Source organism: Clarias gariepinus, chromosome 8 (genome assembly GCF_024256425.1).
Source record: "Clarias gariepinus isolate MV-2021 ecotype Netherlands chromosome 8, CGAR_prim_01v2, whole genome shotgun sequence".
In the NCBI taxonomy this organism is placed as follows: Eukaryota; Metazoa; Chordata; class Actinopteri; order Siluriformes; family Clariidae; genus Clarias; species Clarias gariepinus.
In genome coordinates, this window is record NC_071107.1 from 28,674,446 (window position 1) to 28,918,238 (window position 243,793).

At 38.3% G+C, this 243,793-nt stretch overlaps 2 protein-coding genes across 8 annotated transcripts; one reads left to right on the forward strand and one right to left on the reverse strand.

Annotated features, from left to right (window-relative positions):
* The first annotated feature begins 5,837 nt into the window (after positions 1–5,837).
* Positions 5,838–41,821, forward strand: fgfr2 (fibroblast growth factor receptor 2). Of its 6 annotated transcripts, none has more exons than XM_053501408.1 (18): positions 5,838–6,492; positions 8,674–8,928; positions 15,901–16,167; positions 16,732–16,806; positions 20,958–21,127; positions 22,470–22,593; positions 26,553–26,743; positions 27,165–27,303; positions 28,753–28,955; positions 29,657–29,796; positions 31,418–31,539; positions 32,898–33,008; positions 33,095–33,285; positions 33,608–33,730; positions 34,920–34,990; positions 37,542–37,679; positions 38,764–38,869; positions 39,987–41,821. In XM_053501408.1, the coding sequence occupies exons 2-18, from the start codon at positions 8,748–8,750 to the stop codon at positions 40,149–40,151; spliced, it is 2,517 nt and encodes an 838-aa protein (XP_053357383.1). In that variant the 5' UTR covers positions 5,838–6,492; positions 8,674–8,747; the 3' UTR covers positions 40,152–41,821. The 6 variants fall into 6 exon arrangements, with proteins under 6 accessions (XP_053357383.1, XP_053357384.1, XP_053357381.1 ...); XM_053501409.1 differs by having other exon boundaries at positions 28,753–28,949; XM_053501406.1 differs by lacking the exon at positions 27,165–27,303 and adding an exon at positions 28,010–28,154.
* A 74,265-nt stretch (positions 41,822–116,086) lies between these two features.
* On the reverse strand, positions 116,087–243,060 carry wdr11 (WD repeat domain 11). 2 transcript variants are annotated; one of them, XM_053502088.1, is made up of 29 exons: positions 242,867–243,060; positions 232,777–232,888; positions 229,991–230,144; positions 229,298–229,471; positions 228,717–228,909; positions 221,519–221,684; positions 216,811–216,913; positions 215,190–215,400; positions 213,688–213,788; positions 199,314–199,493; positions 182,983–183,067; positions 164,766–164,872; positions 158,367–158,442; positions 156,169–156,277; positions 152,950–153,074; positions 151,715–151,862; positions 145,848–145,954; positions 145,097–145,211; positions 141,025–141,196; positions 139,840–139,948; positions 139,253–139,315; positions 138,878–138,943; positions 133,846–134,035; positions 128,766–128,861; positions 127,717–127,882; positions 125,068–125,165; positions 120,808–120,953; positions 118,338–118,420; positions 116,087–117,641 (listed from the first exon to the last, which is right to left on the reverse strand). In XM_053502088.1, exons 1-29 carry the CDS (start codon positions 242,950–242,952, stop codon positions 117,430–117,432), a joined length of 3,753 nt encoding a protein of 1,250 aa, XP_053358063.1. In that variant the 5' UTR covers positions 242,953–243,060; the 3' UTR covers positions 116,087–117,429. The 2 variants fall into 2 exon arrangements, with proteins under 2 accessions (XP_053358063.1, XP_053358062.1); XM_053502087.1 differs by having other exon boundaries at positions 215,190–215,403.
* Positions 243,061–243,793: the final 733 nt, after the last annotated feature.

Sequence of the window (243,793 nt, forward strand, 5' to 3'; positions counted from 1 at the left end):
CTTAACAAATGGCACCAATAAATCAAACTTCCTGTCAGCAGACAAGGAGAAGACAAATGGTGTTTTGATCTTTAGTGTCCCTGTCCCAGGCCAGTGGAAATGACACAACACATTGCCAGTGAATTAGTTCTTGCACAAAACTAACGACAACCAACAATTAGCCTAATAGCAGAATAGTCTTACAGTTTATTTTTGGAGGGGAGGTGTTAATTGAAAAAATGAAGAAACTTGGGGAAGTTTAGTTAATTGGGGAACTTAGGGAAGGAATAGCTGGGTAATTTAACACGGTACATGATAGAGATCCTGAGCCATATGATAAACTAAACTGTAAATATTTATGTTGTAACTTTACGGTGATTTACTATCATTAGAGTTGCCAGGTAGTTACTAAATTTAATTTTTTTACTGATATTTGTTGTCATCAATGCCACATTGTCCTGTGTAGTTTAAAATCTAAAACATTTTTTGTTTCCTGGATTACATATGGGAAAACAGGATAGTACATAAAAGTACAGTCACAAATGTAACCAGATTTTTTTTAAAATAACATATAACTATACTCATTTCATTTAGTTCATAGAAACATATGTTAAAATGTTGTTAAAATGAACAAAGTTAGAAATTGCCACAATCAAAAATAAGAAATAGGGAAGAATAATTAACAATAACAATTCAAGCAAATAGTGACATTTATTATATCGTCTTTTAGTTTATATATATCCTTTATTTATTTATTTATTCCTGTTAAACAGCTTATTCCCCTGTGTTTTAGATTTGCTTCACTGTTTTAAAAAAATGTAACATTTTACAGTAATTTACTGGCTGCAGGATATTGTTTTCTCCATTTAATAATAAAAAAAAAAAAACCTTCAAGTTATTTCATTTATTTTAAGTTAAATTTAGGTCATTTGTATTTTACATCAAGTGTAGTTTAATGAAAAAAAAAAAAAACACCAGTGGAATGATAAAGTTATCTGGCTTATGTGTCATTTTGTACTAGGTATATTATTAAATATTACAGTATTGTAAATAATTTTCTGTTGTTTACTATAAATTCTAGTGTATTTTTAAGTTTCACAGTAAAGTAAATGTACTGTATATACCTACTGTGTTGTTACAACATAATCATGACACAAAATTGAATATATATAATCGTATACAAAAATCTATAAAAAATTTTACTAAATAATAACATACTAAGTGAGCTACAGTATTGACTTGTGGACATCATTTAACGTATACCACTGTTATATTATAGTAGAAATCACAGAAATCCTTTACAGTGTGCAACAGACACTTGAGGACAATTCAACAGTCCTGATTAAATTCAACATCTTATGAGGTCTACTTCCGTTTTGCTTGGCTATTTTTCTAAGACGCAAGAGCTTTGCTTCATAAATCAGGTTAAACGTAAACATTGCAAAGAAGTTTGGTGATTTGTAGGAAATCTGTTAGGAAGCCGAGTTAAATCATATCACTTCAATGTCCTCCCATCCATGTGTGTATATATACAGTGGAAATCTTGAGCTTTACAATGACCATTTACAGATGAATATTTAAACTGTTAATAGTGCAACAAGTAATATTAAGGTATGTTTCTGTAGGTGTGGGTGGATGATGTGGAATCAATACAGTTTGCATAGCTGCTAAATTGGAAAATCTCAATGTGGGCAAATACTTATGCGAGACCTATAACAGTATGTCTTAATTGTAATAATAATCTAAATACAGTTGTATCTTGTTCAATTTTAATTAGGATGATAGAGCTAGTAAGTTATAGCTGTAAATAGACAGAAATGGAAAGAATCAAACAACTTTATAGTTAGGATTGTTCATGAAAATTAACCAATTCCAGAGACTAAAAATGATGCTGTGCTAGTGGTCTAAAACCTGGATTTAATTACATGAATGACAGCTGCAGATCTGAGCACTCTGTCCCTGCTTGTCTAGAGGAGCTGATATGCTTATGTCTGAGATGTTATGTTTTATGTTCTTCACTGTTTCAGTGATTGGCAGTTGGTCATGAGGTTTAGCCCCTTAGAGAGAGTAATGCTGCGCTTCAAGGATTTTGTAAGGGGTTGTGTTGGAGGCTTCAGGAGAGATTTCATGCAGGCTGTAAAAAGCACCAAAAGCAATGTGTTATATAAATAAATAAACACTGCAACAAGATATTTGACAATTTGATTTGCTATAATATTCAATTTTAACAAAACTGACTAACAATATGGAATCATTTTTATTTGTAATAAAGAATAATTGTGTTCATGCCTTTTAATGATATTTTAGATGAGATTAGATTCTTTTCAACCCTGGTAACCACAAACTACAAGCAGAAAGTACACAAAAACTTCACAGAATTACAATTATATACAGTATATATCACTCTAATCGAACACCTAAATAATATAATAAAAAACCCTGCTGTTGTGTAGAATAAAACTCACACTTAACTGAAATATAGATATAACTCATAAAAATATTTTACATGTTTCTCATGCTTGATACTTAGAAAGAAACACAGGCTTCTTAAGCCTTAAAAAAAGGAGAAAGAATGAGCAAGAACAACAATTGTTCTTTGACAGAGATGTGACCTGTCTCTTTTCTCTTTTCTGCATGTCTTTGTGGCCCCCCTACAGAGCTTTCGTCATGTCCAAGCCTGAGAAGACAAGCATGAGAGCAGCGTAAATCAGGTTTGGACAGGCGATGTGGACAATCCGAAAAACAAAACTAAAAAAAAAAAAAAACTCATCTATTTCTTATTGCAGTCCCCACGAACCTGTAGCTCCCCTCTATTCAATCCCCCTGTTCTCCAATTCCAACCCAAGCTGTCACCTTGTCTAGGAGCCTCAGATGGCCTTACTGAGCACGTAGGGGTGAGAAAATAGAGGGAAAAAGGAAAAAAATGGGGGAAAGCGGGTGAGAAAGAAAGACAGAGAAAACACAGATAGACAGCTCCATTGACACAGCACTCTTGCATTTTCTTAAACAGCCTTATTAGCTGGCCTGTTCGCAGTGAAAAAGGACGTTTCTTTTCTTAGAGGAAAAGAGGCGAGCAGCCAGTGTTTCTTAGAGGGGGAGAATTGGAGAAAAAGCAGAGGTGAAAGCATATTAGCTGGCACTCCCTCTCCTTTCGAACCCACATGCCTGGGTTGCATGGGGGGAGGGAAGACAGGGTCAGCAAGAAAAGGGTCCTTGAAAAAGCTTTAACCAATGGAAGAGACAGCATGAAGAAGGAAAATATAAGGGTGAAAGCAGAGCCTGCTTGGAGGCCTCTCTGTCTCTCTGATGTTTAGGGCTTAATGATAAAGGTGCCTAGTTTTTCTAAAGTGTAAGTACTCCAAAAGTAATTTATCATAAAACCTGAACTGTGCAATATGTACACTCTATTGCAATCATGCTGCTCCATAGTGTGACTTTTTCAATTTTATTTAAAAAAATTGTAAAAGCTTCTTGGATTATTTGGGTACCAAACTTACACTCATTTAACTTTTCATTCCAGGGGATTGAACATTAGGACGGTTCATCGTGAACCTCTGTATATAATCGCCAGTGCTATGCAGTGTAACCCTGCAAGTTCTTAATAAACTGCAAACCACTGGCTCCTTCTTTTTTTGATGGAAACGATCATGGCTGCACACAAATTAATATGTAGCCACGCTCATCATAGCTTTTTTGATCGCATCTAGCTACACTTTATAACTGTGTTAGACATTAGGAATATTGAACTTCGACTAGCTGATTTCCTTTAATAGATGCAACCATTTATAGCACGTCACTCTATTGTTTTGCTTGAAACATGTCTCAAAGCCACACCTTTTTTTTTACAAGCTCATAATATGTGCCTGACAATTTTTGATTGACAGTTGCCATGAACAGGGAACAGTGAATAAGCCACAAATAATACAAGTGAATAAGCCGCAAACCTTAATCTTTTTATTTACTGATTGATTTTAACATTTTTTTAATGAGTAGGAAAAGTTGCTTCCCTATTCGGCATGTACCCTTCCTGAGACACATTAAGCCAACCTTTACATCTTTTTTTGTACTGTGGATCATAAAGCTCAGAGCAGAATAAGACACTTGGAGGAAAGTGCTATCAGCTCTCTTCTCTCATTCATATGTAATAAGAAATCACATAATGTTGCGAATGCCACTACTTTCAGTCTGAGAGCACAGCCAATCTTGCGATCAGGTTTCTTATAACAAGAGCACACATTTTCCTTCAAAGTCTATTTCTTGTGCCTGTTTTTTACATTTTCAGTGCTGTTCCATCATTTTCTGATTGACATCTGACATTAAGAGCTGGGAGTCAAATGGCACAGAAGGTAACAAAGAATCATTAAGTAAAATAAAACCCAATGAATAAATGTATCAGGCCTTGCCAAACATGGGCAAACATTAATGGACATTAGTAATGTTCTGCCACCCAAAGCTTTGGAATTTTGGTTTCAATTTTAGAATTTAATATTAAGCTTGTAAATCTTTATTTGTAATGCAATATATTTTTTGCATTGTTTTTTTTTCTTGCTTAACATTTGTCTCACTGACTCAGAGTCACCTAGTGTTGCCTAAAGAAATAGTAGACCTAGATGGATAGACAATAGCAAAAAACACCAAAAAGTAGTAGACCATTTTTTATTTAAAAAATTGCCTTGTTTCAATGAGAATCCAGATCTTTTTTTGTAGTAAGAGTTGTTGTTGGTCTTTCGGCTGCTCCCATCAAGGTTTTACAACAACAGACCATTTAATTTGCTCAACAACTTTTAAGCCGGATGCCCCTCCTGACTTGGCAGTGTGGCTGGAGTTTGGACATTGGATGCCAGGTGCATGGCGAGAAACCTACCACTGAGCCACCAGGTAAAAAGAGTAACACTGTAAAATTACTTTGCAAAATAAATTAATAAGACACAAAAGGAGATTATGAGTTCCTCTTATGATGTAATTTGTGAAGTAAACAAATCTACCAGCACAGGTGGGGGAAACCCTGGTGTTCTATAAAAAATCAAAAAACAAAATCAATCAATTTCACATAGGAATGATGTATGTGTGTATGTATGTCCACCTGGCACATCAGGCGACAGATATGTATCGGTCATTTCAGTGGGAGATGTTTACAGGGTCGGGTTGCCAGCTTGACACAGTAGTACAGTGGCAACCCAGCTGCATCAGGGTTTAAACCGAGGACCTCCTGGTCAGCACCTTAACCACTGAGCTACCCCTGCCCCCATAGGAATGATAAATACGCTAAGTATTCATGCAGCGACATACTTTTAGTAATCAACTAAATAAAAAAAATTAAAAGTTTCTTTAGGGGATAAAGTTGTTTTTTGTGGATTTTTAAAAATAATTTCCAGAAGCAAGAGAAACAGTTCCCAAATAGAACCTTTCAGGAAGTTTAAAATCCAGAAATATTTAATAAACACAAAACAAAACATAAACCTTCAACAACAACTTGAGCACTTTTTGTTTTAAGATTCTAGCTGTGCTTGTGGGAAACTCAAACCCCCTATGCAAATAAGCAGGAGGCAGAGTTACTCATTTGACGCGTCATATATGTCGCCACTAGGCGGCGGAATTCCTGAGCGAATTAATCTCAGGCTGTAGGACGATTAGGGAAGGAAGGAGGAGGTCGGGCAGAGTTTGCAGTCTGGCCTCTGCTCCACTCACTCGGCCGAACTGCACTCGGGCAGCGCTACATCACTGCTGCACTACTGAGGGGTGCTGGACTTTCTGAGGTTTCTCATTGGAGGACGGAGTCCAAAAGCTCCAGTCAGGAAACGTGTCAGGTTTCAGGGAGCGGGTGGGGGAGTGACATTTCTTCAGGGGGAGAGAGAGAGAGAAAGAGAGAGAGGGAGAGAGAGAAGGAGGAAAAAAAGCACTACGCCGGACAAAAGCGTATGAGAAGACGACCAAGGTCCTCGGAGACTGAGAAGAGCTTTGGCGTCCAGTGACTAGCCTGAGCTCTGTGTGTGTGTGTGTGTGTGTGTGTGCGTGTAGAATGCGTGTTTACTGCGCGCGTGTTTGTAGGAGGACGTCGGGACAGACGCTTTTCACACGTTTTTACAGTGTCGGATTTAGAGGAGCGCAGATTTCATCCAGGAGGATCTGAGTTTGTGCAGTGACCTGAAGGAGGGGAAAAAACACATCGTTCTGTTTTTCTGTCTTTGCAGTTTGTTCTCCAAGAACAGTTTGGACGGATCAATAACAATAAATAACAGCAACAACAACAATAAAAAAGAAAGAAAACTTCTGCGGATTTTTTTGCGACGCTCCCATTTGGCAATGCTGTTCTCTATAAAGGATCAGTAACTTTTTCCCTGTTTTTTTTTTTTGTACATCTGCTTATTTATTTTTGCTCCTTTTTGCCCACTTCTGGAATTTGGAATAGTGAACTTTTAAGGGGAAAAGTCTGGAAAGAAGAAAAGGAAGAAGAATTCGCTGGTTTTCACTCGTTCATGCGGATTAAGAAGCTCAGCGCTCAGGGCCGCAGGAGTAAGTCTCTGGTTTGGGTGATGTGTTCAACTAAAATAATAATAATGATGATGATGATAATAACAACAATATAGACAATAAATTAATCCCAACCATGCACAAAACTGATTGCACGAGAAGTGCTGAAGACAATTGACTGAAAAAGCTTTGCAACTGTTGACACTGTGTGTGTGTGTGTGTGCGTGTGGAGACGAGGGCCGATCTGGTGCTAGTTTAGTTGAGTTTTAGTGAGAGTTCAGCGTGGAAATGAACACAAATGACTTTTATTTTCCTGTTGGAGAAAAGTCTAATTGTGCATTTCGATTTAATTATACGAGTGTTTGAGCGTCTGTTGGGGAAAAACCCGACATCTGGATTGAGATAAAAGTGTAACAGTATGTAATAACAGTATGCTTACAAAAACAGTGATAATAATACAAAAGCAAAGCAGACTCATTACATTTAGTTGCAGAACCTTTTTTTTTTTTTTAGTAAGAAGCGATTTCTGAGAAGTGTTTGCTTTTTTGCCCTTTAACCGAGACGTGTGTAATCAATAGTAAATAAACTGTTGACCGGTAAATGTCGCTTGAGATGAGAAATGCTTGTACTGAATGCATGCATGGCATTGTGTAGACAGAAACAGAGTCGTAAATCTCTGCGCGCATTCAGGGAGTTTTTATTGAGAAAATGCAAAGTGATTAGAATGTGAAAGGCGCGCTGATGATGAGCCATTAGATTGGTGCCTTAATTGTATGCAAAAGAAAAACCTAGAGGTTGCTGTTAACACGCTGGTGATAATTGCGTTAAGGAGAGAGGTATTTTTTTCCTTAAGAAAACAAAACAGCACTCTGATGTAGGTAAGCATTTGAGAAGTGTGTGTGTGAGAGAGAATTGCAATGCAAATTCCCCTTCCCCAAAAAGTACATATTCGCTTTGATTTAGTTTAATCAGTTTAACTTGTACCAGTTGCGGTAAAGCTCTGTTAACTAAACTCTGAGAAGATGTTGTTGTAACCACAGTATCAGTGTTCTGGACACTTTTGCTCTGTGCATTTAGCAGCGTGAGAGTAAACAGCTAATCAATGGCGCGCAGCTGGACTCGTGCACGCGCTTGGGAACCGCAGCTGTATACGTTCTCCAGAGTGCCGCGCGCGCCCCCGCGAATCTCGCTTTAAACCCCCTTACAGCCTGTGTCTGGAGATACCGAGCAACTAGTGGGCAGAAAAATATTGATATCTTCTTCTGGTTTATATGATATCTTTTCTATTTGAAATACGAAAGAAGAAACAGTGTCGGACAGATAACCGTCACTTTAGAGCGGCTACGTCACCGAAACCACGACGCTCGCGCAGCGCGTGTCACACCATACGCACGAGCTCGACTCAGAACTCTGCATTAATATATTAGATCATTCCGACTGATACTAACGTGCACTGATAATGTCATTATTGTGGAAGTGTGATGCTCAAAAAAAGATTTACAAGTCGAGTTTTTTTTTTTTTTTTTACTTCCAAAAGTCTTTAAATCATGTTGTGAACATTTTCCTCCTAAAAGTCGTGGAAATGTTGTACTATTTTTCAGGATTTCAGATTGTACTACTTCTACTATATGCAAGTTCTCTGTTCAGTCGAATAAAATCGAATCTAAAAAAGGATTTGGTTTACATTAAGCACAAATACTAGTTTATGTGATAGATCTACTAGATAATAAAATACTAGCTATGAGAGATGTGTTATTAATTCAGCTGCAGGTTATATCAATTCCTATAAGAAACTCTTAAACTTAGTCAGAAAAGTCAGAAAAACTAGTGTCCATTCAAATAATAATAATAAAAAAAACGAAAAAGAAAACCGTATTTTACCCGTCTATTTAAGGTGTGTGGCTGTAAAACAGTAGGGAGATTAGTGCCCTATAGTGTCAGTACTTTGGTATGTGTGTGTGGTACAGCTTGTTCGACAGCATTTAGCTACATGGGACGCACACACACACACACCTCCGGTTGTTGTTGACATGCTTTCCGTGATAAACTTGAAAAGTGTAAATGAATTGTAAATGTTCTACACCCCTGTAACAAAAAGGCATAGACTGAGATAAAATGTCAAGGCTTCAGGATCATAGTTCCCCAAAAGGGTTTCTGTATATTTATAATAATAATTAAAAAAAAACACTTCTCTGACTCTGTCTCTGTTTTGCTTTGCTGCAGGTTACTGGATCCTTCCAGCGAGTTTCAGTTCATGAGCTGCCGTCTGCAGTTCATGGTCGGGTGGAGGCCCTCAGATGGGATCAGTGTCCAGGGGGAGGTGGAGGAAAGGGGGATGGGGAGGTGTGTCCGTCACTGACGCCATGTCCACCTGGCCATGGCTTACGGTTGTGCTTCTGCTGGTGAGCCTGGCAGCGAGTGTCCGAGCACGGCCGCCCATCGTGCCCAGCGAAGAGGAGGAGGCTGCTGTTGCTGATGGTGAGTAGCACGGGACGTCTGAACGGTTGACTTGAAAAGTTTCAGTAATGGTTCTTGTGGGATTGTGATATGACCATGCAGAGAAATAAACACTGGTTTTGTACCATCTTTTTTCTCACATGAAGCTAGTTGAATTTTATGGGAGGAAGTGTTAGGAAAGAAAAGAATGAGCTGGAGGGAAACACCACTTGTGAGAACGGCTCATATGCGTCTGATTTTTTACTCGCAGTGTGTTTCTTGTTTTGTTGGAAAATACGGCGACACTTTTAGGTCTTGCGTGAAGAAGATAAAAAGTTATAGTTTGAGTTTTAAGAGTGCTTATGCTTTTGTTGCGTGTGTTCGAGGGAACAATTCCTGATGTGCAGTTAAAGAGAGCAGTGTGACTTTTGTTTTGTAGCCATTCCTTTTATTAGATTTGACTTGACTGGCTTTTCGATTAGACAAATATCTCTGAGTTGTTTTCAGAACAATTTTGTGTTTTTTTTTTCTTTAAGGCTTCGCTTGTGATGTGTTTGTCTTTTCTTCTCTTATTTTTTTCCCCACCGTCGGTCTAAATTTAATGACGTTCTGTGCTGTAGACCACACACATACCTTCTTGCTGGCATTCTAGCAGCTCATAGTTTGTTTGGGAGAAAAATAAACCGTGCTTGCTCTCAGAAGGGAGTGACATTGAAACAAGAAAACATTTTTCTTTCAGTCTTCCTTGATACAGGATGCCGTTTGTATGGGAAGTGTAAAGACTGCTCTACCGATAGCTTTTAACGTGCAAAAAATGAAAAAAAATCATTCTTAAGATGTGTATTTGACAGGCTATGTCTGCACTGCGTGTGTAGAATTGGTCTTACCCCCCAAGGGTTTGTAGGTGTGATTAGAGATGGTTTGCATAAGATGGTTATGTCAGTTCCTGGAGCTTTAATCATAATTTTAATTATAAAGAGGTCTGACAAAGCCATTATAAGAAGACTCCCCTGCACTTAAGCTGGTTTAAATGTTCTTTGCCTTTATAGCAGTCAGTCGTCTTAAGCAAATGGTCTGCTTGATGATCTGTACATATGAATGGCTTAACTTAACTTTGAGTAAATTCTGCTCCCCCAGTTGAAGCCTTGTGATAGCCGAGGCAGTAATTCAGTTACTGAACGTACTAAGCAGATTTGCGCTTATTTCCCCTCTCATATGGTGGGAGAGTGTGCTCGGTCATATGATGGAAGATTAAGTGTCATGTGCTGGGGAGTTTTTACCTGATTGAGGTTGAACATACAGCTCTCCTTCAACACACTTATCTTCGATTAGTTCATATAACTACTTTGGCATCTAATTTAAAAGCTAAAAGAATAAAAAAAAAGAAAAGTTTACAGTGTCGTTCTGATTGGATGAAAACGGGAAAAAAATAGTTCGTGTGGCGGCTGTGAGTCTCTTGTGAGTAGTTAAGTATCGTGTTTGCAAACCACAGCCAAGTCACCTGCACGACACACACACACACAAAACATGGTAAGGCAAACTTCTAGACTAGTAATAGGTCTCCGGAGGTCACTGTGCTCACTCATTACCTCTTGAAGATAATGTATTGGCACTGCTTTCTTCAGGTATTCAGCTCTTCTTCTACTTTGCATCTTACGTTGAGGGTGTAACAGTAGAGACTCGTCTGAGTGCGCCGTAAGCACACTTAGGTTATGTGTCAGATCGCCTGCTGCACGAGAGCGGTTCTACCACTTATTTTACAAATATTTTTTTCTTACTATAATTTTCCTATCCTTTTTTTCTGTATAATCACGTGTTATAGATTTATGATGAATAGTCATTGAATAGCTAAGATCCACACTTCTAACAAGGTCTGGAGTGTATCAGATCCAAAGTTCTTCTTTCTCCTGCTTGGTGTTCTGGTTCTTCTGAGTGTCTCAGATACAACAAGACAAAAGTCAGCCATGCTTTCATTTGATTTAATCCATTTTAGGGTTTGAAATCGTACCTACTTCCGCTCTTCTTCCATCCATCTTTCCCCTCCCTCCTTAATTTTACCCCTCAGGTTTATCCTTGACTCCTCCTCTGCCTCCGTGGAACTTGAGCGTTCCCGCTTAAATCTGGAAAGCTCAAAACCTGTAACACCAGTATACACAGTGAGGGAGTGCACGAAGATGATACACACACAGTAATGAGATACACTGATTACTCTGATTACTGCTCCAGGATTAAGAGAAGAATTTTAAGATAATTATACGTCTTTTTAATTATAAAATTGAAGATAATTTAAATTCTTCTTAAAATGTCAACACAAATTGTGTTCTTTATATTTTAATACCAGTCTATACATATTTGACATAACCAAAGGATGGTTTGTGGGAAAGACCATCTTAGCTTTTTAAAAAAAAATATATATATTTGCTTCTTTCTTTTGCCAGCGTTAGACAAAATCTAAACTTTGTACAGTGTTGTATGAGTTTAAGTTTATGGTCTGAAGGGAAGAAGAATTCAGAAACCACGAGGATCACACAAAAGGGATTAGCGTTGGAAATTCTGTTGCTGGAACTGGCACTGTGTTAATCCCAAACACCACTGATTACAACTAGACTGCTGCTAACAAAGACTACTTTCACATTAACAACCTGAAGTGACTCAATTCAGATTTTTTCTTTTTTACTCTAATGAGATTTTTTTAATGGCTGCCTGAATGTACACATCAGATCTTTTTCAAATCTGACCTCATTTCTCTTTTATATGTCACCTTTCATATGTGGCCTTAGATCAGATTTATATTCTATAGCCATGGTTCCAGTATGAGAACCGGCAGATCGGAGTTCATGTGACTTTTTGCAGTTGTGCATATGTGGGGTTCTCACTAATGTTGGTCAGCACTTATGTTGTGGGGATTTCATAGGAGTGCTAGTAATAGCTGTTTAAACAGCTAAAGCAAGCCGTCCTTTTTCTTATTCTAGACGACAACAAACACGGCAGACTAACTGATCGCCCTCCTGTAGATCGAAAACCCCAAGCATATTTTTGCTAAAAAGAAACGAGTGGCGAGACGTAAACTCATGATGTATTTTAACCCAGACGGCATGAGCAAAGACGTCCCGATGTGAGCATGCATGCTGTTTCAGAGGACAAAAGCAACCACATTAGAGTCAGATAAAAGTCACATGTAATTATGAAAGTGAACGGTCAGGACATGCAAATCCAGTCTAACAAAATGTTAAAAATCGCACAATGTTGCTTGTAACTTAAAGTGTCTGCTCACATCTGTTTTTTGTGTAATGTGAATGTGATGATACACTGTCCTACTAAACGAATGCTGGGCAGCTGCAGCTGAAGTGCTCTTTAGTAGCTGTGGATGAGAAGGTTAATTGCCAGTGTTATTTTATGGTATTGTCTGATGGTGTGTCGATCCTCAAGTTAAAAGTGCAATTAGCCAGGTTACTTATGCTGCGTGCCTCTATGTGACACCTGGCACCAATAAAAATGTGTTTGCTGGGCACAACTGGCAGATGTTGGCCAGGCTGTGACCAGAAGTTATTGGAGTTTTTAGAAATGTATAAAAGACTAAATAAAAACCACAGCAATTTGAATTCTCTAACACATAATGTGATTATATAATCGCCAACTAAAATTTATGCACAATGTTTGCCCGGTTATATTTAGTTGGAAACCTGGCCCATGAAAGGGCTCAGAGGAGGCCTCAGATTATCGTCTGGAAGACGGTTGCCGTGGACGCCCCGAAAGATTTGTGGCCTTTGGCTGTGCACGCATTGTCATGACGATAAAGCCGACAAAAAAAAAAATTAGAATTTGAAAAGGCGTCGGAGATTAGAGAATAGAGAAGTTTTGGGGGGAGAAAAGGTAGAGGCTTACAAAGAAAGGGTGAGAAAATGAGGAAGGAGGAGATGGAAAACAGGAACTGAAGGTTAGGTCTGTGTGTGTATGTGTGGTGGCTTGGGTAACCATACTCATAGATCGAAGGTTTACAAATTTGCAATCAGTGATGTGGAAATGAGCCTCAGAAACACCATATGAGGTGTTATCTGAAGTCGATTTTATCACGGGTCGGTCGTATCCGTTCAGTTCTCAATCATCAAGCATCCTAGCGGAGAAGGGCGTTGTTGTGAGAAACGGATGACATATTCTGTGATGGTTTGGAGAAAGCTTAAATGATGGGCTGCTACTGAGGGGCAAATCAGAAAACAATTGGGAATGAAAGAAGCAAGCGGTTGTTACACCTGTTGGACGGATCTGTAGTGACTGGTGATACGTTTTCTCTGCTGTTGCTTTCCTACAGGCCGTGGGAGTTTGGCATCAACTAGCGTCTGTTTAAAGTTATTGGCATTTTCTTGTGTTTTCCCATGAAGAACCAGATAATCAGAGGATTGCAGGGGGTCCAGGCTGGGTGCGGGTCAGAGTCATGGGGTCACGAGGGCAGGGGTGAGAGGTGAGGGAAGAAAAAGAGGAGGTGTTGATGGCATAAAACAGATGCAGTGGTTTGAAGTCAGGAAACAGAAAAAAAAAGAGAGAGAGGAAAAAAAAAGGTTTGGGGTTGGTCTCTTAGCAGTAGTGAACCCAATAAATAAGGAGTATTTTGACCATGTTGGAGAGCTCTTCTAATCTGTATTCCTCTTCTGACTGTTTTCTGCCTTCCCTTTTAAGTTGCATGTGACTTGTAATCGCTCAGGCACCGCTCTCGCCCACTGCTACTTTCCTCTCTTTTACCTGCTAGACAGTCAGGGGCATTCAACTGACATCTTACTATATTTCAACCTTGCAGTAAGATGCACATCTGCGTGTTTTCTTTTTTCCCCAGCATTCAGGTATTCGAATGGTCTTGTAGTAAGTCGACGTGACAGGACTTGCGAAAGAAGCTTCATCTCTCACCTGAGAGACTTTGTGGCGAAATGTCTTCAGGATTATGCCACAAAGTGTGGCTCACAACTACTAGACTATTGTATGCCAGGATAATGAGTCTCAGGTTGAAACAGACGACGTGTACGTGCACCGTGCTCTTTTTTTAGATTATCCTTTGATCGCACAATGGAAGGAAGCACACGGCAAATAACAGTTAACCAAGCACTCGCCAAACACAGGCCTCCGGAAACATAAGGCGGTGAATACAGTTCCCATCAATCAACTGCCACATGACCGTGCACCTTAAACAGCAAGTCAAAAAAGGACTTAATTATTTCCGGAATGAAGGAAAGCAAGGGAAAGGTGGAGGGCGGGGCGAAAAAAGAAAGAAAAAAAAAGTAACAATAAAGCAACTGTACCTGTGTGGGGCAGTATGCCTGGAAGGTTCAGATCGTCACGCACACTCCCGGGCCCCCTTAAGTCCTGTGTGTGAAGTGATCTGGCTTTCCCCTTTCTGAGAAGGCGGTTATGGCTCACATAATAGCGCAGGAATGTGCTGCAAGAGCGGTGCGCAGGAAAGCCTGGGAGTGCCACTGCACCTTTAATTATTGCCTCCTCTCACCCACCTATAAACTATCTAGCATGTTCCACCACGATTATTTTCCCAGGACTGCCGTTTTAACTTCGCTGAAGGTTTAACAACTGTCAGAGAAATAGTATCTCAATAGTTCAATAGTTTTTGCACCCATCCTCATGCATTTTAGCATCTCCCTGTGTTTAAGTTTGATTGCAGAGCGTGGATCTTTGTGTGTGTCTTCTTATATCCTTCAAACCAAAAAAAGATCCAAACCATCCCAAACCAAATCTTTATCCAAACCATACTTGTAATTGTTAAACACTTGGAAGAAGAGCACAGTACTGAAGTTTTGCACACCATTCAGACTCGAGCTTTTCACCTAGATAGATTTGCGTCCCTGAAAGAGAATAATACAGATCGCCGCCGTGATACTAACATATGAGCACGTTTTTTGTCTTTCCGGCAGTTATCAAGTGTCTCCCTTTTTTATTCTGCTAATAATGTGTTTGCTTTCATATTGGCTTTGCTCGCATCTATTAATAGGAAAAATAGCAACTCTGCGTTGCTTAAATACTGCATTGTCAAATTCTTCTTTAACTACCGTGATGGATAGCAGACCCGCTATAAGCCGTTATTACGTTTTATTACATTTGTCTTATGCAGCCCTGAAATTAATAGCAGATGCTGGAGAATCTGATTTCCTGTAGTTTTTCAGATAGACTCCACAAGCATAAATTGCACATAATTGGTCAAATGAATAAGCAGTATTGTGGACCTAATTAGGGGCCCAAGTGGAATCGACAGGAAAGAAATAAAGAAAACCAAGAACATTTGTAACTGTAGTGGGAGAAATATGGAACCGTTCTCTGTGCGCAAATTGCTCATGCATATGTACTGCTTATCTTCCTACAGTATGTGTGTGAGACTGCATGCCTTAAATCTCCTCTGCTGATACAATTAAATACAAGTGAATTAAGATTTTGATTTACTTAGGAAAGGGCTGTTTTCGGGATATATATATATATATATTTTATTTATTTATTTTTTTTTCATGTCTTCAAGTAAAGGAAAACGTTTATGAAGATAGGTCATGCTGCACACGTTAAGTCTTATTAATTGTTAAATCTAATGTATATGTACACACAGCACAGTCTAGAAAGTGTATGTAGAGAGCTCAGATACTCTATTTAGGAGCTTTACATTGTAATGCCAAGATTGTTACTTTTTATCCTGTTGGACGTAAAAAATTCTTTCGCTCCTGTAATCAAAGCAGTATTTGGCTAATTGATTATGAAAAAAAAATTGTCAGTTGCAGCCTCAGTCCTGTACTTGGGTAATACAGTACACACCATTTAATGGTGTCTTTAGGGTTTTTGCTTTTTGGCTTCTGTCTTTCACAAAGTCGTTCTAGAGCTTTTGGCGGATCATTATGGTGTGCTCTTTTTTCTCCAACTTATGCTTTCACTTGTTTTCTCTCTTCTCCCACCCGGATTTCTCCTTTTTCCTGTGCACTCTGTCTCACCGCTTTCTTTTCTCTCGCTCGTCCCTTCCCTACCCTTGCTCTGCAGAGCCTTCCATCAATTCCAAGAGCTCAAAGGCCACCGTGTGCTCGGTGCACCCAGGAGACATTGTGAAGCTGAACTGCCCGCTGCCCGAGGCAGCTGCCATCGTGTGGACCAAAGACGGCACCTCGCTTATTCCGGACAACCGTACGCTCATTGAACGCGAGCAGCTGCACATCCGCCATGCTGCACCGACCGACTCGGGCCTGTACGCATGCCAGGCTACTGGCGCTAAGGCCACTGATGCGGTTTGCTTCATTGTTAATGTCACAGGTGAGACCGCACGTCCGAAAGAGAAATCTGACCTCCTCCCACCTCCCAGTCTAATGGGGAAATATTATTTAAAAATGGCGCCATGTTTATTCGGGTGTGTTTACCTTTTGGCGGGTCCAAGCCTCCATTTAGCGTGACCTCAAAAAGTTTAAACCTGCACAAAAGGGTTTTTTTTTTTAAGGCTGGCTGTAGTCACGTTGTCGTTTTCAGGGTTTGACATCGTTGTATTGGATGTTGCTGGATGTGAGCAAAAGGGTGGAGTGGTTGGTTTAAAATGGGAAATGCCAGCATCAGTGCCTGTTGTCTTAAGCTATGCTGTTGAAACAATTTCTCGGCTCTTCTCCGTAGACTAAACATGAACACTGTAATGTAAACAGCATTTAAACACTTTTTTGAAATTCACGTACTTTTTGCAATAGGTGTTTAGTCGTAACGATCATCTAATGCTTGCATTCCCAGTTTGTTCCTTGATTTGTTAAGTAGCTGTAGTAGTATTGCATGAATCTAGAGCTATGAAGACCGAGTAAAAGCAGGACGGTTACAGTTTTGCCGGTGCTCTTGCAGATACCATCTCATCCGGTGACGATCAGGACGACGCTGAGCGATCGGATGATGTCGGGGCAGACACCGAACAGATGCGTGAGTATCTGAAAAATCCGCGCGGACCATTCACTTAGCACTGGTGTTTAGAGTAGCATTTGAAAAGGTGTAAGTGTTGGGGCAGGGGGATCTTAGTGGTTACTTGCGACTGAAAGGTTGCGATGAAGGTTTTAAATCGCTGCTCCAGGACTGCTGCACAGTGTCTTATCTAAACATCATTTCACCCTGTTGAGATATTAGAGGATAACTGTTACAATCCTGTGGATGAACAACATGAGCAATACCTCTGTTCAGAATAGACATTATTATTAAGATGTTGAAGAGTATACTGTCCATTTTTCTTTTCTTCTCAGGCCTTTTCTCTACTGAATTAGGTTCAGTCGGAGCCGAACAGCTCTCTGCTTATTTTCAGTGAGGAATTTAGTGTTGTCTTTGTCACGAATTCATCCTCACAGCCTGGTGGGTCTGTTGATACTTGGGGTTGCCTGTCAAGCAATTGTCACCAAGCTTTTTAGACTTGTAGTAGAGCTCTGTGCAATGTCAGCACAGACGCATTCCAGGCATTACTCTGTCGTTTTTGTCTTCTTTCTCTTACCCCCCCTTTTTTTTCTCTGTCAGGTAGCTTGAGAGGCGCCCGTCACCCAGACATGTCCATTATGGAAACCACCCGTCTGGTCTGTGCTATTTACCTGAAGACAGACGTGCTTTGAATCAGGCTCATATAGAAAGCAGTGTGGTCTGCTTTGACGTATATCGTATAGAGAACACAAAGCAGGAGAAGTCATGAAAAAGATTTTGTGGTTGAAATGCTTGAGTGATTGCTGAGCAAATTTTGTTCTTGCTAAAAAAAACAAAACAAAAAAAAAAACCAGAAGCACAGAATATTGATTGAGCCTGGAACAGGAAGTAACATTTTATTTAGATCGCTCTAATTTTAAAATGAATCAGAATCTGCTCTGGCACTTCATGTAGTTTTTGGTGTCTTTGACCAATTTAAGATTGTTTGTTAAAAAGGGGGATGGAGTAGAAAGCAAGGCGGAATGAAGCAATAAGCTTTTTAACTAGCAAGCTCTGGTTTGGATCAGGACCAGTACTTGACTGTGCACACTGTGGTGTTCTGGCCTTTAGCAGAGGATGGAGGTGGCAGTGTGTGTGTGTGTGTGTGTGTGTGTGTTAGGGGGGTGGGGGGGGGGGGGGGATTGGAGATTGCATGAGGATCAGGGGAAGTTTGGCAGTGTTTAAACAGTGTGCTTGAGGCAGTTTTGGGCTCAATGGTTTGGAACCGTGCCTAGCCGAACCACTAAGAACTCTTTCTTTGCAGAGAGGGCCTCAGCAGCACCGCACTAGCATATCTTCTTCCTCTTTCAACAGCATGCTTCGTTTTGTGTTTGGCCACTTTGGACATATTGGAGTAGACAACCCTGGGCACAAACCTTTTTGCAGACTTTTCCGGTTTCTCTTTTTATTAAGAAGGAGGAGTGCTGCTGAGGTCTGTGAGGTCTCCTGGACGTCTTTAAGACTTGTCTTTTTAAATCTGTTGGCCTGGGAGGTTGGTAATCGTCCCATTGTTTGCTTAATCTTACAATAACATATAATAGCAAATAATAATTTTGATAATAGTGATAAAATAGTGCAGTCTGAAACTGCACTATTAAGGCTTAAGTCTGAAACAAGCATCAACACAATATTGGTAACTTTTATTGCTAGAAACGTCCTCTGGAGGTTGGGAGGGCAGCTACTTTAAAATGTGGCATGTCCGGGCAAGGGCCATGGGAACACTGCCCTGCCACCATTTTCGCCCAAGGGTCATCCTGTTCAACCTGTTCATCTTTGTCCATGGAGCAATAAGAGCCAAACCATTACAATGTCTCAAGGAACATGCTGACAGGACAAGAGACCAGGTGTCCTGTTGGTCCAGCAGGTCGTGGAGGTCAAAGGGTTAAAGCGAAAAAAGAAAGTAAGGGAGAATTTTGTAGTGTAAGACCCAGAGGAAGGAAGTAAAAATGTGATTGCATGTGGAGAGAGAGGGAAGATCATCAGCTTTATCATCAGAGAGAGTGAGAGTGAAGGGAAACCAATTGGCATGCCTTCACGCTGTAAGGAAGCCCTCTGTTTACATGTTTGGTATCAAGTTATGCTAAAACTTTCCGGTTCACACACACCAGAAATCTACTCAAGATCATCCATATATGGAGAAATAGAGTAATTAGGACCGTTCCAGATCAGGCAAGATTGCTGCGGTGTAATTATTCCTGTTTTAAGCCTAATTGTTTGAGAAACATCTCACTGGTCTGAATTTCACTCACTCACTCAGCTTCTATACCGCTTTATCCCGTATTCAGGGTCGTGGGGATCTGGAGCCTATCCCAGGAGGATTAGGGCACGAGGCAGGGTACAACCTGGACAGGGTGCCAATCTATCGCAGGGCAAACACACTCACACACTCAATCACACACTACGGGCAATTAGCCTAACCTGCATGCCTTGCACTGTGGGAGGAAACCGGAGTACCCGGAGGAAACCCACCACCACGGGGGAGAACGTGCAAACTCCATGCGCACAGAGAGGGGAATCGAGCCTGGCCGGGAATCGAACCCAGACCCTGAAGGTGCAAGGCGACAGTGCTAACCACTACACCGGTCTGAATTTCCTTACTGCGTTTTAGGTTATTTTGAGAGAAAAGTGATTCTCATGTTCTTGAGAGAATATGAGACCAAAGGAAAGAGGAAAAAAAGGTGACTAAAGTGAATGCAGAATTTTAAAGTAGAAGCGAAGAATATGTGGAGTTTGTTCCAGTGTTTGGTTTCAACTGCTCAAGGGGTCCCTGAAAGGAATTTGGACACTGAATTTCATCAAAACCACATGTCAGTTCTAAAATGTTCCCTGTTAGTCCCAACTAACCACCTCATGATCTGCCACCCTTTTATTATTATTCTTTTTTTATTTGCCATGCACAGAACAGGAGCTACATTAAAAAAAGTAAATGTTTAGCAAAGGAAATCAACCTGGACAGTCCCATTCTTCTTGGCAAACCTCCCTTTCGTAAACCGTTCGTCTCCTCTGGGGTTTTTTCCCTCTTCTTTCTCTAAATATCATGTTCTAGTGGGAAAGAAAATATGGTTTTATTTAAGTCATTTGGAGTGAATTGATATGCTGACGCTCGCTACAATAGACCTTGTTGTTAAGCTGATACGGGAGTGTGAATAACAGTTTGGAGTTGGCTTCTTCTTCCTCTCAGCTCTGGCCTTTGCTTTCCGGGGCTTCCGCCAAGCTTGTAGAAATGAACAAAATGAAGTTCCACATATGAGGTTTCTGTGTCTTTTATCAGTGATTTAGTATAGTGTCTTGCTTAGGGAACATTTGCAAAAGTTTTATTTTTCTTGGGCTTCGTCCCTTTTATCCTAGAGGTTGCCACATCGAATCGTTTGATCTGGTTTTGTGCCGGATGCCCTTCCTGTTGCAACCCTCCCATTTAGTAACCGGGCTTGGGACAGGTACCCTATGCAGTGACTGTGTTTCATTGGTTTTAGCGTCTCGTGGCAACAGGTGGTGACACGGTTTGTGGTGGGAGTCAAACCCCTGAGCATTCGATCAGCAGCTCAGAACCTCTACTGCCTGGGCCACCACTGTCCCATAGGGTTACAGTAAATTATACTGAAATATTCACAATAAGCTACTTATATGATGCTGAAATACTGTCTTTTTAAATTGGTAAATTATACCAGTGGTGGCACGATGGGTTTGGAGGATTGGATACTCAAAACCCAGTCTCTGGTCATTCTGGCATTCCCAAATTGCCCATAATATATGTTTGGGTGTGTGAGTGTGTGGGTTGGCGCCCCACCCAGGGTGTACCCTGTCTTGTGCTATAAGCCCCCCACTAGTCCTACATAGGAAAAAACATATAGACCATGGATGGATTATATTAGCATGTTGTGTAATGTAATATAGTCGTAGTATTTTTTAAATATAGATAGTTGTTGTAGATTCTCAGTTTAATATCATGTATAGAATGCATATAATTTGTTGAATGTACTAGAAGGATATGCTTGGATATCTGGAAGACCTGAAAACCAAAAAGACATTTTGGGTTACAGTGGATATCTACATGAATGCAACATGTTCCTAATGTTTATTTAATGAGCAGTGCTAGCAAGTGATTGTAACAGCTCCTTCTGTGTTGCTTTTAGGGCCTCCACACTGGACGTCACCAGAAAAAATGGAGAAAAAGCTCCATGCAGTACCAGCAGCCAACACGGTGAAGTTCCGATGTGCAGCGGGGGGAAATCCAATGCCGATGCTACACTGGCTGAAAAATGGCAGACCGTTCCGGCCAGAGGACCGCATGGGTGGCTATAGGGTAATACTTTTACATACAGTATAGACAAACAACAAAACTGATTTATAATGCTATTCATTTCAGTTCTTTCACTCTTCCAAAGCACAGGTATGCTTCACTTCACAAACATAATTAAACCGTTTCAGAAAGTGAGCCCGGGAAAATCTTTGTTGATAAGAAACTAGTGTTGAAATGCTAGTAAGGCGGTTTGTTACTAAACTAAACATTGCTCTGAGTGTACCCAAGGTGAGGTCACTGGTGTTAACAAACAGTCAAATGCACTGTTCTGGTATCTGTCCCCGACTCGACCCTTGGGTTAATGTTTAATAGATTTAACTGGAACTTCTCGTGGGCCAGTGTACCTCAACCAGTGATCATTTGTGCTTGCTGGGCGAAGATGCATAGATTTCGCATCGAATTCGGCATATCTGTACATGCATTTATTATGACTTGAGTTAAATTGGAAATACAAACTCGCTTAACGTTAGTGCACCACACTAAAACTTCTCAGCAGTGTGCAGTCGAAGAAATATGCCTCAGACTTTCCTCATTTGCCTGCTGGTTATAGTCATGGAAAAACCAAATAGCACGAGATGATCTTATTCCTTTTTAAGACTTTTCAAGACTTTGATGTTCCTTTAGCTTAACCGCACAAACACTTCCTGCATCACAAGCACTGTTTTTGATTGGGCGATGAGCAAAGAGTGGGATTTTATCTGTTTTTATTTCTTTTATAACAGATAAATGTTTCAGAAAAGAAATCCTATATTGAATGCACAGAGATTTTTTTTTTAATATCAAGAATATTCATTTAATCAATACTTCATTTTTTCTAAGAAGAGGACAAAGTTTAGCAAAGATTCTGGTCCTAAAAGCGAGCGCAAGAAAAGAACGAACGGGATGCAGGTTGGATTTAGAGCGTGGTTTGCAGTCACGAGAGTCACATTCCTAGGGTGGGGGTTCACGCTCTGAGCTGTCTGTCAGCGTGCCGCTATTGCTTTTCCCATGATGCTCTTGGCTGGAAAGCTCACCTCACTTGCAGGCTTGGAGAGAAGTCCTGTCCATCCCCCCAACACTCCTTAATTTGCCTCCTACTGAAGTTTCATTAATTTTGTTAGGAATGTTTATTTTATTTATGCAATACTTGTTAAAATATGGTGTAGTTTAAGTCTATAAAACAAAATACTGATGTGAAGATTCCATACTGGGTGAATGGGATTAGCTCTGAATAAACACTGAGGGCATACCGCCCATTAGGTGTGAATAAAACCAATACCAATTTAGAATCAAGTGTGCAACTAGTATAACAAGAATACTTAGATATTAGTAGGTAATGAGTAGTGATTTTTGTTTTCTTGTGCAGGTCCGACACCAGCACTGGACTTTGATCATGGAGAGTGTGGTTCCTTCTGACAAAGGCAACTACACCTGTGTTGTGGAGAACAAATATGGCTCGATAAACCACACCTACACCCTAGACGTAGTTGGTAAGTACGTGTGTGAGACTGTGTGTTCCTCTTTCTGAAGATTATTATACAGGTGCGCACGGCTTCAGTGTGGGTCAGGCAGGTGCAGGTGGACTGCGTCTCAGAGAAGGGAATGTTGCTGCACTCATGCCAACTGCCAAATAAGGAAATTGAGAAATGGTGATTCAGTCACGGGCAGGTGTAGCGCTGAACGTGTGTGTGAGTGGATGTGTCAGCGAGTCTGTGGGCACATTGTTGGCTTTAAAATAAAGCAATCCATGAACTACCTGAAAGATGTATATTGAATTATTCGTGATTTTTTTTTTATTGCTCTGATAAGTCAGTGGCTGGCTCTCAGTGATGCTGGCTCTCAGTGATGTGCTCATACTTGGCATTAACATGCGTCGTGAGTGATCGGATCACATGTGGATCACATGTTAGCCGCTCACACCTGGAATTAAAATATGTCTCCCGTGAACAGCTGCGCTAAGATGTTATCCACCTGGAGCAAAGGCGACGCATGAAACTGTTAACCAACATGAAAATAATAAAAGAGGTTTAAACTAAAACAATTCAGTTCAGAGTTTTATAGCAGAATAGAACACAATTGGTTTTAGATCACATCTCCATAGAAAAGGTGCAAGAAGATCACTCTGGGTTTATCCTTTAATAATATACACTGGATAATTGGACAGGGACTGAAATCTGCTTTATATTTACAACCACATCATTTACATCATATTCACAACATTTGCATTACACATGTGCATGCCTCGATTTAAACAATTTGTTTAAAATCTTTGTAAAAAGTTTTCAGTGGATCATTTTGACCCAGACGAAAGGGCTAAACAAGCTCACTGAAGAATTTCAAGTATGTTTGAGGTCTAGCCTGTAGACCTCCGGAGTGTTTTTATAGAGCAGTATCTATACCAGTACCATACATTGGCAGTCTAAAGCTGAGACAAAGAAACCGTCCCTATTCAGAGCCCTGCACTTGGAGACATTAAAAGCAGGCTTTCAAATTGAATTACTGTTGTTTTACTGGCTGTCTGTAAAGTTGTGTGTTTTTTTTTTTAACCATGCTCCAGCTTGTCCCCTTAACGTATAGAGAGAAAGTACACACAGTACAGTAAAAGAGTACACACTTTATTCTGTGAACAGGGGACCCTGTGGAGGAGACAGAATGGATAAGAGGTCAGAAGACAGGCCACTGTTGATTCCCCAGGGTTCACTTAAATTTAAAGGGCTGGTTTGAATAGAAATCCATTTATAACATTACAGTAGGAGTTGGGCAGACCCTGACAAAGTTGACCTCCCTGGCGAATTTTCTGTGCCTCAATAATAAAAGACGAAAGACAGAAAGGAGAAGCAGAGACAGAGAGAGTGTCTTCGGTGGAATTTGAGTCTGAGCTAGTGATGTAAGAGCTTGAACTGGCTCAAACATCAAAGCCAGACTGAGTCCAAAGTACTGGAGCCTCTCGAATTTAACCAAAGCAGCCTAATTATATCTGTTTATAGTGGCCTTCTGCCAGAGCACAAGCTCAGTGCATCGGACCCTATAAGCAAACCCCCTACTGTACGTATACTCCCATTCTATACATAAGGTTCTAACAGCTCTGACTTCACTAGTGCTAACTGTTTTCATAGAATCAGTTCGAAGGGAAGTATGCCATTATTTATTCTGGCAAAAATTGGTTGATAAATATATATAATCATTTAACACAATTAACATTGGTTTAATCTTAAACATCGTTTAAAGCACTTCAATGACCACTATGCAAGTTTATTGCTCTAGTTGTGATAAAAAGCCATGCATATTCTTCACTATAAACTGTTTTTAAAAATGTCTTTTTCTGAGGTCCTCGCAAAAAAACTCACACCGGCTATATCTCAGGAACAAGACATGATGCAGTAATAAACTTGGTATCAATGGAGATTATTAAACCACTCACTCACTCACTCACTCACTCACTCACTCACTCACTCACTCCTCGTCCTATAACGCTTTATCCTGTATTCAGGGTCACAGGGAGCCTGGAACCTATTCCAGGAGATTTAGGGCACAAGGCGGGCTACACCCTGAACAGGCTGCTAATTCATCACTGGCTTATTGAACCAGGAGCAAATAGGGAGCAAGCCCAACCAATCACGGGTATTTGTTAGCTCGGATATGTAGAAGAGTGTGGATAGCACTTTCTTCAAAGCAGCTGGTTTTCTAATGAACGATTATTTTGCTGGTAGATGGGATGTGGCAAAATTCAAAAAGGGTCAAAATGTGGTGAAGAAGAAGCATTTAAAAATCTCCAAGTTTTTTTTTTCTTTTTGTACTTAAAATTTTATAGCTTCTTCATAATTTATAGACCAGTGCAGAACAAAGTGAGTAAGACTTATGCTTTATGTGACATTCACTTTATCTGCCCCGTCCCTTACAATCTCTGGTCCAATTATGCTGACCGCTTTCCAACCCTGCCCAGGAACTCCGGGCCAACTTAGTGGGTTAAGCAGAGTTCAGTGGTCTCGCTTGGACACACTGGGCCGTCCTGTGCATGCATGAATGATGACATAATTAATAGATGGTGTTCTGTGGGTGAGTGGGTAAAAATGACTTAGTGGTTTTAGAGCAGGTGTTTAGATGAACAGTGTGGTATGGATTTTTAGGGAAGCAGCATTTACTATTGTGAAATTGCGGTTATGGCGTGGGTTCTAGAGAAAATGGTTCTGTTTCAAGATTTCTCTGCTGCAGACAAACACACACACACACCAGCTAACGCATGCTCACCATTTCCATTTTCAGTGCCTAGGGTGGAGCATCAAATTCCACTGTGCACTGGCACAACCTAAAGGCTTTCTCTACTTATTTACAGTCAAAGATGTAATTAGAGTGTGAGCGCGACTGTGAGAGAGAAGGATTTGTGTGAACGATGGCATTTCTTTCAAGTCTACCAGTGACTATAAAAATAACCAGTATAAAAATGTGTGTTGGTTGAGTTCCAGCCGGTTGTGCAGGTCCGATTCACTTCTTGTCAAATGAAAAAGGGCAGACAGAGTCTGAAACACCAACAGATGAGTGATAAAGTGTGCTGGGCCCCCCACAAATTTTCTCCCCCTCATTCTCTGTTTAACCTCATCTTTCTATTCACTCCCCATCTGCTGAGAGCCCTTTAGCCTTTTCCTTTTCTGACCCCATCCCCCTCTTTTTTTCTCATTCTTTCCCTCTCTTTTTACACTCTTTTGTTGGCTTTTCTTCTGTCTCCACTGCTCCATCCTCTATCCCATTATCATCCCCCAAACACATCCGCCATCAGTAACCCTTCACCAACACCACAGCGACATATTAACGCTTTCTGTCTCTGAGCTTTTACCCTGTTCAGGAAGATGGGTGGAAGTCGGGAAAAGAAGCTCCATAGAAGCTGTCCAAAGCCTGCTAAAGACTGGAGATGTTATTCAAACCAGTCAGGTTAAAAAAACGCACTCAATTACAGACTGCAAAAAAAGTCTTAAGTGCTTTGTGAGCAGTGTGGCGAAGAGGGTTGATTGAGAGTGAACGCAATAGAGCTCCACCTTAGAGATTTTCTCCGACTGCCATGTGGATGCCACATGACAAGACAGTCCTACACACACGCACATACTCACACACAACGCTGCTTCAAAGCTCCTACGTTCTTTTACTCTCTGGGTGCTGGTTTTTGTTTTGCCCTTATCGCCAGAGATAAAGTCCTGGCTTTTTCGTTTTGTGCGAAGGAATCTTAACAGCATGCTGATAGCGGAGCAGGACCGGTGCCAGGAACTGCTCTGAGCCACGGGACATTTATTCACACCTTCTTGTAATGGGAATGTTACGCAACTGCAGTCTCTAAAAGGCTGCTGCATTATTAAGAATTATTGAAGTGGCTAATGTTATGTGTTGTTAAAAATGAAAGAAAAATGAATGGAAGAAATGAACATCATCACTAATCCTACCATTTCCTCGTTTCTGTCAGAACGTTCTCCACACCGGCCCATTCTCCAGGCAGGTCTGCCAGCCAACGTCACGGTGCATGTGGGAGAGGATGCTCGCTTTGTGTGTAAGGTGTACAGCGATGCCCAGCCTCACATCCAGTGGCTACATCACATCACGAAGAACGGCAGTCGCTACGCTCCCAATGGAGACCCTTATGTCCGTGTCCTCAAGGTACGTCCTGTTAGCATGGATTTGGTGCAGGGTGCAAAGCAGCGGATGCCTGGCGGCTGATCGAATTTTACTGAATTCTTTGTTTTTTATCGTCCCTGGTTATTTTACAAAAACCTTAATTTTTCGACTTTTAATGGAACTGTTTGCTAAAGGTATGGCCATGATGGTGCCACATATTTTCAGTGTATTTTTTTAGACGTAAAAGTATTTGTGATGCCAACAAGGACTTGGTATGTTCATTACATTACTGTTATGTATACAGGGAGCTACAGAAGCATTTTTGTTTTGGTGGTGGGAACCTCCGCTTTCTTTCCCCATATCAACACACCTTATTTAACCAAGAAGATCTAGAGGTTTTAACAGGCTGCTCTATGTGTGTTTTTTGCCCCTGTGCTACTACCACTTTGGCTACACCCAATAGAGCTCAGGCATAAACAGCACGGACGTGGAAGTGCTCACCCTCCACAACGTAACGGAGGAAAATGCGGGTCAATACACGTGCCATGTCTCCAATTACATTGGGCGAGTCAACCAGTCAGGTTGGCTCACTGTGCTACCAGGTAAAAAGTCCAGCCATGGCGAATTTTACCCTCCTTGTCGACCTCCCCTTTTGGTGTTTTGGGTTTTTTTGTTTTTTGTCTCCTCATGGTGCGTGGTGATCCTGGGACCTTTCCTGGAGCATTTTAGTGTTATTTTTGGGCAAGGTGACGCTAACTGTCCTACAAGAGGCCATGGAAACAAGATTTTCCTTATCTTACTTCTTAAATTTTAACTGTTTATTGCTATTTTCATTTCCTCTTTTCTTACCTTCGCTACAGTACGTTTCATATCATTTGTTTTTCTCCTGTTCCTTTTTCTCCTGCCCTTTTTCTGAGCTTGTTCTCCATGGTTCTCCTTGTTGGCTGCATGTTTTCTAAAGGACTTGTGAGCCAATTGTTTATTGTTGGACCATCTTCTTCCACCCCCAGCCCTTCTTTGTCCTCTTTCTGGACAAAAAAGGTTACCTTTTTCTGGTGCATCTTTTGAGTATGTCCTTCCCCCTAACTCAGGGTTCATCTACGACAAAGATCATGAGTAGATGATTTTTTTTTAAAACAAGAACATTCTTGTTCTACTCCTCTCTTGGTATTTTGGGTCTGATTTGTTTCATTCCTTCTCTCCTTTCTTCCCCACTCTCTCCACTCTTCATTACACCCCTCCCTCCCCATTGTCTCTTTGGCTTCCTCTTGGTTCCTCTCTCCTGCCTCCTTCTTTTCCCTCTCTCAGACGGCAGGTGTAAACACCACGGATAAAGAAATTGAGGTCCTCTTCCTGCCCAACGTTACTTTCAAGGAAGCTGGTGAATATACGTGTTTGGCGGGTAACTCTATTGGGATCTCCTATCACTCTGCTTGGTTGACGGTTCTTCCAGGTATACACTTCTCTACAACAGCTTCTCTGTTTGTCCCTCCTCACATTGTTGGATTGTTTTTGAAATAAGTGGTCGGAGAAGAGTGGGAGACACTCGGCACCTTAGGATCTTAATACTACTATAGAAAAATGATTACTTGATGATTATTGTCCAGCCAGAGTGACTCCTACTCTCTCCGTTCTACTTTCTTCATTTCTTACTTTCTTCCTGGTTGCATGCTTTAGCAGTGTGTATGGACTTGCATGTGTGTCACACTCCAATGATGTTTTCCTCAGGCTCTGATAATTGCTGTTTAATTCAGAAAATCTAATATCTTAATCTGAAAACACTAATATCTTTCTCAGAAACTTATTTCTGAGAAAGTTAATTATTAGAGCCAGTTCATCATCTTAAGTGTATATTATGTCTTGAATGTGCTCGTTATGTTTTACATGATGTAGGCCTTGACAGTGTGTCTAGCGCTTGATCAAAGACATCCTGGCCAAAACCAGCCGCGCTGTAGAAAGCAGAAACGCTTTACACAGTGGGGATGGTTCGACTCCCTGGTTCTTGATCGGATTGTATTGTAACTGTCTCTTCTTGGTTGACACTGCTTCAGCTGAGACAGACATCTCAGAGCCTGATTATCCTCCGGACTACGTAGAGATCGCCATCTACTGCATCGGAGTGTTCCTCATCGCCTGCATGGTGGTCATCGTAGTCGTCTGCAGAATGCGGACGTCAATCAAGAAGCCTGATTTCGGAGGCCAACCCGCCGTCCACAAGCTGACCAAACAGATCCCACTGCGCCGCCAGGTAACAGAAAGTAGATAAAGAGTTCCAGAACCCCTAATACACAACACACATACACTTTAACATGAAGTAGAGATTCTAGCTTTAGAATTATTCGATTTGGAGTATATGAGTGTTAGATGTTGCATACTGTATACTATACATCATTATTGTTGTTTGTCCATAGGTGTAATTTAAAGGTAAAGGTTTTAATTGGGATTGGGATTGGTGTAGCAGTAAATGTACTTTAAGGGGAACAAATTAGTTTAAGAAAAGGCATGAATATGTGCGTTTTTATCATTTGTTAATAAGTTAATAAAGTTTCATTTGACCTGGACAAATGAAACAACAACAGCTTTTCTTGCTGAGGACTTCCAGCCTAGATGGTGAGTAAAGGTAAGCTATTTCCCTGAAGTCGACCTTAGAACAGTGCTGCATGTAATTGATAATTATGAGAGTTAAACAACAACTTTTGAGATGTACACTTTGACATTTAGACATCTGTTTTAAACAGATCTTCTGTTACTGCTAAATAATAATTAGATCATCTAGTGTATTCGATCATGCATCGTCCGCAACGACATAAGATCCAACAGCACAAAAAAACAACAACAATTAAACTGCAATGCTAAATCACCTAAACGCACACACACCAATATTAGATGGGGTTTCTGCTTGTTTACTTGGTGCTCAAAGCTCAGGTGATCAGCCATTTCCTTTTCTCCGTGCAGGTTTCAGCCGACTCGAGCTCTTCCATGAGCTCCAGTACGCCGCTGGTCAGGATCACGACGCGCAGAAGCTCTGAGCACGAGCACATGATCCCTGAGTATGAGCTTCCCGAAGATCCTCGCTGGGAATTCTCCAGAGACAAGTGAGCACTCTCTGTCTGAGTATTAGTATACAAGCGTGAGCTCGTATAATTTGTAACAAAATATTACGTCATATGTATATACCCATTTACATCGGTTACAGTGCTTAAAAAACATTAAGCAGGTTGCTAGGCGAAATAACATGGTTATTTATGGGAGTTTATACACCATTATCGGACTACCTCATTACAATGTCTAGTTCTCATTATGGCTAATGATTTAAGTTGCTGAAACAAACAATTTTTCATTCAGCCTACTATTGGTCTATTATTCTCTGACTGACCTGCTCTTAGTATTTTATTTAATTTATTTTTAATTTTTCGCTCGGATTATAGATATCGAGGTCTGCTTTGTCTCTCCTGTTGATTAGCTTTGATTAGCCATAAAGAAATGTGTAGCTCATGCCAGACTCAGCTATTAGATTAGTAGCTGTATGGAAAAGCAGCTGGAAGCTCGATTGTCAGCGAACGGAGAGGAAAGCAAGAGCATAATGTTTTTTTTTTGTTTTGTTTTTTAACTCAGCCAGGTCTTTATTTAGCAAGGTGATAGGAGGGAAAACAAGCGAGTAAAAAGTGGTTTGTCACTACACATTGTGATTAATAAGCTGTTTAGCTCTCAGTGGACAGCAAGCATGCACTATGACTGCGTAGAGCTATGAGGAACACTTTCTTTCCTTCGTGCTTTCCAAGTCAAGGGGAAACCCCTTTATGTAAGTATGAGCACTAGTCCTGCCCACTAGTTTTCCCAAAGAATTTTAATGAAACTTTTCGAATAGAAGTTTTTTTCTTTATATTTATTTTTTCGCTTAGTTATCAACGCACTCCACATAAATTACATTATATAAAGTCTCTATAAAGTGGTCCGCTCTGTCTCGTCGTCCCAGTGTGGAATGTTAACATTTAGCATGGCGGGAAAAAAAAAACCTACCATCGATTATCTGGAAAACATAACATTGATTATCTGCGGCAGACTCAGGCCAGACACAGGCGGCCTTTGAGAGGCACAGAAGGGCGATTGTGTTACGCTGTGTTTACACAGGGAGGCGGAGGCGGAGCATGCACCTGTCAATCAAAACTCAACCCAAAGCGCTCAGGGCTGTGGGTGTTGGGGGTGGAGCAGTGTGAGGTCGTAAAGTCACGGTGACGGCAGTGAGAATGATATAAAGTGGACTTTTTAGACAGTCCAAGAGCTGTGGGTGTCGGGGGTCATTTTTTAAACAGATCTCCACTCATCCTTTTGCTTATCATATAATTGATAAGAGGATAAGTTATAAAATTAAATATAACATTGGGATTTGAGCTCGCTCGCTCTCTGCTTTGCCACCGATGACAAAAGGCACCCACTTAACATCTCTGAATTGGGTGAGCACTACTACAGGGCGATAGTACTGTGTAAACACTAACTGGTATCTTGCTGTCGTTGCTGTTACTCTTGGTTCTATTTTAGTAAGCCAAGATGGAAGAACAAGTGTCCTTTGGATTGACTCATCTCTCTTTTATTGTGTTGGAATAGAGCTGTATGGTTTAAATACATGTATTTTGCTAAAACTATGTCAATCTTGCGGTTCAAAATTTTCTCAACCAAATCATCATACGTAACCTTTTCTACTGCGCTTTCCTGTAGGCTGACGCTGGGTAAGCCACTAGGCGAAGGCTGTTTCGGCCAGGTGGTGATGGCCGAAGCGCTGGGCATCGATAAGGACAAACCTAAAGAAGCCGTTACCGTAGCAGTCAAGATGTTGAAAGGTAAGTGTATGCTTGGATCATGATGTAATACCATATGAGAACATTATCTGTTGTAGTGACTGGGGCTGTACTAGTTTGCTAGTTTATTGGTTCTTCGAATTCGGCCCTCATCATCGGGAAATTGCGAATGTGGATCCTGATGTTGCCACTGGGAGCTATATTGGGTGGGAGGGATGGTGTTATTGTCTCCCCTGTCAATCACAGAAACACTGGCCAATTGTGGTCTTGAGAGCTCATAAATGTGAAAGCGGGCAGATAGCGATTTCCAAAAGTATTCAGCTTACGTGTCTTGGCGGACACACGTGCTCCACGGCTTGTGGGTGGGGCTCTGCAAATGGTGGAAAATATGTAGAAAACGGTCTTCAGTTTCACAACCTGAGTCCTTGACTTACCTTGACTTGGTGCTCTAACTGTACTTTACAGTCTCTTATTTCTGATATTGGTTAGAGAAGTACGTCTGGTAAAAATTTAAAAGCATGTATGATTAAAAGAAAAGGTAATATGTGATTTAAATTACTAAAGATCTGATTTCCTGGAAAAGAGTGTATAGGCAGATAGGAGGGGGGAAAAAGAGTGAGAGTAAGGGAGGAGGAGGAGGAGGAGGAGGTAGGGTAGCTGGTATGGGGCTGAGAGGAGAAAGAGGCCGCTTAAAGGTTATTTGCTGGTGCTGAATGATTCTCAGGTCAGCAGGCCGCATAGCTGCTTCACTCTCAGCCAGCTGTAGCAGCTTGTCTCTTCACCTGCACTCTCACAGACACACACACACTCAGGGAGAGAGAGAGAAGTCGGGAAGGGGCTATGGGTTTAAAAAGACATCTTAAACCTAATGGGGGAGGGGGTTGGGGGTGACCCTATGACCTTTAGAAAAAAATGGCTACAAAGAGGGACTCTTAAACCAGCAGACTTATGATAAGAATCTCTTATGACAAATCCATTCTGTAAAGCCTGTGGTCCTGATTCAAGAAATAAACATAAGTTTAAAAAAAACAAGCAGTGAGAGAGAAACAAATGAGCGAGCAATGCCTGCCGCGTATGTGTGTCTGGGGTGCACCGCCGATCAGAGGCGTGATAATGAAAAGGCGGCTGTCCTAAATGTAATTACTCTAAATCGAATGAAGCCGTTTTAATTCGGAGGTAGTGAAAGGATAGCCGCGTAGCACGTCACACGGTGTAATCCTATAGTGCTGTAGTGAATAGTCATGCAGTCCTGAATTGGTTCCTAAATTGTGCCCAAAATTCTCAAAACACAAAGGTGTACATGTACATTCCTGTACATTCCCACTTCTCGTACTTCTACATTATTATCACTTGCTGTTTCAGCTCTTTACTTTTAATTTGTACGTCCGTGTCTTTTCCAGACGACGCGACGGAAAAGGACCTCTCGGACCTGGTGTCAGAGATGGAGATGATGAAGATGATTGGCCGGCACAAAAACATCATCAACTTGCTGGGAGCGTGCACACAGGACGGTGAGCGGCTCATAACGGCTTTCACCCACACTCCGGTTTCGACACTGAACGTGACTTTAATCCTCACCCTCTTTAATGTCCCTTAGGTCCACTTTATGTGATAGTGGAGTACGCATCCAAAGGGAACCTGAGGGAGTACCTGAGGGCCAGGCGACCACCAGGGATGGAGTACTCGTACGACATCGCGCGCGTTTCTGAAGAGCCCCTCACCTTTAAAGATCTGGTTTCGTGCACTTATCAAGTGGCCCGCGGCATGGAGTATTTAGCCTCTCAGAAGGTAGATGGATGCACACGCACACATATACACACTTAGATAAGGTGCTTAATCAGGTCAAACCCCTGATTTCAGTTATTTGCTTTAAAATTGGACAGTACAGGAATATTTCTCATCCTTTGCTTAAAACGTCATCACGGCTCCACCTGTAAGTCCCATATATGCATATGTCACACACACCTCTAAAAGAAGACTCGCATTCACATACATTCACAGAGCCAGGTTTGTCCGAAATTCTGTAGTTTGAATGTTTTTGTAGTTCCAAATAAATTTCTTCATGGTCGGGTTTTTGTTTTCTTCCTCTTCCTCTTCCTCTCCACGTCAGTGTATACACAGAGACCTCGCTGCCAGAAACGTGTTGGTCACAGAGAGCAACGTGATGAAGATCGCAGACTTCGGCTTGGCCAGGGACGTCCACAACATCGATTACTATAAAAAGACCACCAACGTAAGTTTTTACACTTTGTGTTTTTGAACTACTTTCTGAACTTTTTTTTTTTTTTTTTTTTTATCTAACCCAAATACATCCTTTAGCAGCAGCATGCAAATTTATCCTCACATCCTTCCTTTGTAGCGCTCCCCTCTTTCTCCTACTTTTCCATCTATTTTGTGTTCTTTTTTCCCCTCCTTGCTTTTTCTCTTCTTCTGACTTGGCAGGATTTGCAGATTCCCAGGAAGCGAGCACGTGAAGTGACTATAGTGTTCTTTACTCATTCGAGCTCCGTTCACTTTGGCTCTCCCTCTCTTTTTCCCGAAGCGCTGTTGTCTAAACAGGCTATGAGAAAGCAAAGGGGAGGGGATTTGTGCATTAGCCATAAACCTAAACACATTAGTCCAGCTTTCCTGCCGTTTCCCACCATTATACTAATCTCTCTCTTGCAGTGCTATTCACGCGTGTTTAGCCTGGCTTACACCTTTCCTAAACTGCCTTATTTGACTTAAACGTTTGAATACTTTCTAACGCGATTACAAGTTAACGAGTCAGGAACAAGAAAGTCACACTTTAGTTTTTCCGTAAGATTTAAGATTTCTAAAATTGCCCCTGATGGACTCGTAGCACGACACCTCACAAGATCTAATCTTCAAGCATCTGTTAATCGTTCGAATCAGTAGAAGGATTTACTGATAACCAGCCATCTTAGACCTCCATAAACAAACCACTTCCTAGAGGTTCTGATTCTAAAACCAACGCTACTGTGAGTTCAGACTGATCTATTATCACAAGCCTGATAGATGCATCTCGTATTAGTCTGGTTCCACACTGTCTAGCTGGCCGACACCCAGCAAAATTAAAAACAACCCTTTGGCAAGACTATCTAAGTGTGAGCGTGCACTTAAAATTAGCCAGACGGTCCAGTCTCCGCTACTCCACACAGCTACTGTATCAACATTTGGACCAAATATGTGAATCTGTGAATCCCTTTACGATATGAATGCATGTTACTAATCTTAGGAAGCCATTAAGACATTCTTGCTTGGGCTGTAATAAAACTCCTGCTTAACGAGAGCACTGGAGCGGGACGATCTCGATTTGTGTAAAAAAAAAAAAATCCCTGGGGACCTTTTAGATGCGAATGCTTCGTGTCACTTATTTTGACCTCTTGACCATAAAGCTTTGTCTCTGGGTGTGTTCACAGGGTCGCTTGCCGGTGAAGTGGATGGCTCCCGAGGCGCTTTTCGACCGCGTATACACACACCAGAGCGACGTGTAAGTAGATGGTTTAATAAGATGAATACTATTTAATGCTCTAAGAGACACAAGTTTTCACAAGTCACACGACACGGGGAACTACAACACAATAGAAGAGCGTAAGACAATGCTCCACGTCAGCATTGTGGAAAGATCGAGAAAGTTCAGACTGCAGGAGGGAATCCGCTTCAGGCTACAAGGCGTGTTAACTCGGTGTAAGCGAAATAAGAATTTTCGCTTTGCATTTTGGAAGTGTTTTTTTTTTTTTTTCAAAAGGAGAAAGAAGCGGAGCCGGTGCTGTGGCAAAAAAAAAAAAAAAAAGATTTTACGCTCGACTTGAGGCCAATGCTGTGTTACTAATCTGGCCGGCTTCAAAGCTCCTCAGACAGGCTGAGCTCTCACCTCACCGAAGCCCTCACGGAAGTAACCCCCACCTCCCTCCTCTCCCTCTTTGGAAAAAGAAAAAAAAAAAAACTTTTTTCTTGTTGTTCAAGGGATGATATAATTCTGCTGATTGAACACTTTCTTTTTCTCTCAGACTGAGACAGGTGATTGAAGAGATTTGGATCGCAGGCACAGATAGCATATGGCCATTAAAAGAGCATGACGTGTTTGAGGAAAAAAAGTTCACTTCTGTGTGTTAGTGTGATGTGTGAAGTGTGTGGGCTGGTGTTTGGAGTTTGTTCTTACATTCATGTTCACTGGACCGTGAGTTTGCGTTTAATGGATTATTATGTGCAGCAGAGAAAGCTGTGTGTGTGTGTGTGTGTGTCGGCCAATCAAGCCAGATTTGAGAGGAATGTCGTCCTTGTTATCAGCTTTTATGTTGCTTCCATTACTAATTACGCATCATCATTCTCTGCTATAATTGGCTGCCTTATTAGCCTGTGAAGCATGCAGCCAGGGCCATGACATCAGATTACATTAATGCATAAATACAAAAAAAAAAACAAAAAAACTGGTGGATTTGTTGAGTAGCCATATCTCCCGGCAGTTAGCAAACCTGCTGAGGTTGCCGGAACTGATTATGTGTGATAGTATGTGAAACACAAACTTTAATGATTTTCCAGAAAGGACGCCTGTTTATTTCCGTAAAAGACAAAAAAACCATCCCTTTTTACCACTATAATTAAGAACGCATAAACATGCATGTACATTCACTCTGGAATGATTGCGTAATAGTTACAAATGATCTCGTTTAGTATTTAAACACATGAAGCTTCAAAAGGCTTTTCTGACCTTTTGGAACGGGTTCCCCTCCGACGAGTTCATCTGATTGATCACACAGAGGTTAGCTCTTGCTTACAAAGTGATGCTGATGGATAGCCACATGTGTGAAAAGATACACCATTTGATAAAAGAGAAGACAAACAAAGTGGATAGGCATGTAAACAAAAGGCCGGTCGCGGGAGTCAAGGAAATCAGAGAGCTTCTTTGTGTTGCGGGTCACCTGTACTGTTCTCGTATCCATGTTAGCTGTGTGTTCAGTACACTTGGAGATGTTGTGAGATGTTTATTAAGCGTGCTATTCTTAAACCTGGGAGCTCGATAAGCCTTGCGAATTAGCAGTGGATATTTTGTTGGTATGTTGATAAGTTGGAACAACATTTCCTCATCGTGACATTATCTAGATTTCATTATTGCTATTTATATCCCGAGATGATGTAACGCAAAGAAAAGAATGCCTTCCGTGCTCTTCCTGCCTTACAGAGGTTTGTTTCCTGTGGGTCTAAACTGTTGTTTGTTTTGGCTCAAACAGTGTGTGTCATTGTGGCCGATCAACAAGGACAAAGGCCATCTTTTAGTCCCCTTGAGGCCGGTGTCCACTTGCTGCGGGCATGGTCTCATGGGTTGGAACTCCCAGGAGAAAGACTGCATTTAGTCTCCTACAGTCTTTGCTTTGTTAATGCTGCCTAATGTTCGTAAAATTCGCAGTTCCTCAATGACATGAATGGATCAGTATTTGTCAGTGACGCAGGGAGTGAAGTGTGTTGCATGTTTAGGTTCATGCAGCTGAAAGCTGTAACTGATGTCTATAATATGTAATGCATCTTAACCGTCTTTGTTCATTCTTCAACACAATCTAAATGTAGATCTGCTTGATTAAATAATAAGACTTTATGATGGTCATGGAATATATGTGACCTGTCACATCAAATCAGGTATTGAGTTGCATTTTTTGTGATTTGAATTATGCATATTTACAGATTCCCGGTTCAATAAGCTCAGTTTTGCTGTCAGGTTTATTACTATATCATGTCCGGTTGCTGAGATATGGCCAGTATGAGTTGGTTTAAGAGGAAGGCCTCTTTTTCAGTCACAACTCAAGTAACCAGCTTGCATAGTGTTTAAGTGCTTTAAAACAATGTTTAGGGTTAAATCTTTCTCAGTTCTGTTAAAGGGTGAAGAAGAAAAGGTATTTATTAACCAATTTTGCAGAAATTGAAAGTTCGCTACATTTCACACTAATGGACGGAGCGTAACCTTTGTGACTTAATTACCTGACTTGATAAGAAATTGCATAAATAAGTTCATGTTAATAATTCTGTCGACGTGGTTTGTTTGTCAGATGGTCGTTCGGCGTGCTCATGTGGGAGATCTTCACATTGGGGGGCTCACCGTACCCCGGAATTCCTGTGGAAGAGCTCTTCAAACTCCTAAAGGAGGGACACCGTATGGACAAACCAGCCAACTGCACCAACGACCTGTAAGTCATGTCCATGTCCTACATGACAGTTTATATTTGATGATAGTATACCGATAGCAATGATTATAGAAATGATTATTATTAGCACTCATGTTATTTAAGCTTATTCTCAACCAGTAAATCTTTGTATTACCCCCAACATGCAACACATTCTTTAAATGTGAACATAGTCCATTCACTAGTCCAGGAGCGCTATGTGTATGCAAGCTTCGAAACATCTTTCAGAACTAAAATTCACAGACCATGCCGACCCTGCTTGCATTTCCACCTCTGGGTTTAATTCGATAGTTTCCCAGTGTTCCCCGGGACAGAGTTGTAGGGTTCATTAACAGAAAAAAATCTTTAATGTTTAGACCATGCCCACTTTGGGTTTAAATCCGAATATAGATACAGAAATGGATGTCTAGAGCACTCACCGATACAGTGTGTACAGACATCATGTCATTGTGTTGCGTTGATTCCAAGGGACATAGTTTAATTATTTATCTAATAAAAAATATCTCAAAGTCAAGCCAGGCTACCTTAACCTCTGGTCCTCATATTGCCATTGGCTGCTCTTTGCTTGTTTGTGCTCTGTTTGATGTCCCCTTTTATTCCGCTTCTTATCCCGCACTACATTATATAAAACCGATTTCTCAGGCAGATCGAGTTTCTTTTTCCGTCTTAGATTTAATTTCTGTCTTTCAATTGTCAACTCATATAGACTGACACACGATAGCGATGCAGTTTGGTTCTCAATGCACTTTGAAAAATAATCTTAAAGAAATTTACTTTCCATGTGTCATAACTGTAACTGTAAGAAGTGTTTTATTACCAGAAAAGATAATTTAAGAAATAAAAAAATTCTTGGCAGTTATAAGACATGTGACATTACTTCACTCGAAATTGTTTTGTAAGTCACTAGTTACGTGTTCCACCCTGTAATGTAGTATTGTAGTGTAGTTTCTATTAGATTGTATTACTCGTCATGGTTTTGGGTCTAGCTGTTGTGTGATGGTGCATGATGTCATCTGTTAACATTCATTTGTCTCTCTCTCTCTCTCTCTCTCTCTCTCTCTCTCTCTTTCTTTTTATCGATTCCCAGGTATATGATGATGAAAGACTGTTGGCACGCAATCTCTTCACAGAGGCCTACATTCAAGCAGCTGGTGGAGGATTTGGACCGTATTCTCACGCTGGCAAGCCAAGAGGTGAGGCGGACAGACATGTGCATGCATGCACACACAAACACACACATATATACAATGCATATTTCATGCATGTCCACCAGCGCTGCTCACACATCTTCCTGTAGTCCTGGAATTTATCAGTTTCTGGCTTCAGCCTCCAACATTGAGCAAGAATCAAGAGAGAAAGGGGAAGAAATCATACCATGGGTTTTACAGCAGCGCTCAGGGTCAAGAGTTACACGAGCCCTGATTTGCTCCAGGCCTCAACCCCTGGGCTGACATCGCTTAATTTCTGGCCACATCTCCCCAAACCGAGCGCCAGCCCCAATTCTTTCCATCCCGAGCTGTCATCCGACATATCCGCATGACAGAGTGCGGCATGGCACAGGATGGAAATCTGTCAGGGCTTGTAGGTTTAGTTTGGAGCTGGAAAGTGTGCCAAGAACCCCAGTCTTTCCCCCTCTTTTGAACTTTTGAAATGCAATAAGTGGCTTTTGCATGCCCCCCCCCTCTCTCACCACCAACCCCAAAACTCTCAAACTGCTCACAGATGTGAAGGTCTTTAGTAATGTGAGCCGCCTTGTGTTGAAGCAGGGGAGTCCAAACCAAACGCTAGCCTTCAGATACCAAAACCTCTTCCTTTGCTTTAAAAGTCTCTGTTGAAGCCACAAAAAGGGGGGAAATGGATCGAGTTAACTACAGAAAAAAAGCCAAATAAAAAAAAAGTTATTATATACGAAAGATTTTTCGGTGTGTAGTGTTCGAATTCATTGCATGCTGTAGTTGTAAACACATGTTTGCAGCCTACTCGACACAAACTGTTATTTTTATTTCCTATCAGTCTGAATTGAAGCAAAATTCTGTTCTTTTCTCATTCGGCACGGTTATTTTATCCTGTAAACCTCCAAGCACTTTATGGTTTGGTTTTCCTGTTATTCAGAAGTCTTCGCCTTGTTGGAAATATTTAGATTGGACCCATAGGTTGTGAAAGAAGGATTTTGCTTTCATAGCTGACATCTTGAAAAAATCTTTGGAAGGAAACTTCTTCAGTTCATAATAAAATAAGGATGTGTATGGGGATGTGGTGTCCTCTTCCTTTCTGAGTCTTTAATACTGCGTCTTCTCTCCGGTTCTGTAGGAATACATTGACCTGTGCGCTCCGACTGAGCAGTACTCGCCGTGTTTCCCGGACACTCGCAGCTCCTGCTCGTCTGGAGACGACTCGGTGTTCTCTCACGAGCCCTTACCGGACGAGCCGTGCCTTCCCAAATACCAGCACATCAACGGTGGCATAAAAACATGAGGCTCCTCGAAGCACATGCTAATAGCAGTGGAAGATGTGTGACTCCTCAAACTTGTCTTCCTCTAGGGTTTTTTTTTGGCCTCGTTTCCCTCCCTCACTGCTCCTGCTGGACTTACGGAGCATGGGATGGGATGCAGGGATTCCCGGCAATGCTGCTGTCATTTAAGATGAACTAGTACGAGTGTGATGGTACACAAAATGTACACACACACACACACACACACACACACACACACACACACACAAACACACAAACGTTACCAAGCTCTTAAATAGGGATTGTGGACCCAATATATATATTTTTTTTATTTGACTGAAAGACTGAAAGGTTATTTCCAAGGGTCCTCTCTCTCTCTCTCTCTCTCTCTCTCTCTCTCTCTCTCTGTCTCTCTCTCTCTCTCTCAGTTCCTTTTGTTTGGTTTTTACTTTTATTTTGCTTTGTGTTCTCGACGTTCTTCAGCGTTCTGGCCAGTGATTCCACGGTGCAGCTTTGCATTCCAAGGACTCTTCATTACTGAGAAAAGGACCACACAAAATAATAACGAGCAAGAGGCTAAAAGGGAGAAAAACAGGAAACTTGTTAAAAAGGAAATCTCCAGCTAGCACATAAAAGGACATCAAATCAGCTACACTGCTTTTTACTATTTTTAAAAGAATTTTTTTTGTTCACATTCCGTTTTTTATATTGATAACACAGTTATCAAATGAAAGCCCATGCAGTTATTCTTAAAGGATAAAAAAATACATGGTATATAGTTTTGGGTATATTTTGTAAATATATTAAAATATGTAAGATATATAAATTTATATATAAATATTATATTTACAATGAATTATTTTTTGTATGGACTCCTAAATAATTTCTTTTTGTTGTTTACTTTCTTCGAGTGAACAAATGTCCTGGCAATGATTTTTTTTTTTTTTGAACATTGTATTTTTGTTTTTTTATTCTACAACATTCCCAGAAATATGTTCACTCACACACAAACACACACAAAACCTACAAAGAAACCTGTCTTAACTTCACTTGCTGACAAAGCATTGGCTTTCAGGGAAAGACTTAAAGAGCACGTTAATTTATTGACTAATTGTTTAAAAAATAAAAAATAAATAAATCAGTACAATAATGAAAAGATGAATTAAGTACATTAGTAAAAATTATACATAATGAATTTTGTTTAACTTAAAAGAGATGTTTCGTTGACGTGATGGTACAAAGAATATTTTTTGTAGTGGGTACTCAGCACATTCATGCTTCCAATGTTTTTATATACACAAATGTGAATATTAAGTTAAATATAAAATAACGTACATTTTTATAGCCAGCTAATCCCTTGTTTTTGTAGAGGATCTTGTTTTAACCAGCTAATTTTACTCCATGCCAACGTTTTGCATTTGAATGTTTCAGTATAAATTCAGATTTTATTATTTTTTTTTAAATGGGATCAAGAATTATTTTTGCAGAAACACCCGTTAGCCTTATGTTCATTGATTAGAGGTACAAGATAGTTTCCAGAATCCTTCACCCACGCATACACAAATATCCACAGGCAAAAGTATTACAATTTGTGCAAGTGTTCATTTTCATTATCTACCTGACAGATGAGATGATATTGTTCTCAACAAGTGTTCCTGATAGATTTGCAAAATTAAAGATGAAAAAATGAAAATTGTCACTTCTTTTCTTTTACTGTCTTCAATAATCGATGCATATTTATTCACGAGTTCATGTATTCACGTTTGCAGGATTTTGGATGTACTAACACAACATCCAGCAGCTTTTTGAACTTTAGCTTCTTTCCGAAGTGGCAGTTTCTCATTACTGTTATGTGTTTCTGTACCGTATAAGGGTTACGTATAAATATAGAAACTTTAAATGACTTTCCCTCCAGAAGTTCTGTATAGTTCTGTATGACAAGTTAAGGGGAGCCATAGATTTAAAAATTACCATTTACAAAATGACTTTAATAGTTAAAGTCACCATTTAGAATATTACTTGAGTATAAGTCTTAAAGTATCTTAGGTTTTTTGTACTTAAGCATCAAAACTCATTTTCTGATATTAAATTTACTATACAGTACAGTATATGTTTAAACTTTTTTTTTTTTTTTAATGAACTGTGTTTTTTGGTAGCAGCTACTAAAGTGTCCACTAACCACCTCCCTTTGTCTCCCCTCTCGTACCTCTGAGTGGGAGACCTCCCAGTCCGTACCCTGCCTCACTCACAAACTAGAACCACAGCGGCAACAAGATTCATTTACCCAAACCGATCTTGCGAATGTGATCACTGAGAATTTTTTCATTTTTTTGTGTGTGCTCTGTGCTGCACCAGGTCACCCAACTGATTATATCACCATGATGCTTAGAGGAAATGTATTAAAGTAAAAGTACATGAATTATTAAGAAGATGTAGAGAAGTAAAGGTGATTGAAATGGTAAAAGTCATCAGGAATATAAATACTAATGTAAAGTACACATACACGAACAGTCTGCTCAGGTAAGATATCAAAGTATTTGTACTTCATTACATTACAACACTGGCTATAGTTGTAGTAATAGTTGTTGTATTAGACGTAGGAGTAGTGGTTGTGTTAGGATTATTAGTAATAATAAAAATATTATCACATATTCCTTAAGGAGTTGCATGTGAGGATGCATCTCGAGTCTCTCGTGGTTGCATATCCACCTCACTGTTTTGAATTCAGCTAACAATTTGGAGCTTAATCTCAGAAAAAGCCCCTCTGTCTCATCCCACCTTTTAGACATGTCTCCTCACGTCCTTATGGAGAACCTAACAATGTCGCTCTCTTTGCCTTCTCCTGGGAAGAAGAATGAACAGAAGCACAAACCTACTATTACAAAAATAAGCCTTCATGAGCCGTCAGACACTGATACTAGCATTAAGCTTTTCTGCACACAACTCATGAATGAGATTAGAGCATTTTCTCTGCCAGTAGTCGAGGAAGATAATTTTATAAACTGATTAAAAGCAGTAATGCTGCAGCTGCATGATTGGATGTGACAGTACTTAACATCTGTGCATGATATTGTCATTGGACACCAAAACTGGAGGTGATGTCCGGGTTCAGTCCTGTTTGTTGTTGTTCTGTTGCTGTAGTATATCCAGCTCAAGGTCTTTCCATGGTCGAGCCTTTTAAAATGTTTTTCTGCTCACCATGGTTGTTTATCAATAAGGTGTTCTTGCACTGTTTTTATGTTTTCTAAAATATTCAATCCGTGTGCATGCAGATCAATATCCGTGTATGCATTCACGCATTCAAAGAATCATGTAAAAAATATATGTTTACTTTTTTCTGCCGTTTTTTGGGTCTGTTTTTATGAAGGCCGCCTTAACACCTTTTCATCCAACATTCCATAAAATAATTGAAACTTTACTGTGGTCCCAGCCATCATCTGCTAGGGAGGGATGAAGTGTTTGCACAGCACGTTTTTTCTTTTTTCTCATGCGTGTCAACAGCAGTCGGACCTCGCTGGGATCAGGATCTGAGATAAGGGCCTGCGGATGGTGTTGTGCATTTAAAGTTAATAGTTAATCATTGATATGGGCCAATATAATCAACCCAACCGCATACACCACATTGTGGAGCTCTTCCACTCAATTCAAAGCCGCTCATCCAGAGCGATATAACGTGCAGAAGTGTGTGTACACTGAATATTAGGATTTACCATCTTACCAGCACTAAATCAAATATTTTAAAGCGTAAAACATATGAGGGGACGGATCTAATGTGAAAATAAGACTCGCAGTTACTGTCATGACATCCCCTGCCAATAAAGTAGTAGTAAAGACATCCTGGGTTTTAAGTGATTTCTAATTGAAATTGTATAGAAGAGCTGCTCTGTAGGGACAGAGCTCGCTTGGCTGAGTTTTTCCCCATAACTCAGAATGGAATGCGGTATTTTCAGAGTCAATAAAGGTTCAAGGTGCATTTCACATTAACCTTCAGGGGATCTTAAGCCATTATTATTTGCTAAGCATAATTTTTAACCAGAGTTCTATAATATTCAAACAGGGAAATTTTTGACTTTTACTTTTATTTATAAAGGTGCTTTATAGGCTTAAGTTAAAATATTGGTTTAAGTATTGAATATGTTATCTTTTGCTAAGCATAATCTTTAACCAGAGTCTTATATAATATTCAAACAAGGACATTTTAGACATTTATTTTTATTTATTAAGGTGCTTTGTAAGGTGAACTTAAAATATTGGTCATCTGATTATATTGTCAAGATTGAACCTTAATGCTTTGTTGTCAGGACAATATGATTATGTCACACGCTAAGCTAGCTCGACATATATTATAACTATGGAAAGTGCTGATAATTGCACTATTAACCTTAAAATATTAAGTCACACACTAAACCCGTTTACTCTTGTGTTCCTTTCAGGTGCCAGAGTTACTTAGTGTCTTAGTGTCTGTTGTGTAAGTATTTATTGTGTCAGTAATTAGCTTGCAGCCTGCAGTTAAAAGAAAATTGCTCTCTGGAGAGTTTAAGGATGTCTGTGCATGTTTTAAGGTTGCAATAGAATTAAAATGAAAGATTCCCCTAAAACATTACACCTCTCTACATGTGACAACAAGAAGCTGGTGCTCGGACAAGACAGTCTAATTATATTTGTTTCAGTATTAAGTGTTCAATCCCAATCTTTTATTTTCCATTAAAATCGAAGCAAAATAGATTAAAATAATAGTCGAGACAGCAAACATACATAACATTTGGGTTTAGACGTTTAATGAAAAATGTCCTTGAGTTTTTGAGTGTCCTGAGATAGTCTCCTCCGCGACTCTGTATACAGGATAAAGTGGTTTGGAAGATGAATAAGTAAATGCATGAATTAACCTGAGCTGTTCTATCATAAAAACAACAGTATTTTTAAAACAGGGCAACAGTGAAATTGTAAAATTTTAAGGATGTAAAACAAAATTGTAAAAATGTAAAATTTTAAGAATGTTCTGTATACAATCATATTTTTCATATTTCATATGCTCATAATATTTTCTACTGACCTCTTTAAAAACACAGTACAGTTTCATTTCTGCCTTAGTGCTTACTTCAATAGTTTTACAAAACACTAGTTTCTAAATGTCCAAATAGTCCATGTTTGTTTCCTCTGTGGAGAATAATAGCACGGAGGGATCTTGGGTGCTCCTCTTTGCAAAACATTTCAATCATTTTAATGTTTCTTTCATGCATATTGACTTCTTTCTTCAATTTAAAATGAATCTGTCATGGATCACAAAATACTGTGCTTGTGTCCAAGTAAACAGTTTTGTCTTGTTTTGGGTGAATATTTGGAGTGCTTATCTTATTTAAGGGAAATTCTCCCTGGCTGCAAAACATCTCAGAATCATTGATGATCCACCAGCAAACTTGCAAGATGGTGTGCACAGACAGTGTGTGAGTCCAGTTGCCAGTTCAGGGATGTTTGGCCTTTTGTGTGGCTCATCCAAACAGCTTGCGTTCATCTGTTTATCATCTAAACCATGCAAACTGTGATGTTTGGGTTTTTCTTTGTTTGCCCCATTAATATAGTAATGATGTTGTTCATACTTAATGTCTGACTTCTGGCTTTGATTATATAAATATATAAATTTCGGTCATGCTGATGGACGAGAAAAACATCATATTATATTAATAACCCAATGAATGATCTATGCATCCATTATCTACAACATTTGATAAGGGAGCCTCAAGCCTAGCCCAAGGAACTTAGTGCACAAGGTGGCGCACACTCTGGATGGGGTCCCAGACCATCTCAGGACACCAGCACACACACTCAAATACCTAAGAAAATGGGAACACCCAGAAGAAACCAACCAAGAATGTTAAGAACATGTTAAGCACCCCCCCCAAAAAAAGGAGGTTCGAGGCATCAGTGCTAACCACTTAGCCACCGTGACGCCTGAGTAAAGCTCAGGGGTGGTAAGTGGCAACACAAACAAATCAATAATTGAAACTGTTTATTTTTAAACTGAGTCTTTATGTTAGTATTTTACCAAAAACTCAATGATGTCAACTTAGCCATACGCCCAAGGGACAAATGACTAATAAAAACTGTCATCATTAGAAGAAGCGTTATTACCTCATCCATAAGCAAAAGCTTTGAGGCAGATTTATTACTCCAAGTAAAAATATGACATGTTTTATGAATTAATTCCAAAGACGCACACTTGAAAGGTGTTGCTCTTTCATAGTTCACCTGGGCTGTCTTGACCGCATGTTTCGAAAAACATGTAATGGAAATCCTGAACTCTAGTTACAGACATTTGCCTCCAAACTCTGGGAGGTGACTGGACCAAGGCAAAGTGAAGGAAAGAGAGAGAGAGAGAGAGAGAGAGAGAGAGCTCTGAAAAGGTGCTTTGTGTTGGTCTCCAGGCTGAAGGAGGTTCAGGCTTGTCAGCAGTTGTGGTTCTAGGCAGAACTCCAGTGGTTCACTGGCACTGGTGATACATATTTGGGCATACATATTTGTGGCCCATCATGTTCACCTAGCTTCGTTCTGATTCCCACTGTCATGCGGTTGGAAAAAAAAAAAAAAAACTTACTCCAATGGTTTCCCAGACTTTTTCCTTTTTCCAAATTGATTCACATTATTGAGTGCATAAGGGACATCAAGATGGTGGCATGTGCCAAAGTAAGTTGGAGTAGGGTTTTTTTCCGAGGGAGGGGTAAAGAATTAAAATGACAACAAAGTTTGTGCTGGATGAATTAAAGTAATTAAAAGTGATTTATGGTGTTTATGTAATGCTGTACAGTGTTTACACAACGTCAACAGCAGTGCTGTTTCAGACTGTTCTAATCGCTTGAGTTATAAGAGTACAGTAAAGAAACTTAAACAAAACAGCGGTGAGTCTGGAGGGTCTTTCCTCACTTTTGCTGCCTTCATTTTCTGCGAAGAGCTTCGGTCATGACTAGTAAAAACGATCTTCATTCATTGTTTCCAGCTGCATGATTCAAAGCTACACAGAGGCTGGGGAAGTGAAGTGAAGAAGAGAAACGAAGGGTTCTCTGTTAGCTAGGTTTAGTGTTAGCGAGCGCTTTCTGTGAGTGAGAAAGGGTGTGTGCAAATGGCAATGTTTTTAACATCTATCACCTCACTCTGCTCTGCTCTGGGACTGTACCGAGGGGATAATTCATTTTAAATGAGGAGAAAAGAAGCCCATATTGAACATGAAGCCCCTTGGCCACTGACCCACCAACAAACAACTCCTGATGCTAATGGATGTAGCCCAAACTAATCAAATAAAAAAAAAACTTTCTTCCAGATACATAAAACACTGCAAACATCCAAAGACCAATTCTGCAATTATATTAATACGAAGGAAAAGAAAGAAAACCGATCATCGGACAACTCAACCTTCACATTCAGTATAATATGTAGGACTTAGAAAGGTCTTTAAAAAAATAGAATTAATACACCTTGACTAGAGATGTAAATTTATTTTTCATTTAAAACCAAACTTGGTTCCATCTTAAACTTAAAATGTATTTTTTGACCAGCAATATCTCTGAATTTATGTCATAAGAAAACATATGGAAATCTTCCATCTATCCCAGCTGTACATCAGCGGCGTTGGAAGACACTTCATTGCTTAGTTTCTGTTTACTGAAGTGCTTAAGCCCCGATTGAGGCCAGCAAATGACATAATCTTCACTCTTAAGAGCTACACAGTACAACACTATAAACATGAGCACTCAGTTGATAGCAGAAGCTTAACACCTGCTTCGTAGTGAAAAGTCCTCAGTCTCCCCACGAGCCAGTCATGAAGCCCTGAACACAATGAAACGATGTCGGTCTAAAAGCAATGTACAAATGGAAAACACCCTGGATGGTATTAATATCAAAGCAGTTGTATTTAACGTATTTTTTGATGGCAGGAAAATTATGTCATACCAAAAGGCTGCATCCATAGACTGTATAAGAACTGGAGCTGTGAGGGAGGTTTTGAAGCTTGACTCTGGAAGCTCAGGTTGTCGTCATCTCGGCAGGAGCTAACACCGCCTAAACCCCGGTTAATACATAAATGGGGTAACAAAAGGAGCTTGGTTGAAACATGCCTACTTATCTGAGTTACCACAAGCTAGCTCTCTTAGCTTTAGCTTACGTAAGATGCTAAGGTGGAGTTTGCATGTTCTTCTCATGCTTGGTGGGTTTCCTCCACATACTGTAGTTTCCCCTTACCCCAGCTTACCCCCTTGAACTATTTTTTGCGACAATCATCATGTTCTATACAAATTCTGTTGTAGTGGAGGAAATCCCAACCCACTTTATTACAGCTGCCAGTATATTAAAGTTATTATTAAGCCTTTTTTTTAAAAATTATTTTCCGAATCTTAAATTTTTTCATTTTGGGTGAATCTGTGCCCAAGATAGTCTCGGATGGTCTTGCGTTAAGAACATTTTAAATTCAATTTAAATTTGAAGATCCTGTATTTAGTGTCACATAAGCACTGGGAGGGAACGTGGTTATAGATATACATTCACAGCTGTGTGTTAAAGCCTCACACTGAATTCCACTTTCATATATTATACATTTTTGTAAAATGAATCCATTTTTAATTTTTCTCCTTTTTGGATTGTTTGGTAGTAGTGTTGAAGATGTTGCTGTTCCAACTAGAGGCAGCCCAGCAACACTGGGGCTCAAACTGGGACCCTCCCATTAACAGCCCAACACCTTAACCACTGATCTACCGCTGTAAGCCAGCTTATCTTGAAATGAATCCACTATGCCTTCCTCCCCATCTTTGACAGTTAGCCACATCCTCACATTAAAGCCTAATATTTTTCAGACGATACAAATTTTACCCAAGTCTGTATTTATTTTTGCTGCGATTCCACAGCCTACACCATCATGTGCTTCTGTTTTGTTTAAAGTCATGATTATGCTTTATTCTTGTCTCCAGTTTCATTCCATCATATATATTTTTTCAACCTGGGTCTTGTTTCATTTTACTTTCTGAATACATTTAATCCCTGTTGAGTTTGTTGTTCTTTGTGAAATCTTACCACTGCACATGAGTATCAAGATGACACATTTTGTCTCCATTTAGGAAACAGTGCAAGATCCAGCCAGCTCTTTTCTATCCAACTGAATTTTATTATTTCTCACTCTGCCCCTCCAAATAATATTTTAGTACAGAGGTATACTTACCATTTAAAGTCACATTAATAAAGGAATGAAGATTTTGTACAGGATGAATATATATATATATATATATATATATATATATAAACCTACCTATCTGTTTTATGATGTGTCAGCATCTTTTTTTTAATGTCAAGCAGATGTAGAATAAATCATGATAATTTAACAAGATTTATTTACATATCGCTTATTCTCCAGTAAATCTTTCAAAACTCTACTGTTTCAGTATAGAAGCAGAGTTTCCAGACAGCAAGGATACTGATAAGCTATAATACTGTGCGTATACTCCCACTTCTTCTCTAGTTGCAGTGCCTGTCTCACCTTCTGTCTCTGATAAGCACACTCGTGCAGGGAAGCTTTTTATGCAAAGTAAAGCATTTCAGTAACACTGCATCAACTTTACACTGTAAAATCACGGGAAAGTCTATCAAACAGTACATTTGGAAGAAGTTACAAAAGCACCACGCAAACACATACAGATAATTGACACAATTGAATCCTAAGAGCAACTTCAACCTTTAGCTGTATTATACAAATTAGCCTGACCGCACACTGGCTTTATTTCTTACATGCAACAAATACTAGTTTTCATTGGCATGTGACAGTGTAAAATTCCAAATTACCTGCTTGAGCACTTTACCTGCTCACCTTTAACTCCTTACAATAACTGCCCAAATACCTCAATATGATCACACACCCAGCACGAGGTAAGGCATAATGCTTTGCTCAAGGCGTTTCTGTCATTATCTTCAATTATTGCCTTTTGTTTTGCTCAGTAGTCACTTTATTGTGGTCAGAGTTATGGCAGGTCTGGAGCCTTTTCTGGAACTACTGGGTACAAATAGAGTGATTTCATTTCACATGGAACATCAATCAATCTATCACAGAACAACATATGCATATATTCATGCATCTATTTACATCTCTGGGGAATTTACCAGAGCCAGTCTGACTATTTGTCTGTTTTTGGACAGCAAGAGGAAAATAGGACATGGGACCAATATCGCAATCCCAGGATAGAATCAGAGACCAACTATATCATTGGTTCTTGAAAGAAAATGACTCCTCAATGTCTTCACATCTAAAGTATGCAAAGTAAAAATTGCATTTACAACTTATACAAGCCACAATATGACTGATAAGAAGATCCACCGCACAACTAGCTGGAAAGTTCTACCCGTCCATTTCTGCATTTAAGGTTTACTTTAAGCAAGAACATAAATTCATGAATGGCATGTGCTTGTTTCAATTAAACAAATAAGTCATTTTCTCTTAAGGTCATTGCAAACAAGCTTAATTTCCCCCAAGAATATTTCCTCTTTGCTATGGAAATAAGCAAAATGATAATAATAATAAAACTCCCTGAAGAATACTTGACCTAAGGCTGGCTATCAGTTTGGGTTTATAGGCATTTCCCCTAACTGAAATAACAAATAAATGGGAGCCTGATGTTGTAAAGTAGAAAATAACTAGGTGTATGAAGACATCTTACTGTGCGGTGTAGGCCAGTGTTGTGTGGACATCTCACTAAACATCCAAAGCATGCGGATTTTTGTTTATAGAGGTGCTTCCCCAGCTTCTAAGTAGTACAAGTTTAATCTCTATAGTGGATAGACAGGAACAAGCATATAAGCAAGACTCTGAGTGAGTGTGTGAAAGAGAAAGAGAGAGAGAGAGAGAAGGATGGGGAGGGGAGATCATGTAGGATTTGGGGTTTGGAAAATAGATTCATGGCAAAGGATGTTTGTTTTTCCTCCAGCTTTGGGGTAGGACGTGTGAAATATGTGTTTGCTTAAAAAAGAGCCATTATTTTCCCCCCTCATCCAGAAGGCCAAATTAAACAGAGCCGAACTTACATTTGAAACACATATGGTGACAAACTAATGAGCACAAACACACTTAAAAAAACAGAGATCTGGAGTTACACCAGTCGCATTTCACATTTGTGACTGAAGTCTAGACTATTTAACAGAGCTCATTTGTTTTCAGAACTTTTCTGAAAAAACATGGGTCTGACATCACAGCCATAGTGTTTAATGATCAGTCCATCATTTAACTCATTAAAATGGCTTATTTCACCCAAACCGCTGCGTCGGCTCGATTCCACCAACGCCAGTAGCAGGTCTGGAATTTGAGGCTTTTAATAAGAAATCTGATAGAAACTAATGGCACTGTTGAATAGGTCACAACAGCAAGGTCATATTACAGCATGTACATTAATGGCATTTAATAACGCCATCAGGAGTCATCAGGAGTCATGCGAACATACATACATATTAAAACAATGGGGTTAAATTAACTTGGCACAGGTTTTACGCTGTATGCCCTTCCTGACACAACCCCCCTATTTTAGATGGGCTTGGGTCTGGCACTGCAACCAGCGGTTAGGTAATATGGGGTGTGGCAACACATAAAGAAAACCTGAAAATGTATGCACGGTGTGCACTTTCATAAGAACACCTTTACACCTGCTAATTTACGCAGTTATCCCATCACTCATTTATTTGGCGACAATGCATAAAATAATGCAGATACAAGTGCTTTAGATAATGTTCACAATGTTCATCAGATTAAAAGGAAAGGGTGATCTGTGATCTCTGGCATGGTTGTTTGAGCCTGGTGGGTTGTCTTGATTATTTTAGACAAATCACTAAGTTTTTTTTTTCCAGTCTACACCTTTCCGTTTTTGGTGTGTGTGCCCATATGATAGTCTCAGCTGAATAAATGAGTAGCTGTACAGGTGTTCCTAATAAAGTGTGTATCCAATTCAGTTGAGATTTTTCTTTTCCCCATTGTGTCCAGTTGCCTGAAATTCTTTACATTTGGATCTCAGATTCCTGCTTTGTGAGAAACTCATCTGATTGGCTAGAAGTTCCACTCCCCTCTGCCAGTATTACTTACATAAACCATATACAGGAGCAGAACAGGGAATGGCAAGTGACTGAGAATATACAGACAGTCCTAGTTACAGCAAATCAGAACAAATATGGAAGGAATAGTAATAACTAATTAATGGATTGTTAGATCTTTTGTCAGTAATTAACACTGATTCTGTGATTGCAAAGCACATGTTAATCAATCACTTGGACCATATCTTAACGTTTTGAAATCTCCGTCTTTATAAATATACAGTCTATTTAACACTGTTTATTACACATGTGGCTGTATGTATAATATCATTAGTACTTATCAGTAAACACTCTTGAGCAGCCTCTCTTCCACAATTGCAGCCATTTGTATAATGGGTAAAATGTCACCCCTGCCAACCCCCATAAATCCTGGCCTCCAGTGTTGTGTGGGATTATGGGGCGATTAGCAAGGGGGTGGTTGTGTTTCTTTGTGTCTGCCTCGATGCTATCTCAGCGGTCTCCTCGGTCCATTCCACGCAGACATTGTGGTGCCACAAGCCCCGGAACCGGTAATGGGCCTAATGCTCTGGCTTCCTCCACAAACCAGTGTATTCTGGATCCAAGAAGAAAACTGTGGTGGAATGTAGGCTGGATGAATACTATATCATGTATCTAAATTATGGAAAATTTGGTAAGCTAGGTTTAATTTTCCTGCAGTTTGGGCCCACTAAAGTGGATAGTAAGAGCACTCATTTGCCTTCTACTCCACATTCCACGTTCATTCTTATTTGTGAAAATCTGATTGAAATAAAATTACCACTGTGTAACTTAAAACGCCTTTAACTAAAAAATAAATAAATGGAGGCCTATTTGCAGAACCATACATCTAAACATACCGAATGTAGTGACAGAGAAGGAACATGTGTCTATATATCTATCTGCCAGTCCGTCTCTCTATACGTACTATACACGCAAACCTTACAATTCTGCTAAATTACTGCAGGGATACTAGTGTCACTAGTGTTTACGCCACCAAGGTAGAATGTTTCTTCATTACGTCAGAGCCATGATCAAACTACTAGCTTCTCATCTGAAATGCTGGCCTCCCAGGAGCTCTTTTATTGGAGCGAGATCAGGACGGTATGGGGGATGTGGTAATAACTACCTTCCAAGTTCCTGTGATGTGCAAGTGGTGTTTGTGAATGATTGTATGTACCGTTCCACAGACAGATGCATCTGTTCTGCAAGTTATCGATTTTTCAAGGATCAGGTTTATTTGCTGAATGTTCACAGGAACAACTTCAGTGAGCTCAGAGCCACCTCGGCCGGGTACATCATTCACAGATTCTTATTATAAATCACGAATATAATAATATAAATCCGGAAGAAATTTCACAACGAATTTCATCACAAGTCCCAGTTTGACTTGAAGGCCACTCGTATATCAAAACACCACAATGCATCCTTTTTTGCCCATGATTTTATAGCTGTTTTAGTTTTCTTTGTCATCACACTGAAACTTAATAAAATGCTAAATGTAATAATGTGATTCATCTAAAAATGTGCATCCTTTCACATCCTTCGAAATGTATTCCCTCTCTTTTGTTGAAACTGCACTTCGTTTGTTTAGTCAGAACAGTTTGTGGGTGAAACTGGAAAAATGAAGTGCTGTCATGCAAAGACAGAACTTCATTCATTCTTCAGCCTAGAGCGCTGACCATATGGTGCCATTTGGTTGAACCCTTTTGTCAAGGAGCCTTTGTTTAATTTCACATGTTCTTGCTTAAAAGAATACATATATTTCTGTTTATTCCTCTAATGGAATTTGGATTTGTTTAATGGCATGTGTATAAATGTTTACAGCTATACAGACAAGAAATAAACCACTTCAACAACCATTCTTAAGAATGAGCAACTCTGGCAAACTCACTGCCAACTGTAAACAGTACGGATTGTGAAAATGGCGTATCGAGGAGCAACTCAACAACTGTTTAGTCTCATTTTATTTATCTCAAGGATCGTGTTGCTGTGTAGGTATAGGTTTCTGACCATCTTCCATTTAATTGCTCACTTTTCTGCTGCCTCATTGACTTTACTTTTTATAATTGTTATGACTGTTGTGAAGGTGGCATGGGTAGCATTGCTGCCTGACGGCTCCAGGATCCTCAGTTCGATTCGGAGGTTTTGTGTGTCTTTCTGCTTGTTATTATTTTTTTATGCTGGGTTTTCCTAGTTTTCTCCCATGTCCCAGTAACATACAAGTAGGTGGATTGGCCTAAAGAAGGATTAATGTATGCGGCACATCCTACACATCCAGGAGAGGAAAAGAATGTGAAACAAAAGTGGTGTGAAGTGGCCATAAAATAACACTTGACTTGATTGTTTTTTATCCTTTTATTTTTAACCACACAATTTCCTGCGTCCAAGATGTTACTTCTATGGCTTTGAGTTTCAGTAACAGAGTACTGTCAGAGCATCTGCTATAGATAATTCAATACAATAGTTTCCATTGTGCCCATGTTACAACGAATATGCATATGCTATTAATTCAATTTGTTAAAAAATTAAGGACTATGATGCAATAACGTCTATGCTATCACATTACTTACTTGACCCCACTTTTCTTACACAGTACATTTCAAACAAATACACCACCTGATCAACTCTGAATGATATACCTAAGAGCTTCCTGACCACAGAGACCTACTACTATTTGCCCACCTATATTAAATTACCAAATAAGACCAAGCATTGACTGGGAGAATTCAGAGCTGAGGTGAAAGGTTGATCGATGTTCCGTACCATCTGATAGTGGCTTGTTTGAGACAATAAGGTCCAGTGTCACCTTGGAGCGCCTTGTACAATCAGACCATTTTAACCGCCTACCAACCCCCAGTGGAGTAGAGTAATGAAGAAGGCTCAGGGGTCAGCACAATATTTATCTGGTTAACTTAAATGAAAGTGCTGACTCCATTGCCCTTTGAAGATCGGGTGTGTTCGGGATCAAGGGAGGTCTGAATGTGATTTAATAACAGAAGCAATGATTTCCTGCGATAGAAGATTTAGATGGCATGCCTTTTAGCTCTTAGGTTTCTTTTTCCACTTTTATTCAAATAAAACTCACTCAACGAGTATTGACAAATAACTTATACAGCGATCAGCCATAAGAACACAATCACCAGCCTAATACTGTGCAGGTGCCTCTTGTTTTAACTGGTGTGCCGTGGTATCTGGCCCAAGGTTTTAGAAGCAGATCATTTTAGTCCTTAAGGTGGGGCATTCATGAATCAGACTTCTAGTTAGTCCAGCACATCCCACTGAAGCTCAGTCAGATTGAGATTTAAGGAATTTGCAAACCAAGTCAACACTTTGAACTTGGCTACTCTTGCTAGGTACGTTTTGTCCACCACAAAAAGCACAAAAAGTTTATGTACTTTAGATCCATACTGTACGCTTTGCCATTTTCCTTGCTTCTAGCAAACAACTGACTGTTCACTGCCTGTCTAATATATCCCACCCCTTGACAGGTGTAAGAAGATAATCAACATTATTCACTTCCCCTGTCAATGCTTTTAATTTTATTTTCGATCAGTGTATATTCATAATATTTTATTTGCTTTGTAATAAATATTTAGTAAAAAAGTCTATACATTATTATCCAACAGTTTTAAATAATTATAATAGTTAACTTTTGACTTCTTATGAACTAATTTGGTTAGAAAATAAAATTTCTTATAAACTATTAATAAAATGTGTTGATATTATTAAGTCAAAACAGGTTTATCAATAACCCTTTGGATTATTATTATTATTATTATTATTATTATTATTATTATTGTAAACATTGTTCTTTTATTACATTTATTTATCTAACACATTTATAATAATAATAATAATAATAATAATAATAATAATAAAGATTTTAAGTACTTTAATCTTCTTTCTCAGTGTTATTTCATGATGCACCATTGAATAGTCGCATTAATTCTTAATTATAAAAACATTAAATTTCAATGTTTTTTTTAATTAGGTGTAAAACATAAAGATTATGGTGCCTTAGTGGCTAGCACTGCCATCTTCATGGTTAGGGGTTCAAGTCTTGCCTTTAAGTTCAAGCGCATGTTTTCTTTATGCATGGTGGGTTTCCACCAGGTACTCAGGTTTCCTCCCACAATCCAAAAGATAGGCTTTTTGTGTGCTTGGGCAAGAGTTGGTTTCTTTAGCAAAGTAACTTCCTCTTACAGTAATGACTGCTGGCATGAAGTCCCAGGTAATTGCGACCAACCGGCCATGCAATAATGGATAGAAGCACAATTTCTCTTTATTTTTCATTAAATAAGCATGACACTGTTTGTGTTGGTACAATTTCTTTATTGACTTGGTAACTTTATGATCAAGGAGTGAAAAGGTAAAATTAAATGAATGTTTTTTTTATTTTTAACTTTGACAGATTACTGTACTTCCATCACTTACTGACAGAACAGTGCTCAAACATGTAGTGTGTAAGCAAATGTCAATTGTTTTACATGTCATTTTTCATAAACACTGTTTACATATATTGTATAAATAACAGGTGTGATAAAATAATATTACTTGATTCACTTAAATCAGTAACTACTTTGTCTTGGGAAACCTATTTTGGGAATCCTGAGGCATGAACAAAATATAACAAATTAGATTATATGATATAAAATATCATACAATTTAAAAATATATGCATCTTGTGCAATGTACTGTACAGTGTATATAACACTGATTCTTGGCTTAAATTGGATTTTACAGTAATAATGACATTGTGGGTAAACTCTTTATCTTGCTAATGCAATAGAAAGTGAATGTCCAAAATCAATATATTTCAATAGGGATGGTGATAAGAGGAGTGTTATTTAAACCAAGACATTAAAGTAGATAAGATGTCAGCCTCTGATATGTGCAATAAAACCCTGTTCCTAGCATACATGGAAACAGGCAGTTCTTTTAGAGTTTTCATGCTCTTTTCATTCTTTTTTTTCCCCCTTCATGTTCCAACAAACGTAAGTGCAGGGATCAGCAAAACCTCAACCGACTGAACCCTCAGCTTTTGTAATGATCTAATCCTCTCCATCAGCATGATGAATGAGGTGTCACGGCTGTTATATAAACCTGCTCTGTTTTTACATCTATAGTTTAAATAGAATCTCTCTCTGAATCTTTGAACCTGGTTACATGAACAGAGATTTTAAGAGTGAGGATTTTCTTCATTTAAAGTTATATTTTCCTTATGAAACGTTTGCCATCAGTAAGAACATGAGTTGACTAGTAACAGCTCACACGTTTAATGCCAGTGTTCTGATGACAATAAGAATGGTGCAATATACTGTAGCCTGAAGTGAGTTGTAGTCATCTCTATATTCATACTTGTTCTGTAGTTCATCTTCTATTATGGCCAGGGTTACGATGGATCAGGTGTCTATCTCAGAAATAACGGGCACGAGGTGGAAGCAATGGCAAGCCATGATGCTTACATACATTCACAACTTTGGGCAAATTAGCACAGACAAGCCACTAAGCAGGATGTTTTGGCGCATTCAGAGACAACCAGATCAAACTGTATTTAGATCAAACTGGGTTCTCTGGAGTTGGGAGGTGCCTCTGCTTCCCTCACTATGCCACCCAGAATATACACAGCAAAACGTATAAAAATCATGACATGACTGAAAAGAAAATTGCGAGAAAAAAAAAAGTATGTTTGTTAACTGATCAAAGATTTAATCAATGCTACAACACTCGCCCTGCATACAATTTCTCTTTTTATCTTTGCTCTATCAGACTGCCTAATTACAGGAAATTGCACAGAACTCGGTATGAACCCTTAAACTAACTATCAGATCCTCCGCTCTCTGAACCCTATAGAAAAGCACCTTACTGTAATGATCGCAGGAAAAGCGGCACTAAATTATATCCCCTAGAATGCAAAAACAGGCAATTACCAGGTCACACAAACAACCCTGTTATATTTTTTCCTGTTGTAATTTTAAGGAGCAATACTAAATCTTAAAACAATGAGCAAGCTGTGTAAGTTATTTCTCATTATAGTAACCATAATGCATTAGTCAGTGAGAAGTTGTTGCCAGGGTCTATGACTCACAAAAGGACACACACCAGTGGTCAGTCTGGGAGGATGGAGACTGCGACGTAGGTTCACTGTCTGTCGGGCTAACAGCTTACATTAGGATGTCCATTTGTCCAATCTGCTGTCATAGCAAACACAGACTTGTGTAATGCTCCATAAGTGTCATCGTGGGTTAATAACATAAATATTACCAACTATGTTTTAGCATGCAAAACTGAGCAAAGCATAAAAAGGTTTTTATGCTACATCAGGACCTGCATGTTTGTTTTTAAGGCCGAGGATGAGTCATTATTTACACATTTACTGTACAAATTTGTAATTTTTTTTTAAAAGTACTTGCTTTTCATACCCACTCATATAATCCCCATTACTTCAGACTGAGATCACACACTTGTGCTATATTCTTTTTGAATTTATATGTATGAAGGCCGAAACGAACCATATATACAGGGCTTAAGGAATGGTCAGGTGCAAGGTCTGAGAAACCCACAGAATATCAGATAAAAAAATATTCAACTGGAAATGACAGATAGTTATACAATGTTAAAACTTAAAAAAAAAAAAAAAAAAGAACATATTATATTGAATATTATATTATACTGAATTCAAACTAATAATGACTAATAGTTAAATGTGTTTGATGATGAGAAACATTTTGTGTGACAAACATGCAAAAGAATAAGAAATCATGAAGGGGGCAAATATTTTTTCACACCACTGTGTATATATATATATATATATAAAGTAACCTAGAAATATCATATGAAGTTGTGGTAGACAGAGAAACAAGGGTGTGAAAATGGATGAAGAAGATAATAAGGATATTAATTTAATAAGAAATAAAGTTAGTTATCATGACGTAATTACCTCAGATGGAGTACAAACACAACTATGAGATTTCCAATTGATTTGGAGGTGTTTGCAAGCTATAGCGTCTATGTAGCGTATTCCTATAGCTTGTCTTGCAAATGAGACGATGCTGTGGAAAAATCTGTGCTTTACATTTCATGAAATGATGTTTGATGTTAAAATGTCAGTAACTAATTCTAACATTTCAAGCTTTCTAATTAGTAGCTAGCTTACTGTTCTGGGGTTGAATCCTTGATAGCTTCAAATAGAAAGCTAGAGCACTAAGTAGGACGTACAATTCCTTGTTCCAAATAATGCCGTTGTTCAGGGGTTGGGGGGGGGGGGGGGCTGATTTGGGATTTAGTCTAGTGTTACAAGTTAACCAAAAGCAAAGTGTTACAAAAGCAATTAGAAATGACTCAGAAGCTATTACTCAGGAGATAGCTAAGGAGATAAGTGCTGTTTAAGATAATAAAATGTTATCAGTTGTGTTTTCTTGCTCAATGTGCTTCTGTGACTGGTTTTAAATGAAAGTTTTGGCAGGGGTATCTGGTAAGTAATGTCACTTTTCCCATCTATAAGTGGGTGGGGCCATGGCAAACAAACATTGTGATGTCAGATGCAAAAGGTACATAAAAGATTCTGCACTGTTTTAACCCGTACTCTAAGCACATTTTTGATGTTGACCCTGTTAAATACTTTGCTCAAAATGTAACATTTTCCTTGAGACCCTAAGCATTCCAACGAAATGGCAATAAGTGTGATCTAACATGGATTACCAGGTTTTGCACAAACTGATGAGGTTGCAATTAAAGATTTTCAGGATAAGAATGATCTACAGTAAAGATCAACAAACAGTGCCAAATTAAACAATGTCAGTATTTGACATGACAATCTTTTGCTGAACCACATCTTTGAGACAGTGTTTTTTTTCCCCTTTTGTCTATTATTGTACAAAAGACCTTCAAGCCAAACCAGAACTTTTGGAGGAATAACAAAACACAGTTATGAGAGTAAAAACTAACTTTATTTGTCTGTATAATCCTCTGCTACACTAATGCATTTATTCTGGCGTTTCACTAGTGTTCGGAGCCCACCAAGGTATAAAGTTTTCTCAGTAAGCCAGAGCCTGATCAGACTGGCTGCTTCACATATGTAGTACCGGCCTCCTAGGAACTCCTTATGTCCCAGACATGTGGAAATGCCTTGCAGCGAAGTTATGAGGGAACTCCCAGCTGACTTCCTGTAATGTGCAAGTGGTGCTTGTTAATGAGTCTGTCTACGTTTCCCACAGACCGATGTGTCTCTTCTGCAAGTTAGAGACGAGTTAGACACAGTTTGCTCTAAGACACCTTGGCTTGGATCACTCATCACCACACTTAGCTTGATGTCTCCTGTAAATGCAAATCAGGTTTACACACATTCATTATTTTTAATTTAAAGACATAATAGAATGCCTAGAATATTTTGTGCAGGACTGTGTATGTTTAGGAATCTAGGACATTTCCGTATGTGTGCATGCGTACAGTATGTGTTTAAAGGTGTGTGGCTAAAGCTATGTACAGTATTAGCCAGAATAGTATAATTCTTGACATTAAGTTTATACATAACTTTACTTGCATCTTTCCAAAACCTGACTTTTTTTCTTAAGCGTTTCAAAACAGAGTTATCATTTCTGATAGATGATAATTGAATAATTTATACAAATGTTGTCACTAATCAAACTGAGTTGAACTGCAACTGGAGCAAAGCAAAGCAGAAAGCCAGAGAAGTGACTCACTGTTGAGCAAAATAAAGTTGAAACCAAGACAAATAATAAGATCCAAAATCAAGCTCTTTTTCCAGTCCAAAAAAACAAAACAAATGCATTTTCTCAAAGTATTTGAAATAACTATTCAGTAACTAGTAGTTAAGCAGCTGGCCAGAAGCTGACTTTGCTCCCATTGTAAGTGCTTGCTATTAAATAGCCCCCGGCGCATGTTTCACAGACTGCTCTAAATAACATGACAAAAAGAACAAAAGAAAATGAAGGAAAGATGAAAATGTGAGTGGCATTTAGAGCAGGAGGAGTGGGCTGTGTCTGGATTAAAGGTCTTTTCTATGCTGCAGGTGAGAAAACAAACAAGTTGGGATGAGCTGTAGTCTGGGGGATGAGGGGTCAGAGGCTGTCAGGAGGTCAAGCTGTGGATTAGACAGTCTAATTATGAAATTGATTTCAACATTGTCTTTCTGTCATTATATGAGGGCTTTGTTAGACGTGATTCAGATGTTTTCTTGGTTACTGGTGACAAATTCCGTTTATTTGTGGATGTGGCGGATAACTATGAGGAATGAAGCTCAGACAGATCAAACGTGCTTAAGGTTACAGCGATGCACAGCTATGAGATCAGCTTTTACATCCCTCGATGCAGCGTAATCATATTTACTTTGGCAAAACTTTTGGATACTTAAGTAGTGCTTTCTTACAATAAGGTTCTGTCAGTTTTAAACAGCATGTTGTGATGTCACTGAAAACAAACTCTAACACATTTACTATGTGCACTGTTTGTCCCTTGGTGGGAAACATAAACATGTTCTACGATGAATGCTATATCATAAGGATTTCCATTCTGAAAATCAGTGGATTTAGCTCTTTACAAAGCTCCAACATGAATGACCCAGACCACTCTTGAGAAACTCTGTTTTTCTAAGAGTACATAATTGTTTTAGACTTTTGAGGATTAACATGTACTCGGTACTGAGTGCTTTGTGTTTCCTGCTCTATAATAAATGAACGATCTGTTTTGAAATATTTGGCGAGTAAGATTGCTATTGTCTTGCGCACTTCAGCATTAGCATATAAACAGTATAAGTTAAACAGTTAAGACTAAGGAAACATGCCACACACATGGAGCACAACATCGCTGGAGCCAGAGTTTGTATTTGCTAAATGTGGGAAAATTTTCTCGCTTACAAGATGCTGTTAAGAAACCGCGCTTTTTAAAGGTTGCAGTAGATGCATATTACTAGCTGTTGAAATGAACTCCATTACACTGTAAACTCTAATGCTCAAAGTAATTAAACATATTGAGTACGGTTAACTTAAATAATTACAATTAGTTCAAATTAATAGACCTTGATGAGTACTTAAAACATTTTGGTATTTATGAGTTTGTAGAAATGACACTTTTCAAGTTAGCTGAACAAATTTGATATTTTAGGTATCTGTAAGTAACAGTAACTGTCACCTAAAAGTTCCTCCATCTTAAAAACTAGACGTCGTCAGGGCAATAGGGCACTGGTGGCTCAGTGGTAGGTGTTTCGCCTACCATGTGAAAGGCCCGGGTTCGATTCCCAACAACTGGATGAAGTGCCTGTCCCAAGCCCAGATAAAATGGGAGGCTTGCGTCAGGCATCTGGCGTAAAATCTGTGCCAAGCTTGTGTGCAGCCCGGATCGTCTGCTTTGCTGGCAGCAGCTGAAGGACCAACAACAATTTGCAACAAAAAATGAGTTAGGCTTCTTAATAACGCAAGTAAAGAACAATTAATATGAATGAGTACAACAAACTCAAAAACTCAAATAGTTATAGCTATAGTTTACAAAATGACCTTATGTGGCCTTTTACATACTGGTGTTTCAATACACTGTTTATTAACAAAAAATATAGAAAAAAACTACTAGTTTTGGGACTATTAGACCTCGGTAGCAACCAGCTTCTTTAGGAAGTTCAGCAGTCTATGTTAAGGGAGGGACTGAACTAAAGTAGATCTACAGGTTTTGACACTTATCGGTCAAATAGAGCAGCAAGTAATGTGTAAGACAGAAACACGAGTTTAAAATGTGTTGTTTAACTAATAACATAAATAGTTTATTAATATGTGGCACAGTGGTGTAGTGGTTAGCATTGTCACCTTGCACCTGCAGGATCTGGGTTCAATTCCCCTCTCTGCGTGCATGGAGCTTGCATGTTCTTTCCGTGCCTGGTGGGTTTCCGTCCAAAGACCTGCGGATTAGCCAAATTGGCGTTTCCAAATTGCCCATGTGTGTGCATGCCCATGGATAAGCTCCAGGCCTCCCCGCGACCGAGTATCCAGGATAAAGTGGTATAGACGATGAGTGAGTGAGTTTATTAATAGTTAATTTTACAGAATGTTTAAATGTTGTAATTCATTACTGCTACATACAGTACATGTCATTTTCTTGGCTTCAATATTTTCCAAAAACCCACTGAACACATTTATACCACTCACTGCTGGCCATATGTCATACTTAACACAAAATATGGAAATATTGGAAGTTTAAAGCTTCTAATAAGGTGAAAACTGTTTTCAAATAAAACTTGTTTTTGTTATATACAACCTTGGGTATGAAAGATTTTAGATTTTTTTGCTGAACTGAATAAAAGTCGTAAATGTTGTTGTTTAGTGGTAAGCAAACTCATCTACTGTGTCTTTCCATTTCCAGATTTGTGCAGAAACACCAGTGAGGGTTTATGTGACTCTATGCAAACATGCTCTTAGCCTGCAGGGCAAAGCTGACAGTAAGAAAGACTCGTGCTAAAATCCCACACCTGCCATGAATACCTTTTCACACCCTCCTCTTATAACACCGGAATAACCCTGTACGCCTCCGCCGTGTTTCTTCACCCAACCCCTAACACAAAACTTTGTGTGGGTCCTGGCTCTGTCGAGGCACATAACTGTGATTAGAGTTTGACGGCCGTGTCACATTGTTCCTAATCCATAGAACAATGTCCCTACCAAGTGCTTGTCTCTGCTAAATTAAGAATAACGAGTCTTTGTGAAAATGTTATTTGAGGCGCTTAAGCATCGCTGGGAGTGTTTACATTTTCTGGTAGCGCTTCTTTGTGGCACAGATTCAGACGTGCTGGAACAGACAGTGGTGGGAGACGTTGAGCATCGCCAGGGGGTTAGGATTGAGGGTGGTGCAGGATGAGACCATGTCCAGGCATGATGTGAAAATCTAAGTTGTTGCATTTACTTAGCCAGCAAGAAGGCACATGAATTCATGAGCTAGTTCAGGCAGAGAGCACTCTGTTTCTTTTCAACATGTTTAGTTTTGTTTGCTTATGCTCTATACGACTATATACTGTAATGATGTATAATCCCGCTATCCGGTGTCATCCAGAAGAGGGTGGGTTCTCTTTCGAGCCTGGTTTCTCTCAAGAGTTTGGCTAATATACACATTTGTATTTACAGATGTAGGAAGCATGTGATACGTAGTCTTTGTATTTACAAATGTACACATTTTTGAATTTATTATTTAAAGAATATACAACATGCAATATTCATCTAATCTAGTATAACCTAATCATTTTGCTATACTGGCTCAGGGAAACAACTCGTTAACAAGTAAAAATAGAAGTCTTCTCCAGTTATAGATTCTTTAGTTTGTCTGTGGAACACTAATGGTTCTAACTCTAAAGTAGGGTTTATAAAGTGAGTTTTACAGTAACTATACAAAGCAAACAACTTTTTAACAAGTTTTGTCGTAACAATTCAGATTTCATAAAACTTCATAAAAATTATTATCATTATTATTATTATTATTATTATTTTTTTCATCCACCTGGAAACCTCTGAAGTCCAACTAGGGACAGTGCAGGCCAGTTTTATTTATTTATTCCCATTTTATGACTGTGGCAAGACTTCCAATCAAAAGAAAATGATGGAAATTAGTCTGAAATGTAAAAAATGTGTATTAACCAAAATTATTAGATAGTTCTCCATCACACGTGCAATTACACACAAAGGGCAATTCGGGATCGCCAATTAGTCTAATCTGCATGTCCTTTTACTGTGGGAGAAAACTGGAGTACCTGGAGGAATCCCACCAAGCACAGGGAAAACATGCAAACTCCATGCACACATCCTCCAAGGCGAAAATCAAACCTGCTCCTTGGAGGTGCATGACGACAGTGCTAACCACTACACCTCCGTGCTGTTGTTATTATTATTATTACCATTATTACCATTATTATTATTATTATTATTATTATTATGAGGACCTTGAAGGAGCCCACGTTTTCTTAATTTAGTCATAGCCAATTCCCACCTATCTCTCTTTCATGGCATTCTGTCATCAAGGTGATAACTTCCAACCAGGAAAGGGTGAACACTATCACATCCTTCCTCCAAGACACATGACTCCAGTCAACTGCATATTTTCAAACTGCTGCTCTTAGATGCACATGATTGGTTTCTTTTACTATGACTGATGTGAGAGTGCAGGTATAGCCATCCCTCCCACTGAGAGAGCATGGACGATGTGTTCTCTGCTACACCCTGGACAGGGCAGAAGTGATGAACCTTTGTAGTTCAGGGCCTCAGTTTATGTGCTTTAGTTCGTGGGGATGTGCAAGAAAAAGTTGCCCATATTCCAAGAGGATATAGACTTAAACTGGAAAGTCCCGGACTGATCTAAACACATTCCACAACATGTAAAAACATGGAGTTGCTTAGACATATAAATTTCCAGAAAGAAAAGAGTGTGAGCACCACACTCTAAGATCACACATAGAATATAACATATACAAATTTTTATGTGCATACACTTTTCTCACCTCTGCCATGGTCGTTGATTCACAATAAAAGAAAAAAAAACAGAATGAGGAGATATTATCTTACTCCATAACACTAACTGTATGAAACAGATGTAAAAAACTACAAGGTACAATAAATGATTTCACATGAAGACCCCAGACAGCTAGGTTCATTTGGAAGCAGATTTTTGGCCTAGTGATAGCTGGCAGGTTAGAATTGAAAGAATCCGACAGCAAAGTGCTCATACTGTACACTGCACCCACTTTTACCTTCTCTTTGTCATTCTGTCAGTCTGTCTGTAGGTCAGGATTAATCCCTGATGCCATTCCTAAGAATACTCCTAGACCTTGACAATATGTCTTTAATTATGAACAATTAGATCTATCAGAATGGCTTTGCTTTGAATCTTGACTCGGTGCTCAAACATACTGGGCGCTTTGTGCTTTTTTAGTCGTTAATGATCATAGCATCTTTGTTTCAGCTGCAACCTCGGTTCTAGTTTCTGCAGCGAGGAGGACACACTGTCCTAGAACTCTTACACATTACTTATCTCTTATTTTTATCTCATCCCATCTTATACCTTCTCATCTCTTCCTCCCTGTCTCTCTCTCTCTGTCGAGCTATACATGTTGCTCCAGACCCCCTCTGCCCTCTGGACCTGTCTGATTCGTTCTGGTGTTCCAACTCTGGTTGGAGATGTTGTCACATGGATGTCAAGCGTGGTCTCCTTGAGATGTGTGTGGTGACGTGGGACGGTTTCAGTGCTGGCCGCCCCAGCTGATGCAGACAGCTGTTCTTTGAGGACTTGCAACTGCAGTCACTCAATAGTTCAGGACTGGAATTTACTACAGTTTTGTAACTGAGCCTCCAATAACGACCTGGACTCCATAATAAATGAAAGACTTCCAGCATGAACTTTCAGCTCCATTGTCATTTTAGGGAGTTTTTCCTTGTCACTGTCACCTTCGGCTTGCTTGTCAGGGACAATCTGAATATTTCGATTCATACACATTTTCTTACAAATTTCCATAATTTTCTTCAGATTGTGTAAAGCTGCTTTACGACAATAACCAAGCACTATACAATTAAATCGAAATTGAATTGAATTAAATTTAATTACCCAAACTCCCACAAGATTATTAAAAAAAATGCATTTCCAGTTTGCACATATAAACAAACATAATAATAATAATAATAATAATAATAATAATAATAATAGAGCATAACAAACTTTGTTGCATTTATTTATGTTTTCAGAATAAATTAATCAATATATAAATATTTGTCTCAATTTGAACATTTTAAAAAGGGTAAGGCTTTGCTCCAGCTTGGAGTATTGTTTTTTGACACACTCATCTACCATTCAAGCATAAAAAAAAAAAAACATTAGTTTTTACATTGTATCTTTAGGCTCTTTGTCTCGCTGAAACTAGTTTTGCTCCAAGCCCAAGCAAAGCTTTACCCTTCTTAAAATGCCAACCTATTTGTATACAAATAATATAATTACAATATTTGAGTAACACTTAGCTAGTTTGATGTAGTTGTAGGCTGATTAATGATTTTAGTGAACAAGTTAAGTGCTACCCAAAAACAAAGATGTAACAAAGATCTACTGTATGTGTATAAAATATTATTTATTTAAATATTATTTATTTAAATATTGTTTATTTAAATATTGTTTCATAACTTTTAAAACTCTTAATTCCTATCATTTTACTTTGAGGTTTCCTTTGAAATGAGGTCATTCATTGAGGGGGATATTTTACTTGCATATTGATCCTGATTGACTTTTTTTATGATGCAATAACCCTTTGCAGCTACAGTATGTGATCAATCTTAACTCAGAATTTCAATAACGTTTTCAGGGCTTACTTAGATTTTTCGGAAAGTAATACAATGCTTTAAACAGCCACTTTATTAATGTTCTTGTTTATTAATTTTAAAGACTTTGTTGAATTTAACAAAAGATATATTTACTTTTAGTCAAATATAAATATTTGATGTTTCTAATTGTGCAACAATAATGGGCAGTAATTAATAAAAAAAAACACATTGCTCTTTATTGCTGCCTTAAATGCCTGTTTAGGAATAATCAGACATTTTTAAAGGACAATATCAAAGTTATCAATTTTGCAAATACATTCAAATATGTAAGTAATTGTTTTAACATGGAATGTGGGATTTATCAAAACAATGCTTGTGTTAATATCTGTGTGCACATTTATGCACATATATTAGTGCATACTGTAAACTACCGAGCAGTGGAAAATAAATCATCTAGAGAAAAATAAGTAAATCTTTACGAAGCACAGTGAGTCTGGAGCATTAATAAACTAAATTACCTATAAAATCCATTACAGTTTTTTGACTGATGTAATTACTGTTGAAAGCAAACACGTTTGTGTTAAATCCTTTAAGATATTAACAGTGTGTTTTAAAGAATGCAACTTATCTCGCTTTGATAGAGTAGGTTGTATGTTATATCATTTGAAGATAACATTTTTTAAGGACCAGATCAGCGCTTTAGCTGTAAATTGAGTGGTTTATCAGCAGATGGGTCTAAACACTCCCAAACTGAGAACTAATACATTTCTTTTGGCAGTTGAAACCTGAGACAGAGGCAGAAACACGGACCACAAATGCAGTGCTTGTCCATATCCTGCCAGTTCACCATATTAATGTTGACATTTTCAAAGTCAAATTATTGATTTAAGTATATTTTCAGTCCCTCTTTGAGCATGACTGTTATTTTTTTTCTAGCACAAGTATCTGTGCATGAATGCAGAGCAGGATGTCTATGTGCTTGAATGGGCTATAGACACAATTTGCAAAACAATTAAAGTATGTTTAAATCAATAAATTAATCATAACGGATTAATTACATGTACTCTTCAAATGATTAATTGTGTGTAATGTATTTGTCTAAATAGAATTAAGTAGCAATACCCATGCTTAGGGCAGCTATGCAACATTTGTATTCATTAAGCTTTATTTTATTTATTAACATTCCACTGATGTGTACAAGGATTCTTAATTTTGTGCCTAAAAATCAGTGTATGCAGTGCTAATAAAAGAGGCCCAGGGTGTCCAGGGTGTTTGGCAGCTATCCTGGATGGTTTTACCTGCTTTGTCCATGTTTATGGGCTGACCTACAGAGTATTAAAAGTGCATGGCTTCTATTACACAAGGGATAAGTACGGCCTTCAAGTCTATGATTTTGTGATGACAACCAATGTACTTGACAATGAGGCCAGGTAAAGCGCGGGAGCAGAGGGCTCTGTGGTCACACACAGACACACACGGACACGCACGCGCACACACACACACACACACACACACACACACACACACACACACACACACACACACACACACACACACACACACACATTACCATTACCACACACACCATTAAGGATATGTAGAAAGTTGAATAAAACTATATAATTATACAACCATAATGCTTTTACTTATATAACCGTATGAGGCTGTAAGCCAATTAAAATAAAGTTTGAGTAAATCTTAAATGATTCCATTGTAAGAACTAATAAAAATAAAGCAGCAATTTCTGAGGGGGTAGAGACAGAGCATATTTAATTTATTAGGTGTTTTTACTTATGAGTGCTTCTAAACAACAGTATGTTAATGATCAGGAAATTATGGAAACCAAAACCTGTTTATATATTTACCCATTTGTTTATTTATTTATATAGTCAAATTAAAAATCAAAGCCCTTTGATGTTCAGTAGTGAGAACCTGTTGGTACTAACATACAGGTGCTAGGACGTACAACACCTACAAATATTCCAGCCTCTTGTACTGTAGCTTTTACATTAATATTATTTCTAATTTTTAGAAATAATAGTTAGCACACACATTTGCAGCATGCTTAATTCTATGTAATTAGTCCTCTAAACATGCAAATTCTAACAAATATGTATTTATTTTTATTCATCTTATATATTTTACTTGAGGTGAAATTCTGTCCATGCATATATTTAGTGCATATATTTCCCTTGTGTTAAGTCAAAAAGTGTATCTACTATACTTCAATAAGAGAACATCTCAAAATGATAGCTAAGAGACAGTTTTATTTCAGCTTATATTTACTTTAGAAGGTCCAAACCTCACACACACACTTGGCGTTGGCATTTATTTACTTGAACTAGAATCAAATGTCTGGTAGGTGTCCACAAAGTTCTCAAAATACATTCCCCCCTTTTTTTTTACCTATTCTTTTTAACAGTAAACTCAGTCAGTCCAAAATTTTTCTATTGGATTAAGTTCAATGATTTGTGATGGCCACTCCAATACCTCCACAAGTGCTGTATAAAAAAATCGCTCCTACAATACAGTGCTTAGGCTAGTGTCTCTTTAAACATAGTGGACCTTATTGTGGCCAAACTAATAAAGTTTTGTTTAAATTTATTACTTTATCTAACTAGAAACAAAAAGGCTGGTGATCGCGTATCTGGCTTTTCTACCTCTCTCAGAATCAGAGTGTGGCTTCTTTCTTTGGTGGACAGACTTTCAGTCAATGGTAATACACGTTTTTCGTCTGCTCCAGTAAAAGTCGTCACAGCGGACCACCCCATCTGTAAACAACTTGGTACTGATTTAACACCAGCTGCCCTGCCTGACACAACCCCTTTCATTCTTCCAACCAGGCTTTAGTAGTATAGCGTGTAGCAAGAACCAATCTTTGTAATTGTCTTGGGTTTGTTTAACACTGGGAGTTCTTTTGGGCCCCTGCTTGAATCCTATAGCAAAAGAATTTCATATCCACATACAGTTTCTTCGTAAAGATTCATTGTTTAAAAAAGGAATTGACTTGAGTTTTTTTTTATTTGGGGGTGTCACTTAAATTGCTTTGATTTTCCCACGGTATCAAGTGCAGACAGGCACTGTCTCTATATGTAGATGCTTAAATGAAACCACATGTGCACAGCTTGTTTGGCAACTATAAGTCCAACTAGAAACTTCTAATAAAAGTCATTAAATTGATCTCTGAAATTTTCCACTCTGTTCAAAGAAACAGTCAACTTTATGTACACTGACTGTTGATTTTGCTATGGAGAATAAAATATATATTTATTTTTTAATATAGTTTTAAAATGGTGTCTGATGTCAGCTCAGTGAATTCACTAAAGGACTTGCCAAAAGTAATATATGGTGACATGACATGTCTGAGGTTGGGCATCCTTATCCTAGGTGTATGTAAACTCAACTGTAAAAACTAAAAGCATTTAACCTAATGTTTGCATTATTATTCATCAGGCATCAAAAAGCTGTTATTTAAATGAATTATTCACTTAGTATAATAAAGCTGGAAAGTTGCGAGTGTAAGTCTGGACCTGCAGTCCGAGGAGCTTATCAGGTAGCGTTAAAGCCGTTTCTGATTTTGTAGTCGACAAACCTCAACTCCAAAGAAATTATCATTTAAAATTAAAGCCTAGTCATATTAAAGCACAGTATTAAAAAGATTGACAGAGAGAAAAACTCCTCACAAGACAAGCACAAGAGGCCAGAAGACAGATAAATGAGATGGATGAAGATATCACATTTCTCCCGTCTCAGCCAGCGGCACTCGTGCCCATTTTTCAGCGAGCAATGATAACTCTCCAACCCATGTGTGCTGCAGCGGAGCACTCGGGTTCCCTATCCCCCCCCCCATGGTGACAAATGATGGGACATCCCTTACTCTCCTATCTTAATCAGTCTGTCTGCTCCGTCTAGGTCTCTCCACTAAGAGCTAACCTTTCAAATTTATTCACGTCACTCTTAATCCAAGCTAACTGCAAATGTGGACCTGATTAAAGCGGCACATTTAGTTGATATTCTGCAGATTTAACTTTTTTTTTTTTTTTTGTAAAGGAAAGTTTCAGCAGGCTTTTGTAGCTGCACTAGAACCATCTAGTTAATATTTGTTTGAATTTGGTATTTGTTTGATTTAATGATTGCATATAGATGGTATGATGGGCATTTTATGATTTTTTTTTTGCTGTTTATAAAATCTGACCCAGACATTTTTATGTAAATGCGATTTGATGTACATTTAGTACACATTAACAGAAACAAATCAAATGCAGTTAACTCTACAATGTGAATGCAAAATATACTGTACTTGCAATGAAAATTAGGATTTAGAAAGTATTTTCTGATAGTGATTTAAATCCAACAGGAACAGAGACAGAGGGAAAAGCCACTGGTTGTGTGTGCTGGTTGTACATTTGTTTGGAGGATTTGTAGTTTAGAGGGGAAAGTTTAAATCGAGAAAACTATAGCACATCAATAGTGATTGCGAAATATCTCCTACTGTATAGCCACTGGGTAAAATAAACAACAGCCCAATATTTTGTAAGATTGTTAGTGCAGGCATGTGTTTTCTGTTTGTCTGTGCAAGCATGTTGTTTTATGTTGGGGTTTACCGTACAGTGGTAATTTGGTGTTTTGTTTTTCGCTCCCTCATTCCCCCATCAGTTCCCTTGGTTAATTTAGTCTTGTTGTTGCAGTACTGCACGTCAGTTTTGGGAATAACATTCTCCTAAAAAGATTAAAACATGCTGCATTTATTAACACATTAAAACATAACCACATACTTGTTTTTCTCAATTGCTTTCAGTAACCACTTATCCTGATCACGGTCCTTGATCCAGAGCTTTTCCCAGAAACACTGGGTGTGACATGTACACGTGTGCTGGAATACAGAAATTACTCATTCATTAGACAATTCAATTGTTTGAGTGCAGTCCTGTGATTTAATGCACGCTTTCAGAATCCTCTTTTCTTGTATTTTTTAAGCGCTTACATACCACTTGTGTGTGTGTCTGTATTATAACAACATACTTGTCCAGGTATGACATTGACAAACTCTCTTGATAAATGGCCTCGGATACCACATGGAGCAGGCTGTTTTTCAACCATTTTGATGCACAGTGGCTCCGCCTTTAAAAATGTCCTACAATGAAAATACAACTCATGTGGGTCGCTTTTCATACATCCTGCTTAAAAAAAAAAATCTGACTGATTTTGCAAGGAAAATAAATGCTTTCATAATAATTCCATGATAATTTCCTAAGATGAGAGTGATATATGGGAAGGATCCCAAACCACGAGGTAATGCTGTTCTTTGGTTGCATGTCTGCAAATGAAGCTGTCGAAAAGGTAACCTTTACAGCGTCTCTGTACAGCTCTTTATTCAGCCAAATGAATGGATTGTTCATTTGTTCATTGCAATGGTGGAAAATATCAGAGAATGGCAAAAGATAAAGGACATAGGCTCCTCCTCAATGGTTTCTTCATAGCCTGCAGTGATCCATTCATAACTTGTCGGAATTGCAAGTTCAGGCACGGACTTGCACAAACAGTCCCCCTCAGACTGGAGTCAGTATCTGAATTCTGACCTGTTTATTCTTTGTAGTATTTTTACCCTTTTCTTATTGTGAAAATGATATGTTGTCGGTGCGATCCATCTGTTATGACATGCAGGTGCAGGTACATGACTATTTAACAGGAAGACTTTAGGAAATAAATGTCACGCTTGCATAACCAAACCTACAGGCCATTTATACTGTATATAGAAATGGCTACACAAATCATGTCCCTGGTCATTGTCACAGGACGGCTTTGTCCTGCAAAACACAGCGGAAACAGGAGAGAGCACGCCAGGGGTGATGTCCTCTCCAAAATCCACAAATTAGCCCTGTTTAATGTCAGCCAAGGTACAAGCTCATTGATGTGTGTGTATAAATATTCAAGGTGTAAAAGTGGGAACTTCATGGCAGTGCTTCAAGTGTGATGGAGAACTGGAGAAGGAGGTTTCCTCTTCTTCTCACTAGTCAGCATGTAATCTCTGGCTATAAATCAACAAATAGTTACTTGAAATTATGCCATAATAAACCTAATTGAAGGCCTGATCTGCTTTATCATGTCAGATTGTTAATAATGCAGGAAGATATAAGATACATTGGTTGATTATATTTAAAATATGACCAGATATGAATAAAGTGTTCTAAACAGGCACAAACACACATACAACAGAAGGTCATGTGATTTGTCTGCTTTCATTAAGCTTATAGGACAACCAAAGTCCAGAATCATTAACGTGTACAGCATTTAAAGTGTGCATTCACTGAGTTTAAGTTGTTCAAAGCACTGCAGCTGTTCAGCTGTTAAATAAAAGGTGTGGAAACAGGTTAACCAGAAGAGAATAGGCTGAGTAGCAGGTGAGAAATAAGTGAATTAGTGTGTACACCTGTAATGAGAGCCAGGCTGTACTGTATCTAAAGGATCAGGTTGCAATACAGATTTGTAGCTAGGTTTTGATTTGGCCTAGACCACCCTCTTAGGCCTGATTTACTCACTCACTCTCACTCATCTATACTGATTTATCCCAATAAATGAGAGGTCTCATAAATATATTTAATATTTAAAAAATTATTGTTAAAAATACATTTTAATTGTCACGAGTTGTCATAGCAAAGATGAATCAAGCATCTTATCAAGCAATGTATGTGTGCGTGCCATTTCAGAATACAGATGCATCCACAACAAAGTCTGATCGAAGTCATGTGTAATTATGAATGTGAACCATTTTTGCACATTACACGCTTATGGACATTTGTATTTATACTCATTCTGAGACACCATGGACACTTATGGACATTGCACATATTTCGATTGAATTTGTGCTCATGGCACATAAACACATTCATGAATATTTGTACAGCTAGGTTTTTCTTATATTTTATTTTTATTTTATTTTATTTCATATTTATTTTCTATTAATAATATTTTTAAGGTCGTTTAAGCATTTTACTGCATATCATATGTGTATGACTGTATATGTGACAAATAGAATTTTTAATTGAAAATCAATAAAAAAATGTATTTTAAATTTAAATAGTCATAACATGCAAATCTGATCAAACCAAATAAATTAGAATTAAACAATGTGGAATGTAAGCTGTAATAGATATAATAATGTTGATGAGGATGTAAGTGTATATTTTGTGCACCTCTACAGTGCAGGCATCACAGCTGATCTGCTCCAGGAGCCCTTTGGGAAAGGTGAGCTTTTGTGTGTCGGACAGTTAAGTGGGCCGGAGTGTGTGCTCAGTGAACGGATGCGAATCACTTAGTACCTTTTTAGATCCCTTACAATAACCCAGAGAATTGGAAGCACTTATTTACCCAGTAGCTTTCTTAGTAATGCATTTCTGTTCGCCATGTGTCAATGGCTGGTCAGTGGCAGGTTTACCGATAGTGATCAGAAGGTTACAAATTTGAATGCAAGTGAACCTATTTGGCCATTAAACAAGGCCTTTAACCCACAGATAAAAAGCTTGATGGAGTTGAACACTTTGGTATACATATACACCACACTGTATAAAGCATAGTGTGCGTTATATAAAGCGTTTTGTATAATATATATTGAAACCAAGAATGCTAAAAGTTCATGCATATACACCTCCTCCTCACAATGAGATTTTATTTGCGGTGGCACAGTGGCGTCTTCCTGCCTTGAGTCTGTGTTTGTGGAGTTCTTCCCATGCGTAGTGGGGACTTCTAGAACCACATAGGTCAAATGGTTTTCCCAAATGTTTATACACTGTTTTGTGGGAGGGGTATGTGTTTGTGTGATGGATTGGCACCCTTTCCATGGTGTACCCCACCTGATATCCCAAGCGGTATAGAAGATACTATGAGATCTTTATTCCTTTCAGAGTTTAATGCAAATTGAATGATAATTGCTCTTTATTGCAGGGCATGGCTTTATTTATAAATACATTTCCCTTTGCAAGATTCTTTACGGCATCACGTGTGCTATTTATAACAGAGTGGCTTCTCTAGGTAAACGAAAGGTCAGAAGATGTAAAGTGTACTAAAGAGAAAGATGAACGATGGCAAGGTGAGTGTTGCCTTCACAGGGTATCATGCTGTGGGAAAGCAGTTAGGGTAAGAAAGTGAGAAACGCTCATGACAGGCTGAGTGAAAGAAAGACAGAGAAACCACTCCGGGCTATACTGTTGACGCATATTGAGTTTCATATATCTGCATTCATATGTGTTTATCTCTTCACATTCGTGTTAGATTTGTGCATTTTTAGCTAGTTGAGACATTTCAACATGAGAACATGAGACACGTTGTCTCTACTAAAATAAAGGCAGAATATATTTTTAGAATGTACAGTACTTAAAATATATTTACTGCTTTCGCACCAGGAGCACTTTGTTTGCACAGCTGGTGAAGGACTTTTGTTCAGAATGTCTCTAAAAATGTTGTGCGCTACAGGTTCAATTTATACACTGCAGTTATTTGCTGGAAGCACATTATTAGCTCCTACTTTGGTTACACTTTAATGTTTTATTTTGGAAGCTTGTGCCAAATGGTACACATGGGGGAATTCTCCCTGTTTAATTCTAAACCAACATTTAAATACACAGAATGCTGGCAACAGAAAGTTCATTCATTTCAGAGCAGTGTTCTTGAAATCATCACATCAGGAACTCAAGGCATATCTGCTGCTTTTTGTCAGTACTTTAGTTTTCGTATACACTGGCCATCTCTTGTGAATGACTGAGTATGTTTCATGCAGTGTATCAACTCTCACACGCTATTGTTTACAGCACGCGGTACTACGCTGCTTTCATCATTCCAGCCAATTCCAGCGATCGGGTTCGTTCTAGCCTGCCTAGCTCTCTCCAGCGCATGCATACTCTACACTCCTCCCTCAGCCCAAGGGGTTCCTCCCTCACTTAGTCCCACCCTGCCTGTTTCCTTCAAACAGAGGGAGCATTGTTCTCGCTGCTACCTGGGCAGGAGGCGCTCTGTCAGTCAACAGGCCGCAAAATAAAGGTTAGGGGGAACAGTGGGCGGAGGGGAAGACAGGGGAAGAGAGAGAAAGTGTGAAAACAAGAAGCTAAGAACAACACAAAAGATCAAAATGAAACACGTGAGAGTGGGATTGTGTGTGTCTGAGTGTGTGTGTGTATGTGTGTATGTGTTAGTTGTGACGGGAATCCCCCCCCCCCCCCCCCCCCTCTAAAATAGCTACCTAGATCTTTTTTTTCCCCACATTTCCCATAAACATTCCTCCCTGAGTTTGATTATTGCCTATTTATTAGTCCTTAAATCTGGTTGCTGTCAGCCAGGGCTCAGCTCACAGCAGGCGTGTGTTGTGGACAAAGGTAGCTCTGTTGCTCCAGACGTGGCATTGCCGTGTAAATTGAAGCACTGCCAAGAACTCTGACAGCACCCCCCTACACTTTCCCCACCACCTGAAGCTTATTAAACATAAATCTGGGCAGCCCCACTGATGTAACTTAAAACCCATATTGACTTAAAGGAGGAGCACAAATAAATCTTTCTTCTCTCTCTCTCTCTCTCTCTCTATATATATATATATATATATATATATATACACACACACACACACACACACACACTGTTTATGGTCATGGGCACTTGCTGCAATTCTATACAATTTCTATATAAAACTCTTTATATAGTTTTCCACGTTTTATCTTTCCCATTAGAAAGATGTGAGCACCTCCATCATTTTTTTAATGGAGAGATATGGAACAACCAACAGTCTTTTCTCTTGTGGAGATGAAAGAGACTTACAGAAGGACAACCATCACTGCAGCACTTTATGGTACAGGAGCCAGACAGAAGCTCTTACTCACTAACACAGTACTGCACGTGACAGTGTGCTGAAAGTTAGCCAAAAAGCACCTAAAGAAATCTCAGAGTATGAGAAACAAAATCCACTGGTCTAACAATGATTAAACTATTTGGAATCAGGAAATCAGGCACTGCATATCACCTTATTGAATCCATCACTACAGTAAAACATGGTGGTGGCAGCATTATGTTTATGGGATGTTTTCCTGAAAAGAGCTATTTTGAGTAAAGAGCTATTTTGAGTAAAACCCTTCAACATAGTGCTCAGGATTAACAGTTTAACAAGACCTTCACCCAAAGCTCAATGCCAAGAAAACACAGTAGTGGCTTTAGAGCAACTGTGTGAAAATCCTGGAGTGGTGCAGCCAGAATCTGGACCTGAACCAAATAAAGCATCTCTGGAGAGACCTTAAAATGGCTGTGCACTGACCCTGCCCACCTAACCTGGTTGAGCTTAAACTGTCAAGAGCTTTCAATTGCTGCCAAAGGCGCTTTATTCAAGTACTAAGTGATGAGTCAGAATACTTACATGTAAATGGGATATTTCTTTATTAAAAAAAATAAATAAATAACAAAACATCACCAATTTTTGATTCACAAAATCACCAATTAACAGCACCACAAAGCCGTTGTGTAACTGGTCAATGGAGATTATTGTATAATTTAGGCGCCTTCAACATTGCTTCACAATGTAGAAAGAAATAAAAATAAGGAAAGACCATGGAGTTAGAAAGTGATTCCAAACTTTTGGGTGTATATACAGAGATCATGCACAAGTGATATGCTGCCACACTCTATGACTATGAAATGCTAGCAAAATCTCTCCATAAAAAGATATAGATTTAATCTGGATAAGAGCGTCTGCCAAATGCCTAAATGTAAATGTAAATAACAGGAGTAGTGGACATTTCTTCAATTATAGTCCTTTAGACCTTTCCTTTAAAGGTGCATTAGTCAAAGATGGTTTCACATATATTAAGATTAACTGGACTCCATATCAATTTAAAATCATCTGTTATATTGAACTTCCAGCAGCCTAACACACAGTATGATGCAGCTAAATCCCTGCCATCTGGTATCACCCAAATGAGGATGTGTTCCCTGTTAAGTCTGGTTCCTCTGAAGGTTTCTTCCTACTGCCAACTCAGGGAGATTTTTCTCGCCACTGTCACCCTCGGCTTGCTCAACAGGGACAAGTGGACAATCTGACAATCTTTCTCACATTCCATCACATTTCCATCATTTTGATTCTGTAAAGCTGCTTTGCAACTATGACCATCGGTAAAAGCGCTATACAAATACAATTGAAATGAATGATTTAGTAAGTTAGTATCTTTTTAGAAAACGATATGCGTGGCATGAAGGGATGCGGACAATAACATAGCTTTGTAAATGACAGTCATAATGCACTGAAACCATTGATCGAAATATTTCCCAGTTTATTTATACATGAGTGAAAAATAGACATGAACCTGGAGCAGTTAAAGACAAATTAATGTTAACTGGGTATTTGTAGGCCAACGTGTGCATATTCCGTTATTAATCAGAGATAATTAACTAGCAATGGTTATTTATTTAAAACCATGAAAAATGCAGTCATGTTTAATCATTGTTTACCTATTTGGATCAGTTCATAGCTTAATTACTGTTGACCAGTGAAGGATTCACGTTTAGTCTAGGAAATGTCTCAGGTTGGCAGGGAGCTTTGTTTGGGTTCCACAGTGCATGATGTCTTTGTGAAAAGAGCCTGTTTGGATGGCACCTCTATAGAACAGCTGGTCATACTTCACTGAGCAGAGTACAGGAGTCCATGAAACCTGAGGAGATATTCAAATAGGTTTCACGTCAGGTGGAAAGCAGATGGATCTTATGACCACACCACAGGGCATGGATTTCTCTTTGTTGTACTTTGGCTGACGTGACCATGTGGTTTAAAAAAAAAGTGTTACTAGAATTGAACTCATTAATTATACAGTAAATAAACACGTGGTACAGGTTTCTAGTATAATTTTGTGATTTGTAGAAAAGACCATATATTTGACAGGTTTCCCAAATACAGTTTGGAAAGTGACAGGGTTTTTAAGTCAGTTTTTTTTTATTCAGGTATTATTCTAGATCTAGATTTAGATCCAGCTAAAGTTTATTGTTTAAAAGTTGGATAGATTTGAGTGATCTGGTATTTATGGACATAAGCGGTGAGACTCTCTGTCACTGTCACTGTGGTCCAGACGATTTGGACGTGACAAAGGATTATGGTGGGAGTTGTGGCACACTGACGAAGCAACAGGGACAATAAGATCCAGAATTGCATACAAAAGAAACTAGAGGGCTGCACTAAAGTGTATGAAGGAGAAAGCTATTGCATGCAAAAACTAAACAAAACAAAAATGAAACAGCATTAAAGCAATTATAATAAGAAAGAAACTGAAGCGAATAAAAATGTCTCGTTTGGCAGGTGTAAGGTCAATCACATGCTCTAATAAAGTCATAAGAGAAGCTCGTCCTAACCTTGAACAATTATACCTCTTTACGAGGAAGCTAATGCAAATTCTTTCAAATTGGCATGTCTGAGAGCACAAAAGGCATGCAATATCTCTAAAAGACTAGCAAATTAAACCCTAATAAATTTTTTTTACTGAAGTAATGGTGGTTAAGGTGATATGTAATAAAACGTAAAAAAGAAATAGTAATAAATTTGAATTATGGCACACATATGTGGCAAGCAGGCAGCCTGCGAAGCAGATATGGAGTGACCATTGAGAACAGTCTGGCAATGAGGCTTAAATATTGCAAACACACCTCTAATAAATGTCAAAAAACCCCAGCCATAATGCAAAAACACAAAACAGAGCATGTAAATTATCTGTGGCACTGCAAAGCGCTACCATGCAACGACAGCTCTAAAGCATGACATTTTCATTTCGGTGGAAAATCTGAGTGATCTGAGCTCGCAATAAAAAAGCAGGCCTCTGGTTTTGATGTGCGCATTTAAGAGTGATGGAGGGTGGTATGCTGAAACAGAAAGGGGATACTGTAAAAAATATGTGCGTGTGTGCGAGTGTTTGTGTGAGAGAGAGAGAGAGAGAGAGAGAGAGAAAGAGAGAGAGAGAGAGAGAGGTGTTATAAACCCAGAACATACACAAAGGGCTCACTGTGCTAGGATGGCCTGTAGGTCACAGGCACACATACGCACACACTCACTTGCTCGGGATGTCTCCAAAAAAAAAAAAAAAATGTACATTAATGACATAATGTCAAATAAGCAGTCTTGTAAGGGAAAATGTGAGCCAAGATGGAGAACCACAAGAGTTCTGAGAGGTTAGAAAGGAAAAAAAGTAAATGAAAAACTTCATCCGTGTGTCTGAACGCAAAAGGTGTGATGATAGATAGATAGATAGATAGATAGATAGATAGATAGATAGATAGATAGATAGATAGATAGATAGATATTGATCTATCTATTGATCCCGAAGGAAATTTCCAACATCCAGTAGCAAGGATAGTAACATAGTAGATGAGAGATAAAGTGATGAGTAAATAAATAAATAAATAAATATGACTGTAAACAGTGATTATTTGTATAAAGCTGCTTTGCAACAATGACAATTGTTAAAAGCACTATACAAATAAAATTTAATTAAATTATGTTATGAGAGAGTGCAACATGTTTTACTGAGGAAGTGTGTTGGTAGGGGGACCATCCAAGAATTGACCATTAACCATGTCCAAGAATTCCAATCACATCCACAGGAATCGTAAAGAGGGGCAGTGTAAGGCCCTGGGAACTAAGGATTTCCTGAGTATGTCAGTAGAGCAGCTCTGTGAAAAACGATCGCCACTGAACATGCTTTTCTGCTTGGCAAAAGTTCCATACAGAGGGTGACTGGTGTTGGATGGGCAGCATTTTGTTCAAGGTCCTCCTTTCCAGCACCAGGTCCAGTCGAGTGGCATCTCTGCATTTAAGGTTTCTTCACCAACGGACTACAGCATAAGAATACTGTCCATCTCTGATTGATAGAACTGCCTTCTTTCTAAGGGCTTCCTAAGATTTTAAAGAGCCAACATCTGACTCTGACTCCAGACTCTGACTCTGAGAAATCGAAGAACATTATCCTCAAAACATCTTTTCCTGTGTTGAGGTGTGAGTAGGGTAGGTACATGATGGTATCATCAACACCAAACTTCCCCCCAGGAGGCAAACTGCAGGTGATCCAGAGCATGACGGACCAGAGGTCCGAGTAGATTTATAATCAACACTTGCCTCAATTTAATGACTCATTTGTGGTGCACATCCAGTTTTTAGCAAGGCCACATTGCTCAATATTATGTCACTTGGGAACAAAGTACTGTAGTACACTGCATAAACCCCACAAGGTCCAACAGAATGTTGATTAGCATGATGATCATGTAATGATGTAGGCGTCAATCGTTTTTTTTTTTTTTTTTTTTGAACAAACCAAATGTATTTCTAAGGTATTTGGGTGTTGAGTGACTTACATAAGTGTTTAAAGGTATTTATCAATTAATATCCTTAGAGTAATAGTAATAATAAAATAATTATAAAACCCTGTAGTTGTATTTAAAAAAAGTACAGAAGAACACACAAGACAAATTACCATACATGTTCCTCTCACACAGACACATTTTTGAACAAATGCTAGATCCTGGTAAAGGTCACCTTTGATCCCTAGACTGGAACATCCTGAGAGCAAAGTAAGAGAATTCTCCCCAAATAGGTTGTATTGCAGAGCACCATTTACACACACGTTTACAGTTAGGGGTAATAAAGCATAACCGGTTCATGTTCCTGCATGTTTTTGGACTGTAGTAGAGGAAACGTAAATCTTGAAACAGGCAGGGGCTCAGGATCAACCCCTGTGGAATCTGGAGCTGTAAAACATAAGGCTGTATCAGTACCAGGAATACAAATGAAATTCAAAGTATTTGCACCATAACATGATTGATTGTGGGAAAATGTCTCTGAATGCTTATCACATTTTCTTTGTGTGTTTTGATTAGTGTAGTAAGGTAAAGTCTACTGACAAATACATACCAATGCATTAACAACCTCTATCTAAATAATACTCTTCAGGTTCCTTGTGAAGTTTTCCCAGGACATCGGAGCCATGAACTGCTTCATATCAGAAACGCTGACCTTCCAAGGAAGTCCTTTAAAGGTCCAAACATGTAGAAATGGCTTAGGGTGAGCTGAGGACTGTACAGGAGATGTGGCAATAACCGGATGATTGTGTGGACATTTCCCACAGACTTATGCACCTCTTCTGCAAGGTTTTCAAGGATCAGGTCATTTCCAAATCACCTCGACCGGGATCATCATTCATGGACGTACAGGCTTTTTTACAACATTTGCACAATTCCAATGTTTTTCTTAGTGTCTAAGTGTAAATGTCAATAACCTTTATTCACAAGAAAGTACTTATTTGTAGTTGTGTAGTGAGAGATTTTATAAAGATGAGAGAAAAAGCACTCCATAGACACAAATCGATTAATATGATTTTATAAAAAAGTGAAGTTATTATAAAGTGAAGTTAATATAAAGTGAAGTGAAATAGTGCATAATGTACATGTTTTAAGGTAAAAAAATTTGCTCTATTTGAGATTAATAAAAACCTGATGGCGAGTGTTATGAGTGTGTGCAGCATTTATCCTGTGCAATCAAACTCAACAACCTTTTCACCTCCTTAAAGATTAGTCCTTAAGGTTCAAAAGCGTTAGAGAGTGATTTTGTTTGTTGATTTGCAAGTCAGGTCTCATGCAAATCTTTGTACGAATTCTAATCAGTCACATTTGTGTAGATCCAGATTAACTACTAACACCCTTTACTTATCATTCCTCATTATGCAAATAGGGGGCCTTGTTTCAAATTCAATAAATTTGCATTTGATATTCGTTATTTTTTTCTTGTTAAAATTGTTTAGTGCCAGTCCGTCTTAGAGAACGTGGATGTAACTTTTAATCAATTTTTTAATAAATAAAAAAAAGTATATGAAAAAAGGGGTTCTTTTTGGGGATCATTGACCTACGCTGTGTTGCTGGCACATATCTGAGTTTTTGTTAAATTTGTTACTTGCTAGCATTATATATCTACTATATTATAACTACTATACTATTTCTATATATAATATACTCTACATATTTCTTTAGATAGTTAATATTTTGGTTTAAACAATACCTACTTCTAATGAGTGCTATGATTTGAGACAGAGCCTTATTTTTGTGGTTTTAACTGGAAAAATACTGTAGAAGAATGTTGGTATGTGCAAATCAGATGATTCCACACTTACCCTGTTTAAACTTTTATATCAAAAACACTCATTCTAAACACAATTTCCATTGTTTTGCACAACATGATGGGTAACAAAAAATCTTTTTAAAGGAAAGAGCCATTACCTATTGCAGATTGCAGTTGAGTATGTAGTTAAGTCATATGCAATCTGTATTTTACCAATTGTATTATTAAATAAGTTTTGTGCGTTTAACATATATTTACAAATCATTTCCTAAGGTTTAACTATATCAACAAATAATCTACATTGCTGCATTTGGATTAATTTGCACTTATTGGCATGGCACCACGGAGGTTGGTGTGTGGAAATAAAGAACTATTGCGGAAACGGTGTTGATGTAACTTAGCATAGATATATCAGACCCCAGAATACACTGCAGCTACATTGTCTGTCTGTTTTAGAATAGACAAGTTATTGAGCTGCATCAAGCAAAGGAAACAACTAAAGAGATTAATGGAGTCCTTATATTACTGGCACTGGATTACGGACCCGAAATGAATGAATGAATCAATGAAGCGATGCACACATCATGCATAGTGGCCACTGAACAAGCCTCTGGAGGCAGTGTTTAGTTGTTCAGGTCCCGACTCAGAAACACTATGTGGCAATAAATTGAGGTGAGCTGACGACCCGAATGTACTGAATGACCAGGTTATCACATCTTTGGAGATTTTCTTCCCTGATGCCACAAACATCAAAGGACTCCAGGACTCAAATTGTGAAAGAGTGGTTCTGTAAGCATGAGGAATCATTTTCACACATGAATTGGACACCATATTGTGTGCTGTAATCAAAGCTAAATGCGGTCAAATAAAATCTTACCATATGTGTCTTTTTTTTTTTTTTTGGGGGGGGGGGGGTGTTGGCAAGCAGGGTTTAAAGTATGGAAGCAGTCTACTTAAAATCATATACAACATAGAGGATTACATGTAGACCTGTGATATGAGTTCATACCAAATATGACAATATTTGGACATAATAATAATAATAATAATAATAATAATAATAATAATAAACATGTCAAATAAAATTTCAGAACATGTCAATTCATCAGAACATGTCAATAGAAGCTGTAGTCCTAGAAATACTTGTCATTCCAATGCACTGAGGTCAATGTGTTTTGACAGCTTGAGAGGAGCAAATAATCATCACTATCTCTTTTTCTCGATGGGAGTGTGTTTTGGGGCATCAGATGGAAGGGATTTTTTGCATTCTTTTAAAGATAAAAATAACCCCTGTGTGAAAAGTACACCTGTAAATTTGAGTCTTATTTATCAATAGTTTGCATTTTATTTATATACATGCAATACTAATATCCTTAATCCATAATGCGTGCGTGTGTGTGTGTGTGTGTGTGTGGTGGGGCGTGGCGGTGGAAGTCCTGAGAACTAGTGCTTTTGGATTTGTTTGCATTCACAATCAGTCTTTATTCACTTATCATACTAATAATACAGCTCTGCTCTGACCGCTTTTGCAACACTCCCTTTTATTAAGAGGTGAAAAAAGTTCAATCTGGAACCCAGACGACCATATCACAAAGCTGTTGACACATCTCAGTACATGTTTCACAAAACTATTGCAATGGGTTAAATATAAATGGTTGTGTAAGCATTAATAGTTAGGAGCGATACAAGTAAATGTCACAATTCCGTAATGCACATTACAGAAAACAAAGCATTTACAAAGTTAACGCTAACAATGACCTAAATCTTACTTCACCAACCAAAAGGGATGTGTTGTGATGGGTTGTACCTTGTGTCTCTCTGTAAGCCTCCAGGTCCTGCATGAGTCTGCACAGGATACACGGAATAGAACATGAATGAATGAATGAATGAATGAATTAAATAGTTATATAGTCTGTTAAATGAAGAATAAGTAAATGTATAAATGTTTTTTGTCGAGATCAGGCAACAAGCAACCTTGTTGTAGAAAACCTGATATTTGGTTATGGAAACTGATATTTCATGCACCATGATAATAATATATGTTACTCTCACTTACTCACTCACTCATCATCTATACCGCTTCATCCTGTATTCAGGGTCACGGGGGGCCTGGAGCCTATCTCAGCATACTTAGGGCACGAGGCAGGGTGCACCCTGAACATGGTGCCAATCTATCGCAGGGCGCACACACATACACACACTCATTCACACACTCATTTGTTATGGTATTTAACTAGGAAAAAAAACTAGAATACCTAAAAATAAAGAACTTTCTTATGATGATGATGATGATGATGAGTATTATTATGATGATTATTACTATATTTAAAACAGAGAACAGACTTTTTCTCAAATTTTGTTTTCTATGACAACACTTACAGTTGTATCTTGGTACAAAAGGTTGTTCTCTCTGAAACACAGACACACATGCACGCTGCAGACCCACACACACATCTGCGTTTTCAAACTGTTCAACATGAGCATGTGTTTAGAAAATCTGATCCGTTTGAAAGCAAAAGTTCGATGCTTTGGCCAGTATCCGACTCCAATTAAGAGCGCAGGGGGCGGCGGGAATGAAGTCCATCCGTTCCCTGTCCCCTGACAGCCCATTACTCTCTATTGAGCAGCGACAGGATCCAGAGCTTGGCGTCATTGCCGTGGTAACGGTGCCATGTGTACAATAGCGCTGTACTCGCCAGGCCGTGGTAAAGCACAGGAACCCGGCTGACAGTTGTTTAGACGTGTTTACACTCCACGCTTCCCACTATAACTCACGGAGCCCAGAGGCCCAATGCATTCACCCCCTGTCTATGCAGGAACAGGAACACTCTGGTTCTTTCTCTTTTAAGGACGTCTTTGGTGACGTTAAATTACGGATAATAAATATCAAAATAAACTTGGTGTTTGTTAAGGTAACTTTAAAGTAATATGAGATCTTTATCAATGACTTTCATTGTCACAGTGTACCATCATAACCTACCTCTAGACACATTTCAAGGCACAAAGCTAGGGTTTTATCAGAGGATTCAGGTTAATGTTAATTGATCTCAGGTTAACATTTATGAGGAACAGTTGTCACAGCAGGACAGAATGATGAACCCTACCCTACTGGTTCAGAACTTTTTGTATCAAATGAGCATATACTATGACAATGTATGTATGTATGTGTGTGTGTGTGTGTGTGAGTGTGTGTGTGTTTAAATTTGATTGCATGGTAGTCCCAGTTTGATTTCAGCATAGGAGTTGGATCCATGTTTATATGCCTTGATGCCTTTTGGGATATTGTTAGGGCCTACTATAAAGTACAGTAAAACCTCGGATTGCGAGTAATGTGGTTTGCAAGTGTTCTGCAAGACGAGCAAAGATTTTTAATAAATTTTGACTAGTAAAACAAACAAGTCTTGGTTTACGAGGACTGAGTATCATGTATCACGCATGCACTTATTGTTTTGACGCCGAGCGTCACATGATCACAACTAAAAAACTCTCTCTTGCGCTTCGGAATTGTGGGTAATCGTCTCTACTGCTGGGTCTTAGTGCGCGCCTTTTATTGGTATAATCAACATCCATGCAACATATTTTATTTTGTGTCTGTATGCGTGCGTGTACAGCGTGCATAAAAAAAGGAAAAGCAACTCTCATTAGAGAGGTTACACAAACCCAAACACACACACACACACACACACACACTCTTTTTCTCTCTGCTCTACACAGAAACACTCAGCACTCACTGTTGCGATTCTTTTTAAAGGTAAAGTGCAGGTTAATTTGTTTTATTTTTACTTTACAGCAGTGATTCTATTAGTGTGTCGCTCAATTGAGTGTCATTAGGGAGATTTCTTGTTTATTTTTCTGATAAAACAGTGTTTCTGTTGTGTGCGTGCATGTGTGTGAAAAGAGTGGAGGAGGAGTAACTGTGTAAGATGAGAAGGGGGAGAAGTGTGTGTGTGTGGGGGGGGGGGTTTAGGGGCTCGTTACTTTAGCTTCACACACACACACACACACACAGCACACTTATCTGTCTGGATTTATTTGTACTTTTTTTTTAAGGTAAAGTGTAGGTTAATTTGTTTTATTGCTACTTTATATTTTGTATTAATTTTTTTATGTATTTATTTTTTGGGGCTGTGGAACGAATAATCCAATTTCTATTATTCCTAATGGGGAAATTGTTTTGATATACAAGCCCGCTTCTGGAACGAATTATGCTTGTAATCCAAGGTTTCACTGTAGTTCACTTAGTGTTAATGTACTGTGCATCATCTATAAAAAGAGTAATTATGCATTTAATAAAAACACAGGGATGACAGAGATGAATACTTGCTAGATACAGTATGGTTATGAACCACAAGAGCCGTTCAAGTGGAACTGCAATAAAATTGCTTGTGAATGAAGGTGTTTAAACACAATCAACATTTATGGAAGCTTTTAAGCAGAGTACATTGATGAGACTCTTAGCTGTAAAACATTTGCAATGTGTAAACTTTTAAAGGAGGTTATACATCCATGAATGACGTTTCCAGTGAAGGTGGATCAGAGCCTACTGAAGTTGTTTACATGAACATTTAGTCATTGGAATGGGTGATCCTTGAAAAATGATGGATACCTTGCCCCTAGCTTGCTTAAGAGAGGCTTCTGTCTGTGGGACCTGTACACACAATCATTCCCAAACACCACACAGGAACATTAAAGGAGTTCCTGGGAGGCCAGCGTTTCTGATGTTAAGCAGGCAGTCTGATCATGACTCCAGGCTACTGAGAAAACCTTAATGGTATTCAAGTACTGTACTGGGATAAAATGCTGGGATAAGTGCATTAGTGTAGCAGGGGATTATATAGAGAAATAAAAGGAGTTTTACTCTCATAACTGCGTTCTGTTATTTTAAACAATCAAAAATGTACTCAAGATTAAACAGTGTACACATATTACATTATTAAAATTCTTTAAAAAATTCTGCTGTCTTAACTCATTACATAAACAGTTTTATGCTGCTTTGGCTATGACCCACTTTGCATGGATGGTATGTATCTTACTCACTCACTCATCTTCTATACCGCTTTATCTTGTATTCAGGGTCGTGGGGACCTGGAGCCTATCCCAGGAGGGTCAGGGCACGAGGCGGGGTACACCCTGGACAGGATTGGTATGTGTCTGTGTCACGTAATTTTAGCCCTTTATATCTGAAGGTGTACTTATTTCATCATCCCGAGACAGATGAAGAAAAAGACAGAATGTTGAATCCCGCTTCCACGTGTATATTATTGTTGAGAGTGTTGGCCTGGAGTGGTAATAGATTTATTATTATAACAGCACATTAACATGTGAAGCAATGCAGATGGAAGATTGGCCTTTTTTTTTTTTTTTTTTGGTTAACTGTGTGTGAGAAATTTTTTGATACTACATCCATATCAGATATCACATTAACTTGAGTGATTTCCCAGAAAAGGTATCATTACTTCTTCTCAAATAGGACTATTTGGTTACTTGATAAACGTGAATATCAGGCTGTGTGTACAGTATATTACACAGGCACCAAGTGACAGGAGAAAAAAAAGAGCACACACTTCCACCAGGGGGTGCCGGAATGAGTCCTGACTTTAAAGCTAGTTAGAATCGTTTGGAAAAGGCCTTTCGGCAAAAAAGATTTCTATAAAAACATGGAGGTGTGCACTGTTGCTTTAAATTGTTTCTTAGATTAACATTATGATTAAATAACAAATTTATTAACTTTTAACTACTTTTAAGTTCTTACAAATGCAAGTGCAAAAAAAGAGTGAAAAACAAAGGCATGTGCTTAGTAGCAGCACTCTGCAGAAAACAGACGGCGAGGGCAGCGTCAGGATCTTGTGATAAGCTCTAGCATATGAACCGCGTCACCCCCCCCCCCCCCTTCTGCAAATATGAACCCTGTTCCACTCGAGCCGTAAAAACAGTGCAGCATTAGGAGAGGCCCCTGTGCAGAGTTTACTCAGTGGCGTCATGTTTGAGCTCTCTGGGGCCCCACAGCTGCCTAATGCCTGCTTATCAGGGGTCTGGTTTGGCCCCTTCAGAGCAGCACCATTTACACAGCTACAGCAAACACGGCCCAACAAAAGAACGAGTGGTGAGAGGGTGAGTCAGAAAAAAACCTGAAGAGCAAGGAAATAAGAGAGACAAAGGGACTTGCGATGCAGCAGAGCTTTTTTAGACTCTTAAGGGTCTCTTAGGGAGGGAAGGAGACAGGAAGGGGAGAAAGAGGGAAAAGCAGGAAAGATAGCAGGTGTTATAGTCACTAATGTGAAAGTGTGCATGTGAGAGAGAGGTTGTGATGAAGGAGATGCTTCTTTGAAGTTTAGTGCAACCAGACTTTTAGCATATCCAAGTTTTCTAAATACACACCTCCCTATATGACTCTGCTGCACTAAGATAAAAAGTGAACTGATAAGAGCAAATGATAAAATGTATATTGGAAACACATTAACAGAATACACCATTAAAAAATGATCATTAATGCTGTTTTAGTTTATAAGATATGTGTATATGGCCAAGACTGACATTCCAGGGTGTTAACTCCATTCGATTCAAACTCAAGCCAAAATCATTTTAGCGTGTGCTGATTTGTGCCTGTTGGATTTTTTTTGTTTTTATTTCTACAGTTCACTCTGAGGCCACTCTCAGCTACTGACATCTATTGATATATCACTTAATGCTATGAAATAAAGTAAAGAGACCATACTAATGCCCTGTGTGTGTGTGTGTGTGTGTGTGTGTGTGTGTATACCCAGCACACACACACACACACACACACACACACACACACACACACACACACACACACACACTTAAAATATATATAAAAATGTTTTTTATCAATTCTAAGATAAGAAATCAATCTTTATTGTCCTGTAATTGGTAAATGTATCACTACTATTAATTCTTTTTGTTGTGCACTGTAAAAGCAATTTAATCCTTATTAAGTTAATTTGTTTCAGATTTCTTTTTCATTTTTTACATAATAATAATAAAAATAATAATAATAATAATAATAAAGAAAAAGAGCTATAACAAGCAATCAAAAAGTTTATTTATTTAAGTATATTATAATAAAATAATAACATTTGTTTAAATAAAACAAATAAATAATTGTTTATATAATTTTAATATAATAATAATAATAATAATAATAATAATAATAAAGAATTAACCATTACAATTCAGAAAATTTCAACTACTTTCTTGTGGTTTATTAATTATATAAGTATAATTAGTTATAACAAACAAACAAACAAATAAACAAACAAGGTTCATACCTTTAAATCAATTTATACTTATTGTTTCTTTTTTCTTCTTTTGTTTTTTTAAAGAATTTATTTGCAAATTTTGGTGAAAAATAAGTATTTGGTCACCTACAAACAAGCAAGATTTCTGGCTCTCACAGACTGTAACTGCTTCTTTAAGAGGTTTCTCTGTCCTCCACTCATTACCTGTATTAATGGCATCTGTTATCAGTATAAAAGACACCTGTCCACAACCGGTCACACACCAAACTCCACTATGGCCAAGACCAAAAAGCTGTCAAAGGACACCAGAAACAAAATTGTTTAATTGTTAATAAAAAGACTGAATTTGCAATAGGTGAGCAGCTTGGTGTGAAGAAATCAACTATGGGAGCCATTACTAGAAAATGGAAGACATACAAGACTGATAATCTCCCTCGGATTGGGGCTCTACACAAGATCTCACCCCGTGGAATCAAAAAGATCACAAGAACTGTGAGCAAAAATCCCAGAAGCACACGGGGGACCTGAATGACCTGCAGAGAGCTGGGACCAAAGTAACAAATGCTACCATCAGTAACACACTGCACCGCCAGGGACTCGAATCCTGCAGTGCCAGACGTGTCCTCCTGCTTAAGCCAATACATGTCCAGGCCCGTCTGAAGTTTGCTACACTGTAAAAAACTACCTATAGAATCTACCCAAAAAATGTGAGGTAAGAACTTGCATTCAGTTTGTTTGGGTACATTTCACCCCATATTTGTCGTAAAAAGTACCAAAATAAATTAGCTATAACATGCCAATTTAAAATAGGTAAAGCCTACTCATTGCATTACATAATAAAATTACTTATTAAAATTAAGTAACATTATGTTTATGCAATGAGTAGGCTTTACCTATTTTAAATTGGCATGTTATAGCTAATTTATTTTGGTACTTTTTACAAAAAATATAGATAACAAACTGAATAACTGTCCCCAACATAAAGCAAGGAAGCACTCTATTCCATTCAGTGTGGAGTTTAGCTGAGTTTACCTAAACAGTCAAAGGCAGACAAATGCACCTCATGAGACAAATGAGTCCAATTCGTAAAGACAGGAAAGTCCAAATCCTACGGACAGACATATGCACACTTGTATAAACATTTCAAATTGTAATATTTCATTTAACATAGGATTATAACGATTCTTTATTATTGACACATATACACCATTGACCTAATCATAGCTTATAAAAGCACATCTTGAAGTCAGTTATATCCATGTTACAAAAGGAAAATGATGTGTGACTGTCCTAATTTTAAGTAGTTTGTATCAAACTTTTTCATTTTAATGAAGAAACGGATTAAAGACATAATTTAGAAAACAAGTGTTCTAGATTTCAACACTATGTTAAACTCAATATCAACAACAGCACTTTTAGCATCGTATGAGCATTTGAATGATCCAGAAGAGGATTGGGAGAATGTCATATGGTCAGATGAAACCAAAATAGAACTTTGTGTTTGGAGGAGAAAGAATGCTGAGTTGCATCCAAAGAACACCATACCTACTGTGAAGCATGGGGGTGGAAACATCATACTTTGGGGCTGTTTTTCTGCAAAGAGACCTGGATGACTGACCCGTGTAAAGGAAAGAATAAATAGGACCATGCATTGTGAGATTTTGAGTGAAAACCTCCTTCCATCAGCAAGGGCATTAAAGATAAAACGTGGCTGGGTCTTTCAGCATGACAATGATCCCAAACACACCGCCTGTTCATTGAAGGAGTGGCTTCGTAAGAAGCATTTCAAGGTCCTGGAGTGGCCTAGCCAGTCTCCAGATCTCAACCTCATAGAATCTGTTTGGAGGGAGTTGAAAGTCTGTGTTGCCCAGCGACAGCCCCAAGACATCACTGCTCTAGAGGAGATCTGCATGGAGGAATGGGCCAAAATACCAGCAACAGTGTGTGAAGACTTACAGAAAACGTTTGACCTCTGTCATTGCCAACAAGGGGTATATAATAAAGTAGTAAGATAAAAAAAATTATTGATCAAATACTTATTTTCCACCATAAATTGCAAATACATTCTTTAAAAATCCTACGATGTGATTTTTTGGATTTTTTTTTCTTATTTTGTCTCTTATAATTGAGGTATACCTATGATGAAAATTACAGTCACCTCTCTGGCAGAACTTGCATATATATACACACACAGCTACTTAATCTCTCTGCATATTCATGCAGCAAGACAGCCTTGAGGCCAAGTGGTTCAAGTCCACTTGTGGTTTGAGTCCTCTTGGCCACCAAAAAAAGCAGAAGTAGAGCTCAGCAAGGGAGGCTGTTTTCCATTATGCAACTCCCACTCACTTCCCCAACTGAGGGGGAAATGTGGTCCCTCGTTTACCCCCTCCATCCCCTTCCCCCTTCCCGAAAAAACAATCGAAGGAATGCAAAGCTTAACCCCTAAAAAGATTATGTGGCTTTGCAACGCAGCACACAGATTTCTGTGGATGTGGTGAAGGGCCCCTTGAGATCAAAGAGGTCAGGGAGCTCCCCTCGCCATAAGATCGTGGCTTAACCCCTCAATGCCTCAGCACTCCTAAGCTTAGCTGGGCCTCATTAACGTGCCACATCCCAGTGGAGCTGTGTTTGGAAACAGAGCAGCGGGTCACGGCACAGGAAGTGGCACACACTGCTTTCCTCCACAGAAAGCATTACTATCCCTATAACATGTTGGATGTAACTTAGCAAGATTGTTGATAATGTGTGAACAGACTATCCCTTTTCACAATCAACATGCAAGGAATGAATAGGATCTGACTTTTTGTGGGTATGACATAGTCATCTGATTTGCCCGAAGTAATCGAGAGGATCATATTGCATATTTCATATCTTCTAATGTTTACTGCTTGCTATCATTTACTTTTATGTGTACTCCTTTCCCACAGTTCTACTCATTCTTTTTGCGTCTGCTTTTTCTTTGTCATTAACATATCTGGCAAGCAAGGAGATTTACAGGCATGAAACGCCATAAAAAATGTTTTTTTGTTTGCTCTCTCTCTCTCTCTCTCTCTCTTTCTCTCTCACTCACTTTCCACTCTTTGTATTGCTACTTCTAAAACATCTTGCTGTTGGTCCAATGCCTTCTGGAAGCCATTAATGCTCATAGCCATTTGCCAAAAGGCTTCTAGGTGTATTTACACACCCACGGCCCTTTATCAAAACTCAAGGGTTCCGGCGGGAGTTAAGCTTTCACTGTACACGCTGTTTGTGAAACAAAAATCATTATCAGTCAAGTGAAATGGGAGGTAATTAGCATTTAAGCTTTGCCTTGGTGATTTATTAAGCAGCCAGACAATCACATCTGACCCAGCTTTCGCCTCTCCTTTCCTGTTTCTTTCCTTGAGATCTGCAACATATTGTTCAAAAAAAGACACAAAAAAAAACTTTATTCAGCTAACTCTTACTGAAATCATTTTATAACTTTCATTCCAGCTGTCAGTTTGGAGCAGGAAAATCTTGGGAGATGGAGGACAGAAATATGAAGTTAAAATGTTTGCTAATGTTTTCACAGGAGGACGTTTCTGTGAGGTCCACCTGTGCTGTGTTCAGCTAAGAGCCGAGATGTTCAGTATACTGAACCTGATCCCAAATAAAGTTGTTCCATAAAAGGAGGGACAGGCTCTGAGGTTTTGAGCTTCATTGGAGTTGAGTAAGAATAGAGACTAGGCGGCTAAGTTTCAATGAAGCCATCAAAAGAGTTTTTAGTAAAACTAAATTGAAAAAACATAGTGTTGTTTGTACAGTGTGTGTTTCCTGATTTAAATTGTGACAGTGAAAAATAAAAAGAGAACTGTGTACTTGCAGGTTTTTGTGTTTTTTTTGTTTTTTTTTTTGCATTTGAGGTTAGTTTGCAATTAATTCTATTAATTTTCAACTGAAGGACTTGAACTTATTTTCTTATCCTTATTTTTTGGTTAAATTTTTTTTTTTAAACATTTTAAAGCCTAATTGTGAGACTGATGGGGTTGTGTCAGGAAGGGCATCCAGATTAAAATGAAAGTAAGCTGTTTACGGATTGAACGGTCCACTGTGGCAACCCCTTAACAGGAGCATTTCAAAAATCAACACTAGAAATTTACACACAACACAATTTATTAAAGTTTCTGTTGTAAATCAAGTAACATGTGGCCAGTCATGGAAACTTACATAGGGTCAGGGTTTGAGGACCTAAATTCAATGTTTTTTTTATATTATTAATGAAAATACACAATTTAATTCACTCCATGTGAATAGCACTCTATATATGTGCTAGGACTTATTTTGTAAGCTGCCACGCTGGTTAATTTGGCATCATCAAAACCGGCCCATGAGAGAGTTTTCTTTGGCCCCAAGTAATCATTTTAAAATTACGTAGTATCAGGATCTACTGAAATTCATAGCTATATATAGATGTCACCCTCTCTCTCTCTCTCTCTCTCTCTCTTTCGTACGTCTTTACTGAATATCCTCTCCAAGATCTCTCCTTGCTACAGTAAGTGAATGCGTCTCCTCACATAAATCTGCCTATGAAGGTACTGTAGGAGGAGTTTCTCTGGGAGGCATAAGTAGTAAAATATTCCTCGTAACCAATAAATATTCTTTTTTTTTTTGCAATTAAACTAGACATAACTCTTTTGATGTAAAAAAAAAAAAGTACATGGCACAGCAGTGCATAAGATATTAATGTTTAGTGAAAATAAAAGTTTAATGATCAGACTTTTACTTAATTGGGGACCACACACCCGAACACAGCCCAGTGGGCCTATACTTTACTCTTTAAAGTACTAAGGAATTTCAGTGCCAGCCGTACCAGATAACACTCACATAGTCAGAACTGATGCACTTTCTGGCAATGAATCTGATTTTAATTTAATTTAATTTAAAAATGGCACTATACCAGGCATCCAGCTCAGTTATGTTATATGCTGCGTAAGGCACAAATATAGTGAATATGAAGCCATTTGAGATTAGCTCCAAATGAATGATCTTGACGAATATGGAACAATAAATGATAGCTTTGTTCGTAAGATTTAATGCCAGTAAAGTAGCAAAGAAAACCTGTGACTATAAAAAAAAAATATTTGCTAGTAAATAGCCTATGCAAAGAGAAATGATTCTTCTTCTTCTTCTTCTTCTTGTAGCATTACATTGTGACACCGCATGTGTTTTTTTCCTCTGTGTTTTATTATGATTAAAACACATTTTAGTGAGCAGTTGTTACAGTTATATGTTGAAATAATTGTATTAATTAATTAATTAATTAATGAATGAATGTAACTAGCTATCTTATGTCAGAATGATCATTTCCCTATACAGTATACAGTAGGTAAATGCAGTGTTTCTTGATTTGAGGACTCCTAAGAAGAAAAAACATTTAAGCCAATTTAAACTTTGGGTATGTTTTAGATCAAGGCTAAAATATGGTGTGCTTGGATATTTTTTTTTAAATACAGTCTTAGAAGTGAAATGTGATATATTATACTACTAATACTTGCACCACAGTGGAATATTATATTGGCATATTGTGGGCTCGCACCTCCAGGACAAAGCGTTTAATTCCTGCCTCGGATCTGTTTGTGTTGAGTTTTGCTCCCCCTGTGCTTGATGGGCTTCCTCTCACAGTCCAAAGACATGAATGTTAGGCTAATTGCCATTTGTAAATTGCGTGTAGTGTCTGAGTGAGTGTCCCCCCCTTCAAGTGTGTTTTCCGCCTTGAGTCCTTTGGGATAGACTGTAGCCCCCCACGGCCCTGTACAGTATAGAGAAGGAGTGAGCATGAGTAATTGTCATTAATCTAGGCCATTTGGACTATGGGACGAAACCAGAGTACCTGGAGGTAACCAACCCAGCACAGAAAAAAACATGCAAATTCCATGAACACAAAGCAAAGGTAATATAAATATATATTGTGTTCTGACCTCTCTCATCAAGAAGTTATTTAAATTCTAAATTCTACAGACTGTTGATCACAATTGATCACAATCATGCCAAAGGTCAACAATTTTTAGGTGTACTCTATAGATAGGCTGTATTGATTTAAGGAAAACACAAAATAAATTAAACCTTGCATACCAACAGTTTGGCATTTTTATATATAATCATTCTGTCTGAAAGAGGGAAAAAAAGAATAACCGTGATCAGAAAATTCATTGCAAACCCAATAGTGCTATGACATTTATGTTCATGATGAATGTACAGTATGTAAATGGACTGCAAGTATACACTGCACATTCTGAACAGAAGTAGGACCTGGTGATTAATGCTGGTAGTCCGTAGTTTCTTTCCTTCCTCTGTGTTAATGAAACCCTTCTTTTAAAGCATGAAACATAAAGAACAGCCTGTCAAAACGTTTCATATATTCTCCTTCTTGATTTATAGTTACTCATCATGGCTGTGCTCTGTGGCTTTGGAGAAACTTCAGCCATGAGTCCAGAAGCTTCAGTCGTAGTTAGTATTGCCATTAGCCAGCTCTCTTCTATGGATTTTGCAGGACAATTATAGGAATTATTATTATTTCATAGAGTGCTGATGTGCATGACTGTGGTTGTAAGATGCCATACTGTAGTATTTTAAATGGAAAGCTTTTTAGTTTTCTTTCTGGTTTCATTTTGCCCTTGCCTCTTTTTTCAGCTCAGTGTGAGTAATAACATGGCATGGGATTGATGTGGTCTCTTGGTGGCTGTTAATCACTGAATGAGTCACAAAAACATCACTTGGTTAGATCGATCATTTCCCCCAGAGCTGCTTAAGTATATCAATTAGTAGCCTTCGCGTCGATACAAAGGGAAAGAGTATACTGTTGGTTCCCTTACACAAAATGCCTCTGCTTTGTTAAGTCCCTGTTTTCCTGTATAGATATCTGTCTACACTAGTAATGTTTCTCTCTTGCTCTTAAAGCATGCTGTACTGCTGACCCGGGGAATAACAGTTCTATAACTGTAAAGGGCAGCTTTTCACGGTGCTTGGTCAATCTGCCATCTTGTCAGAGGTCACTTCTGGGTCGGGATTTTCAGATCGAACTAGTTTCAGGTACTTCTCAGACATCCCCAGTCCTACAATAATTATGGAGCTAATTGATCTACAGCTAACGTTTAATTGAGTCCTTTGGGTTTGTGTAGTTTAGTTAGAATTCATTTATTTATTTTTTAAGAAGCAGATTTTCTTTCTGGGAAAGAGAGATACGGTCAGATATTCCTATACTAGAGGGAATTTCGCTCCCCCACTGAGATGTAAAAACATGCCTCCCCATGCACACGCTGTGGGAGCTGTAATCCTCTGTCAAACCTTTTGAACCTGACGGAGTGAACTGAGTCTAGAATGTTGCAATAACCTCCCCAGCACTCCATATGCTCATTCATCAACATCCGAGGAAGATCGGAAGCCTTAGGCCGACTCCACACCTTTAAACACAACATCACTGACGGCCCTGATGGTACCTAACACATGTGTTTCTGAAGCTCATCTAGTGCGATCGCTAAATACATCGACATCTTTATAGAAACGAGTGAAGAACTGTACAGGATACATAAATAGATAGATAGATAGATAGATAGATAGATAGATAGATAAATAGATAGATAGATAGATAGATAGATAGATAGATAGATAGATAGATAGATAGATAGATAGATAGATCTATGGGACAAAGACAGTGAATCTTTCCCACAGTCCCACTCATACACACTCCTCTTGAATACATTATAAAACAGTACTGAGCAGGAAGTATTTACGAGTCTAATATAATGCCTCTCTTTCCTCATTACTCTTGTCATTTTAATGCTGCCAGCTCCTGACCTGCCCACAGTGCCTAGGAACAAGAAACATTACACAGCTAAACACAGTCCAACCCTCCTCATATCACTCAGTTAGAACTGAAATCTAATCTGGCCATTAGCTATGTGGTCATTATGCTCAAGAAAGTTATGAGCGAATGTCTTGACATGTTTAGAGCCTTCCAGTCAGAGCATTGGAGAGAAATGTAGGGAAAGCCCACAGGGCTGAATGTATGGAATCTCACCTCTCCGAGACTGAACTTGAACCTAGTGGCCCAGCAGCGAGCTCCACGCAGCCCAGGTGCATAGCTTTGCCCTACAGCAGTGGTTAGGGGGAGGGGTAAGTGTGTGTGTGTGTGTGTGTGTGTATCTGTGGGGTGGGGCATGACATGAAATGACATGATGAGGTCAGAACCTGGAGGCACATTGCCCTAATGAGATCTTAATGAAGCTGTCACTTTGCCTGTTGCCTGACTTGCTCATCAGGTGAGATGAGAGAGGATTAAATAGCTAAAACAATAGTTAGGTGAGGGGTAAGGTGTAGGCAGACTGATAAATAGAGAAAGCTCTATGATGTCAGTTGCTAAACTTGATTTTGTTTTCTAAGTCAAAGGCTTGTGTATTTTCGGTCATTGTACTTCTCTTGGTAACAACGCATCTTTGTTTTTAGCTCCATCAAAGAGGGTGTAAACTTTTAATCAAGACACTAACTGAAGATTCAGGTTTTAACTTAATAACAAACTAAATACATCATGTAAATACATAAATCTGGGATGCTGAGGTTTAAATTACAGGGATGTATAATTTTTTAAGTAAAAACAACTTTTTATACATTATCTTAAAAAATATATACAATATATATTTAATAATACAGGAGGGTTTTGACCACACCCACCCAGGGAGGGTGTGGTCAAAAGAGCAGCACGAATAAGAGAGGGTGTGGTTATCCCATTGGATTATCAATAATAGGCCATAAACAAGGTAGATTCCATTAATGATTAAACGTTTATTCTCTTTTAGAAAAACAACAATAAACAACAACCAAAAACAAAAAAACCCCAGAAAAAACACAAATGCAATTTTACCGACTTTCTGAAAATGCATCGCTAAAACAGATTACACTTATATTCCTACTAGTACTACTACAAACAAAAAATCTAATCGAATAACATGAAATAAAAGTCAATTTAATAAAAAATATTTTTTATTTACATTTGCACAATATCTTAAGACAACAAAAATGAACTGACACTTTGGCAAGATCTGGCTTTGTAAAAAAAAAAAGAAGAAGAAAAAATAAGCAGCATAAATCTATGATGAACTGGAGAGTGATGCAGGAAGAAGGATCAGGTTTTACAAACCTATAGCAAGTAGAGACACATGCACAGACATTCGACTCTGCCGGTAACATGCTTCTACTGAAACTATAATGATTATAACTGTTGCCAACATCGCTATTTTTATCATTTCCTAAATATAAACGCTGAGCCTTGGCAGCTAATAATGTGAAATAATATTTTCCTGTCTTGCTAGTCGTGTTCCCACATGTGGTACACCTGACAATGGCAAATATTGACTTTTTCCTCTGCGCTTATCTCTCTTTTATAGTCAGCAGGAACTGTGGCAAGATACACAACGCTAAAATGCTCCTTCAAAAATGCCCTTTCAGGCTATGATACATACTGTAACTATTTGGTTAAGATACTGGTGTGAGACTAAACGTGCTCCATGTGAAAATAATAATGTGTTGCAAAAGAGTGAACATGTTAACAATGTGCTAGATGTTTCAATATTATTCAACAGTATAAGACTCATTCTGCATAGAACAAATAGTGGTTCAAGTTAGTAAATTCCTTTACACCTGATAACCAGCACAACAGCACTCGCTCATGTATAAAATCGCTTAATTATCATAGACAGATATGGAATGTACGAACGATATTTTAACTCATTCTTTTTTGTTGCATTACAGGCTCTAAAGTCCTGTCATCTTGGTGATGGTAAGGTGTATTCATGTATAATCCTGGGAAATACACTGAAAATAATATATACTCTTATACCGAAAGCACTTAACTTGTCATTCGACTTTACAATAAAATACACTTTTAAAGCCTTTTAAAAAACATTCTACAGGACATGTAAATATTACAATATTATGATAATCTCGAAATGCTTCACACATATTACACATACGGTATTGAAGGAGAAACACATCTTGCAACTCATTAAATATGTTTAGACAGTATGTTAATATGTTGTGGTGTTTTGACTGATTATCCTACGTTTTTGTTGGTTGTTGTTCTAATGTCATTATGCCACTGAGAAATTAACACAACCGAGGGACTCCCTTATAAATTTTCAGCAAGCTCCAACATCATATTAATGAGAAATACAATACAGAAGTAGCAGAGACAGAAAAGTTCAAGAAAACAGTTGTGCTGAGTTATAGCTCGGACTTGGCATGGCTAGTTTGTGATGTATGAGGTGTAGTTAACAGCAGCATTAAAGCATTAAAGTTAGGGATTAAGAGGCTGCTGCGTTGGAGCAGCGTGTGTAGATGTGGAGGTAACAGAGCTGGATGAGCGACAGGAATAAAGTGCTGCTGCATCACCCTTTTTAGATACTGTAGATATGACATGAGAGCTAAATCCTACAGGCACCAACATTTAGGGTAAGTGGCATTGTGGGTAATATGGAAAAATACTGAGCAGTCATCCAATAATAAGGCAGAGGAGAATTGTTAGTTGTGTTTACTCATATAATTCTGTCTCTAACATTACTGATGCAACATCCCACGTGTACACTGCTGTTTCTGTTTTTGAAGTTGCTCAGGGTCCCAATCAATGATGGTGTTGAATGAATTGTAGAATTTCCACCAGCAGAGAGCAGCACCAAGTCAATTACTGGAAATCCTAAAAAAAAAAAAAAAAACTTGCAGGTTTTTTTTTTTTTTTTGCATTTAGTTTGTGAATATAAAGCTGTAAATTGTATGATTCTTGTGTTTCATTCAAGTGAAACAAGGAAAACCGAAAGCAGAGATCAGGGCATCATGCAGACATTTTGGGAGGCGACCTCATTCATAATCATCTTCATAACATGAGTCTGTTTAATGCCACGTTTTTTTTTTGTCTTTTTTTTTTGAAGAAAGCAGCTGTTACTAGTTTTTAAGCAATAAAGTTTGTCAATGTTTATATCACAGTCGTCATATCAAGATGAGCGGTTCTTTTCAGAAAGCCAAGCTATTAAGTCTGCATTGTTAGACGGTCTTCTGCTTGAATTCACCTGTATAAAACAGCACCATGACAAACAGTTACAAATATATACGTAGGATAGTTTTAGTCTTATACATTTCCACACATTTTTTTTTCTTCAGGACAAAGTTTGTACCAAATGATTATATTTGGTGAAACCTTCATAGCAAAGCTTTAAGATGGAGCCCAGATTTGTTTTTGCTAATAAGTATGATCCAGGAATTAATACATATCCAACACAATGTGAATCTGTACATTATGCTGTGCTGGTTTCTGGTGTTAAGTTTTTTTTTTAAACCTTGAATGAACCTGAAGTTTAATCTTTGGCAAAAGTTGACCATTTCTAATAAAGATGTGCATGGGTACCTACAAATACTGCATTTAATATTACTATTATGACTAATACAACCAATGTATTTTATATCAGCAGCATCACGTTTATGCTCACTGATATTTTTATCTCTTCCCTGATCTGTCCATCCTTGCCAATTATCTATTCTTCCCCATCTTATAGACGTCATCTGGAGTTCATGTGAAACAATAAATAAATGACAGACTGCTTGATTTAATTTTATAAGTTAATTAAAATTTGTTATTTTATTATTATACACGATTCAATAAATAAATTACAAATTTAATTTAAATTTAATTTAATCCTAGGGGTGTCAAAAATGTTTTATCATTCAGCTAACATAAATACAACTTTAAGGTTATTTTGGTGTAGGTGACATATACAATCCTTAATAAATACATATTACAGCTTAATAATAAACAAAGTAAAGCTGTTAATTAGCTAGGCACTCATAATAGATCACATACACAAAGAGTTTGAAAAATCCTTTAGTCATTGTTATAAATTAATATATCTAAGTATTAATTTAGCATATTTATACTGTACTCAAGTATTTGTGAAATTGGATTCTTGAGCCGTGTAGTTAAATCTGCATAAGCCCCTGGACTGCAGCATTGACTTTGAGGATGAGCAACCCTGAGGATGGACTCACCTACAGAAAATACAAAGTTTCAATATTCTGGAGTAAGCACCGACTCATATCGACTCACCGACTATCATAATATTATGATAATATTAAAATATTATTAATATAATATACATCACACAATTTTTCTTTTCCTAAAATGTGTATATTTTGGCTGACACTATATATGGTGTTGATAAAAATATAGAATTATAATTTTACATTTGTATATTATTGCTTTATTTATTTTTTTCCTTTTCTGGGTAACTCCAGTAGAGTTTTGCATAAGACCTAAATACATAAGTGCATAAATACATTATTATTACTGTAGAATTTTTCAGTACTTTTCCAACCTGAGCATGTTGTGGAGTTGTCATTCCTTCTCAGCTCACCAGGGGGCGCTCAAAGCTCAAGGCTGTGTTTACCATCACCCCCCCCCCCCCTCTCTCTTTGCGCATTTCAGCTTTAGATTATACGTATATCTATCTCTGTATGAATCTATTTATCTACACAATACTGGGCATAAAGTTTTGTATTATATTGTTATAGACGCTCTGTGAGTTTAGTTAATTTATTTTTAGAATGTGAACTAAACATGGTAAAATAAAAAAATAAAAAAACGTTGTGCAAATAAGGAACTCCACAGCCGTCAGGTTCTGGGTTTGAGTTACTCTCTGTATATAGTTTTGCGTGTTCTTTAAGTGTCTACATCAGGGTTTCCTGGTTTGCTCTCACTCCCCAAACCCATGCAGGTATACCATGCTTAGATATACAACATTTCCCTGCATGTCTGCATGATGATCTGGAATCCCGGTCAGGTTGGGTTTCTGTTTCATGCCCAGTGGTCCTGGAACTTATCCGTGATCCACCGTAACCGTAACAAAACAGTCTAAGTCAAGGCTCATATCTCATCTGCCTGCCTTTAGGAGTGCTGCATACCGTCAGGCCTCTTCCACACACTATTTACTCTGTCTGTAATCAGGTGGTTGTTTATGAGAATTGAAGAGATTATTGATGGGATTTATTGATTTACCCTCGCTGTGAAGGACAAACGCCATGACACTCAGTGTTATTAGCAAACACACTCGAGCAGCTGGCCTGCGAAGGAAGATTATTCTTCCATTTCTCTGTTGATAGAACTATTCAGAACCCCAGACAGGGCCTGTACAAACAAGCCACACATATGGTAAATGTGTCATTTTGTTATTTCAAGAGTCTAGCGTGTCTAATAAAACGTCCTGTGCGTGTAATTAAGTTAGGCATGGAAAGACTAAACTAAACTAAACTAAACTAAGATTTAAACTAAGTGAATGCTTTTCTTAATCCTTAAGAATTATTTTTTTTTAACAGAAGGACAAGATCAAGAACAGTGACAATGACAATGACAACAAAGTAATAACAAGAGCAATTATTATTTTTGTTTAAAAGTATTTTAAAATAATGTCATTAATAGGATAAAATCACTTGATTGCATTGCTATGAAATTAAACAGTCAATAAAACTCTATTCTGGTCCAGACTGGTCTACAATCAGAGAAAGCGTTCGCCCTATACGTACATTGTAAATCATTTTTGGGCTCAGCAGACATGCTGCGGTGGCACAGTGGCTTAGTGATCAGCACTGTCATCTTGCACCTCCAGGTCCTGAGCTCGATTCCTGCCTTGGCATCCGTGTGCATGGAGTACGTGTTCTCCCCATGCTTGGTGAGTTTCCTTTGGGTAGTTTCCTGTTGTGTGTGAATGTTGGCCGGAGGTCCCACCTCGGTCATAAGAATAGTGATAATCACCATTGGCATCCACAGGCCCAAGATGAACTACACAGGTTCCTAGATGGCGAACGAAACGATCGCCATCGGCTTGCTCGTCAGGGACAATCAGATCATTTTGATTCATACATATTTTCTCACACATTTCTATAATTTTCTTTTGATTCTGTACAGCTGATTTGTGACAACGAACATTGCTAAAAGCACAAAACGAATAAAGTCGAATTTAATTGAATAGATAGATGGATGGAGACATGCGATAAATTTTTGGCTCCAAATGCAATAGGAAAGGTCTTTTGGCAAAAGGTCTTTGAAAACCATTATTTGACATTTACAATGGTTTAAATAAAAAGAAAGTAAAAAAAAAAAAAAAAAAAAAATCAATACCCAAACTTAAAAAAGTGAATCTTGTGCATTATTTGTTATTAGGCACTGGCTTCTCTTTTACAGGACACGCCTGTCAGTTTCCTAAGATGAACATAGACTAAGGGCATGATCCCTACAAGTGATGAGACTTAAGTGGAGTTATAGTACTTCACTGTGATTTATTAATGCTGACTGTGTACAGCTATTTGAAGCTCAAATGCTGTTTTTCACTCGTGCTTTGGTAGGAAACTCAAAGAGCTAAAGATATTTATTATCAAATATTTCACTCTTCTATTCAAGTAACATAATAAGCTTTCATATAATCTGGGACAGCTGGAGCGACTGGAGGCAAAGAAAAGAGAGAGAGTAGAAACATAAAATATTAGACACCATCTCAGCAATTCTGTATGTACGGGCTGCAAGAAAGGAAACCAAGAAAGAGCAACCCACAAAACAAAACACCCAAACTAGCAGTTGGAGTTGTCAGATGTATAGTGAGTGATTTATTAGCATGTTTTGTGGAAGAAAAGTGAGTATATGCGAGATAAAGCCCCCGAGCTGTCTATAAAATATCATGGCGGCTCATTTAGAGCCTCATGCAAAGATTGATTGCTTTGCATATTACACTCCTTAAAAACCATTGCCTAACATTCACTTTCCTGCTTTAGTAAATCATCTGACCAGAATATTATCCCTTCCCGAGACTGTCATTAACGTTATGACCTTACCATGTATTGTGTATTCTTACAACACACTTACTACTGTTTACCTTTTCTCTACATGACTGTTATACTGAAATGTTTATGACCTCACTAGCTATTAATTTATATACCAGCTAACTGCAGAAAGATTATAAACATGCACGAGAATGGAAACATTAGGAGCCAGGCACATGGACGCTCACATACTATATGTGGATCAGTTCATGGTTAAGTTTCTCATCATCTTTTACTCCCAATTCCATTAACTCTGCAATTAGAAAGTTTTGAGTGTAAAGCTAAAAAAAAGTAAAATGATGGAGCTGAAGTCATTCGACAAGGAACAACTGTGACACGATCAGAGTAACATCACAGTATGTGACATACAGACTGCAGTCAGACACTGATGGTATAATAATATGTATATATTATATATTATGGCTCTTTACTTAAACGAAGGACTGATCACTTAAAACTGAGTTACTTGATATAATGACATCAGTGATATGTGATCTAATTAATATTGTGCTCAATACAAGAAAGAAAAAGTAACTTATGTTATATTATGATTGTAATTTAAGTGTTTTCATGTATTCACAAAGCATGTAATATGATGTGTATTACATGTTTGCTAAAAATTGTATGGAATAGTATGTGTTAAGCTTAGTTAAATAATTTTGTTGTATTTGTTTACATTTTATTCAACTAATATTTATTAGAAGTAATGATTTACCTATTACTTATCAGAAATAGTGATGTACCATTTTTATGTTTTTTTTTTTTTTTTTCGTTTAAGGTTATCGACCACTTACTTGAATCTACTTTAAACAATTGTTGTGTAACTTGCAAAGCAGTTAGACACCAGAATTAAAAAGTAATTCCAGAGTTGATCCTCATTTGGAGGCCTGTCGTTGGCTAATGGCTTATTTTTTTTATGTGCAAATTCCCAGATAACTCGACATTGAGCCATAAACAAACCTGACGTTCTTTTGTCTACATTTAGATGCTTCTAATCACTCTGATTAAATAAATCAGGTAAAGCAGCTCAAATTAACTTATATTCTACATGTAATGAATAAAGTTAAATATTTCAAACCTTTTTGTTTTGATTTTAATTTACTCAATACTTGGTCCTTTAGAATGACGTACTGCATTTGTGTGGCAAAGCATGGAGGTGATCAGGTTGTGGCACTGGTGAGGCATTAAAGGAGAGCAGGTTGCTTTGATAGCAGCCTTCGGCTCATCTGTATACAGTAGTTGGGTCTGGTATCTGTATATATATACTACAAGTTTTAGAACACCTGCAAATGTCTTTGTTTTTGTTTAGTGATTTATTTTCTACATTCTACAACAATACTGGGGATTTCAAAACTATAAGATAACACATATGGAATTAGGTAATTACGTAACAACAAAAAAATACAACAGTAAGTTGTTATTTTAAGGTCAGCCTTTCTGTAGTAGTTCTTGCAAGAACAGTATTGTCAAGTGCATTTGCAAAATCCGTCAGCCGAGTTATCAGCCTGAAAAATGACCAATTAACATCACCTCAGATTAGAGGTGTTATGAAGTCTTTACAGAGCAGAAGTACGTAGAAGACACATCTCAATATCAACTGTTCAAAGGAGATTAATGCATTTTTTGGACGCCCTCAGCATTCCTTTACAATGTAGAAAGAAATAAAAATCTTCACAAAAAGAAAAGGAGCTTCACAGTAGCTCTTAAAAAGTTGTGTAAGGGTTTAAAAACTGTCGACTAATCTTTATGGATTAAACAAATATCAGTATTTAATGCTTGGTTTTGTCACCAAGGGCTTTACTGATAAAATCCCACTCAAAGCACTTTCAGTCACAAAATATGTTAATATGGAAAAATATTTACACCAAACAGTGCTTTAGTGGGACCAAAGCACTACAAATAATTGCGAAGTACTTTTCTATAAATTTCAGAAAAATTACGACAGCATACAGCATCTTTTAGTATATGAGCAGAAAAGTAATTCCAAACTGTCTGCACACATCAAGTGGCACTGGCATTACGAGCTGCTGATATTACAGAGTTATAAGGAAACAGAGAATAAGAAGGCCTGATGAACATGGAATTAAGTCATTTTCATAAAAAACTATTTCGGAATGCTTATTTAAGGGCACTCTGAAATAGCCTGAAGTGACAATTAACACCGGATTATGTTGGAAAAAAAAATCCATGAGAGATCATTTCAATCCTCACCGGCCATTTCAAATATATAATCAGCCAATCACGTGCCAGCAAATCAATCCATTTAGGCAGGTAGACATGGTCAAGAGAATCTGCTGAAATTTAAACCGAGCATCAGAATGGGAAGAAAGGTGATTTAAGTGACTTTGAGCATGAGACAGATGGGTCTGAGTACATCTCTAGGGTTTACAGAGAATGGTCTGAAAAAGAGAAAATATTGAGTATGAAACAGTTCTCTTGCTGAATCGAGAGATCAGGGGAGAATATCCCGACTGGTTCAAGCTGATAGTAGCACAACAGTAACTCGGGTAACATTTTGTTACAACCAAGGTGAAGAGCATCTCTGAACACACACCACATCGAACCTTGGAGCAGAATGGCTACAGCAGCAGAAGAGCATAATGGGTGCCACTCCTGTGAGCTCAGAACTGAACGACTGGACAGTAGAAGACTAGAAAATTGGACAGTGGAAGACTGAAAAAAAAATGTTGCCTGGTCTGATGATTTCTGATGCAACATTTTGATGGTAGAGTCAGAATTTGGCAATATTTTCTTGACACACTTTTGGGCATTGTTAAATACCACAGCCTACCTGAGCTGTGTTCATCTGTTTATGGCCACAGGATAATGCACAATGTCACAAAGCTAAGTTTCTTGAACATGACAATAATTTCATTGTACTTAAATGGCCTTCACAGTCACCAGATCTCAATCTAATAAAGACCAAGGATGTGGTGGAACAGGAGATTCTCGACATGGATGTGCAGCCGACAAACCAGGAACATTTCCAGCACCTTGCTTAATCTGTGCTGCATAGAATTAAGGCAGTTATGAGGACAAATTGGAGATTAACATAATACAAGGTTTCATTTTGCACCAGTTCCTTTTCCTTTAAAAACAAACAAACAAGATGAAGATTGCAAAGAACACAAAAGGTACAGGCTTTAAAGGTAGCAAATACACTGACCGGTATGCTCTAGTTAACTCCTAAATATGGCGTTTGCCCAATCAGAAGCATTAGCTTGTGGAATCTTCCAGAGGACTAATGGACTTGATAAAGGAAATGAATGTAAACTGTGTAAAGCTGAACACTTTTCAGCTTAACTGTGTGTACAGGTGCATTTCTCATTTCTGTTACAATGTCAATTAGAGTTGTTCATAATATGCTACATATTATTGCACATCTAAAGTAATTGCAAAAGATTAACATTTTAACGTATTTTATATATAAATAAATAGTTTAGTTGTATGATCATGGTAGGTAGTACTCCCAATATCACTGTATGTGAATCAGGTAGGTCTATCACATGGTACACAATCTTACACATGAAATAAACACACCTACAGTAGAGGCAGTTTATCGTAGCCAATGCTTTTCATTTCTGCCATAAGAAAGTGGAGAGAAACTATTGATTCTGGACGAAACTTACATGTGCACAGGATGAACATAGGAAACTCTGTACAGACAGTAACCTGAGCTCGTGATCGAATCAGGAGCTGGGAAGCAGCATGAAGATAATCGAACAACCACAATGTCTGAATCTCATTTGAGATTCAAAGCAGCACTGGACCTCTTCTGGTCATGGGAAGCGTTCCAGTTATGCTAAGAAGAATAACCATGTCATAAACAATGGGCTTCATAAGGATCTAAAAAACCAAACACACCACTTTGAAGCATCCCCAATATCCCTCAAGACAGAATTTATCAAATCAGCATACAGGATGGAAAGGCCAGCAGGAAGACAGTAAATATTCCCAGTGATGAGTTCAGTGTATGAAATCAATGCAAAAAAAAAAAAGAGGAAGAAATACTTCCTCACCATGTGTGCTATTAATATTAATATGCAGAGGGTGAAGACAGAGCAAAAAGACAGAAGGATATAATAAAGGAAAGGAAAGATGTTGATCCTTATATACAATGTTACTTTGGAGAAAATCTATTTTATAATCTATCGGCTAGTTGGTTTATTTATGACCAACACAAACAGTTGTTTTGTGCAATAGTTAGTTTTTACCAAGGAATCTGATTGGACAAGAGTCATTCCATGAGTGCTGATATAAAGCATAACAGCACTATTACATTATAATACAATAATCATAACCCCAGAACAATTCGTTAGCTGATATTGCAATGCAGAATAAGAGGAAATATAAATCAAATCTCATCAAGATTCTCAGGACACTTCACCACTTCCATACATTAAAATTGTTCTTTTAATGTGATTTAATTGAATGGCAACGGTGGTTCAATCAGTGCAGGCTACTGGAAGCTATAGCTCATTGGCTAGGATTTTAAGCTACCAGTCAGAAGGTCATGAGTGCAATTTACAGTATTGCCAAGCTGGCTCTGGGACCTTGAGCAAAATCCGTGACCCTCCTCTTGCTTCGGTTGGCTCACTCTTCCATATAAACCAATAAAAAGTGGCAATAAAATAAGCAAGCGAAAATAGGTTATACTTTACACTGTAGTCAGTTACTATACAGTACAATCATCTGGACAAAATGACATAAAAAATACACTGACACCCTGTAAGTGCATATTCATAAAGAACTATATAGAGTACATGTGTAGCTTTTTAATGAAATGCTGCAATAGCAAAAGAGAGAGAAGAGGGGAGGGGAGGAGAAGAGAGGAGAAGAGAGGAGAGGAGAGGAGAGGAGAGGAGAGGAGAGGAGAAGTGAAGAGCCTCATTAAGAGCCACATTAAGCCATCATTATTCTTAAATCTGTAATGGACATTTCTCAGCCCCAACTGACCATCTGGATTTTTTTACCTCTGTAAGGGGCTAAGCCAATAGCCCTGTCCCAGTTATCCCAGTTATATTATTATTATTATTATTAATAATAATAATAATAATAATAATAATAATAATAATAATAATATATATATATATATATATAACAACTTTTCCATGGACAGAGGAAAAAAAGACTGAAGTTTCTGAAGTGAGCATAAAATGGAAGTCATGCAGTGGATTCCACATTCTGCCAAGACCGTAAGTGTCCATGAGCCATTAAGGTCTATTAGCAGAAACACTGCTTTCTTCCGCTACTGAGGTATTAGGTCTCTTAGGTCTCTCTCTCTCTCTCTCTCTCTCTCTCTCTGTCTCTCTCTCTCTGATGCCCACTATCGTTTTAAATGTTACTGTGCAGTAATTAAATAAATGACTACACAAAATCAAACATATTTTTCGGAATAGAAAATTGAATGACACTGTAATGGGTCCGGGCAGTCTACTTGTTATTAAATTAGAACACAGTATATTCCTCTATCAATTATGTGTTTTGGAACTTTACAGTGGCAAACAGTGGGAAAGTTTTTCACCAGCAACAACCTGCGCCAATGTTTTAATGAACACACTGTAAGACTGTCAGTTTTCTTCTTCTATTATGTACAAATTTTTGCATAGTTATACATAGTCAGGTCCAAAAGTAGCATGTTGTTTTATCTGTCTACCACAGTATACTTGTGTTTTCAAAGATTTCACTTCAATTCCAGGATCCTGTGGTATAACCAGTGTAACAGTACAGCTCCGGTACCCCCTGACTTCATCAAGGTTCAAATATATAGACCAACCTATACTCAATTATAATATAATGAATCCCCCTAGTGCTTTACCTCATGGTGGGATTTAGGTGAATTTTTATATTTTCCAAAAATCAGAACGTTTTACAAGTTTGATACCGTTGAGAAGGGCACAGTAGCATGGCACGGTAGCATTGTGTTTCTTTGTCATACACCTGCTGCCCTCCTATTCCTAAGCCCTCCAACCCCTACGTGCATAAGCTGCTCTAAACTGCTTTATAAAGGAGTGTGTGTGAATATGTGTGTGCATGGTGCTCTGCAATAAACTCGTGTCCTATTCAGAGTAATGTCCAGCTCCATACCCAGAGTTCCTTGGATAGCCTCTGAATAGGTGAATGAGTGAATGAATGAATGAATAATATACACTCATCATTAATTAGATATACCTTGCAAATAATTGCCATGTTTGCCTTCAAAGCACATCCTCCTGTTCTGCCATTTGAGAACCGTGGACTCATTTGTGATGTTTATAAATCCAGTTTGAGATGATTTGAACTAGCGTGTTATCCTGTGGTCATAAAGGAATGGACAAAAGCAGCAACAAATACTCATGTAGGCTGTGTCATTTAAACAATGCTAAATTGATACCAAGGTGCGCAAATTATCTCAAGTGAATATCCCCCCACCATTACACCACCACCCCCAGCCCAAACAAGGCTTTATGGATTTTTGATTGTGACCCCACCATCCAAATGTTGCAGAATCGAGACTTATCAGACCAGGCTATGTTTTCTCTATTTTCTTTTGTTTAATATTTGCGAGTCCATGCGAATTGTTGCATTTATATCAGCTTATAACAGCTGGCCATTCTGCTCTGACCTCTGGCATCAACAAGGCATTTTTATCCGGAGAACTGCTGCCCAATGGACATATATATATATTTTTGCCCATTCTCTATAAACCTTTGATGATTGTGTGTGAAAATCCCAGTAGATGAGCAAATCCACACGTCTAGCACAAACAACCATGCCACATTCAAAGTCGCTTAAATCAACTTTCTTTGCCATTTCACAGATCGTCTTGACCATGTCTACATGCCGAAATGCATATATTAGACTTGCTGCCATGTGACTCTATTAATCGAACAGTTGTACCTAATGAAGTGGCCGGTTAAGATATTTGAGAACGTTTACAGCCCAAATAATGAATTTTATTTCAAATTTGATTGTATCGTTACCTCTCCTCTACAAGGTTAACTGAGCATGCTCAGCATCTTTATACATGCTATAGAGCATGGCCGGATCTTAACTACACTTACACGCACCATGCACTACATCACCTAGAAGCGGCCATTAGCTTTCTCCATTCAAGACAGTTTTACACCACTGACCTCTTGTGGTCATAGCAGCTTCTGCACAGTTACATGAGTTATTGATGGAAACCGAGTTTATAACAAAATATGGATTTGTGCTGCATTGTAGATGGTCTTTGACCGGTGCCATGTTTTGGATGTAGTACTGTATGTTTCATAGAAGTTGATCGCTTTAAGAGTTAAATCACACCAACATATCAAGTAAACCTTACACCTTGCAGTCTTTCAGCTGATCCCTTGAAATCCCTTAGTGTAAGTTTTGACCACATCACTTATTGAATTCTGACAGACCAAAAATAATATGCCAGGTTTTAAACATAACACTTCAGAAAAACCCGAATTTTGTCCAAATAATACAATGGAATTTATCCATTATGTTGCTTAGCAACCAGGGCTTACTGTTAATACACTCTATTGCAGGGCAGAAGAATTTGGTTGTTAAATTTGTATCATATTATAAACGTAATAAACCACTTAAGGACATGTTTTAAACTGGTTTTGTGCATCCTTACTTATTATTAAATCACTGATATATACACCCTTTCATATTACACAAACTAATTAAACCTCACAGTTTAAAGTAGAAAAGTTGGGCAGAGCATTTCCGGTGGTTCAGAAGTTTACATACACTGAGTTGACTGTGTCTTTAAACCTCTTGGAAATTCCTGAAAATGACATTATAGCTTTTGACAGCATCTGAGTAAGTTGGAGGTGTATTTTTGATGTTTTTTTTTACATCATTGGAAAATCTAAAGAAATCTGCCAAAACCTCAGACCACACAGTCATCAAACCACACAGGATGGAAATATGGAACAAAATAACTAAGAAATCCAAGAACAACAAAAAAGAACCTTGTGAAAAAACTGGACACAGGTACAAATATATCTATATCCACAGCAAATCAAAACCAACATCCATGCAACCTGAAAGGCTGCTCAGCAAGGGAGGAAGCACCTCTGCTCCAAAACAAAAGAAGCAAAAGAAGACAGACTACAGTCTGTACAATGACAAAAATCATTCTTTTTTTTTAGAAAAATGTCCTCTGATGTGATGAAAGAAAAGATGAAGTATTGATGACCATCATCGTTTGGAGGAAAAAGCTGCAAGCTGATGAACACCATCCTACCTATGAAAGATGGGGGTTGGCAGCATCATGTTGTAGGAATGCGTGGTTGCAGGAGAGACTGGTGCACTTTACAAAATAGAGGGCATAGATGGCAGGAAGAATATGTGGATATGTTGATATATAGAGGCAACATCTCAAGACATCAGCCATGAAGGTAAAGTTTGGTCACAAATGGGTCCTCCAAATGGGGAGCGGCTTGACAAGAGGAATTCGACATTTGAAGCCCATGTCCAGGGTCCATCTGTGTGTGGTGGCTCTTGATGCACTGACTCCAGCCTCAGTCCACTTCTTGTGAAAGTCCCCAACACTTTTGAACGGCCTTTCCTGGACAACCCTCTCCAGGCTGCGGTCATCCCTGCTGCTTGTGCACCTTTGTCTTCCACACAACTTTCTATTAATGTGCTTTGATATACAGTGGCACTTTGGGAACATCCAAATTCTTTTGCAATTACCTTTTAAGGCTTTTCCTCCTTATGGAGGATGCCAATAATGGTTTTCTGCACAACTGTCAGGTCAGCAGTCTTTCCCATGATTGTGCTTCCTACTGAAACAGACTGAGAGACCATCTAAAGGCTCAGGAACCGTTTGAAGGTGTTATGGCTTAGTTAACTGATTAGAGTGGGACACTGTGAGCCTAGAACATTGAACATTTTCACAATGTTCTAATTTTCTGAGATTGTGAATTTGGGGTTTCATGAGCTGTAAGCCATAACCATCTCAATTATGACAAATCACGACTTGAACTATCTTGCTTTGCATGTAATCAGTTTATTTCATATATTTATATATATTAGTTTCACCTTTTAAGTTGCATTACTGAAATAAATGAACTTTTGCACGATATTCTCATTTTTCGAGTACCACCTGTATATGCGTTCTCTGTCTTCGCAGACTCCACAAACTTCACCAAGAATTAAGCTGCCTGCCCCTTGCTCACGCATGCGCTCCTCTGTCCCTGCCTGCCTTGTCGCAACCAAGAGGACACTGCAGTCACTGAGCTACGACATGTTCTGTGTCTTAATTGGGCACCATCGAAACCACTGTTCTGCTACATAGCCTAATTCACCTATAATTGCATAATTTAGATTTTGCTGCTGAGCGTTGTGCTTGAATAAAGCCAGTTCATGTTGGTGAAATTTGTTTTGTGTTTTCTCTCCGCTTGTCAAACCGGTAAAGAACTGGTGGAGGATGCGGACCGGAACCAAGACCACAAAGGTCTCCAGAGGGCACGAGAGCATTCAACAACAAGACGGCGCATGCCTTCACCGGCTTCATGCCATTTGAGCTTTTATTTGGTTGATGGTCGCAAGGTCTGCTAGACGTTGGTAAGAAACGTTCACTGTCTTGGATAAAGTTGGGTCAGTGAATTACACTCTGCAAACAGTTGGGTAAGTGCAAAGGCATTGAGCTCTATCATGTGAACTTGTTAAAATAGTGGATTGAACCTTTACCACGCACCTCAGCTTTTGCCTCTCTTCTGTCTATTGAGCAGGGCTGTGAGCTAAGCGCAGAACGTCATTGTTTGTGCGCTGTGTTGAAAGAATCGGAGCAAAGACCTGCATGAGCTGCCGCAGCCCCTTTCACATCCGTCAAGTTAAAACCATCCACGAGAAACCACGGACAGGCTGACATTGCCACTGCCCATGTCAACGCACTCTGCTGCTCTGTCACTGCCAACGCTCGCCAGCCGAGTGCCTCTCTGCCAGCTGAACGCTGCCTGGACCAGCACGTGCAACCCCTTACTTCTTTCCGCCCGTTCTTTACGTATATAGGTACAACTAAAGTACTGTATAACCATAAGAAATGAATAAAAAAAGTCAGAATCCTGTGGAAAAAAAATTCTAAACTATTTTTTTTATGCTGGCTCTAATACTCTTCCATAATAGGATTACAATTCCCATTAAATATACATGATTTTAAATGTAAAAATGACTCTCCCAGAGAAAACATGTCACTTGCTCATTGAGTGTGCTATGTTTTTTTAATGCTCTTTATGAAAATTGTGGTGTTATTTGAAACATTTACTCTTACTAATAAACAGTTTTGGAGAGTTGTGGAACAAAAATGTGACAGCAATGAATGCCAGATGACATGACAAGAAAATCAAGCCGATACACTAACATTCTATGAACACTTATTGCTTTTCTTATACACATATTTATTCATCTGACAATCACAAAGCATGCACAAATTCACAAGAACCATCACCGTATATGACAATATTTAGAGACAGTATTTTTTTTCCAGTGTTTCTGGACCACAGAATTTTAGTACAGAGAACAAGGTGAAGAACAGCAAGCGTCTATATGTACTGTTTATTCAAAGAAATTGACTAAATAGCATTAAAAAAAAGGAGGCGTGCCTTGAGAAATGACACTATGTATGTGTCTTTCCTCTCTGATTGCAGAAACACAGACAGCACAAATAGACATGACTACAGCACTAAGATTGCCCCAAACCGCACTAAGAATTATGCCCTCATTCAATATTCATAATGAATAAAATACTGGTCCTTTCTCTCTCTTTTTTTCCCACACACATTTTTTTTAACTTTTAAATTTGGTCCCACTCTTTCTATACAGTATATAGTACCTCATTCTGGAGCTGATTCGAAATGTTTAGTTAAATCTTGCTTAATGCAAGTCACATCTCTCTCCTTAAATTAAAAAAAGATACGAAATGTTAATTCCCAAGACGTTTCATTCTTAAATATTATGGTTTTTTTTACATTTCAGACATTAAGTGACTGAATAAACTCAGTGAATGTGAGGTGGAAGGAAAGTGTTTATTAATTTCCTCTAACAACTCATAATAAAGGATTTGTATAACTTTCTATCAAACTGGATATTTAACCAATATAATAACTTCACGTGAGAGGGGAAAAAGGGCTGGAGCAGGAATATGTACTGTTATGTACCTTCTATAATGTACGTAAGTAATACCAGGGACTTTCTTAGGTTCCATGACATCAAATGCACCAATTTGATTGCAACAATCAAAATGCTAACATGTTCATTAGAACAAAAAACTGGAATTGTTGGCAAATCACTATGGAATAAAGACACTCCAGTCATGAGAAGTTGTTCTCCAATACATACTTCATTTCTGAGTTACTTCAAGTGAATTGTTTGATCAAAATAAAAAGTGCAACAAAAAAAGAGGCAAATTTGGAATGTCTGAAACAGCATATTTGGTTACTGTTATTGATGTAGCTGATTAAAAATATATATTGAATGTTTTCACTGTCATAGTATACATGTGTGTGAGTCAAGGTAGTGGGCAACATGACCCCTCAATGCAAAGAGGGGGAAACAAACCCAAGGACAGAGTGCATGCTTTCTTTATAGGTGCGCGCGCAGACACACACACACACACACACACACACACACACACACACACACACAGTACACATGAACATACATTCTTCACTAAAAACCCTACACCCTATTCTTTCCCGTGTCTCCTCTAGTGGGATTCAGCGACACCCGGGCTGCTTTTCTTTTCCTCCTCGCCAGGTGTGAGATCCGATCCCGATCCTGTTCCTTCGTTCTGGAACAACTCCTCCAGGAGCTCCTCTCCTGCTCCTCCAGCCTTGGAGGCCCACAGCGCTGCTCCCTCTCTCAATCCAACAGAGCGAAGAAGTGTGGCATAGGAGGAAAACGCTCCCCCTATTAGCTTATGTAAAAAGCTGAAGAGTTAAGGAAATGTTTGAAAATCAATTTGGGTGACATGAAATGTGTGCTATATGGAGAAATGTACATTTTTAGAGATATTGAAATGCTTTACTTAAACATGTTGTCTTTCGAAACTGAATGAAAAAAAAAATCAAGAGCAAATATGCCTAGGGATTGGTGAAAATGAACATTTCCTTTTCTTTTTCCTGACAACACTTATGACGCAAAAGCGTTGAAGGGAGCAATTTAACTAAAACCACCCACTAGCCAAATTGCCCTGTCAAATCTCCCAAAACACCATGCATGTACAGTTTTCTTTGGCTTTGTAAACACGTAGGTGCTAAACAAAGCCTTTGAACTGATTTTATAATGCCCTACTTTATAAGGAACAATTCATGATGTTGTACTGAATAACCTAGACAGGGTTTTTTTTTGGCCTGTGTGTGAAAGAGAAAGGTAACATGGAGCAAACAAACAGGAACATGTGTAATTGCTTTGGCACATTTTTACGTCTGTACAATAGGCTGAGGATTGTAATAAGCATTTAACGGTGAAAAAGCAGGTTCTGGATAAAAGAATCCAGCCGAGGATTCTCGTTGGTTTCATAATTACAATCTGTACCTGAAACCGTTTATCATAACGCCACTGTATATTCATCACACATACAGTATTTAAATCAGCAGTCTTTGTAAAGAAGGATATTAGTGGTGTCGTTAGCCTCCATCACACCATATCTCAGACAGGCTTCAATGAAAAGAGCAGCCCGGTCAAAATACCTCATACTGACAAGGGAACACAAGATAGACAGTCAAAAATCGGTTAGCTTTTTAAATTAATTTGACAACAAACAAACAAACAAACCAAAATTATCGATTTTAAAATGGTAAAAAGTACAACTATTTAAAAAGACTGAAATTGGAAAAAAAAAACCAGTTGGCATTAAAATTAAGTCAGCTGACTACTTGAATTTATTGAATGACCAATATAGGGCATCAATAGATTTTTTTTCCCATCCATGATGAGCTGATCATATTTCAGAACTACACTTAACATTTCAACCTTTTGGCTTTAAGAAAAACTGTAACTGTAGTCAGTTGCAAGAGTTTTTGCAGATGAAGCAGAGGAAATTCTGGTAAAAATATGATGGAATCATGAAATAAAAACACTACAGTAGATCACTAGTACTATCGACAGTATTCTTTATCAATCAGTCTCCAACTTTCTCTTATTGCAGTTGCCAGATCAGCTTTGCAGGTTGGAGCCGTGTCATGGACCATTTTCTTGAATTTTTACCATAGATTTTCATATGGAGTTTGAACTACAGTATATGCAGGCCGTGCCAGTGATATTACTGCATATGCCTTGAAGTCTCGAAGGAACGTTTTCACAGCTTTTGCCCTAATATATATGGCAGGATTTATTATCTTCCTGCAAAAATGATATCATCATCACCAAACATCCTTTCAATTAAAGGAAAATGTCCAAAATCTCAAAATGAACTTTTTTGATGACTATTATCTACCTCCGCACCTTTAGTATCTGTACCTGTCAGATACCTGTCAGTATCTGACACATGTACCACATTGGATGTTTTCTTCAGGCAGTTTTCTTCACACATTTCATTAGAACGGCACCAAACAAAAGTTCCACCATCACCGCAGATGACTGGGAACAACAACCATTAATTGCAGCAGTCCATGATAATTTATCTTCTTGAAGAAGTTTTATAATCCTCTCCTTTATCTCTCTCGTGTTGGAGCCATGATTTATGTCAATCTGCTTGGTGCAACAACTCACCAAGGTGAGCAAGCAGTCTATTTAACTGCAGACTAATTAGCAGATGTACAGTAATCTGATGCAGGTGTCTGCTTTAGAACTGCAAAGAATTTTCCTCTGAATTTAGTGATTCCATATTTTTTTTCTCTGCTTGATCTGCAAAAACAGGTGCAACTGACTACAGTTTTCTTTTTATTGTGTTTTTAATTGTGTCTTGAAGACAGAAGGTTGGAATGTTAAATGAAAATAGTTTTTTGGCATGTCTGTGATTTTTTTATCATTTTTTTCCCTACACAATTAAACAATTGAATGTACATTTTCCACGACGGTTGACACTAGGGCTGGGCGATTTGGCCTAAAATCAAAATCTCAATTAATTGAACATTTTAACTCGATTACGATTAATGAACAATTATTTTATTTATTGATAATTTATTGATTTATTTTTGCCCTCATAGTTCACTGACAAGTTTTGTACAGTAAATATGCTCACATATTATAAGTGAGAGATTTTTGAATGAAGGGTACATTACTTGATTTTAAAATAATTGAAGGAAACACACACTATCTACTATCTATATTTCGATTACTTTTCGATTAATCGCCCAGCCCTAGTTGATACTATATTTTTTGCCAGGGATTATATAATTTGGTGTCATAATTAAAGCTTAAGGCAGTCAGACAGTTTACATTTTCTTATTCTTGGATGAAAATACATTTCTTAACACTAAAATGCATATCATGTGCTATCATACAGTATGTGCATATCATAATTCTGTTTTTAAGACACTGGGCTATTAACACAAGCCCCAGCACCTCCAATCTTCCGCTTATGAAAGAGCAAAACATTTAACCCTTAAAAGCTCATCTGTGTTCTGTCTAGATTGTAAAAATGACTTTCCCATATATAACATATTCTCTTGTATATACACGGCAAAAAAGAGAGAACTGGACCCACACAATTCCAAATGAGGTCCTTTAGTCATTTGTGGGAATAAGTAAAAATGAATGAATGATACATTTCTAGGAAGAACAAACCAGAGAGGAAGAGAGTGAGAGAGTGGTATTTTGGACTGAGAGCACTTATCGATACGCAAACACACTCAGCACTTCTGCTCTGCTGTCTCCGCTTGCTCGTGGTCGCCTGTTGTTACTTGACATGGCATGACACCATTACAGGTTATTACAACACCCACTCTTGTCTCACAGACTTGTAAACAAACACAATCCGCTTGACTGTTTCATCAGTTTGACTGCACTAAATTCCCTTCTTGTTTTTATTCTTCTTTCTGTTTAGCTCATTAAAACATGGGCCTTTCTAGCCAGATGCTTAAACTATATTCCAAAAAAAAAAAAAAAAAAAAGAACAAATGCATGAAAATCTCCTGCAGACCTGAGGAGCATCTCGCCCACTTTCTGGAAGCAGCCGAGCGAAAGGAGGACCAGGATAGCCTTGGACTTCTGGTTGACCTGAGGAGAGCAGAGGTACTCAGCCCAGCGCTTCAGCACGTCCGAGGCTTCGGTTGGGTTCAGACGCACCTGGGGGAAGAGACAGTGAGAGAGAGATGCAGGCTTAGAGTTAGCATGGAAGCACTGTTACCTTGACCTACCTATCTCTCTCTTTTTTTTAAGGATGAAACCTAATACAACATACAGTACTGTGCAGTGTAAGTCTTGAGTCACCCCACATTTCATCATTTTTTGCTTCCAAAGAGCCAGACTTCGTGTATTTTTAATGTAGTTTTGAGTAATAGTTCACAATTTACAGTGGGTTGCAAATTCATGTATAAACAGGATAAATGTAGTCCACTTAAGCTTTCAATATGATTTTGAGCTTTTGGTGTCAATATGTTAAATCTGAACTAGATTGAGCTTTAAAGAGTGTGCTTTCTGAGGCATAAAAACTGAAGTGTGCTGCAAAAACAGACATGAGCCTGCCTGCATATAAGAGAGCATTAACTTGCAACACAACAGGAAATGGATGATTACTCATGGGAGAAATGGCACTTGGACAATGTGTTCCACTCGCACAGGATCAAGAATTAGGAATCTGTACTCGTCCGATTTTGGGAATTAACTGTACTGATGAGTACTGATATTTAGCCATAAGACATTGCTATTTGTAGTTGGTTGCATGGCTGCTCTGTGGATTTCATTCTAACACTGCTTTAATGTGTAACCAGAGATATTTACACAACAGTTAATGTCCACTAACGTACCCCAAATGTACTTTTTTGGGGTTTTATGTGATAGAACAATGCTAAGTGGCACATAATTGTGGAAGGCAAATGATAAGTGGCTTTAAAGGTTTTTTTTTTTTTTTTTTTTTTTTTTTACAAATAAATATGTGGTTGCAATGTGACAAAATGTAAAAAAGTTTAAGGGTTATAAATACTTTTGCAAGGCACTGTATTCAAATGGTGCAGCAGAGAAGTAAAAAAAAAAAAAAAAAAAGACTGAAACAGAAACAGACTGTAATTCGCACAATAAAATACGCCTTAGAGCAAATGATGCAGTGCATATATGTGCCCCAATGGTCTTTTCCATGGTTATCATCTACAAAGAAAAAAAAACTGTCTAACAGATACAGACAAATCCCAGGTCAAAATGAGCTCAAAGCAGGATTGAAATTGTAGCCCACAGTTCTCAACATAGAGGGCCTTGCTTTTTTCCTCAAGCTATTCAGCCCTAAAAAATAGGGAAAAAAGAGAACAGAAAACCTATGACCTATGCTGTCGGCATCAGAACACTTAGAAAACCTGGATAACATTTATAATTCGTTCTTGCTTTTTAATCGGCATGCTGCATATAAAAAAAGAAAGAAAAAAAAATACAAAAGATCTACCACAGGCAGTGATGTGCACCTGATGATGAACCACGTTCCTAGTGCAACACCCTGCATCACTCACAAACTAGAATCAGGATACCAAAAAGGTTAATTGATCCACACAGTGATATTAAAAATGTTGATGTGTAAATGAGTGATAAAACAATCACACATAAGATATCATCATTCTGAATTGTTATTTTTGTTTTGCATGGTTTTGCAAGCGTCTTTTCTTTTGGTGTTTACTTCTTGTTTGCCACGACCCGAGCTATCCCTACGCCTGGCTATAACTGCCTTTGATTGACTACAAAGGCCGCAATTGACAACAAATCAGCCTATAAAACATACCGCGGACCTACGGCAGACCTAACAGTTATTAAAAGTTGTATATCAGCATCAATCTTGCATGTTTCACATATTTGTAGCTAAGCTACCTGTGATCACTGCAGGTCATTCCAACATCCTGATTATCTATTATCTTGCCATATGACTACCCATGATTCATTATGGTTTGTGAATTAAGAGATTCACAGTTAAAATTAGCCAAGTTGGAACCTAGTTATACAGACAGGTGATAAATTAGTGCATGTTTTCCCTGGCATAGTTTCAGTCCTTATCACTTGTGCCCTTGCAGAAAAGCATCGCTGAAAAAAATCAATACAAAGTTATTCTAAATACTGTAATAACCTTTATCGTAAGATGACCTAAAATCCTAAGATTTCTATCCTGATGGAAAAGCTCTCTTCCAGGATGACCTCTGAAAGGTTTGAGAAGTTTGAAAGCGAATTAAATTGCATGCTTTCACAGTCACTAGATCTTGACTTAAAAACCTATGGTTTGACCTTTTGGAGCAACATGTTACACAGTGCTCTTCACCTCATCACTTCAAACAAAACACCAATTGAAGGAAAAGTTTAGGAAAGAGTGTTTGTCCCTTCATTATTGTTCCTATAAAATTTTGCAGGTTATGTGTGGCTTGATGTAATATACAGACACCCTGGTGTCCGGACTATACTTAATTATGTATTTATTTACACCGTAATGCATGCTCTACACGTTAAACCCTATCCTCTACGCATTTTCTCAGCCACAGTGTGGCGTTAACACACAATGTTCTTGACATTGGCTCCTGACTTTATAGGCACCCTGTACACTCACTACAACCTTATTACGTAGGAACGCCTGCACATCTGCTCATTCATCCGAGCAGCCAATCATGAGCCAGCAGTGCAGTGAATAAAATTAGGCAGATACAGATCAAGAGATTTTATCATCAGATTTATCAAGAACTTCCTATCTAATATAATATCAGATATCAGAATGGGGAAAAAAATCGAGTCTGAGGGACTTTATTCATGGCATGGTTGTTGGTGCCAGATGTGCTGGTTTGAATAGTTTTTTTAAAATGTTTAAATTCTCACGATTTTCACTCACAACAAGGTTTAGAATTCAGACAGAATGCTGTGTGTGTGTGTGTGTGTGTGTGTATGTGTGTGTGTGTGTGTGTGTGTGTATGTGTGTGTGTGTATGTGTGTGTGTGTGTGTGTGTGTGTGTATGTGTGTGTGTGTGTGTGTGTGTGTGTGTGTGTGTGTGTGTGTGTGTGTGTGTGTGTGTGTGTGTGTGTAAGTCTGGCGAGGATGTTCTGCGGGATGAAATGCTTTGAAAGGACCCGTTTGGAAGGCAATTTTGTAGATAAATTTACATTATTTTTTATTTTTATTAGATCTTTATTGGAATTTTTCTTTTGTTTAAATAGATACTGTAGTGAATCTTTTTATCTTTCTATTCTATCCTATCTTTCCTTTTAAGGAAATGAACCGTCATGAACGGTCATATAAGCATTTAACTGCATCATATGTTTGTGTACCAGACAACTAAATATTCTAATTTGAACCATTACCCGCTCTTTATGACTGTGGTGAGCAGAAAAGCATCCCAACATGAAGCAGATTTGCTACAAGACCACATCACATTTTGTCAGCCAAGAACAGGCACCAGAGGCTATGCTGGGCACAGACTCACTGAAACTAGAAGACTGAAAAAAAAAAAACATTGTCTGGATTTTTCCAGGCTTTAACTACCCAGTTTTGGTGAGCCACTAATGAACATGCCAGATTTTATTTAATTTTTTTTTAAACCATCAGATTTTTCAAGAAAACATTACCTAAAGCATCTGATCTGGTTGTAGCTGAATTATTTAATGCACTGTGTCATTGTCAAATGATTGCACATAAAGGAACGGTGTAAACTGTTTCTAATAAAGTGGGAACGTATCATGAATCAGAAAATATTGTGTAATAGGTGTAGAAATAATTTTGAATATAACCATGTCCTACTCCAGTACAGCATTTACTTTACACTACGCAATACCTACAGTACACACAAGCACCAAGTGGAATGTATTAAAAATATGTGCTACTTGCATTTTGTGCAAGTCATATTTGTGTTAACATAACTGCACATGTTTAAGGAACAAAATGCCAAGGAAGAAACTGCATCAGCAATAATTTAGCAGGGAGAAACTTCACATCATCTTGGCAGCGTGATACGTAACAGCAGGTCATAGCCTGAGGCACACAAGATGACAAAATTAACACAGCATTGGTATGCATGCGTGGTTACAGGCTGGAAGGCTGTTACTGTGTGTGTGCATGTGTGTGTGTGTGTGGGTTAGGAGATCCAAATGCATTTCTGGCAGTCTATGTGTGTTCTATTTATACCAGTGTATGAAATTACCAACAAACCCATTCAGCTTGACTCTCTTTTGCACTTTAGCTTTTTAAACTTTCTTTCTTTCTTTCTTGGGTAGAGCCTGTAGAGAATACCTTTGCCAGCCACGCGGCGCGGTTCCACTCGCCATATGTCTGCAGATAACGACAGGCGTCTGCTGCCTTGTCAATCAAGCACAGCAACTGCACGCCCTCTGCAGAGACACAGAGAAAGGGGGAGTGTGAAACAGAAAACAGTAGAATGGCATCATCAATTACCAACAACAGCTCTGTGAGTGCCATGACAAAAATCTGTGTGTGTACGTGTGTAAAGGTTGCTGTAATTATTTACTGGGTAATGTTAGGTCTTGAGTGATGCTAAACACACACATACACGCACACACTTTTATAGGCAGGGTATTTTTCAGAATGCACAGATTGTCAGGGAATACTGGCTTCAATTTCACGAGTGTGATGTGATTCGTATTGGGGATTTGTCTGAAAAAAAACAAAAAACAATGAAACATAGTCCCGGATACACAGCACACCTCGGATCATTACAGAATGGCTTTCAATTTCATTTTGTAAAGCAGATGCTTTAGAACTAACAAACCAAACATGCCGGAAGATATGCAACTTTGTCATAATTTGGAGTTGCAAAGATATTTGTCACACCCTATTTCATGTACATAGCTTTTCTGTGCACTGTGACATTTATCAAAATTATAGACCGTTGCTCGGGCATTTTCCATCCTCGCATTGTGTACGTGTAAAGAATGACACATGCTTGTGTTGGTTTAAATATCTCTTCGGACATCCCTTTATCATCCCGGCATTGGTTTGTTGCCAGGTTGTGCTCACCTCCTCTGTGTTAGCTCTTCATTAGTTTGGCTTCCTTTATATCCTGTGTGATATAAAGTCTTATCAGTCAAAATCCAAGCCTTATTTTTGCGCATCCGAGTATGGTATAGTTCTGTATTCCCCTGGTTCAGCAGCAGTTCATTCATTGTTGACCATAAAGTGCCGTGAAACGAATAACAGTTAAATGACACTTAAATGACTGAGATCATTAAACAAATTTTAAAAGTATACAAAGATAACCTAAGTAAATAAAAACGCTGTTTTTTAATGATGATTTTATTTATTAATAAGATTTACTTACTAAAACCTACTTAATTTCACGTGCCACTCCCAGGCCTGATTACTGCCAGACCTGTTGAATCAATGAATCACTTAAAAAAAAAACTACCTGACTGACAAAGTGAAGCATGCCATGTAAATACACGTATACAAAGACGTATACAAACGTATACAAAGACATTTCTAAAACTTAGGGACTTCAGCAAATAAGGGGGAGAGCCATTATCTAAAAATAGAAAAAATCTGAACAGTGGTGAACCAGAAATATACTTGCTTTTTACTGCATGGTGGCTTCCTTACGTATCCTGTGTTTGTTTGGTGCGCAGCTTGTGCACATCCACAGAAACTAACACAATGTACCCTTATCTAAATGCAAGATGCAATAGGCATGTAATTGGCAGGGGCAGTGTAGTCAGCAGGTACGTCAAAATGGCTGAAAAGGTTTTGACAAGATGTGCAAACAGGTACACAGTTACCCCCTCCTGTATGGTGTATCTTTACTAAACACAGTGACATACATGCGCATTACAACAGTTGTCAGGAGATCTAAAAGGTTGACATGGAAAACAAACTGTTTGTTTACTTCATGCACCCCCTGCTGGAACCCTCTGGTAACACACCTAGTATACAGGCAAGTATGTGAACAAATACTTTCATAATGTTGTAGAGTACAGTAGGTTGATGACACGAGGGCATGGGTTAATAGACATAATGTACTGCTTCTTATCAAATGTTATTTAAAAAAATTTGAGTGAAAAATTATTAATACGGCAATATATCACAAAAAAAAAATCTTCGTTTCTCTCCTTTCTATGTGTGTTCAATTGATACCAGTGTATACAGTTATGAACAAATCCATTTAGCTAGACTCTCTTTTGCACTTTTAAACTTTTTTTTTTTCTTTCTTCGGTAGAGCCTGTAGAGAATACCTTCGCCAGCCACGCGGCGCGGTTCAAAATATTCTTACCTTTATTCTCACTTATCTGAACCTACTGCAAACAAGCTTGGTGTTGGGTGTTTGTGGGTGTGTAAAACACTGGAAAAAATCTCCAAAGTACATTCTGCAGCACTAAATTAATTAAAACGTGTGCAGATGCAATTTTACTACTTTAAAACACACAAAGCAGTAGCTTAATTTACTGTACACCATCATGACCCTGACCAGGCAGTTACTAAGGATGAAAACAGCATCTCCTGTTGTTAAATGTAATCTTTCTTTGTCTTGTGAGCTCCATATATTTTTTTATTTCTTAAGTAAGATTAGCCCTAGAACTATGGATGCACAATAGTGCATGGGCTAGGACTAAACTTGCTAATGCTTTGTGACATGAGAAAAAAAATAGTATATCTGCTATTCATGTCTGTATTTTAAACTGCTTAGAAAACATTATCTTTTCAATCGGAATAACTCTGGAATGTCTTCGCCCAGATGACTAGACCCCCAGGGGACTATAAATGTTGTGTATTATGGCACACATAGGGACATTACTGGAATTGGGTTTACACTTCCACAATGCATAGCGTACATCATGATGTTTTTGCTATTGGTGCACTACTGTATGCTTCACAGAGCAAAAAATTCATTAACCTTAAGACTTAAAGTTAATAAAAAAGCAGGGAATGTACCTGCTAGCTTTCCACTGGCGATCATATTGGTGGCTACTAGTTTAATGGTGCTCTGAGAAGGTCCAGAGGATGGGATAGTTGTCACAAGGCAGGCTTTAAGCGAGTCGCAGTAGTAGCTCGGGTTGTCAGCACTCGTCTCCAGCAGCAGCTGCACCGCCCGGTCTGTCTGTAAAGTGAATGCAACATTTGTGAAACATTTATTTTTGTGTGTCTGTGTCAATGATGTGAGATACACTTAGGTAGTGTAGCTTTATTCTGAGCAAAATCAAAAATGATATGATGACAATCTGTCAGTAAAGAAAAAACAATTACAGTAATAGTCTTAGTAATTTTGCAGAAATTCTTGTTTGCTGCGTAAAAGGAGCCAGTCAAAATTACACAGACAATAAATAAATAAATAAATAAATAAATAATAATAATAATAATAATAATAATAAGTATAATAATAATAATCATATATATATTTTTTAACCCAAACTTAAACCTAACCATGTTCAGATTCCTGCTATTTATTTTGGCTGTCAAATAATTTTATGGGAATACACATTTTATGTTTAGCCTATTGTAAACTACTCTAAAAGTCTGTCCTTCTATCTTCCAAACCCATACTGCAGAAGATTGTGAATGAGATAATTTGCAGGGTGTGTGTGTGTGTGTGTGTGTAATGAGAGAGGGAATGAGATGATGAACAAATCTATCAAAAGAGAAACTATACCGCACCTCATTCCTTTTTGCTCACCTGCCCAGGCAGAAGGGTAAACTCATATTAAACATCATATTAACTGTCAAAATCCATAAGACAGCAGGATACGATAGAAAGCACAGAACTCGCCTCTGGTTAACAGATCAGTTCTTTGTTTGCTGGTCAGTTCTTCTTACATATTACACCAGAGCTATGTGTCTACAGTAACTGGGATTAAGATATAATAATTTAACAGATGGTGTTTCCTCAAATACACAGTAAGTAATACAGACAAATACTATTCTTTTGCTAATTTACTACGACGGTAATATGAAAGTGATGATGGTGCGATGTAGTATAAGGTAACCTGTCCCAGGAGAAGCAGTTGGTCTGCACATTTCTTGGTGTGTTCATAGCTGGATCTCTTCACCTCCTGCAGATGAACCCTTTCTAATTGGAATCTCTGTAATAAAAGAGATAACAAGGCTTGAGAACATACAGATATACATAAAAAACATATTTCTTATTCTCAGAAATGATATATCATGCATACTATTGTTGTACTATACTAATCCTTTTAAGAATGAATGCAATATACAGTATGCTTGTTTGTTCCTTTTATGATGCCACAAGAAAGATGAACTGAATTGTGATTTATTGAGACACACTATGGGAATGCATTATTGGAAAACGAAAGATTGTTGGTCTAACAACTTGTGCAGTAGATACTGGGTAAAGACAACAATTACATGAATGATTTAGACAGAGGCTATGACATTCCTGATGACTTGCTGGTCAAGGCTTGTTGCATAAGATTCATGTCTAAGGAGCAATAACAGGAGGAGGATGAGGAGGAGGACAAGGAGTAGGAGGATTTCAGCAAGTTTGCAGGATTTCAAGATGACTCAAACATGAGGAACTGTCACCCACCCTGTAAGATCCAGTACCACTGCAATGCCAGTGGGAAAGACTGACCTGCCTGAAAATGCAAGGCCTTTACAAGTGTTTTGCATAGAGGAGATATGCAACGAAGATAAGTTTAAAGGCAGAGCAAACAGGAAGGAAACTCTATCCAAAAGTGAGTGAACACCTGTTTCAGTGAAAGTTATAAAAACTTTGATGTGTCAGTGCCAGCTGCCATCATGGAGAGATTATTAGAGGCAAAATAAGTGGCTTTTCCATACTAATTCTTCCAAAGTCATTTTCAATGATCTACTGTATAGAAAATAATAATAACAACAACAACAACAACAACAATAATAATAATAATAATAATAATAATAATAATATTAATGAACTACAGTAATGTATGTTACCAGTCACTTTCAATGGCTCTGTTAGATGGATGGCTTTGTGACTGTACATGAGAACATGGTGAAATTTTAGGGAAGACTTCACTCCAACAGATACACTATGTGACAAACTTCCAATTCTGTGTCACCATGGGTCCAGGCAGACGCTATGACTGTATGCATTGCATCTGTCCATTTCCATAGAAATTCTACTGTCATGTTAATGACATAAAAAGTCTCAAACTGGTTGCTTGAGACACCATTTGTGCTAAGAAAAAGGAACTTTCACAAAACAAAATGCTCAGCAAGTGAGCTTCTTTGCAAAAACATGAATTCAAAATGGCTGACAATATCACTTTCTGGCACCAAGGATTCAGGTAATTAGTCATTGCACTGACTAATTACCATGACCCTACTGAGAAAGGGTCAGTGGAGAGAAGGTAGTCTTTGATGGATCAGGTGGTTGGAAATCTTTTTGTTGTAGCATTGCGTAGAGAAATGTTAGAAAAGGCTCTTCCTCTTCTTTTTGGGGGGTTGGATGCTATAATGCATACACAGGTGCAAGGTGTGGTGAAGAAGGAGAATTAACAGACAAGTAAAAGAGGAGTCACAAAAAGTAGCTAAGAAGTTAGCTAAATAGCTAAAAACTTGCTATCCCAATTTAACCATTTTTTTCACATTTAATTTTTTTTTTTAAACCTATGGACTTTAGGAGATTTGTTTATTTATTTAAAAAACAAGGTTTTTCAATGTAATTAATTAATGAAAAGCTACTATTGGCAAGCCATTCCATTACCATGGCTCCACTATACCGCAACCTCTTAATAAATGCCTGGAACATTTCTACATTCAACATGCCAAATCTAAAGAGGATGAAATTATGATTGTACTGTAAATCCCAAGACATGAACTTAAAAAAAAAAAAAAACTCTGTTAGAAAATACATACAATAGAAAAATACATACAGTAAAACCTTTCAGGTACAGAAGAATAGCTCTACTTAATCCTCACATTAAACATCAGAATTGAAAAAGGGGCCAGAAGAAAGAGATATTCTATGTAGAACAGTTTATAAAGTTTATACAGAATAGAAAACAACAACCACAACTACAACAAATATTCAGTGAGTAGCAGAACAGTAGCTCAAATAATAAATCTTGGTAACTGTGGTCACCAGAAAAGCATCACGAGCAGGTCATCTTTAAAGACATTAAAAAAAAAAGTAAAACTAAAGAATATGGAAAATAAGAAAAGAAACAGAAATCATCTAAAAGATAGCCCCATACTGTATAATACAAGGCATTGCTTAACCCTTAAACAGAAAATATTGTTGCAAAAAATTAATATAAAGTTAATTTCAATCATTAGCATTTATGTCCTGTGCACTTATGCACATCTCTCAAGGCATATTTTTATTCTTGCTGATTGTGTTTCTGGCAGCCTACAGAGAAAAAAAAAAGGTAATAAAACCAAACAAGCAGTAGCTCACGCTATTAAAGAGTAATGAACAGAATGGAAAATAATGCAATAAAGCATAAAATTGAAGTGTTTAGAGATGGACACAGAAAATTTTTTAAACTCTCAAAAGTACCCTATTAGCAGTGTAATAAATAGTCGTGAGTATAGCAGTGGTTGAATAATTTGTTTCTTAATGTGGTTAAATGTTTCAAGTAAAAATAAATAAATAAATCACATAATTAAAAAAAACTGCTTCGTTAAAGTCTACTCTACATTCATAGCTCTAACATTTTTAGTTTCGCCTTTAAAATATTTGACATAAATCCGGTCTCATGGCAAACTGTCCTGCTCATGGAATAATCAAGACTACACTTCTGGAAAAGGTGCAAACTAAAGATGAGAAGATAAACCTGCCAGACTCAATTGCACATCAAACCATTACTAAAATGAATCCTTGGAGATAGTGGCTGAAAGGGAAAATAAGTCTCATTTTCTTTCCAATGGCTTTTGGAAAGACTTGCTAAGAGGCTCTGAAAATGTTATGATTAATTTCATGGATAACTGCTCATATTCAGTCCATCATTAAATGCATGACTCGCCAAAACTTCATCCTTTATGAACTGGTTTCTGTTTCTGGTACAGTATCATACAACATTATGAATATATTATATTATGAATATAATAACCCTGAATATACATCTACTGTACATTATACAAATATAATAAACAAATAAAAGTATTGCATATTCTAAAATTTACTCACCAAGTTAATTCCACATTATTATTCTCATCCTATTGTGAAAATATAATGTATAATGGATAAAGTATGCGTAAAGAAAATAAAAACAGCTTAGACAGCAAGTATGTCATATATATTTGTTGCTATAAGTAACCTCATGTTTGGTAGAAACATTGTGCCACATTTATCAAAATAGATGGGAAGGAAAATAATAATAAAAAAACATAATTTAAAGAAAATCATTTGTATCCCAATAAGTGTGTGGAAACCTATACATAAGAGGCCTAACTTACACTTCGATGTGAGGTACTTCAAATTATATAATCAGTAAAAAATCAGCAAGGACATTTTGTTGTGTAAAATGAAATGCTGCCACAATAATGACACAAGGTTGGGGTTACAACTGAAAAAATGCCTAAAGACCAGTATGAGCTAAGTAGCAGGTGAAATCACTAGCAGTTTTCCTATGTGAAATGGCTGGTGCACATGATCAGCTTCTTGTCCTCCTACATTTTAATGTCACATCATTTGTTTTTCACCTGACTCAATTCACTTTTTCATTTCATTACACCTAGAGTCAAGAGTATTGCCAATTCAATTAATTATTTTTTTTTACATTTTGACAATGCTGTTGATTTATGATTTTAGCATATTCACGCACTGCCTACCCTTCAATGTTCGCTCAATTTAATCTGCATGCACTAAACTTTATTTCCACCCTAATAAAATAAGGCTAGGCACAGGCTAGTCATCAAGCAGACACCTGAAATAGGAAAGCACAGATGGTTTCCTAGTGGCATCCATACAAATTGTTTCCTGAAGCTGTTTTTTATAAAAATAAGGACACCCACAGTTCTGTGCAAAAGTCTTGAGCCACACCACATTGCTTTACATTTTGCTAACAAAATGAGACATTAGGCATAGTGATTTATTGCAGAATACAACACAAAGAGAGTCTGGCATGAACCTTGTTAATTTCCCCACAGCCTGAACTCTCGTAGGAAAACTTTCTTGTAATTTCTTTAAGTAGTCTTTAGGAAAAGGCTTCCTGAAGGACGTTTTATTTGAATGCTGGCTGGCTTTTGTCCCAATCTCTGTCAAGAGAATCCCACACTGCTTTAGTAATGTTGAGATCCGCGCTTTGGGGAGGCCAATCCATGTTTAATCATGTTTTTTTTTTCTATCAAGGAATGCTTTGACTGCAATGGCAGTGGGTATAATCTACTTCTTAAAAGTATATTTAAAATAGAAGAAAGGCTGAACCACCCTGAAATAAAGGGGGCTCAAGACTTTTGCACATTACCACACTGTATGGCAATTTTTTTTACTAATTGTAAAGAAAGGGTTTTCTAGTTTTCTAGGCCAGTATATTAGACTCAGTTCCATAAGTCAGAAATCAGTACAGGGGATGCTGTCATTAGGGTTAACCTTAACCCTAACCCTAGTTAAGCAGTTATACTGTAAATGGTATTAAAAAAAGAGCCAAAAACGTCCATATATATATATATATATATATATATATATATATATATATATGGAAGTTTTTCGCTCTTTATATATATATAAAACACAACAGTAAGCAAATAACTGTTATTTTTGAGGAGTTTTAGCAGTTTTTTTCATAGATGTAAGAATAGAACTTGAGAAACTTGAGTACAAGCTGCATGATGCAACACAGTGGAGACCTTTCTTCCCCTTGCCCCCCTCTTGGGATAGTTATGGTCTCCCAATGGATTAACATGGCTACTCAGGCAGTTGGTATGGAATTGGAAAAGATTTACTGTTGCGATTAACAACAAAGAGCAGCTAAGATAAGGTTCTCTAGAGTCCAGAACAAGTGCTGATAGAGAAAACTACTTCTGCCAGTATTGTCATTTGTTCAGCTATCATTGTCTTGCTCATGTGTGTGTGTATGTGTGTGCATGTGAGTGCGTAGATGTGTGTGTGCTGTGCTATACCTGAAAGAAGGAGCTTTCACACAGAATATCGTGGCAGATGTCCAGATGGCACTGTGCGGTACTCTGGGAGCTCTCTGTCTGTGTCTGCCCATCAGGAGCAGGCACACTGAGCTGCCGTGCCTGTGCGAAAGACTTGATGTAATGGGCCGCCACATTCCAAAACTGCAGGTCTGACTCGTCCCCAAACAGCCTGAGACAAAACAGGGTTAAGGTTGTCAAAGAATGAGCTTCTCTTTGTTTCTGACATTTTTAACAAAGAAACATAATTTATAGCAGAAGATATTATGTTTACTGTTGGGGTGCTACTCAAATTACATATTATTATACATTTCATGTGTTACAGTACATCAACTAGGGTGTGTCATTTATTTCAAGAAAAAGTAACTTCAAATTAAAAACATTTAAGAAGATATTTTCATCAAATTCAATTAACTATATTTGATTTTCAGTCGGTAACAACTGCATATTCTGTACACCCTGTTCGCATTTAAAGGCATTGCATTTTAATTGCTTAACTTGAGTCAAACACTTGGAGTAGCCTTCCACAAACTCCTCACAATCCTTTGCTGGAACTCTGGCTCATTCCTTTTCACAGAACTCTTATTACTCGGTCGGGTTTGTGACATTTTTTTCAGTTTAGTCCATACTTTTTCAGTGTGATTCAGGTCAGGGCATTGTGAAAGCCACACCAGTAGTTTCACTTGGCTGTGTTTAAGCCATTTTGTTACAGCTTTCAAGCAATAGTCCTGCCAGGAGACTCAGCTCAGACCAATTTTTCACTTTATTTCTGATGTTTTTACATGTTTTTCTCATATTGCTATATACAAAAGGCGTTCAAGTCATTCAAGGATTTGAGTAATAATTACAGAAGACTGCAAGCACAGAATGTTAATGAGACTTTTATGTCCTATTCACACGGCATTAATATTACCTGAGAAACACTTATCGTTTAGAATAATGGGGGAGGTTGTATGTGATCTTAAGCTCGTGTGTATCGGCCAAGTCTGTAATTTGTCAGGGCCCCCGAGTGCTGCAGTGATAACGTGCTCGTCCTATCATCCAGGGATCGCTGGGTCGATCTCCAGGTGATGCTGTAGCCTCTCGCAGCCGAGGGTCTAGAGAGAGCTAATTAGCCGAGCTTACTTAGCAGGGTGGAATGGGAGGCACTTAGTGCTCCCACATTAATTACGACTCTGCAGCCAATCAGGGGCGTCTGTGAGCTCACGCAAGCAGAAGGAGTGGATAGCGCTGTCCTGCGAGTGTGTTACGCCGCCCCTAACAGTGCATGGGCAAGCAGTTCGAAAAGATGCGGTTACATGTTTTGGAGTCACATGTTTTAGAGGAAACTTAGGGGTCTTTGGCCCCCCGACTGAATGTTGTAGTAGCCTTAATGTGGGAGCGCCCTAGTGACAGGTAGGAATTGGATATGACTTAATTAGGAAGAAAATCCAGGGAAAAAAATTATTAAAACTCACCCTCAAATGACCTACAATATACAGTATTTACACACCAAGGTCTGGTGATAATGTTAGCCCCGTGCCAATCAACAATGTGCAAAAAGAGAAAGCTGAAAACCATCAGAAGAGTGAAAGCAAAAAGAATGGTCAGATGGAGATGGATGAGGCGTATAGCAGCATGTGGTAAGAAACACTTTTCTGTTTATATCATACAGCTACAGTAGATCTACTGCATAATGACAAGTGTTTTTATCTTGACATCATATCTGGTATATAAGTCAGTAAATTCGAGTGAAATCGCAGACTTTGCTTATCCTGTGTGAATGCACCACACGAAATTTAGATGTATGTGTGTGTATACTATAATAATATAGAATTATAATACTATAATACATAGGTTATACTAATCCTGTGCAAATAGGATAGTAATAGCCAGAGTAAAACATTTGATTGGTGCAAACATCTTAAAGAGGCCATGCATCCTTGAATGATGATCCTGGCCAAGGTGGATCCCACTACTGTTCCCTTGAACATTCAGCGCGTAGAACTGTCTAAGCACTATTGTCTGACTCCCCTTGTATGTCCTCAAAATCCTCTTATAACACTATAATTCTGCAGCCACCATGCTTTACAGTTAGAAATTTGTTCTTTGGGTTTTACAGCCTCAACCATTTTAATTGCATATTATGGCCAAACAATTAAAATGATTGTTTTTTGTGATTTGTCATAGGGCTGGTAATAACCAGCAGTCTGACTTTTTCCATCTGCCTTTTTGGCTTGTCTAAGAGTCTGGGCTTCTTCCTTGCATGACATCCTTTTAGATGCACATAGTTTGGTATATGATACCTCCCAACTCCTGTCTTTATTGTTGTCTAAAGGCTCAGCTCAACCTTACAGACAGTTTATTCATAAAAGGAGATGTTTGAGGAACCTTGGCTCATTTGGAAATTGCTCGTGAAGAGGACCTGGGTTTGTGGAGATACACATTTTTTTAAGCTATAGGCTGAGTTACTTAGTTTTTCCAGTGGTATCAAGACAAAACAGGTTGGCCCTGTACAGGCACAGGTGTTCTCCAGATAACTCGGAATTATAACTTAGGAGTCACCAATCAAAAAGAACCTTCTAAAAGTCTGAAGAGATCAATAACTTAGGGTTTATAACATTCTGATCCTAAATTCTAATCTCTTTCTATTTAAACAGTACCCATCAATGTCTTGACACACCAATCAAAATTTTTTAGGAATTTATTTTTCTACAATCTGGAACAATACTGGATATTTCCAAACTTTAAAATAACACAAACTGAATTATGTATATAAATAACAACAACAACAACAACAGTCAGTTGTTATTTTAAGATACAATGGTCAGCGGTTCTTGAACAGTTTTGTTAAGTGCATTTGCAAATCCCATCAAGCACTATGGTGAAACTGTCTATCATGAAGACCTTCCCAGGAAAGCAAGACCAAAACTTAACTCTGCTGCAGTTACCAGCCTCAAAAATCACCAATTAACACACAGCAATTTAGAGTAGAGGAGTTATCAAGACTTTACAGAGCACAAGTAGCAGACAAATCTCAATATTAAGTTTTCAAATGAGATTATTAAATAATTTTCCCTACAGCATTGTTTTACAATGTAGAATCAATTAAAAATGAGGAGAGACCATTTAATTAGACGGTGTGTTCAAACTTTTAACTGGTAAAAAATTAAACGGTAACATGAAATGTGAGGAGTCACACACATTATTATGTATTCGTTAAACGAAAGTTCTTATTTCATAAGCAGGATACACACAATCATTATTGTTGCTGAATACAGAGTCTGTAAAATATGGTCTAAAATACAGCAGTATTAAGAACTATATTAATAAGTGAACAGTAGTAATACTGAGTTAGGATTTGGTACTGAGCTGAAAACAAAGGAGTGACAAAATGGCATGAAATCCTAGTTGCAGTCAGAAGAGTGTGAATAATCGCTCCCTGAGGGAACAAATAGAATGTGGCTCAACGACGAGCGAAAAGATTCAGAGAGACAGAGAATGACCAGAGCATTTTGGCCAGAAAGTGAAATCTGACTTATCAGATTCAAGCAAATATGAGACTAGAGTATGGATTGCCTAAATAAGACTGATTAATGCTGAGCTGTTGAAAAAGAAAATCAAGATTTGGCTAGAGAACACAAACAGTGGTCACTGTCTGAATGGAAGAAGGTGATTTTTAGTTATGGATCCAGATTTTTTTGCCACATAGAAATGATGGATGGGAGACTGGAAGAAGACTCTAAGGAGATAAACAGAGTCATGGGAGAGAATATGGGATGCTAGCCTGAACACTATCTAAAGATTAACCACCTCAAACAGAACAGTCTGACCTGATGGGCGGAATATTTAATTAAAATAAGGGGGCAGGGTAAAATTTTTGACAATTTATACATTAGGTAAATATTAGCCATATGTGTACTTGATCTGATGGTTTCTTTAATGCTAGATTGAATATATTCTGTCCCACATGATGTGTGACTTGGGGTCACGTTAGATGATGTGACATGTTCCACCTGTCTTTACTTTGGACTTTCATTCACTGGGTCTTTGGCAGAAAAATGGAAACTGACTGGCATGCATTGCATTTGGAATAAAGCATCTAACCAATTATAGATAAGCCTGGATTCATGTTCATTAAAAAAGTTACTAATGATGCTCTTATTGACTTACTGGCTGAATCTGTGACCCCAACTGCCCATTAGGAGCGTGCACAGGAGTGGAATTCTGAGCAATCCCATCTTCTCCCACGGACAAAGTTTAAATCTATCCTTTTAGCTAAACAGTGATTCGTGTCTGTTCGATGTTTCCAAACAGTCTTAGTTGGTTTTATCTCTTAAAATTAAAACAAGTTAGTCATTTAAACTGATGTGACAGATAAACTGCAATCTGAGCTCAGGAAAGCCCTGAAAGTATGAGGTTACACAACCTGCTGCACTATCATGCCTAAAGCAGTCACTAAAGATGAATAAATTTAGGTAGAAAATGAGCTATTATGTTAATAAACAAGGTTTTTCTTGGAAGTGACCGCGCAATTCTGCCTGCATGAAAGTGAAATCCACCTGTAGCTCACTCTCTTTTTTGTTGTTGTTGGGTTCACCCCAGCCCCAGTCCTAATGCCCACCTCTGCTGTCGTCCTTTATTTGATGCCTAGTAACTGAATATTTCAACAGGACCGAGCAAGGTACCAAATATCACAAAAAGTACAGGAGTTGTTTGAGGAGAACAACCACTATGAATAGTTGGAAATGTGGACAGTGTTGCTATGATTGATGAGAAAACAGTTCTTTTATGACCTTAAAAAAAAAGGTTAGGAAAACTTGTCACGGATGGCGTAGAACCCCAAAATACTGACAATTCACTTCCACACATTGAAGTTTTGTCCTTGCTCTATCTTCTACTGTATGTTTGCATACATTTGGTTAGACAAAGGTATTCATGCTGTACTGTACTTGAGCAGGTATGTTTAAATTTTGGTAATTAGATTTCTTTTTTTACATACAGTATGGACATTATACCAAAATCTCACACTCACCGGGACACTAGGAGGCAGCGTTGAAGCAGATTGAGCTCTGGGTCCTGGAGTACGCTTTTGATGTCACTGCCAAGAAAGTAAGATAGAGCAAATCTAAGTACACTTTGAAACAGTAATTAAAACACACACACACACACACCTGCTCAGCCTGCACAAAAAGGCATTTCTCCAGCTGTCCTCTCTTCCTTTGAAGTCTATATTACTTCATTACTTAGCATAGAACTGAGTATAAAGGCAGGGGCAAAAAAAGGAAAAAAAAAAGATTTGCTTTTGCCTGCTATAGGAAACAAAAACAATCCAAAGCGCTGAGTTCTTAATAGCAATAAAAACGCGATGTCTGTTTCTGTGCATGGCTGTTTATAACCCATTACTCACTTGGACAAGGAGTTCAGCTGTTCTTGCACCAAGCCTTTGTTTTCATCCTTCTCTTGGTAGTCCCTGCAATGAACAGAAGAAAAATCATTTAGAAGTTCTCTCACACATACACAGACACACTATGAATTCTAAGATCTTTGAAGTCCAAGCTGTAAAACCTTCTATAGAGACCGAGACATTCAGCAAAGTGGGTTCTCTGAAGCACACGCAGGCGGTCAATGATTTCAATTTGTTACAATGACAAATTTCCATGTTATATTTATTACCATGTTCTTATCATTATTTTTCTTTTAAAGTTACAGCATGTGGCACATACTTTCATATCCAGAGCTGGTAACAAGGGGAGCAAATCCGTCTGGTTTTTCAACTTCTAAAAAACTTTATACATATAATTTTTCCTGAGCAAAAAATAATATATAAAATCCAGGAACTGCTCAGGGCAAATTTAATTTCTTTCTTTGCACACTTCACAAAAAACTCATTTCACAGAAAATACTTGCGGTAAACAAAAGAGCAAAGTCACTAAAGTCAAAAAAGCAGGATTAAATAAGTGGTCTCCATGCAGTTTAATCATGTTGAATACGCACACTTGAGTTATGTCCATGGTGAAGGTTCCAGACCAGGGCTGCAGCAAAAGGAAGGCCTTCAGGGTGAGAGCAGCACGTGGGAGCAACAGGTACGGACACCACACTGGATCTGTGTGCATGACAGACAAGAGATATTAAGAGATCATAAAATAAGTGTTGTTATCAGTTCTCAACAAAAGTCATGAGCCAATGTTTCTTTAACCAGATCATCAAATAAACATGATGAACATATACAGGTAAAAGGTACTGTATAAAAGTTTTAGATGTCCTTCATATTTTGAAATTCTGTCTTACATTTTTTAAAACCCTCTGCATTAGAGTGAAATATATCTGACATACACTCGCTTAGGTTTAATAGGAACACCTGTGCGCTTACACACTGCGCATTCATGCAATTATCCGATCAGACTCAATCGTTTCAGTACATGTCATGATTTTGTGAGGGGGAAAAAAAAACATGCAGTGAGCCTCGCTTCTGCCAGCAGACGTGCCTTGTTTATAAAATTGCGCAGAGCCCAATAGTCAGATTGACAGGTCTGAGGCTACAGTAAATCAAATATCTACTTTTAGTGAGTCTCAGCATGCACAACACATCAGACCTTCAGGATGTAGACCACATCAGATTACACTGCTTGAAAACAGTGATCTGAGGCTAGAGTAGTAAATGACTCACTAAGCCTGGACGGGATGGGATATCAGTAAAACACTGGCCGGTAACTGACATGCTTTTCTACTCCCTACTGTTGTAAAGCGTTGTTATTTAAAAGACTGCAGCCTTCCTGTCAGCTCGAACCGATCATTCTCATTATCATTCTTGTCTGACCTCTCTTTAACAATGAGGCCTTTCTGCTGTTTTTTTTTTTAAACATTATTCTGTTTAAACTCTACACACTGTTGCAGATGACGGTCTCAGGAGATCACTAGCTTTCGAATTATTCAAACCAGGCTGCTTGGCACTAACAACCATGCCATGGGCAAAGTCAAAGAGATCACTCCTTTCTCTGTTCTGATGTGTGACCATTAACTCAACCTCTTGACCTGCATCTGCATGATTCCGTGCGTCTGCAGCTACATGACTGGCTGACATGTTCGGTTATTTCTAAAAGTTTTACATTGCAACAGCAGATTCATATTTGTAAAAAAAAAAAACTCCTATTCAACCAGAAAAACGCAGAAATACAGTACCTGTTAGATCTTGCTCATCCATTCTATAGCTGGCAGACTTCATGGCCATCTCTAGGACGCGGACACAGCCGTCATCTGAGGCCAGAACCACCTTATCTGATGTGCACCAGTCGATGTCCAGGATACGATAACTCACATTTCGGCCCACTCTGATACTGCTGACCATCTGCACCTGCGTTAAAAGGATTGTGTGCATTTAAGAAATAATCTCTCTTAGACAATAATAGCTTTTATTCATTATTTTATTTATTTTTTAGACATTGACAAGCAGAAGCCTAATGTAGATAAAATCATATAATAATAATAATAATAATAATGATTATTATTTATTTATTTTATATTGTAAGGCATTAGCATTCAATACTAAATAAAAAAAGAAACCAAACCACTACGATCGTTTTTTCTTTTCTTTAATATTAGCTGACAAGGGTGAGCATCCTGTGTCATCCGGCTGATAAATTCATTGTGAAGGCTTATGTGTGCGTGTGTGTGTGTGTGTGTGTGTGTGTGTGTGCACGTCAGACTAAAGCCACATGCCACATTGTCAAGAGAGCAATGATGTGTTTCCACTGTCTTCCTGGAGATGTGCATGTGTGTGCGTGTGTGTGTGTGTGCGAGTGTGTGTGTGTGTGTGTGTGGACAGTGACAGCCTGGCACTGTCCTCTAAAGACGCTGTCTCTGGACACCAATGAATCCTGTGACTTTTCTCCAGTTAAAGCCAAGAAATACTGCACTGTGGAGTGTTCACCCCCCCCCTCCCACACACACACACATCTGATTATGTCATGTAAAAATTTGTTTGGTTCTTCATGCCATGGATTTCGCAAGGTGTCGGAAACATTGCTTTGCTATTCAGATTCATGTTGGCACACAATTGCATCACATAATTGCAGTAGATTTTTCAGTCGCACATTCAAGCTGCATTCTACATCCCAAATATGCTCCATTAGATTCGGATGGGGCGACTGGGGAGGATGCTGAAGTACACTGAACTCATGTTCATGGAACCGTTGCTTTGTGGCATGGTGCATATTCGTGATGGAGATAGTTATTATAAAATGGGTAAACTAAGGCCATGAACAGATGCACAAACTCAGACAGAATGTGGGACTCAAAAAATGAATTTTAGACATAAATGTTTACCAAGAAAACATTCCCCACCCCATTACACCTCCACCATGAACCTGAACTGATTTATGCTGTGATGCCAAATTCTGTTCCTGCCATCTGCATGTCACTTGCCATCAGACCGGACAACTATTTTTCCAGTTTTCACCTGTCTGGGTTTTTGGTGACCCTACTACTAATGTTACTATAGTAGCCTTTCCACTACAAGGCGCAGTTTGTTGAGTATTCTGAAATGCCTTTCTGTTCACTCTTGTAATGGGGAGCTATGTGTAACTGCACCTTGCCTGTCAACTCAAGCTGATCTTGATAAAAAAAAATCTGTAAAGCAAAAAGAAATAAAAAAATTAAATGTTTCCTACTTTTTGTAACAAAAATGTCAAAAGTGAATTATAGACAGGGTGTGTGTGTGTGTATCAAAAAAAAAAAAACTTGATGGAAAAAAATTCTCAATATCTGCCTTTTGCCTTTTTTCTTGTTTTTGTACTAAGCCAGTGCTTTAAAACAGCAATTAGATTTTTCCCCTTTTGTGACGTCACATAAGAAGATACCTCTCCCCTGGCATGTTTCTCAGCTCTGCTGTCCTCTGGTGGAGTTGTGTCTCAGCAGTATTATTTATTTCTCTAAATAATCTCCTGCTACACTAATGCATTTATCCCAGTGTTTAACAAGTGCATGAAGACTATCAAGGTAGAAAGTTTTCTCAGTATGCCAGAGTCATGATCATATTCTCTGCTTTACATCTGAAACTCACGTTGGCCTCCGGTACTCCGGTAACGACCTTTTAATAACTCCCAGCTGAGTTTCTGTAATGTAAGTGTGGTAGTGGTTAATGATTGTGTGCACACTTCCCAAAGTCAAACGCACTACTTTCTGTTGTTTTTCAAGGATCAGGCATCCTACACAAACAACCTCAGTGGGCTCCAAGCCACCTCAGCCAGGATCATCATTCATGGACGTATGAACTTCTTAAAAAAGTTTTGCACAATTCAGATGTTTTATTGCGGCTAACAGTTTCAGCACCGCACTGTGCTTAAAGAGTTTTTTTTTTTTTTTTCCTGTTGAAATGAGTGGCAATTTAACATGTTGCTTTTATGGAATGAGTAATGCAGAAGTTATTATCTACGATGAAAGTTAACATTAAACAATGGCACTTAAGACATTTTCATAGCAATATACAGACAATTTCATTATAGGCACTTTTGAAATGCAATACAGTTTACCTGAAATGAACTTGAAGTTTACAGTTCCTTCTAGACTTTTTATCTGCAAATGACTTGTAAGATTATCTAAGTCTACAGTTAGATAAGAATCGATACAGACAGGCTACAGACTTCAGTTTTAACTGAGTCAGTTACAAAGAAAATGGGGTCAATTTCCTGCAGAAAGCACAAGCCAACAATCTGTTTCTATTCAACTTGCATGATTAAATTTCTATTCTCCATGTGGACAGCATTTAAACCTCAGACTTTACAGGACCATTTTAAAGGACGGCATTATCATTCATAAGCTACTCACAATTGCTTTCAACTGTATAACACTTACCTAAGCTCAACTCCATGCGATCTGACGCATACAAGACGAGAAAGCGGACAAATCGAAAGTAACTGCTAACATCACAACATCAAACTAGATGAAATGGATGAATATCCTCCACACAGCTTTGAGGGAATCCAGTACAAGAACATCATAAAAAATTTACTACCAGGTGGGCAGAATGATCAATATCACTAAATTAGAGCTGTACATCTGTCTTCCTGACCTAAATACTGCAAGAGAACTGCCTCTGTTGTAAATAGCTCTTTCCTTACTTCAGGTTTGCCTGTTACTTTTAGTTATGCAGAACACAAAGAAATAGTTGTTGTTTTCTGTTGAAAGGATGCAGTGGTACAACTGGATCAATTTCATAAATTTACTTCATAAACATAATCTAAATAGGGCTAGGTATTAAATGACAATATCACAGTTTAATATTGATACTGTTAGAATTTATGACACTTTGACTTTATAAGATTTTATTTCTATACAGCACTGATCTAAGCTGATTTCCCCTCATTTCTTTATATTGTGCTTCCAAAGAGCTAGACTTTCTTGTATTTTTAATGTAGTCTTGAGAGATAGTTCTCATAAACAACCCATTTTTTAAATTGTATCTTCAAGCACTTTACAGCCAGTCACCATAAAACATTTGGTCCTACTGTATATATTGTAATTTAATGTACATAAATAAATTTATTTGAATACGTAGAAATGAGGCATGGATCAAAATTTTTGCAACGTACTGTTTTTTTTGGGGGGGTACGGCAATTGCATGATCGGATTGGAGTTTGAAGTTATTTTTTATATCTTAAAGTTAAAAAAAAAACATTGCTACTTTAAAAAAACAAACACACACACAAAAAAACAGGTTGTGATATAAATCATGTGTCAAAGATGTTTCTTATAATCATAACGCCTATGAAGCCCACTATTTGAGTATCTAGGTACAGTTGGATCTAATAACTATAAGAGTAAATCTAATTATGATTAGCTATGGTTTATCACCAAAATTAATTAAACAGACATCCTGGCTACGCTGTATCATATCCTTAAGTTAAAAAAAAAAGTTTATACTGAGTTTAGTTTCTAATTGTGGTTTTATTCAATGCAAGTAACTAATCCACAGGTTAACTTGTACTGTAACTGAAAGGATCTAAACCTTTCAGCAATCGAGCCGACTCCCAGCAAGTTTCTGCTGCTAAATTAGGCAAAACAACTGAGATGTGATTTCATGACACAATATTTGTGTCGTGTCAGTCAACCTCCCATCCGTCCTCAGCATGAAATAAACCAGTGAATAAAATGAAAAATAAAAGTGTCATATCTGATACTAAGCTGGTTAAGCCAGTATCAGCCTGGATTCAATCAGACATAAGATTTTTTTTATTTAGAAGGAAGTAACGCTCACCTCTTTGGTGTCCCACACCTCAGCTCCATCAGTGTACATCACCAGCAGCTTCTGGTTGCCCTTACCAGGAGCGAAACGGATCTTCTTTACCCATCCACGGTGTGTAGGAACACCTCTAAAATATACACACACACAGAAACAATAAAAAAAAAAATTCTGAAAGATATTTAACAATTTTTTAAAAATAATAATGAAAAAGGAGTGCAATTTAAACCGTGTCACTTTGCCACATAGTCATTTAAAACAAAGTACTATACCTTAAATAGTGTTTAGCACTCATAACTTCACACAAAGACTACACTACTAGAATGTAACTCAATGAAATGGACATGCATTGTTTCAAAAGCAATTTAAGCAAATACTGCATATAATAAAAAACTGTTTTGTTATGGAAAAGATTCCAAAATGTCACAATCAAGAACACCAGGTACTAGAACTACTGTAGGTCATGATGCAATGCCTTATAATCTGGGCATGAGCTTTTTTTGTTTAAGGCAGTTTTTTTTTTCCATTTACAGAAAAACGTTAAACTAGTCATGAATATAACTGGCACGTCCGAATTCAGTCCTGGAGGACCAGTGTTCAGCACACATTGGTGATTTTTCTGCCCCAACACAGCTGATTTAACTAATTTGTTAATCGGCAGGTTTAGGAAAACTGTTGGTGAATTACAAACTGTGCTAGACACTGACCCTCTAGGAGATTTGTCCACCCCGATATATAAAATAAACAAATCTAAACACACTCCTACCTGGACAGACGGGCCTTCAGATCCCAGAAATTCAGGTTTCCATCCACATCTCCCAGAACTAATGTGTCTCCCTTCCATGCGATGCAGGCGATGCTGCCCATGCTCCCCTACAACATACAGAAGATTTATGTGTCAATTCTTTTCCTCTGGGATCAAGGTTGTTTAGACTACAACTTGTGAAAAGCCAATGGCGTTGCACCTTTGTCACATGATCAGTAAAGTGAAACTACTAGCTGCACAAAACAGCAGCTGCAGGGAGTAACTAAATGCAATCTATAGATTTCTGGGGAATGTTAGAGCCAAGAAAAAACAGCATTTACACTCTGTTACTGCCATTTCAGTTACACCAGAATTATAACTACGAGGCTCTTAACCTTCATAACAAGCTCTGTGAAACAAGATGGTCTGGATGTTATGAAAACGTCATATTACAGTTCATCCAGATGCACTCTATATACTTAATGAAGCCACATGGGGTACTGCAGGGTAACTCGAACTGTGTCACTTCCATACGTCTCACTTTTGACCCTAAAAATAGTTTTCCTAGTTTTCACTAGCTCATTAGTGAGCCATGATGTACTGTACATCGTGGTATTATTACCACGTCCATTATGGGACATTTTCCATTCAGATCTCTAAACTATGAAATAAAGTTCCTTATGCAATGAAGGATGTCTATGCAGTCAGATGATCCATAAATAGATGTTATACAGCACATATCTGCACTATGATAGGGGGCTGTCTTCAACAGCTTCAATATTTCTTGTTTATAATGTTATAAACTGAAGTTCTTGTATTCATGTTTCTTGTGATCTTCAGCAAAATGTTTCATGTGAACTGAAACGCTACAATTTTGTAGATTTTTCATTTTTGATAATTTGAGTAAGTGTGGTATATTTTTTGTTTTATTAAAACTCAACGAACATTTTATTAATACTAAACTGCACAGATAAATAACCACAAACTGAAGATATTTCCATTGTGCGGGAGACACATACAAACACATCACACACAATTCACACTGATAAACCCAAAGCAAATCTGACATAGTATTTTTTGCTTTTTATCATGCTTGTGACATAAAAAAAAAGTAAAAAAAAAAAATCTGTTTATCAAATATTATCAGTTTACAATACTTCTTACTACATTAAAAAAGGGGTAAACTTCTCATTTTGCTGTCAAACTGTTCATATATACTGTATTGTATACTAACCAAACACTTAATTAGGTACACCAATACACCACAACCACCAGCCTAAACAGGGATGGATCCCTGCGTTCATGTTGTTCATGCCAAATTCTGTCCCTACTATCTGAGTGTCACAGCAGAAATCGGGACTCATTAGACCAAGCAACATTTTTTAAAATCTTATATTGTATAATTTTTGTGAGTCCATGTGAAAAGTAGCCTCAGTTCTTAGCACACAACGAGTGGCACCCAGTGTGGTCGTCTTCAACATCTGCTTCAAGGTTTCACGCGTTGTCTGTTTAGAGATGCTCTATGGCATGCCTTGGTTGTAAAAAGATGTTATTTTAGTTACTGTTGCCTTTCTGTCAACTCGAACCAGTCTGACATTCTCCTCTGACCTCTGTCATCAACTAGACATTTTCATCCAGAGAAATCCCTCTTGCTGGATATTTTCTCTTTTAGACTGTTCTCTGTAAATCCTAGAAATGGTCATGTGTGAAAAAACCAGTAGATCAGCAGTTGTGAAAATACTCAAACCAGCCCATCTGGCACCAACAACCATTAAATCACCTTCCTTCTCCATTCTGATGATCAGTTTGAACTTCACCAGATCGTCTTGACCATGTATACATGCTTAAATGCATTGGTTTCCTGCCATGTAGTTGAACCAACGTTCCTAATAAGGAGTCCATTGTGTGTGTGTGTGTGTGTGTGTGTGTATTAATCTACTTTATCTCTTGAAATCCATTTATTTATAGCATTTTTAAAAACATCCATCCATATTAAGACCGTATTTGTACACTGCTACCCTTCTTGTTCAAAAACAAGAACTAAAGCACAGAGATGGTGTGTAGCTAGGAGGTCTGATTTGACACTTGGTAGATCATTAGTTCTTTTAGAATGCACAGATCACAAACTGCTCAGCGGTGGGTTTCCGTTTGTTTGTTTATTGCCATCATTTTCCTTCTGATGAAAAGAGCAACATGCACGAGGAGGCATTGTTTTACCTCCGCTGCCTCTGATGCACTCATTATCATGCACAAATGTGTCATTAAGTGCTGCAGTCACATCTGCTGCTGGGACCATTTTACTCTTCTTTATTAACTGGTGCAGCCATGCAGATGTCTACATTTTTGTTGTATTTCTTTTAATACATAGGTTTATATGGCATTGGATTTTTCATAAACTTGTTTATTTTATGATATTGTTACTACAGGTATGGTGTAAATATCTTTTTCACATTATCAGACCGCTTGAAATTCTTTTTTGAAACACTCAAACCTGTCTGGCACCAATAACAAAGCCACAGTCAGCCACTGAAATCACTTTTTTTTTGTTACCTTTCTGATGTTTGATATGAACAATAACTGAAGCTCCTGACCTGTTTCTGCAGGATTTTATGCATTGAACTGCTGCCACATGATTGCCTGATTGCCTAATAAGCAATGGGCAATTATTCAACCAATTAAAATGATGCATTTGCACTAATAAATAAGTAAACAAGTAAATTATGCATAAATAGCACAAGAATACTATTAAACTGGCATTATTGATTACTCGCACTATAACTATATTGGACTCGAAATCATCTTTTGGTTGAAAAAATAATTTCTTTATCTAACTTTCACTGTTTTAACATTTCCTATACATTTTATTTAGGTACGATAATAATAATAATAATAATAATAATAATAATAATAATAAAGACCAAACTTAAATTAACATTACATGGTTTATGCTATTCGCTCTAGACTAACATGAACTACGCAAACAACTAGTGACTAATACATTTTTTAGACTAACCCTATAGTAGTCAGCGGAGAGTAGTTCCTTTAACCTTAATGGGTTTGTCAATAATTTAGCTAAAAAATTAAATAAAATGAATTACATATAACAAAACATAATTACCACAGAGAGGCTGTAAAACTGGGTGATTTTTATGGTATGCCATGATGTGCCTCTTCAGGTTTGTGGTATTTTTTTAGCAACTGTGTGCCCACACTGTTTCCCCTCTGTGATATTACTACACATAGCTCTTTTTCCTCCGGTTTTATATGAAAAAAAATAGGCTCAAATATCGGCACTTCTCTTTCGCCTGAGTAATATTGCTGTGAAGACGAAGAGTTAAAGAGGCCTGAGCTAGTAACATCCCGTCACTGCGCACGCAAACTACTCCTGATATACCGTGCGCCGTGACCTGGGAAATACTGCTGCTCATGTTATAATGAATAAGCACCGTATCACATAGGATTGTGACAATAATTTAATGTTGACGAAAATACATAGATATTTCATTAATTTTTTTTAAAACCGCTTTTAAGTCTCGTCTTTTTTTGTCAACAATATTGCATGCTGATTCCGTCGTTGTCACGGTTTGTTGATATATCAAGATTAACTTTTTGTTTGTGTAGTGTTTGGAGGAGGGAAGTACAATAAAAATTCCGGTGACCATTATATTAGCAGCCTACAGAACCTGCCTGTTTGTGGGCCACAATGAATGAAAAACCGATAGCCTGGATACGTAATCTGCCTGTCCAGGGTGCACAAAATTGCACTGCTGGTGTGTGATTTATGTTAAGTTCACATGGCTGGAGGTGAGAATTAGTGTGAAGCTGTCAGAGTAAAGATGTTAGCACAGCTTTGTAAACAGATGACGTCTGGTGTCGATGATGTCCTTTACATCCATCATGTTCTTAAAAATAAATAAATAAATAAATAAATAGAAAATACAAGATGTGACAATTAGCGACTCTAAGGAGCTGGTGAGAACACAGCAACCTGTTCTCCAGGAAACTCTTGGGCACTTAGACGGGTTCAGACTGTTAAAACATGTGTTCAGGAAGTAAGATAGGGAATCAGTTCTCAAACAACACCTCGGAAACACTAAATCTATTGTACCTGCAGTGACAAAAAATTATCGCACTCTACTTAATCACACCTTATGACAGAAGAGGTGTTTAATCAGGTTTGAAGTTGCACACATGGTGATGAGAGTGCACTAAAGCACTAAAGCTGAAGCAGTTTACAACATGCGGTTTGTGGCATAATGCTGGCGAGAGGCTTTAACTTGTTCTACATTCATGAGTTATAGAGCAATAAAGTAACTTTTCAAGCCTTACCTGATAGACCTTTTTTTTAAGTAGGCAGCATTGTGAGCATGGGTTTATGATGAAGTAAATCTCTCCCTGTATCATTACCTTAGACAATGACATGCGCATCATACCTGCTGGATGTAGAGGTGTTGTAATTAAACCACTCAATTTCAACTTATTTTATCTTATAGCTCCCAAAAACAAAAAGACTAAGAATCCTGTGGAGACTGTCAATTATATTAGAATAGATTTTTTTAGGGATTGCATCTTCAATTTAATTCGATTCAATAGCACTAAGGTTTATTGTCTGATTTGTCTCAAGCAGCTATATTTCTATGTTTTGAAACTAATAAACTAATAAAAAATATGTAAGTGCTGAAATTTTGTATAAATTGTGTTGTTGATTCTTTAAATGTCATGTCTCATAAAAAGCAATTCTTTTCTTCCCTGCCGTCAGACTCCAGACCAGGAGACGGCGGTATCCCAACAACTGCTCATAAGTGCAAAAAAAAAAAAGAGAAGAGATAATAATGTTAAAAAACAACGTTGTAACTGAGTACATGTACTTCATAGTACTTCATGATATTTTACATACTGTATCTATACTTTACTTGAGTAGTTTTAATACTTTCACTCTTCTGCATGGTGTTGCGTTAGTTAACCATAATAGTGTATAGTATTTGAAGTGGGAATAATTGCGTGTGTGTGTGTGTGAGAGAGAGAGGTTTTTTATAAACTATAAAAAAGGCCACGGTGAGCTAATACAAGCCCTGTGCTTTTGATACTTCAACAAATCTGACTCAGTGAATTTGACTCAAATTTTTACTCAGGTACACAAGTAAAAGGATGACTTCTCCTGTACTTGAGTAATGAAGGTCCCAGGGAATCTCAACTATTACTCAATTAGAGGATTCAGGTACTTTGCCAGCAGATGTCTGGTAGCAGATAATTATTATTATTTTTTTTTTCAAAAGCTGTTATGTATTTTGGAAATTCATTCTCCCCTTTTTTCCTGTAGCAGGTAAGAATTAAAGCTACAACATGATGTTTTCCAAAACAGTAGTCAGAAAGCATTGTCATTTTTTTATACCATGACCTCCTGCAGTTTTTTTGTCTAATTAATGGCATTAATAACCTTAATAACCTTACAACAGGTTGTTCATCCCTGCTATAACGTAAGTGAACTTGTTTCACTTAGACTATTAAACATAGATATAAATATATATTTCTTATTAGCAAAACAATTCTAAAAATTAGCAAATTGATGTGGGATAAGAAGAATATTACCTCACGTCATCCTATTAATACACAAATAATTATAATTAATTTGGAGTGGTACCCTACTCTGCATGGCTTTGGACTGTGGAAACCCATCAAGCATATGCACACAGACCTGAGATTTAAACCTTCAACCCTTCTAACCATTACGCCATCATGCTGCTTTAAGAACATCTTAAAATCCATTTGACAGAACAAACTTAGTAAATTTGACAAACCTAGTTAACTGCTTTTATTTTAGTCAATTTAACTGTGGCACTTAACTAATGCATGTAACTAGTTCAGCTCTGTAAATTACAGTGACTTACATCAGGGGGGATGCGAGCCCCTTCCTTCACAGTGTTGCCCTCTACAGTGATGTGGAAGACCTGGCCGTCCGTGTCAGTGAACACAAAGTGCTCGCGGGCCGAGATGCCCTGACTCGTCTCTGCCTTGCTCTCTGCGTCCTGCAACAGACTGAAAGAGAAAGAAATACAGATCTAAGGCTCCGAGCTCTCTGCTCTCTGTTAACTACATGAAAGAATCAGAAAGCACTGCCTAGCATAATGGTATCAGCAGTGGGATTTGTGAATCAAGTTATGTGGGTTGCTCATTATTTTGCAATGGTACAGTGCTGAGATAAATCTGCCAAGATATCTGGCCGGCGAAAACTGCAAAAACAAAAGAAAACACAGTGTCTATAGTGTGTGTTCATATCTGTGTTTGGATTTCTGCCAAACCAGTAATTCGTTTGCGCCCTACCACTGTTCCCAAGAGAACCGTTCGCATTTAATAACAATCTAGAACAATGAAATGTGTTCACTGAACCTGCAAGTTAATATATATTTTTTAATTATTGAATTTTTTTCAGGAGACCACCAGGAAGAAACGCTGCCCTGTGCACAGAGCGGGGTTAGACTACTGTATATGAAGCAGCCTCTCTTCTGGAACGAAACAGGGTAGAAAAAATAATAACATTTGCAATGAAATCATATAAGAGCATGCACCACACAAAGAAATCAGAAAAGGGAATTTAGCCTTAAACAGGAAGAAATAGCGAAACAAAACAAACCTCACTGTTATCGAATTTAAACTGCACAGAAACAATTAAATGGTGGACAGATTTGGTGTATGGAGAAGAAAAAAAAAATAGCAGATCTCCTGTTCCTAATTGTATTTGTTTTGAACACCCTATCTATTAATTTTAATAGTGCAGACTATGAACTCTTTAACATGTCACTCAGCTCACTATGCCTAGGAGATCTGTGCAAATACAATGGTTTATAATAAAGTATAGAAAACAACAGTTGTGTCCCAGTTATGTCCCAAAGAAAATAATTAATCCTGATGTTGCAATGCATTATGGGTTTACAAGTATAGAGTACATTATGTAGACAATATACTGCAGCTCTGCTTCCAGAAAGGAAGAAAGGTGTAGACTCGGATTCACAAAAAATTAATGCAGTATGTGCTTGAGGCAGCAAGTGCACAAATAAAGAGAGCAGAGATAAAACAGATTACAGCGGCAAGTCAGTGGACACCAGAATGAACTTTGACCTCTGACCTGATGACCGAGGACTCGACACTGCTCTGCTCAGCGTCCGACAGCGTGGTCTGTCTGGCCATGGCCTCTCGAGCAGCTATCTGTTTTTTCTTCAGGCTCTTCAAATTGTGCGAGGGAGACCACTCCTAAACACACACACACACACACGCACATCAATCTTTCTATGATTGTGAGGACCTTCTGTTGACATACAGTTGAGTAATAGTGTGTCTATTCACTAGGGTTGCAAATTTTACACATTTTGTTAATATATTTCTATTTCAGTTTTCTCAGTACACCAGAGCCATAATCAGACTCCGAGCCACCTCGGCCCAGAACGTCATTTATGTACGCACAGATGTCTTTAAAACATTTACACTATTCAAATGTTTAACTGCGGCTACAGTAAGAGTCTCATTACCATACCTTGTATGTCAAGCGGTTTTACATCTTTATTCCTGAGATATTTTATAATGAGTCCCAGTTTGACTTGAACAACCATCATACAATATATTGCGCATCACATGAACTGCAAGTTTGCGGTCTTGTGGTGTACAAACAAATAAACATCCAATAATGCTGAATGGGAGTTACCACCATAAAATTAGATACTATTTGCATAGCAATTTCTCAGACAAACTACTTTGATGAAACTAAATATAAACTACAACATGTGTACTTGGCATCCCTTGGGCATCATGCTGACTAATAAACACTAATCTTTCAAATGATTCCTCAAAATATTCCTTCATATACCTTTTACATAACAAAGCAATGTAATAAATGTAATAAAGCAACATCACACGAGAGGGAATGCTGCTGTGCTGAATATCAATAGTGCTGTCATGTGGTCATAGGCATCAGAGCCATGATGATAATCATGCTGACGATTCAATCCCTTGTCCCAGACAACCACTACTGCCCTTGATTAGTGATTGGAAAGCAAATTTTCAGTCAGCTATGTAGCCGTGAAAAAAAAAAAAAAGAACATAGATAGCTCAGAAGCGATCTGGAGCAATTAAGAAGAAAAACTGTTTATTTATTATTTATTTTTTATGATAATGTTATCAGATGACAATGTTATCAGGTGTGTTTTTTTTGCTGCGTGCTTCTGTGCCAGGTTTTGCATATTTGGCATTTTCTGGGATTTGGCAGGCAACTGCTCAGGCATCTCCTCAGTACTGACCTACTTTTACCCATACTGGCGGCACACAGTTGGTGTAATTAGCAGTTATTCGTACATATATTTAAACATCCCAGTGCTGCTACTATCTATTACAGTATATTATCACCACTTATGGAATGCCTGTCGTCTACTCAGATTGCTCGGTCAGAATTAACTAATGTATAATACATATTAACCCATGTTTCTTTGGTTTCATAAAGCTTTGGCCAAAAGTTTTGAGAATGATACAAATAATAATTTTCACAATGTCTGCTGCTTCAGTGTTTTTAGATCTTTTTGCCAGATGTTACTATGGTATACTGAAGTATATTTACAAGCATTTCATAAGTGACAAAGGCTTTATTGACAATTACTGTATATTAAGTTTATGCATTAAATCAATATTAGCAGTGTTGACTCTTTTTTCTTCAAGACCTCTGAAATTCGCTCTTCCATGCTGTCAATTAATTTCTGGGCCAATCCTTTCATAATCTATGCTTGGAACATGTGAGAATTTGTGGGTTTTTGTTTGTCCCCGCCTCATACAGACTGACTACAGGTTCTCAATGGGATTAAGGTTTGGGGAGATTCCTGGCCATGGACACAAAATGTCCATGTTTTACTCCCCAAGCCACTTTGTTATCACTTTGGCCTTATGGCAAAGTCTTCATCAGAATCAGAATCAAAACAAAGATTGACTATAAAATTATATAACATCTATCAATCATACTTAACCATTTTCTGCTCACGGTCACCCGCCATCTCCCACTCAGCTGCCAGCTCTGTGCAACTCAGGCAAAAGTGGCACATACCTGATTTACTGACCAAATCAAAATCGACTTTTTTTTCTTCTTCATTAAACTGTTTGCATTATTTTTTTTCACGGTATGTGTTTAAGCTCACTATAGGCTAAAAGGCCTGTTATCTGGCAACCTCTTTGGCTCATGCCTTTAGCTTAAGGTTCAGTCATGCTTCAAGAACCTTTAGTGTTCTTTTGGGGTTCACCTTTAGCCATGTTTCAGCCTTCTCTTGAGATCTTTTTAAACACAGTAGTTGCAACATCATCCAAATGTTTATAATTAATAATAATTTGTTTAACCGTCAACTTTTAAGATGGAACGTGATGTCGAGTTATTTAACCAGTCAACCATTTTGTTTGTTTTTTATTGGTTTTCCTTCATGCCATAAGCTTTAGGATCTTTGGCTGGGTACAAGAATGTATATAAATTTTAACCGCATTTTTTTCCTTTTTTTTTTCGAAGAAACAAAAAATAGGTGGAGTACTGTACCCGTATGCTGTGGCAGCACTATTTCACTCCATACTTCTCTCTCTGCCACTGAAATCCACCTTTACACTCATACTCCACTTTTCCTAGTGCAAAAGTCTGGAGTGTTGTGGTGGATTGATGTAAAAATCACACAAGACTGTTGGGACTCGGGTCGTGTTGTAAAAAAATCAGATCTGGATGTAATTTATTACATATGGAAGTGTCTCAAATGAAAATTGAGAGGACTATATTTCATGTGGTTTGGGTTGGTTATTTGGGTTGTTCATGAACACTGGCATGAGAAAATCAGAGTCACATATGAATAGGGGGAAAAAAAAACAGATTTGGGCAGTGTGAACATAGCCCTAGACTTATTGGCATTGTTTAGCTCATTTAATCATGCTTTTGGACCTTGCACTTTAGCAAAGAGCTGCAATGCACCGACTGAGCCAGTGAGCAGCAGGGGGGTATAATTCAGATTCTGATCATTAGGGGACAGTGGTGTAGATATCTACCCAGAGGGTGCTATCAATATGGAAATGAGCAAGCTGTAATCTGGGGAGAGGCATTAATTATTAACAATACTGAGGTGCTTATTTGCTGGAATTCACTCATGTTGTTACACTGTTTACTGGCCCTGCGGTAAGAGCTGAACAGATTTTTGAGTGTGGGGGAAAAGAAAAATTGCTGGCTCTTTATGAGTTTTGCTGTCAGATAATGAAGTCGGTGTCTTTGCTGAGTGAGGCGAGGTTTCCACACAGTTTTCTCAAACTCATAATAAGAAGTGGGTGCGCACACACACATTACCAATGCAGTAACTGAAGGGAAGTTCTTAGCCATCTCACGCAGCAAGGTTCCTGTGCGCACGTCCCAGAGTTCAAGGGGTTTGTCTCTAAACACCACCACCAGATACTGCCTACAGGGCAATACAAACAATACACACATAAATACACAGAAAGAAATATTAATCATATTAATATAATGGATCATATTAACACAGTTTCATGCATTTACTGTATGATATAACATGGCCAAAAATTTCACACTGTTTTATGAGGACAGTTTATCTACAGTAAAGATCTGTTATGGGGCACGCTGTTATAAGTAAAGATGTGTGTGTGTGTGCGCATGTGTGCTCTGCGACCTATAATCTGAAGCAACCAGTCAAAATGAATTTCCTCCTGGTTGGTTTGTGTCACTTCACTTTGTGTCTTTTAATGGAAAGAAAGTATGTGCGAGAGACAGACAGACAGACAGACAGACAGAAAGAGAGATTGAGCCAGAGATTTTGGCTCAAGAATAAACCACACATACTGTAAAACACAATATATTAGCCATGCTTTGTGCTTTAAGCACTGGTATATTGTATACATATGTGTCAGGTTTTGTAATTCATTTCTTAATGGCATAGATTCAGCAAAATCTTTGCGCACAGTGAGTGAACTCTCTGTCATCCTGAACTCATTGTCATGTTCAAGAAACCAGTTTGAGATCATTTTAGTGACATGCCGCTCTATCCTGTGCTCATAAACAGAGGGACATGGTCAGCAACAACACTCTGTGGCAAGAAGTGTTCCAAACTTCTCATCCAATTTAGGTGAACACATTCTAACTGTAGCCTCAGTCTCCCTGTTCTTAGCTGACAAAAGTGGCACCCGGTGTGATCTTCTGCTGCTCTAACCCATCTGCTCCAGGTTCCACATGTTGTGTGTTCATTAAAGACGCTCTTTAACATACTTCGGTTGTAAGTCCGGACATTCTGATGACCTCTAGGATCAATAAGGCATTTTCTTCCAGAGAACTGCTGCTCACTAGATATTTTTGCCTTTCCAGACCATTCGCTGCAAAACCTAAAAATCGTTGTGCAGTAAATCCCAATAGAGCAGCAGTTTCAAAAATACTCAGGTCTGGCACCAACAACCATGCAATGTTCAAAGTCACTTTTTTTTTTTCATTCTGATGGTCGGTTGGAACTTCAGCAGATCATCTTTACTATGCCTACATGCATCAAGTTTCTTCCAAGTGTGGGGAACAGTCAAACATTTTAAGAATGTTGAGATATAAGATGAGAGAGACTTCTTTAATTTAAGCTTTTGCCATAAATAAGCTTTATAAAAGATGTAGTATCGATAAAACTTAAATGTCAGGATCAGCTCACTTATTATTGTTATATTAGCAAAATATGTGTGCACTATTTGTATGATCGCTAATGAATTAAATGCTAAAAAAACAGATATATTATTAGGTATTATAGTATTATATTATAGGTATATTTTTATTTCAGGGCTATTTAAATGAGTAAAACTAATATGCATGTACTATTAAACAAAAAGCTACATTTGAAATGAAATAAGCACGAACGACAATGCATTAATGGCTCAGACTTTTAGCCGTCACTTTGTTGAGACTTTTCCAAGATCCAACTTAAACATTTCCAAAAATAGTTTTTTAAAGTCAGAAACTATAAACACTTCCGCATGGATGCTGTCATACGATATTTATTGTGCATTGATTCTGAGATGACATCCAATCTAACAAACCAGGTAGCACTAAACCTGATCTAGAGGAGCTCTATATTAGTATCCGTACATAATATCCCAGAAGCAAAATTTAAACTCTGCACTCCTTTATGGCAGAAATCGATCAATCTGGATCAATTACAACAGAGTGAGTGCTTAATCCCTAAACGTCGCCAAGGACCGGAGCATTTCATTGAAACCCTAATGAAGCAGGACAGCCTTCTGTGACAAACTGAAAGAAGCCAAACAATGACAAAAAGGTTGAAGAATCCATCCCCAATGTCAGCTGTGTCTGTTGTGACTTGATTAAAATCATGTCTGGGTTGCCCCTTTTTCTGAAATACTCCACCATGTGTGTCAAGAGTGAAATGAGAGACATTAATCACAAGCCAACTCCTAGGAGGAAGCCCTCAGCACCCAAGTCTTCCAATCGTCCTGGAGGGATTGAGGGAGAATGAGAAAAGTGTGTTTGTGGGTCTTGCTCACTTTAGATGCGACACTTTAATCATTTCGATGGCTGGCTCATCATTGCCGCGCTCGCCTCGGAATGCAAAGCACCTGCCTGTGAGAGAGAGAGAGAGAAAGAGAGAGAGAGATGAGGATTCAGGCTTTCTATCATTTCTTAGCTTGGTAATAATAATTCTATCAGAACATTTATTGCAATTATTAGCCCATCATAGTAATCATTCTGATCATGTTTTTTAGCACCGGATTCCCATCCCCCCACTTTCTCATTACAGGGAAAGGTAAAGACTGATGAAACCCATGAAATCAGTTTTTTTTTTTTTTAAGTGAAAACAGTCAAACATGTCGAAGAAAGATGTTTACACTCCAAAAGCCAACTTATTATAAAATAAATCTCTCAGCCAACAGTACGTTTTAACATTTTCTGAAATGGGGATTGGTGTGGATTAAGCCTCAAGAACATCACTGCAATATGTCACTTTTCAGGATTAGTTGGACAAGACTGGAAAGAATTAAAGAGTGTACAAGTTTATGGCAATTTATCACAGTTTACAGAGACCAAAATAAAAAAGGATTGTTTACAATGAATGTAAAAACAAACGAACAATCAAAAAAAGGAGGACTTAAAAATAATCATCATGCAATTTTTATGGTTTTATTCATTGTTCTGACAGAACTCAACACCTCAGTTATAGAGAATTAAGACTAATTAAACATACAGTCAGGTCTATCCGTGTGTTAAAAGTAACACAACTGTCTTTATTTTTTATTTTTTTGCCCCTTACGTTTTTTTTTCGGATTTCAAACATAAAATGAATTTGTAATCAAGATGTGATCTTCGTGTAGATTTTGTAAATCATCCTTACCACAGCCTCAAAAATAACTAAAAAAAACTAACAACCATAAACATCAGGATTATTTTGATACGTTAAATAAAGTTTCCTCCCTTATGATGCTTTAGCAGGCGTTTAATGCAGCCACATTCGGCAGCTGTTTGTCTGTGGGTTATTCTGCCTTCAATTTTGTCTTCAGTAAGTGAAAAACAGTTCAATTGGATTGAGTTCATAAGCTTGAGTCAGCCCTTTAAAAAGATTCCAGTTTTTTTGCAGTACATTTTGAATCATTATTCATCTGTACTATAACGCACTGTCCTACAGTAGCAGCAGTTGAATGAATCTGAGCAGAAAGTATAGCTTTGTACACTTCAGAATTCATCTTTCTATTAGTATCAGCGATCACATCACCAATAAATACCACACAACCATAAATGTCCATGCCTTAAGCCTCCAGGATATTTGAAAGATGATGCGGTGTGTTTTGGAGCATAAGCCCTTTCTGTCCTTCTCTACACACTTCTTCTCCTGTCATTCTTATATGAAGCCTAATGTGACCTTTCTGTTTTTGTGTATTGTCAGTGCTTTAAGTCTTGAGTTAAACTATCTATATTTACATACATATACTGTAGGGTGTCTTAATTGTAGACTTTTGTCACACAATTGTGATAACAGGCCTTTATCCAGTGCCTCTTACCATCTGCCAGCCCCTCGCTCGACCAAGGAAAAGGGGAACACGATGCGCATTCAGCACCCTGGCCAGCTCCGCCATTAAGGCACAAGAGGGATGTGGTTAAATCACTACGTCTGGAAATGGATTATTATCCACCGTTCTGCAGATCCGTGAGTGAGATGTCCTGGGTGTCTGAGATCACAAACTCTCTGTCTCTTCTCTACAGACTCAGTACGTCTGGAGATTTCTAGAGACAGGGCAAACTGCCAAGAAAGGGCTCTCACTCAATCGCCTCCTCATCGTCAGCCTCTATCAGCCATGCTCATTGACTGACGTCATCTGACCTCTGCTGGCCCCATAGGCATAATGAACTCACCTCTTTCACCAGTGCATCCTACCATATCCTTTACATCCCCTCCATTTTTGCGTTAACTAAAACAGCACTCTTGCCTCATCTGGTTGTGGTCAGTGTCTGTACCCTCACTCATCCCAGTAAACACTTTACACAATGATATGATTATATGTCCTTTACTTGCATAGACGTTGCGACAGTGTTTTTCTTCACTACGTAACAATTCTGCAATCCTCCACTCAAGTTGTCTTCTATGGTCCTCCAGGCCTTTTGGTGTTCCTGAGCTCAGCAGTACATAATATCTTTTTAAGAAAGTTTTTAATTGTCGATTTGTTTCTGCTATCTCTCTAATATGCCCTCTGTATCTTGTATTAGCACATCTGTAAACTGCTTATTGAGAGTTCACTGCTTATGGACAGTGATCAAATGCAAATTCAGCTTGGACTCTTGTATATAAGAAACCCTGTATCTAAGGAACACTCCACATCTGGCCATCAGTCAGTTGTCCAATTACTTTGAGGTACTGCGGTACTCTTTAAAACAGGCTGTCATTACTGATTAATATAATATTTTTGGTTAAACACCTGGAATTAAAATATTTTTACATTATCGGTGGTTCCTTGAAATGTCCTTAAAAGTATGTTTCTGAGTAACTCAGACTGAAAGTCAACAATGCATTGTGCTTCAATACAACTAATTTAATAAAACAGATCTGAGTCTACATACATATACAAATCATAGAGATAAAGCATATCATTACAAAGTGTTCTAGGCTTTAAATGTCTTTCTGTGCTGGATTTTACCATTAGTTAATTATTAATTGAGATCGAGAGATAGGCTTAATGAGAAACCAGAGCATTAAGAGCACTGTGAGATAAACTGAGAGGGGTCTAGCATCTCCAACCACAAGCCCTGCATCCAAAATGTCCTTGTAAATGACAACTTCCACCCCTCTCATGCACTCTTTACCCTCTGGACAGGAAGTGGCACATCTGACTATGCATACAGTATTGATGCCATTAAGATATATTGATATATATACAATATATATTGCTTATGCAGTCAGATATATTGCTTATTCAGTTGGGTAACTGAACACACTGCTGCCTCCCAACTCCCACTTGGACCCATCAAACCTGTCGCAACAACCCACCATCCTCCAGCCATCATGGCACACTGGTATTTTATAATGCTGCTATGGGACTCCAATCCACTTGCTGCAAGTTTTTCTTTAATTGTACCTTCATTTCTCTTTAAACTTAACAGTTCACAGACAATTGTTGGCACTAATTTCTCCATCAAATACTGTTCTGATCTCCTGTGCAAAATCTTCTTCCTTCATCTAAGGAACATAACGATGATACAGCCAATCTTCTAAATAACTTGTCCATGCGGTTATCTCTTTAAGGACTTCCTAAATATTTCTGGCTGGAATCTTCAGAATTACACCCAGAATTTTCCTGCCAGAATTCTTATTATCACTTCCATTCTACAATCTCTCTTCTGGGTCCCTGTTTCCCTCAGGGTTGACTACAAAATTCTACTCTAGACCCCTCAGACCTGAAAGAGATCTATCTTAGTATCTTAGTTTAAGCTTGGTTTGGGCTTGGTTGGCTCCAGGGTTGGGGGACTGAATCCTGTCTCCATCTGTGATGTGTGAATGTTCTTCCTGAACTTAATGTGTTACCTCAAGGTAATCTGGTGTGTGTCCCCCAGCAGTTTTAACACAGTCTGGTGTTTTCAAATTGCATGTAGTGCATCAGATGTGTGAGTTTTGCTCTGCAACAGATTGGCACCCCATCATGCTAATCAAGGTAAAAGACTTAATATATAAATAATAGGACTCTGAACACTTTCCAAATTTACTATGCTTGTGTTTGAGTGTTCAGTCTGGCAGGGATTTTAAGGATCTAAGGCGTGTACGCTGACTGATTATTCTGGTCACAGTATAATTACGACAGCATGCTAATCAAGGTGAACGAGCAGCAGACAGGAAACAGCTCGCAGAATAGGCCATGCTAGAATCTCAATCAACCACCATGAACAAGTGATTATGAGTCTTGCTCTCGGACATACATGGAGCAAAGGAGAGAGCTGGGAAACGTGGGCACAATTCTGAACAAGCAACTAAGAAAATATCACCAGAAAAGTGGAATGAGAAGTATCCAGAAGTATCTTTTGTACAAGATATGCATAAACAGCTAGTACTGTTTTTAAACAAGGCTTCATTGCCTTGTCAGCCTAATTATTTTGTGTTTATATGATTATCAAGCATTGTAGATATTTAGCAGCTTTTAGCAATTCAGTTCATGAAATTTGGCTAAAGTAGAGAATAGGATAGAGGATAGAGTGCTTGACTATATCACACAACATTATTCGTCCACATTACAAGCTCAGCGATGTTCAACAACAACCAGGATATTTTAAAAACACTTTTAAATTGATCCCAGACCAGCATGAGGTTTTACAAACAGCATCACAGCACATGACGAACAGGCCATGTGCAGTCATTGGGCTTTCATAAGACAGCAAAACAGAATGTTATTGAGCAATAATTTTCTCCCAAATTGTACACTCTTTTGCCCCATTTCCCAAATGTAGCTGTTAAAAGGGTAAAACTAATGAGCAAAGTGGGCCATTGCCCTCTCAAACATTTCACTAATGGCCCATTCCTCTCTCTTATTCTGCCTTTCTGTAAAGCTGGCTGACAGTACGGGCTTCACCATGGGCTGACACTGCCTGAATGTGTTCCTTATATTTATGCCTGGTCCACACATACACAGGGGTTTTTCTAAGGTGTTCCAGCTTTTCATTCACACACATGCACACTGCATTTTCGGTTATAGATGTCCTGAACATTCGTTTCGGGTTGGGGATTTTCAGAAACCTAGTTTTGATGTGTAGAAAGGAAGTTTTTGGCTTTTTAGAGTGTGAGCTGGTATCTTGTTTGTTTGAAGTCAGAGAGTGATATGCTCTGTCGGGGTGTAACGGCATGCAAAATGCATGGTTTGGTACAGTACGTACCTCAGTTTTGAAATCATGGTTTGGTAAGCATTAAGTATGGTCAAGTGAAAAAATTTATTGTAAATTCAACTTTGTAAGCAGTGGAAAACAGGTAGTAATTTCTTAAACACATACGGAATACAACAAAGGTTCATAACTTTTTTCCTAAAAAACATGGGTAGGCATGTAGGTTCACCATCCACTTCACTTGCTTGGGGTCCAAACGTGTTGGACCCCATTTTTCCCTATAGAACTGCCAGAATTCTTCATGGCAAATCGACATACTAGCATTTATGCAGTTTCTGCAGATTCGTCGGCTTCACACTCATTATGAGAATCATGTGATCCACCACATCCACCAAAGGTGCTCTATTGGATTGAGATCTGGTGATGGCACAAGCCAACTAAGTACTGTGAACTCAATCGATGAACTCATTTTCATGTTCAAGAAACCAGCTTGAGATTATTTTAGCTTTGTGATCTGGTGCATTATCCTGTGCATGTGGAAAATATCTCCCACACCATTACACCACCACCAGCCTGGAGCGTTGATAGAGGGCAGGATGGATGTATGTTTTCATTTTGTTTATGCCAAATTATGATCCTCCCATCTGTATGTCGCAGAAGAAATCGAGAAGTGTACGTATGTGACACAAAAGCGCAAATTAACCAATCACAATTTAGTCATTCTAAAATAATGTGCACTAGGGTAATAAAATCACCATATAAAAACCTATGCTGCAGCTCTCAACACCTAGCCTGAAAATTCTAAACTTATTAATAACCACTTGCTTCGTTTAAACCATAGAAATGTTCAAATTATCACCATTTTAAAAACTGAAATAAAAATAAGACTAATGTTAGTGAGCTTTGTCGAGACGAAGGTTTTGACTCAACTGAATAGAGTGCATCTGCACCAACACCACCTTTCTGGCCTCTCCAAGGCCTGGACATCTGGTCTGCTAATTGTATCACCACTAAGCTAAATAATCATTAAGTATGCTAGAAGTGCTAACATGCAATCTAATGTTTATGCAACCTGTCACAATTACTTAGAAAGTAATTTAAATGTAAATCTATTTTTAATATATTATTGGCAAAGCCAATAAACTATTGGCTTTCAATAATTTGTAGGGGATTATGGATCCTGCTTATGGTGTCATTTTTTCCTGCATGGCGTTAATACAAAATGGGTTTTATTTTTGTTCAGAAATAGTTACTGTCTTAAATAGGATTGGAACTGGATTTTACGGTCTAAGTATACTTGTGACCTGACCCCAGAGTACTAAATAATACACCTTTAATCCTACCAAGTCTATATTTTCAAGACTAAAAATGGTCTAAAAAATATTTATCCCCAAAATATCTCTCTTGTCAAACGGGTACATCAGTTTATGAATCTTATTCTGAAGATGCACCTATAGTGTATCCAAGCCTGGATTACCATGGGATAGGAATAAAAGCTATATATTAATATATCATTTGGTACTAGTATAAAATTATTTTTGAATATTGGTCTTGGTTTCTGTCTATGTGTACTGTATGTGTGTGCTGCTCACCTGTGCGCAAGTCCACATGCTGAAGTTCATTCCTCACAAGGCCCATATTGTTGGGAGCCGAGGTGGCAAAGGACAGGAAACTGTTCAAACTAACCCACTCGATCCCTCTGTGACAGAATAGGAGAGAAACGCATGATGAAAAGCAAAAAAAAAAGCAAGAGCAAAAAATACATACAGTATATATATATATATATATATATTGCTCTTGTTCAGTAAAGAAAAAATCTATTCAATAACTGTTTCTTTACTGACATCAGTGTCAGCTTATCCAAAGAGGTAACTCCACATAGTCCTCTTTTACATTTCCATACAATTTAAATTTCTTTTTAATAGTTCTTACCACTTTTGAGTGACTGATAAAATATGTTGTTGTTTGGCCAATTTAAACCAATGTTTACAAGGTACTACAGAAATGTTAATGGTTGTCAGCGATGCAGGTAACGCTTAATTGGGTTCGTTTAAAAATACTCAGCAGTCACTATGACATCAACATAGCAAACAATCAGAAATATTTCTAACATTTTTCTGCAAACAACGCCATAGTGTAAGAGTAGACAGTGTGTCCATGATAAGGGTGCAAAATAACCTTTTTTTTTTTAACTTGTTAGTTAAATTTGTTAATCTTTACTTATTATTAGTTAATGGTATCAATATGCATACAGTATTTGTTCTCAGTTTAAGATTTATTTAAACAGTTATAGCAGCAGAATCCCAAAAAAAGAGTCATGTGATACAATGAACAAATCCTGAATAGTTTAAATATACTAACAAAATAAAAAGGTTGTTGAAAACACTGCTTTTTCTCTCCGCCCTCATTTAAAAAAAAAAGGTCATTAAAAATACAACAATGTGCACCGCCTGAACTGTGAGCATGCCCTTTACTGTGTATAGGCCCTTTACAGCCCTTTATAGGTTCATAGATATGCGAGCTACAGAGAAACATTATGCAAAACAAGCAAACCAAAAAAAAAAAAAAGTTTAATAATAAACATATAATTAAATAATAATAATAAAAATAATAATAATAATTAATAATACATGTAAAAAAGTTAACTCGATTAATGATTAATCATCTCTAATCTATGATGTACAGAACTATTTCTATTGTAATGATATATTTTTATTATTTAGAATTAGTGGCTATTGTTCACACATTAGAAATGCTTGTACCCCTCAGTGACCTTGCTTATATACATATATATATGAAAAAATACATCTCATTTGGGCATTTCAAACCTTTTGTTTTGGTTTTTGAGATGAGGAGAAGTGGAAATATTGCTCAAACCTGGCAACCCTGGTTAATTATATCAATTCTCCTCAAAACTCTTGTGCTGTGTTAAATATAATTCTACAAAGGAATGTGAAGGAACGATGAAGTGAGCTGATACAATTTAACCTTTATGTCTGTATGATGTTAATCCTCAACTGCCAATTATGGAAGCCTCCCGACTTAATATAATTTTAGGCTATTTGTTTGTCCTACTAAAATCTACAGTCAAAAGCTGCTGTTCTCCACATTTAAAAAAGGTCCTACATAATTTATCAATAGGAAGCTAATGAGAAAAATCAGCAGCCAAAAAATGCTTTTTATTTTTAAAGCATGGCAAAAAGGGAGGAACGAAAGGAGGATCAGAGTGGGGAACACACAAGGGGCATGCCAGCACTGGCTAGGGGTCCAGCATCAAGGACTAATGAGATGCTAAATGGCCACATGATTAATTAGCCCACTTGTCTTTGAAATATGCAAATGATATGGAAATAAAGCTCTCCATGGAACAAGAGTTGACTTTTACTGTGTGTGTGTGTGTGTGTGTGTGTGTGTGTGTGTGTGTGTGTGTGTGTGTGTGTGTGCGCGCATATGTGTTGAAGGGTTAGAGATTGACAGATACAGAGCTGGAGAGATAGAGAGAGAGAGAGAGAGAGAGAGAGAGAGAGAGAGAGAGAGAGAGAGAATAAAAGAGAAGTAGGTGCAGGAGAATGCATGAAAGCCCGAAGGAGAGTTGAAAGAGAGTGAGAATAAAGGAAAAAAAGGAAAAAAAAGAATAATGAACTCCCTTTCTTCCACCCCCTCACTCTCCCTCTATCAAAAATTTTTATCAATTGCTACTGTAGATGACTGTTGAAATAATTATAGGCCTCCTGCGAGCCCCTTCACCTTAACATGCAACCCTTACTGACATGTTTGAACCAACAGGATAGCAAAAGGTTAAAAATAAAAAGATAGATTCAAGATTTAAAGAACTTTATTAATCCCACAAGGCTATTGGTTGCAGCTAGCGGTCTACATCGTTTTTCGACATGATCTCCTTGTTTCTCAATACACTTTGCCAATCTGTCAACAAGCTTTTGTGTTCCCTCCTTAATAAAAATGTTTTAGGCTGAGCTGTGGGCCACAAATCTATGACTGTGTTTACTTCTGATGAAGTTTTCGCAGTGTGTTGACAGCATCGTCAACACACTGAGTGAGTAGACATGCATCGTCATGCAAGAATTAGTTTAGGCTTCAGCTCTTCAATAAGCATCTGACTGTAATGAGCACTGTCGATTTTTGAACCTTTTTCCCAATAATGTTTCAATACTGGCCCTTAAGAACCCCAAAAAACTGTAAGCATCAATTTTCCAGCTGGCTGACTTTTAAACGTTTTCTTGGTTGGTGATTGAGGATGTTTCCATTCCACAGTCTGCTGTTTTCTCTCAGACTCGTAGTGATGAATCCATGTCACATAAGCAGTAAGGATTCTCTTTAAAAAACTTTCTTCTGCCTTAGAAACTTCCTTAGAGTATCAGTCCAAATTTTATTTGCAGAAAGCCAAACAATTCTGTTTATGCTCTTCCGTAAGTTGTTTCGGGACCAAGTACACCCTCAAACAACAACACCAACAACAAAAGACTGCATGCTGCTCTTCCTTCATGCATATCACAAGTGGTGGATCCTTTTTGCTTGCACCACAATTACAAATGAACTGATGTAACATGTTCACACCTGCACAGCAGTGACTGGGGAGATAGCAGCCTTGAACGGAAAGCGCTGATGAGACAACAGCCAACAAAAGTTTTAATATAACCAAAAAAAAACAAAACAAAAATTTATTTTAAAGAAGGCTGTAAATCTGGGAATGACGATCCTGGGTGATGTGGTTCAGAGCCCATTTCAGTCATTCCTCTGAACATTCAGCGAGTGGAACGCCTGATCCTTGAAAATCGGTGGAGAATTAGTTGCCAACTTGTCTGTGGGAACTGTAACACACAATCATTGACCAACACCACTTGCACATTACAGGAACTTGGCTGGAAGTTATTGCCACATCTCCAGTACAGTCCTGACCTCACTCCAGTCATTTCCACATGTTTGGGCCACTAAAGGTTTTCCTGAGAAGCCAGCATTCCAGATGTGAAGCAGGCAGTCTGATCAAGGCTCCAGGAAAAAAAAAAAAAAATGTCTATCCTGGTGTTATCCAAGCACTAGTGAAACCCTCGAATATAACTGTGTCCTGTTATTTTGCATAATCAAAAGTCCCGGTTTGACCAGAATGACCCTCACATAAAATACATGCACACCACAAATGGTGTACAAAGCAGCTAAAAATATAAATCAGACCATGAATATCCTGGAGCTAGTCATTTGCTTCTCTTTACAGAATACTACCTGCAGGCAACTGAGAATGTTTGTACATCAATGTACATCATAATTTTTATTTTGCTCATCACTCCAGAATCGTGTCTCCGTGTCTCAGAGATGCAAGGAAACTCCTGGAGGAGCGCAGGAGTGCTATGGCAAGCAACACTAGCAGTGTAGACCCGGTCTTGGGGAACTACAGGAAGACTGCACAGCACAGCTCTGAGAATAGGCAGCTGGAGAGCACAGTGCTCCAACTAAGAGAGAGGCTTTCCCTATAGGCAGTAGAGCTTTCCAGAACAGCCACTGAGTCTCTTCTGTAGGCGAAAGTTTTTCTGAGCCAGATAGATACAAGTTAACAGCTTCACTGATGAAACGTCTTCCAAGTAAACACTATATGCATTTTAAAACCTTATGCTTTACTTGTGCATCACCAGCAATCATGCTGCATATTATTTAATTTTATTCCTAACAAAGTGTGTCAATTACAGTCATGTGAAAAAATTAGGACACCCTTTGAAAGCATGTGGTTTTTTGTAACATTTTTAATAAATGGTTATTTCATCTCCGTTTCAACAATACAGATAGATTAAAGTAATCCAACTAAACAAAGAAAACTGAAGAAAAGTCTTTTCAAGATCTTCTGTAAATGTCATTCTACAAAAATGCCTATTCTAACTGAGGAAAAAGATAGGACACCCTTGCCCCTAATAGCGAGTGTTACCTCCTTTGGCTGAAATAACTGCAGTGAGACGGTTCTTGTAGCCATCTACCAGTCTTCGACATCGGTCTGAGGAAATTTTACCCCACTCCTCAATGCAGAACTTTTTCAGCTGTGAGATGTTTGAGGGGTTTCTTGCGCGTACAGCCCTTTTCAAGTCACCCCACAGCATCTCAATGGGATTCAAATCTGGACTTTGACTTGGCCATTCCAGGACTCTCCATTTCTTCTTTTTCAGCCAATCTTTGGTTGATTTACTAGTATGTTTTGGGTCATTGTCATGTTGCATGGTCCAGTTCCGCTTCAGCTTTAATTTTCTAACTGATGGTCTCACATGTTCTTCAAGCACCTTCTGATACACAGTAGAATTCATCGTGGATTCTATGATGGTGAGCTGACCAGGTCCTGCTGCAGCAAAGCAGCCCCAAACCATGACACTTCCACCTCCATGCTTCACAGTTGGTATGAGGTTCTTTTCTTGGAATGCTGTGTTTGGTTTACGCCAAACATGTCCTCTGCTGTTGTGTCCAAATAATTCAATTTTGGACTCATCTGTCCAAAGAACATTATTCCAGAAGTCCTGGTCTTTGTCAACTTTATCTCTGGCAAATGTCAGTCTGGCCTCGATGTTTCTCTTGGAAAGCAAAGGTTTCCTCCTTGCACACCTCCCATGCAAGTTAAACTTGTACAGTCTCTTTCTGATTGTAGAGGCATGTACTTCTACATCAACAGTAGTCAGAGCCTGCTGTAGTTCTCGAGATGACACTTTAGGGTTTTTGGAGACCTCTTTTAGCATCTTGCGGTCTGCTCTTGGGGTGAACTTGCTGGGGCGACCAGTCCTGGGCATGTTGGCAGTTGTTTTGAAAGCCCTCCACTTGTAGACTATCTTCCGGACAGTGGAATGGCTGATTTCAAAATCTTTTGAGATCTTTTTAAATCCCTTCCCAGACTCATAGGCTGCTACAATCTTTTTTCTGAAGTCCTCTGACAGCTCTTTTGTTCTCACCATGGTGCTCACTCTCACTTCAACAGTCAGGAGCACACCAAACTAAATGTCTGAGGTTTAAATAGGGCAAGCCTCATTCAACATGCAGAGTAACGATCTACTAATTATGTGCACCTGGTGTGATATACCTGTGTGAGATCTGAGCCAATTTAAGAGGGAATACATGTGAGGGTGTCCTATCTTTTTCCTCAGTTAGAATAGGCATTTTTGTAGAATGACATTTACAGAAGATCTTGAAAAGACTTTTCTTCAGTTTTCTTTGTTTAGTTGGATTACTTTAATCTCTCTGTATTGTTGAAACGGAGATGAAATAACCATTTATTAAAAATGTTACAAAAAACCACATGCTTTCAAAGGGTGTCCTAATTTTTTCACATGACTGTAAAAAAAAGGTGAAAAGAGGTGATTTGCACTCCTTGCACTCCCACACAAACACAAAATTTGGCCATAAATATGTGGACACATGACTATTACCTTCTTATGAGGTTCTTCGCCTATTGCTACAAATGTGGAGGCACAAAATTGTATATGATGTCTTTGGATGCTCAATACTGATACTAGTATCGATAACGTCCTCTACCCTCGCGTCAAAGTGAGGTCAAACCTTTTCACACCTTTAATAAGAGACTGAAGTGGATCTTTCCAGCTAAAATACAGATACAGACATCAAAAAGCAGTTCTCTACTTCCTAAGTTTAAAGTCGGCAAGTAAAAGTAAGATTAAGTTTCGTGTGATAGCTTAATAGTGCATCTCTCTCGAGCCTGTATTTCTAGTCTAGCTTAGCAGTGCATCTTGCTACATGGGGTTAGCAGCACAACTCTTGGTATTTCAGTGTGTCATTTACTTTCCAGTTACTTCCAGAGCCATGTCATGTGACAATAGTGACAAAAGTGAGTGTGAAAGACGGTATATACGTTAGCTCAGAAAAGATCACGACATCGTGAGTAAAATGCATTCAAACAAGCACACATTTATATACACATGTTCTCTCGTATTTAAACTCATGTTGTGTCACTTGTGACAAAAACAATGCTACCAAAGCTGCCATTTTCTAAAATGTTTATTATTTCCTTTTAGATGTTGAGAGTAAGAAATGTTAGAATTATTATTTTTTTACCACTTACCCTATAAACAAAATGGAAGATTACATGGATTAAGTGTGTGAAAAAGCACATCACAAGGACTGATGAGGAGCTTACTCTACAGAGAGTCGCTCTACATGCTAAGCAGTTTCAGGATTCAGGCACTAGTAATTCAACAGAGGGTGTGTTTGATGATATGCTTCAGAGAACGAGCTTTCCGAAAAGTTCCGCTCACATTGTGCTATCGAACACTGCTAGAAAAGGAAGGTGCTGAAGGAAACTAAAGATGTCTCAATACCACTTTTTGTGAGTAAGTTTTGTATTCATGCTGACAAAAAAAGTGGTATTGGGACATCTTTAGTTTCCTTCACTGGAACACAGAGGCCCAAACATGTTTCAGCAAGACCCTGTGCACTTGTGTCCGTGAAGACATGGTTTGCAAAGGTTCAAATCCACTCAACATCTTTTTGTATTTATTTTTAACACAAGCTGTGCACCAGGTATCTTTGCATGGCATCAGTGGCTAACCTCACTAAAGCATTTGTGGATGACTGGATAGCTGCATTCTAACGTTTTTGTATCGTTGCCGCGAAAGTTTCGCGTTTGTATCAGCGTTTAAAATTACATAGCTTTTTCATTTATACAATAATAATATTAATAGCAACTAGTTTTTACATCTTCACACTATTTGGCTTCGCCTTTTCCTGCGCTTTTTGGAGAACGCGCGAGTTTCTTTACCTAAAAACAACAAACGGAATTCAGCTCCAAACAACTAAAATCCGACTCAGGTACGATATCATATCTAATATTCAGCTTGTTCAGAGTGTAGAGTGCAGGATGTTTAGACATTCTTCCTCCGTTGTTAGTGGTAATGTTATTTGTGATAGGTGTGTGTTAGTGAGCACTCTGACGGAGAAGATATTAGCATTAGAGGAGCGCATCCAGACTTTAGAGAGGGTTAGAGAGTGTGAGAGCAGTGTTATTCCTGTAGCGGACAGTCTGGGTGACGCAGGAAGAGATAACCAGCCCCCGACTCCGGCATTAGAGCCCTCACAGCGGGGCGAGTGGGTGACGACTCGGCGGCATACTCGTTCAGCCAAAGCTAACACTAAAACTAGCCCACCGCAGCACACCTCTTCGGCGCTTCACGTGTCCAACAGGTTTGCTCTCCTCAGTGATGCACCCACTGGGAAACCTGAAAGAGCTCTGGTTATAGGAGACTCTATAATGAGGCATGTGGAATTAGCTAGACCTTTAGGGGCGCCAGCGGCAGGGGTTAGGTGTATCCCGGGAGCCAGAGCACCGGACATAGCAGGTAATCTTAGGGCTCTAGGACAGCACAGGTTCTCCAAGATAGTGGTACATGCTGGAGCTAATGATATACGCCTTCGTCAGTCAGAGGTTAGTAAGAACAACTTTATAGAGGTGTTTAAATTAAATTAGCGAAGGCAATGTCCGATGACGTATAATGCTCTGGTCCCATCCCAATGAGACGAGGCGACATAGCTTACAGCAGGTTACGGTCGCTGAACCGCTGCATTGATAATTGGAAGACCTTTGAGGGCAAAACTGGCCTGTTCGGGCAGGACGGTGTCCATCCCACTCGGGAAGGTGCTGCTCTCATTTCTTGTAGTATAGCTCATAGTCTCAGAAGAGGCCTAGGTAATCGGTGACAATCCAGAGCCCAGGCCAGGGAGCAGACAGACAGGCTAAACCAACCGTCTGCTAGCTGCGTAGAGTCGTCACTCAGGGTTCATCATATTGATACTGTGTCTGTTCCCCGAGCTAAAAACAAATTTAGAAAGACTCAGAAAGTCTGTTTTAGTAATTTAATTAACATAAAGACCACAAACTCAGATCATACTGAATGCGCAGCCGGGCACCTCTGATCTGAAGCTAGGACTGTTAAATATTAGATCTCTCGCATCTAAAGCAGTTATAGTTAATGAAATTATCACAGATCAGGAGTTTGATATACTCTGTTTAACAGAAACCTGGATTAAACAGGACGAGTATGTGGCTCTAAATGAAGCTAGTCCTCCTGGATACAGCTACATACACCAGCCTTGGTTAACTGGTAGAGGAGGAGGCATCGCAGTTATTTACAATGATCATTTGACTATTGTACAAAAACACGGACACAAATTTAATTCATTTGAAATTCTTTATAGTAACATAAGTGTATTTAACTATATTAGGTCAGCTCAGTCGATTCCACTAATAATAATTTACAGACCTGCAGAGCCGTACTCTGAATTTCTTAGTGAATTTGCAGATTCTAAAACCTAGTCGTTTCTGTAGACAAAGTGTTAATTGCTGGAGATTTTAATATTCGTTTTGAGAATCCAGAAGACCTTCTGAGAACAGCATTTATGTCCATACTGGACTCTGTAGGAGTAAATCAGTGTGTAGTAGGACCCACTCATAAAGCAGGTCACACTTTAGATTTAATAATATTATTCGGATTAAGTATAAGAAATTTATTCACAATTCCACCATCTGAAGTTATCTCAGATCACTATCTTGTCTCAATTAAAGTGTGTCATAATAATAATGTACGCACAGCGCCGCGCTACTGTATGAAATGTACATTCACATCAACTACCAAACAGAGTTTTATCAGTAATCTCCCAGAGTTCCCAACTTCGATTAGATCACCATTTGACCCCACAGAACTCGATCAGGCAACTGAATATTTAGAGTCGACATTTCGCTATACCTTAGATAACGTAGCTTCAGTTAAAAGAAAAATTATTAAAGATAAGAAACTTGCTCCCTGGTATAACGATCACACGCGCACTTTAAAACAGACCGCTTGGAAATTAGAACGTAAATGGCAACAAATTGTTAGTATTTTAAATAGCATGGAAGGAGAGCATCCTGAACTATAGAAAAGCTCTTAGTGTAGCTAGATCAACATATCTCTTCACTCTTATAGAAAATAACAAAAATAATCCTAGATTTTTATTTAATGCTATAGCCAAATTAACCAGAAATAAGACCACTGCAGAAATCTCCACAACAACATTATGCAATAGTGAGGACTTCACATTTTAATAATAAGTTTGTAAATATTAGGCATAAAATTGAGGTTTTGAAACCGAACAATGTAATTGATGCAGATGGTAATCCAGCCATGTCAGACCAGAACCTAGAATACTTTACCCCCCCTTGAAGAGAATGAACTAATTTCACTCATCTCTTCTTCAAATTCATCAACCTGTATATTAGATTCTGTACCGACACATTTTCTTAAACAGATAGTACCAGCAATAACAGAACCCCTGTTGAGAATAATTAATTCTTCACTCACCATTGGTTATGTTCCAAAATCTTTTAAATTAGCAGTTATCAAACCAATAATTAAGAAACCTGACCTCGACCCCTGTCAGCTGTCCAATTACAGGCCAATATCAAACCTCCCCTTTATCTCTAAGATTCTGGAAAAAATAGTAGCGGAGCAGCTATGCTCATATCTACATAGAAATGGCATACATGAACTGTATCATTCAGGATTTAGGGCTCATCACAGCACAGATACAGCACTCGTTAAAGTAGTAAATTACCTCCTATCGGCCTCTGATCAGGGTTGTGTAACTATGCTTGTATTACTCGACCTCAGTGCAGCTTTTGACACCGTTGATCACGCTATTCTTCTTCACAGATTAGAAAATGTAGTAGGAATCAAGGGTACAGCCCTCTCCTGGCTCAGATCCTATCTGACTCATCGTTATTAGTATGTAGACTTAAATGGTGATTATTCTGCATGTTCTCTAGTGGAGTTTGGCATTCCGCAGGGTTCAGTTTTAGGTCCACTGCTTTTTTCCCTTTACATGCTTCCTCTGGGCAACATAATCCGTAAGCATGGTATTAGTTTTCATTGTTATGCTGACGACACACAGTTATATGTCTCAGCAAAACCTGATGAGAAAAAACAGCTTACTAAAGTCGAGCAATGTGTGCAGGACATAAGAAATTGGATGCTAATTAACTTCCTTCTGCTTAATCCGAATAAGACAGAAGTTCTAGTCATAGGACCGCATACAGCTAGGAGTAAAATTTTAGATCACAAGGTAACTTTAGATGGCCTTTCTGTTCCATCAAGTGCAACAGTGAAAGACCTAGGTGTGATTATAGATTCCAGCCTTTTATTTGAAGCTCATGTAGATAATATTACCAGGATAGCATTCTTTCACCTCAGAAATATTGCCAAGATAAGAAATATATTGTCGCTAAACTATGCAGAAAAACTAGTTCATGCTTTTATCACCTCTAGGTTGGACTATTGTAATGCCTTACTGTCTGGTTGTTCAGCTAGGTGCATAAATAAGCTTCAGCTAGTTCAGAATGCAGCAGCGAGAGTCCTCACTAGAACCAAAAGATATGAGCACATCACCTCTATCTTATCTTTACTGCATTGGCTCCCTGTGAAATGGCTCCCAGTTCTTTGCTCTGCAAAAGTTGTCGCCGCCAAACCAGCTTCCTCAACTTCAAGCTCTGCTAGCGGCACTTATGGACCTGCACAAACTGTCTGCTCCCATTACCAAGGGCCTAGAAACTACACCCTCTATGCCTTTTTCCAGACTCTCACATTCTCCTCCCTTCGGATTTTAAGCTTTAATTAATAACAAAGCACTTCCTCACTCGATCTCTGCCTCCCAGAATCAATCTTCTGTTTTGCCCCGCTTAAAGCTTTACAGTGTCCACATATTTTTGTCCATATAGCATAAATCAAAATTTCAAAATCCATTCCAAGGTCCAAATACAGCAAGTGGTCCCTGACAGCAGCAGCAGAATGTGTTAATACAGTTGGGGAAACTGTGAGAGCTTTTCCTCCACTGACTAAACCTGCAAATTCATTTCCTGAATGAACCAGAGCAAATACATGTGCCTTGTATGTTAAAAAACTGTTGGCAGAATTTAATATAGTGAGACAAACAAATCATGGGCAATACAGATAATATTCAGAGGATGACAGGGCAGAGAAAATGAAAAAGATGGGACGATATCCTGGCAGAAGCAACCTTTTATCAGAGCAAATGGAGCGTAGAACATTACTAGAGCTTATACGTGATGATGCTTTCCATCACTAACCATGGAAAAACCTTTCATGCATTCATAAGTCCCTAAATAAGGGTTTTTTTGCAACCAAGTATTAAAAATGAAAGTTTATAATTATGTTAGTTTTCCCAATCACCTTTGGTTCCATAACTGACAGAGGGATAATTCCTACAATGTTTCTCCAATGTGGATGCAAATAAGCACAAATTCAGCTAATAGTAATTAAAATGGTATTTTGATGAGATCTACTATGCCCCCTCAACCCCACAGAAGATAAAGTATGTCTGTTCTTGCATTAAAAAAGCTCTGAATAAAAGATTCATCTTCAAGAATATCAAACATGCTTGCAAATATCAGAGGTTCTGAAGCGGTTCGACATGGAAATTGGGGCCGGAGTTGTGTAATGAATGTTAGTGAAGAGGTTCAAAAGCTCAGTCTGACAAAAAGGTGGTTATTAAGAGGCTGGTTGAACAGCTGCAGAGCCTCGAAACACTACCATCCAGAGTTCCACCCACTACTGAGATACACGGAGACCAGCCAGAGAGGAAGATCTCTTTATTGAAAGTTGATAAAACATGGTATTTCAACACTAACAATGAACCTGAACCTTGGCATCTCTAAAGACCTTTACATGTGAGACATAATCTTTCCTGCCAGGGTGTAAAAACTAGGTATAAATAATAATAATAATAATAATAAATAAAAAAAACACCAAATACATCACTAACAAAATCAGCCAGGTAAGTCTTTTTGGCTGATTCTGCTAAAATACAAAAAAAAAAAAAAAAAACACCACTAAATATAGTAAGATCTTCAGCTCCATGCCTCAGGAAAACATTTTAAATCAATAAGATCGCTCGCTCTTTCTACTGGACCATGAGATAAAGAGATGTAACACATGGCAATGGGTCGAACGCATTGTATACATTGTTAACAGAAGATAATGAGATTTTGGTGCATCTCTTGGCAACAGTACTTTAAATTATACAGTACAGTAACAGAATGTCTTACTGTCACAGCATAGCCACAAATCCCTTTGAATTCCTTACTATGGTTATTAGGAAAGCAACACCTTTCTCAGTAACAATAATGAGGACAATAGTCTTTTAATACGAAATACATGAAGCATATTTTCAATTGCACAACCCATATTTGTCAGTTAAAAATGCCTAGAGATGCATTTTAATCTATTAGAATATCATCAAAAAGGTAATTCATTTCAGAAATTTACTTCAGAAAGTGTAACTCATATTACACGGATTCATTCAAATTCAGTAACTCAGAAAAAAAGTTTTTTAACACATAAATGTTGGCCTAAAGAAAAGTAAGAATATGTACCGCACTCAATACTTGGTTGGGGCCCCAATGCGGTGTGGCATGGAGGCAATCAGTCTGTGACACTGCTGAAGTGTTATTAAAGCCCAGGTTGCTCTGATGGCGGCCTTCAGCTTTTCTGAATTGTTGGGTCTGGTGTCTTGAATCTTCCTCCCCACAGATTTTATATGGGGTTTAGGTTGGGCGAGTTTGCTGGCCAATCAAGTACATCAATACAGAGGTCCTGCCCTAGATATTAGTCATTTTAAAAGCGTGATCAGTGGAAAATAAAATCAGCATCTCCATAAATTTGGTCAGCAGAGGAAAAGTGCTCTAAAGCTTCCTGGTAGACGGCTGCCCTGACCTCGGACCTGATAAAGCATAGTGGACCAACACCAGCAGATGACATGGCTCCCCAAACCACCACTGACTGTACAAACTTTATACTGGACCTTAAGCAACTTGGATTCTGTGCCTCTCCTCTCTTCCTCCAAATTCTTTGACATCGATTTCCAAATGAAATAAAAAAATATATATATTTTATCTGAAAAGAAGACTTTGGCCCACTGAGCAACAGTCCAGTCCTTTTTGTCCTTAGCTTAGGGAAGATGCCTATGACGTTGTCTCTGGTTAAAGAGTGGCTTGACACAAGGAAAGCCACAGTAGTAGCCCATGTCCTGGATACCTCTGTGCATGGTGGCTCTTGAAGCACTGACTCCAGCTGCAGTCCGCTCCTCATGAATCTCCCTCAAAATTAGCTGATTACGGTGCGACACCATGAGTCGCCAATATTTAACTTTTTTACAATATTCTCTTTCAAAATATTTCATTAGCTGTAAGACAATCATCAAAACTAAAAAAGTAAACAATTGAAATATATCAGTCTGTGTAATGAATAATAATATATAACATAAAATACACTCACTCAAAACTTTTCAATGATATTAAACTATATTCTAATAAATACTGGTGTAACTCAATAAATTTGAATATGTTAAATAGACTATATTCTGATATATACAGGTGCATCTCAATATTCTTTCTTCTTAGTCTTAAGGGCTTTGTGTTTTTCCAGACCTTCCAGGATTTAACGCAAAATCCATAGCATTACCATGAATCATGTTAATGCATCAGTCTATCAGCTGAAGGTACAGCGCTGAATAAGTGTCTGTGTGTATATCACTAATGAGACAGAGAGAGAATAGATGGTGTTTATTTCTAATCAATGTCTTAACGACTTAATTGATTCGATCTCCCGCATCATTATGAGGGTGAAATCGTAGCTCCGCTCATTAAGAGAATGGTAATTAATGAGATGACGGCTTGCTGATACGCCGCAGCTCCACACGCGAGCACTTGCTTGAGAATTAAGCTTATCGTTCTAATGCTTGTCTGCCGAGTTTATATCGTGGCTAGTTGTTGAATCGTTATCTGTGCTATGTTACATCTGAGGGAAAATTAAACAGAAGAACTTGAAATATTTTAAAGATTTTTGTTACAATTTTAGTTTTCCAACAACGGCAAAGCCATCTGTGACCAGGAGACAAGAGGACAAAAGCTGGCTATGGGCTAAGAGACGGCATAATCTTTTCTTTGCTTGCCACTCAGTGATGGTAGCTAATCATTGGAGTCAGTAAGTTCATGTAAGTGGAAGAGGGTGGATGGTGGTTTGTTTCGAATGTGATTTAAATGACTGGATTTACATGTCCAGTGTTTCCCACACATAGACTACCCTTGAGCAGGGTGCCAAAGTATATTAATGGCCTCCGAAGTAGATTTGCCCAGTGATCAGTGAAAAAAAATCAGTGATTGTAGATTAACCAGTAGTAGATAGTTCCCTCTCACGTCACGCTCCTGTAACCTGTTTATTCTGCTACAGTGAGAACAGTGTATTGGGAGGCAATAAATGCAACGAATGCAAGCTGCCATAAAAAGAATAAGAAGGGCATATTGACGGTCACACATGCACTGCAGAAAAACCTATTTTGCACGGTAAACAGGCATTTCTTTAAAATTATTATTATTTTTTTTTAAACCAGGAGGATTAACCCTTAAAATACAAGCGGCATAAATCCGACCCAGTAACACAGCATTGGCCAATGACTAACTTCTACATTCAGATATGTCATGTAGAACCAAGGTTATCATTAATTTTAAAACATGCTAATGAACAGTGTCATCTTTTTACACCAAAGGGGGTTTAGTTCTAAATATTACTTAAATCGTACTGTTCACATACAAGTATATAGAGGGCAGGATTAGTAGGTTGGATCTCAGAAATGTGAAATGTACAAAAATATCAAATAAATCTAAATATTGCGTTAAAGGTCATATGTATTTGTTGTTTGTGGTATGTAGTGGACCACTTTTGTGCTGGCAGGTAATGCCGGCCAGTTCCTCTGGCTCCCACCGCAAGTATACTTCACACCTGTGGGGAACATTGCGTGTTATGCAGGAAGCACGTCTTTAACCTCAGTCTCACTGACTGATAGGAAAGAATAGGTGGGTGGGTGGAATCTGGCCAAGAATTTATTATTGAGGAGGAGAAATAAGACAATAGTAATAAAACTGTCCAGCAGTATAATATATTTTATCCTGATTATGTGATTTTTAAAAATAATAATACAGAAGAAAATTTATGCTTATTCCTTTGGCAAGTAGATTTATGCTAAATGTTTTAGTCTTGCTTCATTTGTAGCTTGATACACATGCCATTTCTCCCATTTTTGTCCACTTATTTGAAATTATGTGAGGAATCCAATTTTTTGTTCTTTTTCCAATGCATTTACCAGATTTATGAGGACATCAGTGAGCAGGGAAGCACTGAAAGCGTCTGTGTGTGTGTGTGTGTGGGTGTGTGTGTGTGTGTGTGTGTGTTTTGTGATTAAACCGAGATTGAGTTCACCTTGGTATATCGTCATTATATCCCAAAGCATCATGCTGTAATATGAAACGTATACAAGCTAGGAGAAAAAAGTAAACACAAAGAAAGCCAACGAACCTGTGCATCAATTCTAGAGATTATGTCTGTTAGAGATAAGCTGTCCAACAGTTGTATAGAATTACTGCCTGCCACCTTAAAATTCTATGAAATATACACTCCAGCCACTTTATTAGGTATACCATAGCTGTTTAATTGCTTGTTAACACAAATGTTCAATCAGCCAATTTGATCAGCATCTCTATAATTTTCGGCATGAACAGTGGTGTAAAAAACTGTTTGCCCCTTTCTGATTTCTAATTTTTTTAGCATTTTTGTCACACTTTAATGGTTTAGATCAAACATATTTAAATATTAGTCAGATAACACAATAAACACATCATTTTTTATTATTAAGGGAAAACTAAATCCAAAACTACATAGCCCTGGGTAAAACAAAGTGTTTGCCCCCTAAACCTAATAACTGGTTGGGCCACCCATACTGTAGCCGCAACAACTGCAATCAATTGTTTCCCATAACTTGCAATGAGTCTGTTACAAGTGCTGTGGAGAATTCTATCTTGGCCCACTCATCTTTGCAGAATTGTTGTAATTTAGCCACATTGGAAGGTTTCGAGCATGTCATGCCACAGCATCTCAATTGGATTCAGGTCAGTACTTCGGCTAGGCCACTTCAAAGCCTTTATTTTGTTTTTCTTCAGGATTTCAGAAGTGGACTTGCTGATGTGCTTTGGATCATTGTCCTGCTGCAGAACCCAAGTTCTCTTCAGCTTGAGGTCACAAACAGATGGCCAGCCATTATCCTTCAGGATATTTTGGTACGCAGTAGAATTCATGGTTCCATTTATCACAGAAAGTGTTCCAAGTTCCTGAAGCAGCAAAACAGCCATAGATCACCACACTACCTCCACCATATTTTACTATTGGTATGATGTTTATTTTTTTCTGAAATGCGGTGTTACTTTTACTCCACAGATAATAGGACACAATTCCCAAAAAGTTCAACCTTTGTCTCGTCAGTCCGCAGAGTATTTTTCCAAAGGTCTTGGGGATCATCAAGTTTTTTTCTGGCAAAACTGAGATGCGCCTTTATGTTCATTTTGCTCAGCAGTGGTTTTCGTCTTGGAACTCCGCCATGCAAACACTTTTCCACACAGGTCTATGTAGTTTTGGATTTAGTTTTCCCTTAATAATAAAAACCTTCATTTAAAAACTGCATGATGTGTTTACTTCGACTAATATTTAAATTTGTTTGATGATCTAAAACATTTTGTGACAAAACATGCAAAAAAAATTAGAAATCAGTAAGGGGGCAAACACTTTTTCACACCACTGTAGATATTGTCAAGATAATCTGCTTCAAGTGTGGTTTAAGCGAATAATTCTGAAATTGCTGATCTACTGGGATTTTCACGCATAATTATCTCTAGGGCTTACAGAGAATGGTCAAAAAAAGAGAAAATATCCAGCGGGCTGCAGTTCTCTGGATGAAACTGCCTTGTTGATGCCAGAGGTCAGAGTAGAATGGGCAGACTGGTTTGAGCTGATAGAAAGGCCCTCCGGATACTCGAATAACATCTTGTTACAACTGAGGTATGATGAAGAGCATACAGCGCTTTGAAGAACGGGAAGGAGCAGGAAACCGAGGCTACAATTCACATGGGCTCATTAAAATTAGACAACAGAAGATGTTGCCTGATCTGATAAATCTTGATTTCTGCTGCGACATTTGAATGTTGGGTCAGAATTTAGCATAAACAACATGAAAGCATGGATTCATCCAGCACTGTGTCAATGGTCGGGATGGTGGTGCAATAGTGCGGAGGTGATTTACTTGCAAGGTTATGATTTGGCTGTATAAAGTGCCTTTACTAATTGCAAGACCCAAGTAAGCATGTCATTTGTTAATGGAAATTAAAACCAGCGGTTTTAAAATAAATTAAAACCAGTGGTTTTTACTTGCTCTGTCAGTTCCTGGATCAAACTTAAACTAGTGAAATTTACTGATAAAATAGGTAAAGATTCTAACAATCTAGGAATCATTTGGAAACCAGTCTTTTTTTTAATTATAATTGAACAAATAAAAAAATCCTTTATTACACACCAAAAAAAGCTCAAAACTATGCATCTGCTCATTTAAAAAAAAATACAAGGAGACAGCATAAAGGGGTCATCTTATTATTGAGATATTTTAAGATCTGATTTAATTAATGACAACAAGAAGTCAAATGAGCTAAATTGGGTGTGCTATATGCATGGAAGGGACAGCAGATGTACAGTACATGTTCCTGTTAATCATGCATTTAATGCAACATGCATTTGTGAGCTTATGCATGTGGAAGAGGGCAGATAGCGTTTACCCTCTTGAGACTCTCATATGAAGATGTGAAATCCATACTTAAGAAAAAAACTAAATTTTTACATTTAACTGCATATATGTTAACATAATTACAACAATAAAAAAGCCAATCCTCACCTGACTTCACATGAATGCACGCTGAGCTCTTTGTGAAGGAGACCGCTCGTCAGGTTATACACAAGCACCGAGCCATTACTCGAACCTGAAGAATACACAGTCACACACAGGTTCAATCAATAGTCATCATCAAAATGTCAACATGAGTCCTGACCTTTTGAGCTACTCTGAGTGGCTCTTAAATATCAACTGCCAACATGCCAAAAACAATCTGCAATCATGAAACTGAAATGTTCGCAGACAAAACGAGCACATTATTTTACTCAGGTGTACAATTACTAATTGATTATTCACAAAGAAAATGACTGAAATGTAAAAAATCTAAATATCAGAAAAACAAATATTTTTTTAACCACAATCCTGAGGCAACATCCAAATATGTTGAGCTTAAAAAATTAGACAACACTAAAAACGAAGCCTGTGAAAACTGGAGATCTAATGAAGAACAAATTAATCAGGTTTTGACCAAAGTTGAGTTGTTCTTCCGATAATGTTAAGTGTGTTCACAGTGTATTACTATTCCTATAACGTTATTAGTAATATGATGCTAATTAACCTATATACAATAATTAATTATTGCACTAAAAAACATGGTGTCTTAGCTATAAGCGCTGGCGCATTATACTGTATCTCTAGGTTGGAGATTTAAATCTTGTCTCTGTCCTGTGTGCATTGTGTTTCCTCAGGGTACTCCAAATTTCCCCATAGTGTATGATTGTGAGTGTTTGTGCTTATGTCCTGCAACAGATTGCCATCATATGCATGTTGTACCCCACTTTGTTCCCTGTGTTCCCTGGGACATGCTTCCCACCAGTGGCGGTTCTACACTAAATTGCTCCCTCCTGACGCCCCAAGCCCCCAACCCCCCCCCCCCCCCCGCCCCCCCCCCAAAAAAAGAGAAAAACTTCAAATTTTGTACACACCACACGTTTTATTGTATTAATACTGTACTTTTACTACACTGTAGTGAAACAGGACGCAGTTGAAATTGACATCAAAAGAATTTTGGCTACAATAATACTCTTAAAAATTGCAAATTTAAATAAGCATGCCCTAACATGCTAAATGTCTGTCATTAGACACTTTATTAATCTAATCTAAGGGAGGAAGAATTAGCTCCTAGGTTAATTTACTGCCTCAAATTATATGCTTTGTCACGTAACAGAGTTATAGCAAATTGAAAATGTCTTTTAAACCATCTACACATACAGTTTGTAAATTACACTGGCTATTTACAGTATACTGTAAATATATTGTAAATATATTGGCTATAGCCAAAATTAACATAAACAATGGAAATAAATAACTATACTTGCAACAGTTTTGTTGCAAAGCATAATTTTGTGGTTAAATTTAATTAGATCTCATTTTGTATTCACTGCTGAAAAAACAATAGAACCCTACCCAAAAAATAATAGAAGATGTAATGGATTTAATGGTTTTAATGGTAAGTATAACAATGTCTGCTGGTATATGATGGATTCTATTGGTGGGTGGGATGGTAAAAACCACCAAAACACAGTACAATAAGGAATTTTGTAATAATTTCACTGGAAAAAGTTAATGGTTCATAATGGTATTTAATAGAAACCATTAGAATTTCTGTGATGGTTTGTATATGAGGCTTTTATTGTGTGTGTTTTTTAGCAAGGTAAGCATAGCAAGCATCATAAGCAAGAAGGCTAACAAACCTAAGAGTTAACGACATACCACTAATTAACATAATGACACAAATACCTTAATCATACAGAGAGAACACTGTTGCATTGCTTTATCTTTTGCCCCTTTCTCCTCATCTTCTTTTCTTTTTTTCCTAAACTGGGCACCTGACAGCTTTGGCCTTTTTCTCCCTATCGCTGTGTTTACTTTGTAATCGACGATTCGACAATCAACAGATTTCCCCCAACGCTGTCACTCACGACCAGAAGTCAAGACTAAACCAATTCACCTCCACATCATAATCGTTTTTTATTACCTATTTTTATTAGCCATTTCACACAATTAAATAAATTTAAAAAGTGCTAATTATTGGTCTGTGTTTATAATATTTTGAATAAAATGTGCGTTATTTGTAAGAAAGTCAGGTGTCACTGACATGATTTAGCCCCGGCCCCTCCTTGTCCGCTTGATTTGGGAAAGGTGAACTGTACTCTGCGGTAAAAGGATAAAAATTAGAGCTAAAAAGCCCTTGGTCAAACAAGGAATTAAACAGACACTTTAACAGGAGTTTAGTCCTCCAGGGAGACAGCAAGAGAACCATCTTAGAAATACCACATCAATGTGGTGCTGGGTGCACACCACTCCTGAGGAAAGGGCATATCTCAGACTATTAAAGCTATCTATAAAATAACTATCTCATCTCATGAAATAAAATTTACTCTTTGGGCCGAATTTAAAACAGCATTTGTGGCAAAAACTAGGTATCCATGAACTGGTTAATGCATTCTTTGTATCATGAAGGATGATGGTGGTAGCCTCATGATATACACGGATTAGCCATAACATTATGACCACTGACAGGTGAAGTGAATGAAATTCATTATCTTATTACAATGTCACCTAGAAGTAAGTACTGTATATAATAAGCAGAAAATAAACATGTCCCTGAAGCTTGTTGAAAAGCTTCCAGTTGAAAGCAGAAAAAAAAATTGAGCTACTGTGACAAGAGCCAAACTGCAAAGTACGGCTAAACGACTAGGTCAGAGCAACTTCAAAACTGTAGCTTCTGTAGAATGTTACCAGTCTGCAGTGGTCAGGACCTGCCAAAAGTGTCCAAGGAAGGAAAAAAGAAAAAAAAAAACCAGCGACAGGCTCATGGGGGCCCAATGATGCATGTGAGGAGCGAAGGATGGCCTGTGTAGTCTGATCCAATAAAATAGCTAGGGAAAAATGTTGCTGTAAAAGTAGCCTAGTCTAAGCCTATACTTGAAACTCCTAAAACTTTTGGAGAAAGACCAGAACAGAGCAAGTCACAGATGTTACCCATCCAGTCTTATTAAGCTTAAAAGGATCTGCCAGGAAGAATGGAGGAATGTGACCAATCATAAGACTGCGATGGTTATAAAGACTTGTTGTTGAGAAACTGTAGGACATGGACCATAAAATCATCAACAACACACTATACACCCTGTATAGAAGACAGTGGACAAAGTTCTAAAATGTTTAAATGGTATGATAAAAATAGGAAATTCAGCCAATTGAACAAAAGTGTCTAAATGAATTAGCGATTATTTTTCCATTTATCCCTACAGAGATCAGTCAACCTTAATGAAGTGTATTCAAGCTGGTATTGACTTAATTAGCTAGATCTAAAACAATATAAAGGTGCATCTCAATAAATTAGAATATCATAGAAAAGTTTATTTCCGTAATTCAATTTAAAACGTGAAAGTCATATATTATATACACACAGACTGATATACAGTGGAATCTTGGATTATGAGCATAATTAATTCCAGAAGTGTGCTTGTATATCAAACACTCGTAAATCAAAGCAAATTTTCCCATAAGAAATCATGAAAACTCAAAAAAGATATCTAAAAATAATTAATACAAAATATAAAGTAAAAATAAAACACATTAACCTGCACTTTACTTTTAAAAAAGGGGATATATATATATATATATATATATATATATATATATTGTAGCGTTTTTCACCGCTTAGCAGGCACTTGGAGAGACGTGTGAGCTTATTTGCTGCCCAATGCAATGGCTGGGAGTACTTTATTAGACACACAGCATGTATAGCATGAGCAGCACATTCACACAGAAACCTACATCCAATTCAGCCTCAGACTGAACCGGAGCACATTTCACACGTCACACCCCCACACACACAAACAGGGCCGAAGCCACTAACCCAAGCACCTTTCCCCGACACGGTGAACACACCGACATCTCCGCAAGGCATGCTGGTCGTCAGCCGCCGCCCCGCACACGCCACACTATATATATATATATATATATATATATATATATTACTTTGGCTTCACACACACACACAGCGCGTGCGCGCACACACACACACATATACGCAGTTTGTGCTGTGTGTTTGTGCACATATGCGCTGTGTATCTCTGTGCGCACATGCGCTGTGTGTGGGAGTAAAAGAGAAAATGGATCTTTAACCTCTATAATGACACTTGCTTTTGCTTTACACATGCGCACACGTGTTATAATAAACAGTGTGAACGGATGACTTTTACACATTTACCTATACACACACACACACACACACACACGCACACAAAATAAAAGATGTTTTATGCACACACATGTGGTTACAGTGTTAAAGTAAACAGTACACACTTGCACAGATGTTAATTATACCAGTAAGAGACGCGGACTAAGACCGAGCAGGGGAGACGATTACCCACAATTCCCCAGCGCACGAGAGACAAAAAAACATTGGCTCAGTTGTAATCATGTTTATGTAATCATGGAGATGCTAATTTTTTTTTCCAGCAGGACTTGCCACCTGCCCACACTGCAAATAGTACCATGGTATCCCTGTGCTTGTGGACCAGCAAAGTCACCCGACCTAAACCCCATAGAGAATCTATGGGATACCGTTAAAGAGAGTTGCGAGATACCAGACCCAACAATGGAGAAGAGCTGAAGGCTGCTATCAGAGCAACCTGGGCTTCCATAACATGTCAGCAGTGCCACAAACTGATCACCTCCATGACATGGTGCATGGCTGCAGAAATTCAGGCAAAGTGACCCCCGACCAAGTACTGAGAGCTGTACATGTTCATACTTTTCAGTAGTCCAACATTTCTGTGTTAAAAATCTTTTTTTTTTTATTTGTCTTAAGTAATATTGTAATTTTCTGAGATACTGAATTTTGGGTTCTTGTTAGCTGTAAGCCATAATCATCAGAATTTAAGGAAATGAACAGTCTTTATTTTATCTATAATTATCAGTCTATGTGTAATGAATCTGTATAATACACGAGTTTCACTTTCTGAATTGAATTATGGAAATAAATCAACTTTTTGATGATATTCTAATTTATTGAGATGCACCTTTACAGTATATATATTACAAACTGCACGTTAAATCTTAAAAAAAAAAAAAAAAAAACTATTTAAACTGCAAAAAGTATATGGAGCTGGCACAAGGCAGCCTTACATTGATTATAGAGTTGATGATTGCATGTCTTGAAGAAAATAAACCATTTGATCAATTGCCCAGGTTTGTCAGGAGGTCCTGAGGTACAGGTAGAGCATAAACTGTGTCAATGCTGTGATATATAAGCTCTATATGACAATGTGTGTGCCCTGTCCACACCAGAGGTTTCATATCAGATTACAGTCTATAGATCAATCACGCAGATCATATTGTCTTGACAAGGGTGCTCCAGCTGTGAAATAGCTGTCAGACAGCCGTAAATATTGCTGAAGAAGGAGAGAAGGAAAATGAGGGAGGGAAAAACATAAAAAGGACAAAGAAAGAGTGACAAAAGTGTACAAAGCTTGTCACATGTTTTTAAGCATTGTGTGCAGTCAAGGAAAGGATGTGCTTTAATGCTAGGGCTGAAAGTGATGGATAGAAATAGGATCTTCTGATTTAAATAAGCCAAAGTGTAACGAATTCAGCTTTGCCCGTTTCCTTTAGTTCAGTGTCTATGTTCCTTCAATTTCCGTTTTTAATTAATTCAAAGTGCTCTATCGACTAAAAAAAGGCCAGGATGAATTGATCCGGAATTCTCAGTTTCCAGGTTGCAGCGTATCCCACTGAACTATGTGAGAGACTATGTGCCAATAGCACTCAGGCACATTATATCCTGCTAATGGTGTGACTTTTAATAGTCTTCCAAGGACAAGCTGATTTAAGGCCACTACCTATATCTGTAGCCATATCTGTTCGGTGCTCCCAATATTCAGATCTGTATCTGTGTTTAGACTGCAAACTGTGGTCTAAACTGGATTTTTTCTTCACAGAGTTAGAAACAGCAGCACTTTTAGCATGGTCTGTAATTTCTGGCTCTGACAGTTCCTCAACCTCATTTCCATCATAACAATAGATAATGGTTTTCAAACAGCAGGACTTTTTTTTTAGTCAAGCACGAAAGGTATTATTTTAGCTTAAACATACTTATCTAAAGAATTTATACTGTCTGGCCAAAAAAAAAAAAGAATTCAAAAAGAATCTTGCACACTAAGATTAAATTCAATCACCTTTATCTTTAATTACCGCACACAATGTGGTCACCAGTTCATGTGTGAAATTATTCTTCACACTCCCAGAACCACTCTTTCACAATATGAGTCCTGGATTATGTCTGCACCATCAGGGAAGAAAAACTCCACAGATGTGATACCATGATCATTCAGTACATTCGAGTCATCAGCTGACTTCATTTTATTGCCACATAACATTTCTGAGTGTAGACTTGAATAACTGAGGGCATTTTTTCACTGGGGTCCGGGAACCATTTCCGAGCATACTTGGCCCCGGGACCAGTTGATTTTTGTCGTGTGAGCATGAACTCGTTCTGAGCTTGGGAAACAATCCCTGGACCGATTGCAGAGGTGGTCTCGGGAACGATTCATGCGTTCCTGAGCACGAAAGGCGGGTACACACTCGTGCTCAACACAAACTAGTCTAGACCTGACTAACTGAAGCAACCCCAGATCATAACGCCTGTCTCCAGAGGTTTGTACAGTGGCCATTATGCATGATTGGTGCATCACTTCGGGCTCTTCCCTTCTTACCCTAATGTACCCATTGCTCTGGTATAGGCTCAATCTGAACTTGTTAGACAAAATTACCTGTTCCCATTGCTCCTAAGTTTTCCATTGCTACTAGCACATTGAAGCCATTTTTTCTGATTAGTCTCATTATGAGTTCTCATCATATTGTCTGTGTATGGAAATGCTCTTACTGTCACTACTGAACATAGCTATGGTTTTTACTGTTAATTTATTTTACCACACATCACCAGGTGTTCTCCATTCATTTTGTGATGACATTTCTTACACAAGTTGATGGTTCAGCACTATCCTTCTAGTTTTTGATAACGTGTTAAAGGGTTTTTCCAGTAATTTCAAATCTCCTTACTTGTTTTCTTCGCTTGATGCAGCTAAATAATTTGACCCTTCTGAAATGGTGGCTTTTTTTGGCAAGGCAGTGTACTTGTTTACTAATGTTTTTCTCAGCAATTTTATTCCCAGTTTGGTCACCTACCAGTTCTCATCTACCAGCAAGCTTTTCCCCTGAGACATACCCACACCATACACACGGAGGAAAGTGGCCAGTGCCACTGTGATTAACAGAGGGGACCTAGTATGCCAAGCTCTTTAGGCTTCGAAGCCTCTGGGTCATTGATAGCTGTTACACTACAACGATTTAAACCTGTGATCTCCTGACTACAGGATTAGTTCTGTTGAACTACTTCTATTCGCATTGGACTACATTTTAGACAGAAACGTGGACTTTTATTCAGACATTGAGTTTGTATATTTCTGACACTTCTGATCCTAATATATCAATGTACAAGAGAAAAAGAAATCCAAACACAGCACAAAACAGAATGGATACAGAATGGAGAGCTCCAGAAATGCTTTCAGTGTGTACTTGGCCTTTACAGTGTGTGATTTCTTGTTCCATGTATGCCATTAACCTTCTGTCTATTTTCTTGTCCATGCCTTTGCATCTCTGCAGGAGCTTATAATCGGTGTCTTTGAATGTCTTATGGACTGTTGGCTTTTGAAATAACATCCTTCTTTGTAAATAATCAGCCAGTCTCTCATTTCTCCTTGTGAAAATTATCAGTGTGAAATCTGGAAATGAAACCTAATCAGATTTTATTATAAATGGTGTAATGGTACTGCTTTAAGAATGCTCAGAATCTCTTTATAGAGATTAGTTAATTTGACAGGGTCTTTGAGTGGAATTGGAGCATAGAGGGAAAATTATTTAAAAGTTTTGCCAAAAGAAGCTATTTGGTGGCAGCTTAACTTGCTTTAAGTTTCTGAAGATGCTTTACCGCTCATCCAAAAAAGCATCAGTTTGAATTAACTGGCTGGGAATAGAACATATATAAAACTAGTGGAGTCAAATCATTGACACCTTAATGGTGACATGTGGATTGTTCCTCCTCCCATGTGTGGTGTCAGGATCTTCTGAATCATGGTACTGTATAAATGAATTACTTGGCTGTGAAAGAAATGCAATGTATGCAAGTGATATGTGGTGTATTACACTACCTCCTCTAGGCCAGAGAGTTGTTTAATTTAACATAGATGACTTCCCTGACTTCTCTTTCAAACCATGTTGTCTTCTCTGCCCAGAATGTGAACATTGCTGTTTTTAAAGGTGATCCGAAGTTTTCCCTTATCACCCAAATAAGGATGGGTTCCCTGTTGAGTCTGGTTCCTCTTAAGGTTTCTTCCTATTGCCATCTCAGGGAGAGACTGTTATCGTTGCCCTTAGCTTGCTCATCAGGGAAAGATTCATACATATTCACATTTCATACAAACTTCCATAATTTCAATTTGGAATTGTCACAATGGCACTTGTTAAAAGTGAACAATAAAATTTAATTGAATTAAATTGAATTAAAGATGACCTTTGTCTTTTACATGCAGATGGACTACTGAGTCTTGTCCTAAGGGGCTTGCTCTCCTGTGTTGTGCAATGCGCTTGTAAAGCAGTAGTTTGGTTTCATCAATGTACCGATCTGAGCTACTCTGTGCAGTATGCTACTCCTGTATGCTACTTTTGACCAACTTATTTCTTGTTGGAAAACCCTTCTCAAAGATACTTCAACATGGCAATTCTGCTTGTAGTTGTTTTCTTCTCTGTCTGCTGCGTAAGGACTTTTACAGTCTCTTTTTGTAGATATATTTTTGGAGAAAGCCTGGTTTGGGTGAACACAGCTTTTTGTGTGTGCTATTTCTCTTTCCCTCAGCCCTTGTATGCATGTTCTCAGGCCGGTTCTGGAGGGTTTTTATTACTCCCAATTTGTGACAGACAAGATGGTAAGAGTCATGCAGTAAATACTAATCCACAGGGGGAGACAAATGAAATTAAGACAACATACAGTATGCCATGTATTATACTGTAGTACTGCTTGTGCATAGATCAGGTGAGGTTACTAATCAGTAGCAGGTGATGTTACTAATTAGTTTTGGCCGAAGAGTTGTGCTAATTCAATTTTTCTGCTTTAGTTAATGGATGGAACAAATATGTGGCAAAACCTTTACTTTCTAAAGCCAGGGTGTCCAAAACTGGGGAATTCTTGCATTATATTGCATAAAATAACAAATTGTTCTTAATGTCTTAACTGTCATTATTTTACAAATTTAACAATATTATTACACCATTGAATTGCACTTTTGTCACAATACTTTTGGCCACCAATATACATTTGTGCAAAAGTTAGTACCCCCTTATTTAATTCCATGTGTTTTTGTGTAAAAACATAATAAAAATGATCTGACCATAGCGAGTTGGTATTGGACAACTACGACACCAGATGAACATCATAAACATTTTCATCATTGTGACATCATTTATGTAACAAAAGATTAATTAATTAACCCCCCCCAAAAAACATGTGGGCAATACTACTGTAAGTATCCCCCATGATTCAAAAGCTTGTACTGTATATACACCATTAGTAGCAATAACTTGAAGTTTTTATTTCCTGTATAACTATCAGTCTCTCACATCATTGTAAAGAATTTTGGTCTATTCTTTCTTACAACACTGCTTTAGTTTACTGAGGTTTTATGATCAATTAATCAAGAGCAGATGATTAGCAGCATGTAGGTGCAACCTACCCCCTTTATATAATAATACTGTCAAAGCAGTACAAGTGTACTTGTTACTCTCTGTATGTGTTTGCAAGTCATTTGTTGTTCCTCTGAGGCTGTATTTGCCTAATACTAAGACTCGCTATGATCAGATGATACTTATGTTAAACAAAAACACATAGAGCAACTTTTTCAAATGGTTGTATGCGTTTGGGTTTTCTGAATACTTTATTGTTGAGGCTGATGTCTCTGTCGATGTGTACTGCACAATCCAGGAAAGCCAAACAATTCCCTGGTAATCTGATGTTACTGTCAAAAAGCATGGACGTGTTTTGTGAAAGCTTTCAACTCCTGTGTTTTAATTTGGCCCAGGAGTCATACATATACCTGAACCAGCGGTCAGAAGTAATTCCTGTGAAATAGCATAGGGCTCTACTTTCTACTTCCATGTAGAGATTGGCCACAATAGCGAGGACAGGTGAGCCCATGGCACAGCCGTGTTTCTGTCTGTAAAAGCACTCATGGTATTTAAAATAATTTGTAGTCAGGCAGACTGAGTAGGGCACACATGTGGTTTGGACCCACAGGCCACCATTAGGGAGTCAACAACTTAATTACTCCACCAAGTTTATATACCTGCCACTCCAAGTCAGTTAATTAGAACTGAAGAAGCATTTTAGACGAGAGGTAAAACGTCTTTAGAAATTTAAAGCAACGCTAGTTGCCACTGAACAGCACCTTTTGGATAACCATGACCTGGTTGACTGAAAATGCTCACAGAGGATTCAAGAGCTTTATTTGTGATGCATTATGGGAGCTCATTCAAACATAAAAGACATCAATTTCACTAATGCAGCACCGTTTTTGTCCTTCCTTTTCTTTTTCTTTTTTTCTAGCCTTGTCATCATTCATCTTACAGCTGGCTTGTTTCTATTTAAAATTGTTTCCTAAAATGTCTTTGGAGGTAATGAATAGGAAATAGTTCTGGAATGAACTGGAATCATGGAGAGTCAATATATGGCATGATTTATGACACTAAGGCCTCAAAGTAGACACTGTCTGCGCCGTACATGGCAGATATGCTCATGATCAATATGTTGGCTTAGTAGGTGTAATGCAGCGTGCTGCTTCCTTTTATTCTCATATTTAGCTTCTTATTACTTCTGTAAAGATTTTACCAAAACTGTCAGTTTAGTTAAGTAAACTTGAGTATGTACAGTTGATTGAGCATGTAGGATGCATATTGCGTACGAGTCGGTGTAAGGCAAGCTCCATTTACTCTTACTTTATTGTTCATTTATTTTATTGCCACATAGCTATGAGAAAAATTTTAAATTGCAACTTAAACTGAGCCTTTAAATGATCTCTACGATCATGCATGATTATCAGTACTACCCTTTCGAGGTTTTAATAATGCGTCTGAGGTTTCCTAACCAACTTTCAGCAATTTCAATCTGCCTTACAGAGGTGGGAAGAGTAGCCAAAAAACTGTACTCAAGTACTGTAAGAGTAGCTGCACTTCAAAATAATATCAGTTAAGTAAAAGTAAAAAGTGGTCATCCAAAATATTAATCAAGTAAAAGTGAAAAAGTATTTGGTGAAAAGACTACTCAAGTACTGAGCGACATTGTAATTTCTGATTTATATATTTTTTTAAATTATGTAAGTAGCTAGACAAAATGATAAAATAATGTACAATTTCTGAAATTACTAAATAAAATAAATGAAACAAAATAAAAGATAATAAATTAATAAAAAATAAATATCTTCCCAAAACAGCAAATTTAGGAACAATAAACACAAATTTCCTAATCTCACTTTTTTTCACAACATAAAGCTTTTGAAATAAATACCTACTGTAGGTACCATATGTATGTTTGAATAGTGTAGACTATTTCCAGTGTAAGATATACTGTGTACAGTATATTCAGGTGCAGTCCAAATGGCTCTACCATAAACTGTGTCCAGCAGAACAAATGTAAGAAACTTTGATTTTTAGCCTCTAGCTAATTATATATGCTAACATTACAACATTAAATAACACAGCTAAGATAACCACGACATGGCAGTTTTTATATGCTGAAATGTCTGTCTGCTTTGGCGGACAGAGAAGACAGCATTATGAAGCTGTTCTTTTGCACTGTGTGTAAGCGAAACATGCTTTGTATACGTTGAGGCCAGGGGTGTTCATCCTCTTCTATTGTAGCATTGGAGACAGACGCCTCTGACATTTTTTCACATGTGACTTCATGTGATTATTGTTGTTACGTCTGATCACAGTCGTGTGGTAGATCCACTGGCTGCATTTCTCTGGCAAAAATGAAAATGATCTAATGTGTAGAATAAATGGTTAGAAAAGTAACGAGTCGAGTGTGCTGAATGTAGCCGAATAAGAGTATCGTTTCTTCTTCGCAAATCTCAAGTAAATGTAAAAAGTATGGTGCAGTAAAACTACTTATAAAAGTAATTTTTTTTAGTTACTTAAGTAATTTAACTAACAGTTACTTAAGTAAAGTAAATGTAACTCGTTACTCCCCACCTCTGCTGCCTTAGTTACTTTCTTTGCTTCATGTGACCCACTAATGTTACCATTTTTAAAAAGACAAAAAAAACTTTTTATTTCCTCAAACTGCTCACAATGATAATTTAAGACCAGACAGACAGCAACAGTACACGTTTCAAGACCGAACACAACTGAAATATATCAGATTTGCAAACACTTTTGGCAAAAAGAAACCATAAAGAGAGGAGCATCCAGGAATGGCAGAGGCCTTTTGCAGGCACAACCAATTTTGGGATTAACAGCAGACTACATAAGAAATGCAGTCCACATCAAAACACTACAAAGAAAAAAGAAACAACAGTTGTCAGCTGTACTGTATTTCCACAGAAAAACCGCTACCAAAAATTCTACCTGGACTCAACAACAACATTACATCAACAACTGATGTAATGTTGTTGTTGAGTCCAGGTAGACTCAACAACAACTTGGCCCCTTTAACTAGGCTTTTTAACATTTAAATATCTTTCATAGGTGTGAAAGTAAACGTATGGACAGTCAGAAATTATACACAAACGACGTTCAAGTCAAACCAGCATTTGTGGTCAAGTTTCTCGTGAAGGTGTAAAATTAATTGACATTTACAGAAGAAATGACTTTTGGTGCTGAGACTCAAAGCACATTTGGTGCGGAGACTCAAAGCACATTTGGTGCTGAGACTCTTAGCCGGAGTAAAACGTTTAAATGGTACAAAAGCAGGCCACACGACTGTGAGAGAGGGCTCGGAACCCAGTGCGGTCATTCCTGTGAACATTCAGCAGGTAGGCAAAAAAAACAAAAAACAGTCTTATTTGATTGCCAAAAATGCACACTAGTGCCCACCACTCCACTTACAGTAGCTCAGCTGGGAGTTATTTCCACATCCCCTAAACAGTCCTGACCTCACTCCAAGCCATTTCCAAATGTTTGGGTCATTAATGGAGGATATGTGAGGCCAGAGTTTCAGACATGAAGCAGTAGTCTGATCATGGCTTCTGCAAGCACTAATGAATCACTGGGATAAGAGCATTAGTGTAGCAGCAGACTATCGAGAAAAATAATGGTAGTTTTTACTCTTATAACTGTGTTCTGGTTTGATTTTAACATGTATAATTTTCACTAATTTTAGCTAGAGATGAAAGCTGTATCTTCATAACCTATTGTTTTAAAACTATAAAGTATATTACAGTACCTATATTTTACTCACCTTAATATTGACAATGTGAGACATAGTAGTAGTAGTAGTAGAGCAGTAAGACGATATTATGAGAAAGAGTGAAACACACTGTATGCTGCAATGTGTCTGTAAGTCAGCATGAGTTATTTACAGACTTTGTAATTCTGTATTGGTGGTTTGTGGGGAAAATTCCAAAAAACTGTAACCAAATTACACAAAATTATTAGCCTAGCTATAAAGCTGTAAAACGCAGGCTTCATAAAGTGTGTTAATGTGGGGGAAAAAAAAAACAGGAATAATTGAATTTGCTACTTTATGAGCACAGTATTCTAACAGATTCTTTCTGAGTTCAAAATGTAACCTCCAAATGTTTCTGTGTTTTTTGTTTTGTTGAGTTATTTTCATCTAAGCACATACTGTACTCAATCCTTTAGAGTGAGATTTTAATCACAGATGTGTGGATGTGTGTGTCAAAAAGAAATAGAGAAAGAAAGTTTGTTTAAGAGAGAGAGGGGGAGGATGATGGAGAGAAGGAAAGAGAAGAATACATGGTGGTTAAGTTAACTGATGAATAACAGATGGTAAACACTTTATGACATGCTCATGTTTTTTTTTCTCCTCCATGACGATGCATTTGTTTCTCGGATTTGCTTTTGTTTTCCCACAATGCATGACAAGACCCTGAATGAAATGAATGGATGATTCGTTTGGTTTATTTAATCAGTGCTCAAGACCACACAAAGACTTTAAGATCTGCCTATTATCCTTTAAAGCCAAGTAGAAAAATTCATCCATTGAACAGTTTGAAGTCGGTGTGCTGTTGTCTTATAGCTGCATTTATCTAATGTAGGTACTACAGCCCTAATATATTCACCAGGAATACATTAGAGCTCATCTCTGCTTATGCCTTCTGTTTGCATTTTAAACACTTTAATGGCATTTGACATTCTAGTGCACTGCTAGCACAAAGGGCGTGTTTGTCATTACTTCAGTGGAAACAGAGGTAACAAAGGAACACAGACATATACAGCAGGGCAAGGATTGGTTTGTGCTTTTAGCAACATAGAAGGGCACTAGATTTCCTTTTGTGTCTCCTATAATCTAAAGTACACCTGAGTAATATGACAGCAAATCTTTTTCTGATAAATTCAATTTGCTGTTAACATACTTTTTGGCCTTGTCTGTCTGTCTGCCTGTGTCTGCCTGTGTCTGTCTGTCTGCCTGTGTCTGCCTGTGTCTGTCTGTCTGTCTGTGTCTGTCTGTGTCTGTCTGTCAGTCAGAAAACTATTTGATCCTTACTTTTTTACGTTTTGGCATATTTGTCACATTTAAATAATTCAGATCATCAAACTAATTTTACTGTTACACAAAGATGACCCAAGTAAATAGAAAATGCAGTTTTAGATGATAATTTCATTAATTAAGGGGAGAACCTTAATAAATAAGCTGTCCAAACCTGCCTGGCCTTATGTGAAAAAGTAATTGCCCTGTAAACCCAATCAAACTTTAACTAGGCCACTCCAAAAAGTTTATTTTCCTTTTTCTTTGCACTTAAGCTTAAAGTCACAAACTGATGGCTGGTTATTCTCCTTTAGGATTTTTTGGTAGAACACAGAATTCATGGTTCCATCAATTATAACAATACATATTTGGTCCTGAAGCTGCAACGCATATGTCGAAAAGTCTTGTTTGTTTTTTCTTCAGATCGTCGAAGAGCTGTCGTTGTGCTCTTAAAGCAATTTTGGTTGACCGGCCAATCCTTTAAATAATCACCCCCGTTCCATGTTTTTCCATCTTTGAATAATGGCTCCCACTGTGGTTCGTTTAGAGATGGCTTGGTAACTCTTTTCAAACTGAAACATGTAAATTACTTTGTTTCTCATCTTTTCTTACATTTTCATGGATCATGTTGCTTTTTAGCATGCTTTCGTCAGATAATCAGATAGGTCCTATTTTTTATAAGTAATTTTTTATTCTACAGATCAAATGGTAATCATGCCTGTGTGTGGCAAGTTAAAGTTAACTCAGCTTTCCAAAAATTTAAGTTCATTCATGATTTAGCATGGGGGAATTACCCAGTCCACCCCCCCCCCCCACCCCAATAAATGAAATCATTATTCAAAAACTGCAATTAGTATTTACTCGAGTTATCCTTGTGTAACATTAAAATTTGCTTGATTATCTCAATCATTTAAGTGGGACAAATATGCAAATAAAAATCAGGAAGGGGGTGATTTTTTATGGCACCCTATCTATCTATCTATCTGGCAATCCATATGTATGTCTAGAGCAAAGCAAGCTCCTAAAAGTTTGAGCTTGTAAAAATATAATAAATCAGTTCAAGAGAAAAATTGAGTGAGTGAAAACATAACTTGTCAAAATTAGCCATTATGTAAAATATCAATATTTTTCTCTTACTACTGTACTGATGTATCAAAGAAATACCTTTGAAAATCATGATTTAATTTTTTTTCATATTCTACCCATAGGCTAAACCACTCTATCAATGAAGGACAGATTTCGATTATTCCTTTGAACAGCCAGTGTGGTCCATGAGTCCCAGAAACAAAAATTAAAAAAATTGGCAGCATTTCTACAACTATTTCCATATTTGGAAGGACATTTGCAATCATGATTTCTGATTTTAGACACTTAGTATGTGCAGATGCTCCCCCGGCTGTACTGTTTACATATTCATACAGTCAGGTGAGTTAATATTGTATGTAGGGATCTATTTTATAAAAACTCAGTAGTGTCTTTTATGCAGCATGGTCTTGCACACAGTTGTGCCATAATGTACTGTATAAAGATGATAATATAAACTAATTTGCTATTGGTTAGTACTCACCCACGGCCAGCAGCGGCTGGTAGTGCTGGATATTTTTAGTGGTTAAAGGAGGACACATACGCAGTGCAAAGGGTGCCATGGGCAAACCAGACAACAGTCCTGTCAGTAGGAACTTCAGCTGTACCTCCTGCTGCCCCACCACGGATACAGGGGGATCGACACCTGAGATCAAAGTGGGACCTGAGAGGGGAGAAAGGTTTTGATTAAGGCATTTCCATACTAAAATCTCAATGGACAAGAGCTAAAAATAGAACTAAATAAATAAAAAAGAGAATGAATTGCATTAACCACATATCTAATGAAAACACTGAGTAGGGTTTAAAAGTTATAGTCCAAAACCTAGACCTAGTTTTATCTTATAATTAAAAATGCTCATCACAAAAGACAGTATTATGTATAACTAGCCTAACTTAACATTTGACTCAGCAACATGATTTAGAACTTTGTCTAATAGAACACTGTGTCTGGTTAACAACGTGTTTGCTTTGCCCTCGTGTCTCGTCTAACAATGTGTTGGATCTAATACAATGTCTGGTTCACCCTCATGTCTGATTTAACACTGACTGATCGAGCACAGTGTCTGGTTCACCCTTACTCTATGTCTGATCTAATACTACACCTGTTCTAACACCTTGTATGGTACACCTTTGTGTCTGATCCAACACCATGTCTGGTTTACATTTGTATCTACCATGTTGCCTGATGGAACACTTTGTCTAGTTTACCTTTGTGTCTGATCTAACACATTGTTTTATCAAACACTGTGTCTGGTTGTTCCTTGTGTCTAACACTATGCCTGATCCAACACCACCTTTGATCCTACAATGCTTCTGATCTAACCCAGCATCTGATCTATCCCCGTGTCTAATCTGCCACAGCATCAGATCTAACACAATGCCTGTTCTCACACCGAGTATGATCTGATGCCACTTAATTTAAAAAATGTTCTGATTTGATCTATTTCAGTATCTAACACTCTGTCTGATGTAAAATAGCTTGTGATCCAACACTATCTATTCAGATTAAGCATCTGACCTTAAATGACAGCTGATCTAAAACTGCATCTGTTTTTACACTGCTTCACATGATGGTAGTTCTGATCTAAAACTATGTTTATTTTAGCAATGAATCTGACCTAACGCCACATTTGAATCTGTCTGTCTGGCCGACATCTGATTTAACATTGCATCTAGTCCTGTCTGACCTACTCCTGTTCCTAAAATAAGACAGCATCCAACGCCACTCCACATAACAAAGGGGACTAATCAGATATGAACATGATTTCATCTAAACTCCTGAAAATGAACTTGGCCTTGATTCTCTTCATCATTCTTCATTCATCATTCAAGGCATTTCAGAGTAGTTTGTAATGTGGAGCAGACTGTCACAAATGTGAAAAGCAAGTGGGCCTTCGGTGTATTCATTATCACAAGGTGCTTCCAAGTAATCCAATCAAATGAACTCTTGTTAATATCTTTTAGAACCAAATGTTCAGGGAAAGAGAGAGAGCGCTCGAGAGAGAGAGAAAAAAGGGAAAGAACTACAGTACTGTGCAAAAGTCTTAAAAATCCTGAGCAACTCCTAATTTCAACATATTTTTTCCAAAGACCCAGATTTTCCTGTATATTTTTTTTGCTTTAGTTGGGGAGAAAAAAAATCTTGTTTTTTTTATATAGTCTTGAATAGTTCTCCAGGCTTCCTTAATTTTTTTTTGGCTCATTTTAAGTCTAGTCCCTCTACCTGACCAGTCTCAAAGGAATGGTTTTTGTTTGTTAAGCCACAGGGTTTCATCTAATGTAAGGGATGAACCAAAAATAAACAGTTCCAAATGATGACAGAGGATCAGACCGGTGTTTAATATACTGGTGATATACTGGTGATGCTGAGTGGTCGGTACAGATGAGAGGGGTAATGGTCGGTACAGACAAGAAGCTTGCTGCTGTGTATCTAGGCACTTTGCATCTGTCACAGTAAGACATTTGTTCCCATTAGTGTAATTTCAGCTACATAAAGTTCCATAAAGAAATGAGGGGGGCCCCAGGAATTTTAGCACAGTGCAATAGATTTACGACATGACAGGATAGAGCTTAAAGCTACACTTGAGGTTAGCGAAATATCATTCGAGGATTATATAATAATAATAATAATAATATCACATTCCTCTTTGGCACCACTTTACTAATACGAATGTATTAAATTAGGCATCTACTTGTGAGCATAAATTATGACAAGATAATTACTACAGGGATTAATATGTTTCAGTTGGCAACAAATCGTGGTTTTGGAAAAAGTGTTATTCAGTCAACATAGGATTGACACAAGGTGGTATCAAAAAGTTTCAAGACTAGTTTTGCAGCGCACCAACAGATTGCAGCACATGACTGCATGCACAGTCACAAGGAGCAGCCACCTTCATAAGTCAGTGTGCCTAAAGACATCGTCCTACGCATATAGGAGCTGTGCAGCTGGTGCTATTCTGAAAATGTGCGATACCAGCATCATAAACAGCAAGTTAGAACAAAATTCTAAGACATACTGTAGAAACATTTGACGTAATTTGGCAAGTTTATGGTAACGTTGCAATGAGGTGTTCAAGATGGTTTTAGTGCTTCAAGAGCAGAATAATATCACTGGGAGGTTGTGAAAGACCAGGAAGACCTTCAATGAGCGATAATGTCGAAACCATTTGGCAACTTGTGCATGATGATCATCAAAGAACAAACAACAACACTGCCATTGTCAGTATGTCATACGTAACAGTCCAAATAATTCTCAAGTGTGATTTGAACATGTGCCGTGATGCTGCCAAGTTCATCCCTAGGCTGCTGACCCATCGTGCCAAGAACTCCGTCAGAATGTCGTGGATGACATGTTCTTCATGCTAAAGAGATTATTACTACGGACAAAACTTGGGTGTAAGAGCACGAATACTAAGATGAAGCAACAGACTTTACAGAGGAAGAGCAAAGGATCTGAATGACTGAAAAGGCGAGACATGTTGGCAACTTGACCAAGTGTGTGCTTATCGTCGTTTTCAACATTTGCCGCATTGTGCATTAATAATTCATTCCAGGGGCCAGACCGCTACATGATAGAATTCTACTGTCAGGTTCTCTTTCAAGCATACGTTTCTGTGTCTCACTATGGGATACGCCCCTTCCGCGTATTCCTCAGAAGCCCTATTACACTACGCCAGCCCCAATTGGCTGGCAGACGTGACGTTGTGTCTGGGAGTGGCCTCCTCCCCCTCCGTATAAAAGGAGCAGCACAACGTCACTTTGCTATTCAAAAACCTCTTCTCGCTTCACACCAGAAGCCTATATTTCGAAACGACTGGTCACCACACCGTCTTTCGCCTAGCTCCTTATATTGACACTCCAGTCGATTCTAGGACCGTTTTAAAAACAATATGGCTGCAGCAACGCAGACCGCCAAGGCTAGAGAGGGAGGAGACGTGCGTATTTGTGTTTGTGGGAACAAGATTTCGAGCAAAGACACACACCAGATCTGCTCGGCGTGTCTTGGACTGAAACATGCGCAACTAGCGCTAGACAACCCCGGTTCATGCGAACACTGCGCACGCATTACCGCGAAGAGCCTTCGTCGCAGGCTAGCGCGCCAAGCTAGCCTGTCGGGCCTCGACCCACTCCTCTCACCTAGCCCCACTCCAGCTGCCACCCCACAGGTATCCATCCCTGTAGAGCTGCCCACCACGGCAGCCTTATCCTGGGGTGAACAGCTCGACGTCTGCGCCCCTCTGCCCAGTGTGCTCAGCACTGACGAAGAGGAAGGCGCGCTAGACTTCAAGGAAGAGGGTCAGTCCGACTTTCTCCTATCTGAGAAAGATAGGAGAAAGAATGCTCACGCATTCTACACTCCTACAAATGGTGCGCCAGGGAGATTGGTTCACATCAATCGATCTGAAGGACGCATATTTTCACATAAAGATATACCCACCACACAGGAAGTTTCTGAGATTTGCCTTCCTTGGTGTGGTATACGAATATCTGGTGCTACCATTCGGCTTGTCCCTCAGCCCCAGAGTATTTATAAAATGTACAGAAGCGGCGCTGACCCCGCTCAGGGAGAAAGGCATTCGTCTCGCTACTTACATAGACGATTGGCTTGTGACAGCTCGCTCAGAACAAGAAGCGAGAGAACACACAGCGATACTTCTGGAACATATACAGAAACTGGGGCTAAGATTGAACACAGAAAAGAGTGTTATAACTCCCACACGGTCCATAACGTATCTGGGACTGTCGCTGGACTTAGTGAACTTCAGGGCGCGACTATCGGCAGACAGGGTGAAAAGATTCACCTGCTGCATGACCCACTTTTAGAGGGGAAACAAGGTTTCCTTTCGTACATGCTTCAGATTATTAGGACTGATGGCCTCAGCCCTGATGGTTATCCCGTTTGGGAGACTACATGAGGGAATTTCAACGCTGGGTAGCGTCCCAAGGGCTGGACCCGGTACGTCACTTACGGAGAAGGGTAAGAGTGACGTCAGAGGCAGTTCTAGCACTGCGCCAGTGGAAACACCCGAATTTCCTGATTCAAGGGGTATCCATGGGTGTAGTTCGGCACAGGAAGATAATAACGACGGGCGCGTCGCTGTCTGGTTGGGGGGGCATTCACGAGGGCAGAATAGTGAATGGGAGATGGGGTCAGCATATGACCAATCTTCACATAAACTATCTAGAAATGCTAGCTGTCTTTCTGACACTAAAGCATTTTCTTCCTTTTCTGAAAGGAGAACATGTTCTTGTGAGAACGGACAACACTACAGTTGTAGCCTACATAAATCGTCAGGGAGGCCTCAGATCACTCCTTCTGCACACGTTAGCACGCAGACTGATCTTATGGGGCAGTGTCAACCTTCTATCCCTGAGAGCGACACACGTACAGGGTGTGATGAATCAGGGCGCGGATCTGCTGTCCAGGGGAAATCCCCTCTACGGGGAGTGGAAACTGAACAGCGAAGTGATCGAACAGATCTGGAGCATGTATGGCAGAGCGACAGTGGATCTGTTCGCGTCCCAAGACAATGCCCAATGTCACCTGTTCTTTTCCCTGAAGGACCAGAGCGCGCCCCTGGGAATAGACGCGCTAGCACACGAGTGGCCTCGCACTCTTCTATACGCATTCCCACCGATAGCGCTGATATCACCAACACTCTGCAGAGTAAGGGAGGAAGGTATGAAACTAATACTAATAGCCCCGAGATGGCCAGGGAAACACTGGCTTGCAGAGATTAAACATATGCTGTACGACGAACCGTGGTCTCTCCCGCAGCGCAGAGACCTTCTGTCACAAGAGGAGGGGGAAATCTTCCATCCTCATCCGGAACGGCTGGCACTATGGGCCTGGCCCATGAGTGGTCCAATTTAAGTAAAACTGGTCTACCCAACAGTGTCATCAAAACCATACAGAATGCCAGAGCGGCATCAACTAGGTCTCTTTATGACTGTAAATGGAATGTATTCGAGCGCTGGTACGCAACTAGACACGAGATTCCTTTTCATTGTTCAGTGGCAGTGGTTCTTTCATTTCTTCAGGAAATGATAGACAAAGGCAAAGCGTTCTCAACCATAAAAGTGTTTCTGGCTGCTATATATGCTTGTCACATTGGTTTTGATGATAAAACAGTGGGACAACATCCTTTGATATGCAGATTCATGAAGGGCGCGCGCCGCTCCCTGCCGGTCTTTAAACCACTTACCCCATCATGGGATTTGGGGTTGGTGCTTGATGCATTGTCTATGTCCCCATTTGAACCACTAGACAAGGTTGATTTCAAGGCACTGTCTTTTAAGACTGCACTATTAATAGCTTTGGTCTCAGCGAAGCGCGTGAGTGAGATTCATGCACTTTCTGTGCATCCAGCATGCTTACAGTTCATGTCCGGGGATGCAGGAGTAATTATGAAACCTAACCGGGCATTCATGCCTAAAGTCATTAATGCGATAAACCCTCTTGAGTTAAGGGCCTTCCATCCACCTCCTTTTGCTTCATCAGAGCAGCAAAAGTTAAATACGCTGTGCCCAGTGCGCGCTCTGCGCATCTATACAGAGCGGAGCAGAGGTCTAAGGGAGAGCGATCAGCTGTTCGTTTCTTGGATGAAACCTCGTACAGGGAAGCCGATTACTAAGCAGCGTTTATCACATTGGATAGTGGAGGCGATTTCGTTGGCATATTCCAGCAAGGGTCTCGAACCCCCAACTGGCTTACGTGCGCACTCAACAAGGGGAATGTCAAGTTCCTGGGCTCTTTTTAAGGGAATCACATTACAGGATATCTGCGAAGCGGCGAGCTGGTCATCTCCGCACACATTTGCCAGATTTTACAAACTGGATGTTACAGCTCAGACTTTAGCTCATGCAGTACTGAACGTAGGGACAGAATCTAAAAACTAAACTCGTTCAGCCCTGAATGCGTTGGGTATGGTTGGCAGAAGACTTCAAGACAGGCTATCTGACAATACGGGAGTTAGGATATCCCATAGTGAGACACCGAAACGTATGCTTGAAAGAGAACAATAGGTTATTTGCGTAACCCCGGTTCTCTGATAGCATTAAGTGAGGTGTCTCACCAGATGACCCTCCTTGCTGTGTGAAGCGAGGAAAAGGTTGCTTGTTTTGAATAGCGAAGTGACATTGTACTGCTCCTTTTATACGGAGGGGGAGGAGGCCACTCCCAGACACAACGTCACGTCTGCCAGCCAATTGGGGCCGGCGTAGTGTAATAGGGCTTCTGAGGAATACGCGGAAGGGGCGTATCCCATAGTGAGACACCTCACTTAATGCTATCAGAGAACCGGGGTTACGCAAGTAACCTATTGTTTTCTGAGGTATCTGAGGGAAGACATACAGCAAAAGCCACCAGATCTGAAGTGCACACATTTCTATACTTTTTGACACCACCTCGTATTAACCAAAGAACATAACTATTTAGCGATTGATGAAACCCCAAGACATTATTGCAACCTGAAAGGATGGGGGTGACACCTTATCTTTGTAAAAGAAATTCTGTCATAAAACAAACATAAATGACCATGACCCAACATCACTTAAACTCTTGGTGAAGTCACATGAAAAGATAAATCAACAGTAGAAATCACAGCTATGTTTAATGGTAAGAGTAAAAGCATTTCCACATGATGAAAACCCAATGAATTGGGACTAAATAGCTGTGTCCATAAAAAAACACTTTAAATCACTTGTTAGTGAGACTAATCAGAAAGACAGACTTTAGGTTGCTAGAAAGCATAAAGATTGGACAATGGAGAAAGTCTGATTTGTCCAGATTGACCCTATTAAGAATAGAGATACATGAAAAGCACGGTGCTGACTTAAGCCTTAAGAGGCGATGTTGTGATCTGCCATTGCTTCGTTTGGTCAGGTTTAGACTTAGCAATGTAATGTGCCAATAAAATAAAGTCAGCTGATGACCTGAATGTTCTGGATGACTATGCAGTGGCAGTGAGGACAAAGTTAAAACATGGTGCTTTCCAACTGTGGCCTGATGTGAAGTTCAATTTGTATCTTCTTGTGTTGGCAGGAGAAGTTAAGCTGGGTTGTGCAAAGCTTAAAGAGGAAGTCAATGTGTGTGTTTGGCTCTTTGCTAGAAAGCAATGAACGAAAAAGACTGTGAATAAAATAAAGAGGAAGTAACATGGTTGTTGATCCCAAAAAGCCTCCAGGAAATGTTGATAGGAGTGGATAAAACACTAAGCCCTCTCATAGCGTGGTTTTATTGGCCAGACATTTGCAGTGATGTGCGCAAATGATGTGCAAAATTTAGCAAATGTCAGTTGGCAAATGCCCTGGCTATACCAAATACAACGTTGCCCCCATTGCCACTGAAGTTCCGCTTCAAAAAAATTGCATGTACTTCATTGGGCCATTACATCATACTGCAGATGAGCATTGCTTTGTGCTTGTTATGGTATACTTCGCAACGAGATACCCAGTAGCATAGCCACTACACAATATGTGTACACAGAGTGAACAAGCCACTTGGTTTATGTTTATCTCAAATTTGAATATTTAAAATTAAAGGATAAAATTGATTCGTACGAGCTTTTACCATAAGTAGATGGAGGTTCACTCACAATGTAACTTGGAATTGGGATAAACGACTGGAACCACGGTTTTCCATAGTGTTGAATTATTGTATTGGAGCAAGTTCCATGGCATCCTACTGTAGGATCATGGAAAATTTTAAGTTGTTCTTCTAATGAAAATTTTATTCAAAACATTCTTGAACTGAGTGCAACTCCACACACCTGGTAAATTAACAAGGATAGATTTCTATAGGCTCAAGAACATCATTCCCTGCTGTATAAATGTCTTAGGGAATACACACCGGGGGGATAAAGTGGTTGTTTTACTATCCACATCTAGCTCATGAATTACTCCCCAAGTGGTCATTAAGGACCTTTTAAGGTCAAACAGAGAAGTGATTTAAAAAGTTAGACAAACTGATCTAAGCGATACACTTCAAATTGACCACTTCAATCTCCTTAAAATGAGGTATTGGATGGTGCCAGTGTCTGGTGACGGTACAGGTACATCGGACAGAGGCTTAGGGGTTGTTTTGTCTCAAGTGGTGGTTTCTCTGAGAGTGAGAAAGTACAGCACTATTAATAAGAAGTGTCTGGCCATCAAGAGGGCAGGTCTCACTCTCCTCTACTGCTTACTAAAGTGCCCTTCACCCTCTTTTCAGATCACACCCAGCTCCAGTGGCTCGGGTGCATGATGCTGACACATGGATCACTCATTGGAATCTGGTGCTTCATGCACTCAGGTTTGAAAAGGTTTGCAATCCAAGAGGTAACACGTACGGCTTTTCACTTGTGGCTTGTTAATGAAGTTTATTTATGTGTCTTTTGATGCTGAGAGGAGAGAAAGAGCTGAGATGAGCTGAGTGTAAGTGTGAGTGTGTGTTCGCTGCCTCAATGAAAAGCAATAAATGGAAAAGACTGTAAAAATAAAATTCACTACTGAGACTCGCAGCCTGCTTCCCATCCTTCAGTCCTTGTATTTTCTACAATCATTAATGGATATTTTTTCTTCACTGACGCCACAGGGATATTCTAGGAGAAAGATTCATCGGATTAAAGTGTGAAGAAGTGGGTCTGAGAGCACGATGAACCATTTTCCCACATGAATTGGCCACCAGAGTCCTGACCTTAACCACATCGAAAGTCTTTGGCATGTGCTGGTTGGACTTTGAACAAGATCTCAATCAGAAATTAATGACTGCGAGTGAAAGTAAAAGGTGTGATGATGTGTGTGTTTCAAAGCAATGCCAATGCAAATGCAAGCTAAAGGCAGTCAGTTCAAATTTAACCTCTTTTAAATTTCTCATAAATCCAGCCGTAAAAATCAACTGTCATTTAAGGAACACTTCAAGCACAGTATGGTGATAAGACTCTTAGACACAATAAAACATTTGCACGGTCCATAAGTGACGATGCCGGTCGAGGTGGTTCAGTCCTGAATATTCAGGCAATGAAACATTTAATCCACGTCTGAAAAGGCACATCTGTCTAAGGGAACTGTACACACAATCATTCACAGAGACCACTTGCACATTACAGAAGCTCGGCTGGGAGTTATCGCCACATCTTCCGTACGGACCTGACCTCGTTCCAAGCCATTTGCACATATTTGGGCCATTAAAGGAGTTCCTGGGAGGCCAAAGTTTCAGAAATGAAGATGGGAATCTGATCATGGCTCCTGCATACTAAAAAACGTTTTTCCTTGATGGTATCCAAGCACTAGTGAATAACTGGGATAAGTGCAATAGTGTTGCAGTGGATTATATGGAGAAATAAAGGATTTTTTTTTTACTCTCATAACTGAGTTCTGTAATCCTGCACGTCCTAGTTAGAATTAAACTCATACTGTATATAGATAGACAGTTTTTCAGATTTCCCCCCACTGACATGCTTAAAAAGTTTTATTAGAGACTAAAACATTAATCTATATTATAAAAGAACATAAATAAGGAAAGCAATTTAATGAAAATGCTATAAACAGCACAAAACAAATCAGATGCTGCTAATGGGATTCCATTTACTAGTCAGCGACAAGAATACACACAAAAAGATAAAAGATTATAAATGTGATAATGATCACACACTGCACACACAGACACACATCTCCTGTAACATGAGGGCAAATGGCAGGAAGTATCAGTTCTGTAACAATGCTGAAAAAATATGAAGGAGATAAAAGAGTCCTCCATCTCTGAGAAGGTTATCAGCGTTGGGCCACTGACTGGAACAAAAAGATTTAGAGAGAACACAGACCATTGTGGTCAGAGAATGAATAGAGGTGAGTGAGAGAGAGAGCAAGAGAGAGAGAGAGAGAGAGAGAGAGAGAGAGAGAGAGAGAGACCCTTCTAACTGCCAGACTTGAAGAAATAAGAATGGGCTTTATAACGTGCTTAATGCATGTCTATCCAGGACATATTGGAGAAGGAAATAATAGGAAAGAAAAGGGTGCTTCTAATCTGTACTCTAAACATTTAAATTATGAATAATTTCTGCTTTTATTTAAGAATGTATACAGTTTATTAATCTCATACTGATACTATAAGTACAGATTTCTAAGTTACAGTAAACAAGAGCATGTCATTCACAGCATGAAGCCACAGAACTACAGTATGCTCGCGTAAGGTGTAGTGTAGAAGATTCCAGCTGTGGTGAGTTTTAGTAAAGCAATGCTTCGTGTTTTGAGTTAGACCTACAGTGTTTATTTAAAATATTCAGCCTCCAGTGATGATTTATATATTTCACAGAGTTACAGCAACCTGCAATCATTAATTCAGATAAAATGATGCATTTTTCCAATCATCAGCATAACGTCTTGTTTTTTGCAGCCTTGCAGTCTGGTGGTTGGGAGTCGTCCTTGTTAACAGGCTGCAGTTAATGAGACATGACACAGCAACATAGAGTTGAAATCGAATATTTCTAGATATATTCAGGACCTGTGAAATGTGTACAGTATGTGCCAGCATAAAGCTGTGAACCACTTGTTTATCATGAGTTTGTGGTACCGCAGTTTCACATGTTCCTCCCGTGACCTAGTGGGGTTCCTCTGGGTTCGCAGCTTTCCTCACACCTCACAAAAACAAGCTAGGAGGAGAACTAATGGAGCAAAACTGCCTCAGGGTCTGAATCAATGTGTGCATGATGGCACATGATGGCTTGGCAACTAAACAACTTTTTCGTCTGTTTTGTTTCTTGTCCAGCACTGCCAGGATGTGCTAGGGCTCTACTCTGACCCCAACCACGATAAACTGTGTTAATAACCGGAGGGTACATACAGTACAGTATTTGATGCACTGCACCTGTACTAGACTTGAGTAGTTTTATTAGTGGGTACTTATTTTACTATTACTTCACTAAATCCTATAACATATATCTGTACTTATACTTACAGTAGCTACATTTCTTTGTGGCATTGCAGTATACACCACATGGCTGGACTGGCCATAGGGCATACCGGGCATTTGCCCGGTGGGCCGATGGTGATTTTCGTCTTTTGTGGGCCGGCCACCGATGTTTTTTTTTTTTTTTTTTTGTAACGTTATAAACTATTAAAGGTGGCGGATTGGCCAATTAGTCATGATTGACTCTGGGCTGGACCAATTACAGCCGAGGAGGTTAGATGCACCCTCCCGCTTGCAACGGCTCAGCAATCACATATCATTGCTGAACAAAAATGGAGAACAAAAAACGCAAAGCAGCAGGAGGAGCCGAAAAAATTAGCGCCAAAAATAAACTAGTCCTTCAGGCAGATGCTGCCAAATGTGCTAAAATATCACAGTTGTTTGGTGGCTATAGTGGAGCTTCCACTTCAGTAAAATTAGAAAGTGATGGAGGCCAGCAGCCGCAGGTTGAAGAGTGAAAGGGGAGGCAGGAGGAGGAGAGACCCGAGGCGGCCGCCGGTCCAAGTGGCAGAACTGAACCTGAGGTAGCCTAAGTAAAACCATAAAAAAACTTAGAAACCAAGTAGGTGTAGCTTATTTTCGTTGTGCTTGCTAACTTTTTACAGTCAGTTACAATAACTCCTACTGTGTACTAGTTAGCATGATGACAGAGTTTCTATGCTGGTGATGTTACTGAGAGTGAATTATTGGTAATGTTAGTTAGTTAGTATGGGTTACCAAACGTAAAAAAACGTAATCGACCCGTATTCAGAGAAAATATTACGCGTTACGTATTGAGGTAAAAAGGAACGCGATTTGTCGTGTATTTCAGTTAGAATGAAAAAACAAACAAATAAACAAAAAAGTTATCCTGTGTCTTTACGCTGCGCAGCTGCCTCGGCTTCTCTCATTCTCTCTCCCTCCTTCTCCTGTTGATCAGCTGATCGGTTTATCAGCTGTTTGCTGGAGCCACAGCCATAAAAGCTGCTAGTCATGATCGGTTTGGATATGTGAGAGAGAAACATAAAGGTGAAACCAGGAGATGTCCTTATTGAATTATCAGAGTTGAACAGGTGATGGAGAAACAGGTTTATCTTTTAGGTGACATGAATGAGTTGAAGGGAAGTTATGAACTGTTTCTGAGAGACAAATAACACCAGGATCCTTTTCTACATAGCTGACAGCTGGTAACTGTGCAGGGGTGGGTCTAGCAAAGTTTTGCCAGGGGGCCAGGTAGGGCATTAACAAGGAAAGGGGGGCAGAAAGAAATACTTTTCTTTCTTATTCTCATTTTAAATGTCTAGCTTTTAAATAATTATCTGAATCTTACAACCAAAGTGGTCATTTGATGTTAAATGTATAGAAATCCATTATCGTTTATAGTAAATATTAAGTCTCTGTAAGCCCAGTAAGCTTACCATCTGTGCAGTCTGAAATTATGTCGAAGAAAGATGTTGAATCTATTTAATTATTGTAGAAAAATAATTGATTTCTGTGCATTTGTGTTACGATTTAGCTGGTTGTTGCAGCCCAGGTCTCTGAATGACACTCCAGCGATCGTGATCTCTGTGTTTTGTTGTGTTGTCAGTTCTTGTGCCATGTACTGTGTGTAAAATGGCATCCAAAATTAAATTAAGTGTTATTCTTTCTCAACTTTCTTTCTCTGTGTCCTTTCATTTTTTAAAGGTTGCCATGTTTAAAACAATATTTTGTGCTGCCATGCTGTTTGTTGATGTGGTAAATAAATAGTTTATGAAAATATCACTCAATCCGTAAGTTATTAATTTTAATACTCATTAATGATCATGTCTCACCTCTAGTCTTCTCTGTCTTAATTTCAGGTTTCCACCATGTGTTGTAGATAGTTCAAAGGTTAACTCGACAAGCAGTCTTTTGTTTTCCACTAAGTACTGTTTAGAATACCAGAATAGGGAGGATGGTGTAGGTTTAAGTTTATTAGATTAATACATATATACCAACAGGACAGTGTACATCGCTGTCAGAATAGCGTTTGTTTTCATTCAATGGCTTTATGGCTTTTCCAATAATACCTAGTGGGCCGGTCTCTAGTCAAAATGCCCGGGCCGATTTTTTGTCCCAGTCCAGCCCTGATACACCACATTGGCATGCGGTCGCTATTCCCAGATTTATTATGACCAATAAATAAATGACTTTTAAAATTAAATAAAAAACTAAACACTTTTTTGTCTCCTTGGTAATTGTTTCTAATTTGCTCATCTGCTTTGCTTTATCACCCTCTCTAATTCCTGATCAAGGGTGCTACTACACACAAAGAGATTGCACACCCTAAATAGAACACTAGCTTTCCATTTAATGCTATTTGGGATTCAACCCCAGAACCCAAGTCTGTGTTTCCTTCTGGCTCTCCCTTTTAGTTAAGCGGTCATAGCTGGAGCTGCGGGAGTACCTGCTTGCAATCTGCACTAAATATACATTCACCTTAAGCATTGTTACCATGTCTAACCATATCAAACTTTTATCTCTCTTTCTCTTCTTTTCTCTTCCTTTATCTCTCCCTCTCTCTGTCTCTCTCTGTCGAGCTCCACATGCCGCTCCAGTGATCCAGGCCCCCTCTCCCCTCTGTCTGACTCATCCCGGTGCCCTGCTTCTGGGTGTAGATATCGTCTTATGGAGGCCCTGTGTGGTCTTCTTGGGATGCGTGTGGTGACTGAGCACGATTCCACTTTACTCCCGGCTCCACTCCCTCTCATGTGATATCGCTTAAATATGGTGTTAAAACATTCCCTATATGTATATTCATTTTGTCTGTAACAACTACACCTGTCCACTCTGACAACTTCAGCCATGTGCAACATACTGTCTGAGGAAAAGTCTAGTCCACATTTCACCAAAAGAATCATAATCATCCATAATACTCGCAAATTACATCTGCAGCAAAATGACTCACCAATCATTGTGTTGAGGGAGAGGTCTGGGATACGTTTCTGGTTCTGACCCAATGGCGTCCCACAGAAATTCACCGGAGAGTAGAGAGGGGACAAGCCTGAACTGTAATCCAGCAAAAAATAAAACAATAAAATAAAAAAATTAAAAAAAAAAAAAAAAAAATCGAGAGAGATACAAAGAGAGAGAAAGAAAAAGAAAAAATTTAGTACTGTGTGTGCAAGAGAAAGAACCTTCAGAACCATTAGCACTTACAGTTAACCATACTTACTGTTTGAAAAAGATTTCGGTTTTCATTGAATATGAAATAAAGGTGTTTCTAAAAGCATTATCACCACATATGGCATGTATTATGGTTCTCCTCATGCACAAACAAGGTGATTTCAATGATTATTTAAAGCTTTTTGAATAGCAGTATTGGGGGACGTTGTCTTCAAAAAGTAATTAGTTACATCACAGCGTTTTACTTTTCCATTACAGAAAATGAAAACTCGTTTGTGTTTCCTCATGCATGTCGTTTTAGTCAAGACCTTTACAGTATAATTATTCTACCTCCATCACTCAGCGAAGATGGGCCATAATCTGTTAACCACTTATACCCCTATCTCACCTACGCGATGGCCGTAAGTAAGGTTCATTATGATTCACCGCGAGTTTTGGCACTGTGATTAGTTTTCCATCTTTCCGTGCGTCGGTCCTTGCATAGTCTTTGTAATGCGTTACACCCAGCACTAACCCCAGAAAAAAACTGTTGGACGATATTGAAGAAGGCAGAAGCAATCAAGAAACCACCTTCTTCTGTACATGATCTTCAGGAAGCGATCAAACCGACATTGACTGAGCGAGTAACACCTGAGCACGTCTTTCTGACTCATGCTCAGCCGCCTTATGGTCAGCCAGATCCAGCAGGTTCTAAAGGGCCAAGGACTTCATACTAAATATTGACTGTTTTATGGAAATTCCATTGCATAAAATATATATATATATATATATATATATATATATATATATATATATATATATATATATAATTCTATTTTAATTATCCACTCTAATACACAACAGCTCCTGGTAACAATCTTAACCTTTAGTACACATCGCTAATTAAGATAAATAATAAAATCAGACTGGAAGCTCCTTAAAAAAAAATAAAACAGAAAAGACTTGTTAGAAGTTTAATGAGTGCTAACCCTGAAACAAAATAAATCAGTTGTTCTGCTTTAATTCAGAAGGCTTATCCTAATCCAGGTCTGAGGCTGATCTACTGCTGATCCTCAATCCCACTCCTGCGTAGAATCTTTTATTCTCTCAAATAATAGCACGGAACAACTCTACTACTCTTACACCTTTACTAAAGCTGTATGAAACAGTCATGGTGTGTTATCTTCATCTAGTGCAACACTCCCAGCTTTAAAGACAGCTTAATTAGTTTAGTCTGATCCAAGTACGGCACACATGATATAATCTAATCATGCTTATTGGCATGAAGAATGTGATCCAAGGTACCTGAGGTTGGACGATGCTTTGCCAGCATGAGCTTTAAGTTCCCAAAGCATGATGCGTCCATCGCTAACCACCAGCGCGGCTCTGTTCTCGTTGACTGGGCAGATCACCGCCCGGTACGGCCGCACCGTCTTAGTCACACGGATGGCATCACACTGTGAGCGCAGATCGTACGACAGCTCCTGCACTCCCTGCTCTGTGTCAGACACCACAGCTGCTAAGAAATTGTATGTCAGGTTAGAGATAAGGAAATAGTCAATTTAAAAATATAAACAAACAAAAAAAAAAGAATTCCATGCTTGTACAAATATAAAAGTTTCTACAAATATATAGGAAAAAAGACTTTAGGTCTAAAAGGCTCGTTAGTGTTTGGATGTGCCATGTGTCAGTCATGCAGGAAAAATTCTGAAAGAACGATGTCGGAACAGGTTACAGTTTTTGTGTAGGGTGCCCGTGCTAAACCACTTCCACCATCAAAACCACGTACAATGAGCGTTTGAGCATCAGAATTGGACGATGAAGCAATAGAAGAAGCCTGGTCTGATGTATCACATTTTCTATTACATAATGTGGATGGTCGGGTGTGATAGGCTTAAATGTTTAAGACATGGTGCCAAGATGCACTGTGGGAAGCAGGCAATATGATGCTGTAGGCAATGTTCCAATGGGAAACCCCAGCCCCTGCCATTCATGTGGGTGTTACGCAAAACAACTATCCTAAATACTGTTTCAGACCAAATATAACCCTCCATAAAACAGTACTTCCTGACGGCAGTGACCTTTTTCAGCAAATAGAACTGGCCTTGACGCACGGCAAAAATGGTTTAATGGAAACAATACTGAGTTTGAGGTGTTCTTAGAATTCTCCAGATCGAGCATTTGTGGGATGTGATGGAAATACAAGTCTGATCCATGAAGGCCCCACCTCACGACTTATAATAGGTAAAGAACCTGCTGGTAGCATTCTGGGGCCAAATACCACACCATACCTTTTGGAGTTCTAATGGAGCCCATGCGTCAGCGGGTCAGGTCTGTTTGGGGGGCAGAATGGGGACCTACTCAATAGCGGGTGGTCTTAATGTAAGCGTTGATCGTTATATATTTTATATTACTTTTTATTATATACAATAGCAAATAAGTCTTTCATTTACGGTAATGCAGGGTGCGTTTGTAAAACAATAGGCTTATCGATTCTACTAATTCCCACTAGGGATTATTGGGCAGGGTCATTAGAATTTAGAGTTTAAACAAAAAAGGTTGATGGATGCATGTTCACCGAGATATATTCAAAGACATGTACAAAGTGCACAGGCCTCTAAAATATGAAAGCGCATCAGCGTATGTTTTTTTTAAGGCTTCAATCCAATGAATCATACTTGTATAATAACTAGGAACATGTTAAATACTTGTTATCCATTATTTAAAGTAGGAGGATTTAGCCTTTTCAGTCATCAAGTCACAATATTGTATTAAAAAAAAAACATATGCATGTTGCAAGAGTCCAAATGTTTAGAGGTGCTGCATTAGATGAGCAAATCTTACAGCCTGACACTTACACAGGTCTGAAAGGACTAGGTGGCACAAAACAAACTGTAAAAAAAAAAAAAGAAAGAAAAGAGCTTGCCTGTTTCCTCCACTGAGAGCGCAGTGGATCGACACACACGCAGTGTGATGCAGCCGTTCTCATGCAGGCAGTAGAGAGCGTCCCTCTGTGCACAGGGAATCACCTGAATGGAAGGAAAAGCTTAGCGTGATGCAGTGGAAGTCCATTTCCACCTAGAGAATTTCCAGGAAAATTACAAGGAGTGACAAACAACATAATCCAGGAAAGAGGCAGAAAATATACACACTGGCAAAAATTCAAGATCGTTAGACAAACACATGAACGAAAAAAAATAGAAGTAAGTCTTCCAAGTGCCACATACCCACTGAACATGCTAGATTTTGTATGCTGTACTGAGAAAAAGTGATGTCACAAAAACATTTTTGTAGAAATGAATCCAGGTGAAGTCACAACAGTTATTTTCTTTAATGATGTCATTCATGATTGTATCACCTCACCTCCGCATGAATTTGTGAGTTGGACTAAATTAAACCAGTTTAAACAATTTGCATCACAAGTAAGTTTAAACTGTTAAAAATGTTTGGCCTAATAATAATAATAATAATAATAATAATAATAATAATAATACAAACCTGATTCCAAAAAAAGTTGGGACACTGTACAAATTGTGAATAAAAACAGAATGCAATGATGTGGAAGTTTAAATATTCAGAATATACCTCAGATGACATATCAAGTGTTTTGAACTGGGAAAATGTATAATTTTAAGAGAAAAATTAGTTTATTTTAAATTTCATGGCATTGACTATTCCTGAGCCCATGTTGTGATTTCCATTACAGTAGCATTCCTGCATGTGATGGGGGGCCCAGGTCCAAGGGCCCGAAGATCACGGGCATCCAGTATGGTCTTCCGGCCCTGACCCTTACGCACAGAGATTGTTCCAGATTCTCTAAATATTTGGATGATATTATGCACCGGAGATGATGATAAACTCTTTGCAATTTTTCTCTGAGAAACTCCTTTCTGATATTGTGCCAATATTTTTCGCTGCAGCATTGGGGGAATTGGTGATCCTCTGCCCATCTTAACTTCTGAGAGACCAAGCCACTCTAAAAGGCTGTTTTTAAACCCAATCATGTTGCCAATTGACCTAATAAGGTGCAAATTGGTCATCCAGCTGATTCTTATATGTACATTTAACTTTTCGGCCTCTTATTGCTACCTTTCCCAACTTTTTTTTGGAATATGTAGCTCTCATGAAATCCAAAATGAGCCAATATTTGGCATGACATTTCAAAATGTCTCACTTTCAACATTTAATATGTTATCTATATTCTATTATAAATAAAATATAAAAATTTGAAACTTCCACTTCATTGCATTCTGTTTTTATTCACAATTTGTACAGTGTCCCAACTTTTTTGGAATCAGGTTTGTAATAATAATAAAAAAAAATAATAATAATAATAATAATAATGATAATAATAATAAATATATAAGGTGTATAGCATTATAAAGGGTCAACATTAGGATTGTGCAATACACAATATTACTGTACACTATAATGCATCCCTTGAGGTTTATCATCCATTGATGTTTAACATTAACTTGTGCCACAGTTGTGGTTCTGGCCCCTTGGGGCATAACTCCACAAGACTGTTCTGTGGTGTTTGGCACCAGGTAACCTTTGGGTGCTGGACGTTGTTGGGTGGGGACTCCTGTGGATCAGACTTGATTGTCTGGCAAATCCAATTTGTTCTTGATCAGAATGGGATCTGTGGTGTTGGGCAGCTGGGTCGGCAGCCTCAAACTCTTTCCCTCTTGAGCCCTGTGCATGGTGTGCTATGGTGCACTAGGTGTCCTGGGCCTGTATTCACAAAGCTTCTTAAGCCTAAAAGTTGGTCCCAGTGACGAAATTCTAAGAAAATTCTTAGAATTATGACATTTTCTTAAAATTTCTTCTTAAATTTAGGATTAAATCTTAGAAACATCTTAATCCTAAAAACAACTCCTAAAGTAAAAGACAAAATGGTGGAAAGAATAAATATTCTCCAAACACTGAACATAAAGCTAAAAGTATACACTGCCCTTCTGTCCAATTTGGTTTTCTTGTTGTTTTACTTCCTTTCAAAAGATTGTTGGCTACATACCATCTAAAAGTGCAACTTAAATAGACTGTCCTAAAATCATGTAAATTGGTAAAAGCTGAGCCATTTTGCTTTCATCAATCTGAAAAAGTAAATTTAAGAACTTAAATATAGTAACTACTGGAAATTGGAAATTGATTGCTTCAAAAGTAGACACATTTTCAACACTCAGATAAAGGTTTTTGTACTTTCCTTATTCAGAGTTGCTCTAAAAATTCACTTTTACTCTAAGACTCCCAGCTAGGACATTTTACTCTTAGATAGGAGCTCTCTAAGAGAATTCTAAGAAGCTTTGCAAATACACTTCCTAAAAGCTGTGGCTTTTTTCCCTGATCTCAAGCTCTTGTCTCGAGAAATACTCGCATGTCTTTCCTGCATTTTGTCAAGGCACATGAAGAGTGTCTGAATTTCATCAATATGAAATATGATTTGTAAGTATAAAAAAGCCCTGCAGAGCGATTTCTCCTTCTTCTAGTGCACTTCCTAATTAACTATGGACATTCTGCACATTTCCCCTTAGGCTAATCTAGTGTGGATTATGGCTTCTAATATTTTTTACAGTGCCACTTTATCAGCATGCAGTCTGTGCAGATGACAATAATAAAAAGCAAGACATTTGGGATTTCCACTTCAAAAGCACACATCTAATTATAAAAACAGAGCTGCGTGTGCATTTAAAAAGAATTCACATTACATCAAAAAATCTAATGATTGCTGGATGCTGTCCAAATCACATCATTTTAATATCTTGAATATTGTTTAAATATGGCTACAGGCTTAGATTTTGCACTGAGCTAAACTTTCCGTGCCACAATGTTATAATGTTAAGGTAATATGGAAAATGATGTTCTTAGACTGTTTAACAGTTTGTTCTCACAGAACTCACCTTGAGCGCATTTAGAAATGCATTAAAGAATAAAAAAGCACAGTAAGTTGTCACAAAGGTGTTTTTTTGAGAGAGAGAGGGTAGTGTGTGCTGGTTTTTGACTTGGTGCCCGCTCCCACGATGGATCGTTTGTGCCAACCTTGTCCTTGCAGCTGCACCATTAGTCATGCAAATGGCCTTCCTGATGAGGACCTTAAAACACTTACAGAACATGGGCACTCGTACCAATAGTGAAGTCGTACCCATGTGTGAGTGTGTGCCAGTAAATTTTCTGCTGGAAATAAAACCTCAGGCACCAATAAAAAAAAAAAAACTAAACATCATACATACTGTAACATGGGAAAAAGTTTAAATACAGCTGTTATTGATCATAGTTATGTTATTATTCTGTGAAGGCTTTCCGCTTAATTGTGGACCATGGCTGTAAAGATTTGTACAGTACTTGTTCAGCTCAGGATCTTTAGAGAGGCCAGGCAGTAATGTAGAATAAGAAGGTCTGGGTTGCAGTCAGATTTTAAAATTTATCCTAGTGCTGTTCACTGGTCGGGTCAGGGCACTCGAGTGGAACAACTGGACAGCAAATCTTATTAAGCAGTATTAGGATTTAATAGAAGTGCTAGCAATAGCTGCTAAAACACTAAAGCAAAGCTTCTGACTTTTATCCTACTTCTGGACCTCCAAAAATAAACCACTTTTAATGCTTACCATCCTCAAGCACAAAACCCGGAGGCATAATTTGGCCAAAATCGTATCCATAGTTTGAAAGGAATGAAGGGTCACACAAACTCATGACATGTTTAAGCTCAGATATACTGTATGGGCAATTATGTATCGATGTAAGTACACATTCATTTTCAAGGGAAGGAAACCTCCACAGCAGAGTAGATAAAAGTCACTTGCAATTATGAAGATGAACTGTCATGACACACAAATCCGATCCCCCCCCCAAAAAAAAAAAAAAAAAAAACATGGCTCGCAACAGCATACATAGACAATAGTGCGCTCTCAATAGTTTGGGGAAAGCCTTACAAAATATCCAAGGCGTTCTCCGCCTTTCGGCTAAGGATGCCTGATAATTTTCCAGCTAGGAAAATGAATAAATGAATGAATGAATTAGTTTCCTGAAAAAAAAAATGTTTATGTTTCCTGCACCTGCTTTGAAAACCATAAGTAATGGTTATTTTATTAGCACAACAATCGATTGTTGTCCTAATCAATAAATTGTGCTAACAATTTCATTAATCAACTCTAAGGGAAAATTGACTAAGTAAGGAGTTGGAAAGGAAAAGGCAAGAAGGAAAGAGGAAAAGGCTGATTCTTGTTTAACTTCTTTGGAATAATTACAACATTTTCACTATAATATCAAATAATATGAAGTGTACTGCACTCATCAGTTTAAACTGTAACTATGGAAATGATGACCACAGATCCAGTAGATGTTCTATGTTCTCTTGCAAAGAATAAAATCAGAGTTCTTTCTTTTTTTACAACAGATTTATAGCTCTGCTGTGTGGTATATTTCAGGATTTAGATCTATCATAAAGTCATACCAAAGGCCATGGATTCCTTAATCATTTTAGGATTCTAATCAAAAGTAGCAGACGTGTGTTGGCTTGTGTAGGTTGTTCCTTGTAGGAAGATGCAGGCGGTTTAACAAACTTATAGATGTCACTGGTTACATGTGAAAAGACCATGAGTTTGACACATCTGCCCTGAAATTAGACACATACTGACCTGTATAAAGGGCACGCCGGAGCGCTCGATGGCCACCACCCCCACCGTCTGGCTGAGCTCCAGGTCCAGGATGAGGATCTCTCTGGGGTACAGCAGTAACATATGACTCTTCTTTAAGGGTAGGTAGGACAACTGGAGACAGTCGTTTAGGGTTACTGCCTCAGCCCTACAAACACAGACACCTGGGTTAATCCGATATCACAAGTAAACATTAACGCAGCAAAAAAAACTATTACAATCAGAATTCTTTAAACTTAAAAATACTCATAAACAACAGATCACACATTCAAATTTTCTATTTTTATACCCTATGTATCTTTCCAGGTTCATACATAGCACTATTAAAAAAATTAAAGCTGAGCAGTGGAGACTAACCTAAGTCATTTCTGCATAACACTGAGAGGGAATGCAATAACCATCACAAATCTCTTCTGAGCCTGGCATCTCCTAAGTTTACGGGCCACTGACGCCCCTAAATCTGCTTATATGGAATAATGCCTGTGTAAATTGAAGGATGTAATAAGGAGGCAATTCTCTGGAAAATTCGAAGGGTATTTTAAAAGGAAATGGAGTGAGAGACTGGGCAAAATATATGACCATGTCTCATATTGATTCAAGATAATTGGAAGCCAGCACAAAGTATATATATGACTTGAGTAAAAGTTCTTATTTCATGGAATATCTAGCCTTTAACTACCTGCATTTTAGATATATTAAGCTTAATAAAATATATTTTCAGCAAAGAATTCTTATCGACCTATGACTTCATCCAAAACTAAAGGAATGCAGAGTAAAACTACATTTGAAAAAAATGCGATAGACCTTCCTAACAAGCTAGCATAATGTATATGAAGAATATTGTACAAAAGAAAGAAATTCGGAAAAATACAAGAAAATTGTATAAACTTTTAACAGTTAAACAAAAACATCATGCTTTGGGGCTGTTTTTCTGCAAAGGGACCAGGATGACAGATCCGTGTAAAGGAAAGAATGAATGGTGCCATGTATCGTGAGATTTTAAGTGAAAACTTCCATCAGCAAGGGCATTGAAGATGAAACGGGTCACACAAACTCATGACATGTTTAAGCTCAGATATACTGTATGGGCAATTATGTATCGATGTAAGTACACATTCATTTTCAAGGGAAGGAAACCTCCACAGCAGAGTAGATAAAAGTCACTTGCAATTATGAAGATGAACTGTCATGACACACAAATCCGATCCCCCCCCCAAAAAAAAAAAAAAAAAAAAAAAACATGGCTCGCAACAGCATACATAGACAATAGTGCGCTCTCAATAGTTTGGGGAAAGCCTTACAAAATATCCAAGGCGTTCTCCGCCTTTCGGCTAAGGATGCCTGATAATTTTCCAGCTAGGAAAATGAATAAATGAATGAATGAATTAGTTTCCTGAAAAAAAAAATGTTTATGTTTCCTGCACCTGCTTTGAAAACCATAAGTAATGGTTATTTTATTAGCACAACAATCGATTGTTGTCCTAATCAATAAATTGTGCTAACAATTTCATTAATCAACTCTAAGGGAAAATTGACTAAGTAAGGAGTTGGAAAGGAAAAGGCAAGAAGGAAAGAGGAAAAGGCTGATTCTTGTTTAACTTCTTTGGAATAATTACAACATTTTCACTATAATATCAAATAATATGAAGTGTACTGCACTCATCAGTTTAAACTGTAACTATGGAAATGATGACCACAGATCCAGTAGATGTTCTATGTTCTCTTGCAAAGAATAAAATCAGAGTTCTTTCTTTTTTTACAACAGATTTATAGCTCTGCTGTGTGGTATATTTCAGGATTTAGATCTATCATAAAGTCATACCAAAGGCCATGGATTCCTTAATCATTTTAGGATTCTAATCAAAAGTAGCAGACGTGTGTTGGCTTGTGTAGGTTGTTCCTTGTAGGAAGATGCAGGCGGTTTAACAAACTTATAGATGTCACTGGTTACATGTGAAAAGACCATGAGTTTGACACATCTGCCCTGAAATTAGACTGGGTCTTTCAGCATGACAATGATCCCAAACACACCACAGTGGCTTCGTAAGAAGCCTTTTAAAGGCTTGGAGTGGCCTAGCCAGTCTCAAAATCTCAACCCCATAGAAAATCTTTGGAGGGAGTTAAAAGTCTATGTTGCCCAGCGACAGCCCCAAGACATCACTGCTCTAGAGGAGATCTGCATGGAGGAATGGGCCAAAATACCAACAACTGTGTGAAAACCTTGTGAAGACAGAAAACGTTTGACCTCTGTCATTGCCAACAAAGGGTATACAACAAAGTATATATAACCAAATACTTACTTTCCACCATAATTTGCAAATAAATTATTAAAAAATCCTACAATGTGATTTTGAGATCCCCGCCCCTTATTTTGTCCCTCATAGTTGAGATATATCTATGATGAAAATTACAGGCCTCTCTTATCTTTTTAAGTGGGAGAACTTGCACAATTGGGGGCTGACTAAATACTTTTTTTTAACTCACTGTACATTATATTCTAATGCAATTGTATAAATAGGTATCCATGTGGCAGCAGCACAATGCATTATATTATCCAGATCCACGTCAACAGTGACTCGAATAACCACTCTTTACCAACCAAGTTGAGCAGTAAAGCATTTACAAGAGAATATGCTTACACCGGGTTCCAATCCTGTCAGACAAGAAAGGACTATAGTGGGCAGAGACTCAGTTTCAGTAGGTATTTTTCAATGGACCCTAATATTTAACTAATTATCAGAACAAGAGAATGGGGTAGTCCAATAGTTAGACTGTTGATTGGAGGGTCTCAGGTTTGAGCCCCAGTGATGCCAGGCTGCTACCATTGGATCACTGAGCAAGGTTCTTCATCCTCAACTGCTCAGATACAATTAGAAGTCGCAACCCAGCCCTATAAGAAACTGGTAGAGAAATGCCAGATATCTCTCCAAAAGTAGGTACTGTTTGTTGCCTGCAGTGCCTAGACACATAAAGAAAAGAAGAACAAAAAACACAATAGCCCCATCTTAAAATTATATTGCATTGTGTAAACATCTCAGCCATACGAGTCTGACCCAATCCTGTCCAATCAGAAAAAAAAAGTTTAATAAAAAATATTAGCACTCTTTGATCTGATCATTTTTCTTTTGTTGGAATAAATAGCCTTTTGTGCATTCTTAACCCACGTGAGGCAAGGTGACACATTTCACACTCACTCTCCCACCTGCCTTACCTTTCATCCAAAGGGCACCCCATTTTATACGTACAACACATCCAACCAATCATAGATGAGACTGAATTATTGAAACCAACCACAACACAGGAGGTTGGATTCATCAAAAAAGATGGGAAGACAAACTAAACCTCAAAGCTGGAAGAAAATAAAACTCCTTCCGTTATATTTCCGGCAGCTTAAGCACTTTAGAGCAAGCAGACCCAATTTCAGATGTCACAGAAATAATATTTGGATAAAAAGATACGAACCATGTAGAGTTAGGGTGGACTCTTTAAATGGAATGGATTTAGTTGGATTGAAGAAATATCATCTGTTTAAATGTAGCTAGAGAGTATATATACAATATTTTATCTGATTTCCTTCGGGAAAGACGGACTCAAAAGAATTCTCTCTTGATAAAAAATTGCTGATATTAATGTGTTTAAATATTTGTTTCCAGTCCAGCAGGAACAGAAAGGAACTGTTTTATTTCATGAAGAAAAACTAATACAGGTTAAAAGAAATCTAATGCACCGATTGTGTTGCATCTTCTTTAGGGAATAAAATACTGTATACAGTAGAGCTCTTCCAGTGCCTGCAATGTCCTACATATTGGACAAGCTTATGATAATAATTTATATCACATACACTCCCTAGTTAAAAAAAAAAAAAAAAAATCCACACTTTAATATTTTGTAGTTGCATTAATTTTTGTTAGAAAACTTGTAATGACAACACGAGAGCAATCCATTCCATAAAGTCTTGCCAACTGTAGCACATCTCAAAGACGGCCAATTACATTCCGGCCAATTTACATCTAAAAATTATTTCTCATGCTCCCAGAATCTTTTATAATCTGAGCTTGATAAATCTTGGCATTGGTATCGTGTAAACCCATGTCATCAGAGGGAAAAAAATAATAATGCACTGATATAACAACCAGGTCATTCAGGTAGTCAGTTGACTATACTGAATATATACTTTTTACTGAATAAAAAGTGAGTGTGGCATAAACTGCAAGGTCCTTTTATATGAATACCACCATGTAGAATGTGGAAACACTTGGAAACACTAGAACAAATCAGCAAAGTGTGTGAACTCTGGCTCTAGCAGTTCAACCTGAGCCACATCACTCAAGTAATTAGTCTTAATTAGTCTCAATCAATATCTACAGTAGGTTGTTGGTTAGAAATCAACTAGCCACTGCAAGAATTACTCATACAGCCTAATGGAAGTTATGACACAATAACTAATAAATAAGTTATATCCACAAAATAGCCACAACCTTAAAACCACTAACATTAAAACCACCTAGGTTTTTGGTTAAGGGTGCTTAATTGGATTGGGGAATTTGAAAGCCAAGGCAACCACCTTGAACTCCTTGCCTGTTGGGTCCCCATTGCAACAGGCTATGATGTATTGGGTGTTCTGGTGTCTCTATATCTTGCTATTTGTACCCATAAACACGGGGAAGCCTTGGTTGCCAATAATCCTGTCACCAGGGTTTTATTTATTTAGGGTTAATCCATAGACCTATTCACATTCTTGATTCACGTCGTTTTGTCCAAAATTGCCCAAAAGCAGCCTAATGGCCCAGGGATCACCTTCATTTCACGGATCCATCAAAGCAGGTTTTGGAAAATAATCTTTGCTTGTTGATACAGGTCCACCACATAGGCCTAGTTACTAAGTAAAATGCCTAAGTGTACTGCGACTGAGATTAGGAGTGCCATGCTCAGGGAAGATAGGAAAATGAGCAAAGCTTCTGACAACCAATAGAGTGGAAACCTTCCTCGGACAAAGCAGGGAAGCTGATGAAAAGAATGAAAGAGGTAAAAAAAAAACAGCTGATTTAAACGATGAAAAAAAAGAATGGAGGACTTTGATGATCAAAACACAGATAATGTAGACAGACTATTCATATCTCTTTTGTATGACTGGTGGAGGTTTAAAGAGCTTAGCACGAATCCTCCTGCTAACACCAAGGCAGCAATTTCTACAAATGCACTGCAAGGCATGGAAAGTAATTAAGTATCCGTTTCACTGTGAGAAATAAATGTTAATATTTATGCTGCCTGTGATTTTTTTTTTATTATTTCTTACAGTGGTGTTATAATCAGTTGTTTAAATTATGGATGCCGCAATATTTTTCTTTTTTCAGTAATAGTTCATGTTTTTTGTGGTATTTATTAATAAAATACACTGACCAGTCGTAACATTTAAAACCACCTAATATTGTGTAGATCCTCCTTAAACCACCAAAACAGCTTAGACCTGCTGTGGCAAGGTCTTTAAGTTGGGTAAGCAACTTACACGTGCCTCCGTATCCACATGATTTAAAACAAAATGCCATTCACCAGACCAGGTCACCTTATTCCATTGCTTCATTGCAATGTACTGTATTTGTGTTTAGACTCCTATTCATTATAGTGAACCTTAACTCTTTCTTGTGGATTTGTGCTACAGTAGTGCATCTGTTGGGTCAGACCTTTGGTTTACCTTCTTTGGACCACTTGAAGTAAGTTAAATCACTGTATACCATGAGCAGCTGTGTTGAAACCGTCATCTGGTCATCACAACTTCACTCAGATCCTTACGCGTGTCCATTTTTTCTGCTTCTAACACAGCTACTTCAAGAATAGATGGTTTACTTGCTCCAACTTATTATTCTATTGTAGGATAGAATGCAACAAGATAATTAATATTATTGATATCCCCTGATGATGGTTTTATTGATATGGCTGACCGGTGTAAGAAAGCTACTTAGTATCATTCAATGCAGGGTGGAATAGAAAATTTTATTTAATTTCGTTTACATTTGTTTGGACTATCAATGAAATCCTCATGGATCATTATTAGTGAATGTGATCATTAAAAATGGCCAAAAGATGCTATAAACATACAGTAACAAAAAACATCTACTAAATCAGTTCATTTTTAAAAAGGATTTTGACACAGTTTTTTTTTTTTTTTTGGTTGACGTAGGTTTGGTTTTGTCCATTATGTACTGTAAAAAAAAAAAAAAAAAAAAATCACAAATAGTAATAATTTATAGTTGCCAATGTCCTAAAGGCAAAGCAATAATAACTAGATATAATTCCTATTAATTTCTGTCCCATTTCTAATGCCCCTTCAAATGCGGCGGACAAATGTGGCTTAAACCTATTGACAATGAAGCATTCGAAAGGTGGATCTCTTGTGGCCTAAAAAGTCCCAAAATTCTTTGCTAGCTGGGGCAAAAACATTGGCACATACCTATCAATACTATTAAAGATTACATTTATATATTTTTTTATTGAAAAAAAAAAAGGCTTTACATGAAATCTGCTCAAGTCCACCTACACCTATGAAGGTTGCTAGGCGACAGGAGACAGTGGAAACAGCTGCTGATGCAAATAGGAAATCCTCTGTAGACCATACCGTCATTTCGGGTTCGGGCTTCATGGTCTACACAGTGATGAAAGGTTCAAAGGCTGTGTAAACGGAGTCCTTTTAAGGACATAGGTCCTGAAACAAGACAGCTTGTGACTGTGTTTAAATGATGGGGGCATGGCTTAGGTAGGTTTCCATGGCAGCACTGCACCTGCATGACTCGAAAGGAGAGAGGAGACCTCCTAATGGGAAACCCTGAGTCCTTCATTTATTTTACATAGGAACATGCTGCCCTGACTCTAAGACTTCTATCTCAGGAACCATTAGTGCTAAAGCTTATCTGTTGTGATTTCATATAATAATAATAATAATAATAATAATAATAATAATAATAATAAGTAGCCAATTTTTTGAGTCAAACATGATAAATGATTATTCTGATTATAACGATTACTCTTATCTCTAACTGTATCCAGCACAGTCACATGTAATCAGGTTTAAGAGCCAGGACTACACTTTGATCTCAGTAGTGTGTAGATCTTTTATCCATAAAAGTAAAAACCATTTGCTCCCGCAGCCTGTGCTGGTGTGCGACTGCCACGTGCAGGTACTCACATTGGTTTCTCATTGGTGATGAGCACTTTGACCTTGTTGAGAGCTTTTTTAGCACCAGTGGGATGCGTTGCAGCGGGCTTGCTGTGAGCAGGGCTGGAGTGCGGGCTGGCGATGTAAACCTTCTTCCCGCTGCTGCCAGGTGGTTTAGATGGTGAGAAGTCTGTGATGAAAACGATCCCCTCGCTGGTCAGCACTAATAGAGTGGGGTGTAAAAGCACAAGGACAGATGACAAGTTCAGTTATTCTGAGCAGCGATAAAGGGGAGACAGTAAACTGGCAACCTTTTGTGGTCAAAGCCTCTCATCATCATGGCACTAAAAGTAATAATTGAATCTAAAAAACTATATCCAAATAAATGGTGTCACTTGTTGCATGTTTGTTTTATATTTACACAAAAGCACTACATAACACTTATAACCTTTGTTATTCTCAATAATATAAACTGAAATCTATTATATAAAATGAACTGAATAAAAAGATTTTTTTTCTCTACTTCTAGTAAAATGCATTATTTTGAAACCAAACAGAAAATATCAGGTTAATATAATAAGGTAGCAGGTAAGTACTTTTTTTTTACGTACAAGCTAAATTAGAGGGGTCGAACGGGTCGAAAGAGAAGGACAGGATGTTCTCGGCATAGCTCTTCTTCCACAGCTTGGTCCCAGTGTCTCCGTTCCACAGCACTATGTAGTTGGGAGGGTGCACGGCTAAAAGCAAGTCATGTGACGCATCCTGATTCCATAGCCAGTCCATGTCTGAAAAATACAGTTACATAACCTTAGTGTAACTTTAATAACTTTAATAATACAAAGCTCTACACTAACAGTCACTAGTCTAACACGTGAAGTTTTCTAATTCATGTATCAGGATTATGTTTAAGAGCTCGATACCGGTTCTTGGCTGTTGTGAATTCCAGTGTTGTGCACTCTGAGATGCTTTTCCGTCCACCACATGTAAAGAGTGGTTATTTATTATAATATAACTGGCATCACACACACACAGCTGAACAGATGAATGCCACATCTACATGGCAAGCGCTAAATTCTAGATAGTGTTGATGCTGAGCACTAGGTGAGTACTTCTGTATTGAGTACTACTGTGAGTTTCAGGGACGTTCACACGGCCTGAATCAAACAAGGCAACAGGATTATGTCTGGCCATCAGCCCTCGAGTCTGACTTCTGTGTCTTTTTTCAATTCTGATATGTCTCTATGCACAACATCACCAATTGATGTGTTTATAGTTTCTAATGCCTTCTAACAGCCGTGCCTTACCCTGGATGGGTTTGGAGTGCTCCTGGATCTCGCAGTGTGCCATGCCGCTCACAACGTCCCACACGATGATTTTGCCTGAGGCGTCGGCTGACGCCAGCCGCAAGGAGTAAGGCGAGCTCAGGTTGTGATGGTAGTTCTCCCTGGACCATTTTACCTATAAACACACATACACAGCATTCTTTATAGACAACAGGAGACTTCAAGGCAGTTCCTATAACTTCAGAAATTGGGGATTTGATCTCTGGCAAGATCCCAAAATTAATGGAGCTGCAAAAGAAACACCCGTGACTATAACGCTGCAGGTCGGGAACAGACATTGCTGGAGGTCTTTAAGCATTCTGTTCACTAATTAACAACAGATGTATTTGAAATAATGAGAACTTTGAAAAAAAAAAATTTCATTTTGATAGATCAAATGACCTGACCGGAACATAAGGGTTATGCTCGAGTGTCACGCTGAAACGGTAAACAAATGGACGCCAGCATGTGTTGGGATTGGTCTGCTTTCCCCATCTGCGTGCTCGTTTATTCCCAGGACAATGAGGAATGAACCAACGTCTCAGCGTTGTGGCTTACAAGATTAAAATGTGTAGCAGGGTAAGAAATGGCAGCAGGAGCCGGGCAATGTCTCAGATAAACACTGGCTAGTTTATGGGTCATTACTCATGAGACCACACACACACACACACACAAAGAAAACCCAGAACAGTAGTGGATAAAGATACAGAATGCCAGTGGGTGTGAATGACAGATTCATTCTTCTGGGACATTTGTCATGCCGGGTCTCATCTCGCTCATTTTAATTCCATCAACAATCGACTGTGACTTAATTGACATCAAAGAATAAATAGGAGGAAGTTTACTGTGACGCGAGGAGTCACAGACCAAGCACCTCAAAGTCAACAGCCGGTTAGATCACACCATTCTCTAAAGCTATAAAACTGATATTGTTGCGTTTAATGACTGAACGCAACACGAGGTGAAATGCTTTAATAAATGTCTTTTGTGGTTTATTAGCCTCTCTCTTGTGCGCTCTGCATTTAAGCAATTTCCCTCTGGGATAAATAAAGTTCTTTAAATTTTGGGTTTTAGCTCAATACACAGGATTTCACAAGTGTTTATGTCAATGGACTAGAATATCGGAAGTGTATAAAAGCTATGTTTTGATTAACTTGTTGTTGGTGTAACCTCTTCTCTTGGCAGAGGGAGCCAGATTTTTATTTAAATTCATCTTCATCATGTTTACATTTTAGATGAAAGAAATGCTTATTTCAGGTCACGCCTTCTAAATCAATGAGAAGATTAGATATTCTTTAACCAGCTTTTCTCGCAAGAATATTTAATGCTTAAGTTCTTTTTTTTTTTTGTGCTAACCACTGATCAACGGCACTACTTGCTGTGTGGAACAAGGGATTGTACACCCTATATAGCACGTATGCTTTCTATGGAATGCTATTTGGGATTCAACCCTGGAACCCCAGAAGTTAGCTGATATTCAAAAGCAGAATAATCTGTTTCAAAGGCGTGTTCTTAAAAACAAATTTAATTAATAAGCACTATCCACCATCTCCATGGCTTACTCTTCTCATCTTTTGCCTAAATAGTATCAGTAAGAATTTCAACTATTTTCATCCCCAGACATTACACTAACTGGTTCATTTTCAGTCGCCAGATCAACACTAGGGTAAGTAAAGGATATGTGTGGCTGAGCAAAATAACTGGTTAAGTCAACAACAAAAAAAATCCACATGTTGATAAATGGTGTTTGCAGAAAAAAGCATTATCACACTTGAGTGTTGTTTAGCAGTGATTTTCCTTTTTGTGAGTTACCAATGGCAACAGATTTTATAACACAGGTTTCAATTTGCACAAGAACACTGAGCATTTATATCTAGAAATTGATTTATTTTTATTTAACCCTTAACTTGAGCAAATCAGACACACATGCAGACACATAGATAACCATACACTACAGGCACCTTGAAACTGCCAGTCAACCAATCGCATGTCATTTGACTGTGGGTAGTACGGAGGATGGGAAGCAATAAGAACATGGAGGAAACCCACCAGAAGCAGTAAGAACATGCACACACACACAGACTGTAGGCAAGATTTCGAACCCCAATCCCTGGAGGCGTGAAGTGACAGTGCTAAGCAGTAAGCCACCGTGCCCCCTGAGAGTGAATTAATTTTACAGCAGCTCATAAATTTGCAGTAACTCATTTCCAATTATACGATTTGGAAATGTTTTCCACTAACAAGCCTCTATTTGTAATTTCACACCAAAGTAGTGGATACAAGCTCTTACAAACGTTTAATGGTTTTTCTCAAGCAACTGAATTTTCATGAATACCACATCTCATTTAAATGCTCCAGTATACGATTTTGTAGATAAACTGCATCCACGCCCTCTTGACAAACAAGGCCTGGTGTTAAAATAGATCTTAAACAACTTCATAAAATTACTAATTTGATCATACTGTAGATCTTTTTAACTTATTTCTATTTACAACATTTACAGAATGTGTCATAGAATCAAGTCAGCATAAGGAACTTCAAGACACTACTTTTGTGTGTTACATGACTTTTATAGTAACACTGAAATGGACTTATGCACTGGATATTTATTGAAAAAGAAAACCTCAAGTGTCCAGTTACTTACAGTATTTTTTCCCCACAGAAACAGATGTACATTCAGGACAAAGCATTAGCAAGTTCGAAACTTTGCTCTGATCGCCTTTACCCTTGTTAGCGGTGAAAGAGTTTCAGGAACGTTTCCAACTCACCTTGACAACATTGGATTTGTGTCTCTCCAGGACCTGAATGGTCTGAGCGGTCTTTGGGTCGATAATGAGGATGCTGGAGTGGCATCCCTGAGCAATCAGACCTTGCCAACCCCTGAGGGAAAAAGAGAAATAAAAGAGAGAGAGTGTGAGAGAGAGAGAGAAAGAGCGACAGAGAGAGAACACACAAATGAAAGGACAACTGAGGATGTGTGTGTGTGTGTGTGTGTGTGTGTGTGTGTATAAAAAGGTAGAAATTTTTCTCAGTATGCCTGCTGGACTGCCTGCTTCATGTCTGAAACTCTGGCTTCCCAGGACCTCCTTTGATGGCCCATACATGTGGAAATGGCTTAGAGAGAGTTCATTACTATGGAAGGCAATAACTCCTGCCGTAGCCAAAAGTTTTTAGAGTTATTCAAATATTCATTTCATATTTCTGCTGGTATTTAATAAAGTCTGCTGGTTCAGTGTGTTTGGATATTTTTGTCAGAAATCACTATGGCATGCTGAAGTATAATTACAAGCATTTTATAAAAATTTTGGGGAAAAAAATCTGAACACTTTCCAAACTCTCAATGCTTGTGTTTAAGCATTCAGTCTGCCTAGGGTTTAGGATCTTTACGGTCACAGTTTAATTGTGACAGCAAACAGGAAACAGCCCGCAGAAGAGGGGAATGCTAGAATCTCAATCAACCACCAAAAATGTGCGATTGACACAGAAGCGAGCTGGAAAACAAGGGCACAATTCTGTACAAGGGTCTAAGAAATATTTGCTGCATTGACCCTTCTTTTTCAAGATCTCTGCAATTAACCCTGACATGCTGTCAATTAACCTCTGAGCCACATCCTGACTAATGGCAGCCCATTCTTGCATAATCAGTGCTTGGAGTTTGTCAGAATTTGTGGGTTTTTGTTTGTCCACCCACCTCCTGAGGATTGACCACAAGTTCTTAATGGGATTAAGGTCTGGGGTGTTTCCTGGCCATGGACACAAAATGTCGATGATTCGTTCCCTGAGTCACTTAGGGATCACTTTTGTCTTTTGGCAAGGTGCTCCATCATGCTGGAAAAGGCATTGTTCATTACCAAACTGTTCTTGGATAGTTGATGGAAGTTGCCTTCGGTGAATGTTTTTGCACAACTTTTTATTCATGGCAAAATTGTGAGTGAGCCCACTCCTTTGGGTGAGAAGCAACCCCACATACTGTACATGAAAGGTCTCAGATTGCATTACTGTTGTCAGAACTGATGGTAGCGCTTACCTTTTCTTCTCCTGGCAAAGCTTTTTTTCTCGATGCCCAAATCAATTGGAAATAAGATACCCCAGTCCTCAGCAGTCCAATCCCTGTACTTTTTGCAGAACATTAGTCTGTTCCTGATGTTTCTCCTGGAGAGAAGTGGCTTTTTTGCTGCCCTTCTTGACACCAGGCCATCCTCCAAAAGTCTTCACCTCACTATGCGTGGAGACACACTCACACCTGCCTGCTGTCGTTTCCGAGCAAGCTCTGTATTGGTGGTGCTTTGATCCCGGCTGAATCAACTTTAGGAGATGGACCTGACGCTTCCTGAACTTGCTTGCACCCTTTAGCCTTCATCACAACAATTGAATCTCCTTCCTTGAAGCTCTTGATTATCTGATAAATGGTTGATTGGGTGAAGTCTTACTAGTGGCAATATCCTTGCCTGTGAATCCCTTCTGGTGCAAAGCAATGATGACTGCACGTGTTTCCTTGAAGGCAACCATGGTTAACGAACAATGTTTTCAAGCACCATCCTTCTTTTAAAGCTTTTAGTCTATGCTGTTATTCTAACTCAGTCAGCAGGACACAGTGAGCCTTGTCCTCGTCAATGCTCTCACCTGTGTTAACGATTAATTCACTGACACGAAGTCAGCCTGTCCTTTTGTGGCGGGGCTGAAATGCGGTGGATTTTTTTCTTTATTTTTTTTGCCATTAAGTTCATTTTTATGGCACAAAGTGACTTTGCAATTAATTGCAATTCATCTGATCACTCTTTATAACATGCAAATTGGCATCATAAAAAACTAAGGCAGCAGACTTTGTGAAAATTAATGTCTGTCATTCCCAAAACTTGTCCACAGCTGTACAGTTTCCACAGAAAGGTCTTTTCTGCAAGTTTGTGATGAGTGCATCAATTCATTTTCAAGGATCAGCAGGATCAAGAAACGACTGCAGTGGTCTCCAAGCCACCTCGACCGGCATCATCATTCACAGAAATAAGGTCTTCGTTTTACCGGCAGCTAAGAGTCTCATCTGGGCCAGGGTTAGCTCGATGGTTAAAGTGTTGGACAGCTGACCAGGCGGTCCCTAGTTCAAGCCACAACGACACCTGGTCGCCACTGTTGCACCCTTGAACAGGGTCCTTTACCCCCAAGTGCTCAGATACAATTGGGCGTCGAGATGTCAGCCCCGACTCTGTAAATAACTGAAACTACAAGTGCATGTCCATCGCCCAATGTGCTGGAGAGCACGCAGAGGGAACACTGAGACTCTCATCACTGTACTGTGGTTGAAATCTTCTGTAAATGTCAATCAGTTTTACATTTTCATTCATGAAAATTTTTTATTATGTCCCAGTTTGACTTGAACTCAGCTCATTTAAAAAATGTTTTTCTCATCTTTTCTCATCTTTAGGCTGTGCTTATCAGATAATAATAATAAGCAGATTTAGGGATGAATGAATGGATATTTTAAATATACATTTCTGGTTATTACTGAGATTAAATAACTAGGTTACCCAGGTCTTCTTATATACAGGGATAAACACAAAGAAGTGGTGAATATAAGGGCAGAGACTGCCATTTTCATCTGTGAGTGCCGGCAGTCCGCGGGCAAGTTACAATAAGTGGATAATGTCTACAGTAACCAATAAAAACACAGAGCTGACATCCAATTAACACAGCAAAAAGAAGGAAAAAATCTGGGAACCGTTGCTTAGTACATCGAAGCACATGATTGTTAATGTGTTCATTTCACTTGTATAGGTTTAATAAAATCAAACTGATAAGATAATTCACATCTATACACCACACCCCTTTAGTTTCATCGTTGTAGCTTGTGAAAGCTTTCTCAGGTCAATGTATTTTGTTCCTTATTTCAAGTACAAAGTTTGTAAACACTTTACAATTTTTCTGTATCCATGTCCATAAATGTAGACTTAAAACTAGACAAAACAAAACCCAATTTAACAAAAAGAGAAAAAAAGGCATTATAGTTTAAAGAATAACTGATAAAGCAAAATTATCACATAGTTAGTTTTTCGGCCAAGTAATCTGATTGGATGAGAGGCAATCGACGAATGGTGATAATCGATCATAACAGCACTGTAACATTTAAAAATATGTATGTATGTATGTATGTATGTATGTATGTTGCTTCATAGTTCAGGACTGGAATTTCAAACATTCTGCCTGAGCCTCCAATAATGGAATGGACTCTATATTAACTTAAAGACTTCCAGCATAAACTTTCAGTATGACTGCAAAACTAATCCTGCTATTCATTATAATCCAGTGAGGATGGGTTCCCTGTTGAGTCTGGTTCCTCTCATGGTCTCTCCCTACTGTCATCTCTTAATCTCCATAGTAACTGCTTCAAAGTTGCTCTAAAAAGCCCTTGAACCAGTCATGTTGTTTTGTTAACGGCTAACATGAGCTACAAAGCTAAATAGCTGTATCCCTAACCCCTGAACGAGGGTAAGTGGAACAAGGGATTGTACACCATAGAGCACTAGCTTTCCTTTCCATTTAACGCTATTTGAGATTTAACCCACAAAACTCCCGGAAGTTAGCTGATATTCTAAAACGGGATAAGTAGAAATATAAAGAATATCTCATAAGTTTCCCAGGAGTGTCCCCCAGCTTCGTGGTTTATTCTACTAACCTTTTGGCTACATAGTACCAGTAAAAATTTTAAACTTTCTCCCTAGTTAACTGTTCAGCTTCCGGGTTGCGGTTAGTCAGTCAAAGTCGTAGAAAGAGATGTGTTTGAGAAGCAAAACAGCTGGTTAAATAAGCAAACAAATCAAAATCTCTTATTAATAAATGGTGTTTGTGGAACTGTTTCATAAAAGTAATATTACATGCTGATATTCAGTATAACAGCACTCCCTCTAGTGAGATATTGCCTAATTAAATATCCATGTCAGAAAAAGGACAACAATATTTATGGTAATAAAATCTGCAAAGACAGGCCACTTCGTTGTTTCTCTAATTAATTCCCTCTTTATCCTCTTATGGTTTTTGTTGCACAGCCTCCTCGAGGCAGCCTCACAGTCATGTCATATTCTATCCATTATTTAAAATAATGGATTTAATTGAGCGCTGTGGGATGTTCATGTATGTGGGATGTATTTTTTTTAACCAAACCATGAACCAAACTTGTTTTGTTTTATATAGCACTGTGGTTTTTATGATGTCTACACTACATGACCAAAAGTTTGTGGACACATAGTCATCATGCTCCATGCTTTCCTTGAACATCCCATGCCAAAGCCAATATGGATTTAGTCTCACATATTACACCAGCCTTGACCCTTCTGGGACGGCTTTCCACTAGCTTTTGGAACATGACTAGGGGGTTTGGAGGAAAAAGTATTCATAGTTGCGTATTATTTCCGCTTATATGGAAGTGGTCGCGAATGGGGACAGAACAATTCCTTCCCATACTCATTCCATTCCCTCGATCTTATCACCTGGTGGATGGTTACTTGTGGGAAATGTTAAAGGAGAGCGTGTTCAACTGTGAAGATCCGTCAAGAACTGTGCTTGCATTACACAAACAAATCGTCTCTGGCAGGGTCTGCAGCAAGTGTTGTTCTGGGAATCCGGATTGAGATGCTCAATATGTACCGTACTTTCCGGACTATAAGGCGCGACTTTTGTTACACAATTTCAACCCTGCGGCTTATGCAGAGATGCGGCTAATGTATGCATTTTTTCTAACGGCCGCCAGGGGCGCTCGAGCAGAAAAGGTAAGAGTGAGACATGTGTTGTCGAGGAAGACGCAAGTCACAACCGCTAATAAACACCATAGAAGAAGAAATTTAACGTACGGTAACTTCGCGCGCTTTGTACATGAATAAAATTAGCATAAGCCTACCCTCATCATGGAAAATGCAAAAAGAAAAGCATATGACGCAGCTTTCAAGTTAAAAGTAATCGAGCTGGCCGATAAAGAAGGAAACAGAGCTGCAGCACGTAAATTTCGCATAGATGAGTCGATGGTGAGACGCTGAAAACGGCAGCGGGAAGAACTGGAGCAATGTAAAAAGTCGAAAAAAAAGAAAAGCTAAGTTATGTTATTAAAACATTGAAAACTCTTTTTGTGTAACGTCTTTCTTTGTAAATATCCCATGTTTCAATGTGGGCACATGCGGCTTATAGTCAGGTGCGGTTTATGTATGTACAAAATGGTTTTTCCTTTAAAATATGTACTAGATGCGGCTTATAGCCAGGTGCGGGTTATAGTCCGGAAATTACGGTAGTTGTTCTCCAGCAAACACTGGGTGTTTTGTTTAATGTTGTCATTCACTCCACATCTTCCCACTCCCGTCGCTTTACTGATTCACTCTGCGATTAAACCTGACTTTGACCAGTCACCACCCGATACGATATCATTACAACACCTAGGTGCCGATTCCATTGACATTGTGATTCTGTAAGTATTACGATTTTGTAAATATTCCAATTCCATATGGATTTTTTTTTATTTTGTACCTTGAACCTAGAAGGTTTCTACTTTCGCTTTATTAAACAGCTTTACAACTGAATCGAACATGAGTAATTAAATGTAGCTGGTTCCTTATAACATTAGTTTTCTCACTTAAAAACCAAAGGCAGCATTTAAACAACACAAAGTACCTCCAAATACAAGAGTTTAACATTAAACTGAAAATAAAGTAAAATAAAATGGTAAACTTTTACTGAGCAGCACATTTTACTGCCATAATAACTATTTCTAAATAAATTTAGCAAATAATTCACTCTTAATAGTTTATAGCATCACCTGTAGGATATTAAAAAAATCATTACATGCAAAGCAAGACAGTTCAAGCCATGATTTGTCATAATTAAGATGATTAAGGCTTACAGCCATACAGAAACCCCCAGTTTATGAAAACCTCAAATCAACAGTCTTATAAAATTAGAATATTACATGCATTAGAATATTACATGCATTACTGAAATGTATAAACTTTTGCATGATACTGTAATTTTTCGAGTTACTCGGAATTTGCGCTATTTACAGCAGCCAAGCAAACAGAAAATCCTGTACTTTTTAAAATATTCAGCGTACGTTGCATGCCGCCTCACACTAGCAAATTTCTGACATTTTACACAAAACACTGTTATATCCATCAAAGCAAGGTTAACACATGGGAGCAAACGCGACCTGTTATGTCCGAAAACAGATAATGATGGTTTGGCGAGCAATCCATGGACACTATTCTGAACCCTAACAGAGCCCTGGCTGTATCGGTGCGTTATGTCGTAGCTGTTTACAGCTATTTATAAACCGTGACGGTCATCTGTTAATCAGTCTGTCTGATCGGTTCAAGCATACAGCATGACGCTGCTGGTGTTTCGTTATAACCGAATATAATCATGCCTTTCAGCAGCCACAGGGACCTAATTATATGTCCAGTGTAAGCGAATTTCCCTTATCTGTTGTATATTTAAGGCATTTTTTTTTCATACTTATGTGATTGTATGGGCAGGATCTGCTGACCTCGTCCATTGTAGCCAAGAAATCTTTTACAACTGGGTTTGTTATAATGGGATTATACTGTATCGTTTATAAAGAGAAACAAGGATAAAGTGGGCATACTTTTTTACACAATCTGTCAAAAGTAATCCTTTTTTTTTTTTGGGATTACAGTTCAAAGTTGTATGCGTAAACACACAGGCTACACTGTAAGATACACAACAACAGAGAGCAAAAAATATCTTAAATCTAGTCGAATTGATCTGCATTTTCTTATAAGATTACAACAAACCGAATTAGTTTACTATGTCCATTCTAGACCAATTTTTTCTGTTTAGATTATTTGATTCTTTCAAGAAATAAATGCTTAAAACTAGAATTAAAAAAATTACACATTACATTAGAACAAAAGATTAGGCTTAAAAAAAAGAAAAAAAAGAATTTGTCTAGAATAAGATTATATTTGGTGTTATTTGGTGTTGTTATTGGTTCTCCATTAAATAAAGCACCTAAAGACAAACTTGCCTAATTTTAACATGCAGTAAGATTGTTAAATATGGCTTTCTTTAAAATTTTATACAGGTATTACTTAAAACATGTGTAATTTCATATTCGATTTGTCTGCTTATAAAATGTTAAGGTTAGCAAAGCAACAATAGGGCTAACTAGTTCAACTACCTTGTTAAAATCTGGCTTTGCGACCTTTAAACCAAAAGGAAAAGAATTAGCTGATCTGATCACCAGCAAACATGCATCTGGTATTTACTATAAAATGTAGCTGATATAACTACTTGGTAATTATGTCAGCCAGCTTATTTCTCAATTACAGAACAGTGATTTCTCCTCATTCATGCTAAACAGATGCACTTTTTTCTGCACTGATTTATGAGTGACCTTTATTCTCAGTGAAATAGATCTTCTACGGAAAGCTGGTATTTTCTTCTTTGCTGCCCTTTGCTAAAATGTTCAGGTTTATTACCACGTCCTTGTAATACACATTTGGTGAGATTCTGCACATTGAGGCATGTGTCAGCAGTGTCGGTTTCCGAGTTGCTGATATGAAAAGATTGTAATCTCTATAAGCATATATATATATATATATATATATATATATATATATATATATATATATATATATATATATATATAAATAATATTTGCTAAATTTGTTTAAAATTGAAACAAAATCTAAAAAAATATGAATGTGAAAAAAAAATTTATATTGCATTGGAATACAATACATACTTAATTGCAATACAAATCAAGTCAATATAATATCGACAATATATTGGCTAGATCCTGGTGATCCCCAGAGATGCCTATTAGATAGTTTTCATTAAAGTGCTTTAAAACAGTACCTAGGATTGAAACTTTCTGAATTCTGTTAAAGGATCACAAAGATATTTATTAATTGATTTGCTATGTTTCACCTGCTGCACACTATTATACACAAAATAAAAATAACCTGTGCGACTTAATCATGAAAAATCATGTAATTTTTCCTAATGAGACCGTTCCTGTTGTTTTTCACTAATCCTGTTCACAAAAATGGCAGATGAATAAAAATATTTTTTTGTTTTTAAATAACTAGAGGATCTATGATTGTGTGCCCCGAAAACGGAAGTTGTATTACACACCATTGTCCTCACTCTGTCACAGCACAGCGACATCTTTTTTCTTTACACAGAGACGTGACTGCAGTTAAAAAGAGTTCACCTGTGTAATCCACTACTGTTTGTAAATTCATTACAAAGCCACCGCTGCTGCCACTAGGAGGTTTGTAACTTTAACGTACTCCTTGGCTGTCAAACCCACAGAAGAACACTGAGCTGTTAACCAGAGGCTACATTGAGCAGAACATCTCTCCCACATCTCCTCACAGTCACTCTCGTTTTTAGCTTGATTTAATATTATATACAAAGTAAAGGATTTATAAAGGAAAATAGTTCAACAAATGCCATTTATTACCAACAGATTGTGATTTATTTATTTATTTATTTAGGCAGTTATTTTGCTCCACCAATACATAACCTTCAGTGAACCTTCTTACTGGTACTATGTAGCCAAAACATAAGGAGAATAACCCACAGAGGTGATGGACAGTCCTGTCAAGCTCATAGGTTTCTCAGTAGATTTTTTCTTCTTCCATGTTAGAATATCCGCTTTATTAACTTCAAGGCTCCGTGGTTTAATCCCAAAGAGTGTAAAATGGAAAGCTAGTGGCTATGTAGGGTGTACAATCCTCTGTCCCACACATCATGTAGTGCCCTTAATCAAGGGCTGGAGAAGGATTTGTCACTCAGCGTTATGTAAGAAAATCTGAAAGTGACCTAAACATTGGTTTTGAATGTAGGTCTTGGCAGGCTGATCTGATGCTCTCTTTGCTTTCTCGCTACTTTCACTCACACCAGAGAGTTAGTGTAATTAATGACTGTTAAACCCCTGGTACACAGAGTAATACATTTAGTTACCAGTCCCAGTGCTTTATATCAGCACTTGTGGAAATGCTTCTCATCCAATCAGATTGCTCGGTCGGATCTAACCAATAAATGTATAATCATTTCAGTGGTTGAATATTTAAACGACGATTAAAATGTGTATTTGGGAAACCTGGACAGCATGACTCAGATTTGCAAAATAAAAACCTGTAAGTTATTTAGTTAACATGCAGCATATCAATGACTAGAGACCTTTATACTGTATCAGGAAGAGACATGGCTAAATCGGCGCTGAAAATAAAGAAAAAATAAAAAGAGAGATCCTGTAAAGATGGAAAACGGCATTAAAGACTTTTAAGTCCACGCAGAGTTTAAACAGCCGGGTATGACAGACCGTGATCACGTGATTTTACAACCTTCAGCAATACTTCCGGTTTCGCGCAAATGCCGAAACAAATAACAATTCACGTTTGTTTCTATATCTTAATTAAATACCATTTTAATCCTTAAAGATTTTTTTAAAGATGGCAACTGGTTATACACCATGACAGAAACTTTACTCGTTTACTATAAGAAAGCGCAAAGCTTTATTGTTTTTTTTTTGCTGCGTGTTACGCTGCAATGTTTTAATATTGGCAAAATATATGAAACCTAGTATTGTCATTGTGTTTAACTTATAATACACCACAATGTGCACAAAATGGCTAAATAATAAATATATTACTAACTGTAGAAGTGTTAATAACATCCCTTGAATACACACAGAATGAATTGACAGCGTTTGTACACATTGACAACAAAACTAACATGAACCCCAGAGTGTTATATTACAGCGTAGGTTATATAAATACCATTTAAAACCTCTAGTCAACCTAAAATTATGTTAATATGAAGCACAGATTAGCCACATTGCTAGTTAATGCTACTCACCAGTCAACTGCTACTTTGTTCTGCAAACTCAAAGTCCCGGTGAGTGTCCGTGCGGCTAGTTTAATGTTTACAGTATACGGAATCATGGCTGTAAGGTCTGTCGATACTACATGAAAGTAGCCGGAATTTTGTTTAATCAAACAACGCAGAAATGAATGACTGTCAGTATAGGATTGTAAACAGGAAGTATGTGAATTGCGTCACGGTTTGGATCCCGGAATGGAACGATTACTCGCAAAGATGGTTCCTACCACACGTAGACGTTGAGTTATAATAATCTGAATGCTGTTTTAGGTGCAGTATACCCTGAACACCTTTACTTATGCCACACTAGAACATAATTTCAGGTTTAATATTTCGATAATTTTACACACAAATGTCATAAAACAAAATGGCACATTTAGTTTTAACCCATCTACCACTGACAGGCGTGTCCTGTTGCTCAGGTGTGCCCTTTAAATGTCAGCTCTAGGTTTGAGTCCTTAGTTTAGTCTAAGAACACCACATTTATTGGTAAAAAAAAAAAAAAAAAAAAAAAAAACCAGTATGAAAATCATCAGTTTATTAAAAAAAGCATTTTAAAGCTTTAAAAAAAATGAGAGAGGCCAAATCAGTCAGAGCAATGATATTGTACAGGCACTGGGTACAGAAACCACTGACAACCAAAACATTAATGGCAGGCAAGGAAACCAACAACAAAGACAGAAACATATGGAGAACTGTAAAGAAAAATCCCAAAACAACAACGAACAACAGTGCAGGGGTGAAGGTAAAACAATCCACTATACAGTATAAAGGAGATTTACAGAGATATAGAGGTTATGCAGCATGATGCAAAAACTGATCAGCATTAAGATCTCAGAAGGCCACAGTGGAAAAGAAATACAGAGATGAACCACAAATGTTCTGGAACCAAAACAAACCTCT

Bases quoted from the DNA above. Each gene is read 5' to 3' on its own strand.
- wdr11 (XM_053502087.1), bottom strand. From the start codon at position 242,952: ATGATTCCGTATACTGTAAACATTAAACTAGCCGCACGGACACTCACC. The intron at 232,889-242,866 runs GTGAGTAGCATT...TTTTTCCCTCAG, and splicing joins AACAAAGTAGCAGTTGACTG to GGGTTGGCAAGGTCTGATTG. The intron at 153,075-156,168 runs GTAATGTGTGTG...GTGTGTGTTTAG, and splicing joins TCCCTTCAGTTACTGCATTG to GAGTGGTCTCCCTCGCACAA.
- fgfr2 (XM_053501406.1), top strand. From the start codon at position 8,748: ATGGGATCAGTGTCCAGGGGGAGGTGGAGGAAAGGGGGATGGGGAGGT. The intron at 33,009-33,094 runs GTGAGCGGCTCA...AATGTCCCTTAG, and splicing joins GGGAGCGTGCACACAGGACG to GTCCACTTTATGTGATAGTG. The intron at 33,731-34,919 runs GTAAGTTTTTAC...GTGTGTTCACAG, and splicing joins ACTATAAAAAGACCACCAAC to GGTCGCTTGCCGGTGAAGTG.